The sequence below is a fragment of the Homo sapiens genome, chromosome 2 (assembly GCF_000001405.40).
Source record: "Homo sapiens chromosome 2, GRCh38.p14 Primary Assembly".
In the NCBI taxonomy this organism is placed as follows: domain Eukaryota; kingdom Metazoa; phylum Chordata; class Mammalia; order Primates; family Hominidae; genus Homo; species Homo sapiens.
In genome coordinates this window covers 132062847-132346474 of record NC_000002.12, presented here as the reverse complement: position 1 = coordinate 132346474, position 283628 = coordinate 132062847, and the positions used below count along the sequence as shown (strand labels likewise).

The 283628-nt window shown below is 40.0% G+C and overlaps 1 protein-coding gene, 1 long non-coding RNA gene, 1 other non-coding gene and 10 pseudogenes across 12 annotated transcripts, besides 10 other annotated features; 7 read left to right on the top strand and 6 right to left on the bottom strand.

Annotated features, from left to right (window-relative positions):
• Positions 1–22809: 22809 nt before the first annotated feature.
• ZNF285CP (zinc finger protein 285C, pseudogene) lies at positions 22810–41669 on the bottom strand (annotated as a pseudogene). The gene is made up of 4 exons (NR_172491.1): positions 41561–41669; positions 37152–37209; positions 33480–33606; positions 22810–26307 (listed from the first exon to the last, which is right to left on the bottom strand). The product of NR_172491.1 is annotated as a zinc finger protein 285C, pseudogene (transcript).
• Positions 59762–60261: an enhancer, noted in NCBI's record as "H3K4me1 hESC enhancer chr2:133043787-133044286 (GRCh37/hg19 assembly coordinates)". NCBI's record gives its function as "activates a minimal SCP1, AML or CMV promoter by ChIP-STARR-seq in primed H9 embryonic stem cells {active_cell/tissue: H9 hESC(primed)}" and the evidence as "EXISTENCE:reporter gene assay evidence [ECO:0000049][PMID:30033119]".
• Positions 64768–67041, top strand: RNA28SP (RNA, 28S ribosomal pseudogene; annotated as a pseudogene).
• Positions 69576–77854, bottom strand: LOC105373622 (uncharacterized). 2 transcript variants are annotated; one of them, XR_923341.3, is made up of 3 exons: positions 77733–77854; positions 70340–70431; positions 69576–69899 (listed from the first exon to the last, which is right to left on the bottom strand). It is a non-coding gene; the product is annotated as an uncharacterized LOC105373622 (long non-coding RNA). The 2 variants fall into 2 exon arrangements; XR_923342.2 differs by lacking the exon at positions 69576–69899 and adding an exon at positions 70058–70085.
• Positions 75320–76261: an enhancer, noted in NCBI's record as "OCT4-H3K27ac hESC enhancer chr2:133027787-133028728 (GRCh37/hg19 assembly coordinates)". NCBI's record gives its function as "activates a minimal SCP1, AML or CMV promoter by ChIP-STARR-seq in primed H9 embryonic stem cells {active_cell/tissue: H9 hESC(primed)}" and the evidence as "EXISTENCE:reporter gene assay evidence [ECO:0000049][PMID:30033119]".
• Positions 77784–78295: an enhancer, noted in NCBI's record as "NANOG-H3K27ac hESC enhancer chr2:133025753-133026264 (GRCh37/hg19 assembly coordinates)". NCBI's record gives its function as "activates a minimal SCP1, AML or CMV promoter by ChIP-STARR-seq in naive and primed H9 embryonic stem cells {active_cell/tissue: H9 hESC(naive and primed)}" and the evidence as "EXISTENCE:reporter gene assay evidence [ECO:0000049][PMID:30033119]".
• Positions 78296–78808: an enhancer, noted in NCBI's record as "NANOG-H3K27ac hESC enhancer chr2:133025240-133025752 (GRCh37/hg19 assembly coordinates)". NCBI's record gives its function as "activates a minimal SCP1, AML or CMV promoter by ChIP-STARR-seq in naive and primed H9 embryonic stem cells {active_cell/tissue: H9 hESC(naive and primed)}" and the evidence as "EXISTENCE:reporter gene assay evidence [ECO:0000049][PMID:30033119]".
• Positions 83351–85406, bottom strand: CDC27P1 (cell division cycle 27 pseudogene 1; annotated as a pseudogene).
• On the bottom strand, positions 86902–94155 carry LOC107985804 (uncharacterized; annotated as a pseudogene).
• On the top strand, positions 88442–198884 carry ANKRD30BL (ankyrin repeat domain 30B like). Of its 8 annotated transcripts, NR_027019.3 has the most exons (7): positions 184520–184987; positions 189052–189166; positions 189329–189502; positions 191707–191813; positions 192781–192943; positions 195499–195563; positions 198247–198884. NR_027019.3 is itself a non-coding variant. In NM_001358416.1 (6 exons), the coding sequence occupies exons 1-6, from the start codon at positions 184770–184772 to the stop codon at positions 198342–198344; spliced, it is 777 nt and encodes a 258-aa protein (NP_001345345.1). In that variant the 5' UTR covers positions 184523–184769; the 3' UTR covers positions 198345–198884. The 8 variants fall into 8 exon arrangements, 2 of the variants coding, with proteins under 2 accessions (XP_047300869.1, NP_001345345.1); NR_152415.2 differs by lacking the exons at positions 184520–184987; positions 189052–189166 and adding an exon at positions 88442–88946 and having other exon boundaries at positions 192781–193669; NR_163999.2 differs by lacking the exon at positions 189052–189166.
• On the top strand, positions 89395–89509 carry MIR663B (microRNA 663b). The gene has a single exon (NR_031608.1). It is a non-coding gene; the product is annotated as a microRNA 663b (primary transcript).
• LOC110467533 (RNA, 18S ribosomal pseudogene) lies at positions 90280–92128 on the top strand (annotated as a pseudogene).
• Positions 91085–91379: a silencer, noted in NCBI's record as "tiled region #3869; K562 Repressive DNase unmatched - State 22:ReprW". NCBI's record gives its function as "represses a minimal TATA promoter and a strong SV40 promoter by Sharpr-MPRA in K562 cells {active_cell/tissue: K562}" and the evidence as "EXISTENCE:reporter gene assay evidence [ECO:0000049][PMID:27701403]".
• On the top strand, positions 93170–93321 carry RNA5-8SP5 (RNA, 5.8S ribosomal pseudogene 5; annotated as a pseudogene).
• Positions 104316–105223: an enhancer, noted in NCBI's record as "OCT4-NANOG-H3K27ac hESC enhancer chr2:132998825-132999732 (GRCh37/hg19 assembly coordinates)". NCBI's record gives its function as "activates a minimal SCP1, AML or CMV promoter by ChIP-STARR-seq in primed H9 embryonic stem cells {active_cell/tissue: H9 hESC(primed)}" and the evidence as "EXISTENCE:reporter gene assay evidence [ECO:0000049][PMID:30033119]".
• Positions 119283–119893: an enhancer, noted in NCBI's record as "OCT4-NANOG hESC enhancer chr2:132984155-132984765 (GRCh37/hg19 assembly coordinates)". NCBI's record gives its function as "activates a minimal SCP1, AML or CMV promoter by ChIP-STARR-seq in naive H9 embryonic stem cells {active_cell/tissue: H9 hESC(naive)}" and the evidence as "EXISTENCE:reporter gene assay evidence [ECO:0000049][PMID:30033119]".
• Positions 122826–123374: an enhancer, noted in NCBI's record as "OCT4 hESC enhancer chr2:132980674-132981222 (GRCh37/hg19 assembly coordinates)". NCBI's record gives its function as "activates a minimal SCP1, AML or CMV promoter by ChIP-STARR-seq in naive H9 embryonic stem cells {active_cell/tissue: H9 hESC(naive)}" and the evidence as "EXISTENCE:reporter gene assay evidence [ECO:0000049][PMID:30033119]".
• Positions 132050–132551: an enhancer, noted in NCBI's record as "NANOG hESC enhancer chr2:132971497-132971998 (GRCh37/hg19 assembly coordinates)". NCBI's record gives its function as "activates a minimal SCP1, AML or CMV promoter by ChIP-STARR-seq in naive H9 embryonic stem cells {active_cell/tissue: H9 hESC(naive)}" and the evidence as "EXISTENCE:reporter gene assay evidence [ECO:0000049][PMID:30033119]".
• Positions 183730–184230: an enhancer, noted in NCBI's record as "H3K4me1 hESC enhancer chr2:132919818-132920318 (GRCh37/hg19 assembly coordinates)". NCBI's record gives its function as "activates a minimal SCP1, AML or CMV promoter by ChIP-STARR-seq in naive H9 embryonic stem cells {active_cell/tissue: H9 hESC(naive)}" and the evidence as "EXISTENCE:reporter gene assay evidence [ECO:0000049][PMID:30033119]".
• RNU6-1132P (RNA, U6 small nuclear 1132, pseudogene) lies at positions 194126–194232 on the top strand (annotated as a pseudogene).
• Positions 237470–237885, bottom strand: VN1R19P (vomeronasal 1 receptor 19 pseudogene; annotated as a pseudogene).
• On the bottom strand, positions 241394–261053 carry LOC730076 (zinc finger domain containing pseudogene; annotated as a pseudogene).
• On the top strand, positions 265720–266185 carry BNIP3P46 (BNIP3 pseudogene 46; annotated as a pseudogene).

Below are 283628 nucleotides of genomic sequence, written 5' to 3'. Positions count from 1 at the left end.
AAAATGTTATTATTATGAGAAGGGATAAGTCCCTTGTAAAACCTTGAAATTTTTTTCTTCTTTGAGAAAAATCTATCACCTATTTTCACCCTGCTCTTGATATAGCAAATATTGTAAGTTGTCTTATGGAGGATGACTCAGGGAGGACGGTGAATGGGTTGACTCAATCCAGAAAAGGAAGAGGAAAATAAAAAGACATAACGACCAATCTGTGAAAACGCTCAGTGGCTTAAAAGACACTATTAAGAGATGAGACTATTTGATTCTTTATTTAACTCCTTTCCAAGGAAATGTTTTTGAAAATCCATACGGTTTACATATTAAAGAGGATCAATCTGATAATAGGTGATTTTTTTGAAAAAAATGAAAGGAAAATTTAAAAATAAAAGGGACAGAATAATACTTTGTATACTTCCACTTCTAGTAATAATAAAATGAGTGATTTGGAACAAACATGTAGCAGAGGAAAGGTGAGCAAACTTTTTAAATGTCAAAAGACATCAAAAGACAAGATAATGGAGAAATGGTGGGCCAAAATTCAGAAACAGTTGGGAGAGTCATGCATTTGGGGCTAATTTTCTCCTGGGGATGATGGTCTAGTCTAGGATCTGAAAAGCCTAGAATCTCTGCAGCACTTTTGACACCTATATGAAGCTGGGGGAAAGAAAGATTCTAGCAAAAATTAAAATGCACATCTTTTCAAGAGCACATAAGATTTGTACAAATGAGTAAAATGATATGGGATTTCAAAATACTGAAATACTATGTTTTCGAATACAGTGAAATTTGGCTAGAAATCAATAAAAATACAACTAAATGATTCATGTGTGCATTTAATAAATATTGTCTCATCTCCAAACCCACCATTCTTCACGCCGCTTTATGGGGCTGGAATGGGGGAGTCTGCAGCCAATCTTTCCCGACCTCTACACCCCCAATCTGGTTCTGTGTTCGGCAACTATTAGCAGAAGAGTATAGGGGTGGTGGGGGCAGGGAGATATACTGTATCCTGTGCCTGCCAGCCAGCAGTACTTTTTCTTGTAGCAACTGCCTAATTTTCAGTTTTTCTAACACTTGAATACCTATTTCATCATGGCTCTTTATAAACATTATTAAACAACTTCCCAAAGACTGATCCTTAGATGTCTAAGTGCTAAAACTGCAGGGCCCTGTTTCTGAGCTCAGAGACAGCAGAGCCAGCTGAACACTGGCCTCTCCTTAGAGGTCTGAGTTTCAGGTGAGCATGACCTTCCTCCAAGCTTCTAAGTTTTAGTAATTCCTGTCTCTTCACTTTGTTTCCTCAGACCTCAGGTGGTTGCTGCTTGCTGCAGTTGCTACTTCCTGCAGTTGCTACTTCCATCATATATTAGAGTTTTTTTTTTTTTTTTTTTTTTTTTGACAGAGTCTCGCTCAGTTCCCCGGGCTGAAGTGCAGTGGTGCCATCTCGGCTCACTGCAACCCCTGCGTCTCGGCTCCAAGCAATTCTCCTGCCTCAGCCTCCCAAATAGCTGGAATTACAGGCATGCACCACCACTCCCAGCTAATTTTTGTGTTATCAGTAGAGATGGGGTTTCACCATGTTGGCCAGGCTGGTCTTGAACTCCTGACCTCGTGATCCACCCGCCTCAGCCTCCCAAAGTGCTGGGATTACAGGCGTGAGCCACAGCATCTGGCCCAGAGTTCTTTTTCTGCTCTTTCAGAAATCTAGCTACCAACTCTACAATATGCTAATTTTTCTTTTCAAATAATTCGTAAGGTTTCTATCTTCTAGGTGAACCCTAAATTATAAACTTGTTTAGAAATTAATCAAACCACTTTTAAGTAATCCATAGATAAAAGAGTATGGCATTGAAATCTGGTGTCATCAGTGAATTCCACCAAATATTTAAAGAAGAAACCATGTTCATCTCAAAATTATTCCTCAGAATAACAAAATAGGAAACACTTTCCAACTAACTTTATGAGGCCACTATAATAACACTGACAAAATTTGTGAGAGGCTTCATTAGAATAGAAAATGACAGGTCTGGCCAGGCATGGTGGCTCATGCCTGTAATCCCAGCACTTTAGGGGGCTAAGGCAAGCAGATCATGAGATCAGGAGATCCAGACCATTCTGGCAAACACTAACACAGTGAAACCCCGTTTCTACTAAAAATACAAAAAAAAAAAAAAAAGCCAGGTATGGAGGCACGCGCCTGTATTCCCAGCTACTTGGGAGGCTGAGGCAAGAGAATCACTTGAACCTGGGAGGTGGAGATTGCAGTGAGCTGAGATCGTGCCACTGCACTCCAGCCTGGGTGACAGAGTGAGACTCCATCTCAAGAAAAAAAAAAAAAGAAAAGAAAAAAGAAAGAAAAAGAAAATGACAGGTCTATCTCGTCATAAATATACTTTCAAAAATCCTAAACAAAATGTTGCCAATCATATATGAGGGTAACACATCATGACCTAGGTATCAGAAACAGAAAAAAAAAGTTTGATTAATCACCCATTTGTCATAAGAAAATTTAGGCAACTAAGCAATAGTAAAGATCTACAAAAATGGCAACAAATACCAAAAGGAATAGTGAAATATTGAAAACATTTCCTCTACGATGGGGAACGAAATAATGATGTCCACTCCAACCATTTCTACTAAATACCACATTTGCTCCTTTATCCTGCAATCTTGCCAAATAATCTAATTAATTTTAATATTTTATGTGTAGATCTTTTGAATTTTATATGCATGCTCATGTTGACTTCAGATCTGCAACAAATGTGGCACTGCAGCACCATGGGAACAGGACAAATATTCAACACATGTTGCTGTTAAATTGAATATTGTGAAATAAAACTGAAATTGACCTATACCTCCCACTACATGCAACAATCTAAGGCTGGTGGATTGTAGAGCCCAATTTGAAAAGCATTTCTTATGACACTTAAATCTACTCAGTGTATAAACCCATAAGAAATGTGTACCAAAATACACATATAAGAATGTTCATAGCAGGATCATTCATCACAATGACAAGCTGAGAATACTTCAGATGTCCATCGATGATAGTATGGATAAATATTTTTTGTTATTTACACAAGGTAAGAGCAAGGACACTGAACAAACTTTAGCTGTACATGCAATACCATGATGACTCCCATAAATATGTTGAGCAAAATAACTAGACAAACCCCGTAGATGCAGCGTGATTCCACTTGTTCATTAGACATGCAAAATTCATCAGTAGGATGATTTTGGACACTTAAATAGTAAAAATATAAAGAAAAGCAAGGGAACCTTAAAACTTAGGGTAGTGGTTTCTTTTCCTGGGGAAGAAAGCATCATGATGCTGTGAGAGTGGGGTGTTTGCAATTCTACCATGCTCCATTTTTGGCTGTGAGTGGTGATTATACAGCTGTTCATTTTATGTTCATACTTTCACATGTGTATTTATGATTTGGACACTTTTCTGAATGTAAGTGATATTTCAATCTGTAAAAATCAATGATATATGACCAACAAACTGTGGTACATCAATACAATAGAGTATTATTCAGCCATAAAAAGAAATGAGATATGAAGTTATGAAAACACATAGAATAACCTTAAATTCATATTGTTAATGGAAAGAAGCCAGTCTGTCAAAGCTACATACTGTAATTCAACTATATGATAATCTGGAAAAGGCAAAACTAAAGGTCAGTAAAGTGATCAGTGGTTGTTAGAGGTTCAGAGAGATTAATTGGTAGAGTACAGGGTATTTTTAAGCAGTGACACTATTCTGTATGATATGGTATGGTGGATATAGGATGTTATGCTTTGTCAAAACCCATGGAATGTACAACACAAAGAGTAAGCCCTAATGTCAACCACAGACTTTAGTTAATAATAATGTGTCGATATTCGTTCATTAGTTGTAACAAATATGCCACACACATGCAAGATGCAAACAATAGGAGAAACTGGGCAGGGGAAAGGAGAGCACATGGGAAATATTAATACTTTCTCTGTAATTTTTCTGTAACCCTAAAACTGCTCTTAAAATAAAGTCTTTTTTAAAAAATCAATGATATGTTTCAAAGGAAACTGAATATATGGCATAGAACTTTTTTCAGAACTTGGAAGGGCTAAAAATAATGAGAAACTCTATAATGAATATGAACATATTGATCAGGTGTATCTTATAAGCTAATGAGAAAAAATGTGGACTAGAGAAGGAAGCAGATTGTAATAAATAAATCATTAAAAGAGAATAAACAATTTATCCAAATGGGCAAAATCACATATTGGAAGGAGGAGAAGAAGATGGAGGAGAAGTGGGTGGAAGGCCAGGGTGTGTAGGAGGAGAAGTAGGAGAGGAAGAGTAAGAGAAAAAGGAGGAAGAGACTCCTAGAGATGCACTTGTAGACACTGAAAATTTTTTTTAATGGCAAGGCTGAAGACTAAAGAATTGAGTCAATTTCAAAGGAATGAAAAAATAAGCTTTTCATTTTAATTATTGTCTGCAACATTAAAAGTAGTAATAAAATATAAAAATAATCTATGGGGTTTTGAGATGAAAAGATTGATCCTTCTATGGTCAGAGAATGTTTTGTTCATGTGCACTATTCTTGGCATACAAGATTCAGTTGTGAATCACTTCTAAATTCTTTCTGGAAAATATTCTTCAAGACATATTACAGGCCTTTGGCAACAACACAGATAAAGCTTCCACAGACCGTCTTCCTAGTTTATTTACACAGAAATACTGAATAAAATGTGAACATAAAAATATCATTTATTTGAATAGGGGAATGTTTGAGGGCTTACATATTAAACATAGAAAGAAAAAAACAAACAGATATTATTTATTTGTTCCATTATATCCCCCACTACCCACTCTCATTTTCTCCCCTGTAGCATCAGTAGCCAGGTCGATCTGTTTAATGTGTGCCTGTTGCTGGTATGTCTTTTTGGCAAATGTATGGAATTTCAGATGCATATATATATATCTTGTGTTATAAAACTCTGTTAAAATTTTTCACTCAAAACTAGGTTTTTCTCAATATTTTACTAAAAATTTTTTTTTTGAGACAGGATCTTACCTTGTCACCTAGGCTAGAGTGCAGTGGCATGATCACAGTTCACTGCAGCCTTGACCACCTGGGCTGAAGCCATCTTCCCACCTCAGGCTCCAAAGTAGGTGGGACTATAGGTGTGCCCAACCACACCTGGCTATTTTTTTTTTTTTTTGCTAAGATGGGGTCCCACTATGTTGCCCAGGCTGGTCTCAAACTCCTGGCTTCAAGTGATCCTCCCACCTCGGCCTCCCAAAGTGCTGGCATTATAGGCAGGAGCCACTGTGCCTAGCTCTGAAATTTTATACCATAAAGAAGAGTTGGAAGAATTATACAGTAGTCACCCATATATTCTCAGCTTAGATTCTAAAATTAGCAACATTTATGTCTTAGTCATCCATCTAGCTATCTTACTTATTACTTATCCATCAGAACATTAGCATTACCTGACAGATTCCCCCATGACACTTACCAGTCAATCTCTAACCCCTTCCCCCAGTGGCAACCACTGTTCCACTTTTTCACCATAAATTTTACTAATTTTAGAATATGAAATATATGGAACCATATGGTAAGAACTCTTCTGCATTACAATACTTTGAATATAGTGTTTTTCAGATCCATCCATGTTGATGCACATATCAGTCATTTGATCCTTTTTATTACTGAGTGATGTTCTATTGCATGAATATATGTCTTTGGAAACTTGCTTACATTTTAATTGTCTAAATATTTTTATGAATAAAGATCCTGCAGCATACTTATAAAAGTATTTTTGTGGTCATATGCTTTCTTTTCTCTGGAATAAATATCTGTGATTAGAATTGCTTGGTGTGTTTAACTGCTTAAGAAAACACCAGATCATCTCCCAAAAGATTAATTTTACACTGTCTCCCAAAATATATGCAATTTCTGATTGTTTTGAATCCTAATAAGCATTTGCTGTTATTAATATTTCCTTTTTGAGACGGAGTTTCACTCTTGTCATGCAGGCTGGAGTGCAGTGGCATGATCTTGGCTCACTGCAACCTCTGCCTCCTGGGTTCAAGCAATCCTTCTGCCTCAGCCTCCCGAGTAGCTGGGATTACAGGCACCTGCCACCATGCCTGGCTAATTTTTGTATTTTTAGTAGAGATGGGGTTTCTCCATGTTGGCCAGGCTGGTCTCGAACTCCTGACCTTGGATGATCCGCCCACCTCGGCCTCCCAAAGTACTGGGATTACAGGTGTGAGCCACCGCGCCTGGCCTGCTATCAGTATTTTTAATATCTGCCATTCTGGTGGTTGTGTAGTTGCATCTCTCTGCAGTTTTCATTTGCTTTTTCCTGATGACCAATAATGTCACACTTCTTCACAGGCTATATTAACAATTTTTATGTCTTCCTTTGTAAAGTAACTGTTCAAATTTTGCCCATTATAATTGAGATGTTGGGCTCTTTAATATTGAATTGTACAAGTCTTTATACATTCTGGGTGTCAGTCAGTCTGAAATTTGGGCAGAGTTTAATGTAGAATAAGGAGCAATTCTTTGCTTGACATCTTTTTCCCAGGATTTCTTCCCTCACTTTCCAGGTCCTGTGGTCACCTCAATCTCTGTCATCTAGATCTTCATGCCAGTGGATACTACAGAAGCATCCACAGATTCAATGAAACAGGGATCAAAAATATTCAGAGAAAAATACAAATTAGCAACACAACAATAAAAATAACACAAATAAAAAATGCAATATAGTATGACAACTATTTACAGGGCATTTTTATTGTATAGGGATAGAAATAATTTGAAGTATGCAGGATGATATGAAAAGGTTACATGAGAATATTATGGCCATTTTACATAACAGACTTGAGCATCCACGGATTTTGATTTCCATAAGGGTCCCTGAAACAATTCCCCACCGATACCAAGGGACTACTGTATTCAGGATTTTTTCACTTAGTTCATGAAGGATATTCATCTGTAGTTTTCTTTCCTTGTAATTTCTTTGTCTTGTTTGGTATTATCAGATTAATGCTGGCCTCATGAGACAAGCTGGGGGTGGGTGGGTGTTCCCTTCTCTTTTTGTTTCTGGGTTTATTTAAAATTCACATCTTTACTCTTTAAATGTTTAGTAGAATCCACCAATGAATTCATCTCAATATTGTTTTTTTTATTGTTGTTGTTGGAAGGCTTTATCTATTAAATCAGTTTTGAAATATATATCAGGCCAGGCAGGTGCAGTGTTTCAAGCCTGTAATCCCAGCACTTTGGGAGGCCAAGGTGGGCAGAGCGCTTGAGCCCAGGAGTTCAAGACCAGCCCAGGCAACATGGTAAAAACCCATCTCTACAAAAGATAGAAAAAATTAACTGTGCATATATATATATATATGTGTGTGTGTGTGTGTGTGTGTAAAAATTGTATGTATGCACACACATACATACACGCAAGTATCTAGGTTATCCATTCTTCCTGAGTGAGCTTTGGTAGTTTGTGCCTTTCAAGTAATATTCCATGTCATGTAAATTGATCAATTTATGGACAAGGAGTTGTTTGTAATGTTCCCTTATAATCCTTTTAATATCCGCAAAATTTGTAATAACATTCCCTCCCTCCTGATTTTTGTTTTCTTCTTTTTCCCTGTGGGTGAGTCAGTTGAAAGGTTTATAAACTATATTGATCTTCTCAAAGAATAAGTTTATGATTTTATTGATTTTTAAAGATTGTTTTTCTGTTTCCAATTTCATTGACTTACGTAGCTGCCACAAAATTTCACTCTATCCTCTCCAGGACCCAGCTGGGCTCAAGAATTAAATTAGCATAACACAGATTAACAGAACAGCAGGCAAATTTATTTAATACAAGTCTTACATGTGACCAGAGCCTTCATTACAAAATGAAGATCCAAATAAAAAGTCAGTTATGTATACACTGTAGTGAACAAAGAATAGTAAGTTGTTAAGAAGCAATTGGGCCAGGCCTGGTGGCTCACGCTTGTAATCCCAGCGCTTTGGGAGACAGAGGCAGGAGGATAGCCTGTAGCCAGGAGTTTGAGACCATCCTGGTCAATGCAGTAAGATCGCGTCTCTACAAAATAAAAATAAATTAAATTTTTTTTAAAAAAGAAGCAACTAAATCATGCAGACAGGCTTGAAAGATGTTATTTTAAGGTGGTCTGTACAGAATTCTTTTGGGCTTGACTTCTCATTTTGAGGAAAAGTATATTGCTCCTTTTTTTCCAGTATAAGGAGTGGATCTTCTTTCCTCCTTCCCACCCTCCCTCCTTCCTTCCTACCTTTTCCCACAGATGTGCTAGCAGAATGTGCTAATTAGTAAATATCTTCTGCCCTGAGAAGAGAGATGACACAGCAAGAAGAAGGATGCTAAGTCATACTCAGTTAAGATTCTGCTGCTAGGAGCCAGAGTCATTCTTTCCTCATTCCTGTGACCATCTGCGAGAAACCAGAACTGTGTCTCCCTCCTGCACGAATCACAGAGGGCATCCCCATACAGTAGCCTGGAGTGATTCCCGCCCCACCCCCCACCCCCATCCCCACACCGCCACCCTCACTTTTTTAAAAAGGGAATCCAGGAATCGTCCTGCTTCCTGTAAGGATCAGAAAGAAGGGGCAAAATAGCACTGCAGGTGGAACTCTGATCCCTTCCCAGGCTCACAGAAGCTTTCAGGTAACTGGGGCTTCTCGGGAAATTAAAAGAAAATTAATAAAATGAACCACACTTACCACCTTTTACTTGTGACTATCTCATTTAATTCTCCACTGAACTGCATCGGTTTGGTACTTCTATTCCCCTCATGTTACATAAAAGGAATGCTAGGCACATACATTTTGAATTACTTCCCAATTTCACACTCCTAGAAGGTGGCAGAACTGCCTGGTCAGTCCTGGAGCAGGAACAGAGCGCACAAAATACAAGAGATCCTCAACCCGCCAAGACCAAATTCTGCAAACTCGACAAAGGGTCACTCACCTGGGGCCCAACCCCATCTTCCACTGCTAGCCACGGATGCTCTTCTTGAAGACAAGGAGGGCCACCGCCAGGCTAAACGAAACATTGCTGTCTCAGGCCTCACTCAACTTCCTGAAACGAATGATGACCTCACTTTCATGGAGCAGAAGTGACTGTACTTACCCACAATTCCTGTATTATAACCCCAGAATCCCCAATGAGATAATCGTCACAGCCACGCCCTCCTGTAGCGGAAGCCTGGCCGCCTACACAGAGCTCCAAGGTTACTGCTCCCAGAATCCTCGCAAAGAATTGGCAATGTCGTTGCCTTTCTCTGGCGGAGGGCTGGCTACTACCGTTTGAATTTGGAATGTATGTCACACAATTCTAGAGCAGAATGCAAACTCAGCACTGTCTTCTTTGAACCAAAATGTCTCCAAAAACAGGATTCTAATTTATACTTAATATTTCCCCCAGAAGCCCAATCATTAAAGCCACCTTTCCTGGAACAGAAGTGTTTTTGACGCCGTGAATCCTTTGGACCAGTTTCCAGAATCCTCTTCAGGTAGCGCTTCTCACCAGCGTTTCCCTTTTTATTTTGGATAACTAGGTTCAGTCCGAATCATTCTATCTCACTGGTCAAGCTCAGCCTTCTTTTTCGTTATTCTCATTTTTTTTCTTTCACATGTGACAAAACAAGTGTATTTGAACACCGCTCCCACCCTGTCCCCCACCCACTTCCCTTTAGTAGAGAACACAGTTTGAAATGAAAAGGAGGCATAAATTATAAAGGGGAAGATATGTGTGAGCTAAAAATGCAGAACTTAGAAACTGGGCACGAATGTAAGGAACACAAGATCTCAAACCTACTTTGACTGGATTTTCTACTTTAATCCATGTGTGTTGGATGCATCTAGAACTCTTGGCGGTGTTATCAGATATTAGCTATTCATTCCATGATACAAGAACCCACAAGAAGGTCATGCAAAGTTTATTAAAGTATAAAGCAGAAGCAGCAAAAGCTTTTGGGTGTTCCTTGACTTTAATTGTTCATTGTAAAACATGGCTCATGAGGCAAATGAAAGGAGGTGTGTTCATGTGGAGGAATTATTATAATATGAAAAGAGATAAATATATAAAAATTTGGAATTTCTTTTTGTTCAAGTTCAAATATCACATCACCCACTTCCACCCTATTCTTATTATCATAAATACAATAATAACTGTATTTCATTCAGGTGAGTCAATTGACAGTTGGACGCAAATCCAGAAAATCCAACAAATAAAAATACACGAAGGTTCTGCTTACCACTTTTCTTCTGGACAAGAACTAAACACTTTCATACCTTTATATTATGAAAAATTTCAAACATTAATAGAAGTAAAGAGTGAAGTATTCCATCACCTCATCACCCAGATTCAGCAATTTTCAACATGTGCCACACTTCCTTTATCTATCAATATTGTCTTTCTGCCCTTTTTGTTATTGTAATTTTAAAACAAAATCATAACACTGTATTATTTTCCCCCTAAACACTCCCATGCATACTTCAAAGAATTACATTTTCTAATATAACAAAAATACAACTATCACACTGAAGAAAGTTAATAATTCCTTAATATTATTTTATACCCTACAAAACAAAACTTCAAAATTTCCAGTCATCTCAAAAATACCCATTCTTTGCATGTGATTGTTTTCTCTCTTGAGTCTCTTTCAATCTGGAAGAGTATCCCCCCTTTGATCCACTTTAAATTCATGCTTTTGGCCTATAGAAGACATCAGGTCAGTTGTCAAGTAAGATGTCCCACATTATGGATTTTTAAAAATGTTTCATTATGCTGCCATTTAACATTTTCTTGAATATCTTTTGTGGCTCTGGTAAACTACAATTTAGATTTAGAGAGCAGATAAGATTAAGGTTCATCGTTTTCGGCAAGAATACTTCTCCATAGGTAGGTTTATTTTGGCCTTGTTCAATAGCATCACCTCCTTAGTGCAGATCACAGCACATTCTTGAATATTACTGTTTCCTACAGCACCTAAGATACTACACCTCAATCATGCACACAAATGTCCATTAGAAGAACAAGGTTCACAGAGTTTGAGGGAAAGGGTGAAGATTTTAAGAATCAAAATTTTTTCTCTTTCAATTGCTAATCTCATCCTATTAAGCATCCATAGTCTTGCAAAATGTGAAAGAAAAATAAATCTCGGGACCCCCAAATCACTAAGCCAGAGGGAAAAGTCAAGCTGGGAACTGTGTCAGGCAAACCTCCCATTTTATTACTTAATATGATAGCTATAAAGAAGAAAAAGCTACATACCTCCTTCACAATTTGTCAACAAGGAAATTCCCTGTGGGCCTGAACATCTTTATCCAAAAGCATTTCTGTTGAATTTCACCCTGGTAATGTAAATTGATAGCTTATCTTCACAGGTGTGGGACAAAGGACAGACAGAACTCAAAGTCATTCCTCTGTTCACCTGAAACAAATGCATATCTGATTGCTTCCTCTTCCCTATTGTTTCTGTAATAATGCATATTCACTAAGCAACATTAAGACCTAAGTCACTATTCGTCTACCCACCTCTCACGTGTGAGTTTTGTATTCAGTAAAAGCCTAATCAGACCTCAAAATAATGCCACTGTTTGTCTCTTATCTACCTATGATGTAGAAGCTCCCACTCCCATTTGAGATTGTCCTGCCTTTCTGGACTTAAGCAATGTATAACTTAAACATACTGTTTGATGCCTGATTTCTCCTAAAATGTATAAAATCGAGCTGTGCCCTGACCACTTTGGGCACATGTCGTCAGGACCTCCTAAGGCTGTGTCACAGGTGCGTACTTAACCTTGGCAAACTAAATGTTCTAAATGGATTGAGACCTGTCTCACATACTTTTGGGTTCACAAAAGTATGCTTTAGTGAACACCCATGTCCATTTGTTCTTGATCTTTAAGTGAGTGCTACCATAATATAAATTCCTTGAATGGGGACCCTTGAATCTAAGAGTATGCACAGTGCATAGAGTCATATTACCAACCCTATCTCCAAACAAGTGATCTGACTGACTGAGCCAATACTATTTGGGAGCCTTTTCCCCAAAAATAGATGCTATGAATTGAAATATCCCCTTTCATGGCATGTTTAAAATACTTCTACCATTGCACATACCGACTTATCAAAGTTATCTGATCTCTGATCTCTGCACCTCTAAAGCAATGCTTCCCAGCCAAGGTCACATACACTGAGAAAGTGTCTCACAAATAACTTTTAAGTGATAACTGATACCAAATCTGATGTTATTTAAAAACAAAAACAGAGGCAAGTCAATATTCCTCACGTAATAGCATCACTGGTGCCTGAACTGAAGTTTGCTGTCTAGAGTAGGAGACCAAAAGATGATTTTAAAGCTGCTGGGCCAGGTAATATACTTAACCTGTAGCCTTTGGGACATATGCTATTGACTGGCTCACAGAGCATCCATTCATAATCCCTTTGACCCTGCATGTCTCTTCTATAAAATCATGGGGGACAATCAAAATACTTTCTTAATGTTCCTTAAGTCTACGGTTGTCATAGGACAATATTTTGAACAATTAGATGTAAGTGTAAGTCTTCTGTTTATACTAGAGAGAAGAGAAAAGATATGGTTGGTATTGAGGATATGAGATGAATAAGGGATATTGAAAATGCAATAGGATCAATGAATTGTAGAAATTGATGAAGTCAATATCACAGTAAACCACAGGAAGATCTGGCAAGAGAATATGTAGAGCAGAGTGTAATGCCTTAAATGGAGACTATGGAGGGATTGCAGCTATTGCTAATTTAAGGCCTATAGTATGACCATGGAAATGAGTACCCCAAGTAGGATAGACAAAAAAGATGAACAGAGGCATGGAAGTCAGCATATATCTCTTAAATTGTAAAACATTTCATATATACATAAAATTATGAGAATAATTTTTAAACACATCCCAGATGCCCAGGTTTAACAAGTGCACATTCACTCAATTCAATACAACACAATCATTAAAGATGAACTTTATGAAGAATGTGGGAAACAGCAAAATTAACTTATGGTATATTACTAACTGAAATACTAATTTAAAATTTACACATTATTTAATAAAAAGCAAATATCTATATACGTATAAAATAAACCAAAATGAAAATGTTTACATGAGGGTGGTGCTAGCAGGATTATAGTAGTCCTAACTTAGTTCTGAACTTACTTGTAATGAGGTCCTGCCACTTAAAAAAAATAAAGTTCCAGACACTTTTAAAAAGTCACATTTATTGAAGTGCAATGTACATACATTATAAAGTCTACTATTGTTAAGTGTATAGTTCAATGAGTTTTAACAAATATGTACAAACATGTAACTACCAACACGATCAAGTTACACAATATTTCCAACGCCACAGAAACTTCCCTAGGAAGCGGCAATGCTGATTGGTGGGTCCAACAGAAGGGCTACGGGAGTACAAGACCCAAGAAACCATCAAACCCAATGATGCAAGACCCTGCCTCATTCCCCAACCTGGGACTCAGGAACCTCCCCTAACACTAGAAAGCTCTACTGAGTCGAGGGAAACGCAAACACTTCCAATCCTAATCCTCCGCCGGCTGCCACTTTTCCTCCTCAAGACAGAGGGCCTTGACCATCTTTGGTCCCTCACCCAGGCTGAGGAGGCGCAGAAGCGTCGCTGGGGCTCAAGTCTCACATGCAGCATGATGGCCGCAACTTTCCCTGGAGCGGAAGTTCCTGCGACTCACTTCCCAGAGTCTGGAGTCACACGAGAGGGCCACACCCTGTACTCCCGAAGAGGAAGTGTTGTCGACTATATGAAACGTCTGACCCACACTTCCCAGAATGTTTAAGCGGAACGACGACAAGGACTCCACCAGCCTGGGTGAAAATACTTCCGACTACAGTTCCCAGAATGCCCAGCACGCTAGTGCTTCCGCCTTCCTGCAGCTCATTCTGTTGGTTCAGCGCGTTCAAACTGAAGGTCACTTCTCTAGCGCGATGAGCGCTTGGGCTTTTTATTTTTGTAATTTTTTTCCTCAAGAAAAAACGAGCATGTGGAAATATAAAGAAAATATAACTATTTGAGGATAAAAGCGAAGGTTTTAGTATGAAAAGAAACACACTTTAGCAGAAAAGTGATGAGTATGAGAAGAAACAAGATTCTAAAAGGGAGTTGGGCTGTCCACTGGACATAACCATAAGGAATATGGAATCTCAGACGTGGTTTAACTCCGTTGCCTCTTTATATGTGCCTATACTCATCTAGACCTCTGCTTATGCTATCTGGCACGGACAATTGATTTCAAGATGCCAAGAATCCACAAGGAATTCCAAGGACAAATCAGTCTTGAAATCAAGCACAGAAAGAGCAAGTTGTATCTGAAAAATGAAGGAAGCTGTACTGGCAGGAAATTTAGAAAACATGATATGGAAAATGGCTCCTGTCTTGAAATTTTTTGCGTTCAAATCAGGCTTGGAATTGGCTATTCCTCTGTTGCCCGTTGACCTCACATATTTAACATGAACGTATCTTTTCTACAAACCTGTTTAAGCCGTGTGAATTTATGGTTATTCAGGAAGAGGTGGGTAGGTTGAGATGGGAGACGGACTCCAGATAACTATAACAAGTCAAACTACGGGAAGTATGTACTTACCACTTTCCTTCTGGGCAGGAAAAAAATTTTTTAATGAAACTTACGATATTAACACAAAAAGGCGGAGCTTGCAGTGAGCTGAGATCACGCCACTGCTCTCCAGCCTGGGTGACAGAGGAGACTCCATCTCAAAAACAAAAAAGAAAAATAAAAAAAGAAAATGATAACATGAAACACCAAATGCGCCTACCCTAAATTCAACACTTCCCAACATTTTGCCATACAGGCAATATCTATGACTATTGAATTTTGTTACTGAAATATTTTAAAGTAGATCCCTGGCCTTATCCCTTCCCAATACTATTTGTATCACTTAAAAATAATGATGTTTTAACATAACCACAAAATCGTTACCTCATGAAATAAAATTAACAATTCTTAGTATTATCTAATATGCGTCCCAATTTGAATCCTGTTTTTTTGGGGAAAAGTACTTTTACAGCTGGTTTATTCCAGTCATTATCCGAATATTTTGATCCATTTTATTTGATTGTTATCTCACCAAGAAGTCATTTACTCTAAAACTATGCCCCCACCCCGACCCTCCCACACACAGCACTACCACCACCATTTTTTATTTCCTTGAACTGCTGGGGAAATAAAAATGTCAAATTAGGTGTCTAAATTCTGGATTTGTCTAAAGGCATCGCCATATTTTCTCCTCTGCTCTTTTAAATGTTCTGTAAAGTAGAAATTTGATGTAAAGTCTAGATTAAATACAAGTTATTGGTTTTTGCAATACTTCATAGAAGGGACTGGAAATATTGGAAACAAAAACCATATTCTCTTCAACTAAAGTCAATGCAAATCCTCAGCAAGTTTCCCTCTGAAGAGAAAGACAAAAATAAATAACAGCATATATGCAAAAAGAGACAGATTAAAATATGGAAACCATCATAACAAATCAGATTCTAGACTGAGTACAATGGCTCATACCTGTAATCTCCAGCACTTTGGGAGGCTGAGGTGAGAGGATTGCTTGAGTCAAGGAGTTTGAGACCAGCCTGGGCAATGCTGTGAGACCTTGTCTCTGCAAAAAATCCATTAAGGTAAGCTAGGTATTTGAGACCACTTTTATCTCAAAAAAAATTTGAGGTGGAATTTGCCAATTCCTTAAGGTAAAAACCTGAGAAGCTGATAGTTGGAGTCTAGGACCTGCCAAAGATGGGGTGGATAACCATGGTTTAAAAAATCACTTGGGGCACGGTGTCTCATGCCTGTAATCCCAGCACTTTGGGAGGCCAAGGTGGGCAGATCACGAGGTCAGGAGATTGAGACCATGCTGGCTAACATGGTGAAACCCTGTCTCTACTAAAAATACAAAAATTAGCCGGTTGTGTTGGCGCACACCTGTAGTCCCAGCTACTCAGGAGGCTGAGGCAGGAGAACCACTTGAACCCGGGAAGCAGAGCTTGCAGTGAGCTGAGATCGTACTACTGCACTCCAGACTGGGCTACAGAGGGAGACTCCGTCTCAAAAAAAAGAAAAAAAAATCACGTGGGTTTTGTGTATGGAACACCAAAGGGCTGCATCCTAGGTGTAAAGTTGAATGGGAAGTAGGCCCAACTTGGCAGGTATTCAAACCCAAATCCAAGTCAACTCAATCCCTGACCCTGTATTGCTTGTAAATCTGGCAGAAATAAATAAAATCCTCTATAGAGATCCTAAGCATCCAATTATTTTTTAAACATTTTATTTTAAAATAATCACAGATTCATATGAAATTGAAAAGATAGTAGAAAGAGGTCCCACGTACCCTTCACCCAGTTTCACCCAATGATTATACTGTCCTTAATTAAAATACAACATCAAAACCAGGGAATTATATTGATACCATGAATATGTGTAGTTGTATGTTATCACTTGTAGACGGATATAGCTACTACCACAATCAAGATAAATAACTATTCCATCACTGCAAAGCCCTCCTTCTTGCTACATCTTGATAGTCACACCCAGTCCCCTCCCTTCCACCATTCCTGATATCTAGAAACAACTAATCTGCTTTCCATCTCTATAATTTGGTCATTTCAAGAATGTTATACAACTAGAACCATAAAATAGATTCACATTTTTCACTTAGCATAATTATCTTAAGATCCCTCTAAGTTGTGTGTGTATCAATAGTCCATTCCTTTTTATTGCTGAGTAGTATTCCACGGTATGGATGTACCACGATTTGTTTAACATTTACCTATTAGGGAACATTTTGGTTGTTTCCAGTTTTTTGCCGTTATGAATAAAGCTACTATGAACATTCATGTACAGGTTTGTGTGCATTTGTTCGTGTATGTAAGTTTTCATTTCTCTGGAGTACATGTCCAGGATTGAAGTTATGGGGTTGTATGGTAAGGATATGTTTAATTTTTTAAGGAACTGTCAAACTGTTTTCTGGAGTGGCTCTACTACTTTACATTCCCAACAGAAATTTGTGAGACTTCCAGTCTCTTTACATTCTTGTCAGAGTTTGACATTGTTGCTATTTTTTTTTTAGCTGTTCTAATAGATGTGTAGTTATATTTCACTGTGGTCTTGATTTATATTTCCCTAATGACTAATGATGTTGATTATCTTTGCATGTGCCCCTTTGTCATACGTATATCTTTTTCAGTGAAGTGCTTGTTTAAATCTTTTAGCTTAAAAAATTGGATTGTTTTCCTATTGAGTTTTGAGAGTTTTTATATGTTCTCTATACAAGACTTTTACACATACATGATTTGCAAATAGTTTATCATTCCCTAGCTGGTCTTTTCATACCTGTGTAAGAGTTATGATTTTATTTTTTGAAAATTATTTTTTTAACAGTTTTGGGGGTCCCACAGAGATGCCAAATAGATTCATGTAACAAATCCAGGTAATGTTTGTCACCAGAAAAGTACACCTCAGTGATGGTCTTAAGCCCAGTTGCATTGTTTCTTGGCTCCCAGAGGTAAATACAAAGTGACAATAGAAATTTGTTGATCCTCTGTTTTTCTCATTTTAATTTTCTTATAATTTTGTCTTTCAGTTTTGTTTGTTTTGTGTTCACTTATGGCTGATAAATTTTCACTATCACTGGCAACAATAATTGGGAATTTTTTATTATCTTGTTTTTAAAGTGACTATCAGTGCTGCTCCCAATGTTCTCAACTTTTTAAGAAACTGTCCTTGTCAAAAGGCTTATAGTCTTAGACAAATTTATATGATACATTTCTTCAGCTGCTGCAAAATATGATTCAACCAACTCATCATCAGTAAATAACTTTTCTTGCTTGACTAACAGATTAGCCACTCTAAAACTTACTTTGGTTATAGCCTCATTTTCATTTGTTATTTCATAAAAGTAATTCTGCTTTGATAAGATATTCCATTTTAAATTTTTTATTTTTGGCCATAATTATCTGTGATTTGGAAATATTGGGATAAGTTTTTAATCTGGCAGTATTAATGTTATAATTTTTCTTCTTGTACAGCTGTCACTGCATAACAAACACAATAGTCAGCCGTCAGATTCTATAACAAAATAATCCACACTTTACTATACCTTAAAAGCATGACATTCAAAATTTGATTTTCTCTTCTTGTTTTGACATGACGAATATGCATAATAAATAAAATATCATAGTAGAGTGATACATATGACACTCAAAAATCTGTTAACTTGTAATAACTGTGTTACTGTGATTTATGATACACTGAGTAGAAGTATGAAGTGATGAGAGCATTATATATGGTCTCTATCATAAGTACACAACTGTACCAATATAACAGGAAAACAGCCATAGACAATATGTAAACAAATAAGCATAACTGTGTTTCAACCAAAAGTTATGAATGCTGAAATTTGAATTTTACATACTTATCATATGTCATAAAATATTCTTCTTTTGATTTTTTTGACTATTTAAAAATGTAGGCTGGGTGTGATAGCTCACACCTGTAATCCCAGCACTTTGTCAGGCCAAGGAGGGCAGAATGCTTGAGCTCAGGAGTTTGAGACCAGCCTGAGCAACATGGTAAAACCCCATCTCTACAAAAATGCAAAAAATTAGCTGGACATGGTGGTGCATGCTTATAGTCCCAGCTACTCAGGAAGTTAAGGTAAGAGGATTTTTTGATCCCAGGAGGTTGATGCTGCAGTGAGCCAAGATCATGCCACTGCACTCCAGCCTGGGCGATGGAGTGAGACCCTGTCTCAATAAAAAATGTAAAAGCCATTATTACTTCATGGGGGCCTACAAAAACAGTCAATACACCATATTTAACCATTAGGCCAGAATTTCCCAGCCACTGGCTTACTCCATCTTACCCAGAACCGGAATTCCAAATTGATCTATAAAGTCAACACAGTATCAATCAAATTTAGAGCAGGCTTTTTGCAGAAACTAATATTAAGATTTACATTGATATGCAAAAAACAGCCAACTAAAAAAACTAGAATAGTCAAAATTGTTTTGAAAAGGAAGAACATCATTAGAGGAATAACAGTATCAGATTTCAAAACTTATTCTAAAGCTCCTGTAGTCAAGACATAGTGAAAGCTTAACAATATTTATATAAATCAGTGGAACAGAAGTGATTCCAGAAAATACAGCCAAGTATATATGATCAGTTTATTTTCGGTGCAGCCACAAAGGTAATTCAATGGGAGAAAGTTGTTTCAAAAAATAGCACTAGAACAACTGGACACCTATTCGAAAATTATGAACCTCAACACTTACCTCACGTCATACACAAAAAGAACTCAAAATAGGTAACAGACCTAAATGAAAAGCTAAAACTACAAATGTTATACAAGAAAATATAGGAGAACATTTTCAAAACCTTGGGATAGGCAAAAAAAGATTTCATAGGCAAAAAAGAGCACAAAATCTAATTTAAAAAGATAAACCAGAACTTCATCAAATTAACTTACTCTCTTAAAAACATTAACAAAATGAAGAGGCAAGCTAAGACTAGGAAAAAATATTAATAATGTATTTATCTGAGAAAGGATTTGTATCTAGGCTATATTAAGAAATCTTACAACTCAACAGTAAGGAAGCAAAACTTTCAAAAGTTCTTTTCCAAAGAAGATATAAAATGACCAATCAGCACATGATAAAATGACTGATAACCACATCATTACTTATCAGGGAAATGCTAATTAAACCACAGTGAGATAACACTACAAATAATCCCAATGACTAAAAATCCCAAGTATTGGTTAGCATGTAGAACAAGTGATCTTGCATTGACTGCTAATGGAAGTATGAAGTGGTATAGTCATTTTTAGAAATAGTAAAGTTAAACATACACTTAGCATATTCACTGTTACTTGCCTTGTACCAAAAGTATCATTCTTAAAGATGTGAGATAGTGGTTTGAGAATAAACAAAAATGGGCTGGGTATGGTGGCTCATACCTGTAATCCCAACACTTTGGGAGGCTGAGGTGGGTGGATCATGAGATCAGGAGACCATCTTGACCAACATGATGAGACCTCCTCTCTACTAAAAATACAAAAATTAGCTGGGCACGGTGGCAGGCTCCTGTAATGCCAGCTACTCAGGAGGCTGAGGCAGGAGAATCACTTGAACCCAGGAAGCAGAAGTTGCAGTGAACCAAGATCATGCCACTGCATTCCAGCCTGGTGACAGAGCAAGACTCTATCTCAAAAAAAAAAAAAAAAATGGTCAGAGATTTCAGTGATAAACATAAAAGATAGGAGACTCCAGGAATGGATATACCTAGTGTAGTATAAATGTGACCTTTAAGATCAGTAAATAAAAAAGGGACTCATCAATAAATGTTGAAAGCCTTGACTATCCAATTAGAAAAAATTAAAATTAGATTTGTGCCTGATACCACTTAAAACATATTCTTCATGTTTTGAAAATAATTAGTTCCTGGGAGTATGGGAAAGTTTTCTTTTAAAAAATCGTTATACAAAAATTTCATAAACACATTGAAATTTTAACCACATAAATTTTTTTAGCTAAGTTGCCCAGGCTAGAGTGCAGTGGCTATTCACAGGCACAACTGTAGCACCCAATAGCCTCAAACTCCTGCCCTCAAGTGATCCTTCTGCCTCCCCAGTAGCTGAGACTACAGGTATGTTACTGGTATGTGCCACCCCACAGAGCCCAACCACATAAAGATTTTAAGTGAACAATAAAGTACCTCATTCTTTATGTTAATAGACAAGGACAGCCAATTCTTCATAAAGATAACATACACTTAGCTTATGACAGCAATTCAACTCCTAGGTATTTACCCAAGAGAAATCAAAGCATATGTCTGCAAAAACACTAATACAAGAATATTCTTAGTAGCTTTATTCAAAATTTCCAAAACCTGGAAACAAATGTTCACCAACGTGAGAATGGGCAAACTGTGGTAATTTCCTGATTACTCTGAACATAAAAAGAAGACTGACAAGCATAATAATATAAATGAACTTAAAAACATTATGTTAAATGGTGGCAGCTTCTATAGAAAACAGAATGGCAGATCCTGAAAAAATTGAAAATACAATTACCATGTGATCCAGCAATTCCACTTCTGGGTATGTGTCCAAAAGAATTGAAAGCAAGGTCTTGAAGAGATATTTGTACTCCTATGTTCGTAACAGCATTATTCACAATAGCCGAAAAGTGGAAGAAACCCAAGTGTACAAAGGAAGAAAATTCTGACACATTCTACAACACAAATAAACTTTAAGGACATTATGGAAAGTTAATAAGCCAGTCACAAAAAGGCAAATACTGGGCTGGGCGTGGTGGCTCACGCCTGCAATCCCAGCACTTTAGGGGGCCGAGGTGGGCGGATCACAAGGTCAGGAGATCGAGACCATCCTGGCTAACATGGGGAAACCCCGTCTCTACTAAAAATGGAAAAAATTAGCCGGGCGTGGCGGAATGTGCCTGTAGTCCCAGATACTCAGGAGGCTGAGGCAGGAAGATGGCGTGCGTGAAGCCTGGAGGCGGAACTTGCAGTGAGCATAAATGGAACCACTGCACTCCAGCCTGGGCAACAGAGGGAGACTCCGTCTCAAAAAAAAAAAAAAAAAAAAAAAAAAGTCAAATACTGTATGATTCCATTTATGTGACCCAGAGAAGTCAAATGCATAGAGACACAAAGTATAGTGGTTGCCAGTGGCTGGGAGCAGGGGAAAATTGAGGGTTGCTGTTGAATGGGATAGAGTTTTAGTTTTGCAAGATAAAACGAGTTTTGGAGATTGGTTTTACAACAATATAAATGTACTTAACACTACTAAGCTATACACTTAAAAATGGTTGAGATGGTAAATTTCATGTTATGTATATTTCACCAGTAAAAAATTGTAAAAAGCTGAAAGCATTCCAGGTAGCTCTAGTTTGCCTATGAGATTAAGAGACATTTATTTCCATCAAAAACCAAGGATCTGAAAGTAACCAATTTATGAGCTCACAAGTTAGCCTGACAGTCTCACAGATGCTGGCACAAGACAAAAGACTCCTGGCTCTGAGACAAAGGACTTTATTAGCCACAACCACAGCAGTAGCCAGAGTGTCATTCTTTGCAATGGTTTTTGGCATTCTAATCCCATAGAGTGACATGAAAGGCCAGGTGCCACAGGCCTAGCAGGCTGCATTGTAAGAATAGAACCTTAAGCTTAGGAAACCTGAATCTTTTATGATAGCCCGTGGGAATAAAACCACTGCCCTTCACCCTAGAGGGAGACACTGTCTTCACTAGAGTGGGCCATAAACAAATCTACTGCTCCAGAGGGAGACACTATATTTTTGTTCCCTAACATGCACCTTTGAAAAGACAGTGGGAAACAAAGATGACCAGTGTCTCCACTCAAAGACATGCAGAAAAAGAGAAGTAGATACTTAAGTAACCATAGTGTCTGCAGAAAAATAAAAGAAAAAAAATAAGGGAAGTAGATACAGAGAATGAGTGGGGAATGAGGAATAATAACTAATGTTACATTCTAATTCAAAGCCAGTTGACTTCAGAAGAAAAAGGCCAATTCTGGGGTTACATCTCCTCTGTGAGTGGTATGCTAATAAATGTTTAATAAATGGCTCTCCAGAAAGAAAAGTATGTACATTATAGAAGTTTACTATAAATTTTACTAACATAGAATGTTTTTAGAACACAATTTATAAACAATAATAAAATATGCAGTACTCTTTATTATAAATTACTAATTTAGAAAACCATGTTGAATGAAAAAAAGCCAAATACAAGAGTATCTTACAGTATGATTTCATTTATATAAAGTTCAAGAATAGGCAAAACCAACATATGGTGATAGAAACCAAAACAGTGATTATATCCTTTTTTGGAAAGAAATGAAGGGAAAGGGCACAAGGGAAATTTTGGGGGTAAATAAAATGTTTAACATGTTGAATGGGCATTATTTACAAGGATATGTACATTTGTTAAAACAAATGTAGTTAAAGTCTGCACTTTATGTAAATGATACCTGAACAAAATGAGTTAAAAAAAAGACAAGACAGATCAGACATCTTTGGTAGCTGTTACTATGTGCTTCTATGGGCAGTCTAGTGGAGGCATAGCCACTGATCCCAGTCTGCCGGCTGCATGCTATTTGTATTTATTGCCTGCAATTGTATGAAGAACTAGTGTTAAGTAGCCAGTGAACCCAGCATCAGTTATTAAAATGACTATTATTTCTCCAACATATTTCAAGGCTGATAAACTGACTCACTGTATACATGTGGATCTGTTTTTAGACTCCCTATTCTTTTCCATTGATCTATTTTTTCTCTCCTGAGCTAATACTACACTGTATTAATTATAGAACATTTATAATAAATGTTGATCTCTGGTAGTGTAAGTCCACCAATGTTGCTCTTCATCAAATTTTATCATCACACATAAGGGACTTCTTTTTTTTCTTTTTTTTTTTTTTTTTTTTTTTTTTTGAGACAGAGTCTCTCACTGCCGCCTGGGCTGGAGTGCTGTGGTGCGATCTCGGCTCATTGCAACCTCCACCTCCTGGGCTCAAGCCTCAGCCTCCTGAGTAGCTGGGATTACAGGTGCCTGCCACTATGCCCAGCTAATTTTTTGTATTTTTAGTAGAGACGGAGTTTCACTATGTTGGCCAGGCTGTTCTCAAACTCCTGATCTCATGATTCACCCTCCTCGGCCTCCCAAAGTGCTGGGATTAGGACTAAGTTTTATAGGGAAAACATATAAGCTAAGGGTCTGGAAGAGAACGCACAGGACCACAATTTCTCACGCTACTTGAAGAAGCACCAGGGCCTGGGTGAAGCAGGAGATAGACCACACCTCACCCCTATCTTTTTATCCTTCTTAAAGAGCAATTGTGAAGGCATCCATGTTGGTGAGGGAACAAATTGACTATGCAGGTAATCTGGACTACTTAACTAAAGCAGACAATCTGGCTTTAGTTGTCAGATCAAATGACTAATTGATCTAACAGATTGACTAAAGCAGACAATCTGGCTTTAGTTGTCAGAGCTTCACAGAAGTTGCATGAGAAAGCCAGGTTCTAACACCTCCCATCAGAAAGAGAAAGCCGCTGGGAAGTTGAGCTCATGTAAAGCTTTTCCCACTGAAGAATGTGGGAGTCTGAGGCTCCAGATAGCTCCCCACCTAGGCATCCCAAAGGGAACTCCCAGAATTACCTTTGGACAATTCTGGTCTTTGCACACAATTGTTATTGTGAATGAAACACTTTGGCTACATTTTATAAAAGACTCGTACATAGTAATGCTATGAGTTTTCATGTGCCAATTTTGTATGAAACCAATTTTTTGACGTGATAATTTTAAAACAGACTTCAATTGGTCAAATTTTACAGGCGGATTTGAATTTTATAAGTAAATAACATTATTCTCTAACATAAAAATAGTACCTTCTTTTTCCTTCCAATGATTACATCTCAAAATTTTTTATCTTGTCTTAATCCCACCGCATGAATCTGGGCCAGTGTTGTGACTTGCTTTAATCATTAGAATGTGGTGGAAGTATCATTGAGCCTGTTCTCTGACAAGGCCTTAAGAGATCACAGCTTTTGCTCTTGAAACCCTGGCACTATGGGACCAACCCTAGATTGGTCTTCTGGACGATGAGAGACCATGGTGACAGAGAGAACTTCGTTGTCTCATCTATGACCATCATAAAACAGCCAGGCCCAGATGAGCCATCAGCTGAATGCAGATGCATGTACAAAGCCCAGTTAAGATAATCTAGCATGTCCCACACCAGAACTGCCCAGCTAAGCCCAACTGAACTTGCCAGCTCACACATCATGAGCTAAATAAATTTGTATTTAGAGCTACTCAGTTCTTGTGTGTGTTATGAGGCAGAAGCTGATAAGCATATTTAGGATAAATTATATATGAGCAGAGTCTGTTACGCTTTTATCAAATCATTGGATTTGACATGCTCATATTTATTTAGGATCTCTGCATCTATATTTGTAAATGAGTTGGCTCCCACTGATTGGGAGCTAGACTAATTTCTGCTTTTTCCATGCTACTTTGTTACAAGAGGAAAAGCAAACAATTTTATGAAGTAGGGAGACAATCCTGTTAGCATCATATATTTAAAAAGCTTAATGTGATATGCAAGGGCTGCTCCTGGCCATACTGGAGGATTGCCTGGGACACCTCCACTAAGGCTGAGGGCCGATTCTGTCATGAGGGAATGTTGCACCCATTCTAAACCCCAAAAGCTTCCTGGGATAATGTGTATCCCAGATTTTTTCTCTAACCTACTGTTTGCAAGTAGGAGGACTGGAGTATGTGGTGGACATGGACAATAATATGTGGACATTTTTATAGGTCTAGATCATTGTTGATGGAGCCATGTTATTCCATTATATGGGATGCCCTAATTTACTTAATCTCTTATACATGAAGCTTCAGGTCATTTACGATCTTCTCATTGCAAAATTCTTAGAACATATTTCTTTCTGAAACCATTTTTTTCCACTCATGTAATTACATCCTAAAAATACATTCTGAGAAGCAGGATCATTGGCTCAAAGACAATGCACATTGTACATCTGATACATATAGACAAGATCCTCTCCAGCAACTTTGTACCTGTTTTTTTTCCCCACCAACTTATGTAAGAACACTCATTTCCTCATTTCTACTGACACAGAATTTTTAAAATATTTCACTCTTATCCACCTGCTCAGTAAGAAAATGACACTTCAGGGATGGTTTTATTTGCACTTGAATGGCTGTTCTGTTTACAAACTATAACTGGCAGGAAAATATAATGCAAGAAAAACTAGGAATAAACCATGATCCAAATGAAGAAACTTATAAGTCAATTAAAACAGAAAAGGACATTGTTTTTGAAGAAAAAATAAAAGACATTGTGGGCTGAGTGCAGTGGCCCACACTTGTAATCCCTGCACTTTGGGAAGCTGAGGTAGGAGGATTGCTTGAAACCAGAATAAGACTAACCTGGGCAACAAAGCAAGACCCCATCTCTACAAGTAAATTTTTAAAAGAAAACATTAGCTGAAAGTGGTGGTATATGCCTGTAGTCCCAACTACTCAGGAGGCTGAGGCAGGAGGATCACTTGAGCCCAGCAGTTCAAGGCTTCAGCAGCGAGCCATGATCAGGCCACTGTACTCCAGCCACCTGGGTGACAGAGCAAGACCCTGTTTCCAAAAGAAAAAAAAAAAAGCAATGAGATCTCCTCTCGAATTCATCTATTATCCCCAATTAAATGACAATTTTGGGAGGAAGCTGCTGAGAAGAAGACTGCATCAGTCTGCAATTAACACTGTTGGTTTTTTACATGTTGTTGCTCACTTTCGTAAATGTTAGTTTTATTCAATTAATTTTATTAAGACTAACCACAGAACACCTATTCTAGTTAATTTTTAATCACATTTAAGGTGTGAGCTGACAAACTTATTCAGCTCCCACACTACAGAGTTTCTCTATTGTATGAGATTTCTTACGTCTGTGGGTTGTACTTTTCAGTAAAGTTTTACCACAGCTATATCATCTTGAACATTTCTCTTTGGTGTACACACAAATGAATGAAGGTTATCACTGGAGAAGTCCCATCCATACCATTTTAGATGGTTGCACTGCCACATCAAGCCTTAAAGACTTAAAAGGTTTGAACTCTGAATTACAATGTTGCTTCTGTATGTGGACTCCAATGACAATGAAACATATTGCTATAAAATCCCTCCATGCTAGTCAGGATGGCCTAGGCAATGCTGCAGTAACAAATAAACCACCAAAAATCTCAGTGGTGAGACACAGTGAATTTTTATTTCTTACTCTAAAAAGAAATCCAACACAGATCAGATAGCGACCTTCTATCAATGCAGTCTGGAATAAGCAGCCTCCAAGGTCACCTTGGCAGGAATAGAGAAGCCTGAGGATGTTTATAAAGGCTAGACCTGAAAGTGGCTTATATCACTTTTGCTCATATTCCATTGGCTAGAGCTCAAACATGGGCACACTCTTAACTGCAAGTGTTACTGGGAAATAGAGTCTTCTTATTTGCAAGGAAATGGAACCAGTGTGATAAACACAGCACTGCCTCTGCCACACCCTTCAAATGCCACTTCTGTAGAGCTTCTCGCCTGTGCAGAGAATCTCATGGAAAACTTGAGTACTAATGTTCTTTCATAGTAAGAGCATCAGTTTCATTTCTGAGCACACTTTTGAATGTTCTTCATACAGAGAGTATTTTTCTGTTGGGGACTAAAAAAATCTAAGGACTTTGGCTAAACTGAAGACCTTACCATAATCATCCCAATTAGAATTTCCTTCCTGGACACACCCTTTAATGGAAATTTGACCTCTAACTACAAACACTACCACAAACCACCCATTTGTCAAGAGTAACCTACTTTGCCATTGTAGCATACAGCAGTTGATGGGAGCTTCACAGAAGTTCTTGAAATCCGCAACCCTTGCCTGGCACACTCCAGTGCTGCAGGCTGACATTATCGATGGCAGTGTCCCTGTCTTTTGCTCCCCCAGCCCTCCCACAGGCTGAGTAAGCCTCTATTATCTGGAATACAGTGTGGCTTCTGTTTTCCTAATTTAACCCTGACTTACTACATTTATAATGTTTCTCTCTGCTCATGTAGTCTTTGATGAGTCAGAAGGTCTTTGCCATGCTCACAATGTGTGTACTGTGTCTTATCTATACGCACTCTCTGTTGGGCAAGGAGGTGCGAATTACGACTGAAGCCCTTACCACATGCCTTACACTTACAGGGCCTCTGTCCTCTGTGGACTCTGAGATGAACATTGAAGATCTGAATTCCAACTGAAGCCTTTACCACACTCATCACATTTATATGGTTTCTCTCTTGTGTGATTGCTTTGATGGAAGTGAAAATATGAACTGTAACTAAAGCACTTTCCACACACTTCGCATTTATATGGTTTTTCTGCAGTGTGAACTCTCTGATGAGTGTGAAGAACAGAACTATACCCAAAATCCTTTCCACACACATTGCATTGTATTGTTTCTCCCCTGTGTGGACTCTCTGGTGAATGTGAAGGTGTGTACTTTGGCTGAAGCCCTTTCCACACTCACCACACCTATAAGGTTTCTCCCCTGTGTGAAACCTCCAGTGGACTTGAAGAACGGAGCTTGAACTAAAGCACTTGCCACACTCACTGGATTTGTAGGGCTTCTCTCCAGTGTGGACTCTCTGATGGATAAGAAGGTTGGAGCTCTGTTCAAAGCCCTTCCCACAATCTTCACATTTGTAGGGCTTTTTCCCTGTGTGTACTCCCTGATGAATACAAGGAAGTGACCTAAATCCAAACGCTTTCCCACATACGTGGCATTTGTAGGGCATCTCCCCTGTGTGGACTCGATGATGGTTGTGAAGGGAGGAGTTGCACCTGAAGCCCTTGCCACATTCTTTACATTTGTAGGGATTGTCTCCTGAGGGGACTTTCTGACATCTGGGAAGGTCTGAGCTCTGTTTGCAGCCTGTAGGCCATTCATGGAATTCATAGGGAGTCTCTCCTGAGTGGGTTTTACAATGAACAATAAGATATTGGCTCTGACTTAAGTTCTTTCCATACTGGTCACATTTATAAGATTTTTCTCCTAGATGAGTGCTGTGATGGACACGAGGATCTGTATCATCTGCAAAGGCCACCCCACAGTTATTACATGTGAAAGGCTGTGGTAAAACATGGACCGCATGATGTTGTTCAACTGTTGATTTCATACCCAAGTTTTTCCCACAGTTGGGGTGTCTACCAGGGTCCTCTCCTTTACATTCTTGGGACTCATGATGATCACGTGAGGTCCAATTGAGGCTCTCATCATGCCGAGCATGTCTGTACAATTTCTCTTCCACGTAAATTCCCTTATATCTTCCCTGAGATTTCTGGGGCTCGGTCATTATGTTGGCTTTCCTCCAAGATTCTGGAGTAAGAACCTGTGTCAGGCTTTGCCATGCTGTGATATCTTGATTTTTGATAATGGCATTTACTACATAGTTTTCATTTTCAGAAATCTGAAGAGACATGCCTGCCCACTCTTCACAGAGGGATACATCTTCTAAATGTGGGGAACACTGTTCTTGAAGGTTCATGATATAATCCTGACTCACACTTAAATCCCGGATCCTTTGTTTCCAAATCTTCCAGCAATGAAGCTCTTCTTGAGAAAGGTAAATTAACCCCTTTCCCTGAAGATTCAAAATGTTGTTTTTAATCCCATCTCCCATGAGAAGAAAGAGAATTTGTGAATCACCTGTCCAGAGGTTTTGAGAAAATGAAATATGATGGGGTGGGAAGTTGTCCCTGGCTTCTATTGGCATGGGAAACAGTTAAAGCCACAGTAATTCTAACCTGTGAGCTGCCAATTAGAAATCAAGTATTGTAGGGAAATTAAGAGAAATCTTGGCCAGGTGCAGTGGCTTATGCCTGTCACAGCAACACTTTCAGAGGCTGAGGTGGGAGGATCACTCAAGCTCAGGAGATCAAGACCAGGCTGGGCAGTATGGTGAGATCGCATCTCTACAAAAAAATTGAAAATTGGTTCTGTTTTGCCTATGATCCCAGCTACCTGGAAATCTGAAGTTGGAAGATTGCTTAATCCTGGGACACAGAGGCTGCAGTGATCCAAGATTGTGTCACTGCATTCCAGCCTGGGTGACAGAGCAAGACATTTCCACCCCCACACAGCAAAAAAGAATAAAAGGAAATCTTAGGAAAAATTTATGAAGGAAGAAATTCACCTCCCCCTTATAAGAGTGGTCAATAAAAAGACTTTAATAATCTTGCTACAAAAGGTATGGGAAAGACTCCCATTTTACGTAGTATATGTGTGTATAGAAATAATACATATTGATGGAGTGTTTTTTATATGTTGGGCAGAGTAAGGGACACAAGGGTCACAAGAGGTTTCAGAAACAAGCAAGTCCTATCTCCTGATGGCTTCCCTTCCTTCACATCACTGTCATATGGAGGACTATCATGTATGTTTGTGTACAACCTGCACAACTGTACATGGTGAGCCTTAAGGGGATGGGGATAAAAAGGCAATGGGGATTGAAATAGGGATAAACATTGTGAAACTTGGTCCTGGCGTTGTGCGGGGATGCATATGTAAACCTCTGAGACAAGCTTTAAGAGACATCCTTTTTATTTTCCCCAAGATTCTTTGTCTTCATGAAAAGATAGAGACCACTCAGATACTATAATCCATTTCCTTAAGTTCTGACCTTTTAAGTTATTGCAGAATCTCAAACAGCCATGAATGAGAATGGGGAACAGATACTGTGGCACTGTCAATGGCCTGGCACCCAGGGAAGCAAGACTGTGGTATATAACAAACAGGGGGCTGAGGCAGAAGAGGATGATCATATTTTTGGGACCCTAAGATGGGTTTCAAAATGGCATGAATATCATGGTCAAGTCCCACTGGATACTGCTTCTGGTTCAAGGTCCTTTCTGGGTTGTTTTATTGAAAGTGACTTTAGTTTATAAGATAGTATCAGGGAAAGGGAGACCATGAGCTGCCCCAGATGGGTTTTAAGCAGTGGTTTCCCAATTGTTTTGATTGTAACCCACAATAAAATCAGCATTGTGACTCAGTAGGAATAGGCACGGACATCAACACAGACTGCTCACTAAAACAGAAGTTTTATCAGCTGATACTTACATACGATGTGCAATGCATTTTGATAAATTCTTCTGTTTTCTGCTCTATTAATCTATTTTGCTTTTTAAAAATTGCTAGTTATGACACAGTAATTTGATTTCAGGACTCACCAAGAGGGTTTTATCCTGCAGTTTGAGAAACAACTGCAGGGATATGCAGATTTATGTAGAAGGTCCTGTGTCTACAGATTACACTTTGGTTTAACGAGGTTATTTATTAAAAGCACAGGACCTAGGGCCAGATTAGGAAGGCTCAAATCCTAGTTCTTCTTATAAGCTGTGTAATCATGGGCAAGTTATTAATTCTGTGACTCAGTTGTTTCATCCATTGGTATGGTTTGGCTGTGTCCCCACCCAAATCTCTTCTTGAATTGTAACTCCCATAATTCCCAAGTGTCATGTCCCATAATTCCCACATGTCACAGCCCCCACACAGAGTCCCTAGCAGGGCACTACCTAGTGGAGCTGTGAGAAGAGGGCCACTGTCCTTCAGACAGCAGAATGCTAGATCCGACAGCTTGCACCGTGTGCCTGGAAAAGCCACAAACACTCAACACCAGCCCACAAAAGCAGCCGGAAGGGAGACTATACTCTGCAGAGCCACAGGGGTGGAGCTGCCCAAGACCATGGAAACTCATCTCTTACATCAGCGTGACCAGGATGCAAGACATGGAGTCAAAGGAGATCACTTTCGAGCTTTAAGATTTGACTGCCCCGTTGGATTTCAGACTTGCATGGGGCCTGTAGCCCCTTTGTTTTGGCCAATTTCTCCCATTTGGAACAGCAGCATTTACACAATGCCTGTACCTGCACTGTATCTAGGAAGTAAATAAATTGTTTTTTTATTTTACAGGCTCATAGATGGAAGATACTTGGCTTGTCTCAGATGAGACACTGGACTGTGGACTTTTGAGTTAATGCTGAAATGAGTTAAGACTTTGTGGGACTGTTGGGAGGCATGATTGGTTTTGAAATGTAAGGACATAAGACTTGGGAGGGGCCGGGGTGGGATAATATGGTTTGGCTGTGTCCCCACCCAAATCTCATCTTGAATTGTAACTCCCACAATTCCCATGTGTCATGGGAGGAACCCTGTAGGAGGCGATTGAATTATGGGGCGGGTCTTTCCTGTGTTGTTCTCATGATAGTGAATGAGTCTCATGAGATCTGATAGTTTTTAAAAGGGAGATTCTGAATGGGTACAGTGGCTCACACCTGTAATCCCAGCACTTTGGGAGGCCAAAGTGGGTTGATCACGAGGTCAAGAGATTGAGACAATCCTGGCCAACATGGTGAAACCCTGTCTGTACTAAAAAATACAAAAATTTGCTGGGCATGGTGGTGCATGCCTGTAGTCCCAGATACTGGGTTGGCTAAGGCAGGAGAATTGCCTGAACTTGGTAGTTGGAGGTTGCAGTGAGCCAAGATAGCACCACTGTACTTTAGCCTGGCTACAGAGCCAGACTCTTAAAAAAAAAAAAAAAGGTGGGGGGGTTTCCTGCACAAGCTCTCTTCTCTTGTCTGCCACCATGTAAGACGTGCCTTTCACCTTCCACCATGACTATGAGGCCTCCCCAGGGATGTGGAACTGTAAGTCCAATACATCTCTATCTTTTGTAAATTGCCCAGTCTCAGGTATGTCTTTATCAGCAGTGTGAAAACAGAGTAATACGTCCATAAAAGGGGGATAATAACAATAACTATCTGTATTAGTCCATTCTCATGTTTCTAATAAAGACATACCCAAGACTGGGTAATTTATAAAGGAAAGAGGTTTAATTGACTCATATTTCCATATGGCTGTGGAGGCCTCAAAATCATGGCAGAAGGTGAAGGAAGAGCAAAGGTACATCCTACATGGTGTCAGTCAAAGAGAAAGCCTGTGCAGGAGAACACCAATTTATAAAACCATCAAATCTCATGAGACTTGTCACTCTCATAAGAACAGCATGAGAAAGACCCCTGCCCCATGATTCAGTTACCTCCTACCGGGCCCCACCTACAACATGTGGGAATTATGGAAACTACAATTCAAGATGAGACTTGGGTAGGGATATAGCCAAACCATATCTCTATCTCATAAACCTAGGTAGCACATAACTGTATATGAACCTCTGAGAAATGAAAATGAGGTTAGATATTTATCAAAAAGTAATCAAATAAGCCAACACTTAGATTACACTTACTACATACCAGTAAGTGTTGGCTATTGTAACTGCCAACCAAATCAAAGTTCTCCCTTTGTTCCTTTAACACTGATTTATCCAAAACATTGGATAAACATTGATTTTTCTCCAGAAGCATCCAATAGATCAGGGCTCTTGGTGATGTGTGAATTTTATGTCTCATTCTGAGAAATATGAGGAAAGAATGAGAGCCTAAATGTGTGATTAGGGGAGGGAGGGATTACTGCCTGCATTGAATGCCCACAGGCCAGGGGTATGAGATTTGGGGAGAGCTCCCTCACAAATCCATCACAAGGGGCCAGATCCTCACATTGATCTGTAAAAGCTCATTAACTGCAGGGTTCTAACCTGCACATGCATCTCTTGGGTGTTTTCTTTCCAGTGGTCAAAGTTTATCTTTGTGATCTAACTGGAGTTTTCTATGTGGTTTGAAATGATGATTTCAGGACACAGGTCCAGTGGTCTGATGCTCAGTTACTCACCCACTGAGATGAAGTTCCTGAAGTTTTCCAGCATCACGTCTTGGTACAGGTTTATCTGGGCTTTATCCAATACTGCCAGCTCTTCCTTGGTGAAGATAACAGCTATGTCCTTGAATGTCACCCTTTCCTAAAACATCAACCACATGCCACGTCAATCATCCACACAAATGACTGGTCTTAGTCTGTTTGGGCTGCCTTAATAAAATACCACAGTCTGATTAGGTTAAACAAAATAAACTAACTTCTTACTTTTCTGGAGGTTGGAAAGTCTAAGATCAAGTACCACCAAGATAGGTTTCATTCAGGTTTCTTCTCTTGGCTTGTAGACAGCTGTCCTCTCACTGTGTCCTTACATGGCAGAGGGAGAATGAGAGCAAGCTCTGTTGAGGCTGTCTCATAAGGACATTAATCCTATTGGATCAGGGATTCCCAAAGGACAATATTAATCAAATTATAAAATATGGCCCAGGAAATAGGCACAGATAAATCTATACTAAGGTGTTGTGCTGATACACAAGTCTAGTACTGTTCCATGAGTTCATTTCTCATCACACACCAAGATTTGGTATTTTCACTTTTTCATGGCAGATTAATCTATTTGTATCATGTTAAAAGGAACTAAGAAGACAGGGTAACAAAAGCCTGACTCCCAGATTCAAAAAACACAGTAGAGAAAAGGGAGATTATTATCATAATTAAGAACACTTGGATATCAACTAGGTATTAAAAAATAGTGGTATCAACGTGAAATTTCTTGAGTATGTTAGCAGTAACGTGGAAATGTAGGAAAATGCTCTTACTCTTAGGAGATACAAGCTGAAATATTTAGGGATGAATTATAATCATGCCTGCAATATATCCCCAACTGGGTCATCAAAATAAAATATAGATATGTGTGTGTATATATGTATATTATGCATATGTTTATGGGTGATTGTTAACAATTGGTGAATCTATGTGAAGATTACACATTATGCTATTCTTTCATTTTCCTGATAAATTGAAATTTCTCAAAATAAAATGATGTGGGGATTAATCTCATATTAATAACCATCTCCTAATCAAGAAAACAATTTTTACATAAAATATTTCTATTGCTGCATATATCACACTGCTCAGAGTTAAGTATTTACAGATATGTTCTCTCAATAGACTCTGCATCTCTAAATAATGCAGAGCTTTCAAATGAAAGTTGTAAGCAGTTACAAAGGACTTCACAAAGAATATGTTCCTAACAATTGTCCAATTACCAAAATCTGACAATGATTAAAAACAAAATCTAGGGGAGTCAGCACGGTTGTCCTAATAGCATCACTCTCTCAGTAACACTACTGTATGCCTTCTTCTGTGGGAGGCAACAAAATTGAATTGGAGTTAATCATTCAGGAAATACAGATACCCTGAAGTCTGCTTGGGGTGTTCCAATGTAGGGAGAAGGGGTTAGGAATAGAGGTTCACCCAGCCTACACCCCATTCTCCCTTCTCTGCCTCAACTATAGAGCCTGGGAAAACAAAACACTCATTTCTCCACCACCCTTGTAGCTGGATGGATGCCTTGTAGGAATCCTAGGCAGCGATTGTCATAGGATGCAGATACAAGGACAGCCCCAAAATATTAAGAAACCAAATTTTTCAACGAATAAACACTTGCAAAAACCTATAAATATTTTCCTCTCTGAAGTATTCTTGTATAACCATCTATGAAGTATTCTTGTAAAACCTTGAACCTGAATCTATTCAAGCATCTGGTGCTTCCACTTACAAGAAATACTATGGATAGAGTAACACATTGAAAGACACCAAAAGGAAGCAAACAAATGCATTCCAAATGTAGGAAAGAACACAGGACACCAAACTTGGTTTCTACAAGTCAATAGCAGGAGAGAATAAAGTAGAGGGGCAGATTTCTCTAGATTAAAAGAGATTATGAGACACAACCACCAACTATATGATAGTATAGACCTTTGGTAAGATCCCATTTGAACAAACCAACTGTCAAAAATTTTTTGAGATAATCAGGGAAACTTGGTTATTGTCTGGGTATTAGATAATACCAAATAATTATTGATTATCTCATTAGTCAGTTTTTAAGGAAATATATACTGAAATACATAGAGAATGTAGTAAATTAGATTGCTGTTTAGAAATATCCTCTTCCATGCTCACCAATCCCACTAAAGGACCAGAGTGTGTTTTCTTACCCCTTTAGTTTTGACTTGGCAATGTAACTTTCTCTGGCTACCAAAATGAAGCAGAAGTGAGAATGTGCCATTTCTAACCTGGGCCTTGACAGATCTCACGTGTTCACTTGCTCTCTTGTCCCTCTGTCTTCACTATGAGGACACACCCAAGCTAACCAAAACCAGCAGAGTGCTACCAAATACTCATGGTATTGGCTTTAGGTCCAGGCCATAACAATTGAGGACACTGTTATAGGAGGCTGGAAAAATGGTGACCTGGGTGATGTAGTGGTGAACACTTGGTAAATTGTTGCTGTAATTTGGAAGATAGAAAATGTACCTAATGAATCTTGGACTTGGGCAAGATGGTTTCCAGGCAGAAGGATAAAAGTGTGAGCTCATTCATTTTAGCTGCATATATAATAAGGTACTATACAAAAGTGATGTGCTCAGAGAAAAACCAATACAGTGTAAATACCATGCCTCTTTCAAATACTCTGGGAAAGAAAAAACTGAAAAAGAGAGTAAGCAAATCCCTTCGGCAATAAGTTAATTGTTGAAACTGCATGATGGGTACTGCAAATGGAGCCTCATAATACCATTTGTTCTTTTTGTGTATTTTCATAATTAATTTTTTTCATGATTAAAAGAAAATCCTTCCTCCACACTGTGACGGTCTTTTTAATATGGCAACTTGGCTAAGCTATGGTCCTCAGTTATTGAATCAAACACTAATCTAGGTATTGCTATGAAGATAATTTGTAGATGTGATTAAAGTCCATAATCAGTTGACTTTAAGGGAGATTATTCTAACTAATCTGAGTATGTCTGACTCAAAAAACTGAACGGTCTTATGAGCAGAGCTGAGGCTTCCCTGGGAGGGGGAGAAATTCCACCCATAGACAGCAGCTTCAGTCTGTGTCTAAGAGTTCTGGCCCACCCTTCCTGAGGGACTGCCCTGTGGATTTTGGACTTGCCTAGTTAGCCCCCATAATCATATAAATCAATTCCTTATGATAAATCTCTTAATATATATCTCTTACTGGTTCTACCTTGCTGGTTGAACTCTGACCAAATACATACCCATTCAAATCTTGTTACTTATCAAACGAGACCAGTGACATTTAGAGTATGGTCATGTATATGCTGCCCATGCACTCAGATGCTGCGGCAACACCAAATTGCTATAAAAGCTTCTGAACTTAGTCTTGATTCTTTTTCCCTCATGGGGCAGTGATAAGCAGTTCATGGACTGGTACTGGTACATGAACCACACTTAGAGTAGCACCAAAGTAGACATCTTGAAATCTGTGAGTTTGTTTCTTCACTTCTATAAAGGAAGTCAAACCACCTGCCTCACAAAGTCATTATGAGCAAGATGAAGTACCTAATACATAGTAGTCACTCAAAAAATGCTGACCTTTCAGAAAACAGAAGTGCTGGTTCCTCAGAATGAACAGTATATTTAAAGAGAAAGAAACCCTTAACTTACCTGGAACTTAATCATACCGTCTTCCTTTTGGAAAGGGCAGGATTCTGGAAAAGCAGAACTGCAAAGAAGAAAGAATCCATGAGATCATGGATTCAACAAGTTATAAATGAACATTGGTTCCTTCCTTATCTGTACAAATTTCTCACAATTTCTTCTCTCCCTAGATATCATCTCTTCTCATTCTGAACAGACTGAACTCCCACCTCCTCAAGACTTCCCTAGATTTGTCCCCAGTCCCTCAATCTCAGACCACTATGTAACTCCTATCTCTCTCCTCAAGCTTTTGGGTCAAAACCTGCACATTCTTTTCCTTTTCTCAGACTTGTGAATGAACTGACATAATCTACATCTGAATTATGCTGGAAAAGAGGCCCCAGAATTGCTGAGTAAGGGAGCAATCTCAGGGCTGGGCACAGTGGCTCACGCCTGTAATCCCCAGCACTTTGGGAACCCGAGACAGGTGGATCACTTGAGGCCAGGAGTTCGAGACCAGCCTGGCCAACATGGTGAAACCCTGTCTCTACTAAAAATACAAAATTAGCTGGGCTTGGTGGCGGGCACCTGTAATCCCAGCTACTCAGGAGGCTGAGGCAGGACAATCACTTGAACCTGGGAGGCAGAGGCTGCAGTGAGCTGTGCTTGCACCACTGCACTCCAGCCTGGGCAACAGAGACAGACTGTCTCAAAAAAAAAAAAAAAGGAAAAAAAAGAGAGAGCAATCTCAGGATGACAGGGACCTTCTGCTATTTCCACTTTCACATGCAAGACTTGATCTTGTATGGCCAGGCCTGTGGTCTAAAGAACTTGCGATTAGCCAAGATATACAAATTAAATCCCAATTTTTATTATTATGTTAATCAATAATACAAATTTTTAAACATCTACACCTTGACTCTTGGCTTCCTAAACTGTCTCTCCAGCACCCATTTTATCCCTTGCTTTTGCAAATATTGATGACACACTTATGACATGTAAGACACATCCTCTGCTCTGGAAATGCTCACAGTATACTGAACTATACATGTTCTCAGACTGCACGTAGACCAAAGTAGATAGATAGACCTTCTAAGCTTGCCACTTCATATACACTAAAGTCCCTTCCTGTTCTGCTTATATCAGTGGATGCCCTTGCCAATTAGCTTCCAGTTGGGTTCAGCCAATGGGGAAAGCCAGCAAGAGATCCAGGGAAGGGACAAGAGTGAAGTCAGAATATTTATTCCCCCAGGTTTTTCCCTAGAGGTTGCTGTGGAATGGCTATGCTCCATATTCATTGACCAAAGGTCATGGCCACCATCAGGCAGCTGTCATCCCATAAATCTTTCTTCACATTTTAGTGACTGCCTCCTCCCTTAGCCCTTCAGTCCTAAAGGCAGTAAGTTACCCTGCTATCACTAGCTCTGAAATATTGCAATACCCTTTGTTGATTACCACAGCCTGCCTACAACTTTATAGATTGTCCCTTTATTAAGCTCTTCTCAAATTACCCAATTTGAGTGTTCTGTTTATTTTTTATTGGGATTCCATCTGGTAAACCCTGTAAGCACAATTGCCTCTCGCCTTTGTGGGGAAACTTACTGTATAAAATTGCCACTTTAAGCACTGTGTAAACTCCAAAGATTAAAAAATAAAAGCCAAAAACCACGTTTCTGCCTTCTCAGATAGTGCTTCTCACACTATCTGTGATAAAGGACTAGTTTTTATATTATTATTACCGTTACTTTCAGTCTGTCACAGACTGATATTTTGGTAAGATACAGTAAAAAGAAATTACTGGAAAAAGGAAATAAAGAAGGTATGCAAATTAAAGCCCAATTGTTATTATTATATTAATCAATAAGACAAAATTTTAAACATCTACAATCAAGTTCTCAAATTATCTGGTCACAGACCAATATCATTTATTGGCACTGGTCTGTTGGTTACCCTTTGAATTGCAGCTTACAGGGTTATAGAATCAGGTTAATAGAATATGAAATGTCTTTTTGGTAAATCCTCGGACTCTTTTTCTCTCCTTTAATACCTTTAAGAGACATCATTAATCACTTCTTATTTTGGGCTCCAACAAAGGCCAAAATAAGGAATGTTCAACTTATTAATACAGCATGAATTACATCATTTTACAATAGTTAAAACCTACCAAGGAAACACTCCTCCTTTCCCCTGTCAAAAAACTACAAATCCTAAAAACAAAACAAAAAAAAAAAAAACAAGCTGTAGTCTTTTATCCACTGTACTTGCTAAGGATCTTATCATTTAACAAGCACTCAATCAATGTTTCTTAATATTAACAAATGAACAAATAGAATTGGCTTGGATATTATACATTATACGCACGCGCAAAGACATAAACTCGCCCTCTACTTCTAGTACCTGTTCTCACTTAAGAGCCAATGATGGGACAGGTTTATTTTCAAGCACACATCTACACACATGCAGTCACACATATATGGTTGAGGGTTTGGTTTCCTGAATTTCTGGCTTCAGACACTCCCTGCCTGTATCAACTATGGGCCATGGCAGGAACCAGATGGCACATTCAAATTTGAGGGGAGTTTAATAAACAGACGGCTTACGATGGTGTTGGCTGGGGGTAAGGAAATCAGAGTGGATAAGGCTCTATCCTGGGAAGTGACAGGAGGTGCCATTATAATACCTGGGCCTTAAGAGGTAAGGGGAGGGAGCAGTCCCTGGAGCCTGGAACTGAGAGGACTGTGTGGCCAGGGCCACCCAAACCATGACCTGTTGTTTAGAAGGGCAGCTAATCTGTGACAATCCTGCAGAGAGAGAACTGGGGGACAAGATCCTCCAACTCACACTTCTTCCTCTCTCCAAACTTTCCTGTTGAGACTTCCCACTGGCCAAAGACAAGCAAGGCCAGAAGGCAATGGTGGCCTTTCAGGGCAGACAGCAGGGTGGAAAAGGTGGGGAGCCAAAGGCATGGGACACATAGCACCTCAGGACTCTTGTTTTTTCCCTATCTGCCAAAGTCCACACAGCTCTCTCACACAAATGCCTTTCTCATCCCTCAAACTGACAACTACTCTGATCTGAGGAATACATCAGGAATGAGACCAGATGCCCATATCAACCTCTTCAGGGAATGAAGACCTAGAGGAAAAGTGCAGCTGAATCTGGAACTGCAATTGTCCAGAAACACGATCAGAAATGTAATAAATGCTGCTATTACACCTAAAATAATTAACACTAAATCTCTAACTTTATCAAATATACAGAGAGCATTCAAACTTCAAATTTGGTGAGTGTAATTTAACAACTTACATTTGCTCGTGTGCTTTATAATACTCAAATTCCGTACTCCCTGGCTCACAGCATGTGAGGTGAGAATGGAGTTAATAATTTGGGGCAGTTCTTTTATTTTCTTTCTTTCTTTCTTTTTTTTTTTTTTTTTTTGAGACAGAGTCTCGCTCTGTCGCCCAGGCTGGAGTGCAGTGGCGCGATCTCGGCTCACTGCAAGCTCTGCCTCCCGGGTTCACACCATTCTCCTGCCTCAGCCTCCCGAGTAGCTGGGACTACAGGTGCCTGCCACCATGCCCGGCTAATATTTTGTTATTATTATTATTTTTTTTTTAATTAGAAACGGGGTTTCACCGTGTTATCCAGGATGGTCTCGATCTCCTGACAATAGGTGCCTGCCACCATGCCCGGGTGGAACTACAGGTGCCTGCCACCATGCCCGGCTAATTTTTTGTAATTTTTTTTTTTTTTTAGTAGAGACGGGGTTTCACCGTGTTAGCCAGGATGGTCTCGATCTCCTGACCTCGTGATCCACCCAAAGTGCTGGGATTACAGGAGTGAGACACCGCGCCAGTCCTGGGGCAGTTCTTTTCAAAATGTGTTCGGTGACATTAAACTCCAGAGTTTTTACAGTCTGAGTTGTTTCTTTATTGCCAGAAGCCGGAACCTCTGCCCTGAAGTCAGAAATGCCCCAGTGGAGTCAGAGCTGCCAAAATCCAGAGTTCAGACCCAAGACAACTCCCCATCCAAGAACCTAGGGGTGCTGAGCCAGAATCGCCCCCACCAAACTGAGCGAGAATAGCCCAAGCCATCCTCTATCTCCAGAGACAAGCTGCTTAAGCAAATCCCTCATCCCATTCAGGGAGGCACAGCCCCAGCCATTACTCCCAAACCCTGAGCCAGCGCCCCTCTGCCCTCATCCAGGGATGCACATTCCAAGACTGACCCTAAGCCTCGACCCAAGGTGGCACAGCGCAAGTCGCTGTCACGAAACGTGAAGATGCACGTTTTGTCAAACCCAGGGCTGCTCCCCAAACTGAGCCCAAGCGCTTCCCATTCCATCCCGGGTAGATAGGGGCTGCTGAACTTCCCCAGCCTACCCCACCCACGAGGCCTTTTCATTGGTCACCAGTCCCCTCCTCCACTCCTCCTACTTCAGTCCACAGGGACGGGTCACAGCTGCACATCCTACACCCCTACTCCTGGCTACACTTCCGAGAGGGGCGCGGTCCAGCCGGGACTCAACCCAGCATTCCAAACAATGTCGCCCCTAGCTTGCGTCTGGTACCACGCGCTTGCGCAAGGAGGCCTATGGACTACAATCCCCAGAAAGCCCCACTCGCAGCAGTGGCCATTCGCAAGGCTACCCGGGTGAAGGTAGCCTTTGACGTCCGTGCATTTGGAAGTCCTTTGACTTCGTGCATTCGTCTAAAATAATGACAATCATAATAACGATAAAGTAATGAAATGTTAAATCACTATCAACGATGAAAAGAAAAAGTTTCAATATTTTACTACTTGGAAATGAGCACTTTACCATTTTAGTGAAGACTTTTACAGGTTCTTATTTTATAGGCATGTCTTTTAATGTTAAAACCACGAAACTTTTCAATTAAAATTCACTTAAATAGTTCCATCCCCGCCCCACACCATGTTTTGTTTCTGTTGATGAAGACACTGCATAATCTACACTTGCGATATAACATAGCCCTGTAATTTTTTTCCTAGTCTCAGAAGAAGCAGAATGAATTAACAACCATTGACTGAATCCTTAATAGGGGAATTGCAGGAGTACTCATTACAACATAACAAGAAAACGCGGGAAGTTTTCAGATTATTTTTGAAAATTTCCCCTTGTTGGGACTTAGGCTTTATTTTACTTTATGTTATTGCATTTAAGATTTAAGATCATTAAAAAGTCAGGAAACAACAGGTGCTGGAGAGGATGTGGAGAAATAGGAACACTTTTACACTGTTGGTGGGACTGTAAACTAGTTCAACCATTTTGGAAGTCAGTGTGGCGATTCCTCAGGGATCTAGAACTAGAAATACCATTTAACCCAGCAATCCCATTACTGGGTATATACCCAAAGGATTTTAAATCATGCTGCTATAAAGACACATGCACATGTATGTTTATTGTGGCTCTATTCACAATAGCAAAGACTTGGAACCAACCCAAATGTCCAACAACGATAGACTGGATTAAGAAAATGTGGCACATATACACCATGGAATACTATGCAGCCATAAAAATGATGAGTTCATGTCCTTTGTAGGGACAGAGATGAAACTGGAAACCATCATTCTCAGCAAACTATAGCAAGGACAAAAAACCAAACACCGCATGTTCTCACTCATAGGTGGGAATTGAACAATGAGAACACATGGACACATGAGGGAGAACATCACACACCAGGGCCTGTTGTGGGGTGGGGGGAGGGGGGAGGGATAGCATTAGGAGATATACCTAATGCTAAATGCGTGCAGCACACCAACATGGTACATGTATACATATGTAACGAACCTGCACGTTGTGCACATGTACCCTACAACTTAAAGTATAATAATAATAAAATTAAAAAAAATTAAGATTTCTATTAAAGACAATTTTGTGTACTCTAATGGGGTGGGAAAATTGAATAAGAATTCCATTAGAGACCCACAGTTTTAGCCTGGAGGAAAGCCCTGATAATGGGTGAGAACAATCTCTCTCCTAGGAATGGTCACCTGGTCCTGCTGGTAGAGGCTCTGTTTGGAATATCTGGCTGGCATTCCGTTTTCCATGCACCCTCAAGCTGTAGGGGTCGTGAGGCAGTTCCAGTCCTAGATTAGACAGAGAAGTGAAGACCCCTACCTCTAGGCAATGGGCAGGAAATGGTTGAATAATATCCAACTATAGCTTGACATTGCAACTTAGGGCACATAAAGGGACAGTGCAATTCTTTTGGCTTATTTCTGTCTTTTGATGTTTACATGTTTGATGTTCTTATATATTGCTCTAAGTTGAAGGATTACTTGATTTAATTTGACATACTTGAATTTTAAAAAGCGAGTTCAGGAACATTTTTATTTTTGATCTAATACAATGTTAATTTTTGTGACATCTGTGTCTATTGGAAAACAATGCGTTTTCTCTATCAGAGGGATATGCATACATTTATATTTTCACCAGACTTGTTAATTGTGCTATTTAAATTTCCTACATGCTTATTTATGCTTACTTAGATTTTTTCATTATGCATCTGTCAATGATTGAAAAGTTCATGTCAAAAAGGCTCGCAGGCTGGGCGTGGTGGCTCAAGCCTGTAATCCCAGTACTTTGGGAGGCCGAAGTGGGCAGATCACGCGGTAAGGAGTTCAAGACTAGACTGGCCAGGATGGTGAAACCCCGTCTCTACTAAAAGTACAAAAATTAGCCAGGCATGGCGGCAAACACATGTAGTCCCAGCTACTTGGGAGGCTGAGGCAAGAGAATCGCTCGAACCCGGGAGGCGGAGGTTGCAGTGAGCGAGATCGTGCCACTGCACTCCAGCCTGGGTGACAGAGCGAGACTCTGTCTCAAAAAAAAAAAAAAAAAAAAAGAAAGAAAGAAAGAAAGAAAAATTAAAAAAAAGTCTATAATGGTATATTTGTCATTTTCCTCTCTATAGCATTTGCTTTATTTATTTATTTATTTATTTATTTATTTATTTATTTATTTATTTTTGAGACTGAGTCTCGCTCTGTTGCCCAGGCTGGAGGGCAGTGGCGCCATCTCAACTCACTGCAAGCTCCCCCTCTCAGGTTCATGCCATTCTCCTTCCTCAGCCTCCCGAGTAGCTGGGACTACAGGCGCCCGCCACCACGCCCAGCTGATTTTTTTGTATTTTTAGTAGAGACAGGGTTTCACCGTGTTAGTCAGGATGGTCTCCATCTCCTGACCTTGTGATCTGCCCGCCTCGGCCTCCCAAAGTGCTGGGATTACAGGCATGAGCCACCGCGCCCAGCCTACTTCATTTTTCAAAAGTCGTGTTATTAGGTATACAAGCGGCTTTACATTTTAAAAGTTGTGTTATTAGGTATGGAAGTGGTCTGTTCCTTATCTGAAACACTTGGGACCAGAAGTGTTTCAGATTTTTTATTTTTTTCAGATTTTGCAATATTTGCATATGCATAATGAGATATCTTGAGGATGAGACCCAAGTCTAAACGCAAAATTCATTTGCGTTTCCTATACACCTTATACATGTACCCTGAAATTAATTTTATAGAATTATTTGATTAATTTTGTTCACAAGGTTTGTATACAATGTTTGTGTGCATTGAACCATCAGAAGCAAAGATTGCCTTCGTCAGATGACCAAAGAAAAATCAATTAATGAAAAGAAGAGAAAGAAAGCAAATATTTCAGGTGTGGAAATTTTCTTTTGTGGTGTCATGTTCACATTCCAAAAGTTTCGGATTGTGGAACATTTTGGATTTTAAAATTTAGTGATGCTGACCCTGTGTAAGTTTCATAATGGTCATATCTTCTTGATGGACCAAAAATGTCATTAACATTTTAAGTACTTTGTATTTTCACCTTGAGTTTACTTTTCAGTGCCGACTGTACCTGCTTTCTTTTCATTAGATTTCCTCTAGTATTTATTTTTTCACTTTCTCGTAAAATTAGCATTTTTTATCTTATTATTTATATACTCTTTATTATTATAGTTATTTTTAAATGTTACTTTTACCTAATCTAAGAGCTTGTCTTTAGTCTGAAAATACACACTTAAATGGGTGTGTTAGGAACAAAAGACAAAGTGCTGGAATAATTGATCTAGGAGCTGCTTCTAATTCCCAACTATAGAACAGTGACTCTGGCCTGTAATCCTAGTTGATCAAGCAGCTGTGGTGGGAGGATGGCTTGAGCCTGGAAGGTTCAGGGTGCAGTGGACAATGATGGTGCCACTGTACTCCAGCTTGGGTGACAGCATGAGATTTTATGTCTAAAAAAAGAAAAAGAAAATGAAAAAGTAGAACAGGGACCCTCAAAGAGGAAGGAAATAGCCCCCCTAAGACTCTTTTGAATTGTGTGGGTGATCTTTGCTTGCTCCAGTGACTGGGGTATGAGTTTAGTATGCAGAGGTAAGGAATGCTAAACATATTGCATCTGTAAATTAATTATCTCAACAAAGAAGTCATCCATTCAAAACACCCAACAGTAACACCTTGAAAATCACTGCTCTAAAGGAAAGAAAATGAACAACAACAACCTCAATCAAACAAAAGGAGGGAAAGAAACGATCGAATCAGTAAAGAGAAAGTGAAACTGCTGCTGTTTGCTGATGATATGATCATATACATAGAAAACCCTAAAGACTCCTTCAAAAAGCTTCTAGAACTCATAAATGAATTCAGCAAAGTTTCAGGATACAAAATTAATGTACACAAATCATAACTCTGCTGTACACCAACAGCAACCAAGCTAAGAATGAAATTAAGAACTGCAAAAAAAAAAAAAAATACTTAAGAATATTTCTAACCAAGGAGGTGAAAGACCTCTACAAGGAAAACTATAAAACACTGTTGAAAGAAATCATAGATGACACAAACAAATGGAAACACATCCCATGTTCATGAATGGGTAAATCAATATTGTAAAAATGACCATACTGCCAAAAGTTGTTTACAAATTCAATGCAAGTTCCATCAAAATACCACCATCATTTTTCCCAGAACTAGAAAAGACAATTCTAAAATTCATATGGAACCAAAGAAGAGCCCGCAGAACCAAAGCAAGGCTAAGCAAAAAGAACAAATCTGGAGGCATCACATTACCTGACTTCAAACTATACCATAAGGCTGTAGTCACCTGAACAGCATGGTACTGGTATAAAAATAGGCACAAAGACCAATGGAACAGAATACAGAACCAAGAAATAAATCCAAATACCTACAGCCAACTGATATTTGACAAAACAAACAAAAACATAAAGTAAGGAAAAGACCCCCTATTCAAGTCGGGTGCAGTAGCTCACGCCTGTAATCTCAGCACGTTGGGAGGCTGAGGCAGGTGGATCACAAGGTCAGGAGATGGAGACCATCCTGGCTAACATGGTGAAACCCCGTCTCTACTAAAAATACAAAAAATTAGACTGGTGCGGTGGCGGGGGCCTGTAGTCTCAGCTACTCGGGAGGCTGAGGCAGGAGAATGGATTGAACCAAGGAGGTGGAGCCTGCAGTGAGCCGAGATCCCGCCACTGCACTCCAGCCTGGGTGACAGAGCAAGACTCCGTCTCAAAAAGAAAAAAAAAAAAAAGACACCCTATTCAAACAAATGGTGCTGGTGTAATTGGCAAGCCACATGTAGAAGAATGTGAATGGATCCTCATCTCTCACCTTATACAAAAATCAACTCAAGATGGATCAAAAACTTAAAACTTGAAACCATAAAAATTCTAGATGATAATTCAGAAAAACCCTTCAAAACATTAGCTTAGGCAAAGACTTGATGACCAAGATCCTAAAAGCAAATTCAATAGAAAAAATGATAAATAGGTGAGACTTAATTTAAGTAAAAAGTTTCTGCACAGCAAAAGAAACACTGAGCAGATTAAACAGACAACCCACAAAGGGGGAGAAAATCTTCACAATCCATACATCTGAAAAAGGATGAATATCCAGAATCTAGAAGGAACTCAAACAAATTAGCAAGAAAAATACGAAGAATCCCATCAAAAAATGGGCTAAGGACATGAATAGACAATTCTACAAAGAAGATATACAAATAGCCAACAAACATATGAAAAAATGCTCAACATCACGAATGATCAGGGAAATGCAAATCAGAAACACAATGCAATACCACCTTTCAGCTGCAAGAATGGCCATAATAAAAAATTTAAAAAATAATAGATGTTGGTGGGGATGGGCTGAAAAGGGAACACTTTTACACTGCTGCTGGGAATGTAAACTACTGCAACCACTATGGAAAACAGTGTGGTAATTCCTTAAAGAACTAAAAGTAGAACTACCATTTGATTCAACAATCCCACTACTGGGTACCTACCCAGAGGAAAAGAAGTCATTATATGAAAAAGATAGTTGCATACACATGTTTATAGCAACATAATAAGATGTTTTATAAATATAAGTTATAAAATTCCTCTATTAAAAGTTTATTAGAGTTCATCAGTGTTGATATCATCTTTCCAAATTAAAAAAATGTTTTCTGTTCGTTGTTTTGGTTTTCGTTTGTTTGTTTTGATGCATGGTCTTGCTCTGTTGCTTACTGTAGCCTCAGCTTCCTGGGCATGAGTAATCCTCCCACTTCAGTGTCCCAAGTAACTGGAACTACAGGTATGCACCACCATGCCTAATTGATTTTTAGAAATTTTCTTATAGAGTCTCACTGTGTTGCCTAGGCTGGTCTGATACATCTGTGTTCAAACAATCCTCCCACCTTGGACTGAAAAAATGTTGAGATTACAGGCACAAGCCATCATGTCTGGTCAGAAATGTTTTTTTCTTATTTTTTTCTTTCCTTTTTTTTTTTTTTTTTTTTTTGAGACGGAGTCTCTTACTTTTTTGCCCAGGCTGGAGTGCAATGGCACAATCTTGGCTCACTGCAAGCTCTGACTCCCAGGATCACACCATTCTCCTGTCTCAGCCTCCCGAGTAGCTGGGACTACAGGTGCCCGCCACCACGCCCGGCTAATTTTTTTGTATTTTTAGTAGAGACGGGGTTTCACCGTGTTAGCCAGGATGGTTTCGATCTCCTGACCTTGTGATCTGCCCGCCTTGACCTCCCAAAGTCCTGCGATTACAGGCGTGAGCCACCAGGCCCGGCCCACAAGAATGTTTTTAACAAGCTTTCTTCCTTTCTTCTCCTCTCATCTCCCATATTTATGTCTTCTAGAATCTGAACACTAAATTTTCTTTTTTCCTCACATATAAACAATTATTTAGATTTAACCTTAAGATTTACTGTATATTCTTGCTTGTTGTACATACTGTACATCTTCCTCTATCTTGAATTTATTTATTTTGCTGGACTGTATTCTTAAGAAGTTTTTTCAGACAGTCTGAAGTTGGTAAGTTCCTTGTGTCCTTTTGTCTTATGTCTTCATTCTTCTCTCACAGCAAATGTTGGCTTGCCTGGGCATATAATACTTAGACACAAGTTACAGTTCTTCATAACTTTGAAACATTATCTCTCTCTCTTTTAGTTTTTATTACTGAAGAATACTATGATACCAAATTAATTCTTCAATCTCTAATAGGTAATATTTGGGTTTTACTTTTTTTCTTGAGGCATTTAGGATTTTTTTCTTTATCAGCTGAAAGTTTACCATAATTTAATTTGACGAGATTTTTGCTTCTTCCTGTTAAGCACTCAGCAGGACCTTTCAATTAGAATCTCAAATCTCTCCTCCAGCTCTGGGATATTTTATTTTATTTTTTTCTTTTGAGGTTTTCCTCCCCATTATTGTATATTCCCTCCCTTTGTGATACTCTTATTATCCATATGTTGGTTCCTTCTTTCATGTCTCCTAATATCCATCATATACCCATCACATATCCTAATGTGCCATCTGCTTGCATTACTCTCTGGAATAATCCCTTGCCTAATCTTCCAGCTCACTAATTTGCACCTTCAGCAATTGCATCCATTATTCTGCCCATCAATTCATATTTTTGTTTAAAATTCTGAAATAAAATGATTGTCAACTTAGACCCAGTAATAGTTATGCAAACTATAAATTGCCTAAATGGAAAAATACTGGGATTCAGAAAATGTACTTCCTATGTACTCTTTATGTACTCTTAAGTGCAGGAGAAGTAACCCTCATGCTGTTACTTGATTACGTGCTGCAGCAAATGAGGTAATAATTTAAGAAAGAGGAAGATTAGCATCTAGGGAGTAGGAAATTCAACCCTGGATTTTTTGCTGGATCACAGCGAAAGGAAGTCCCAGGAGACTGAACCAGACTGTAATCAGGCCAAGATGGTAATCAGCCCTCAAGGAAGGATAAAGATGGGGGGATCCAGGAAGGTGGAATCTGGAAAAAGTAGACTCCATACATTATAGAACATATTTGAGACACTGAAAACTTGGAGAAATAATAACTACATATAATGTACCAAAAAAGCACTTAGAAACACCAGGAAAACAAAAACTGTATGAGTGGTAGTAGAATCATAACCTCCCACATGGCTTTATAGTGAATAATATTAATAGAATTTATATTAATGCATATTAATATAATTATACTAATTGAGACAATGCTGCATTATACTAATGGAAACAATCATCCACACTAATGATACAAGTGGTGTCATATGCTATTGGTAGGTCAAGTAAGATGAGAGAGGCTGAAAACTGACTGCTGGATTTGGCGATGTAATCTTAACTAGAGCAGCTATGGGGAAATGTGTGTGCCAGACAGGATGATGTGGAGGTTGTGGGAAGCATGAATGGAGTGAGTTTTAAAAGAATTGGAGAAACTGAGGCAGTGTCTCTTGACAACTTGTGGTCAAGAACAGCAGTGAAAGGAGGGAGGGTAGCTAGGAAGGCTAATGGAATCAAATACCATCCCATGCCTACCAAGACTGGAGATGTTAACCAAGTTCCTAAGTTGATGGAAATGCACTGAAAGAGAGTGATGCTGGTGGTGCTGGAGAATTGAAGGGGCAGCAGCAGGAACAGAGTACTTGACTAGTCAAGAAGAGATGGGATCTTGGGCACAAGCTGAGGGGATTACAGTTAGAAGCAGGCACAGCCCAGCCATGGTGACATGAAGGCATATGGGGATTCAGTGCAAGAAATTTGCTAGATATCATAGTAGAAGGTGGCATATTTTTCCTGATTGATTTTATTTTCTCAGTGAAAGGAGAAGCAAGGTCATGAGCTAGAAGGGAAGAAGGAGGAAGAGGGCAGGGAGTGATGTTTGGGAAGAGATGGAAAAGTGGGAAATGGTCATTCTGGCAAATGGGAGGCTGAATAGTCTAGAGAAATAGAGTAGGATTGCCTGGAAGCAGTGAGCACTGGCTCATTGTCTGTGGCCTGAAATTTAGAGGAAGACCTGGTAGCACAATTGTGTGTTTTTTTCTCCAGCCACTGCTCAGGTAAGTTTGTGATACATTTTCTTGCTGTTGTTGTTTATTTTGATTTTTTGAGACAGAGTTTTGCTCTTCTTGCCCATGCTGGAGTGCAATGATGCGATCTCGGCTCACTGCAAGCTCTGCCTCCTGGGTTCAAGCGATTCTCCTGTCTCAGCCTCCTGAGGAGCTGGGGTTACAGGTTCCCACCACCATGCCCTGCTAATTTTGTATTTTTAGTAGAGATGGGATTTCACCATGTTGGCCAGGCTGTTCTCGAACTCCTGATCTCAGGAGATCCACCCACCTCAGCCTCCCGAAGTGCTGGGATTACAGGCATGAGCCAACATGCCCAACAAGTTTGTGATAAAAATTTGCATTTAATAAGGGTAAGAGTTTTGCCACAAAAGCAAGAGAGATAATGGAATGGGAACTCAGGATATATAAAAGGTTGTGGTCATAATGCACTATGGATTGGGTATGGAGAAAAAAATGGGAACATGAGATGTGTGATAAAGTCATAGAAATTCATGGGTTTATGAATTGAAGTTTCCCTCAGGACAAGGTATTGCTGGAGTTGGGATACTAGAGGGAAGGATGCATAAACTTCAGGGATGGGGTTGCAGATTGATCATGGAAACTGAGGTTTTGATTTTTTTTAAATAAGGACTAGTGAATAGTCATGGAGGAGGATGAATGAGATAGGATGAAGAACATCATTTGCTTTCCAAAAGTGACAGAGACATTGACATAAAATGAAAAGATACAAAGGTTTTGAAGTACAAAATGCTGTAAATATTCATGTATACATAATTTTTATATCACAAAGACCAGAAAAAAATGCATGGCTTTTGTTGTGGGTTGAATCGTGTGCCCCCCCATCCCAAAAATATGTTCAAGTCCTAACACCCAGTACCTATGAACATAACTTTATTGACCAACAGGATCTTTGCAGATATAACCAAGTTAAAATGAGACCACATTAGATTAGGGTGGGCCTTAATGCAATGATTTCTGTCCTAAAAAACAGAAGAAACTTTGGACACAGACACACCCAGAGGGAAAATGCCATGTTAAGATGGAGGCAAAAAGTGGAATGATACAAGCCAGGGGATGCCAAAGATTGCTGGAAACTGAGTCTAGGAAGAGACAAGGAAGAATTCTTCTCTAGAGCTTTTAGGGAGAGCATGGCCCTGCTGACACCTTGATTTCAGATTTCTATTCTCCAGAAGTGTGAGAGAATTAATCTCTGTTGTTTGAAGCTACCCAGTTTCTGGTACTTTGTTACAGCAGCCTGAGGAAACTAATATAGTTTTGAAACATGCATTAAAAAGCACTGAGAAACTAAGATGAAGAACAAAATATAGACTACATATGACAGCTCAAGAATTATTTTCTGTGGGAGATGGCAGAAGTGACCAAATCCTTCACTCTTGACAATGTGACATTGTAGCCCCTTATTTCTTCAAGAGCTGAAGTCTATTCCCCCATCCCTGGAATGCTGGCATTGTGACTTATTTTATCTGACAGAATGCACAACTCTGTTCAGTCTCTGGGGCCATTGTGACTGCTATGACTTCGTGAGTGTGTGACCTGCTGAAGTATAAGACCAAGTGGGGCAGAGATCCCAGTTGAGGGCCCCACCCCACCCCAGGACCCAGCTGGTGCAGTTGACAAGGATGCGTGAGTTCTATTATATGCAGTGTGAACTTAGAAGTTGACTCAGATGCAAGCGTGAGCCTGGCTGAGGCACACTCAAACTACTGATTTATAGAATCATGAGTTAAACACATAGTAGGTTTTGTTTTGTTTTGTTTTTTTGTTTGTTTTTGAGACAAGGAATCTCCTGTCTCAGCCTCCTAAGTGGCTGGGATTACAGGTGCATGCCACCATATGCAGCTAATTTTTTAATCTTTTGTACAGACAGGGTTTTGCCATGTTTCCCAGACCGGTCTCGAACTTCACTGCCTAAGCTTCCCAAAGTGCTGGGATTAAAGGCCTGAGCCAACTCGCCTGGCTCAAATGGTAGTTTTTGAATGCAACAGATAACATATGTCCCAGAACAGAAACCATGTAGGTCACATTCATTGACCATAATGCAATTAAATTCACAAAAGGACATAAAGAGTGTTCTGTAAGTTATTTATTCACCTCAAGATTGAAAGGAACCCGAGGACACTCTTTAAATGCAGGCTTGGATTAAAGAGGAAATCAAAATAATAGTCACATACCATTTGAAAATAAATAAAAACAAAAGAAGTACATATCCAAAACAGAGGAAAATAGCTTAAAATCATACTCAGAGGAAAACTTGTAACATTCGTTAAATTTATGAAACACAAGAGTGAAAATAAATTAACTTAACTTCCATTTCAAGAAAGTGGTAATAACAGTGGTAGCTGATATGCATTTAGGGTTTGTGTGTTCTAAGTCTTTCATGTGTATTACTTCATTTAATTCTCATGTCACACTACAAAATGGGCACTATTATATTGCTATGTTATGGATGAGGACACTGAGGTACAGAGAACAGCATGTCTAGTAAAAGGCAGACCAACTACTAAACAATCTAGTACAACAAACTGAGAGGAAGTTTCCAGAGCTCAAGCTTTTTTTATTTGGACAGAGTTTTGATCTTGTTGCCCAGGCTGGAGTGCAATGGCACTATCTCAGCTCACTGCAACCTTTGCCTCCTGGGTTCAAGCGATTCTCCTTCCTCAGCCTCCCAATTAGCTGCGATTATAGGCATGAGCCACCACGCCCCGCTGATTTTTTGTTTTTAGTAGTCATGGGGTTTCACCAAGGTCGTCAGGCTGGTCTTGAACTACTGACCTGACGTGATCCACCCACCTCGGCCTCCCAAAGTGCTGGGATTAGAGGCATGAGCCACTGAGCCTGGCCCCATGCTCTTAACACTGAACTATCTATGTCTCAGATATACAGCAGCAAAACAAAACCAGAGAAAGTGGAAAGCAGGTAATACAGAAGAAACAGAGGTGAAATGAAGAATATAATTCTCAGGGAATATATAGAGAACGCAAATATATTTAACAAGCAGTATAAATGCTAAATAAAACAACAACCTCAGAAGAAACCTAAGGTTCATCCCCAAATAGGAAATCTATTCTGAATGCTCTAAGAGAGAAATAATACAAACCTACAATGAGGTGATTATTAGAATAAACTTTTCCAGAGAGCAGAACGTGTTAGGAGCTTCTTAACTTATTATATTACTACCCCAAATCCTAGTATAATCTTGATAACCAAATTATACCCTAACAGAGCAACAACAAAAACAACAACGACAACAACAACAACAAAAAAAAAACAGCCAGAAAACTAAAGGAAAATGTCTCAATGAATAGAACTGCAAAATTTTATGGAAAGCAGCAAACAAAATCCATCAACATATTAAAATTATTACAGTACAACAGTAATGCATGGAAATTCATCATTACTACATTTAGCAATATAATTCCTCTTATTAAGAAATATTACTTTCTAAAACATATCACCATGAAAACAAATGTCAATCAACAGGTTGAAAGTAAATTTCTTGTTAATACATATAACAGAAGAAAAAAGATCAAAACCTAGAAAAAAACACACAAAGAGTTCATAAATAAGATGCATACCTAAACAGAAAGAAACAAGGAGTAAATAGCAAGGGGAATACAAAAGAATAAGCTTATAAGAGGATGAAGAGGCAGGGAGAGATGGCTCACACCTGTAATCCCAGCACTTTGGAAGGCCAAGGCAGGAGGATAGCTTGAGCCCAGGAGTTTGAGACAAGCCTGGGCAACATAGTGAGACCTCGACTCTACAAAAAATTTAAAAGAAAATTATCAGGTGCAGTGGTTCACACCTGTAGTTCTAGTTGCTCAAGAGACTGAGGATCTCCTGAGGCTCTAATTGCACCATTGCAGTAAAGCCTGGGAGACAGGATGAGATCTTGTCTCAAAAAATAAGAGGATGGCCAATATCTCCTACCTGGAAAAATTAACATAATGTAATGCCATAATTGTTCTCCTGATGGAAAAAGACTAAAAGGATTAATAAGAGCCAGCTTTTTTTGTTTGTTTGTTTTTGTTTTGAGATGGAGTCTTGCTCTGTCACCCAGGCTGGAGTGCAGTGGCATGTGATGTCGGTTCACTGCAACTTCCACCTCCCAGGTTGAGGCAATTCTCCTGCCTCAGTCTCCTGAGTAACTGGGATGACAGGCGTCCACCACTTAAGCAAAAACAAACACACAAACCCCAAACTCTATTCCTAACTATACACAAATATCTGTGTAAATATATAGAAACCGATCTGAAACAACTAAGGTGAAATTTTTAATAACGGTAATTTTGGGAGGGAAATGAAAGTAACAAGAGAGAGGAGGTTGATATAGCAATGGGGACTTTCATTTTAACTTAAAAAAATTAAAACATAAGCAAATATTATCTTAAACATGCATGTAATTTGCATTAGCAAAAAGAGAAATGAAGTCCCAGAAATATGCTGACATTTAAGAAAACACTAGCGATGTGAAGTCATTATCCTCAGCAAACTAATCCAGGAAGAGAAAACCAAACACCACGTTCTCCCTTATAGTGGAAGCTGAAAAATGAGAACACATGGACACAGGAAGAGGAACAACACACATTGGGGCCTGTCATGGGGTGGGGTTAGGGGAGGGAGAGCATTAAGAAAAATAGCTAATGCATGCTGGGCTTAATACCTAGGTGATGAGTTGACAGGTGCAGCAAACCACCATGGCACACGTTTACCTATGTAACAAATCTGCACATCCTGCCCATATACCCCAGAACTTAAAAACAAAACAAAACAAAAACAAAACGCTAGCGGCAAAATAAAGTCTCAAACTGAAAAAGTGACAGACCAATTTTTGGTTCAAATAATGGTTCTCAACCCAGGTGTTATAAAGTAAAGACAAAGAATTTGATCACATATTGCAATTAAGACATACAGCAAATGACTAGAAAAATTATTCTCAACACATATGACGGTTAGTAGCTAATTTCCTTAAGAGGAAATGGTCACAAAACAATGAAGGGGGGAAAATGAACACTTGAAAAATGGGTGAACAGCTAGGCCTGGTGGTGTGTGCCTGTGGTCCCAGCTACTCAAGAGGCTGTTGCAGCGGAATTGTTTGAGCCCAGGGATTGGAGGCTATAGTGAGCTGTGATTGGGCCACTACAGTTCAGCGTGGGTGACACAGCAAGACCTTGTCTCTAGTTTTTTTTTTTTTTTTTTTTTTGAGACGGAGTCTAGCTCTGTCGCCAGGCTGGAGTGCAATGGGGCCATCTCGGCTCCCTCCAACCTCTGCCTCCCGGGTTCAAGCGGTTCTTCTGCCTCAGCCTCTTGAGTAGCTGGGACTACAGGCGCCAGCCACCACGCGGCTAATTTTTGTATTTTTAGTAGAGACGGGGTTTCGCCACGTTGGCCAGGATGATCTCGATATCTTGACCTCGTGATCCGCCCGTCTCGGCCTCCCAAAGTGCTGAGATTGCAGGTGTGAGCCAGTGCGCCCGGCCTAAAAATTTTTTTCAGTTAAAAATTAAATAATTAAAAAGTGGGTGAAAGACATGACAAGGCAGTGAAAAGAAAAATGACAAAAAGACATCAACTATGACCACCTTGATTGTTAGCAATAAAATGAAAACCAACATCCTTTTTATATATCAAAGACTAAACATTTTTATTGTAAATCAAGTGATCCTCAATAGTGTGAGAAAATAGACCCGTTTACATTTTAGGCTGAGTGAAAAAAACAAAAACTGTTTTTCCTCCGCTCTCATATCACAACAATTAACACAGAAGATTTCTGTGACAGCATGTCTGGGGATTTCTCTCGGTCAGTCAAGCACACAATGCATTCTGCTCTGGAAATCAGTTGGGTGTCTTCTAATTCAATTATGAGGCTATCTACATGGACATAGCGTTAGATTACACAGGGCTGACTTCCACAAGACTGGCCTCCCACTCTAATACCAATGGCAAGCCCTAGGTTGTTTTACCTGTGCTTCTGACCAACTGGCTATAAATCAGGTTTTCACCACCCCTGATTTAGTTGCATTAATTTGCTCGAACAGCTCACAGCACGCAGGGAAACACTTACATTTACCATTTTATTATAGCGGATATTGCAAAAAATTCAGAAAAAAGATTGATGGGGCCCTGCATGGGGGGAGGGGCACACTACCTTCCAGGAAGTTTTATCTAGAAGCTCTCTAAACCCAGTCCTTTTCAGTTTTTATGGAGATCTCATTCTATAGGCATCATGGGTAAAACCATAGGCTATTGGTGATCAACTCAACCTGAGGCTCTCAACCCTCCCTGGAAATTGGGGTTGAGGCATTGCCATTCTCAGTCTGAGTAAAAGAATTTACACAAACTGAATTTTAAAACAGATTAGCATAACTGCAAACTTAATTAGATGATTGAATTATCTGGAGCCACACCTTGATATTACTAACCCAAGCACCCTCATCCAATAAATGTTCCACCCAACTGGCCCCGGAGTCTCTACATTGTTCCAGAGCAGAAGAATATTTACACAACGTATATCACCACTTTTTCTTAAAAGTCTTTTCACTTATACGGGTAATTCTTAAGCTGCCATGCATCAGGGTCAGTGGGAGGGCTTGTTACCACACAGATCTGTGGATCTCCGGGGTCTGTGTGTTGCAAGGATGCTGCTGGTGTCAAAACCACAATGTGAGAACCACAGAACCACTACATGGTTTTCAGTGTTTAAGTGCATTTAATTCATAATGTAGTTGAGCAACAAAGCTTGTAAGTTCTCAGATTGTCCCAAATATGTCACAAGACATCAAATCAGGGGAACAGTTTCCTACGAGGTGTAGCCTGGGAAAGTTGGGGGTGACTCATGGAAAGGAGGAGTGAAGCTCCGCCCTTTCCGCTGCCAGGCTGCGCCCAAGGCTATTTAAACCCGCCCTGTTGGGGGGCCTCGAGCTCAGATCTTCGCAGAGCAGAGCAGCGGCTGGAGCGTTCTGCCGGCTCAGCGTGGACCTGGAGCTTACAGCGTCTTACGACTTGGAAGTAGATTCAGAGGATAGGACAGTACACTTGGGTAAGTAAATCTCTGTCTGTCACATTGGTTTGTTCATTTCCATTTTCTTAAGGAGCACATATGTCACAACAGACAAAAACACACACACACATAAACACACACACAAACTCCTTCATTCTGGGGGTTAGAAAATTGGTAGGGGTCCCTGGGAGCTGCAGGTTTCCTAATCATGTCTGCGTCTAAGAACAGTGGGGTCTTGTCTGGCTCTTCTTATGAACGGTCCCCTAGCCCGGACTCCCCAAAATCCATGCTAGCTTCACCCAGCTTCTCCTTCTCCCCTCCCAGAAACTCAGACTTAAGAGGAAGCTCCTCACCAGGGACCTGGAGCTACCATTCACCATCCTCTAGGGCTTCACCACACTCACCTCTGTCATCAGCAGAATCCCACAAGCTCCCATTTCCCTTTCCTCACCGTGATGGGCAACCAATGAAGCCATTGGGCTCTCCCGTGTCCTCCTCTGGGGATTCTTTAGAGTCACCACGTTCATCAATAATATACCACATGTTCTTACTGCCATCACCCAGCAGCTCACCCCCAGCTCTCGGGGAGTCTCCCGTGTCTCCCAGCTACTCTCCAAAAAACTCCAGATTTCATCTGGAGTCAGCCCCCAACACCCAGGAATCACCTACAAACTCACGAGCCTCACGGTGCTCCTCGCCTATGTCTTTCCTCTCTTCACCCCCAGCCGTCATGGACTCTCCTGTGTCTCCCAGTTACTCTCCAACCATCCCCAGGTTTCTGCGGGAGTCAGCCCCATGTACCTATGAGTCTCCCAGAGACTCACAGGTCTCGGGAGATTATGAGCGGTCCCTCAGCCCTGACTCCTCAAGATTCATGCCTGCCTCACCCAGCTTCTCCCTCTCCCCTCCCAGAAATTCAGACCCAAGGGGCAGCTCCTCACCAGGGATGTGGAAGTACTCTACATCATCCCGCAGGACTTCACCACTCTCACATCCCTCATCAACAGAATTTCACAACTTTACATTTCCCTTTCCTAACCAAGCAGGACAATCACTCATGTCATTATGCTCTCCCTTGTCCTCCTCTGGAGATTCTTCACAGTCACCTCATTCATCAATAATATATCATGTGTTCTTACTGCCATCATCCAGCAGCTCACCCCCAGCCATCAATGACTCTCCTGTCTGTCCCAGCTACTCTCCAACTACGCCCAGATTTCAGCGGGAGTCGGTCTCCCACACCCCAGAAACACCTACAAACTCACAGACCTCAGTGAGATCCTGGCCAGTCTCTCTCACGTCCTCACCCCCAGCCCTTACGGACCCTCCTGTCTGTCCCAGCTACTCTCCAAACATGCCCACATTTCAGCGGGAGTCAGTTCCAGGAACCAAGGGATCACCACCAAGCTCACCACTTTCACTGAATTACTCCTCAGTCTCTAGCACGCCTTTATCCCCAACCCTCAGGGACTCTCCTGTCTGTCCCAGCTACTCTCCAACCACGCCCGCGTTTCAGCGGGAGTCAGTTGCAGGCACCCAGAAATCACCACCGAACTCACCAATTTCACTGCGTTACTCCCCAGTCTCTCTCATGTCTTCACCAGCCCTCATGGACTCTCCTGTCTGTCCCAGCTACTCTCCAACCACGCCCAGATTTCAGCTGGTGTCAGTTCCAGGCACCCAGAAATCACCACCAAACTCACCAATTCCACTCAATTACTCTCCAGTCTCTGTCATGTCTTCACCATCCCTCAGGGACTCTCCTGTCTGTCCCAGCTACTCTCCAACCATGCCCAGATTTCAGCGGGAGTCAGTTCCAGGCACCCCGGAGTCACCATCAAACTCACCAGTTTCACTGAGTTACTCCCCAGTCTCTCTCACGTCTTCACCCCCAGCCCCCTGGGACTCTCCTGTCTGTCCCAGCTACTCTCCCGCCACGCCCAGATTTCAGCCGGAGTCAGCCTCCTACACTCCGGAATCACCTACAGACTCACAGACCTCACTGAGATCCTCCCTGGTCTCTCTCAGTTCTTTGCCCTCAGCCCACAGGGACTCTTGTGTCTCTTTCAGCTACTCTCAAAACTTCTCTAGATTCCAGCTGGAGTCAGTTCCAGGCACCCAGGGCACACCACCAAACTCACCAATTTCACTGACTTACTCCCCAGTCTCGCTCATGTTGTCACCCCCAGCCCTCAGGGACTCTTCTGTCTCTCTCACCTACTCTCCAACCATCTCCAGATTTCACCTGGGGTCAGCTTCCCACACCCAGGAATCACCTACAAACTCACGGACCTTACTGCACCCCTCCCCCATTTCTTTCACCTCTTCACCCCCAGCCTTCAGGGACTCTCCTGTGTCTCCCAGCTTCTCTCCAGCCTTCCCCAGATTTCTGCCGCAGTCAGCCCCAGGCACCCAGGAGAACCCTAGACACTCACAGGCCTCATGAGACTATCTCCCTATGACCTGTATCTATACAGGGATGGCTCCCACGTATCCCTCAGTGACCCCAAACCCATCTCCACTTACACTCAGACACTCCCAGGGCCTGACAGCTACTCCCCGTTATTGTCCTTCAGTTCGAAGCCCTGGCCAATCTACTAGCCAACATGACACAGTTACCTGGCCATTTCTCCACATTTCTGGTGAGGGCCCCACACCCAGCCGCAGAAGAGCCCCTCCTGCATTCCATCCTCACACACAGGCCTGTCCATCTACTTGCTACTGTCACACTGTTGCCAGCAGAAGAGGCCCCTGTAATGGCTGATATCACCACCCAGGCTATCCTCACCCCACAGCTGTGCAGCGGGACCCTCCTGCTGGCCCACATGGCTGCCAGAGCCCATGCTGACACGAACCTCCAGCATGTCAGCGTCCCTGCGGGTGACACTACCGGTGACATGGCTAGCATGCCCCTCCTCCCTGGCAGTGACACTGTTGATGTGAGCCCCAGTTTCAGATCTGTCATTTGTAAATAGGACCATTTTCCCTTTTCTCTCTCTCTTCCATTCACAGGGCTTTTCATTCTTTCTGTTTCTGCCTCCCTTTCAGATATTTACTCACCTTTTTCTCATTCACTATGTCTGCCGTGGTCTCGATGAGAGTGTGCCACGTAAGTTTCCCCCATTAAAAGTCATGAATTCAGTGGATTTTAGTATATTTGTGGTTGTGCATATTCAGTTTTAATTCGCAATCCATTTTAGAACATTTTATCACCCCCGACCAGAGAAAAACCCTGTAAACATTATTCACTCCTCATTCTGTCTCAAACCCTCTCCCTGACCCTCAGCCCTAGGTAACAACTACATAGAGCGATCAACCCCATATCCATAGATTTCCATATTGTGGACATTTCCTATAAACAGAATTGCACAGTATGTGAGACTTTATGACTGACTTTACACTTAGCACAATATTTTCAAGATTCATCCACATTATAGTCTTACCCACAGTGGGAAACCATTTTTTTTTTTTTTTGGTTTTAGTATCCACCGGGTGTTTTCTCCTTCCTTCCGTCCTTCCTTCCTTCCTTCCTTGCTTCCTATTTCTCTCTTACTCCTTCTGCCTTCTCCCATTCATATGCCTTAGGTGCATCCTACATTCTGTGAATTTTGGGGAAATCCTCGACAGTTGCAGGAAAATTGTGTTATTGTTATTATTTACCGCTATCTCTCTTTCTTGGTTCTCCATCAGTTGTAAACATCTATTGGTTTCTCCCAAGTCACTCAGTATATTTTAATTAGGTACACTTCTTTTTCTTTATACAGCTATTTCTGGAGTATACGGTCACATACTCATAAACCCAGTGTAACTCAAAAACGCATCTAATATCCCAATAAACCCATCATAAAGTTGAAAATCATAAATCAAACCATCATAAGTCACGGTTTGTCCGTGGATATCGGCTTCATCAATTCCATTGTATTCCATAATGCTGTATACCATTAACAATGGCAGACTGACAGGGAGTGGATATTGATAGCATTTTAAAAATCAGTTATCAGAGGGATACTTTAACTTGACTGAGTAACTGATCTAATTGTTTTAGCACAATGAATGATTATGGGAAATGTTTTGAGACAGAGTAGTTCATTTGTGAATGAAATTTTATGGCTTTTTTCACTTAGTAGGAACCTTTGTGTGTGGAAAACTGAGAAAATTGCTTTCTGCGGTAGAGTCTGGCATTCATTGTAGATTAAAGCTTATTTTTCTGTGAATAAATCTTATTCAATAAAATACTGTTCTTTAAAAAAAAAAAAAACACTGGTGATGTGAAGTCATTATCTTCAGCAAACTAATCCAGGAAAAGAAAACCAAACACCACATTCTCACTTATAATGGGAGCTGAAAAAGGAGATCACATGGACACAGGAAGGGGAATAACACACACTGGGGCCTTTCGGGAGGCAGAGCACTAAGAAAAACAGCTAATGCATGCTGGGCTTAATACCTAGGTGATGGGTTGACAGGTTCAGCAAACTACCGTGACACACGTTTACCTTTGTAACAAATCTGCACATCCTGCACATATACCCCAGAACTTAGAAACAAAAGGAAACAAAACAAAACGAAAAAACTATAACAAAACGCTAGTGGCAAAATAAAGTTTCAAACTGAGAAAGTGACAGACCAATTTTTTGTTCAAATCATGGTTCTCAACCCAGGTGCCATAAGGTCAGGATGAAGAATTTGATTACATATTGTAAATAAGACATACAGCAAATGACTGGAAAAATTATTCTCAACATATGTGTGTCTTCTAATTCAATGATGACGCTATCTACTGGGACATAGCATGAGATTCCAAAGGGCTCAGTCCCGCAAGACTGGCCTCCCACTCTAACAACAATGGGAAGCCCTACGTTATTTTACCTGTGCTTCTTAGCAACTGGCTATAAATCAGGTTTCCACCACTCCCAGTTTTAGTTGCATTAATTTGCTGGAAGAGCTCACGGCACTCAGGGAAAGACTTCCATTTACCATTTTATTATAGTGGATATTGCAAAAAATTCAGAAAAAAGATTTTGGGCCCACCATGTGGGGAGGGGAGCACTACCATCCAGGAAGTGTTATCCAGAAGCTCTCTAAACCCAGTCCTTTTGGGTTTTTATGGAGACCTCATTCTATAGGCATGATGGGTTAAACCATAGGCTATTGGTGATCAACTCAACCTGAGGCTCTCAACCCTCCCTGGAAATTGGGGTTGAGGATTTGCCATTCTCAGTCTGAGTAAAAGAATTTACACAAACTGAATTTTAAAACAGATTAGCATAACTGGAAACTTAATGAGATGATTGAATTATCTGGAGCCACACCTTGATATTCCTAACCCAAGCACCCTCATCCAACGAATGCTCCACCCAACTGGCTCCCAAGTCTCTATGTGGTTCCAGAGCAAAAAAAAGTTTATACAACGCATATCTCCACTTTTTCTTCAAAGTCTTTTCGCTTACACGGGTAATTCTTAAACTGCCATGCATCAGGGTCAGTGGGAGGGCTTGTTACAACACAAATCTGTGGATCTCCGGGGTTTGAGGGTTGCAAGGATGCTGCTGGTGTCAGAACCACAGCGTGAGAACCACAGAACCACTAGATGGTTTTCAGTGTTTCAGTGCATTTAATTCATAATGTATTTGGCCAAGAAAACTTGTAAATTCTTAGATTGTCCCAAATGTGGCACATGAAATCAAATCAGGAGAACAGTTTCCTACTAGGTGTAGCCTGGGAAAGTTGGGGGTGACTGATAGGAAGGAAGAGTGAAGCTCTGCCCTTTCCGCTGCTAGGCTGTGCCCGAGGCTATTTAAACCCACCCTGGCAGGGCTGTACTCAGATCTTCGCCCAGCGTAGCAGCGGCCGGAGCGTTTTGCGGGCTCTGCGTGGACTTGGAGCTTACAGCATCTTGTGACTTGGAAGTGGATTCAGAGGACAGGACAGAACACTTGGCTAAGTGAATCTGTGTCTGTCTGTCTGTCTCATTGGTTGGTTTATTTCCATTTTCTTAAGGAGCACATACCTCACACCACACACACACATACACACACATACACACAGACTCCTTCATTCTGCGGGTTAGAAAATTTGTAGGGGTCCCCGGGAGCTGCAGGTTTCCTAATCATGTCTGCACCTAAGAAAAGTAGGATCTTGTCTGGCTCTTCTTATGAATGGTCCCCTAGCCCGGACTCCCCAAGAGCCATGCTAGCTTCACCCAGCTTTTCCCTCTCCCCTCTCAGAAACTCAGACTTAAGAGGAAGCTCCTCACCAGGGATCCGGAGCTACCATTCACCATCCCCTAGGGCTTCACCACACTCACCTCTGTCATCAGCAGAATCCCACAAGCTCCCATTTCCCTTTCTTCACCGTGATGGGCAATCAGTGAAGCCATTGGGTTCTCCAGTGTCCTCCTCTGGGGATTCTTTAGAGTCACCACGTTCATCAATAATATACCACATGTTCTTACTGCCATCACCCAGCAGCTCACCCCCAGCTCTCGGGGAGTCTCCCGTGTCTCCCAGCTACTCTCCAAACAACCCCAGATTTCATCTGGCATCAGCCCCCCACACCCAGGAATCGCCTACAAACTCACGAGCCTTGTGGTGCTCCTCCCCTATGTCTTTCATCTCTTCCCCCCCAGGCCTCAGGGACTCTCCTGTGTCTCCCAGTTACTCTCCAGCCATCCAGAGGTTTCTGCGGGAGTCAGCCCCATGCACCCAGGAGTCCCCCAGAGACTCACAAGTCTCGGGAGAATATGAGCAGTCCCCCAGCCCTGACTCCTCAAGATTCATACCTGTCTCACCCAGCTTCTCCCTCTCCCCTCCCAGAAACTCAGACCCAAGAGGCAGCTCCTCACCAGGGATGTGGAAGTACTCTACATCATCCCGCAGGGCTTCACCACTCTCACATCCCTCATCAACAGAATTTCATAACTTTACATTTCCCTTTCCTAGCCAAGCAGGACAATCACTCATGTCATTGTGCTCTCCCGTGTCCTCCTCTGGAGATTCTTCACAGTCACCTCATTCATGAATAATATACCATATGTTCTTACTGCCATCATCCAGCAGCTCACCCCCAGCCATCAATGACTCTCCTGTCTGTCCCAGCTACTCTCCAACTATGCCCAGATTTCAGCGGGAGTCGGTCTCTCACACCCCAGAAACACCTACAAACTCACAGACCTCAGTGAGACCCTCACCAGTCTCTCTCACCTCTTCACCCCCACCACTTACGGACCCTCCTGTCTGTCCCAGCTACTCTCCAACTACACCCACATTTCAGCGGGAAGAGGTCTTGGGGCCGAAACGATCTCAGTCTATTCTGTAACTTTAAATGGGTAAGAAGCCTGGCTGGCTGACGTGGAGCCAGGCGTGGAATGCGAGTGCTTCGTAGGCTACTTTTGGTAAGCAGAACTGGCACTGTGGGATGAACCAAATGCCGGGTTAAGATGCCCGATGCCAATGCTCATCAGACCTCAGAAAAGGTGTTGGTTGATATAGACAGCAGGATGGTGGCCATGGAAGTTGGAATCCGCTAAGGAGTGTAACAACTCAGCTGCCAAATCAACTACTCCTGAGAATGGATGGAGCTGGAGCGTTGGGCCCATACCCGGCCGTTGACAGCAGTTGAGAGTGGATGGGAGCGGCAGGGGCAGTACACCCGTGTGAGTGCAGTGGGGGTCCTCCCGTCCCCTCCTCCCCCCCCTCCCCTGCAGCCCCACGGAGTCTACGCCGGGAGGAGTAGGAGGGCCGCTGCGGTAAGCTTTGAAGCCTAGGGTATGGGCCCAGGTGGATAGGCCACAGGTGCAGATCTTGGTGGTAGTAGCAAATTTTCAAATGAGAACTTTGAAGGCCGAAGTGGAGAAGGGTTCCATGTGAACAGCAGTTGAACATGGGTCCCAGGTGAACAGCAGTTGAACATGGTTCATTTGGTCCTGAGAGATGGGTGAGTGCCATTCCGAAGGGATGGGTGATGTCCTCTGTTGCCCTCAGCTGATTGAAAGGGAGTTGGGTTCAGATCCCCGAATCCAGAATGGCGGAGATGGGCACCATGAGGCGTCCAGTGCGGTAATGTGACTGACCCTGGAGAAGCATGTGGGAGCCCTGGGGAGGGTTCTCTTTTTCTTTGTGAAGGGCAGGGCGCCCTGGAATGGGTTCGCCCCGAGAGAGGGGACTGTACCTTGGAAAGCATCGTGGTTCTGGTGGCATCTGGTGAGCTCTGGCTGGCCCTTGAAAATCCAGGGTAGACGGTGTAAGTCTCACGCAGGGCCATACCCATGTCTGCAGCAGGTCTCCGAGATGAGCAGACTCTGGCATGTTGGAACAATGTAGGTAAAGGAAGTCCTCAAGCCGGATCCATAACTTCGGGATAAGTATTGGCTGTAAGGGCTGGGTCGGTTGGGCTGGGTGCGTGCCGCCGCTCGACGAGGCCCCGCTGCCCCCCCCAAGCCCCAGGAATGCCTGTTGTGGCCCTCCCCTGCCCCAACCCGTGTGCTGCTCACTCCCTCCCCCGCCCCCTCTCTCTCTGTCCTCCCCCTCTATGGAGGTGGTGTGTGGGGGCGGAGGGGTGGCAGTGGCCATACAGCCCCAGTGGCAGGGCATGATCTCCCGTGAGGGGGTGCTGGTGGTGGTGGTGACTCTGGACACAAGCTGGGCCCTTCCCATGGATTGCCCCAGTTGTGGCCACCCATGGGGAGCCCAGTGGGTGCTGGTGTGTCCTGTCTCGCTCTGCGCTGTCATGCGTGTCAGCGTGGGCAGGGAGTGATTGGGTCAGTGGGTGGCAGGCGGGGTGGTTCATTCCCCCACCTCCCCCGCAGCCCCATCTGTCTCCTGTCCCCCCCTCCGTGGAGGTGGCGGGCCGCGGGCTGGTCCCCGCCACAGGGGCCACGGTTCCATGCAGCACCTCCGCCGGTGCTTAGCAGCCGACTTATAGAACTGTGTGCACCAGGGGAATCCAACTGTTTAAACAAAGCATCGCGAAGGCCCTCGGGGGGTGTTGCAAAGTGATTTCTGCCCAGTGCTCTGAATGTCAAAATGAAGAAATTCAATGAAGTATGGGTAAATGGCGGAAGTAACTATGGCTCTCTTAAGGTAGCCAAATGCCTCGTCATCTAACTAGTGACGTGCGTGAATGGATGAATGAGATTCCCACTGTCCCTACCTACTTACTATCCAGTGAAACCACAGCCAAGGGAATGGGGTTGGTGGAATCAGTGGGGAAAGAAGAACCTGTTGAGCTTGACTGTAGTCTGGCATGGTGAAGAGACATGAGAGGTGTAGAATAAGTGGGAGGTCCCCAGTGCCCCCCTATCCCCGTGAGGGGGTGGGGTGGGGTCCTGTGGGCTGCCCATGGAATACTACTACTCTGATCGTTTTTTCACTGACCTGGTGAGGCAGGGGGTGAGCCCCTAGGGGCCCTCCCTTCTGGCGCCAAGTGCCCAGCTGCACGCCGGCCGGGTGTTGACCCGTCCCGAGGACAGTGCCAGGTGGGGAGTTTGGGATAGTACACCTGTCAAACGGTAATGCAGGTGTCCTAAGGAGAGCTCAGGGAGGACAGAAACCTCTTGTGGAGCAGAAGGGCAAAAGCTCGCTTGATCGTGATTTTCAGTGCGAATACAGACTGAAAGCTGGGCTTTGACGATCATTCTGACGTTTTTAAGCAGGAGGTATCAGAAGTTACCACAGGGGATAACTGGTTCGTTGCGGCCAAGCATTCATAGGGATGTTTTTTGATCCTGTAATGTTGGTTCTTCCTATCATTGTGAAGTAGAATTCACCAAGCATTGGATTGTTCACCCACTAATAGGGCATGTGAGCTGGATTTAGATCGTAGTGAGACAGGTTAGTTTTACCCTCCGTGATGTGTGTTGTTGCAATGGTAATCCTGCTCAGCATGAGAGGAATGGCAAGTTCAGACATGTGCTTGGTTGAGGAGCCAATGGGGTGAAGCTACGGTCTGTTGGATTGTGACTGAACGCCTCTAAGTCAGAATCCTGCCCAGGCGGAAGGATACAGCAGCACCGTGGAGCCTTGGTTGGCCTTGGCTGGCCTTGGCTGGCCTTGGCTAGCCGGTTCCCCACCCCCGCTGGTGGGCTGCCTCACCCTTGGTGGGGTGTGCCCCACCATGTGCTAGGACTGGGTCCGGTGCAGAGTGCCCTTCCTCCTGGGAAGGGTGTGGCTGGAAAGGTGGCCTCCTTGCCCGTCATGCAACACACGTTCGTGGGGAACCTGGTGCTAAACCATTTGTAGACGACCTGCTTCTGGGTCAGAATTTGGCCACACATGGCCAACCTCCACTTGTGGCTGCTCCTCGGTCGGGCCTCTGGGGTCGACCAGCTGCTGCCTGAGGGTGTGAAACAGCTGGCAGCTAGCCATGTCCCAGGTCGACCGGCAGGCCCTCTGGACCGAGAGGTGTGCAGGGGTGCCTGTTGGGATGAGCCGGATCTGGAGCGTCCGCATCTCAGTCGGAACCTCCAGGGTCGATCAGCTGCTGCCAGCGAGCTCCGGACTTAGCCGGCGGCTTCCTGTGTCCCAGATTGACCAGCAGGCGGCCAGTGGCGGTCCCACTGGATGGTGCAGCGCACCCATGTGAGGGCACCTATCCCCGTTCACGCGCGGGTGGCCCTCACCAGCCTCAGCCTTTGGTGGAGCTGGGACCACGTGGAACTCCCTCTCCTACATTTTTTTCAGGCCCACTTTGTTTGCTTCCGCCGTACTTTTCAGAGGGAGTCACTGTTGCTGTCAGTCAGTAATACTTCCTCCTTTGGTTTTTTTGGTTTTGTCTTGTGTGTGTTTTTTTTTTTTCCTTTCTTTCTTTCCTTTTTCTGGGGATGGAGTCTCGCTCTGACGCCCAGGCTGAAGCTGGAGCTGGAGTGCAGTGGTGCCTTCTCTTCTCACTGCTGCCGCTGCCTCTGCCTCCAGGGTTCAAGCGAACAGCAATTTTTGTATTTTGAGTAAAGATGGAATTTCACCATATTGGCCAGGCTGGTCTCGAACTCTTGACCTTCCACCCGCCTCGGCCTCCCAAATAGTGCTGGGAGTAGTACAGGCGTGAGCCACCAAGCTCGGCCAATTCCTTTTTTTCTTCAATCTTATTTTCTGCACGCTGTTGTGTATAAACATACATTTATATATATATATACACACACACATACACACATACATACATACACACACATAAATATGTAGTGATAAAACTATATAGATATTTCCATAATTAATACTTGTTTATATTATAAATGTTAATTTTAATGTATGAATATGTATTAAATGAAAACCCATTTCATTTACATATACATGTGTATGTATATCCTTCCTTCCTTCCTTCCTTCCTTCTTTCATTTATTATTTTTTATTTTCGCTTATTTTCTTTCCTTTTTGGGCCTGCCTGGTCTTCTCACTCTGGGCCCTGGTGACAGCCTCCCAAGTAGCTGGGACTACAGGGATCTCTTAAGCCCGGGAGGCAGAGGCTAACGTGGGCTGTGATCGCGCACCTCCACTCCAGCTTACGTGAGGTGGGGTGAGGTGGGGTGAGGAGGAGTGGGGTGGGGTGGGGAGAAAACAATTGATTGTGATCTTAATTACCTTTTAGCTTTATTCATACCCTCTTATTTGCTTGTTTATTGTCATGGGTTATTCTATGTCATTGTCATGTTCATCATTTGCTTGCTTGCTTGCTTATTTCCTTCCTTCCTTCCTTCCTTCCTTCCTTCCTTCCTTCCTTCCTTCCTTCTTTCCTTCTTTCCTTCCTTACTGGCAGGGTCTTCCTCTGTCTCTGTCGCCCAGGATCACCCCAGCCTCAACGCTTTGGACCGACCAAGCAGTTGTCCTGCCTCTGATCTCTCCCATCCCCATTACTTGGGACTACAGGCATGCACCACAACACCGGTTGACTTTTATGTTGTTTCTCATGTTTTCCGTAGGTAGGTAGGTATGTAGGTATGTATGTATGTATATATGTGAGTGAGATGGGGTTCGGGGTTCTATCATCTTGCCCAGGCTGGTCTCTATCTCCTGTTCTCAAGCAATCCACCTGCCTGCCTCAGCCGCCCACACTGCTGCTATTACAGGCGTGAGACACTGCACCTGGCTCATTCTATATTTGCCTGCCTGCCTGCCTGTCTATCAATCATCTTGTTTTTAGTACGGATGCACTCTCGCTTTGTTTTCCATGCTCTGTCACACATAATCTATTTTTAAACTTCTATGATTATTATTATTGCAGGTGTCATCTCACATGTCGAGGTGATGTCAAACTTTAAGGCTCCAGCGATCCTCCCACATCGGCCTCCCAGAGTGCTGTGATGACACTCTTGGGCACAGTATGCTCTGGTCATATTTCTCATGTGTCGGTTCTTTCCGTTTTTAGTATAGGGACTGGAAAGGAAATTTTGAAACGCATCTCACCAATCTGCCTTTTCTTTCTTTCTTTCTTTCTTTTTTTTCTTTAGACGGAGTTTCACTCTTGACGCCCAGGGTGGAGTACAATGGCACGATCTCAGCTCACTGCAACCTCCGCCTCCCAGGTTCAAGTGATTCTCCAGCCTCAGCCTTCCCAAGTAGCTGGAATGACAACAATGTGCCATCATGCCTGGCTAATTTTTCTATTTTTAGTACAGATGGGGTTTCTCCATCTTGGTCAGGCTGGTCTTGAACTTCTGACCATTGGAGAATTTTAACTTTCTTGGTGGTTGTTTTTCTTTTTTTTTCTTTTCTTTTCTTTTTTTTCTTTCCTTCTCCTCCCCCCCACCCCCACCCCCAGCCTCCCAGGTCCTCCTCCTCCTCCTTTTTCATTTCCTTCAGCTGGGCTCTCTTACTTGTATTGCTCGGTTGCTCACGCTGGTCTCAAACTCCTGGCCTTGACACTTCTCCTGTCACATCCACTGTCTGGTTGTTGAAATGAGCATCTCTTGTAAAATGGAAAAGATGAAAAAAATAAAGAGAGAAAAAGCACGGAGTGAACGTTTCTCTTGCCGTCTCCCAGGGTGTACCTTGGACCCAAAAAGACAGCGGGAGCTTGGCTGAGTGGGTTTTCAGGGCTAAATCCTCCTGAGGGCCTCCTTCCCTCTCCCCCTTGTCCTCGCTTCTCCCCCAGCCAAGGCTCCCACCACGGCCATGGCATTTTCCATAGGAGAGGTATGGGAGAGGACTGACGCGGCTTCCAGATCTATATCCTTCCAGACGTCTCTGCCTCAGCGTCCCCCACTGGCCACCTGCCACCTTTCAGGGAGCTCTGAGGCGGAAGCCCCCATCACGTCCCGCTACCCTCCCACAGCTGGCCTTTGCCAGGCAACGGCAGGGGAAGCGCGTTGACGCTGCTTTCGAATCCTCCGGCAAAGACTTCCACCAGATGCCCCGCGTGGGCCGGATGGGATGAGACTGGACCACCCCGGACCGTGCTGTTCTTGGGGGTGGGTTGAGGTACAGGGTGAGCTGGCAGCCCCAGCATTGTAAAGGGTGCGCAGGTATGGAAATGTCACATAGGATGCCCTCCTTCCCATCAGGCTGACTTCAGCTTCCTCAGGCCTGAAGACAACTTCACATCAGAACCTCTTTTCTTCCCTTTCTCCACCACACACATGAGACGCATGAGAGGGAGAAACAGCTCAATAGATACTGCTGACCTTCATTTGTGGAATCCTCAGTCATCTACAGACAGACAGGTGACTAGACAAGGACCCAAATCAAACACCATTTCCAGGTCCTCATGGTGGGATTGGTCTCTCTCTCTCTCTCTCCTACACACACACACACACACACACACACACACACACACACACACACAATTTCCACATCTAGTTCACAAACCACACTCACTCACTCTTTTCACAGTACGCAGGCTGAGTAAAACCCACCCCACCCTCCACCCGTCGGCTGACGAAACCCCTTCTCTACAATTTATTAAAAAGATTATCTGGGCTGGGCACTGTAGCTCATGCCTGTCATTCCAGCACTTTGGGAGGCCGAGGCGGGTGGATCACTTGAGGCCAGGAGTTCAAGACCAGGCTGGCCAACATGGCAAAACCCCGTCTCTCTGAAAAATAAAACAATTAGCCAGGCCTGGTGGCGTGGGCTTGTAATCCCAACTGCTCAGGAGACTGGGATGGGCGAGTTGCTCCAACCAGGGAGGCTGAGGTTGCAATGAGCTGAGATCATGCCAGGGCAATCCAGCCTGGATGACAGAGCGAGACCCTGTCCCAATAGAATCTTAATATCATTATAAGATGAGTTGCGTGTGGTGATGGCCGCCTGTAGTCACAGCTACTCGGGAGGTTGAGATAAGGAGAAGATCACTTGTGGTCCCACAGGTCGAGGCTTCAGTAAGCCGTGACCCACTGTATCCTGGGCCATCACCAGTCAAGGAGATATGCCCCCTCCCCGTTTTCTTTTTTTCTCTTCCCTTCTCTTTTCTTTTTTTTTCTTCTCTTTTCTTCTTTCTTTCTTTCTTTCTTTGTTTTTCTTCTTTCTTTCTCTCTTTCTTCTTTCTTTCTTTCTTTCTTTCTTTCTTTCTTTCTTTCTTTCTTTCCTTCTTTCCTTCTTTCCTTCTTTCTTCTTTCCTGCCTTACTGCCGTTCTGCTTTTCTTCTTTCCTCACTTCCTCCCTTCCTTCTTTCCTCCTGCCTTGGCCTGCCAAATTGCTGGGATGACTGGCGTGAGGCACCGTGCCTGCTTGGCCTAAAGAGACACCCTTTGAAAGTAAGACACAGAGAGCGACTTCCAGTGATCTGATTGACTGATTTAGACACAACATCTCACTCTGTCACCCCGGCAGTGGTGCCATCGTAACTCACTCACTGCAGCGTGGACGTTCCTGGACTCCAGGGATCCTTCCACCTCAGCCTCCAGAGTACAGTACCTGGAACAACAGGCATGCGCCACTGTGCCCAGACCATTTTTATTTTATTTTATTTTCCTGAGACAGAGTTTCTCTCTCGTTGCCTAGACTGCAGTGCAGTGGCGCGATCTTGGCTCACCGCAACCTCAGCCTCCCGGGTTCAAGCGATTCTCCTGCATCAGCCTCCCGAGTAGCTGGGATTGCAGGCATGCGCCACCACGTCTGGCTGATTTTGTATTTTTAGTGGAGACCGGGCTTCTCCATGTTGGTCAGGCTGGTCTCTAACTCCCGACCTCAGATGATTCGCCCTCCCCGGCCTCCCGAAGTGCTGGGATGGCAGGCGTGAGCCACTGCGCCCGGCCTTCATTTTTAAATGTTTTTCCACAGACAGGGTCTCATCATTTTGTTGCAACCCTCCTGACCCGGCGTCTCAAAGTGCTGGCGTGACGGGCGTGAGCCACTACGCCTGGACTCCAGAGAATGATTCACGACCACTACCGCTGTACTGATTCGTTCTTTCTTATTTATTGATGAATTATTTTCTTATTTATATTTGTTTATTTATTTTCAGACCGAGTCTTGCTCTGGGCGAGGCGAGGAGGGGCGTCGCTTTGGAAGCCACGGCACCGCCTTGTAAAGCCCCATTCATAAGCACAAAGCCCTATTCCCTTCCTGGAGTTGGAGCTGATGCCTTCCATAGCCTTGGGCTTCTCTCCATTCAGAAGCTTTGACAGGGGCAACCCCACCCAGAGGCTGGCTGAGGCTGAGGATTACGGGGTGTGATGGGGCTGGAAAGTGGGTCCCCTATTTTTGATAGCTCAGCCAAGACATCCCCCGACCCCCATCGCTTGCTCACCCTTTGAGATCCCCCGCCTCCACCGCCTTGGAGGCTCACCTGTTACTTTAATTTCTGTCTTTCTCCCTTTCTTGCGTTTGAGGAGGGGGTGCAGGAATGAGGGTGTGTGTGGGAAGGGGGTGAGGGGTGGGGACGGAGGGGAGCGTCCTAAGGGTCGATTTAGTGTCATGCCTCTTTCACCGCCACTACCGAAGATGAAAGCAACAATCAGCTAAATACCGCGTGTTCTCATCTACAAGTGGGAACTTATAGATGAGAGTTCTTGCATGGGCAGAACGAGGGGGACCAGAGACGCGGGAGCCTACTTGAGGGAGGAGTGGAAGGAGAGACAGCTTCAGGGAAAAACAAAACACGAAAACTGTCGGACACAGCGCTGAGTATCCGCGTGATGAAATCATCTGCACACTGAACCCCCCCGTCAGAAGTTTACTTATGTAACAATCTTGCACATGTATGCTTGGACAAGAAATAAAAGTTGGGGGGAGGGGGGGAGGAGGGGAGAGAGAGAGAGAGAAGTAAAATGAAACACCACCTCCTTGACCTGAGTCAGGGGGTTTCTGGCCTTTCGGGGGAAAGTTCAGCGACAATGCAATATTTGGGTCTGTTTTGTTTTTTTTTTTCTTCTTTTCTTTTTTTTGGACTGAGTCTCTCTCGCTCTGTCACCCAGGCTGCAGTGCAGTGGCGCTCTCTCGACTCACTGAAACCACTGCTTCCTGGGTTCCAGTGATTCTTCTTCAGTAGCTGGGATTACGGGCGCACACCACCACAGCCGGCTAATATTTCTATTTTTAGTAGAGACGGGGTTTCTCCATGTTGGCCACACTGGTATCATACCCTTGACCTCAAGTGACCCGCCCTCCTGGGCCTCCCAAAGTGCTGGGACGACAGGCCTGAACCACCGGGATTTCAGCCTTTAAAAGCACGGGCCCTGCCACCTTTCCCTGTGGCCCTTACACTCAGAATGACGTGTCCTCCCTGCCATAGGTTGACTCCTTGAGTCCCCTATGCCATTGCACTCTAGCCTGGGCAGCAAGAGCGAAACTCCGTCCCCCCACCTTCCCGCGCAAAAAATAAATAAATAAATAAATAAAATCTCTAGGTGTGTTCCCAAGAGTGATGTCTAAGAAATGGCACTGTACACTGAACGCAGTGGCTCACGTCTGTCATCCCGAGGTCAGGAGTTGGAGACCAGCCTCGCCAACATTGTGAAACCCTGTCTCTACTGAAAATACGAAACTGAGTCAGGCACGGTGGGGCAGGCACCTGAAATCCCAGCTACATGGGAGGCTGTGGCAGAAGAATCGCTTGAACTTGGCAGGCGGAGGTTGCAGTGACCCAAGGTTGCGCCACTGCACTACAGCCTGGGCGACAGAGCGAGACTCAGTCTCCAAATAAATAAATAAATAAATAAATGAAAGAAAGAAAAAAAGAAAAGAAAAGAAAGAGAAAATAAAAGAAAAGGCACTGTATCGCTACTGGGCTAGGACCTTCTCTCTTTCTATCTGTTTCTCTCTGTCTCTCTCTGTTCGTCTCTGTCTTTCTCTCTGTGTCTCTTTCTCTGTCTGTCTGTCTCTTTCTTTCTCTCTGTCTCTGTCTCTCTGTCTCTCTGTCTCTCTCTCTCTCTGCCTCTCTCACTGTGTCTGTCTTCTGCCTTACTCACTTTCTCTGCCCGTCTGTCTCTCTCTCTCCCTCGCTGTCTGTTTCTCTGTGTCTCTCTCTGTCTCTGTTTTTCTCTGTCTGTCTCTTTCTCTGTCTGTCTGCTTCTCTCTTTATTTCTCTGTGTCTCTGTCTGTCTCTCTCTCTCTGTCTCTTGCTCTCTGTGCCTATCTTCTGTCTTACTTTCTCTGCCTGTCTCTGTCTCTCCCTCCCTTTCTGTTTCTCTCTCTCTCTCTCTCACTTTCTCTCTGTCTGTTTCTCTCTGTCTCTCTCTCTTTCTGTTTCTCAGTGTCTCTCTCTGTCCATCCCTGTCTTTCTCTGTCTCTTTCTGTCTCTGTCTCTCTGTCTCTCTGCCTGTCTCTCTCACTATGTCTGTCTTCTGTCTTACTCTCCTCTGCCTGTCCATCTGTCTGTCTCTCTCTCTCCCTCCCTTTCTGTTTCTCTCTGTTTCTCTGTTTCCTGTTTCTCTCTGTTTCTCTGTTTCCTGTTTCTCTCTCTCTCTGTCTGTCTCTCTCTGTCTCTTTGTCTGTCTGTCTCTCTCTCTCTCTCTGCCTGTCTCACTGTGTCTGACTTCTGTCTTTCTCTCTCTCTCTGCCTGTCTCACTGTGTCTGTCTTCTGTCTTACTCTCTTTCTCTGCCCATCTGTCTGTCTCTCTCTGTCTGTTTCTCTCTGTCTCTCTCTGTCCATCTCTGTTTTTCTCTGTCTGTGTCTTTCTCTGTCTGCCTCTCTCTTTCTTTTTCTGTGTCTCTCTGTCTGTCTCTCTCTCTCTCTCTGTGCCTATCTTCTGTCTTACTCTCTTTCTCTGCCTGTCTGTCTGTCTCTCTTTCTCTGTCTGTCTCCCTCCCTCCCTCTCTGTTTCTCTCTGTCTGTCTCTCTCTCTTTCTGTTTCTGTCTGTCTCTCTTTGTCCATCTCTGTCTTTCTCTCTCTGTCTCTTTCTCTGTCCCTCCCTTTCTTTCTCTGTCTGTCTCTCTGTCTCTGTCTCTCTCACTGTGTCTGTCTTCTGTCTTACTCTCTTTCTCTGCCTATCTGTCAGTCTCTCTCTCTCTGTCTGTCTGTCCCCCTCCCTTTCTGTTTCTCTCTCTGTCTCTCTTTCTCTTTGTCTCTCTCTGTCCGTCTCTTTCTCTCTCTTTGTCTTTCTCTCTGTCTCTGTCTCTCTCTCTCTGCCTGTCTCTCTCACTGTGTCTCTCTTCTGTGTTACTCTCTTTCTTTGTTTATCTGTCTCTCTCTCCCTCCCTGCCTTTCTGTTTCTCTCTCTCTGTCTCTCTCAATTTCTGTCTGTTTCTCTCTGTCTCTCTCTATCTCTGTTTCTCTCTGTCTCTCTCTGTCTGTCTCTGTCTTCCTCTGTCTGTCTGTCTCTCTCTTTCTTTTTCTGTGGCACGATCTCGGCTCACTGCAACCTCCACCTCCCAGATTCATGCCATTCTCCTGCCTCAGCCTCCCGAGTAGCTGGGACTACAGGCACCCGCCACCACACCTGGCTATATTTTTTGTATTTTTAGTATAGACGGGGTTTCACCGTGTTAGCCAGGATGGTCTTGATCTCCTGACCTCGTGATCCACCCACCTCGGCCTCCCAAAGTGCTGGGATGACAAGCATGAGCCATCGTGCCCGGCTTGTCTCTTTCTTTTTCTCTATCTGTCTGTCTCTCTCTCTGTGCCTGTCTCTCTGTCTGTGCCTATCTTCTGTCTTACTCTCTTTCTCTGCCTGTCTGTCTGTCTCCCATTCTCTGTCTGTCTCCCTCTCTCTGTCTGTCTCCCTCCCTCCCTGTCTGTCTGCTTCTCTCTGTCTCTGTCTCTCTCTCTTTCTGTTTCTGTCTGTCTCTCTCTCTCCATCTCTGCTTTCTCTCTCTGTCTCTTTCTCTGTCTGTCTCTCCCTCTGTCTCTCTCTGCCTGTCTCTCTCACTGTATCTGTCTTCTGTCTTACTCTCTTTCTCTGCCTATCTGTCTGTCAGTCTCTCTGTCTCTGTCTCTCTCCCTCCCTTTCTGTTTCTCTCTCTCTCTCTTTCTGTTTCTGTCTCTCTCTGTCCGTCTCTTTCTCTCTCTTTCTTTGTCTTTGTCTCTGTCTCTCTCTCTCTCTGCCTGTCTCTCTCACTGTGTCTTCTGTCTTACTCTTTTTCTCTGCCTTTCTGTCTCTCTCCCTCCATGTCTCTCTCTCTCTCACTCACTCTCCATCTCTCTCTCTTTCTGTCTGTTTCTCTCTATCTCTCTCTGTCCGTCTCTGTCTTTCTATGTCTGTCTCTTTCTGTGTCAGTCTGTCAGACACCTCATGACGGGGAGGGCTCTGCCCCTTCCACGAAAGTGAGAAGTGCATGCTTAGGTGCTTAGAGAGGCTGAGAAGAATCTAGACAGACGGGCCTTGCTGGGCTTCCCCACTCGGTGTATGATTTCGGGAGGTCGAGGCCGGGTCCCCACTTGGATGCAAGGGGCATTTTCAGACTTTTCTGTCTGTCACGTGTGGCGTCTGTACTTCTCATATTTCCCTGATAAGTTCCTCAACTTAAAAGTAAACGGTTAAGGCCGGGCGTGGTGGCTCACATCTGTCATCCCAGCACTTTGGGACGCCGAGGCGGGTGGATCACCTGAGGTTGGGAGTTCGAGACCAACCTTGCCAACACAGCGAAACCCCGTCTCTACTAAAAATACAAAACTGAGTCAGGAGCGGTGGGGCAGGTGCCTGTAATGCCAGCTACTTGGGAGGCTGAGGCTGGAGAATCGCTTGAACCTGGGAGGCGGAGGCTGCAGTGAGCTGAGATCGCACCACTGCACTACAGCCCAGGCTGTAGAGTGAGTGAGACTCTGTCTATAAATAAATACATACATACATACATACATACATACATACATACATACATACATACATACATTCTTTTCCGTGCTGACTGACATTTGCAGGCATCGGTTGTCTTCGGGCATCACCTAGCGGCCACTGTTATTGAAAGTCGAGGTGACACAGAGGGAGGTCTCCCAGACTTCACCGAACCTGGGGCAACCGGTTTCTCTCTCTCCCTTCTGGAGGCCCCTCCCTCTCTCCCTCGTTGCCTAGGGAACCTCTGCCCTGGCTGGGGCCCTATTGTTCTTTGATCAGAGCTTTAGTTTTCTTTGTGTGTTGGTTTCTTTCGTGTGCATAGACTCTTCTACTTGGGATTTAGGAGGGGTCAGTTTAATTTTCAAGTCGCCCCTCGGCTCCCCCCACTACCCACGTCCCTTTACCTTCATTTAGTGAGTCAGTTAGGTGGGTTCCCCCCAAACCCCCACCCCCCGCCTCCCAACACCCTGCTTGGAAACCTTCCGGAGCCACCCCGGTGTGCCTCCGTCTTCTCTCCCCTTCCCCCACCCCTTGCCGGCGATCTCATTCTTGCCAGGCTGACATTTGCATCGGTGGGCGTCAGGCCTCACTCAGTGGTCACCGTTTTTGAAGATGGGGGTGGCACGGTCCCACTTCCCCAGAGGCAGCTTGGGCCGATGGCATAGCCCTTGACCCGCGTGGGCAAGCGGGCGGGTCTGCAGTTGTGGGTTTCTTCCCCCGCTTCCCTCCTCAGGCCTCCCTCCCTAGGAAAGCTTCACTCTGGCTGGGTCTCAATCACCTTTTATCATGATGTTTTAGTTTCTCCTCCCTCCGGCCAACATAGTTTCACAATGGGAAGGGCGTCACAGCTCTAATCTGGGCCTTCTTAGCATTTGCCCAAAATAGAAACGGTTTCTGAAAACTAATACTTTGCTCACTTAAGATTTCCAGGGACGGTGCATTGGCCCGTGTTCGTTGGCTTGTTTTGTTTTGTTCGTGTTTTTCCTTTTTCGTATGTATTTCTTTTCAGGTGAAGTAGAAATCCGCAATTTTCAGGAAGACGTATATTTTCCCCAAGACACATTAGCTGCTGTTTTCTCCTGTTAACTAGAGCTTTTGTGAATCTCTCAACGTGTAGTGAGAGCCCGTTGATGTTTACTAGACTTCAGAACATCTTATGTTCTAGAAACCCGTAAGCGAATGCTGCTGCTGCTCTTGTTGCTGTTGTTGTTGTTTTCAAAGCACACCTCGGCCACCGTTTACGGGATCAAAAGCGTTATAAAATATGTGTAATTATTTCCTGAGCACGCCCTTCCTGCTCCTCTCTCTGTCTCTCTGTCTGTCTCTGTCTCTCTCTTTCTCTGTTTTCTCTCTCACTCTCTCTGTCTCTCTCTCTCTGCCTATTTCTCTCTCTCTCTGCCTGTCTTTCTCACTGTGTGTGTCTTCTGTCTTACTCCCTTTCTCTGCCTGCCTGTCTCTCTCTCTATGCCTGTCTGTCTCTCTCTCTCTCTCCCTGTTTGTCTGTCTGTTTCTGTCTGTCTCTGTCTCTGTCTCTCTCTCTGTTTCTCGCTGTCCCTCTCTCTGTTTCTCTCTGTCCATCTCTCTCTGTCTCTTTCTTTCTCTCTGTCTCTCTCTCTCTGTGTCTCTCTCTCTCTCTGCCTGTCTCACTGTGTCTGTCTTCTGTCTTTCTCTGCCTGCCTGTCTCTCTCTTTCTCTCTCTGTCTCTCTCTCTTTGTTTCTCTCTGTCCGTCTCTGTCTTTCTCTGTCTCTTTGTCTGTCTGTCTGTATCTCTCTTTCTTTCTCTGTCTCGCTGTCTCTGTCTATCTCTCTCTCTGTCTCTCTCACAGTGTCTGTCTTCTGTCTTATTCTCTTTCTCTGCCTGTCTGTCTGTCTGTCGGCCTCTCTCTCTCTCTCTCCCTGTCTGTCTGTCTGTCTCTCCCTGTTTTTTTCTCTCTCTCTTTGCCTGTGTGTTTCTCTGTCTCTGTCTCTCTGTCTCTCTCTCTCTCTGCCTGTCTCTCTCTCTCTTTGTCTGTCTTCTGTCTTACTGTCTTTCTCTGCCTGTCTGTCTATCTCTCTCTCTCTCCTTGTCTGTTTCTCTCTCTGTCTCTGTCTGTCTCTCTCTTTCTGTCTGGTTCTCTCTCTCCCTCTGTCTGTCTCTTTCTCTGTCTCTTTCCCTCTGTCTGTCTCTTTCTTTCTCTCTGTCTCTCCATCTGTCTCTGTCTCTCTCTGTGTGTGTCTGCCATCTGTCTTACTCTCTTTCTCTGCCTGTCTGTCTGCCTGTCTGTCTGTCTCTCTCTGTCTGTCTCTCTCTCTCTCTTTCTGTTTCTCTCTGTCTCTGTCCATCTCTCTCTTTCTCTGTGTCTTTATCTGTCTGTCTGTCTCTCTCTTTCTGTCTTTCTCTCTTTGTGTATCTTTGTGTCTCTGTCTCTCTCTCTCTCGCTCGCTCTCTGGCTCTCGCTGTCTCCCACCCTCTCTTTCTTTGCAAAATAAGTTCAAGTGCATCTAATCTAATCCATTACCACAGCCTGAATTCTTAACTTTAGACATCCCAGATTTGATCTCCCTACCGAACGCTGTACAGAACTGGTGAGTCAATTTCTGGACTTGGATACCTCATAGATACTACATATTAATAAAGATCCAGCCCTAAAATCTGGGGTTGCATCTCCCTCGACTGTCTCAAAAAATCATACCTCTGTTCACCTAGGATGCTGGGAGGGTTTTCTCAATGTGCATCTGCTCGTGTCCTTCATGACCTGTGACCGAGCCCTGTCTGTTCTGTCTCAAATATGTATCTGCAAACACTTCTCTCCATTTCCACAACTACCCACGGCCCATTGTGGAACCACTGGCTCTTTGAAAAAAAATCCCAGAAGTGGCTTTGGCTTTTTGACTAGGAGGTCTAAACCTGCTGAGAACGTTTCTGCCCAGTATTCTGTGTGAACAAAAGTGCCTCTGCTGGGAGCTGGGATCCTCCAGACCATGCTTGCTAGCGCTGGATGAGTCTCTGGAAGGACGCGCGGGACTCCGCAAAGCTGACTTGTCCCACCGAGATCAAATGGATACCTCTGCATTGGCCAGAGGCCTCCAACTTACATCACTGTGACCATCACCGTCAGCATCCTTGTGAGCCTGCCCAAGGCCCCAACTCCGGGGAGACTCTTGGGAGCCCGGCCTTCCTCGGCTAAAGTCCAAAGGGATGGTGACTTCCACCCACAAGGTCCCCAGTGAACTGTGAAGATGTGGAGCATAGGTCAGAGAGGGGACCAGGAGGGGAGACGTCTTGACAGGCGATGAGTTCCCTAGGCTCTGGCCACCCCACTCACGTCCCACGTCCCGGACACCAGCAGGGCACCGCCGCTTTATCCCCTTCTCTGTCCATAGCCGCCCCCACCCCACCCCACCCCACCCCGAAACCCACGCACACACGCTGGAGGTTACAAAACCACACGGCGTGAATAGAGCCCGACGGAGCGAGAGCTCATTTCACGAGGCAGGGGGGTGGGTTCGGGTGGGGTGGGGATTGGGGGTCTGTAGAGAGCCCGATTCTCCCTCGTGGGTGGCTACAGGATACAAATGAATATCGCTTCTTGGGCGGAGGGGCTTCCTTAGGCCGTCACATTTGCGGGACTATCTTTCAAACCCTTCCTTGAGGCCACAAAATAGATTCCACCCCACCCCTCGACGTTTCCCCGGGTGCTGGATGTATCCTGTCAAGAGACCTGAGCCTGACACGTTGAGTTAAACACCTTAACATCTTTATTGGCTTTGTGTGTTTGTTTCTGAGAGGGAGTCTTGCTCTGTCCCTCGCCCTGGCTGGAGTGCAGTGGTGTGATCTCAGCTCACTGCAACCTCTACCTCCTGGGTTCGAGCGATTCTCCTGCCTCAGCGCCACCAAGCCTGGCTCATTTTTTTATTTTTAGTAGACACGGGGTTTGACCCTGTTTCATTGGTTTTCACTGGAGATTCTAGATTCGAGTCACACCTCATTGTGTGCCACATAATGACTTCTTTTTTTTTTCTTTTTTTTTTTTAAAGCACAATATATCTGCTTTATTTGAGTGGCTTTGTATATCGTTATAATTGTGTTATAGATGAAGAAAAGGTATTAAACACGGTGCTAATGATAGTGAAAGTGAAAACAAAGAAAGGCTATCTATTTTATAGTTAGAATAAAGTTGCTCAGTATTTAGAGTTACCGAAATACATCAGCATTTAAACTCCTCCTAGTAAAAGCTTGCTAATCTGAATAATCCTCCTTTAAACACAATTTTTGATATGGTTAAGGTTTTTAAGAATGTGACTCCTGCAGAATAGCTGAACAGACAATACACAATTGAAAAAGAACAACACAAGGATCAACCAGACTTGGGAAAAAATCAAAAACAACACAAGTCTTATGAAGAACTGAGTTCTTAAAATATTACGGATAACATAGCTATCAGAAGAGAAGGCAGTATTGGTAAGTTGATTGTTACATTTGTCAGCAGAAGCTAGCACTATTTTTTTGTCAATCTTTCAGGCACTGCAACTACTACTGCAAAATGAGATATAATCCATTGAACAACATATTCACAAATCAAAAAATGTTTTAGTAATATAATGCTTCAGATTTAGAAGCAAATCAAGGGTTAAAACTCAGCTGCTATAATAATTAAACCCAAAGATAACCGTATCTGACAAAAAAGCTTCCACAGAGTTATGACTTCAGAATTGTAGTTTCTCTTGATATTCATTTATTTATTTATTTTTTTCTTGAGACGGCGTCTTGCTCTGTCGCCCAGGCTGGAGTGCAATGGCGTAGTCTTGGCTCACTGCAACCTCCACTTCCCAGGTTCCAGCGATTCTCCTGCCTCAGTCTCCTGAGTAGCTGGGACTACAGGCACCCGCCACCATGCCCAGCTACTTTTTATACTTTTAATAGAGACGGGGTTTCACCATGTTGGCCAGGATGGTCTCGATCTCTTGACCTTGTGACCCGCCCGCCTCAGCCTCCCAAAGAGCTGGGATGACAGGCATGAGCCACCGTGCCTGGCCTTCTCTTGATATTTAAACGTTTAAGTCAGTCCAGAAAAATACAATACATGTCAACAGTAAGTATGGTGTTGAGGCGGAAGTAGGACCAAACATTTTCATATGTTATTCAGTTGATAACAATGTGACCTGGGTAGTAATTTCCTATGTGTCTACTTATACACAAGTACAAAAAAGTAAAACAGAGATACTGCTAAGTAAAAGGGTACACTAACTTCTTAATAGTAACTCAATAAACTAGAACACTGTCAAAAAGCAGCAACTAGTGAATTTTTTCAGTGTTTTTTTCTATTATCCAATAAGTGAATTATGCTATTCCTTTCCAATTTCCCAAGCACTTTTTGTCCCAATCACCATTTCTGTGTTCAAAGAAAAAGTAACAAATGAAGTAACAAAACTAAACAAGCAAACAAACAAACAAAACACAACTACAGTATCTGCAAAAGTTTGGTAGAAGACTGAAACTCTTGAGTATAAGGATCTGGTATTCTATTATCATTAGTTAACTTAAGAGTTTGTTAAAGACACACATTTCATAAGAAAACATGTTAGTTTGAAGTTATTGACCAGTATGTACCATCCCTAAGTATTAGTAACCAAATTCATGACAATAAAGAGCTATCTAACAAGAAAAGTTAGTGACTACCAGCACCATCAACAAGACTTTGTCTTTACATATCATTGCCACTTACCATGCATTATAATGTCTAGGATTGACTCTGACAGCATTTCAAAAACTAGCTAATGCTTTGTCCAATTCTCAGTTAAGACAAACTCTCGCCCTAATAGAGTATAGGCATAAGCATAATTTGGATCCACTTGGATAGCTCTCTGGAAGAATTTAATTGCAATATCGTGTTCCTGTTGCAGACTGAAACGTTCCCTGCAGCACACCAGGCCTCTGGGAAATTTTTATCCATGTCTGTTAAGTCTTTTGACAGAACTGAAAGAGCAACATCTTTTTGAAGATGCCAAAGTGTTGTAGAGTAGATTTCCATGCCTTCGACTCTATAATTCTCAATCCTTCTAACCTCTGAGAATATTCTTTCAGCTTGCATGTACTCTGAAAGTTCAAAATAGACCCTTCCAATTTGGCATAGTACCCAACCAGTATTGTAGTGGTGAGAAGGTAGATGGCTCAAAATATTTATAGCTTCTTTGCAGTGGTATGAACACAAAGCTAAATAACCTTTCCCCCTTTCACGAAAAAGGCTCATCAAGCCTTCTGCTGCTGCTTTTTGTAGATTAAAAGCCTGAATCTGAGGTGTGATTGTGGATATTTTCCCTTCTGAAATGATGGAAGAGTCCAATTTTGTAATTTCCAGGCTATCATTTATGTTAGGTTGAGTTATTCCTCCTTTATTAGTTTTACTTTTTGTTTTTCTGTTTGGGATTTTAGGTGGAAACTTCATTTTTAATTTCTTCCTATTCTCCTTGGTTGTGGAACTGTCACTAGTAGAGTCGTGAACTTCAATGCAGCACATTTGGGGGAGATGCCATAGTGGGGCTCAATACCTGAGGTGTTGAACTTATTTATGGACCAGAACTTTGTGTTTGTGCAAGAATTGGAGTTACCTCTCGGCTATTTCCACCCTGTGAGAAGACAGACTTTGCTCCAGTTTGGCCGATTCTGGCAACAGACTTTTTTTAAGGGGATCCGGTGGATGGCACATCAATTTCAGAAGGTGTATTAGTGTAGTTTTGTAAATAGGATCCATCTCCAGGACTTGGGGTTTCTAATGGCAAAATCCCAAAACTTGGGGTTAATGGACTAAGAGCTGCTGGTCCTCCTAATAAACTTCAACCAGTTTTTGGTTTATTTTGAACCTGTTTAGAAAATATGGAAGTTCCTGTTCCCAGTGGGAGAGTATCAGGTGAAATTACAGCTGAATCAATAGAAGACACTGGGGAATCTGTATTCAAGGAGTACTTTGAATTGGAAGATTCTAAATTCAATCTGTTTAATTCAGTTGTGTCCTGTGGTGTTTCCGTGAGAACAGTCTCAGGCTGTCTGTGACATAAACTATGATTAGGTACTTGTGCTGTGCAAGAGTTGGGCAGACAGTTGCTAAAGTTCTGTGAAGATGTGAATTTAAATGTTTGGTCAGGATCTGGCTTTTCACCTATTTCACATAATGATTCGAAGGGATACCAGAGGAAAGGATTTAAACTAAGGCTCTTTTGGTAACATTCTGATCCTTTGGCAAGCCAATCTGTCTTGCAATATACATGTACCAACAATGGAAGGGGAAAGCAAGCTCAATCACCAAACTCAGTAACAATATCATCATGGCTTTTCTGCTTATGAAACACTCCACCAGATAAGATTTGTTCCCCTTCTGAAAGCTTGCTAAGATCAACACAACATTTTGCAAGCAGGTATTTGCATTGTGGTGTAGGACAACTGTGTCCTTTCAAGAGTCTATATGTTTTATAGGCCTTTCCTGGGCGGTAAGAACAGGTCGCCTGTAAAAACAAGGCTTCTTCTGAGTGTACTTCTGCATAAAGGCGTTCTGCGAGGAAAACCCCATCTCAGTAAGCATAGTGGTTTAGTGCTTGCCATATAGCAGCCTAGACGGGTTCCTGCAACACCGTCATCCTCGAGGCTCAGACCCACTTTCTGCAGTGCCTCAGGCACCCCCCACCACCCCGCCCACCCCCCTCCCCGCCAATAGCGGCTCCGGCCTTGCCAGCCTCAGCTCATTTAAACTCACGAGTTTTGTAGGTTGCCTGTTCACTCTGATGGTAGTTTCTTTTGTTGTGCAGAAGCTCTTTAATTAGATCCCATTTGTCAATTTTGGCTTTTGTTGCCATTGCTTTTGGTGTTTTAGACATGAAGTCCTTGCCCATGCCTATGTCCTGAATGGTAATGCCTAGGTTTTCTTCTAGGGTTTTTATGGTTTTAGGTCTAACGTGTAAGTCTTTAATCCATCTTGAATTGATTTTTGTATAAGGTGTAAGGAAGGGATCCAGTTTCAGCTTTCTACATATGGCTAGCAAGTTTTCCCAGCACCATGTATTAAATAGGGAATCCTTTCCCTATTGCTTGTTTTTCTCAGGTTTGTCAAAGATCAGATAGCTGTAGATATGTGGCATTATTTCTGAGGGCTCTGTTCTGTTCCATTGATCTATATCTCTGTTTTGGTACCAGTACCATGCTGTTTTGGTTACTGTAGCCTTGTAGTATAGTTTGAAGTCAGGTAGTGTGATGCCTCCAGCTTTGTTCTTTTGGCTTAGGATTGACTTGGCAATGCAGGCTCTTTTTTGGTTCCATATGAACTTTAAAGTAGTTTTTTCCAATTCTGTGAAGAAAGTCATTGGTAGCTTGATGGGGATGGCAAAGGAATCTAGAACTAGAAATACGATTTGACCCAGCCATCCCATTACTGGGTATATACCCAAAGGACTATAAATCGTGCTGCTATAAAGACTTATGCACACGTATGTTTATTGCAGCACTATTCACAATCGCAAAGACTTGGAACCAACCCAAATGTCCAACAATGATAGACTGGATTAAGAAACTGTGGCACATATACACTATGGAATACTATGCAGCCATAAAAAATGATGAGTTCATGTACTTTGTAGGGACATGGATGAAATTGGAAATCATCATTCTCAGTAAACTATCGCAAGAATAAAAAACCAAACATCGCATATTCTCACTCATAGGTGGGAATTGAACAATGAGAACACACGGACACAGGAAGGGGAACATCACACTCTGGGGACTGTTGTGGGGTGGGGGAAGGTGGGAGGGATAGCATTAGGAGATATACCTAATGCTAGATGAGGAGTTAGTGGGTGCAGCACACCAGCATGGCACATGTATACATATGTAACTAACCTGCACATTGTGCACATGTACCCTAAAATTTAAAGTATAATAATAATAAAAATAAAAATAAAAAAAAAACTCACCAGTTACCAGGGGATGGGGGAGGCTGAGCCAGAATGACTTCTTTAGCCTGCCGACTCTGGAAAGCCCAGCCCCTTGTGATCCATTGCAAAGCGAGAGTCACCTCATGTTTGGAAAACAGATCCGCTCCCAAGTTCAGTGGAGGGATGTGGCATATAGGACGAAGGACTCTCTTCATTCTGATTCGGTCTGCACAGTGGGTCCTAAGGCTGGAGCTCTCTCTGTGTGGACCGCTGACTCCCTCTACCTTGGGTTCCATCGGCCCCACCCTGGGACACGGGCCTTGGCAGATTCTGGCCCTTCCTGGCCCTTAAGTCACTGTCAGAAACCCCATCTCACACTCGGATGCCCCGAAAGACTGTGGCTCGCGCATCTCTGGAAACATTGGAAATCTCTCCTCTATGCGTGGCCACCTAAAACCACAGGAGCTCGGGACACACAGCCGCCATCCACCTCACTGCTTTCGGGAGAGAATGCTGAGAGCCTCTCTCAGACTCTCTCTTGACTTGAGTTCTTCATGGGTGTGTGGTTAAGACGTAGTGAGACCAGATGTATTAACTCAGGTCGGGTGCTGGTGTCTCACACCTGTAACCCCAACACTTTGGGAGGCTGAGGCCATAGGATCCCTTGAGGAATCGCCTAACCCTGGGGAGGTTGAGGCTACAGTGAGTGAGCCATAATGGTGTCACTGCACTCCAGTCTGGGAGAAAGACAGAGTGAGGCCCTGTCACAGGCAGGCAGGCAGGCAGGCAGGCAGACAACAGTTGTATTATATTCTTCTCTGGGTAGGAAGTAAAAATAACAGAATACAGTGCTTAATTTTTTTTTTTTTTTTTTTTGAGACGGAGTTTCACTGTTGTTGCCCATGCTGGAGTGCAATGGCACCATCTCGGCTCACCGCAACCTCCACCTCCCGTGTTCAAGCGATTCTCCTGCCTCAGACTCCTGAGTAGCTGGGATTACAGGCATGTGTCACCACACCCGGCTGATTTTGTATTGTTAGTAGAGACGGCATTTCTCCATGTGGGTCAGGCGGGTCTCGAACTGGCCACCTCAGGTGATCTGCCCACCTCGGCCTCCCAAAGTGCTGGGATGACAGGCATGAGCATTTGAGACCCGCCAGCTATGTTTTTTATAAATTTTCAATTTTAATCTATTTATTATTATTTTTTTTTTGAGATGGAGTCTCACTGTGTTGCCCAGACTGGAGTGCAGTGGCATGATGTCGGCTCACTGCAAGCTCTGCCTCCCGGGTTCACGCCATCCTCCTGTCTCAGCCTCCCAAGTAGCGGGGACTACTGGCACCCGCCACGGCGCCTGGCTAATTTTTGGTATTTTGAGTAGAGACGGGGTTTCACTGTGGTAGCCAGGATGGTCTCGATCTCCTGACCGTCGTGATCCGCCCGCCTCGGCCTCCCAAAGTGCTGGGATTACAGGAGTAAGCCACCGCTCCCGGCCTACTTATCTATTTATTAACTTTGAGTCCAGTTTATGAAAACAGTTAGTTTTTGTATTTTTTTAGAGACGAGGTTTCACCATGTTGCCAAGGCCTGGATCGAGGGATCCACCTTCCCTCGCCTCCCAAAGTGCGGGGATGACAGGCGTGAGCCTACCACGCCCGGCTCCTCCCCTTCACCCCCCAGCTTATCCCTCAGGTGCCCGAGGTCGAGTGGTGGTGTGTGGTTCCCACCCCCAGCGCCCCCTCCTCCGGTCACCGCCGCGATGTCCACCAGTGGGTCCTGAGGGAGCTCGTTGGTGTGGGGGTCGAGGCGGTTGAGTGAGACGCGCCCCTCCCACGCGGGGAAGGGTGCCGCCTGATCTGGCGAGCGCAGGTCCCGTGCTCCCCTCTGGCGGCTGCGCACGGGCCGTGTGAGCTATTGCGGTGGGCTGGGGCAGATGACGCGTGCGCCGGCCGGCCGCCGAGGGGCTACCGTTCTGCCTCCGACAGGTTGTGTGTGGGTTTACTTGGAGGTGCTTTGCCTGGGAGAAAGGAGGCTGGTGGACTAGGGGGCCCTTCGGGGATTGCGCGCACGCGCAGCGGCCAGGCCCCCTGCCCAGACCGCGAAGGCTCAAGGTTGCCGCACGCAGATTTTTCCTGGTACCGCAGGCCCCCTCCCTTCCCCAGGCGTCCCTGAGCGCCTCTGCGGGCCCGACGAGGGGCGACTGGCGTGTGGGGAGTGTGACCCACCCTCGGTGAGAAAGCCTTCTCTAGCGATCTGAGAGGTGTGCCTTTGGGGTACCGGATCCCCCGGCCTGCCGCCTCTCTTTGCGTTATGGTAGCGCTGCCGTGGCGACTGGCTTGCAGAGGACCCTCCTCCACTTCCCCCTTGATGAGGTGAGTGGGGGAAAGCAAGGGTTCCGCCAGCCTCCGCGGTGGGGACCCAGGGAAGCTCGTCGCCTACTGTGTGGCCCGCGCCTTCCCCTTCCGAGTCAGGGGAGAATCCCGCCGGGCCGGGCCGGCGTCCTAGCGGTTGGGAGGCTGCGTGAGCGGTGGCTGTGCCTGGCGTTCAGTCCGGCTTGTGACCCGTTCCGCTGTGAGCCGGCTCTCTGCCCGCTCCCCTGCAGAGCAGCGACCGGTGCCGACGACCGTGTTTGCGTGGCACGGGGTTGGGCCGCCTGGCCCTGGGAAGCGTCCCAAGTGGGGGGCATGCCGGTCTCCTGGAGCTTGACCGGGTTGGAGGATGGATGAGAAACGAGCAACGTGGCCCTGGCGTTAGGTTTGTGGCTGAGGTCACCTCGGGGTCCTGATGGCGGGACCTGGGGCTCATGAGGCGGGTCTCGGTGGTGCCGAGGGCCGTCCGGCATCCTAGGCGGGTCGCTGCGGTACCTCCCTCCTGTCTGTGGCGGTGGGATCCCGTGGCCGTGTTTTCCTGGTGGCCCGGCCGTGCCTGAGGTTTCTCCCCGAGCCGCCCCTCTGCGGGCTCCCAGGTGCCCTTGCCCTCGCGGTCCCTGGCCTTGCCTGTCTGTGCCCCCCACCCTGCCCGCGGATCCTCTCTCCCCGAGCGGCTCACCGCCTTAGGCTGTGGTGGCCCCGTCTGGGACCAAACCCGGCTCTGCCTGGTGGGGCGCCGCCGCTAGCCACTGGTTGGCCCGTTGTCCGTGTCCCCGGGCGTGCGCCTTCGGGACCAGGTCGGCGGCACCCCGAGTGGGCCTGGTGGACACCCGGAGGGTTTGGGGTCGGCCAGCAGTGTGTGCAGGGAAGAGGGTTCAGGGGGCTGGCCGCGACAGTGGCGGCGGTGGGGAAGCCGCAGGCCCGCCGAAGGCCAGTCGGCCGCTCCAGGTGCCGCGAGGGGCCGCCTTCATGCCCCGAGGCCACTGGCGGTGAGACCCCAGGCACCGCGGTCCGCCTCTCCTTCGCTGCCCAAACGTCGGGGCCGCCCCGCGCCCTCCGCGCATGAGTGGCCGCCGGTCCCTCGCGGCTGCCGCACACGGGTCGGGCGGTCGGCCTCCTCGCACATGGGCACGAAGGGTCGGGAGTGGTGAGCCCGTCGGGGGGTTTTGTGTCCTGTGGGTGGATGGGATGTCCGGTTCGCCGCCCCACCACCCCCCTCCCACCACCCCAAGCTGCTCCCTCCCTCCCCCACGCCCCATCGCCCGCCCTGCCGCGCCCAATCTCGCAACTGGGACGCCGGGCTCATCCTCGCGAGTCCCAGAGGCCGCTTTCTACCTACCTGGTTGATCCTATCAGAACCATATGCTTGTCTCAAAGATTAAGCCATACATGTCTAAGTACGCAGGGCTGGTACAGTAAAACTGCGAATGGCTCATTAAATCAGTTATGGTTCTTTTGGTCGCTGGCTCCTCTCCTACTTGGAAAACTGTGGTAATTCTAGAGCTATTACATGCTGAAGGGCACTGACCCCCTTCACAGGGAAGATGCGTGCATTTATCAGATCAAAACCAACCCAGTCAGCCCCTCTCCGTCCCCGGCCGGGGGGTCGGGTGCCGCCAGCTTTGGTGCTTCTGGATAACCTCGGGCCAATCGCACGCCCCCCGTGGCAGCGATGACCCATTCGAATGTCTGCCCTATCAACTTTCTATGGTAGTCGCTGTGCCTATCATGGTGACCACGGGTGACAGGGAATCAGGGTTCAATTCTGGAGAAGGAGCCTGAGAAATGGCTACCACATTCAAGGAAGGCAGCAGACACTCAAATTACCCACTCCTGACACGGGGAGGTAGTGACGAAAAATAACAATACAGGACTCTTTCTAGGCCCTGTAATTGGAATGAGTGCACTTTAAATCTTTTAATGAGGATCAATTGGAGGGCAAGTCTGGTGCCAGCAGCCGTGGTAATTCCAGCTCCAATAGCGTATATTAAAGTTGTTGCAGTTAAAAAGCTCGTAGTTGAATCTTGGGAGCGGGTGGGCTAGCGAGCCACAGCCCGTCCCTGCTTCTTGCCTCTCGGTGCCCCCTGGATGCTCTTAGCTGAGTGTCCTGTGGCCCGAAGCACTTACTTTGAAAAAATTAGAGTGTTCAAAGCAGGCCCAAGCCGCCTGGATACTGCAGCTTGGAATAATGGAATAGGACCACAGTTCTATTTTGTTGGTTTTCGGAACTGAGGCCATGATTAAGAGGGACGGCCGGGGGCATTCATATTGCACCGCTAGAGGTGAAATTCTTGGACTGGCAGTTTAGACCAGAGCGAAAGCATTTGCCAAGAATGTTTTCATTAATCAAGAACGAAAGTCGGAGGTTCGAAGACGATCAGATACCGTTGTAATTCCGACCATAAACGATGCCAACTGGCGATGTGGCGGTGTTATTCCCATGACCCGCTGGGCAGCTTCCAAGAAACCAGTCTTTGGGTTTTTGGGTTCCGAGGGGAGTATGGTTGCAAAGCTGAAACTTAAAGGAATTGACAGAAGGGCACCACCAGGAGTGGAGCCTGCAGCTTAATTTGACTCAACATGGGAAAACTCACCCAGCCTGGACACGGACAGGATTGACAGATTGATAGCTCTTTCTCGATTCCACGGGTGGTGGTGCATGGCCTTAGTTGCTGGAGTGATTTGTCTGGCTAATTCCAATAACGAACGAGACTCTGGCATGCCAACTAGTTATGTGACCCTGGAGCGGTCGGCATCCCCCAACTTCTTAGAGGGACAAGTGGCGTTCAGCCACCTGAGATTGAGCAATAACAGGTCTGTGATGCCCTTAAATGTCCAGGGCTGCACGCGCGCTACACTGACTGGCTCAGCGTGTGCCTACCCTATGTGGCAGATGTGGGTAACCTGTTGAACCTCATTGGCGATGGTGATCAGGGATTGCAATTTTTCCCCATGAATGAGGAATTCCCAGTAAGTGCTGGTCATAAGCTTGCATGAAGTCCCTGCCCTTTGTACACACTGCAGTCGCTACTCCTGATTGGATGGTTTAGTGAGGCCCTCGGATCAGCCCGCTGGGTCAGCCCACTGCCCTGGCGGAACGCTGAGAAGACAGTCGAACTTGACTATCTAGAGGAAGTAAAAGTCGTAACAAAGTTTCGGTAGGTGAACCTGCGGAGGGATCATTAACAGAGAAGAGCGAAGCCACGGAGACGCCGCCATGTCCTTCCTCCTTGGCTGACCGTGTTCCCCTGTGGCGCATGCATGGGCGGAGTCGTGCCCTTTGTTCGTTGCATGGCCCCACCTGCCCCGAGAGCCAGAGAACTCGGGAGGGAGAGAGGGGGTAGAAAGAGACATGCGTGTGGGGATGAAACCGTGTGTGCGTGTCGTGGGGCGGGCTGGATGGCTCGCAGCCTGGTGAGCAGTGGGGAGCAGTCCCCTGCTGTGGCCCCCATGTGTGTGTCGGTGGGCGCGGGGGTGGTTCTCGGCGTCACGGTGGGGTGGGGGTCTCAGTGCCCTCCCCACTGGGGCTGTCATCGTGCCCTGTCCCACTGTCCCAGCCCCATCCTGCCCACTCCCTTTGGGGCTGGCCAGGTTCCCATCGCTGCCGCTGCCACCATCGTCACCTCTGCCAAACCATGCCACTGGCCCGGCCCGGCCCGCTTGCTCTCCCCAGCCTTCCCGCTAGGGGGTCTCGAGGGTAGGGGGCCGGATGCCGGTCCCACCCCCCTCATCCGCCCCCGCCATCCAGGTACCTAGCGCATTCTGGTGCAGAGGTTTAAGGACCCCTTGAGGGGTCGCCGGTCTGCCTGTGGGTCAGGTGCAGTGGGCCCACAGTGGAGTCCGTTCAGGAGGGGCCCGCCCCTCCCTCGCCTCCCCTGCCGACTCCGTCCCCCCGGCCAGCTGGGGCCACGCCACACTTGCGTGTCGCCACTGATGTCGGTGGGGGCTTTACCCAGTGGCCATCGTGCTGTCGTGCATGCTGCACGTGTGGCCTGTACCCCGCTCTGTGGGGGCGGGAACCCCTGGGCTCCCATGGGGTGGTGTCAGCGTTTGCCCCCCACTGTGGTCGGCACCACCTCTCTGTGTTGTGAAACCTTCCAACCCCTCTCTGGAGTCTGGTCCAGTTGCTGTCTGACTGGCCAGCCTGAGGTAACCCCTCTGGGTGACGTGCTGTGCCAGGAGGGCCTCCCGTTGTTGGGAGTGCCCTCGCCAAATCAACCTTGTATGACTTTTAGTGGTGGATCACTCAGCTCCTGTGTCAATGAACAACACAGCTAGCTGGGAGAATTAATGTGAACTGCAAGACACGTTGATCATCGACTCTTCGAATGCACTTGCGGCCCGGGTTCCTCCCAGGGCTATGCCTGTCTGAGCGTCACTTGCCAATCAAAATCCCCCAGGGTTGCCTCTGGGCTCCTCGGGGTGCATGACTGTTCCCTGGCAGGGCCCACGGGGCCCTCTGTCCCCCCAAGTGTAGACCGGTGACATTCGCCCTCCTATCCTGCTGTGCCCGCCCCTTCCCCCTCCCCCTGCGGCCCTGTGTAGTCACGCGTTGGGTGGCGTGGGGAAGGGGGGCTCCCGGCTGTGAGGAAGAGAGAGAGGGCAGCACCGCCACCCATGAAAATAGAAAGGGAAGATAGCCGGCTGCAGCCGAGTTCCTGTGGCCACCATCACGGTCTGGGTTCCTCCCTTGGGGGCTCCCTCATGCCTCATGCAGCTCATGGTGTGGGGTTCATTGGCCCTGGCGGGGTGGAAGGTCCCATGCCGTCGTCGTCTCACGTCGTCGGTGGTGGGGGCTTGTTGGGGGTTGGGAGGAAGGCAAATAGGAAGGGTCCACCGGGGAGAGGGTGGGGGAGCACGTCACAGTCGCCGCAGTTCGCCGTCCACCCCTGGAGGCGGCCCAGCGACTGGCTGACCACAGCTCCAGTGCCCCTCCTCCCCAACACTCCTCTGAGGCACCGTCCTCCTCGCCCACCCACCCCCTGCCTGCCCCCCACCCGCCCGGCACGTCACGGTGTGTCTGGGGCTGGAAGCCTGCCACACGGCCCATCTGGCAGTGCTCATGGCCATGGTCCCGTGGTTCGCTTGCCCCTGGTGGTGATCCACTGGATGCTGTGGTGTCGTCCACCATCGTGTGCCCACCGCCAGCTCTGGGCTGTGCCTGGGGCCCCATCCGGAGCTTCCATGTCGGGGCAGGGCAGCACCGCTGCATCCTCGGACCCGTCCCCCACCTCCGTTTAGTATGTAGGCAATCTCATGTAACTTAGCAAAGCTAGCATGTCCCTAGACTTGGCGCAGCCACTGTAGGGGTGGCCTCCCAGTAGCATCGTTAACATCAATTGTAACTGGTAGGCAATCACTTAGTTTCACATTTCATTACCCGAGTTACACAAAAGTGTAAAAAAAAATACAGTTTTAATAAAAGGGAGTAAAAGATAATATGAGTAATATTCACAATATCTAGTTGGAAAAGGTAGTGTTTTCTCAGAAATGATGCATTCCTGGAACAAGGTCATTTTGTGTTTGGTTTGTTAAATATCTATTTCCATTTTGACAAACCACTGGAAAAGCCCAGCTTCACAAGGTCTCTCCATGAGAACGATCACACAAAAGAACACCCATAACACAAAATCAAAACAAGGGTGGTCCAGGCGTCACATTAAAGGCTCATTACCAAGTTTTCTTAGAAGAGATAAAGAACACAAAGTTACTTTTAGGTGATGGAAAACAGAGAGAAAGAGTGAATGCAACAATAAATGTTAGGCAACAACAGTGAAAACCAAGCTGTGGAAAAAAATGAATGGAATTGTTTTGTTTGGTATTGATTTCCTATCCTGATATCAGAAAGTATGGGAAAGAACAAAGCACATTTTTTGAGACAAATAGAACATAAAACAGATGAATGTTAAAGACTGTTTTACAGTGCTAACAAAACTATCTGTGGCTTGTTTTTTCCCTTTAAAAATACGATGTTGTATAATTACATTTATATAAATTATTGAAATAAAATTGTAAAGATGGAGAACAGACTATGGGGTTGCCAAGGGGAAGGGGTGGAGGAAAACGTGTCAGAGTGTCAGCAAAGATCCCAAGTTGGAGCCTGGTGGTGAGGCTACAGTTCTGCATCTTGACTGTCGAAGTGGTAGTTACAGAGATCTACACCACATAAAAATGAACAGAACACATGGACACACATACACACGTACAAAAATGAATGCATGCAAAACAGTTGCAATCTGAGTAAGCTTTCTGAATTGTACCTATGTCAGTTTCCAGGTTTTGATAATGCTCTATGGCTATGCGAGATGTCACCACTGGAATTAGTGAAGAGTACCTAAGACATCCCTGTACCTTTTGCAACTTCCTGTGAATCTATAATTATTTCAAAAGAAAGTTGAAAGTCATAGCAGACTTTCACTTCAAAGAGGAAAAAAACTGAAGATTAATGAAATTGTTGAAGAACATCAAATATTCAATAGTCTGTATGAGAGCTGTATTCTGTCCACTCGCAGCACAGCTGTCATTTAGCCTTTTCCTGACGTGCCCTGGAGGACTTGAGCTCCTCTTGGATTGCCAAGGCCAATAGTGTTTATTTGTTACTAACTTTGTACTGGACCCCCAAAAATGAAAAGTGATTGAATAATCATTTATAATAACAACTAGTAATTTTACTTATAAAGAGACAATAGTGGTAACCAATTTAAATATTTAGGGTAAAGAATAGGATCTTTGTAAGACAATACTGGCAAAATTTAAAAAGAAAAAATAAGGAATCAGAAACATAAGTAGTTCAGTATTGTGAAAAAATTCTGGATCTGAGGAGCAAAAGAACAGAGATTGTATTGCATTTCTGCTCCAAACCTGATGAATCACCTTAGCTGTGTTTTGTTTCTGCACCAAAGCTGCAGAATCACCTTAGGCAATGCATGCCCTTTCCCTGAATCTGTTTTCTTTTCTACAAAATAAAGTGAGCTAGATCATCTCCGAGGTCCCCAAATATTCACATTTTCGGCTCTACATGGACTTCTGTTGAATTCCTAATTTCAGTGTGGATAACACATGTGTGCTGCACCACAAGCAGTGTTTCTAAATGCTCATGTTGGTCCTAAAAACTAATTATGAGCACTTTGGAAATTCTGTTGTTGTACAATCTGCAAAGGGATATTTATGAGCGCTTTGAGGCCATGGTGAAAAAGGAAATACCTTCACATAAAAACTATAATGAATGTTTCCGAGAAACTGCTTTGTGATGTCTGCATTCATCTCACAGAGTTAAACGTTTCATTCCCTTGATCAGTCTGGAAACTCTGTTCTTGTACAATCTGCAAAGTGATATTTGTGAGTGCTTTGAGGTCTATGGTGAAAAAGGAAATAGCTTCACATAAAAACTAGATAGAAGCTTTCTGAGAAACTACTTTGTGATGTGTGGATTCATCTCACAGAGTTAAACCATTCTTTTGATTGAAAAGCTTGGAAATGGTGTTTTTGTAGAATGTGCAGAGGGATATTTGTGAGCGCTTTGAGGCCTATGGTGAAAAAGGAAATATCTTCACATAAAAACTAGAAAGAAGATTTATGATAAACTGCTTTGTGATGTGTGTGTTCATCTCACAGAGGTAAATGTTTCTTTTCATTGAGCAGATTGGAAACTCTGTTCTTGTAGGATCTGCAAAGGGATATTTGTGAGCAGTTTGAGGCCTGTGGTGAAAATGGAAATATCATCACATAAAAACTTGACAGAAGTTTCTGAGAAAATTCCTGGTTGTGTGTGCATTCATCTCACAGAGTTGAACCATTCTTTTGATTGAGCAGTTTGGAAACAGTATTTTTGTAGAATCGGCAAAGGGATATTTGCAAGCACTTGGAGGCCAATGGTGAAAAAGGAAATATCTTCACATAAAAACTAGACAGAAGCTTTCTGAGAAACTTTTTTTTTGATGTGTACATTCATCTCACAGAGTTGAACCATTCTTCTGATTGAGCACTTTGGTAACAGTCTTCTTGTAGAATCTGCAAAGGGATATTTGTGAGCACTTTGAAGCCTATGTTGAAAAAGGAAATGTCTTCACATAAAAACTAGAAAGAAGGTTTCTGAGAAACTGATTTGTGATGTGTGACTTCATTTCACAGAGTTGAACCTTTCTATTGATTGAGCATTTTGGAAACAGTATTTTGTAGAATCTGCAAATGGATATTTGTGAACACTTTCAGGCTTATGGTGAAAAAGGAAATATCTTCACATGAAAACTAGACAGAAGCTTTCTGAGAGACATCTGTGTGGTGTGTGCACTCATCTCACAGAGTTGAGCCATTCCTTTGATTGAGCAATTTGGAAACAGTCTTTTTGTAGAATATGCAAAGGGATATTTGTGAACACTTTGAGGCCTATGGTGAAAAAGGAAATATCTTCACATAAAAACTAGACAGAAGGTTTCTGAGAAACTGCTTTGTAATGTGTGCATTCATCTCACAGAGGTAAACGTTTCTTTTCATTGAGCAGATGGGAAACTCTTTTCTTGTGCAATCTGCAAAGGGATATTTGTGAGCAGTTTGAGGCCTATGGTGAAAAAGGAAATATCATCACATAAAACCTTGACAGAAGTTTCTGAGAAAGTTCATGGCTATGTGTGCATTCATCTCACAGAGTTGAACCATTCTTTTGATTGAGCAGTTTGGAAACAGTATTTTTGTAGAATTGGCAAAGGTATATTTGTCAGCTCTCTGAGGCCTATGGTGAAAAAGGAAATATCTTCAATAAAAACTATAAAGAATGTTTCTGAGAAGCTGTTTTGCAAGGTGTGCATTCATCTCACAGAGATAAAAGTTTCTATTCTTTGACGAGTCTGGAAACTCTGTTCTTGTAAAATCTGCAAAGGGATATTTGTGAGCGGCTTGAGGTCTGTGGTGAAAAAGGAAATATCTTCACATAAAAACTAGACAGAAGATTTCAGAGAAACTTCTTTGTGATATGTGCATCCATCTCACATAGTTGAACCATTCTTTTGATTGAGAAGTTTGGAAAGAGTCTTTTCAGAGAATCTGCAAAGGGATATTTTGAGCGCTTTGATAGGTATGGTGAAAAAGGAAATATCTTCACATAAAAACTAGACAGAAGCATTCTGAGAAACTACTTTATGATGTTTGCATTCATCTCACAGAGTTGAATCTTTCTTTCGATTGAGCAGTTTAGAAACTCTCTTTTTGTAGAATCTGCAAATGGATGTTTGGAGTGCTTTGAGGCCTATGGTGAAAAAGGAAATATCTTCACATAAAAACTAAACAGAAGCATTCTGAGAAACGTCTTTGTGATGAGTGTATTCATCTCACAGTGTCGAACCTTTGTTTTGATTGAGCAGTTTGGAAACTGTCTTTTTGTACAATCTGCAACGGGATATTTCTGAGCTGTTTGAGGCCTATGGTGAAAAACAAATGTCTTCACATAATAACTAGACAGATGCACTCTGAGAAACTTCTTTGTGTGATGTCCATTCCTTGATCAGAGTTGAACCTTTCTTTTTGTTGATCAGTTTGGAAAAAGTCTTATTGTAGAATCTGTAAAGGGATATTTGTCAGCCCTTTGAGGACTAAGGTGAAATAGGAAATATCTTCACATAAAAACTAGACAGAACATTCTGAGAAACTTCTTTCTGACATGTGTATTACTCTCACAGTGTAGAAACTTTCTTATGAATGCACAATTCAGAAACAGTCTTTTTGTACTATCTGCATAGGGATATTTGTGAGTGGTTTGTGGCCTATGGTGAAAAAGGAAATATCTTCACAGAAAACTATACAGAAGCATTCTGGGAAACTTCCTTATGATGTGTGCTTTCATCTCACAGAGTAGAACTTTTCTTTTGATTTAGCAGATTGGAAACAGTCTTTTTGTAGTATCTGCAGTGGTATATATCTGAGCATTTTGAGGCCTATGGAGATAAAGAAATATCATCACATAAAAACTAGACATAAGCATTCTGAAAACTTTGTAATGTGTGCATTCATCACACGGATTTGAACCTTTCTTTTCATTGAGCTGTTTGGAAACAATCCTTTTGTAGAACCTGCAAAAGGATATTTCTGAACCCAATGATGCCTCTGTTGAAATAGGAAATTTCAAAACTGCTGTAGCAAAGGAAAGGCTCAACTCCATCAGTTGATTACACACATCACAAAGAAGTTTCTGAGAATGCTTCTCTCTAGTTTTTATGTGAAGATATTTCCTTTTTGACCATAGGCCTCAAAGCGCTCCAAATATCCACTTCCAGATACTACAAAAAGAGAGTTTCAAAACTGCTCCATGAAAGGGAATGTTCAACTCTGTGAGTTGAATGCAGACATCACAAAGAAGTTTCTTAGAATGCTTCTGTCTAGTTTTTATGTGAAAATATTTCCTTTTTCACCATAGGCCTCAAAGAGCTCCAAATGTCCACTTGCAGATTCTACAAAAAGAGAGTTTCAAAACTGCTCCATGAAAGGGAATGTTCAACTCTGTGAGATGAATGCAAACATCACAAAGAAGTTTCTGAGAATGCTTCTGTCTAATTTTTATGTGAAGATGTTCCCGTTTCCAATGAAATCCTGAAAGCTATCCAAATATCCACTTGCAGATACTACAAAAAGAGTGTTTCAAAACTCCTCTATCAAAAGAAAGTTTCAACTCTGTGAGATGAATACACACATCACTAAGAAGTTTCTGAGAATTCTTCTGCCTAGTTTTATTGGAAGATATTTCCTTTTTCACCATAGCCCTCAAAGAGCTCAAAATTTCCAATTACAGATTCCACAAAAGGAGTGTTTCACAACTATTCTATGAAAAAGAATGTTCAAGTCAGTGAGTTGAATGCAAGCATCACAAAAAAGTTTCTGAGAATGTTTCTTTCTAGTTTTTATGTGAAGATATACCCGTTTCCAGTGAAGGCCTCAAAGCTGTCCAAATATCCACTTGCAAATTCTACAAAAAGAGTGTTTCCAATCTGCTCTATCAAAAGAAACTTTCAACTCTGTGAGTTGAATGCACACATCACAAAGAAGTTCCTGAAAATTGTTCTGTCTAGTTTCATGTGAAGATATTCCCATTTCCAACGAAATACTCAATGGTGTCCAATATCCACTTGTAAATTCTACAAAAAGCATGCCTCAAAACTGCTCATCAAAAGAAAAGTTCAACTCTGTGAGTTGAGTACACAAATCACAATGAAGTTTCTGAGAATTCTTCTGTCTAGTTTTTATGGGAAGATATTTCCTTTTTCACCGTACACCTCAAAGCGCTCCAAGTTTCCATTTATAGATTCTACAAAAAGAGTGTTGCAAAACTGCTCTATGAAAAGGAATGTTCAACTCAGTGAGTTGAATGAAAGCATCACAAAGAAGTTTCGGAGAATGCTTCTGTGTAGTTTTTATGTGAAGATATTCCCGTTTCCAAGGAAAGCGTCAATCTATCCAAATATCAACTTGCAGATTCTATAAAAAGAGTGTTTCAAAACTGCTGTATCAAAAGAAAGGTTCAACTCTGTGAGTTGGAGTACGCACATCACAAAAGGTTTCTGAGAATGCTTCTGTCTAGTTTTGCTGTGAAGATATTTCCTTTTTCACCATAGGCCTCAAAGTGCTCCAAATGTCCAATTTCAAATACTCCAAAAAGAGTGTTTCCAATTGCTCTATAAAAGAGAATGTTGAATTCTAGGAGATGAATGCAAACATCACAAAGAAGTTTCTGAGAATGCTTCTGTCTAGTTTTTATGTGAAGATATTCCCCTTTCCAACGAAATCTTCAAAGCTATCCAAATATCCACTTGCAGATTCTACAAAAAAAGAGTGTTTCAAAACTGCTCTATTAAAAGAAAAGTTCAACTCTGTGAGTTGAGTACACACATCAGAAATCAGTTTCTTAGAATTCTTGTGTCTAGTTTTCATGGGAAGATACCTCCTTTTTCACCATACGCCTCAAAGTGTTTCAAGTTTCAACTTACAGATTCAACAAAAAGAGTGTTTCAAAACTGCTCTATGAAAAGGAATGTTCAACTCTGTGAGTTGATTGCAAGCATCACAAAGCAGTTTCTGAGAATGCTTCTGTCTAGTTTTTCTGTGAAGATATTTCCTTTTTTCTCCATAGGCCTCAAAGCGCTCCAAATGTCCAATTCCAAATACTCCAAAAAGAGTGTTTCCAATCTGCTGTATAAAAGCTAATGTTCAACTCTAGGAGATGAATGCAAACATCACAAAGAAGTTTCTGAGAATGCTTCTGTCTAGTTTTTATGTGAAGATATTCCCGTTTACAGCAAAGGCCTCAAAGTTATCCAAACATCCGCTTGCAAATTGTACAAAAAGACTGTTTCCAATCTGCTCTATCGAAAGAAAGATTCAACTCTTTGAGTTGAAAACACACATCAAAAAGCAGCTTCTGAGAATGCTTCTGTCTAGTTTTATGTGAAGATATTCCCGTTTCCCATGAAATCCTCAATGCTGCCCTAATATCCAGTTGTAAATTCTACAAGAACAGTGTTTAAAAACTGCTGTATCAAAAGAAAGTTTTAGCTCTGTGAGTTGAGTTCACACATCACAAAGAAGTTTCTGAGAATGCTTCTGTGTAGTTTTTATGGGAAGATATTTCCTTTTTCACCATAGGCCTCAAAGCGCTCCAAATGTCCACTTGCAGATACTACAAAAAGAGTTTTCCAAAACTGCTCTAGGAAAGGGAAAGTTCAACTCTGTGAGATGAATGCAAACATCACAAAGAAGTTTCTGAGAATGCTTCTGTCTAGTTTTTATGTGAAGGTATTCACGTCTGCAACAAAATCCTCAAAGCTATCCAAATATCCACTTGCGGATCCTACAAAAAGAGTGTTTAAAAACTTCTCTATCAAAAGAGAAGTTCAATTCTGTGATTTGAGTGCACACATCACAACGAAGTGTCTGAGAATTCTTCTGTCTAGTTATTATGGGAAGATATTTCCTTTTTCACCATAGGCCTCAAAGCACTCAAAGTTTCCATTTACAGATTCTACAAAAACTGTTTTTCAAAACTGCTCTATGAAAAGGAATGTTCAACTCTGTGAGTTGAATGCAAGCATCACAAAGAAGTTTCTGAGAATGCTTCTGTCTAGTTTTTATGTGAAGATATATCCGTTTCCAGTGAAGTCCTTAAAGCTGTCCAAATATCCACTTGGAAATTCGACAAAAAGAGTCTTTCCAATCTGCTCTATCAAAGGAAAATTTCAACTCTGTGAGTTGAATGCACACATCACAAAGAAGTTCCTGAGAATGCTTCTGTCTAGTTTTATGTGAAGATATTCCCTTTTCCAACGAAAACATCAATGCTGTCTAAATATCGACATGTAAATTCTACAAGAAGTGTGTTTCAAAAGTGCTCCAACAAAGGAAAGGTTTAAATCCGTGAGTTGAGTACACAAATCACAAATTAGTTTCTGAGAATGCTTCTGTCTACTTTTTAGGTGAAGATATTTCCTTTTTCACCATAGGTCTCAAATCGCACCAAATGTTGACTTGGAGATTCTACAAAAAGAGTTTCTCAAAACTGCTCTATCAAAAGAAAAGTTCAACTCTGTGAGTTGAGTATGCACATCACAAAGAAGTTTCTTAGAATTCTTGTGTCTAGCTTTTATGGGAAGATATCTCCTTTTTCATCATAGGCCTCAAAGCGCTCCAAGTTTCAACTTACAGATCCTACAAAAAGAGTGTTTCAAAACTGCTCAATGTAAAGGAATGTTCAACTCTGTGAGTTGAATGCAAGCATCACATAGAAGTTTCTGAGAATGCTTCTGTCTTGTTTTTATGTGAAGATCAACCCGTTTCCAGTAAAAACGTCAAAGCAGTCAAAATATCCACTTGCACATTCTACAAAAAGAGTGTTTCCAGTCTGCTTCATCAAAAGAATGTTTCAGCTCTGTGAGCTGAATGCACACATCACAAAGAAGTTTCTGAGAATGCTTCTGTCTAGTTGTATGAGACGATATTCCTGTTTCCAATGAAATCCTCAGTGCTGTGTTAATATCCACTTGTAAATTCCACTAGAAGAGTGTTTCAAAACTGCTGTATCAAAGGAAAGGTTTAACTCTGTCACTTGAGTACACACATCACAATGTAATTTGTAAGAATTCTTCTGTCTACTTTTTATGTGAAGATATTTACTTTTCAACCATAGGTCTCATATCACTCCAAATGTCCACTTGCAGATTCTACATGAAGAATTTTTCAAAACTGCTGTATCAAAGGAAAGGTTTAACTCTGTGAGTTGAGTACACACATCACAAAGAAATTTCTAAGAATTTTTCTGCCTATTTGTTATGTGAGGATAATTCCTTTTCCACCAAGGATCTCAAATCGTTCCAAATGTCCACTTACAGATACAACAAAAGAGTTTTTCCAATCTGCTTTATCAAAAGAAAGTTTCAAGACTGTGATTTGAATGCACACACCAGAAATAAGTTTCTGAGAATGCCTCTGTCTAGTTTTATGTGAAGATATTCCCGTTTCCAACGAAATCCTCAAAGCTGTCCTAATATCCACTTGTAAATACTACAAGAAGAGTGTTTCAAAACTGCTGTACCAAAGGAAAGATTTAACTCTGCGAGTTGAGTACACACATCACAAAGTAGTTTCTGAGAATGCTTCTGTCTACTTTTTTTGTGAAGATATTTCCTTTTTCACCACAGGTCTCAAATCGCACAAAATGGCCACTTGCAGATTCTACAAAAAGAGTGTTTCAAAAGTTGTGTATCAAAAGAAAGGTTCACGTCTGTGAGTTGAGTACACACATCAAAAAGAAGTTTCTCAGAATGCTTCTGTGTAGCTTTTATGTGAAGCTATTCCCGTTTCCAACAAAACCAGAAACCTATCCAAATATCCACTTGCAGATTCTACAAAAAGAGTGTTTCAAAACTGCTGTATCAAAAGAAAGCTTCAACTCGGTGAGTTGAGTACACACATCATGAAGATATTTCTGAGAATTCTTCTGTCTAGTTTTTAATGGAAAGATATTTCCTTTTTCACCATAGGCCACAAAGCGCTCCAAATGTCTAGTTCCAGATATTACAAAATCAGTGTTTCAACCCTGCTCTATGAAAGGGAATGTTCAACTCTGTGACTTGAATGCAAACATCATAGAGATGTTTCTGAGAATGCTTCTGTCTAGATTTTATTTGAAGATATTCCCGTTTCCAACGATATCCTCAAAGCTATCCAAATATCCACTTGCAGATTCTAAAAAAAGAGTGTTTGAAAACTTCTCCATGAAAGGGAATTTTCAAATCTGAGAGTTGAATGCAAACCTCACAAAGTAGTTTCTGAGAATGCTTCAGTCTGGTTTTTATCTGAAGGTATTCCCGTTTCCAACGAAATCCTCAATGCTGTCCTAACATCCACTTGTAAATTCTACAAGAAGAGTGGTTAAAAACTGCTGTATCTAAGAAAAATGTTTAACTCTGTGAATTGAGTACACACATCACAAAGTAGTTTCTGAGAATGCTTCTGTCTACTTTTTACGTGAAGATATTTCCTTTTTCACCATAGGTCTCAAATCACACCAAATGGCCACTTGCAGATTCTACAAAAAGTGTGTTTAAAAACTGTTCTATGAAAAGGAATGTTCAACTCTGTGAGTTGAATGCAATCATCACAAAGAAGTTTCTGAGAATGCTTTTGTCTAGTTTTTATGTGAAGATATTCCCGTTTCCAACGAAAGCCTCAAAGCTATCCAAATATCCACTTGCAGATTCTACAAAAAGAGTGTTTCAAAACTTGCGTATCAAAAGAAAAATTCAACTCTGTGAGTTGAGTACACACATCAGAAAGAAGTTTCTCAGAATGCTTCTGTGAAGTTTTTGTGTGAAGCTATTCCCGTTTCCAACAAAACCACAAAGCTATCAAAATATCCACTTGCAGATTCTACAAAAAGAGTGATTCAAAACTGCTGTATCAAAAGAAAGCTTCAACTGGGTGAGTTCAGTACACATACCACAAAGGTGTTTCTGAGAATGCTTCTAACTAGTTATTATGTGAAGATAATTCTTTTTACCACAGGCCTCAAAGTGCTCCAAATGTCCACTTCCAGATAATACAAAAAGAGTGCTTCAAAACTGCTCTATGAAAGGGAAGGTTCAACTCTGTGAGTTGAATAGAAACATCACAAAGAAGTTTCTGATAATGCTTCTTTCTAGTTTTTATGTGAAGATATACCCGTTTCCAACAAAATCCTCAAAGCTACCCAAATATCCACTTGCAGATTGTACAAAAAGAGTGTCTCAAAACTGCTCTATCAAAAGAAAAGTTCAAATCTGTGAGTTGAGTACACACATCACAAAGAAGTTTCTGAGAATTCTTCTGTCTAGTTTTTATGGGAAGATATTTCTTTTTTCACCATAGACTTCTAAGTTCACCAAGTTTCCACTTGCAGATATACAAAAAGAGTGTTACAAAACTGCTCTATGAAAAGGAATGTTCAGCTCCGTGAGTTGAATGAAAGCATCACAAAGAAGTTTCTGAGAATGCTTCTGTCTAGTTTTTATGTGAAGATATTCCCATTTCCAAAGAAAGCCTCAAAGCTATCCAAATATCCACTTGCAGATTCTACAAAAAGAGTGTTTCAAAAGTGCTGTATCAAAAGAAAGGTTCAATTCTGACAGTTGAGTAAACACATCATAAAGAAGTTTCTGAGAATGCTTCTGTCTAATTTTTATGAGAAGGTGTTTCTTTTTTCATGATAGGCCTCAAAGCGCTCCAAATGTCCACTTCCAGAAACTACAAAAAGAGGGTTTCAAATCTGCTAACTGAAAGGTAATGTTCAACTCTGTGAGATTAATGCAAACATCACAAAGAAGTTTCTGAGAATGCTTCTGTCTAGTTTTTATGTGAAGATAATCCAGTTTCCAATGAAATTCTCAAAGGTATCCCTATATCCACTTGCCGATTTTGACAAAAAGAATGTTTCAACTCTGCTCTATCAAAAGAAAAGTTCAATTCTGTGAGTTGAGTACACCCATCAAAAGGAAGTTTCTGAGAATTCTTCTGTCTAGTTTTTATGGGAAGATATTTCCTGTTTCACCATGGGCCTCAAAGCGTTCCAACTTTCCCCTTATAGATTCTACAAAAAGAGTGTTTCAAAACTGCTCTATGAAAAGTAACGTTCCACTTTGTGAGTTGAATGCAAACATCACAAGAAGTTTCTGGGAATGCTTCTGTCTAGTTTTATGCGAAGATATTCCCCTTTTCAACGAAATCCTCAATGCTGTCCAAATATCCTCTTGTAAATTCTACAAGAAGAGTGTTTCAAATCTGCTCTATATAAGGAAAGGTGTAACTCTGTGATTTGAGTACACACATCAAAAAGTAGTTTCTGAGAATGCTTCTATCTAGTTTTTATGTGAAGATATTACCTTTTTCACCATAGGTCTCATATCGCACAAAATGTCCACTTGTAGATTCTACTAAAAGAGTGTTTCATAACTGCTCTATGAAAAGGAATGTTCAACTCTGTGAGTTGAATGCAAACATCACAAGAAGTTTCTGAGAATGCTTCTGTCTAGTTTTATGTGAAGATATTCCCGTTTCCAACGAAATCCTCAAAGCTATCCAAATGTCCACTTGCAGATTCTACAAAAAGAGTGTTTCAAAATTGCTATATCAAAAGAAAGGTTCAACTCTGTGAGTTGAGTACACATATCACAAAGAAGTTTCTGAGAATGCTTCTGTATAGTTTTTATGTGAAGATATTTCCTTTTTCACCCTAGGCCTCAAAGCGCTCCAAATGTCCACTTAGTGAAACTACAAAAAGAGTGTTTCAAAACTGCTCACTGAAAGGGAATGTTCAACTCTGTGAGAAGAATGCAAACATCACAAAGATGTTTCTGAGAATCCTTCTGTCTAGTTTTTATGTGAAGATAATCCCGTTTCTAACGAAATTCTCAAAGCTATCCACATATCCACTTGCAGATTTTAACAAAAAGGGTGTATCAAAACTGCTCTATCAAAAGAATAGCTCAACTCTGTGAGTTGAGTACACACATCACAGAGAAGTTTCTGAGAATTCTTCTGTGTACTTTTCATGGGAAGATATTTCCTTTTCTACCTAGACCTCAAAGCGATTCAAGATTCCACTTACAGATCCTACAAAAAGAGTGTTTCAAAACTGCTCTATGAAAAGGAATGTTGAACCCTGTGAGTTGAATTCAAGCATCACAAAGAAGTTTCTGAGTATGCTTCAGTCTAGTTTTTTGTGAAGATATTCCCGTTTCCAACGAAATCCTCAAAGCTATCCAAATATCCACTTGCAAATTCTACAAAGAGTGTTTCAAAATTGCTGTATCAAAAGAAAAGTTCAACCCTATGAGTTGAGTACACACATCACAAAGTAGTTTCTGAGAATGCTTCTCTCTAGTTTTTATGTGACTATATTTCCTTTTTTACCACAGGCGCTAAAGCGCTCCAAATGTCCACTTCCAGATACTACAAAAGGAGTGTTTCAAAACTGCTCTATGAAAATCCATGTTCAACAGTGTGAGTTGAATGCAAGTCTCACAAAGAAGTTTCTGAGAATGCTTCTGTGTAGTGTTTATGTGAAGATATTTCCTTTTTCACCTTAGGCCTCAAGGCACTCCAAATGTCCACTTCCAGAATCTACAAAAAGAGTGTTTCAAAAATGCTCAATGAAGGGGAATGTTCAACTGCGAGATGAATGCAAACATCACAAAGAAATTTCTGAGAATGCTTCTGTCTAGTTTTTATATGAAAATATTCCCGTTTCCAATGAAATCTTCAAAGCTATCCACATATCCACTTGCAGATTTTTAAAAAATGAGTGTTTCAAAACTGCTCTATCAAAAGAAAGGTTCAAATCTGTGAGTTGAGTACACACATCAGAAAGATGTTTCTGAGAATGCTTCTGTCTAGTTTTTATGGGAAGAGATTTCCTTTTTCACCATAGGCTTCAAAGAGCACCAAGTTTCCACTTACAGATTCTACAAAAAGAGTGTTTCATAACAGCTCCATGAAAACGAATGTTCAAGTCTGTCAGTTGAACGTAAGCATCACAAAGAAGTTTCTGAGAATGCTTCTGTCTTGTTTTTATGTGAATATATACCCGTTCCCAGAGAAGGCATCAAAGCTGTCCAAATATCCACTTGCAAATTCTACGATCAAAAGAAAATTTCAACTCTGTGAGTTGAATGCACACGTCACAAAGAAGTTTCTGAGAATCCTTCTGTCAATTTTATGTGAAGACATTCCTGTTTCCAAAGAAATCCAAATGCTGTCCTAATATCCACTTGTAAATTCTATAAGAAGAGTCTTTCATAACTGCTGTATCAAACGATAGGTTTAACTCTGTGAGTTGAGTACGCACATCGCAAAGAAGTTTCTGAGAATTCTTCTGTCTTCTTTTTATGTGAAGATATTTCCTTTTTCAACATAGGTCTCAAATCGCACTAAATGTCCACTTGCAGATTCTACAAAAAAAGTGTTTCAAAACTGTTCTATGAAACGGAATGTTCGAATCTGTGATTTGAATGCAAGCAGCACAAAGAGGTTTCTGAGAATGCTTCTGTCTGGTTTTTATGTGAAGATATTTCCTTTTCCAAACAAAGCCTTAAAGCTATCCAAATATCTTCTTGCAGACTCTGCAAAAAGAGTGTTTCAAAAATTCTCTATCAAAAGAAAAGTTCAACTCTGTGAGTTAAGTACACACATCATGAGGAAGTTTCTGAGAATTCTTCTGTCTAGTTTTTATGGAAAGATATTTCCTGTTTCACCATAGGCTTTCAAAGCGCTCCAAGTTTCCACTTACAGATTCTACAAAAAGAGTGTTTCAAAACTGCTCTATGAAAAGGAATGTTCAACTCTGTGAGTTGATTGCAAGCATCACAAAGCAGTTTCTGAGAATGCTCCTGTCTAGTTTTTATGTGAAGACATACCCGTTTCCAGCGAAGGCCTCAAAGCTGTCCGAATATCCACTTGCAAATTCTACAAAAAGAGTGTTTCCAATCTGCTCTATCAAAAGAAAATTTCAACTCTGTGAGCTGAATGCACACATCACAAATAAGTTTCTGAGAATGCTTCTGTCTAGTTTTATGTGAAGATATTCCCGTTTCCAACGAAATCCTCAATGCTGCCCTAATATCCACTTGTAAATTCAACAAGAAGAGTGTTTCAAAACTGCTGTATCAAAGGAAAGTTTTAACTGTGAGTTGAGTACACCCATCACAAAGTAGTTTGTGAGAATGCTTCTGTCTACTTTTTATTATTATTATTATTCTTTAAGTTTTAGGGTTCATGTGCACATTGTGCAGGTTAGTTACATATGTATACTTGCGCCATGCTGGTTGGCTGCACCCACTAACTCGTCTTCTAGCATTAGGTATATCTCCCAATGGTATCCCTCACCCCTCCCCCCACCTCACAACATTCCCCAGAGTATGATGTTCCCCTTCCTGTGTCCATGTGATCTCATTGCTCAATTCCCACCTATGAGTGAGAATATGCAGTGTTTGGTTTTTTGTTCTTGCGATAGTTTACTGAGAATGATGATTTCCAATTTCATCCATGTCCCTACAAAGGACATGAACTCATCATTTTTTATGGCTGCATAGTATTCCATGGTGTATATGTGCCACATTTTCTTAATCCAGTCTATCATTGTTGGACATTTGGGTTGGTTCCAAGTCTTTGCTATTGTGAATAGTGCCACAATAAACATACGTGTGCATGTGTCTTTATAGCAGCATGATTTATAGTCCTTTGGGTATATACCCAGTAATGGGATGGCTGGGTCAAATGGTATTTCTAGTCCTAGATCCCTGAGGGATCACCACACTGACTTCCCTAATGGTTGAACTAGTTTACAGTCCCACCAACAGTGTAAAAGGGTTCCTATTTCTCCACATCGTCTCCAGCATGTGTTGTTTCCTCTCTTTTTAATGATTGCCATTCTAACTGGTGTGAGATGGTATCTCATTGTGGTTTTGATTTGCATTTCTCTGATGGCCAGTGATGATGAGCATTTTTTCATGTGTTTTTTGGCTGCATAAATGTCTTCTTTTGAGAAGTATGTGTTCATGTCCTTTGCCCACTTTTTGATGGGGTTGTTTGTTTTTTTCTTGTAAATTTGTTTGAGTTCATTGTAGATTCTGGATATTAGCCCTTTGTCAGATGAGTAGGTTGCAAAAATGTTCTCCCATTAGATCCCATTTGTCAATTTTGTCTTTTGTTGCCATTGTTTTTGGTGTTTTAGACATGAAGTCCTTGCCCATGCCTATGTCCTGAATGGTAATGCCTATGTTTTCTTCTAGGGTTTTTATGGTTTTAGGTTGAACGTTTAAGTCTTTAATCCATCTTGAATTGATTTTTGTGTAAGGTGTAAGGAAGGGATCCAGTTTCAGCTTTCTACATATGGCTAGCCAGTTTTCCCAGCACCATTTATTAAATAGGGAATCCTTTCCCCATTGCTTGTTTTTCTCAGGTTTGTCAAAGATCAGATAGTTGTGGATATGTGGCATTATTTCTGAGGGCTCTGTTCTGTTCCATTGATCTATATCTCTGTTTTGGTACCAGTACCATGCTGTTTTGGTTACTGTAGCTTTGCAGTATAGTTTGAAGTCAGGTAGTGTGATGCCTCCAGCTTTGTTCTTTTGGCTTAGGATTGACTTGGTGATGCGGGCTCTTTTTTGGTTCCATATGAACTTTAAAGTAGATTTTTCCAATTGTGTGAAGAAAGGCATTGGTAGCTTGATGGGGAAGGCATTGAATCTGTAAATTACCTTGGGCAGTATGGCCATTTTCATGATATTGATTCTTCCTACCCATGAGCATGGAATGTTCTTCCATTCGTTTGTATCCTCTTTTATTTCCTTGGGCAGTGGTTTGTAGTTCTCCTTGAAGAGTTCCTTCACATCCCTTGTAAGTTGGATTCCTAGGTATTTTATTCTCTTTGAAGCAATTGTGAATGGGAATTCACTCATGATTTGGCTCTCTGTTTGTCTGTTGTTGGTGTATAAGAATGCTTGTGATTTTTGTACATTGATTTTGTATCCTGAGACTTTGCTGAAATTGCTTATCAGCTGAAGGAGATTTTGGGCTGAGACAATGGGGTTTTCTAGATATACAATCATGTCATCTGCAAACAGGGACAATTTGACTTCCTCTTTTCATAATTGAATACTCTTTATTTCCTTCTCCTGCCTAGTTGCCCTGGTCAGAACTTCCAACCCTATGTTGAATAGGAGTGGTGAGAGAGGGCATCCCTGTCTTGTGCCAGTTTTCAAAGGAAATGCTTCCAGTTTTTGCCCATTCAGTATGATATTGGCTGTGGGTTTGTCATAGATAGCTCTTATTATTTTGAAATATGTCCCATCAATACCTAATTTATTGAGAGATTTTAGCATGAAGTGTTGTTGAATTTTGTCAAAGGCTTTTTCTGCATCTATTGAGATAATCATGTGGTTTTTTGTCTTTGGCTCTGTTTATATGCTGGATTACATTTATTGATTTGCGTATATTGAACCAGCCTTGCATCCCAGGGATGAAGCCCACTTGATCATGGTGGATAAGCTTTTTGATGTTCTGCTGGATTCGTTTTGCCAGTATTTTATTGAGGATTTTTGCATCAATGTTCATTAAGGATATTGGTCTAAAATTCTCTTTTTTGGTTGTGTCTCTGCCTGGCTTTGGTATCAGAATGATGCTGGCCTCATAAAATGAGTTAGGGAGGATTCCCTCTTTTTCAATTGATTGGAATAGTTTCAGAAGGAATGGTACCAGTTCCTCCTTGTACCTCTGGTAGAATTCGGCTGTGAATCCATCTGGTCCTGGACTCTTTTTGTTGGTAAGCTATTGATTATTGCCACAATTTCAGAGCCTGTTATTGGTCTATTCCGAGATTCAACTCCTTCCTGTTTTAGTCTTGGGAGAGTGTATGTGTCAAGGGATTTATCCATTTCTTCTGGATTTTCTAGTTTATTTGCATAGAGGTGTTTGTAGTATTCTCTGATGGTAGTTTGTATTTCTGTGAGATCGGTGGTGATATCCCCTTTATCATTTTTTATTGTGTCTATTTGATTCTTCTCTCTTTTTTTCTTTATTAGTCTTGCTAGCTGTCTATCAATTTTGTTGATCCTTTCAAAAAACCAGCTCCTGGATTCATTAATTTTTTGAAGGGTTTTTTGTGTCTCTATTTCCTTCAGTTCTGCTCTGATTTTAGTTATTTCTTGCCTTCTGCTAGCTTTTGAATGTGTTTGCTCTTGCTTTTCTAGTTATTTTAATTGTGATGTTAGGGTGTCAATTTTTTATCTTTTCTTCTTTCTCTTGTGGGCATTTAGTGCTATAAATTTCCCTCTACACCCTGCTTTGAATGTGTCCCAGAGATTCTGGTATGTTGTGTCTTTGTTCATGTTGGTTTCAAAGAACATCTTTATTTCTGCCTTCATAGCGTTAAATATCCAGTAGTCATTCAGGAGCAGGTTGTTCAGTTTCCATGTAGTTGAGTGGTTTTGAGTGAGATTCTTAATCCTGAGTTCTAGTTTGATTGCACTGTGGTCTGAGAGATAGTTGGTTATAATTTCTGTTCTTTTACATTTGCTGAGGAGAGCTTTACTTCCAACTGTGTGGTCAATTTTGGAATAGGTGTGGTGTGGTGTTGAAAAAAATGTATATTCTGTTGATTTGGGGTGGAGAGTTCTGTAGATGTCTATTAGGTCCACTTGGTGCAGAGCTGAGTTCAATTCCTGGGTATCCTTGTTGACTTTCTGTCTCGTTGATCTGTCTAATGTTGACAGTGGGGTGTTAAAGTCTCCCATTATTAATGTGTGGGAGTCTAAGTCTCTTTGTAGGTCACTCAGGACTTGCTTTATGAATCTGGGTGCTCCTGTATTGGGTGCATATAGATTTAGGATAGTTAGCTCTTCTTGTTGAATTGATCCCTTTACCATTATGTAATGGCCTTCTTTGTCTCTTTGGATCTTTGTTGGTTTAAAGTCTGTTTTATCAGAGACTAGGATTGCAACCCCTGCCTTTTTTTGTTTTCCATTTGCTTGGTAGATCTTCCTCCATCCTTTTATTTTGAGCCTATGTGTGTCTCTGCACATGAGATGGGTTTCCTGAATACAGCACACTGATGGGTCTTGACTCTTTATCCAATTTGCCAGTCTGTGTCTTTTAATTGGAGCATTTAGTCCATTTACATTTAAAGTTAATATTGTTATGTGTGAATTTGATCCTGTCATTATGATGTTAGCTGGTTATTTTGCTCATTAGTTGATGCAGTTTCTTCCTAGTCTCGATGGTCTTTACATTTTGGCATGATTTTGCAGTGGCTGGTACTGGTTGTTCCTTTCCATGTTTAGTGCTTCCTTCAGGAGCTCTTTTAGGGCAGGCCTGGTGGTGACAAAATCTCTCAGCATTTGCTTGTCTGTAAAGTATTTTATTTCTCCTTCACTTATGAAGCTTTGTTTGGCTGGATATGAAATTCTGGGTTGAAAATTCTTTTCTTTAAGAATGTTGAATATCGGCCCCCACTCTCTTCTGGCTTGTAGGGTTTCTGCCAAGAGATCCGCTGTTAGTCTGGTGGGCTTCCTTTTGAGGGTAACCCGACCTTTCTCTCTGGCTGCCCTTAACATTTTTTCCTTCATTTCAACTTTGATGAATCTGACAATTATGTGTCTTGGAGTTGCTCTTCTCGAGGAGTATCTTTGTGGCATTCTCTGTATTTCCTGAATCTGAATGTTGGCCTGCCTTGCTAGATTGGGGAAGTTCTCCTGGGTAATATCCTGCAGAGTGTTTTCCAACTTGGGTCCCTTCTCCCCATCACTTTCAGGTACACCAATCAGAAGTAGATTTGGTCTTTTCACATAGTCCCATATTTCTTGGAGGCTTTGCTCATTTCTTTTTATTCTTTTTTCTCTAAACTTCCCTTCTCGCTTCATTTCATTCATTTCATCTTCCATTGCTGATACCCTTTTTTCCAGTTGATTGCATCAGCTCCTGAGGCTTCTGCATTCTTCACGTAGTTCTCGAGCCTTGGTTTTCAGCTCCATCAGCTCCTTTAAGCACTTCTCTCTATTGGTTATTCTAGTTATACGTGCTTCTAAATTTTTTTCAAAGTTTTCAACTTCTTTGCCTTTGGCTTGAATGTCCTCCCATAGCTCAGAGTAATTTGATCGTCTGAAGCCTTCTTCTCTCAGCTCGTCAAAGTCATTCTCCATCCAGCTTTGTTCCGTTGCTGGTGAGGAACTGCGTTCCTTTGGAGGAGGAGACGTGTTCTGCATTTTAGAGTTTCCAGTTTTTCTGTTCTGTTTTTTCCCCATCTTTGTGATTTTGTCTACTGTTGGTCTTTGATGATGGTGATGTACAGATGGGTTTTTGTTGTGGATGTCCTTTCTGTTTGTTAGTTTTCCTTCTAACAGACAGGACCCTTAGCTGCAGGTCTGTTGGAATACCCTGCCGTGTGAGGTGTCAGTGTGCCCCTGCTGGGGAGTGCCTCCCAGTTAGGCTGCTCGGGGGTCAGGGGTCAGGGACCCACTTGATGAGGCAGTCTGCCAGTTCTCAGATCTCCAGCTGCATGCTGGGAGAACCACTGCTCTCTTCAAAGCTGTCAGACAGGGACATTTAAGTCTGCAGAGGTTACTGCTTTTTGTTTGTCTGTGCCCTTCCCCCAGAGGTGGAGCCTACAGAGGCAGGCAGGCCTCCTTGAGCTGTGGTGGGCTCCACCCAGTTCGAGCTTCCTGGCTGCTTTGTTTACCTAAGCAAGCCTGGGTAATGGCGGGTGCCCCTCCCCCAGCCTCGCTGCCACCTTGCAGTTTGATCTCAGACTGCTGTGCTAGCAATCAGCGAGACTCCGTGGGTGTAGGACCCTCCGAGCCAGGTGCGGGATATAATCTCGTGGTGTGCCGTTTTTTAAGCCGGTCCGAAAAGCGCTATATTCGGGTGGGAGTGACCCGATTTTCCAGGTGCATCTGTCACCCCTTTCTTTGACTCGGAAAGGGAACTCCCTGACCCCTTGTGCTTCCCAAGTGAGGCAATGCATCGCCCTGCTTCAGCTCGTGCACGGTGCGTGCACCCACTGACCTGCGCCCACTGTCTAGCACTCCCTAGTGAGATGAACCTGGCACCTCAGATGGAAAGGCAGAAATCACCTGTCTTCTGCGTCGCTCACGCTGGGAGCTGTAGACCAGAGCTGTTCCTATTCGGCCATCTTGGCTCCTCCCCCTTCGACATTCCCGTTTTCAATGAAGGCCTCAAAGCGGTCCAAATATCCATTTGCATTTCTTCAAAAAGACAGGTTCAAAACTGCTCTATCAAAGAAAGTTCAACTCTGTGAGTTGAATACAACCATCACAAAGAAGTTTCTGAGAATGCTTCTATGTAGTTTTTATGTGAAGATATTTCCTTTTCCACCATAGGCCTCAAATCTCTCCAAATGTTCACTTGCAGACTCCACAAAAAGTGTTTCAAACCTGCTCTTTCAAAATAAAGGTTCAACTCCCTTACTTGAATGCCACAGCACAAAAAAGTTTCTGAGAAATCTTCTGTCTAGTGATTATGTGAAGATATTCCCGTTTCCAATGAAGGCTGCAAAGCATTCCATCTATCCACTTGCAGATTTTACAAAAAGAGTGTTTCAAAACTGCTCTATCAAAAGAAATGTTCAACTCTCTGAGGTGAATGCACACATCACGAAGAAGTTTCTGAGAATGCTTCTGTGTAGTTTTTGTGTGAAGATATTTCCTTTTCCACCATAGGCCTCAAAGTGCTCCAAATGTCCACGTGCAGATTCTAAAAAAAGAGTGTTTCAAATCTGCTCTATCAAAAGCAAGGTTCAAATCTGTGAGTTTAATGCACAAATCACAAAGAAGTTTGTGAGAATGCTTCTGTCTAGTTTTTATGTGAAGTTATTCCCGTTTCCAATGAAGGCCTCAATGCGGTCCAAATATCCACTTGCAGATTGTCCAAAAACAGTGCTTCAAAACTGCTCCATGAAAAGCTATGTTCAACTCTGTGAGCTGAATGCAAACATCATAAATAAGTTTCTGAGAATGCTTCTGTCTAGTATTTATGGGAAGATATTTCCTTTTCAACCATAGCCCTCAAAGCGCTCCATTTGTCCACTTGCATATAATACAAAAAGAGTGTTTCAAAACTGCTCTATCAAAGGAAAGTTCAACTCTGTGAGTTGAATGTACACATCACAAATACACTTCTGAGAATGCTTCTATCTACTTTTTATGTGAAGATATTCCCGTTTCCAATGAAGGCCTCAAAGCGGTCCATAAATTCACTTGCAGATTCTACTAAAAGACTGCTTCAAAACTGCTCTATGAAAACGTATATTCAACTCTGTGAGTTGAAGACAAACATCACAAAGAAGTTTCTGAGAATGCTTCTGTCTATTTTTTATGGGAAGATATTTCCTTTTCCACCACAGGCCTCAAAGTGCTTTAAATGTCCACGTGCAGATTCTACAAAAAGCGTGTTTGAAACGTGCTCTATCAAAAGAAAGTTTCAACGCTGTGAGTTGAATGCACACATCAGAAAAATTTTCTGAGAATTCTTCTGTCTAGTTTTTATGTGAAGATATTCACGTTTATAAAGAAGGCCTCCAAGCGTTCCAAATATCCACTTGCAGATACTGCGAACAGAGTGTTTCAAAACTGCTCTATGGAAAGGAAGTTTCAACTCTGTGAGTTGAATGCACAAATCACAAAGAAATTTCTGAGAATGCTTCTGTCTAGTTTTTATGTGAAGATATTTCCTTTCCCACCATAGTCCTCAAATTTCTCCAAATGTCCACTTGCAGTTTCTACCAAATGAGTTTTTCAAACCCGCTCTATCAAAAGAAAGGTTCAACTCTGTGAGTTGAATGCACACATCACTAAGAAGTTTCTGAGAATGCTTCTGTCTAGTGTTTATGTGAAGATATTCCCGTTTCCAACGAAGGCCTCACAGAGTTCCAAATAACAACTTGCACATTCTACAAAAAGAGAGTTTCTAAATTGTGCTATGAAGAGGTATGTTCAACTCTATGAGTTGAATGCAAACATCACAAAGAAGTTTCTGAGAAAGCTACAGTCTAGTCTTTATGTGATGATATTACCTTTTCCATGATAGGAATCAAAGTGCTCCAAATGTCCACTTGCAGATTCTACAAAAAGAGTGTTTCCAAACTGCTCAATCAAAGAAATGTTCAACTTTCTAGATGAATGCACACATTATAAAGAAGTTTCTCAGAATTCTTCTTTCTAGTTTTTATGTGAAGATATTTCCTTTTGTACGGTAGACCCGAAGGCACTCGAAAGGTCCACTTGCAGATTCTACAAAAAGAGTATTTCAAAACTGGTCCTTCAAAGGAATGGTCAAATCTGGGGGTTGAATGCACACATCACAAAGTAGTTTCTCAGAATTCTTCTATGTACTTTTTACATGAAGATATTTCATTTTTCACCATAGGCCTGAACGCCCTTCAAATGTCCACTTAGAGATTATACAAAAAGGGAGCTTTAAAACTGCTCTATCAAAAGAAAGGTTTCAATCCGTTAGATGAATGCACACATCACAAAGATGTTTCTAAAAATGCTTCTATCTATTTTTTATGTGAAGATAATTCCTTTTCCACCATAGGCCTCAAAGCCTTCAAAATGTCCACTTGCAGATTCTACAAAAAGAGAGTTTCCAAAGTGCTCAGTCAAAAGAAAGGTTTACTCTGTGAGATGAATCCACACACCACAAAGAAGTTTTTCAGATTGCTTTTATCTAGATTTTATGTGAAGATATTTCCTTTTCTACCATAGGCCACAAAGCACTCCAAATGTCCGCTTGCAGATTCTACAAAAAGAGTGCTTCCAAACTCTCAATCAAAAGAAAGGTTCAGCTCTGTGAGATGTAAGCACACATCACAAAGAAATTTCTCAGAATTTTTCTGTCTAGTTTCTATGTGAAAATATTTACTTTTCCACCATAGGCCTCAAAGCGCTCCAAATGTCCACTTGCAGATTTTACGATAAGAGAGTTTCAAGACAGCTCAATCAAAAGAAAGTTTTAACTCTGTGAGATGAATGCACACATCACAAAGAAGTTTCTCAGATTCATTCTATCTAGATTTTATGGTAATATATTTCCTTTTCTAACATAGGTTGCAAAGCGCTCCAAATGTCCACTTGCAGATTCCACAAAAAGAGTGTTTCCAAACTGCTTAATCAAAAGAAAGGTTCAACTCTGTGAGATAAACGCATGCATCCAAAGAAGCTTCTCCGAATTCTTCTGTGTCGTTTTGATGTGAAAATATTTCCTTTTCCTCCACAGGCCTCAAAGCGCTCCAAATGTTAACTTGCAGATTCTACAAAAAGAGAGATTCAAAACTGCTCAATCAAAACAAAGGCTTAACTCTGTGAGATCAGTGCACACATCACAAAGTTTCTAAGAATGCTTCTGTCTAGTTTCTATGTGAAGATATTTCCTTTTCCACCATAAGCCTAAAAGTGCTCCAAATGTCCACTTCCCCATTCAACAAAAAGACAGTTTCAAAACTGCTCAATCAAAAGTAAGAGTTAACCCTGTGAGATGAATGCACACATCCCAAGGAAGTTTCTCACATTGCTTCTGTCTAGATTTTATGTGAGGATATTTCCTTTTCTAACTTAGGCTGCAAAGCGCTTCAAATGCCCACTTACAGAATCTACAAAAAGAGTGCTTCCACTTGCAGAATCTCCAAAAAGAGTGTTTCCAAACTGCTGAATCAAAAGAAAGTTTCAGCTATTTGAGTTGAAGGCACACATCACAAAGAAGATTCTGAGAATACTTCTGTCTAGTTTTTATGTGAAGATATTTCCTTTTCCACTATAGGCCCAAAAGCGCTACAAATGTCCACTAGCGGATTCTACAAAAAGAGTGTTTCAGAACTTCCCAATCAAAAGAAAGTTTTAACTCTGTGAGTTGAATGTACACATCAAAAAGAAGTTTCTGAGAATGCTGCTGTCTAGATTTTATGTGAAGGTATTCCCGTTTCCAAGGAGGGTCTCAAGGGGTACCTAATATCCACTTGCAGATTCTACTAAAGGAGTGTTTCAAAACGACTCTATGATAAGGTATGTCCCACTGTGTGAGTTGAAGGCAAACATCAAAAAGAAGTTTCTGAGAATGCTTCTCTCTAGTTTAGATGGGAAGATATTTCCTTTTCCACTATAGGCCTCAAAGTGTTCCAAGTGTCCACTTGCAGATTCTACAAAAAGAATGTTTCAAAACTGTTCTATCAAAAGAAAGTTTCAACTCTGTGAAGTGAATGCACACATTACAAGCAAGTTTCTGAGAATGCTTCTGTCTAGTATTTATGTGAAGATATTCCCGTTTCCAACGAAGGCCTCAAAGCAGTCAAATATCCACTAGCATATTCTACAAAAAGAGTGTTTCAAAACTGCCCCATGAAAATGAATATTCAACTCTGTGAGTAGAATGCAAACATCACAAAGAATTTTCTGAGAATGCTTCTGCCTAGTTTTTATATGAAGATATTTCCTTTCCCACCATAGGCCTCAAAGCACTCCAAATGTCCACTTACAGATTCTACAAAAAGAGTGTTTCAAACCTGCTCTATCAAAACAAAGGTTTAACTCTGTGAGTTGAATGCAAACATCACAAAGAAGTTTCTGAGAATGCTTCTGTCTAGATTTTATGTGAAGATATTTCCTTTTCTAACTTAGGCTGCAAAGCGCTTTACATGTCCACTTACAGAATCTACAAAAAGAGTTTTTCCATAATTCTCAATCAAAAGAAAGGTTCAACTCTGTGAGATGAACGCACACATCACAAAGAAGTTTCTCAGGATTCTTCTGTCTAGTTTTTATGTGAAGATATTTCCTTTTCCACCATAGGCCTCAAAGCACACCAAATGTCCACTTGCAGATTCTACAAAAAAAGAGGTTCAAAACTGCTCAATCAAAAGAAAGGTTTAACTCTGTGAGATGAAAACACACATCACAAAGAGGTTTCTCACATTGGTTCTGTCTAGATTTTATGTGAAGATATTTCCTTTTATAACATAGGTCGCAAAGTGCTCCTAATGCCCACTTGCAGATTCTACAAAAAGAGTGTCTGTAAACTGCTCAATCAAAAGGAAGTTTCAACTCTGTGAGAAGAATGCACACATCACAAAGAAGTTTCTCAGAATTCCTCTGTCTAGTTTTTATGTGAAGATATTTCCTTTTCCACCATAGGCCTCAAAGCGCTCCAAGAATCCACTTGCAGATTCTACAAAAAGAGTGTGTCAAACCTGTTCTATCAAAAGAAAGGTTCAACTCTGTGAATTGAATGCACACATCACCAAGAAGTTTCAGAAAATGCTTCTGTCTAGTTTTTATGAGAAGATATTCCCGTTTCCAACGAAGGCCTCTAAGCGGTCAAAATATCCCCTTGCAGATTCCACTAAAAGAGTGTTTCATAACTGCTCTATGATAAAGTATGTCCAACCCTGTGAGTTGAATGCAGACATCACAAATAAGTTTTTGAAAATGCTTCTGTCTAGTTTTTATGTGAAGATACTTCCTTTTCCAACATAGGCCTCAAAGGGCTCCAAATGTCCACTTGCAGATTCTGCAAAAAGAGTGTTTCAAACCTTCTCTATCAAAAGAAAGGTTCAACTCTGTGAGTTGAATGCACACATCACTATCACAAAGAAGTTTCTGAGAATGCTACTGTCTAGTTTTTATGTGAAGATATTTCCTTTTCCACCGTACGCCTCAAAGCACTCCAACTGTCCACTTGCAGATTCTACAAAAAGAGTGTTTGAAACCTGCTCTATCAAAAGAAAGGTTCAATTCTGTGAGGTGAATGCACACAGCCAAAGAAGTTTCGGAAAAAACTTCTATCTAGTGTTTATGTGAAGATATTCCCATTTCCAACGAATGCCTCAACGCGTTCCAAATATCCACTTGTAGACTCTACAAAAAGAGTGTTTCAAAACTGTTCTATCAAAAGAAAGTTTCAACTCTGTGAGTTGAATGTACACATCACAAGAAGTTTCTGAGGATGCTGCTGTCTAGTTTTTATGTGAAGATATTCCCATTTCCAATGAAGCCTTCAAAGCAATCCAAATATTCACTTGCAGATTCCACTAAAAGAGTGTTTCAAAACTGCTCTATCATAAGGTATGTTCAACTCCGTGAGTTTAAGGCAAACATCACAAAGAAGTTTCTGAGAATGCTTCTCTCTAGTTTTTATGGGAAGATATTTGTTTTTCCACCATAGGCCTCAAAGCTCTCCAAATGTCCACTTGCAGATTCTACAAAAAAAGTGTTTCAAACCTGCTCTATCAAAAGAAAGGATCAACTCTGTGAGCTGAATGCACACAGAACAAAGAAGTTTCGGAGAAAGCTTCTGTCTAGTGATTATGTGAAGATATTCCCGTTTCCAACGAAGGCCTCAAAGCGGTCCAAATATCCACTTGCAGATTCTACTAAAAGAGTGTTTCAAAACTGCTCTATTATTAAGAATGTTCAAGTCTCTGAGTTGAATGCAAACAGCACACAGAAGTTTCTAAGAATGCTTCTGTCTAGTTTTTATGTGAAGATATTTCCTTTTCCACCATAGGCCTCAAAACACTCCAAATGTCCACTTCCAGATTCTGCAAAGAGTGTTTCAAACCTGCTCTATGAAAAGCAAGGTTCAACTCTGTGATTTTAATTCACACAGCACAAAGAAGTTTCAGAGAACCCTTGTCTAGTGATTATGTGAAGATATTCCCATTTCCATCGAATGCCTCAAAGCGGTCAAAATATCCCCTTCAGATTCTACTAAAGGAGTGTATCAAAAGTGATCTATGAAAAGGAAGTTTCTACTCTGTGAATTGAATGCAAATACCAAAAAGAAGTTTCTGAGAGTGCTTCTGTCTAGTTTTTAAGTGAAGATACTTCCTTTTCCACCATAGGCCACAAAGCTCTCAAAATGTCCATTTGGAGATTCTACAAAATGAGTGTTTCAAACCTGCTCTATCAAAAGAAAGTTCAGCTCTGTGAGTTGAATGCACACATCACAAAGAAGTTTCTGAGAATGCCTCTGTCCAGTACTTATGTGAAGATATTCCCGTTTCCAACAAAGGCCTCAAAGCGGTCCAAATATCCACTTGCAGATTCTACAAAGAGTGTTTCAAAAGGCTCTATGAAATGGTATGTTCAACTCTGTGAGTGGAATGCGAACATCACAAAGAAGATTCTGAGAATTCTTCTGTCTCATTTTTATATAAAGATATTTCCTTTTCCACAATAGGCCTCAAAGATCTCCAAATGTCCACTTGCAGATTCTACAAAAAGAGTATTTCAATCCTGCTCTATCAAAAGAAAGGTTCATCTCTGTGAGTTGAATGCACACATCACAAAGAAGTTTCTGAGAATGCTTCTATCTAGTGTTTATGTGAATATCTTCCCGCTTCCAACGAAGGCCTCAAAACAGCACAAATATCCTCTTGCCGATTCTAAAAAAAGAGAGTTTCAACCCTGCCCTATCAAAAGAAAGGTTCAACTCTGTGCGTTGAATGTACACATCACAAAGAAGTTTCTGAGAATGCTCCTGTCTAGTTTTTATGTGAAGATATTCTCGTTTCCAACGAAGGCCTCAAAGCGTTCCAAATATCCACTTGCAGATTCTACTAAAGAGTGTTTCAAAACTGCTCTATGATAAAGTATTTTCAACTCTGTGAGTTGAAGGCAAACATAGCAAATGACTTTCTGAGAATGCTTCTGTCTAGTTTTTATGGGAAGATATTTCCTTTTCCACTGTAGGCCTGAAAGCCCTCCAAATGTCCACTTGCAGATTCTGCAAAAAGAGTGTTTCAAACCTGCTCTATCAAAAGAAAGCTTCAAGTCTGTGAGTTGAATGTACACATCACAAGGAAGTTTCTGAGAATGCTTCTGTCTAGTGTTTATGTGAAGATATAACCGATTCCAACGAAGGCCTCAAAGCTCTCCAAATTTCCACTTGCAGTTTCTGCAAAAAGAGTGTTTCAAAACTGCTCAATGAAATGTTATGTTCAACTCTGTGAGTTGAATACAAATATCACAAAGAAGTTTCTGAGAATCCTTCTGTCTAGTTTCTATGGGAAGATATTTCCTTTTCCACCTTGGGCCTCAAAGCGCTCCAAATGTCCACTTGCAGATTCTACAAAAAGAGTGTTTCAAACCTGCTCTCTCAAAAGAAAGTTTCAACTCTGTGAGTTGAAGGCACACATCACAAAGAAGTTTGTGAGAATGCTTCTGTCTAGTGTTTATGTGAATATATTTCCGTTTCAAACGAAGGCCTCAAAGCAGTAAAAATATCCACTTGAAAATTCTCCAAAAGACTGTTTCAAAACTGCTCTATCAAAAGAAAGGTTCAACTCTGTGAGTTGAATGTACACATCGCAAAGAAGTTAATGAGAATGCTGCTGTCTAATTTTTATGTAAATATATTCCCGTTTCCAACGAAGGCCTCAAAGCGGTCCAAATATCCACTTACAGTTTCTACTAAAAGAGTGTTTCAAAACTGCTTTATCATAAGGTATGTTCAACTCTGTGAGTTGAATGCAAACATCAGAAAGAAGTTTCTGAGAATACTTCTGTCTAGTTTTTATGTGAACATATTTCCTTTTCCACCATAGGCCTCAAAGTGCTCCAAAAGTTCACTTACGGATTCTACAAAAACAGTGTTTCTTTTTTTTTTTTTTTTTTTTTTTTTTTTTTTTATTGATCATTCTTGGCTGTTTCTCACAGAAGGGGATTTGGCAGGGTCATAGGACAATAGTGGAGGGAAGGTCAGCAGATAAACAAGTGAACAAAGGTCTCTGGTTTTCCTAGGCAGAGGACCCTGCGGCCTTCCGCAATGTTTGTGTCCCTGGGTACTTAAGATTAGGGAGTGGTGATGACTCTTAATGAGCATGCTGCCTTCAAGCATCTGTTTAACAAAGCACATCTTGGACCGCCCTTAATCCATTTAACACTGAGTGGACACAGCACATGTTTCAGAGAGCACAGGGTTGGGGGTAAGGTCACAGATCAACAGGATCCCAAGGCAGAAGAATTTTTCCCAGTACAGAACAAAATGAAAAGTCTCCCATGTCTACTTCTATCCACACAGACCCGGCAACCATCCGATTTCTCAATTTTTTCCCCAACCTTCCCGCCTTTCTATTCCACAAAACCGCCATTGTCATCATGGCCCATCCCCAGTGAGCCGCTGGGCACACCTCCCAGACGGGGTCATGGCCGGGCAGAGGGGCTCCTCACTTCCCAGTAGGGGCGGCCGGGCAGAAGCGCCCCTCACCTCCCGGATGGGGCGGCTGGCCGGGCGGGGGGCTGACCCCCCCACCACCCTCCCGGACGGGGCGGCTGGCCAGGCAGAGGGGCTCCTCACTTCCCAGTAGGGGTGGCCGGGCAGAGGCGCCCCTCACCTCCCAGATAGGGCGGCTGGCCGGGTGGGGGGCTGACCCCCCGACCTCCCTCCCGGACGGGGCGGCTGGCCGACCCCCCCCCCCGCCTCCCTCCCGGACAGGGTGGCTGGCCGGGCAGAGGGGCTCCTCACTTCCCAGTAGGGGCGGCCAGGCAGAGGCGCCCCTCACCTCCCGGACGGGGCGGCTGGCCAGGCGGGGGGCTGATCCCCCCACCTCCCTCCCAGACGGGGCGGCTGGCTGGGCAGGGGGCTGACTCCCCCTCCCCCCTCCCGGACGGGGCGGCTGGCCGGGCGGGGGGCTGACCCCCCCACCTCCCTCCCGGACGGGGCGGCTGGCCGGGCAGAGGGGCTCCTCACTTCCCAGTAGGGGCGGCCGGGCAGAGGCGCCCCTCACCTCCCGGACGGGGCGGCTGGCCAGGCAGGGGGCTGATCCCCCCACCTCCCTCCCGGACGGGGCGGCTGGCCGGGCGGGGGGCTGAACCCCCCACCTCCCTCCCGGACTGGGCGGCTGGCCGGGCGGGGGGCTGATCCCCCCACCTCCCTCCCAGACTGGGCGGCTGGCCGGGCGGGGGGCTGACCCCCCCACCTCCCTCCCGGACGGGGTGGCTGGCCAGGCAGAGGGGCTCCTCACTTCCCAGTAGGGGCGGCCAGGCAGAGGCGCCCCTCACCTCCCGGACGGGGTGGCTGGCCAGGCGGGGGGCTGATCCCCCCACCTCCCTCCCGGACGGGGCGGCTGGCCGGGCAGGGGGCTGACCCCCCCTCCCCCCTCCCGGACTGGGCGGCTGGCCGGGCGGGGGGCTGACCCCCCCACCTCCCTCCTGGACGGGGCGACTGGCCGGGCAGAGGGGCTCCTCACTTCCCAGTAGGGGCGGCCGGGCAGAGGAGCCCCTCACCTCCCGGACGGGGCGGCTGGCCGGGCGGGGGGCTGACCCCCCCCCACCTCCCTCGCGGATGGGGTGGCTGCCGGGCGGAGATGCTCCTCACTTCCCAGACGGGGTGGCTGCTGGACGGAGGGGCTCCTCACTTCTCAGACGGGGCGGTTGCCAGGCAGAGGGTTTCCTCACTTCTCAGACGGGGCGGCCGGGCAGAGGCGCTCCTCACATCCCAGACAGGGCGGCGGGGCAGAGGTGCTCCCCACCTCTCAGACGATGGGCGGCCGGGCAGAGACGCTCCTCACTTCCTAGATGGGATGGCGGCCGGGAAGAGGAGCTCCTCGCTTCCTAGATGGGATGGCGGCCGGGCAGAGGCTCCTGACTTTCCAGACTGGGCAGCCAGGCAGAGGAGCTCCTCATATCCCAGACGATGGGCGGCCAGGCAGAGACGCTCCTCACTTCCCAGACGGGGTGGCGGCCGGGCAGAGGCTGCAATCTCGGCTCTTTGGGAGGTCAAGGCAGGCGGCTGGGAGGTGGAGGTTGTAGCGAGCCGAGATCACGCCACTGCACTCCAGCCTTGGCCCCATTGAGCACTGAGTGAACGAGACTCCGTCTGCAATCCCGGCACCTCGGGAGGCCGAGGCTGGCGGATCACTCGCGGTTAGGAGCTGGAGACCGGCCTGGCCAACACAGCGAAACCCCGTCTCCACCAAAAAAAAACGAAAACCAGTCAGGCGTGGCGACGCGCGCCTGCAATCACAGGCACTCGGCAGGCTGAGGCAGGAGAATCAGGCAGGGAGGTTGCAGTGAGCCGAGATCGCAGCAGTACAGTCCAGCTTTGGCTCGGCATCAGAGGGAGACCGTGGAAGGAGACCGTGGGGAGAGGGAGAGGGAGAGGGAGAGGGACAGGGAGAGGGAGAGGGAGAGGGACAGGGAGAGGGAGAGGGAGAGGGACAGGGAGAGGGAGAGGGAGAGGCCAAAAACAGTGTTTCAAACCTGCTCTGTCAAAAGAAAGGTTCAACACTGTGAGTTGAATGCACACAACACAAAGAAGTTTCTGAGAATGCTTCTACCTAATTTTTATATAAGGATATTCCCATTTCCAACGAAGGCCACTAAATGGTCAAAATATCCACTTGTAGATTCTACTAAAAGAGTGTATCAAAACTGCTCTATGATAAAGTATGTCCAACTCTGTGAGTTGAATGCAAACATCACAAAGAAGTTTCTGAGAATGCTTCTGTCTAGTTTTTATCTGAAGATGTTTCCTTTTCCACCATAGGCCTCAAGGCGCTCCAAATGTCCACTTGCAGATTCTGCAAAAAGAGTGTTTCAAACCTTCTCTATCAAAAGAAAGGTTCAACTCTGTGAGTTGAATGCACACATCACAAAGAAGTTTCTGAGAATAATTCTGTCTAGTGTTTATGTGACGATATTCCAGTTTCCAATGAAGTCCTCAAAGCGCTTCAAATATCCACATGCAGATTCTACAGAAAGAGTGTTTCAAAACTGCTCTATCAAAAAAAAGGTTCAACTCTGTCAGTTGAATACAAACATCAAAAAGAAGCCTCTGAGAATGCTTCTGCCTAGTTTTTATGTGAAGATATTTCCTTTCCCACCTTAGGCCTCAAAGCTCTCCAAATTTCCACTTGAAGATTCTACAAAATGATGGTTTCAAAACTGCTCTATGATAAGGTATGTTCAACTCTGTCAGTTGAAGGCAAACATCACAAGATGTTTCTGAGAATTATTCTCTCTAGTTTTTATTGGAAGATATTTCCTTTTCCACCGTAGGGCTTAAAGCCCTCCAAATGTCCACTTGCAGATTATACAAAAAGAGTGTTTCAAACCTGCTCTATCTAAAGAAAGCTTCAAATCTGTGAGTTGAATGCACACAGCACAAAGAAGTTTCTGAGAAAGCTTCTGTCTAGTGATTACGTGAAGATATTCCTGTTTCCAGCGAAGGCTGGTAAGCAGTCCAAATATCCACTTGCAGATCCTGTGAAAAGAGTGTCTCAAAACTGCTCTATGATACAGTATGTCCAAATCTGTGAGTTGAAAGCAAACATCACAAAGAAGTTTCTGAGAATGCTTCTGTCTAGTTTTTATGTGAAGATACTCCCCTTTCCACCATAGGCCTCAAGGCACTCCAAATGTCCACTTGCAGATTCTGCAACAAGAGTGTTTCAACCTACTCTATCAAAAGAAAGGTTCAACTCTGTGAGTTGAATGCACACAGCACAAAGAAGTTTCTGAGAATGCTTCTGTCTGGTGTTTATGTGAAGATATTCCCGTTTCCAACGAAGGCCTCAAAGCGGTCCAAATGTCCATTTGCAGATTCCACAAAAAGAGTGTTTAAAATCAGCTCTATCAAAAGAAAGGTTTAACTCTGTTAGTTGAATGTACGCATCACAAAGAAGTTTTTGAGAATGCTGCTGTCTAATTTTTATGTGAAGATATTCCCATTTCCAATGAAGGCCTGAAAGCGTTCAAAATATCCACTTCCAGATTTTACTAAAAGAGTGTTTCAAAACTGCTCTATGATAAGGTATGTTCAACTCTGTGAGTTGAAGGCAAACATCACAAAGAAGTTTCTGAGAATGCTTCTGTCTAGTTTTTATGTGAATATAATTCCTTTTCTACCATAGGCCCCAAGGCGCTCCAAATGTCCACTTGGAGATTCTGCAAAAAGAGTGTTTCAAACCTGCTCTATCAAAAGAAATTATCAACTCTGTGAGTTGAATGCACACATCACAAAGAAGTTTCTGAGAATTTTTCTGTCTGGTTTTTATATAAAGATATTACCTTTTCCACCATAGGCCTCAAAGCTCTCTAAATATCTGCTCTCAGATTCTACAAAAAGAGTGTTTGAAAGCTGCTCTATGATAAGGTATGTTCAACTCTGTGAGTTGAATGCACACCTCAAAAAGAAGTTTCTGGGAATGCTTCTGTCTAGTGTTTATGTGAAGATATTCCCATTTCCAAAGAAGGCCTCAAAGCAGACCAAATATCCAATTGCAAATTCTACAAAAAGAGTGTTTCAAAGCTGCTGTATCAAAAGAAACGTTCAACTCTGTGAGTTGAATGCACACATCACAAAAAAGTTTCTGAGAATGCTTCTGTCTAGAGTTTATGTGAAGATATACCCGTTTCCAATGAAGACCTCAAACTGGTCCAAATATCCACATGCAGATTCTACAAAAAGAGGGTTTCTAAACTGCTCTATCAAAAGAAAGTTTCAACACTGTGAGTTGAATGCACACATCATAAAAAAGTTTCTGAGAATGCTTCTGTCTAGAGTTTATGTGAAGATATACCCGTTTCCAACGAAGACCTCAAACTGGTCCAAATATCCACATGCAGATTCTACAAAAAGAGGGTTTCTAAACTGCTTTATCAAAAGAAAGGTTCAACTCTGTGAGTTGAATGCACACATCACAAAAAAGTTTCTGAGAATGCTTCTGTCTAGAGTTTATGTGAAGATATACCCGTTTCCAATGAAGACCTCAAACTGGTTGAAATATCCACATGCAGATTCTACAAAAAGGGGGTTCTTAAACTGCTCTATAAAAAGAAAGGTTCAACTCTGTGACATGAATGTACACATCACAAAGTAGTTTCTGAGAAAACTTCTATCTAGTGATTATCTGAAGATATTCCGACTTCCAACGAATGCCTCAAAGCGGTCCGAATATCCACTTGCAGATTCTACTAAAAGAGTGTGTCAAAACTGCTCTATGATAAAGTATCTTCAACTCTGTGAGTTGAATGCGAACATCACAAAGAAGTTTCTGAAAATGATTCTGTCTATATTTTATGTGAGGACATTTCCTTTTCAACCATAGGTCTCAAATCTCTCCAAATGTCCACTTGCAGATTCTACAAAAACAGTGTTTCAAAACTGCTCTATCAAAAGAAAGGTTCAATTCTGTGAGGTGAATGCACACAGCACAAAGAAGTTTCTGAGAAAACTTCTCTCTAGAGATTATGTGAAGATATTCCCTTTTCCAACAAAAGCCTCAAAGTGGTCCAAATATCCACTCACAGATTCTACTAAAAGAGTGTTTCAAAACTGCTCTATGATAAAGTGTGTCCAACTCTGTGAGTGGAATGCTGACATCACAAAGAAGTTTCTGAGAATGCTTCTGTCTAGTTTTTATGTGAAGATATTTCCTTTTCCACCATAGGTCTCAAAGAGCTTCAAATGTCCACTTGCAGATTCGTCAAAAAGAGTGTTTCAAACCTGCCCTATCAAAAGAAAGGTTCAACTCTGTGAGTTGAATTCACACATCACAAAGAAGTTTCTGAGAATGCTTCTGTCTAGTGATTATGTGAAGATATCCCATTTCCAACGAATGCCTCGAAGCAGTCCAAATATGCAGTTGCAGATTCTACAAGAAGAGTGTTTCAAAACTGCTCTATCAAAAGAAAGGTTCAACTCTGTGAGTTGAATGTACACATCACAAAGAAGTTTCTGAGAATGCTTCTCTCTAGTTTTTATGTGAAGATGTACCCGATTCCAATGAAGGCCTCAATGCTTCTGTATAGGTTTTATGTGAAGATATTTCCTTTTCTACCACAGGCCTCAAGGCGCTCCAAAGGTCCACATGCAGATCCTACAAAAATAATGTTTCAAAGGTGCTCAATCAAAAGAAATGTTCAACTCTGTGAGATGACTGCACACATCACGAAGAAGTTTCTCAGAATGCTTCTGTATAGATCTTAAGTGAAGATATTTCCTTTTCCACCATAGGCCTCAAAGCGAACAAAATGTCCACTTGCAGATTCTACAAAAAGAGTGTTTCCAAACTGCTCAACCAAAAGTAAGATTCAACTCTGTGGGTTGAATGAAAACATCACAAAGAAGTTTCTCAGGATGCTTCTGTCTAGCTCTTATGTGAAGATATTTCCTTTTCCACCGTAGGCCTAAAAGTGCTCCAAATATCAACTTGCAGATTCTACAAAAAGAGAGTTTCAAGACTGCTCAATCAAAAGTAAGTTTCAATTCCCTGAGATGAATGCACACATCACAAAGAAGTTTGTCAGAATTCTTCTGTCTACTATTTAAGTGAAGATACTTCCTTTTCCACCATATGCCACAAAGTGCTCCAAATATCCACTTGCAGATTCTACAAAAAGAGTGTTTCAAAACTGCTCAATCAAAAGAAAGTTCAACTCTGTGAGATGAATGCCCACATCACAAAGAAATTTCTCTATGAAGATATTTCCTTTTCCACCATAGGCCTCAAAGTGTTCCAAATGTCCACTTGCAGATTCTACAAAAAGAGTGTTTCAAAGCTGCTCAATCAAAAGAAAGGTTCAACTCTGTGAGATTAATGCATACATCACAAAAAACTTTCTCAGAATGCTTCTGTCTAGTTATTATGTGAAGATATTTCATTTTTCACCTTAGGCCTCAAATCACTCCAAATGTCCACTTGCAGATGTTACAGAAAGAGTGTTTGAAAACTACACAATCGAAGGAAAGGTTCAACTCTCTGAGATGAATGCACACATCACAAAGAATTTGTCAGAATGCTTCTGTCTAATATTTATGTGAAGATATTTCCTTTTCCACCATAGGCCTCAAAGCACTCAAAATGTCCACTTGCAGATGCTACAAAAGGAGAGCTTCCAAACTGCTCACTCAAAAGAATTGATCAACTCTGTGAGATGAATGCATACATCACAAAGTAATTTGTCAGAATGCTTCTGTCTAATTTTTATGTGAACATATTTCCTTTTCCACTGTAGGCCTCAAACCACACAAAATGTCCATTTGCAGATAGCACCAAAAGGGTTTTTCAGAACTGCTTAATCAAAAGTAAGGTTCAACTCTGTGAGATGAATGCACATATCACAAATAGGTTTGTCAGAATGCTTCTACCTAGTTTTTTTTGTGAAGATATATCCTTTTCCACCTCAGGCCTCAAAGAGCTCCGCATGTCCCCTTACAGATTCTACAAAAAGAGTGTTTCCAAACTGCTCAATCAAAAGAAATGTTCAACTCTGTGAGATGAATGCACACATCACAAAGATGTTTCTCAGAATGCTTCTGTCTAGTGCTTATGTGAAGATGTTTCCTTTTCCACCATAGGCCTCAAAGCGCTCCAAATGTCCACTTGCAGATTCTGCAAAAAGAGTGTCTCAAAACTGCTCAATGAAAACAAAGGTTCAACTCTCTGTGATGAATACATACATCACAAAGAATTTTCTCAGGATGATTATATCTAGTTTTTATGGGAAGATATTTCTTTTTCCACCATAGGCCACACAGCTCTCCAAATGTCCACTTGCAGATTCTACAAAAAGAGTGATTCAAACCTGCTCAATACAAAGAAATGTTCAACTCTGTGAGATGAATGCACACATCACAAAGAAGTTGCTCAGAAAGCTTCTGTCTAGTTTTTATGTGAAGATATTTCCTTTTCACCATAGGCCTCAAAGCACTCCAAATGTCCACTTGCAGATCAACAAAAAGAGAGTTTCCAAACTATTCAATCAAAAGAAAGGTTCAGCTCTGTGAGATGAATGCACACATCGCAAAGAAAGTTGTCAGAATGTTTCTGTCTAGTTTTTATGTGAAGATATTTCCTTTTCCACCATATGCCTCAAAGCACTCCAAATGTCCACTTGCAGATAGTACAAAAAGGGTGTTTCAAAAATGCTTAATCAAAAGGAAGGTTCAACTCCATGATATGAATGCACATATCACAAAGTAGTTTGACAGAATGCTTCTGTCTTTTTTTTGTGTGAAGATATTTCCTTTTTGACCATAGACCTCAAAGAGCTCCAAATGTTCACTTGCAGAATCTACAAAAAGAGTGTTTCCAAACTTCTGAATCAAAAGAAAGGTTCAACTCTGTGAGACGAATGCACAGATCACAAACAAGTTTCTCAGAATGCCTCTGTCTAGTTTTTATGTAAAGATATTTCCTTTTCCAACATAGGCCTCAAAGCTCTCTAAATATCCACTTGCCGATTCTACAAAAAGAGTGTTTCAAAACTGCTCAATTAAAAGGAAGGTTCAATTCTGTGACATGAATACACCAATCGCAAAGAAATTTGTCAGAATGTTTCTGTATAGTTTTTATGTGAAGATATTTCCTTTTCCACCATAGGTCTCAAAGTGCTCCAAATATCCACTTGCAGATTCTACAAAAAGAGTGTTTCAAAGCTGCTCAATCAAAAGAAATGTTCAACTCTATGAGATGAATGCACACATCACAAAGTAGTTTCACAGAATGCTTCTGTCTAGTTTTTAAGTGAATATATTTCGTTATTGACCATCACCCTCAAAGTACTCCAAATGTCCATTTACAGATTCTACAAAAAGAGTGTTTCAAAGCTGCTTAATCAAAAGAAATGTTCAACTATGTGAGATGAATGCACACATCAGAAAGAATTTTCTAAGAAAGATTCTGTCTAGTTTTTATGGGAAGTTACTTCCTTTTCCACCATAGGCTTCAAAGCCCTCCAAATGTCCATTGCAGATTCTACAAAAACAGTGTTTCAAAACTGCTCAATGAAAAGAAATGTTCAACTCTGTGAGATGAATGCACACATCACAAAGAAGTTTCACAGAATGCTTCTGTCTAGTTTTTATGTGAAGGTATTTCCTTTTCCACCGTAGGACAGAAAGAGCTCAAAATGTTCACTTGCAGAGTCTAAAAAAGAGTTTTTCAAAGCTGCTCAATCAAAAGTATGGTTCAACTCTGTAAGATAAATGCACACAACACAAAGAAGTTTCTCAGAATGCTTCCGCCTAGTTGTTAAGTGAAGATATTTCCTTCTCCACCATATGCCTCAAAGCACACCAAATGTCCCTTGCGGGTTCTACAAAAAGAGTGTTTCAAAATTGCTCAGTCAAAAGAAAGGTTCAACTCTGTGAGTTGAATGCACACATCACAAAGAAGCTTGTGAGAATGTTTCTGTATAGTATTTATGTGAAGATAATTCCTTTTCCACCATAGGCCTCAAATCGCTCCAAATGTCCACTTGCAGAGTGTTTCAAAGCTGCTCAATCTAAGGAGAAGTTCAACTCTGTGTGATGAATGCACGCATCACAAAGAAGTTTCTCAGAATGCTTTTGTCTAGTTATAATGAGAAGATTTTTTTTTCCACCATAGGCCTCAAAGACCTCCAAATGTCCACTTGCTGCTCCTATAAAAAGAGGGTTTCAAAACTGCTCAATTGAAAGTTATGTTAAACTCTGTGAGATGAATGCATACATCATGAAGAAGTTTCTCAGAATTCTTCTTTCTAGTTTTTATATGAAGATATTTCGTTTTCCACCACAGGCTGCAAATCGCTCCAAATGTCCAATTGCAGATTCTACAAAACGATTGTTTCAAAACTGTTCAATCAAAAGAAAGTTACAACTCTGTGAGATGAATTCACACATCACAAAGGAGTTTGTCAGAATGCTTCTGTCTAGTTTTTATGTGAGGACATTTCCTTTTCCACCATAGGCTACAAAGAGCTCCAAATGTCCACTTGCAGAGTCTACAAAAAGAGTTTTTCAAAGATGCTCAAAGAAAAGAAAGGTTCAACTCTGTGAAATGAATGCACCCATCACAAAGAAGTTTCTCAGAATTATTCTGTCTAGTACTTAAGTGAAGATTGTTTTCCCCCATAGGCCTCAAAGCACTCCAATTGTCCACTAGCAGATTCTACAAAAAGAGAGTTTCCAAGTTGCTCAATCAAAAGAAAGATTCAACACTGTCAGATGAATGGACACATCACAAAGAAGTTTCTCAGAATGTTTCTGAACAGTTTTTATGTGAAGAAATTTCCATTTCCACCATAGTCCACAAAGTGCTCCAAATGTCCACTTGGAGATTCTACAAAAAGAGTGTGTCAAAACTGCTCAATCAAAAGAAAGTTTCAACTCTGTGAGATGCATGCACATATCACAAAGAACTTTCTCAGAATGCTTCTGTCTAATTATAATAGGAAAATATTTTGTTTTCTGCCTTAGGCCTCAAAGCTCTCCAAATGTCCACTTGCAGACCCTTTTCCACCATAGGCCTCAAAGAGCTTCAAATATCCACCTGCAGATTCTGCAAAAAGAATATTTGAAAGCAGCTAAATAAAAAAAAAATGTTCAACACTGTGAGATGAATGCACACATCACAAAGGAGCTTCTCAAAATGCCTCTGTCTAGTTTTTATGTGAAGATATTTCCTTTTCCACCATAGGCTGCCAAGCGTTAAAAATATCCACTTGCAGATTCTACAAAAAGAGTGTTTCCAAACTGCTCAATCTAAAGCATGTTTGAACTCTGTGAGATGAATGCACACATCACAAAGAAGTTTGTCGGAATGATTCTGTCTAGTTTTTATGTGAAGATATTTCCTTTTCCACCTTAGGCCACAAAGCGCACTAAATGTCCACTTGCAGATTCTACAAAAAGAGTGTTTCAAAACTGCTCAATGAAAAGAAAGGTTCAACTCTGTGAGATGAATGCACACATCACAAAGAAGTTTCAGAGAATGCTTCTGTGTAGTTTTTATGTGAAGATATTTCCTTTTCCACCATAGGCCCCAAAGAGCTCCAAATGTCCACTTGCAGATTCTACAAGAAGAGGGTTTCAAAACTGCTCAATCAAAAGTAAAGTTCAACTCTGTGAGATGAATGCACACATCAAAAAGAAGTTTCTCACAATGCGTCTGTCTAGTTGTTATGTGAAGATATTTCTTTTTCCACCACTGGCCTCAGAGCACTCCAAATATCCTTTTGCAGATTCTACAAAAAGAGTGTTTAAAAACTGCTCAATCAAAGGTAAGGTTCAACTCTGTGAGATGAATGCATATATCACACAGAAGTTTCTCAGAATGCTTCTGTCTACTTTTTACGTGAAAATATTTCCTTTTCCACCAGAAGACTCAAAGCGCTCAAAATAACCACTGGCAGATTATACATAAAGAGTGTTTCAAAACTGCTCAATCAAAAGAAAGGTTCAACTCTGTGAGATGAATGCACACACCCCAAAGAAGTTTCTCAGAATGCTTCTGTCTAGTTTTTATGTGAAGGTATTTCCTTTTCCACCATAGGCCTCAAAGCGCTTCAAATATCCACTTGCAGATTCTGCAAAAAGAATATTTGAAAGCAGCTAAATCAAAAGAAATGTTAAGCACTGTGAGATGAATGCACACATCACAAAGGAGCTTCTCAAAATGCCTCTGTCTAGTTTTTATGTGAAGATATTTCCTTTTCCACCATAGGCTGTCAAGTGTTAAAAATATCCACTTGCAGATTCCACAAAAAGAGTGTTTCAAAACTTCTCAATCAAAAGAAAGGTTCAACTCTGTGAGATGAATGCACACATCACAAAGAAGTTTCTCAGAATGCTTCTGTGTAGTTTTTAGGTGAAGATATTTCCCTTTCCACCATAGGCCCCAAAGGGCTCCAAATATCCACTTGCAGATACTACAAAAAGTGTTTTTCAAAACTGCTGAATCCAAAGAAATGTTCAACTTTGTGAGATGAATGCACACATCAGAAAGAAATTACACAGACTGCTTCTGTGTTGTTTTTAGGTGAAGATATTTCAGTTTCCACCATAGGTCTTGAAGCCCTCCAAATATCCACTTGCTCATTCCACAAAAAGTGTGCTTCAAATCTGCTCAATCAAAAGAAAGTTTCAATTCTGTGAGATGAATGCACACATCACAAAGTAGTTTCTCAGAATGCTTCTGTCCAGTTTTTATGTGAAGATATTTCTTTCTCCACCATAGACCTTAAGGCGCTCCAAATATCCACTTGCAGATTTTACAAAAAGAGTGTTTCAAACTGCTCAATCAAAAGAAAGTTTCAACTCTGTGTGTTGAATGCACAAATCACAAAGAAGTTTCTCAGAATGCTTCCATCCAGTTTTTATGTGAAGATGTTTCCTTTTACCACCATTGGCCGCAAAGCGCTCCAAATATCCACTTGCAGATTCTACAAAAAGAGTGTTTCAAAACTGCTCAATCAAAAGAAAGGTTCATCTCTGAGACATGAATGCACACATCACAAAGGAGTTTCTCAGAAGGCTTCTGTCTAGTTTTTATGTGAAGATATTTCCGTTTCCACTATAGGCCGCAAAGCGCTCCAAATATCCACTTGCAGATTCTACAAAAAGAGATTTTCCAAACTCCTCAATCAAAAGAAAGTTTAAACTCTGTGAGTTGAATGCACACATCATGAAGAAGTTTCTCAGAATGTTTCTGTCTAGTTTTTAATTGAAGATACTTCCTTTTCCACCATTGAGCTCAAAGCACTCCAAGTATCCACTCGCAGATTCTACAAAAAGAGTGTTTCAAAACTGCTCAATCAAAACAAAGTTTCAACTCTGTGAGATGAATGCACACATCACAAAGAAGTTTCTCAGAATGCTTCTGTCTAGTATTTATGTGAAGATATTTCCTTTTCTACAATAGGCCTCAAAACGCTCCAAATATCCACTTGCAAATACTACACAAAGATTGTTTCAAAACTGCTCAATCAAAAGAAATCTTCAACTATGTGAGTTGAATGCACACATCACAAAGAACTTTCTCAGAACGCTTCTGTGTAGTTTTTATTTGAAGATATTTCCTTTTCTACCACAGGCCCCAAACTGATCCAAATATCCACATGCAGATCCTTCAAAAGAAGTGTTTCAAAACTGTTCAATCAAAAGAAAGGTTCAGTTCTGTGAGATGAATGCACACATCACAAAGAAGTTTCTCAGAAGGCATTTGTGTAGTTTTTATGTGCAGATGTTTCCTTTTCCTCCATAGGCCTCAAATCGCTCCGAATGTCCACTTGCAGATTCTACAAAAAGAGTGTTTCAAAGCTGCTCAATCAAAAGAAATGTTCAGCTCTGTGAGATGAATGCACACATCACAAAGAAGTTTCTCAGAATGCTTCTGTCTAGTTTTTAAGGGAAGATATTTCCCTTTCCTCTAGAGGTCCCAAAGCCCTCCAACTTTGCAGATACTACAAAAAGAGTGTTTCAAAACTGCTCAATTAAAAGAATATTTCAACTCTGTGAGTTGAATTCACACATCACAAAGAAGTTTCTCAGAATGCTTCTGTCTAGTTTTTATGTGAAGATATTTCCTTTTCCACCATAGGCCCCAAAGCACTCAAAATATCCACTTGCAGATTCTACAAAAAGAGTGTTTCAAAACTGCTCAATCAAGAGAACATTCAACTCTGTGAGATTAATGCACAGATCACAGAGGAGTTTCTCAGAATGCTTCTGTCTGGTTTTGATGTGAAGATATTTACTTTTCCACCATAGGCTGTAAAGCGCTCCAAATATCCACTTGCAGACACTACAAAAAGAGTATTTCAAAAGTGCTAAATCAAAAGAAAAGTTCAACTCTGTGAGGTGAATGCACACATCACAAAGAAGTTTCTCAGAATGCTTCTTTCTTGTCTTTATGTGAAGATATTTCCTTTTCCATTCAGAACCTCATAGCAGTGTTCTGTAATCCTGTGTGAGGGACAAACACTCAGAATCCAGCCACTGTGTACTGGAATCCTATCTGAGGGCACACATTTAAAATCCAGATGTAGTCTCCTTGCTTTAGTGAATACACTTATCTCCTTTTCCTGCTATACATTTAGGAAAATTATTTTTCTGTATCTTAAATAAATGGTAAATAGCTGAAATTTCTTACTTTTTCCAGGCAGAGTGTCTTCACTATTTAGCTGTAGAAGTATAACTATTTTTGTCTGTGTCATAATTTTGTACTCAGGAACCCTGGCCATGTCACTAGCCAAATGGACATAACTTATGGAATACATGGACAGCATCCGGTTGATATGCTCCAGAGAAAAATAGCAGCTACCATAGACTTCAGGAAAGACACATCGAGCAAATGACAAAAATGTGGGTTTCCTAACTTCAGGGAGTCTAAGAATGCAGTAGAAAGTGATGTGGAGCAAACATCTTTCAAATGGAAGGAAGGGATAGGGAAAGGAAAACTGTTAGAGGCTCTTTTGAATGTTAGAGGCAACATAAAACATATTTGGATGTGTATTCTAAATAAAATGCAAATGTTAAGAAGGATGTCAGCTGTGAGTGGGACTCAGAGAAAGAGAAACGTTTTGGACTACAGAGGCCTGCAGTACAAGTGGATCTACAATTCTGTTTAGGGAATCCAATGCCTCAGGTATCTATGAGAGGCAGAATTTTCCTATGGAGCCAGCGGCAAGGCTCCAGAGGAGAAATACAGTAGAAGCCACTTTATTTTGGAGTAAAAGCCTTTTGTACAAAAATTACCCGCCCCCTCCTTTTTTGAGAAACAATTTCACATTGGGATACTAATAAGAAGGAATGCTCAATCATGAATAAGGGTGACCCCGTTGTGATCTGAGCATTATAGTATCATACTAACTACAACCAGTCTTCCATCATTCCATGGAAATTGCATGTATGCCACGTTGCCTTCTCAGTTTCCAAGGGACCAATTAATGAACAGGCTACTCACATTTTCAGCATCCTACTCCTGACACACTCCCACCCTTCTTTCCATTTATCTGTGATTCATAGAGATTTGCCTATGACTGGATTCCTGAGGAGGAAAAAGTCTGGATTACAGATGGCATTCCTTGTTATGGAAGGCCCTTCCTTCTGAAAGTCTATTTCTATCATGTTCTTTCCCTGTGCTGTCAAAGGGTCACCCCTTTGTACAAAGGAGAAGAGAAATCCATCAAGTAAATAAAATTTCATTTACCTTTGTAAAAAATACTTCTACCAATTCACGTGGAGGACCTTATGGTTTGGTCCGATAATCAGAGATTTGAAAGAACCTGATATTGTTGGCCAGCAGATTAGAAAAGAGTTATTAGAGAGAGATGGCTCAAGTGATAATAACTGTGTGCCTTGTGAATGCTCACCTAAACCAAAGATCACTGAAGATAATGTATTTTACCATAATGTTTTAATCTCAGGTAAATGCCAATTAGGAGACAAACACTTGTTTATCTCCTGATTGGTATTGATTTGAATTAAGCTGTCTGCCATTTGGAGAAATTTAAATGCTATTTTAAACACACAGTCTTGTTACTTGAGTTATTTATGATCTTAAGCGGCTCCCCTCCTTTTGTGGGTTAGATTGTGTCTTCAAAAAGAAAATATATATATTAGAGTTCTAGCCCCTGATGTCTGTGAGGGTATGACTTAATTTGAAATCAAATTATTTGCAGATGCTGTATAATTATGATATGCTAGATGAGCTCATAATGCATTAGAGTGGGCCATAATTCAGTATGGTTGATATCCTCATAAGAAGGGAAGAGGAAACAGAGACGCAGGGAGGAGATGGCCATGTGAGGATGGAGGTAGAGAATAAAGTGAGGTATCCTCCAGCCAAGCAATGACAATGAAGCTCAGTGATCACCCGGTGCTAGAAGAAGCAAGAAAGGATTTTTTCCCAGGTCCTTCAGAGAAAAATGCAGCACTGCTAACTCCTTCATTTAAGATTTCTAGCTTCCTGAACCGTAAAAGAATAACTTTATCTCATTTTAAGCCACCTAATGTGAACCACTTTGTCACAGCAGATGTAGGAAATTACACCTCCTTAAAGAATGCAGAATCCTGGCCCGTGCTTGCCTCATACCTATTGAATGAGAATCTAAGGGCTCTAGAATCTGCATTTTGAAACTAATACATAATACACAAAGAGAACTCACTAAGTACTCTACATGCACTTCATCCTCACAAGCCATGAAGTAGTTTACTATTATAATTCTCATTTTACATATGGGAAACTGGAGCATTAAAAGATTAAGTAATTTGTCTACAGTCACTCATATAACCAGAAAGTGGAAGAGCTGGGATTAAATACCAGTTCCAGACATCCTGATATCCTGGGTTCAGACAACACACACTTAGCAACTATTACACACTTAGCATTATTATTATTATTATTTTAATCAACATCTCCACCTTCTTAAGCACTCAAAAGTTGAAATCCAGTGGTGTGTTGCTGTTTCCATTCGTAGCAAGTTATAGCCACAATCATAAATTACACTTCCTCCAAAAGAGTGTACTGACTTCTCATCTCTTTTTAAAATCCCTTCCGTCCTTCTTTTCTTTCTTCTCTTCTCTTTTCTTTTCTCTTTTCTTTCTCTTGCTCTGTCACCCATGCTGGAGTGCAGTGGCATCATCTCGGCTCACTGCGACCTCCACCTCCCGGGTTCAAGTGATTCTCCTGTCTCAGCCTCCCAAGTAGCTAGGATTACAGGCGCCCAACACCATGCCCGTTTAATTTTTGTATTTTTAGTAGAGATGGGGTTTCACATCTTGGCCAGGCTGGTCTTGAACTGCTGATGTTGTGATCCATCCACCTCAGCCTCCCAAAGTGCTGGGATTACAGGCATGAGCCACTGTGCCCAGCCTCTTTCACCCATTGAAATCTCATTTCAACAATTACCATCTTTTTTGAGTGGTATTTTTGAAGTTATAAATGAATTCCCTATAATACATAGTGAGAATATTTATGGGAGCTTCCTAATTGACCTTTCTAAACATTCTGCATTGCTTCTCATTTCCTTCTTTAAATTTCCTTCTACCTTGACTTCCTTAAGACCACTCAATGTTGGCCCCATGCTTTCATTTTTTCTTTTATTTTTTTCTTTCTTTTTTTTCTTTTTTTCTTTTTTCTTTTTTTTTTTTGAGACGAAGTTTCCCTCTTTTCACCCAGGCTGGAGTGCAACAGTGTGATCTCAGCTCACTGCAACCTCCGCCTCCCAGGTTCAAGAGACTCTCCTGCCTCAGCCTCCCGAGTAGCTGCGATTACAAGCATGTGCCACCATGCCCAGCTAATTTTGTATTTTTAGTAGAGGTGGGGTTTCTTCATGTTGGTCAGGCTGGTCTCACCTCAGGTGATCCGCCCGCCTCGGCCTCCCAAAGTGCTGGGATTATAGGCATGAGCCACAATGCCCAGCCCATGCTTTCTTTTTAATAACTCCTTGCTGCCTAGTTTTTTCACGTCCACTGTGTAAGTACTAGTCTTAATGGGTATTTCTTTTCTTACTATTCTGCACCAATGTTTCCCTGATTGACAATAGTTTTCCTGAAATGTATTCTTGGAATGGAATTCTATGATACGCTTAGAAAATTCTGCATACCTTATACTTCAGAATGTGTATGTAAAAGACTCCAGTAAATGATCCAGGGAAGCAAAAATATTTGTGTGTTTTGCGAGTTGTATTCATATGTGTATAAAATTCCCACAGCACTTTGGATAACAATGCTCTGCACACTTTTCCTGTGCTCCTTTTATCCATTCCCACACTTCCAGCATTTCCTTTGATGTTTGATTTTCTTTATTTTTTTTTACTCCAATATTTTCCTGTAGGTTTCAAACCTATATTTTAAAATGTCAACTGATTCTCCCCCTCTGTCTTCACCACCTGCATCTCAAATTTGACATAGCCATAAACACATTTTATATTTTGGCAAATAAATCTATTTCTTTTAAAGCATTGCCCATCTCATCTAACGATGATAATATCAAGCCAGTGGCCAAGAAAATTTAGAGTATATATACCTTGACTCTTCCTTCTAAATGAATTATTAAGTTCAGCTGTTTCTACCTTGAATTACCTTTCTATTCTGCCATTTCTCTTCTGTGTTGCTGCTAATGTTTTAATTTAGTCATTCATCACATCATGCCTGTACTGCTGGAATAATCTTGACTATTCTTTCTGACTTTTTCTTCTAACTGCATCTCAAAAACTTCTATCTAGAATGAAAATAAGTATATATATATACTATATATACATATATACATACTATATATACATACATACATACACACTATATGTATGTATATAGTATAAGTATAGACATGCTATATACTATATATATATGCTATATATTTATATACACACACACCCACTATGCTTTTAAAAATTGTTTACTTATGTCCCATCATTGAAGGGTAAAATACAAAATCACTGATATTGAGAGACATTCTCCTCAATCATTTAACATTTTCCTTCACAAACCTGTGCTGTAGCCACACCCAGAACAGGTTATGTTCCTTCAAAGATACACACACTTTTCTATTACTCTCCTTTTACTCCTTCTGTTCTGTCTGCTTAGACCATTTTTTACTTGTTTTCTGTCTATCTTCATTCATTTTTCAGGATCCAATTAAAATATTGATACAAAGGCTGAGATCTTTATATCTTCTCTTATTTAAATTCCTGGAGCACCAGATAACTTCCTCTATTATAATTCTTACTGTATACAACCATAACTCTCATTTGAAAACAATGAATACATAATTATAAAATCAGATATATCATAAAATGATTGGTATCAATATGTGAAAAAAATCTTCAATGTTGAAAGTACAAGATTACAAGCCATCTGAAAGTATCTAAACATCAATCAGAGAAAAATGCTCATCATTTTTTGATGAAACCAAAAGTAAGAGAATTTGGTATTAATCTACTACATCATTGGTAAATTACATATTAATTATTGTGAGAAAGAAATAATTGATGGAATTTAAAGAAAATCGGTTTTCCTTTATTTTTATTATTCTACCTAAAAGTATTATATCTAATTAAAATAATGATTTTAAAATTATCCCAAGTATGTCATCACACTAATATCCATTGTATTTAATTTCTCAACTGAGAAATTGTATTCAATTGTATTCAGTTTCTCTACTGAAAAATTAATATGAAAGCAATCACATAGCATTCAGAAATTAATAAATATTTAAAGAAATTAAACAGCATTAGATTTTCTTGTTGTAAAATTTTTTTCTTCTCTCAGTATGGCTTATGTCTCATTGTTTCTATTGAACATAGTGCAATTCAAGTATTAATACAGCACCTTTATAAAAGTTGTGAATCTCAGAAATGAACAAGCTTACCTCCCTAGTTATTTATTAAAAGTTACAAGTCACTTTTTTTTAACTTCCTAATAATCTTAGAGGGGTATATTTTGTGTTTTTGTTTGCTATATCTTTTATAAAGAAGATCCCTAATGATTTGAAAGTTAGAACCAATTTTCTGAAGGATTGAGCCAAGCTCCTTGAACTTGTGTGTTTGTGGGTGGCACACTATGTCTTTTGCAGACCCAGTACCTACCCCTTGGTCTAGAACATATTTTCCTCCACCTGCCTTTTAAGTTTTTATTTCAGCAGGGGTGGGTGGTTTGTGGTTGACCGAAAATAGAACGGGCTACAAAAGCCCTTCCTGTTTGATATTGAATCTGCTATTTGAGTCCCCCTTACATTATGAACTGACTGTTAATTAACACATTTGGTAAGAGAATATCCTGATCTGCTTTGCATGTGAGGCTCTCCCAGTAATAAACACCATAATCAAACAAGATTTTAATTTCTCTATGCCCTGTTAGAAATTCAGATACAATTCAAGTCATCATCATCTTGGAAATTTTAAGTTGCATTCCGATGTCGTCTCTGTTCTGGCCATTGTGCAATGGGCCTTCAAATGTTGTAGTAGAGGCCAACTGATATTCCATTGTCATTCATTTATACACAGGTATATATATGGTGTGTGTACGCAAATATATATATAAATATTCATATATGTGTACATGTGTACATACATACATATGGAGGTAATACAAGTTTGCATTGTTTTTAAAATTTTTTTACCCAAATTAACAATGACTCTATTGCATATCTTTATTGGTTATATCACATTTATATAAATAAATTTATATCAGTGAGAATTTTCAAGTAAGTGAAATTTGAATTGGATTCAGGGTTTTATTTTTTTGAAATTTCTGATTAAAATTACTTGATTTTTTAAATTTTATCTTAAAATATTCAAGTCCCATTTGTAAAAAAAAAGAGGATAAAAATGAAGTGTCTTTATGAGTCACAAATTTTTATTTTACTTTAATAATTGTTAAAATAATATTTTTTCCATGAGGCATTTTATAATGCCCTCTTTATTTATTTATTTTTTTGGTGATGTACTTTTTTATGTTTATTATTATACTTTAAGTTTTAGGGTACATGTGCACAATGTGCAGGTTAGTTACATATGTATACATGTGCCATGCTGGTGCACTGCACCCACTAACTCGTCATCTAGCATTAGGTATACTCCCAATGCTATCCCTCCCCCCTGCCTCCACCCCACAACAGGCCCCAGTGTGTGATGTTCCCCTTCCTGTGTCCATGTGTTCTCATTGTTCAATTCCCACCTATGAGTGAGAATATGCGGTGTTTGGTTTTTTGTTCTTGCGATAGTTTACTGAGAATGATGGTTTCCAATTTCATCCATGTCCCTACAAAGGACATGAACTCATCAATTTTTATGGCTGCATAGTATTCCGTGGTGTATATGTGCCACATTTTCTTAATCCAGTCTATCATTATTGGACATTTGGGTTGGTTCCAAGTCTTTGCTATTGTGAATAATGCCACAATAAACATACGTGTGCATGTGTCTTTGTAGCTGCATGATTTATAGTCCTTTGGGTATATACCCAGTAATGGGATGGCTGGGTCAAATGGTATTTCTAGTTCTAGATCTCTGAGGAATCACCACACTGACTTCCACAGTGGTTGAACTAGTTTACAGTCCCACCAACAGTGTAAAAGTGTTCCTATTTCTCCACATCCTCTCCAGCACCTGTTGTTTCCTGACTTTTTAATGATTGCCATTCTAACTGGTGTGAGAAGGTATCTCATTGTGGTTTTGATTTGCATTTCTCTGATGGCCAGTGATGATGAGCATTTTTTCATGTGTTTTTTGCCTGCATAAATGTCTTCTTTTGAGAAGTGTCTGTTCATGTCCTTTGCCCACTTTTTGATGGGGTTGTTTTTTTCTTGTAAATTTGTTTGAGTTCATTGTAGATTCTGGATATTAGTCCTTTGTCAGATGAGTAGGTTGCGAAAATTTTCTCCCATTTTGTAGGTTGCCTGTTCACTCTGATGGTAGTTTCTTTTGCTGTGCAGAAGCTCTTCAGTTTAATTAGATCCCATTTGTCAATGTTGGCTTTGGTTGCCATTGCTTTTGGTGTTTTAGACATGAAGTCCTTGCCCATGCCTATGTCCTGAATGGTAAAGCCTAGGTTTTCTTCTAGGGTTTTTATGGTTTTAGGTCTAACATTTAAGTCTTTAATACATCTTGAATTGATTTTTGTATAAGGTGTAAGGAAGGGATCCAGTTTCAGCTTTCTACATATGGCTAGCCAGTTTTCCCAGAACCATTTATTAAATAGGGAATCCTTTCCCCATTGCTTGTTTTTCTCAGGTTTGTCAAAGATCAGATAGTTGTAGATATGTGGCATCATTTCTGAGGACTCTGTTCTGTTCCATTGATCTATATCTCTGTTTTGGTACCAGTACCATGCTGTTTTGGTTACTGCAGCCTTCTAGCATAGTTTGAAGTCAGGTAGTGTGATGCCTCCAGCTTTGTTCTTTTGGCTTAGGATTGACTTGGCGATGCGGGCTCTTTTTTGGTTCCATATGAACTTTAAAGTAGTTTTTTCCAATTCTGTGAAGAAAGTCATTGGTAGCTTGATGGGGATGGCATTGAATGTGTAAATTACCTTGGGCAGTATGGCCATTTTCACGATATTGATTCTTCCTACCCATGAGCATGGAATGTTCTTCCATTTGTTTGTATCCCCTTTTATTTCCTTGAGCAGTGGTTTGTAGTTCTCCTTGAAGAGGTACTTCACATCCCTTGTAAGTCCGATTCCTAGGTATTTTATTCTCTTTGAAGCAATTGTGAATGGGAATTCACTCATGATTTGGCTCTCTGTTTGTTTGTTGTTGGTGTATAAGAATGCTTGTGATTTTTGTACATTGATTTTGTATCCTGAGACTTTGCTGAAGTTGCTTATCAGCTTAAGGAGATTTTGGGCTGAGACAATGGGATTTTCTAGACATACAATCATGTCATCTGCAAACAGGGACAATTTGACTTCCTCTTTTCCTAATTGAATACCCTTTATTTCCTTCTCCTGCCTGATTGCCCTGGCCAGAACTTCCATCACTATGTTGAATAGGAGTGGTGAGAGAGGGCATCCCTGTCTTGTGCCAGTTTTCAAAGGGAATGCTTCCAGTTTTTGCCCATTCAGTATGATATTGGCTGTGGGTTTGTCATAGATAGCTCTTATTATTTTGAAATACGTCCCATCAATACCTAATTTATTGAGAGTTTTTAGCATGAAGGGTTGTTGAATTTTGTCAAAGACCTTTTCACGTGGTTTTTGTCTTTGGTTCTGTTTATATGCTAGATTACAGTTATTGATTTGCGTATATTGAACCAGCCTTGCATCCCAGGGATGAAGCCCACTTGATCGTGTTGGATAAGCTTTTTGATGTGCTGCTGGATTCGTTTTGCCAGTATTTCATTGAGGATTTTTGCATCAATGTTCATCAAGGATATTGGCCTAAAATTCTCTTTTTTGGTTGTGTCTCTACCCGTATATTGCCCTCTTTAAAGGCTCAAAATCTCAAATGCAGAAAGAATGACTTTTAAATATCCTACATATTTAAACCATTTATTTTATACAACAATCCCATAGATGCAAAACTACTACTAATAAACAAGTAACCTAAGCCAAATTAAATAAAAGTATATAAAGAAAAAATTAACCGTCTGTGGTGGTGGATGCCTGTAATCCCAGCTACTCATGAGGCTGAGGCAGGAGATTTGCTTGAACTCGGCAGGTGGAGGTTGAAGTGAGCCGAGATCCCGCCACTGCACTCCAGCTTGGACCACAGAGCGAGACTGTCTCAAACAAAAAATAAAAAAAAAAGAAAAGAAAAGAAAGAAAGAAATTACTTATTTTACACTTGCTCTTCTGTGTTTAGTTTCAAAATTATCATCTTCATGCAAAGTATTTAGCACAGTGCCTGGCAGATAGAAAAAGTTAGTTATTATTTATTTATTTATTTATTTATTTGAGACGGAGTCTTGCTGTGTCTCCAGGCTGCAGTGCAGTGGCGCATCCTTGGCTCATTGCAACCTATGCCTCCCAAGTTCAAGCGATTCTCTTGTCTCAGCCTCCTGAGTAGCTAGGATTACAGGCATACACCACCAAGCCAAGCTAATTTTTTTTAAATTTTATTTTTTGAGTAGAGATGGGGTTTCACCATCTTGGCCAAAATGGTCTATGTCTCTTGACCTTCTGATCTGCCCGCCTCGGCCTCCCAAGGTGCTGGGATTACAGGCGTGAGCCACTGCACCCAGCTGCTAGCTATTATTTCTAATCCTTTGCCATGCTCAGGTATAATCTTCCCAAATCCAGAAGTAATTTTATAACTTCAGCTAATTGCAGTGATAAATTATTGAAATATTTTCCTAAAGAAAATACACAAATGAAACCTTAAAAATACAAGGACTGGGCCGGGCACAGTGGCTCATGCCTGTAATTCCAGTACTTTGGGAGGCCTAGCTGGGTGGATCACCTGAGGTCAGGATTTCGAAACAAGCCTAGCCAACATGGCGAAACGTCGTCTCTACTAAAAATGCAAAAATTAGCTGTGCATGGTGGTGGGCGCCTGTAATCCCAGCTACTCGGGAGGCTGAGGCAGGAAAATCGCTTGAACCTGGAGGCGGAGGTTGAAGTGAGGCTAGATCTCACTGCTGGACTGCAGCCTGGGGCAACAGAGCAAAAACTGTCTAAAAAAAAAAAAAAAGGCTGGGCGCTGTGGCTCATGCCTGTGATCCCAGCACTTTGGGAGGCCAAGGCGGGCAGATCACGAGGTCAGGAGATGGAGACCATCCTAGCTAACACAGTGAAACCCCGTCTCTACTGAAGATGCAAAAAATTAGCGGGGCATGGTGGCGGATGCCTGTAGTACCAGCTACTCAGGAAGCTGAGGCAGGAGAATGGTGTGAACCCGGGAGGCAGAGCTTGCAGTGAGCCGAGATCGCTCCACTTCACTCCAGCCTGGGCGACAGAGGGAGACTCTGTCTAAAAAAAAAAAAAAAAAAGAAAGAAAGAAAGAAAGAAAGAAAGAAAGAAAGAAAGAAAGAAAGAAAGAAAGAAAAGAAAGAAAGAAGGTATAGTAAATTATGAAAGAGAAAAAGAGAGACTAAGCATCTTCAACAAGAAAAATGAAAATAATAAAAACTATACAATTGCAAAACAATAACTCTTGTTAAAATATTTTACATGTCATATTGTAAATAAGACACCCTCAGTGTATGCAGAAATGACTACATTAGTATAGGAAAGAGCTGTGATTGTAGATATATAAACTAGAGAAATGAGAATCAGAAATAAGTTTATCAACTAGAAGAGAGAAGAAATTTTTATTTGAGTAAATCTACTGTCTATAATTTAAAAATACACAATGGTATTTCTTTCATTAAATAGCTTTATTTAAATATAAAAATAAAAGCTTATACATAGGCCAGAAGAAACATTGCTGGTTTATAATAAGGTTCATAGGAACTAAAACAGGGTAATTAGATAAGACAGTGTGTAAATAATTATGTTATTTTAGTAAAAATATCCAACACTGTTCCTTTCAAATAAAAATATATTTTTTAAAGGTCAACAAAAAGTTATTGTGCTTCAAATTTTAACATTTATCCTGCAAGTAAAATTACTATAAGAAGAAACAACTAACCTATAAATAAATAATCTACTTTTTGGAAAAGTTAACAAACCTCTCTACACACAATATAATTAAGAAAGATAATAAGAAACATATATAATTTCAAGATTTTCAATTTTTTTTTACTAAGCCAGAGAAGATAAATGAGTTAATCATTCATGTCAGTAAGTAAATACAGGATCAAAAAACATACCTAATGGAAGGAAATTAATAACAGAAAAGTAAAAATTATAATCTAGAAAATGAAAAATATAAATCGATTCATAAATGGATAAGACTTTTAAGACTTTTTTTGAAGAAATCATTTCAAACTAGAATAAGCAAGAGGAATAGATCAAAACAAAAAGGAAAACAGTGAAGGTGATATACACATCCTCTTACTGAAAGTTAATTTTAAAGAACTGCTTTGTAAACACTAAAACTCAGAGTCCTCAATGTGTCTGGATATGGATTCATTTTTATTTCTTCTGCTCAGCACTTGTTTTATACTTTAAATTAGAGTCCTCAAGTCTTTCCTCTGCAATGGAAATTTTATGGCATCATGTAAAGTATACAAATAGTGAAGGCATTGCCAGTGTTTTCTTGTGTATAAGTATTCTCTACCATTAGAATGGAAACGTCATCAAAGTGGGCCCTTAGTGAGAGTTTGCTGAGTGGATGAATACTGTCCTTAAATATGACTTCTCCATTCTCTTTGGACTCCTTTTGAAACTCCTATCATACATGTGTTGGGGACTTTCTTGACTGGTCTTTCTGACTTTTAAATCCTTTTATCTGGATAAATTCATCATTATCTCCCAATTGACTAATTCTTTGTGTTTATTGCATTTACACTTCTTTTTTATATAATTTTCATTTCTAGAGCTTTTATTTTTTTTTTTCCTTTTTTGAGATGGAGTCTTGCTCTGTCACCCAGGCTGAAGTGCAGTGGCATGATCTCGGTTCACTGCAACCTCCTACTCCTGGGTTCAAGTGACTCTCCTCCTGCCTCAGCCTCCTCTCCTGCTTCAGCCTCCTGAGTGGCTGGAATTACAGGCATGCGCCACCACACTTGGCTAATTTTTGAATTTTTAGTAGAGACAGGGTTTCATTATGTTGGTCAGCCTGGTCTAGAACTCCTGATATCATGATCCACCCACCTCAGCCTACCAAAGTGCTGGGATTACAGATGTGAGCCACCACGCCTGGCTGCTTTTAATTTTTTATATCAATCTTTACTTTGTTCTTTTTTGCCTACTTTTTTTTTCCCCCAGAGTCTTACTCTGTTGCCCCGGTCAGAGTGCAATGGCGTGATCTCTGCTCACTGCAATCCCCCAGGGTTCTATCAATTCTCTTACCTCAGCCTCTGGAGTAGCTGGGATTGCAGGCACCTGCCACCATTCCCAGCTATGGTTTCGCCATGTTGGCCAGGTTGGTCTAGAAGTCCTGACCTCAGGTGATCCACCCACCTTGGCCTCCCAAAGTGTTAGGATTATAGGCGTAAGCCACTATGCCTGGCCTTTTGCCTGTTTTTATTTATATTTTTTTCTTTTTCTTTTTCTTTTTTTTTTTTTTGAGATGGACTCTAGCTCTGTCGCCCAGGCTGGCGTGCAGTGGCGCGATCTCAGCTCACTGCCAGCTCTGCCTCCCAGGTTCACGCTATTCTCCTGCCCCAGCCTCCCGAATAGCTGGGACTACAGGTGCCCACCACCATGCTGGGCTAATTTTTTTGTATTTTTAGTAGAGAGAGGGTTTCACTGTGTTAGCCAGGATGGTCTTCATCTCCTGACCTCGTGATCCACCCAACTGGTCCTCCCAAAGTGCTGGAATTACAGGAGTGAGCCACCACACTCGACGTCTGTTTTTATTTTTAAGTCTTCTATTCTTTTTGATGAATTTTATTCTTTTTTTTTTTTTTTTTTTTTTTTGGCAGAGGCTCACTCTGTTGCCCAGGTTGGAGTACAGTGATGCCATCTTGGCTCACTACAAAGTCTGCCTCCTGGGGTCAAGCAATTCTTCTGCCTCAGCTTCTTGAGTAGCTGGGATTACAAGCACCCACCACCGTGCCCTGCTAATTTTTGAATTTTTAGTAGAGATGGGGTTTCACGGTGTTTGCCAGGCTGGTCTTGAACTCCCGACCTCAGATGATTTACCCATCTCAGCCTCCCAAGGTGCTGGGATTACAGGCGTGAGCCACCATGCCTGGCCCTGGATGTTTTCTTCTTAAAAAGCCAGTTGAGAATTCTAAGTGTACTCACTTAAAAGGAAAATTTAGTTTGCTATAATATTTCTCATATTTGCTGTGGTGAATTCATCTCTAGGAGGTTTCTTTGTATAATTATTTCATTATCTCTCTAATAGTTAATTCTCCACATGTTTTGTAATATTTTTGCACACTCACCTTGAATGAGAAGTTCTCTACATGTCATAGTCATATAACAAACAAAATTCACCCTCCTTCACCACTAATCACACTTCTGTATATTCCATAAAATGTGCATTTCTTCATGGATACTCTTTGAATCATCTAAATGGAGACTCTTTATAGAAATATTGAATCATTAATTCTTCCAACTACTGTACTCCTTTCCAACATACTGTCTTACTGATTTTTCACTTTTTCCTATTTATATCCATTTTGTTCTACTAACCCATCTGTCATTGGCCTTCTTCTATAGCCTACCTCAAATTTCAGTTCACACTAGCTGTGAACAGCACTCAAATTGCTGCTGTATTCTTAAAATATAAATTTACTTCATAAAGCAAAAGTGAATCATATGCATGTTACAAAAAATATTCCTAGCAGAGATAAGATGGGATGGTATTTGCTGGGATGTGCAGCATTGTTTTTTCCAAATTAATTTCTCTCAGAATTCTCTCCTCCCTACTGCCAGGCAGAGCTCACCACTCACATGTCATGAATGACATTTTTAGTCATTTTTCATCTTATCTGATCATATGACTTGAATTAATGTTTAGATCTGCTAAAGGCAAACACCACCATGGAATTAAATTTGCAAGAGGGAAGAAGGAGGAAGCAGGAGAAGGTGGGTAGAATCTTCAGACTAAGGTGCAGATCTTACACCTGTAGAGGGAAAGAGAGAAGGAAGGCTGATTGGGGTAGAAAGAGACTACAGCATGGTTCCAAGAATGCTTTGGCTTAGGTCACTGTGGACTCCTTAAATTAAAGTTACTCATTGGAGACTCTCACAACTCACTGGAAACATCCTCACATACAATCCCCATGTAGCTCTATGACTGTTGGAAACATGACTGCTGCACAAGTGTAGAAGTGCTTCCAGAGACAGAAGGCTAAAGCCAGGCTGTCGCTGACTTATGCTGTCTGATTCAGGATACCTGCATTTCAAATTTCCTTGGTCATTAAAATCCATTACCCCCACCTCCTAACCCCACCACAGCACACACATATTTGTCCAAACAGGTTCTTCATACCAGCTCTTCCAAAATTCCCATGATCCTCTCTTTTCCAAGGGGAACCTTAGAAAAGGAAGGTTAATGAGACCAACTCTAGCCCATGCTATAGCAGTTGGTCTCAGAACTGCCTTTGAATGCCCAGTCGTGTGAGGGGGAGAGAAATAGAGAGAGAGAGTATCGGAGTGGGGAGTGTGTGTGTGTGTGTGAGTGTGTGTGTGTGTGTGTGAGAGAGAGAGAGAGAGAGAGAGAAATTATCTCTGCTTCTTTTGTAGAAAAGTAGCCCTACCTCCTCCTGCTAATCAGGGTGTATTCATCCTGCCCCAGTGGTGACGTATTTCTTGTCTTTTGGTTACTGGACCTAAGGAATCTAAAGCACCCAACAGATAACCTTCTTTAGAGAGCAGGACTTGCCTGCCTTCCAGATCCCAGAGCTGCAGTGATGAGAAGCACAGGAAAACCTGAGAAGATTATTGGGAGCATTTGTAATTAGGGACATTCCTGTTTCTACCTCTTGTTTTCTGAACCTGTAGATTCTTCCTATGGAAGAAGAACTACTATATAAAGATCTGTGATAGAATATGTATAAAAGATGGTGCCCCCTGCATTCAGAATGTCTCCTTTAGCATAGTGCCTCAGTTGCATCTTTAGAACGTTTCTCCAGGGCTCCATGAGTCTAGCTGCTTCTTGAAGAGTGTATGTAATACAAATAGTAGATTACATGGTCATGGACCCACTTCTGCCCATCCTTTGCTGTGAACAAGGAACCCTGGTCAGATGCTATACCATGTGGGATTTTATGCCTGTGGATCAGGAATTCTGGAAGCCTCAGAAAAGTGGTCCTGGCTCAGGATCTGTGAACAGAAGTGCCAAACCCAGCCCTGGAATAAGGATATGTCCCTCTGAGGATGAAAAGGTGGTCATTCAAGGTCAAAAGACTTGCCATATAAGAGTCTCATTATTGATTTACGCTGTTGAAAAGTAAGACAGTCAGAGGCAGCAGTAGTTACATAAACCTTGATACATAAAAGTCCAGGCTGTGGGGCCCATATGTATCGTCCATCTCTGCCAACATGGTCATATGAGTGACTGCATATGTGTGACTGTTGTGCTTGTTGTGGGAAAGCCAATCTCCAAGGCTGGCAGCTTGTCATGTCATTTTGTCTGATTGGTTATTGAGTGCCTCTTCTGTGGTGAGTGCTTTCTTGTGAGTGTTAACGTGCAATACAAGATTCTTTACACTCCGTGCCTGCTCCTGCATGTCCACTCATATGCTTCTAACCCAGCTTCCTCGTCTCAGATATTTCAGTTCTTTTCTATCTAAGCCTCTGACCAGATGATTCACCCACTGACTACGGCAAAGAAATCTGTTTATATTCCTGCCTTAGGCCATGTTTCTTCTATGTAAAGTAGATGGCCAGGGCCACTGTTCCCAGTGCTGCTAATAGGGAATATTTTAATTTCCTTCTGTCTTTCAGAGTCATTCTTGCATAGGGGTGCAATGCAACTACACCTTTAAACAGAGATTGCCCCTTTCTCCCTCCTTCAGATGGCCACAGGGACACAAATGCAGTCACAGGTGTGAGCTGAAGGAAGGTTGCTGGTGCAAACATGGTGGGTGACATGAGGATCTGGGTTACCTGCTATTCAACTTATCCACTTGCTCTCATCTTGCTTGGCCTTTGTCTCATATTTACTATTTCCACCTCATGATGAACTACTTCTTTTCCCTTCTGGTGTCATGACTTGGTGGTTCCAATAGAACTCAGCCTGGAAGAGGTAGCGCCAGAAGCATGGTAACTTATCAAGCACAGCATCTCTCCTAGGTCCAACATATAATTCTCTGCTATGGAGGGCATGGCTTTGTTTCAGAATCCCAGGAGCTGGTGTTGTAATTCTTTCACTGAGAATTGCCATGTGTGCCACACTGCGACCACCATTGACACCTGCAAGAATACAGGTCCTGCAAGATCATATGACCCAAGCTGCAGGGCTGTTCACAATGGAGCCTGGACATGCTGTGGAGCCCTGTCCTGCCCTGCACTCTTCAAACCCTGTGGTCTTCCTATCTCCCTGACTTGTCTTGTGGCTTACTTGTGTTATGTTGCTTAGGGTTTCTTGAGTTTTATGAGTTTGTATTTTTATAACTGTATAGATATAGATGGATAGATATAAATATGGTCAAAGAGGAAGAGTAAGAGAGAAAGAAAAAGAATTTTACAAAAGACTTTACTGGACTGTAGAAAAAAATATCAAACTCCACCTCTATTTCCAGCACTTTGGAAGGCCAAGGTGGGTGAATCACAAGGTCAGGAGATCGAGACAATCCTGGCTAACACGGTGAAACCCCGTCTCTACTAAAAATATACAAAAAAATTAGCCAGGCGTGGTGGTGAGAGCCTGTAGTCCCAGCTACTCAGGAGGCTGAGGCAGGATAATGGCATGAACCCAGGAGGCAGAGCTTGCAGTGAGCCGAGATCTTGCCACTGCACTCCAGTCTGGGTGACAGAGTGAGAATCCATCTCCAAAAAAAAAAAAAAAAAAAAATCAAACTCCATAGTGAGAAGTCAAACAACACAATAACAAAATGGGTAAGAGATTTGAGTAGATGACAATAACCAAAGATATATGAATGATGGATAAACACTGAAAAATGCATCATTAACCACCTGGGAATGGAACTTAAAAATCAAAATGCAATAACACTGCACAGAAACTATAATGGATCCAAAAAATGTCAATTCTGAATGTTTGAGAGGACATACAACACCCTGAATTATCATATTTAGGTGGGAGTATAAAGTGGATAATCAGTTTGGATTGCAGTTTGGCAGTTAAACATACACTTACAATTTGACCTAGAATATTCCATTCTTACTTACTCAAGAGAAATGAAAACATGTGCATACAAATGAACATAGCAGCTTTACTTGTAATAATCAAGGAATAGAAACATTTGTAAATGGTTCACCAACAGGCTAAAGGATAAACATATTGTAGTATTTCCATACAATAGAATAAAATAGAAAGGACCACTGATTTTGCAACATAGGTGATCCTAAAATATATTGAGAGAATGAAACAACAGTAGGTATATTATAAAAGTTTATTATTACAAAATTCTAGAAACTGAATTTATAGTGGTAGGTTGCAGATCAATGGCTGCTTGGAGCCAGAGGTTTTTGTAAGGAGTACAAAAGAACCTTTGAGGTGATAGACAGCTTCAATATCTTCATTGGTGGTAGCCACATAACTTTATATGTTTGTACTTAATTTGGATGTATTTTATTGTATTGAAAGTAAACCTCAGTTAAGTTGACTTTTAAAATTTATTAGATTCTAAAACATTAATTTGCTTCCATCCATTATATTTATTCACAAATCCTACAATAGTATGTTTTGGAAGACCTGTAATAGACACAGTAACTGGCATATTCATAAAGGAAATTTCCTTATGTAGGATAGTTTTTAGGGGAAATGTCTGAAACAAAAAAATCTGCATCTGCTTATCATAATTCGCTGCATAAAAGATCTAAATGTGTAACTGGCAATCAGCTTTAGCTTTGATTATCTTTTATAGCAGCATGGATCAATTATGTTTACCCAGTTGGCTATTTCTCCATGCTAAACTCATATTGCATACATGCCTCTGAAATTCCAGTCATGTATAGTCTATAATGTATACCTATATTACACAATTTGTATACTTTTCCACTTTAAAGGGGGGATTTATACCTGCAAAGGGACTTGACCTACAACTATCATCCAATTCTGTTCCAAATTTTGGATACTATGACTCTATCCTGGAAATGATTCAGTAGTTTTGTTTCATTTGACTCTTCCTACAGACATAATGTGTTGAAGTAAACCTGTTTTTTATGTTTGGAAAGTAGCCTTTTGATGGGTGTTTTCTAGCTTTTGGAAAACATGTACTCGAAGCAGAAGTAACTAGTTGTTGAGGGAATAGAACCACAGCATTTCTGACCTAGGCAAATTGAAACCTTGTCATCCTTGATGACAAACATGACATGACACATGATTGCCTTTTTCAAGGAGTTCTTATGTAAAATGTTTTATCCCCAACTAGTTGGTATCATTCAAATCAAATTTTATAATTTTACTCTGTATTAAGATGAAGTTTTATAATGTCCAAAGCATCTTTACGCATATTTTTTCTCAAATAAATCCTACAGCAACTGTGTGAGATACTCAAAGGTGAGAATATTATCCCCATTTTACAACTGAGCAAGCAGACTTCAAGATTTGTTAACTTTTTAGAGCTGAAGTTTAGTCCACTATTTTATGTTATCAACCTTTGATTTGCTGTGCTATACCCACCAATTTAGAAAAGAATTTACCCAAGATTGTAACATATAATACAATTAATTTATTTTTTTTTCTCTCCACTTGAAAACAGAAACAGTGGTGATTATGGAGTATCTACTGATTATTTTGCTGGGACAAGTTGATGTCACTAAATTTATAAATTGAACTGAACTGATAACCTCAGTTACTTTGCCAAAATTCCTTCTTTTAATATTACATAAGCTGTAGAATGCAGAAGAGGTACTTTTAATTTCTAATTATTTAAGTAGAGAAAGACTCAACACTTCCTTTTAGGCTCACACATAAAATTTCTGGTTGATACATCACCAGCGATTGTGTTTCAGCATGTATGTAAATGCAGCTTTCTGAATAGGCAAACTTACAGGAAATATGGAATATCATTGTATTTACATACAGCAGTATCTCAGACATCATTCCAAAAACTAAAGGACAATGAGGAAATATTTCCAAAAGCCATATTACAGTGCTTTGGGGGAGGTAAAAGAGAGAATGCTGCAATATGTTTTCCTGTTTGACTGACTCAAGCTACATTCTAGGAGATATTTTAAAAAGTGAATAAAATCTCTGTGTCATAGTCAAAAGATATAAGGCAAACCACAATTATCCAAGGAAATCTGAAATGAATATTACTAAATACAATCTTCTGGATTTGGTTTTACTTACCTAGTATGTTGACTATGTCTGCTTATGGTTTTCTTACTTATGCCTACCTACACCATCTTTTAATTAAATGTGCCGATAAAATTTCATCTAAGTGCAGAATTTCCTTTGCTTGACACAAACACTTTGTTCTACTGTGAATCAACTGCTGGGGCTTTCTATTGTATGGATGTCTACAAAGGGATGTGCTGTAACTCAAGTATAAGCAGATGGTTCTTTCATTGTTGTAAATCAAATTGGTATAACCTGTGACTGGGTTCGATGTGGCCCCAGTTTCCTGAGGCCTGTGAAAATTGCTAGGTTGCTCGTTTTCATTTTTTCTTATCACCTTAACTGGAGTTGGAGGCCCTTGCAAGTCCAGGACAATGACGTCTTAGGCAACCTCAGTTGTCTAGTGTGACTTAATAAGCCTGATGTATGTAGTAGAACCAATCTTTTCTTTTATGTATAATGCCATTTTAAGTGATGTGAACCTTATTCTCTAGGTTACAGGTATTGGATTACTTTAGTTATTTATTATAATAAGCAAGGTGTTAATTTGTTGTTGTTGTTGTTGTTGTTGTTTTCTGAGACAGAGGCTCGCTCTATCACCCAGGCTGGAGTGCAGTGGCGTGATCTTGGCTCACTACAAGCTCCACCTCCCGGGTTCACGCCATTCTCCTGCCTCAACCTCCTGAGTAGCTGGGATTACAGGCACCTGCCACCATGCCCGGCTAATTTTTTGTATTTTTAGTGGAGACAGGGTTTCACCCTGTTAGCCAGGATGATCTCCTGATCTCATGATCCGCCCGCCTCAGCCTCCCAAAGTGCTGGGATTATAGGCGTGAGCCACCGCGCCCTGCCCGCTAATTTGATTTTTTAACTCCTAAATTCTACCACTTTCCTTACTCGCTTTCTAATGAAAATTGATGGAGAAAATAAACTGAAAATAGCACAATTCTAAACATTCCACTATTTTGAGATTCGAAAATTATTGGCTTTTGGTGTTCACTGATTCATGTCGGATTTTTAGTAGCATAATCAAACCTTTTTTTGGCAATGGTATAGAGTGCAAAATGCAAAGCCATTTGCCATGGTGTAGATGCTCACAGTATGCCTCTGCGTCTAAAGAGATACTATTCTTCAACATAAATCAGACATATAGAAAATACTTACAGCACAGAAAATATGAACTATGGCATAAAAATACATTAAATTAGCTAAATGACATCCCTAATAAAAATCTGAATCTGGCCGGGCACAGTGGCTCACGACTGTAATCCCAGTACTTTGGGAGGCCAAGGCAGGCCAATCACCTGAGGTTAGTTCGAGACCAGCCAGGCCAACATGGTCTACTAAAAAAATTACAGAAATTAGCTGGGCATGGTGGCAGGTGCCTGTAATCCCAGCTACTTGGGAGGCTGAAGCAGGAGAATCACTTGAACCCAGGAGGCGGAGGTTGCAATGAGCTGAAATTGTGCCATTGCACTCCAGCCTGTGCGACAAGAGCAAAACTCCATCTCAAAAAAAAAAAAAAGAATCTATTCTAAAACTGGGAATTTTATGTTTAAGTAGATTCACTTAATTTTTTCCTATAATCTCCTGGGACAAATAAATGTTTTCAACAGTTGAGCTTAACAAACTGAAGAACTGGAAGGAGAAATAACATTATTAATAATTACTTCCAGAGTGGGGCGTGGCTCACATCTGTAATCCCAGCATTTTGGGAGGCCGAGGTGGGCTCATCACGAGGTTAAGAGATCGAGACCATCCTTGCTAACACGGTGAAAACCCGCCTCTACTAAAAATACAAAAAATTAGCCGGGCGTGGTGGCGGGCGCCTGTGGTCCCAGCTACTTGGGAGGCTGAGGCAAGAGAATCGCTTGAGGAAGCCCGGCCAACATGGCTAAACCCCATCTCTACTAAAACTACAAAAATTAGCTGGGCATGTCGGCGCATGTCTGTAATCCTAGCTACTCCCAGAGGCTGAGACAAGAGAATCGCTTCATCCCGGGAGGCAGAAGTTACAGCAAGCCGAGATCACGCCACTCCACTCCAGCCTGCTCTACAAAACAAGACTCTGTCTCTCAAAAAAAAAAAAAAAAAAAAACAAACAAAAAAAAAAACAAAAAACTTCCTACGATGCATGATTAGATTACAAAGTTTTCTATCCTTTTTTTAAAAAAATAAATATCTTAGCTGCCTGTTTTCATTCTGGCCATCAAAATTGCCTAAAGTCTTTGTGGGCAATATCATCAACCCTTGAGGGAAATTCAAGATATTCCCAACACAGAAATATTCTTAGCTGAAAAGAGTATGGGATGACAATTTTCAACCTGGCACATATAAAAAGAAGAAAAATGTTGGGTAAATGAACAGCAAAAGAAAGATGACATTCATATGTCCTATGCAATTCTGAATACTTATTTTATGTAGGTGAATATTTTAATGAAAGACATTTATTGATCCAAAATATTTTTTAACTTAACGAACTTTGGCAAAACAATGCCCTTCAGTCAGTGACTATATTATCAAGTTTCATCTACCTCTGATAAAGGAAACAAAAATAATAGTAATTCCATACTCAGTATGTGTGAGAAAATAAAAGCTGTGTTTAGTTCTAATTATTTTGAGTTATGCCACATAACACATAACAGTATACATTTATTTTGAGTTCATATGTAGAATTAGACTACTTTTTAATTTTGGGAACATGGAGAACAATATTATAGGATTATATTAGTAAGGCTATGGTAAACACTAACATTAAGCTTTCCTTATGTGCCACACACAGTTCCTTCACCAAAATGGGCAGAATTTTAGCTGAAGACTTATAATGAAGCCTAGACATTCATGCAGAAATTAAACAACTTGACAATTATTAGAATATAGTAAACATATACATGTTCAATACCAGCCTCTTTTTTTCTCACTTTATGCTTTTTGAATGTCATTAGATTTACATATCCTGCTAACATAACATAAAAACAAACCATAAGTTTCAAGAAATTAACAATTCTAGTTACGTACTATTTATATGTTTTTCTTATTAACTATTAGTTATTTCAAAATTTACCTTTTATGTTTTGAGATAAAAAATATCTAATAGAAAGGTAGTTTTTTGAGAAGAATTCCTTTTTTATTATTTTTATTTTTCTTTCTTTTTTTTTTTGAGACATCTTGCTCTGTCACCCAGGTTGGAGTGCAGTGGCTCACTGCAACCTCTGCCTCCCAGGTTCAGGTGGTTCTCCTGCTTCAGCCTCCCGAGCAGGTGGGATTAGAGTAGCATGCCACCACGCCTGGTTAATTTTTGTATTTTTAGTAAACATGGAGTTTTACCATGTTGGCTAGGCTGGTCTTGAACTTCTGACCTCAAGTGATCCGTCCTCCTCAGCCTCCTAAAGTACTGGGATTACAGGCATGAGCTACTGCACCTGGCTCTTTTTTAATTATTTTGAAAGGATAATTTAGTTTTCCTAGTAATCCATGTGAATGTATTCTCTATGAACTATAGTGTGTGTGTTTACTTTTTATATATAGAATACTACTGAGGAACAAGCTGTTTCTGTAAATGAAATGGGACTGAACCTCTTCCTTTGTTGTGTTCTACATGTTACAGAGACCTGGACAGAGACAGTATGATCACCTCATGAACATCACATAATCTCCTGTCACAGTCCCAAGATAAAACATTTCCTTAAAATCAAGACTTGCTTTAATAACCATCACATTTATTACAATAATACCTTCCCACTATAATCAATATGGATATAAACAGCCTTTGTTCTATTTTTCTCATACTTGGAAGACTTTTGCTTTCTTTCCATGAAAATCTTGTATTTCTCCTCAATTATTCTAATTAGAAAAATACTGGGGGAGAAAAAATAAAACAGCACAGAAAGGAAAGGGGCTCCTGCAATGCACTGTTTAGACAGATAAGGTAGCCAGGCCAGGCGATGGTCAGGTAGGGACTGCCTTCTTCTCTCTGGTGGTGAGAATTGAGAATTGCTGAGAGGTGTGCAAGTGGAGCCGATTGAGCCGGAGCACAGTCCAGCTTTCTTCCATGTTCTCTACATAAAATAATCCATAATATTCAGCATTAAGACCTCATGATCTCATGTTTTGAGAAGGAGAGTTGAGAAACACCTACTAGTCTTATGATAGGTTGAGTACTTTAAAGAGTTTTGGGCCAGGTGCAGTGGCTCACGCCTGTAATCCCAGCACTTTGGGAGGCTGAGGCACGTGGATCACGAGGTCAGGAGATCGAGTCCATCCTGGCCAACACAGTGAAACCCTGTCTCTACTAAAAATACAAAAAATTAGCCGAGCATGGTGGCATGCACCTGTAGTCCCAGCTACTCAGGAGGCTGAGGCAAGAAAATCCCTTGATCTGGGGAGGTGGAAATTGCATGAGCTGAGATTGCACCACTGCACTCCAGCCTGGGTGACAGAGTTAGACTCCATCTCAAAAAAAAAAAAAGAATTTTGAAGCTTCTTAATTCCATTTATTTAAGACATTATTCTCACTGGGATTAGGGGGGAATCCCTGAATTTTGGTAAAAACAAATCCAAGTCACAAAATCAGAAAAAAAAAAGGAAAGATATAGGATGATGCGTTTCATTCTTCATATGAATATGCATTTTACACATATATAACTAAGACCAAGTTTGGATTTATTTCCAGGCTTGGGGATAACTTATGGAAACTTTTAACATTAAAGTTAAATTTGCAGTTCAGAATTAATCCATACATTATTTCACTGTTTTCTTGTTGATATTAAATGCTGCTGACTCAGTAAAGTTTATTATTTGAATATAACAAGAATGTGTGAATTGTAAATTCCATGCTAAAGTCTGGAACATTTCTACAAAATTCAGTTTTTAGCAAATATTTGTTAAGACTTCAGTCAAAGCCTTTTACAACTGCACTGCTCTAGGTTTTGAGGACTCAAAATAATCTCTGCTCACAAACCAGACATGCAGACAAATAAGGTTCTATGTATTAAGGTCAATAATAGAATTTTGCTGAAGACAAAATATTATCGCAGACACAAAAAAATTAGCCAGGCATGGTGGCAGGTGCCTGTAATCCAAGCTACTCAGGAGGCTAAGGAAGGAGAATAGCTTGAACCCAGAAGGTGGAGGTTGCAGTGAGCCAAGATCATATCACTGCACTCATCTTGGGCAACAGAGTGAGACTTCATCTCAAAAAAAAAAAATCTTGATTCCTTTATCCCCTGTGCTTCATAGCATTCAGAGTCTTCCATATTTTCTGGGAGTTTCTTGGTTAGTTGGGCTTGGCCTATCCTCACTTACTGTTGGTGCCTGCCCTCTTCTCTGTGCTCCAGAGCAGATCATGTTTTCTCTACTCAGTTCCCTCTAATGAGGAGACCCATCCCACTTTCACCCCCACCTTAGCACCAAGCACCATTAATTCAATACCACTATGTGGAGGAGATAAGGGAGAATTACATCCCACGAAGAGCAGCAAAATGCATAAACATGCATATATATACAAATATATGCATGTATATGCACATATACACACATATACATATATATGCATATATACATACACACATATATACACGTATACACATATATACACACACACATATATACATGCATATATTGCCACCACTATCCTGAATCTCCTCATTTATTCCCATCAGAAGGAATTTCTCCACCCCACCCTACCATTTTCTTGGAACTTCTAGTCTCTCTCACATTATTAATTCTACACCTGGGGCTGCCTTGCCCCCTCTTGCTAACTGCCTGGTGGTAACTTGGCACTCCTCTTAGTTACTACTTAACTTTACAGCTCACCCTTTTTTACGTCATATTTATGAAGCATTAAATATTCTAAAAGTGGCCGGGTGCAGTGATTCATGCCTGTAATCTCAGCACTTTGGGAGGCCAAAGCGGGCAGATCACAAGGTCAGGAGTTCAAAACCTCCTGACCAACATGGTGAAACCCTGTCTCTACTACAAATACAAAAATTAGCTGGGCATGATGGCACATGTCTGTAATCCCAGCTGCTCAAGAGGCTGAGGCAAGATAATCACTTGAACCTGGGAGGTAAAGGTCACAACGAGCCGAGATTTGTGCCACTGCACTCCAGCCTGGGTGACAGAGCAAGACTCTCAAAAAAAAAAAAAAAGCTACTTTGTCTAGGGTAACTTATTGTACCAAGGAATTTAGTGCCTCATGAAAAAAGACTCTCAAAGATGTTTTTCTAAACAATAGAACCTTCTACCTTAGAAATCATTTATGATATTATCCAACATCGTTATTTTTTATTTTATATATATTTTTCACTACAATAAAAATCTTTCAAATATATCAAAATACAATTTTATTAAAACAGAAAAGTTGTTTATTAGATAATCTTTTAATTTTAACATATTAATTTATCTGTCGGGGTTCTATGTCATTCACTCAGGAAGGGAATTCAATGAATAAATGTGGTACCTTCACATATCAGTAGAACTTTTTCACAAAAATGGGCAATTTTTCATTTTTCAGAGTGAACACTGAGCCACCACCTGAGGAAAAATAAATGATCATTTTTAACAATTAAAGTTACTATTTTTTTAATCATCTGGTCTTTTAAGATGTTTTTAGACTTATAGATCAAGATAAGAAGTTAGCATGCATTTATCCTTCTTTCAATTTGTATCCATCCCTAACTTATTTCTTCCTATTGTGCAATAACTCATTATTAAGCTGAGCTTCCATTTTACTCATTCATGTTTATTTATGGGTCAGGCAAGTGAACTGCATACAAATTCACAAATTTTCTTTTTTTTTTTTTTCTGAGATGGAGTCTTGCTCTGTCACCCAGGCTGGAGTCAGTGGTGCAGTCTTGGCTCACTGCAAGCTCTGTCTCCAGGGTTCATGCCATTCTCCTGCCTCAGCCTCCTGATTAGCTGGGACTACAGGCACCCACCACCACACCTGGCTAATTTTTTGTGTTTTTAGTAGAGACGGGGTTTCACCATGTTAGACAGGATGGTATGGATCTCCTGACCTCGTGATCTGCCCATCTCAGCCTCCAAAAGTCCTGGGATACAGGCTTGAGCAACTGCGCCCGGCCTACAAATTTTCTTTGTAACTTACCTTATTATTAAATTGGTCTTCCTAATTCTTATTTTTTTATTTTTTATTTATTTTTTATTTTTTTTGAGATGGAGTCTTGCTCTGTTGCCCAGGCTAGAGTGCAGTGGTGCAATCTCAGCTCACAGCAACCTCCTCCACCTCCCGGGTTAAAGCCATTCTCCTACCTCAGCCTCCAGAGTAGCTGGGATTACAGGCATGCACCACCACGCCCGGCTAATTTTGTATTTTTCGTAGAGATGGGGTTTCTCCATGTTGGTCAGGCTGGTCTCAAACTCCCAACCTCATGTGGTCTGCCTGCCTTGGCCTCCCAAAGTGTTGGAATTACAGGTGTGAGCCACCGCCCCCAGCCTGGTCTTTTAAAATTTGACCTAAACAGTTCATCCTGTCATGTTCTTCATGAGAGATAAAGGTCTACTATTTTTCCCTTGTTATTTTAATAGAAACAACTATTTACCTTGAATATACTGAATATACACAAAATACATATTCATTTACACACCATGGCTTTTTAAAAGGGTTGTCCTTAGATGTGGCCTCCAGGGATAGTTAAGCTGTAAATGGAAGGCTACATATGTAAAGACATTTTCCTTTTGACTTTGTCTCTTATAGTGAGTGTGTGTGTGTGTCTGCTTTTAGTGGTAGAAGTTAAGGGGAATCTCTATGATTGTTTTTCTTTCTCTCCATTTATCCCTCACTTTCTTTCTTTCTTTTTTTTTTGAAACAGAGTCTTCCTTTGTCAGTGCAGTGGCATGATCTCGACTCACTACGACCTCTCCCTCCTGGGTTCAAGTGATTCTCATGCTCAGCCTCTCAGGTAGCTGGGATTACAGGCACCCACCACCACGCCCAGCCAATTTTTGTATTTTTAATGGAGACGGGGTTTCGCCATGTTGCCCAGGCTGGTCTCAAACTCCTGAGCTCAGGCAATCCGCCCACGTCAGCCTCCCAAAGTGCTGAGATTACAGGCATCAGCCACCATGCCCGGCCCCATTTATCCCTCATTTTAATATTTTTTTAATTCTTTTTTCTTTTTTTGAGACGGAGTCTTGCTCTGTCACCCAGGCTGGAGTGCAGTGGCGGGATCTTGGCTCACTGCAACTTCGGCCTCTCAGGTTCAAGCAATTCTCCTGCCTCAGCCTCCCAAGTAGCTGGGACTACAGCCCGCCACCACGCCTGGCTAATTTTTTGTATGTTTAGTAGAGATGGAGTTTCACCATGTTAGCCAGGATGGTCTCAATGTCCTGACCTCATGATCCACCTGCCTCAGCCTCCCAAAGTGCTGGGATTACAGGCATAAGCCACCTCGCCTGGACTATCCCTCACTTTATAACGTTAATCAAGTTCTTTTATAATTTTATGTTAAAGATTTTTGAATTTTGTTAATCTATTTTATTTTCCTTCATAAAATGATCAAAGCTAGAAATAACATTACAGAGTATATCATAATCGTTAATAGAAAGAGCTCTATAATCAGCTTAAATTTCTTTTCTCTCTTTTCTTGTTATGTGATCTTAGGCAAGTTACATAAATTACCTGTGTTCAGTTTATTTATTTGTGAAATGGGGAAAATAATGGTGCCTGTCTCTGGGTAAGATTGTAGTGAGGGTGAATAACAGATTTATCAAGCATAAAGCAGTGCCTGGAACACAGGAATTGCCCTCTCTGCATGCCCCTGCATATGTGTGCATACAGGCATGAATCACTTGATGATGGAATAAATTTGGAGAAATATGTCTTTAAGCAGTTTTGTTATTGTGCAAATAGAGTGTACTTACACAAACATAGACGGGATAGCCTACTACTCTTAGAGTATATGGTAGAGTATATGCAGCCTGTTGCTCCTAGGCTACAAATCTGTACAGCATGTTACTGTACTAAATACTGCAGGCAACTGTAACACAGTGGTAGGTATTTTGCATCTTATCATAGAAAAGGTGCAGTAAAAAAAAAAAAAAAAAGGGTACACTTGTAGAGGGCACTTACCATGAATGGAGCTTGCACAGCTGGAAATTGCTCTGGGTAAGTGAGTGAGTGGTGAGTGAATATGAAGGCCTAGGACATTACGGGCACTGTTGTAGACTTTAGCAGTACTGGATGTACACTTAAGCTATGCCAAATTTATTTTTAAATTGTTTTCTTTTATCAATAATAAATTAGCTTTAGCTTACTGTAATTTTTTTATTTAATATACTTTTTTTGACCTTTTGGCTCCTTTGTCACAACTCTTAGCTTAAAAGATAAACATATTGTACAACTTCAAAAAATATCATTTCTTTATATCTAAGTCTATAAGCTTTTTCCAATTTTTAATTTTTGTGTTACTTTTTAACTCTTTTATAAAAACAAACACAAACATGCACATTAGTTTAGGCCTATACAGGGTCAGGATCATCAACATCATTGTCTTCCACCTTCATATTCTGTCTCAATGGAAGTTCCTTGGGGCAATAACACACATGAAGCTGTCATCTCCTATGATAACAATCCCTCCTTCTGGATACCTCCTGAAGGACCTGCCTGAAATTGCTCTACTGTTCAGTTTTCTTTTTCTTTTTTAATAAGTAGTACCCTCTCAAAACATGATAAAAAGGGCCAGGCATGGTGGCTCATACCTGTAATGCAAGCAATTTGGGAGGCTGAGGCGGGAGGATCACTTGAGGGCAGCAGTTCAAGAGCAGCCTGGCCAACATGGTGAAACCCTGTTTCTACTAAAAATACAAAAATTAGGCAGGTGCAGTTGTGGGCACCTGTAGTCCCAGGTACTTGGGAGGCTGAGGCAGAAAAATCACTTGAAACTGGGAGGTGGAGGTTGCAGTGAGCCGATATCACACCATGGCAACTCCAGCCTGGGCAACAGAGGGAGACTCCATCTCAAAAAAAAAAAAAAGATAAAAAGAATAGAGTAGTAAATATATAAACCAGTAATATTGTCACTTATTATCATTATCAGGTATTATGTTCTGTAAGTAATTATATGTGCTAGAGGCCTGGCAGCACAATAGGTCTGTTTTCACCAGCATCAGCACAGACATGTGAGTAATGAATTGTGCAATGATATTACATTGACAATGACATCACTAGGAAACAGGAATTTTTTACCTCCATTACAATCCTACAGGACCAATATGTGGTCCACCATTTACTGAAATGTATTTACATGGTGCATGACTGTAAAATTACTAGTCTTCAAAAATCAGTTGTATCTTCAACATTTCCTACCTCTGCAAAATGCATCACCATTCTCCCAGTTACCCAGGCTTAAAACCTCAGAATTCTATCAAATTATTTCATTTCCTTACATCTCATGTTTAATTAGTCACTGATTCCCATCAATTTTCCCCTATCATGTTTAATAGTACCAACACATTATTTCTCTTAGAAAAATATTTTTCTAGTTTAGGCTCTTAATTTAGCCTATTTTTAAAATATCTCAAAGTTTGCCATACAGTCTTTATTTCTTATTTCTTAAAATATTTTCTACATTTTGATACAACTAACCTTTCTAAAGCATAAATATCTCACTTTGTCACTTGTCTGCTCAAAAAAAAAACATAAAAATATCTTCTTGGTCTAGAAAGTAAAATTATAATGCTTGGCATGATGTAGACAGAAATTCCCATTTCTCCTTTTTCTCCTTTGCCCCCACAATTTTCTTCCATGTTCACATCAGTACCTAATGTCCCAGACATATGGAATTCATTGTTTCATGAATAGAGCCAACACATTCTAACTACCATGCATTTAGTCAAATCATCTGGCCACCTGGAATTTCCTACCATGCCCCATAACATTTAAATTAAAAAATTCCACTGTTCTGTCCTCTCTGAAGATGTCCCTGAACCTTTATTGGAACTCATTGACATATCCTTTGGTTCCCACAGACTTTATTGTATATGTCATAATTTAGCACATACATTACTCTGCCGTACATTTTAGTAAGTTAATGACTTGTCTCTTTTCACTGATAAAACAGTGTCAGGATTTTTTCATTTTTGTATTCCCTACTGGTCCACAGAGTGCTATGAACATATAATGTGCTAAGTTAATTTTTAATTGACTTAAACTTACTGGTGAATTCACCGATTAACTGTTCTTTTCCAGTATTACTCTTAGAAATGTCCTTGCCTTGATATATTTTAAGTTCTAAAAAAATTCATTTCATTTTAAGAATCACATCCTCCAAAACAAAAGAAACAAAAGCTCCCATACAATTCTAATGCTAGTTATAGGTAACATTAAAAATGGCATACCAACTGTAAAAAACAAACAAAAAAACCAAACAAAAACAAAAAAACAAACAAAAAAATTCCCATGAAAGCCAGAGGCAAACAATGCAAATTTTAATGTCAATATTGTCATTTTTTCCTAGGTTAGGGGTCAATATAACCACATTTATAAACTTGTTCTTTTTGTCTCTCCTCATGTTGACCTCACACATAGCATATTATGCCATTAAAACAACAAAAAAGGAGAAAATGCTATATTGAAATCCAGTATTTTCTTTCAACAATTCCTTACTGTGAATTGTGAATGAAAATTAAATTCTTTAATCACTAGGGAAGACTCTCTGAGTGTGCGAGTGTTTCTTTCAGCTGATATAAACATTGATAAGATCAAAGCTTGCTCTGAATTATCTGTCTTACCAGGTCTTGACTGAATCTCAGAACAAAATCCTGTAGTTTCTCTTTATTTCAGATAAACCTTTAATCTTTTAAAAATATAGGCACAACTGGGCACAGTGGCTCAGGCCTGTAATCTCAGCAGTTTGGGAGGCCGAGGTGGGCAGATAATGAGATCTAGATATCGAAGCCATCCTGTCCAACATGGTGAAACTCTGTCTCTACTAAAAATACAAAAATTAGCTGGGCATGGTGGTGCACACTTGTAGTCCAAGCTACTCAGGAGGCTGAGGCAGGAGAATCGCTTGAACCCAGGAGGCTCAGGTTGCAGTGAGACGAGGAAGTGCCATTGCACTCCACCTGGGTGACCAAGGGAAATTCCATCTCAAAAATAAAAAAAAAAAAATAGGCACATCTGGCTAAGGAAATGGCAAAAAGGCAAAAAGATATGCACCAAAAAAGTTAGCCACTACTTGCATTGAAAATGGGTTTAAGTTTAAGGTTTTGGCAAGTGTTTGAGAAAAATATGAATTAAGCTCATTTTCTGTAGAGACAAGTCTCTAGGCATTTAGTTTTGGTTAAGGTAAATACTTAAATCTATTTAAAATTTTAAAGACCTTAGTAATGTAAACAAATGTTGTTGAGTTTGGACTTCTCTACAATATCTATGTGGAATCTTAGGAAAGGAAGAGTGAAAGGATACCATTTTAAATGGTAGTTCAGCCTAAATCCTAAGCATAAGCATAATACGCTGCTGCATTTTTTGTTTTTTACAGAGCCTAACTCTGTCCCCCAGACTGAAATGCAGTGGTGCCATCTTGACTCACTGCAACCCCAGTCTCCTAGATTCAAGCTATTCTCCTGCCTCAGCCTCCCGAGTATCTGGGATCACAGGCAGGCACCAGCCACACACGGCTTTTTTTTTGTTTTTGTCTTTTTTCTTTTTTTGAATACAGAGTCTTGCTCTATCGCCCAGGCTGGAGTACAATGGCACAACCTCGGCTCACTGCAACCTCCACTTCCCAGGTCCAAGTGATTCTCCTGCCTCAGCCTCCTGAGTAGTTGGGATTGCAGGCATGTGCCACCATGCCCGGCTACCCACCTCCCAGGTTCAAGCGATTCTTCTGCCTCAGCCTCTTGAGTAGCTGAGATTACAGGCATGTGCCACCATGCCTGGCTAATTTTTGTATTTTTAGTAGAGACAGGGTTTCACCATGTTGATCAGGCTGGTCTTGAACTCCTGACCTCCTGATCTACTCGCCTCAGCCTCCCAAAGTGCTGGAATTATAGGCGTGAACCACCGTGCCCAGCCTGTTTTTTGTATTTTTAATAGAGGTGAGGTTTCACCATGTTGGCCAGGCTGATCTTGAACTCCTGACCTCAAGTGATCTGCCCGCCTCCACCTGCCAAAATGCTGGGATTACAGACATGAGCCACTATGCCTAGCCAATATGTTACTTTAAAAAAATAAGTTATTTGTTTTAGTTTTCTTCTGTTGCTAACGATCATTTCTATTTTGTAGGGAAAAGGAAGAGAGATCAGACTGTTACTGTGTCTATGTAGAAAGGAAAGACATAAGAAATTCCATTTTGACCTATACCTTGAACAATTGCTTTGCCCTGAGATGCTGTTAATCTGTAACTTTGCCCCAATCACTTTGCCCCAACCTCTTTGCCCCCACCTTGAGATCACAAAAACATGTGTTGTATGGAATCAAGGTTTAAGGGATCTAGGGCTGTGCAGGATGTGCCTTGTTAACAAAATGTTTACAAGTAGTATGCTTGGTAAAAGTCATCGCCATTCTCTAGTCTCGATAAACCAGGGGCACAATGCACTGCGGAAAGCCGCAGGGACCTCTGCCCTGGAAAGCCGGGTATTGTCCAAGGATTCTCCACATGTGATAGTCTGAAATATGGCCTCATGGGATGAGAAAGACCTGACCATCCCCAAGCCCAACACCCGTAAAGGGTCTGTGCTGAGGTGGATTAGTAAAACAGGAAAGCCTCTTGCAGTTGAGATAGAGGAAGGCCACTGTCTCCTGCCTGCCCCAGGGAACTGAATGTCTCAGTATAATACCCGATTTTACATTTGTTCAATTCTGAGATAGGAGAAAAACCACCTTATGGCAGGAGGCAAGACATGTTGGCAGCAATGCTGCTTTATTGTTCTTTACTCCACTGAGATGTTTGGGCAGAGAGAAACATAAATCTGGCCTACGTGCACATCCAGGCATAGTACCTCCCCTTGAACTTAATTATGACACAGATTCTTCTGCTCACATGTTTTTTTGCTGACCTTCTCCCTATTATCACCCTGCTCTCCTACTGCATTCCTCTTGCTGAGATAATGAAAATAATAATAAAAACTGAGGGAACTCAGAGTCCGGTGCTGGTGCACGTCCTTGGTATGCTGAGCGCCAGTCCCCTGGGCCCACTTTTCTTTCTCTATACTTTGACTCTGTGTCTTATTTCTTTTCTCAGTCTCTCATCCCACCTGACTAGAAATACCCACAAATGTGGAGGGGCTGGCCACCCCTTCATATTTTCACTTAATTTACTCTGAATCCATGCCACTTTTGCATTTGGGGCTAATGTTTGTATTGAAGGAAAGGATAGCAAGTCAATTTACAATTGGAGTTTTTCAATGTAGAGAGTTACATGTTTACTAAAAGGAGTAGCCCTTAATTCTCTTTAAAAAGCCCATAGCAAGCAAGATGATTAACAATTTTTATATGAACAGATGTCTTACAATATTTTAAACATCTAGAGAACACTGATACCATCTTCACTTATTGACAATGGCATATAATCAATTCACTTTTCCAAAGAGATAGAAGTTACTTCTTTTGACTTAGATCTGACTTCTTAAACTGTCAAATGAAGTAGCTGAGTATAACTCACCACCCACAACTTTGATATTTAGCCGCCTCTTGTAGCCCTTACTTTAATATTTCTATATCTTACACATCTTTCTTTCTTAAAAATGTGCTTTCATTTAGAGGAGAAATACAATTTTAAGGGAGAAGTTGACGCATGCCTAGTTCTGTATTTTTTTTTAATTGCTGATCTGTCCTGAGGAAATTAATGTCACCCTACTGGGTATGATGCTGTCCCTCTGGAGAGACTCCTGCAAGTTATGACCACTGGGGATTTTATAGATGTCCACATTAAGCCTTTCACTGAGAGTAGAGATTAACTTGCAGTTGCCTCTCTGACACAAATATATCTAAGAAATCAACATAATCTTTCAAAACCCTTCTGGCTAATACTAGTTTGTAGCCACTATTAATATAGTGGTTCTAAGTTTGTTCCAGGGTCTCAAAGCCTTAAATCATTTCATGAAAGCCTACTGCAAATGTCAACATACAATGCTTACAAGGACATAACTGGGTGTTTCACACTATTATTTTAGTTTTAACCCACTTGATCCATCAAGTTATCTGTCATAGAACAAATGAAAGGCCCCTTTAGAGAAGTCTCAGAATAAAAAATAGGCCTAGTTATGTTCGTTGGGAGAGAAGTAAATAAAGCACGGGTTTACATTCTCTGTCTATAAGAAATTGTCATTGTAGCTGTTGTTTGTTTCAAAATCTATGTACAGTTCTGACCCACCAACTCACAGTGGCTGCCTGACTCTAACACTCAGGTGTGTTATTGTAAATTCCCTGAGTCTTCTTTATAGCAAGAGAAAAAATTAGGACATTCTGAAAGTAATACACTGTGGATATTTACATGGCCAGAGTATAATTTTCTCTGCTTAATAATAAAACTTAATAATGAGCTTAATAATAAAACTCACATACAAATACAAAATAAACCTCTGTCAAAATTTATTTCACTTATTCCTGAGGAAATCAGTAGGTCGGAAAGCTGGTTCCAAGAACAAGTAAAAAAAAAATAATTACAGATTTTTTTCCCCAAAAACAAGAAATGTTAGAATAAGACAACTATGTTAGAAGCAAAACTGGGCCAGGAGCGATGCACACCTGTAATCCCAGCACTTTGGGAGGCTGAGGCGGGTGGATCACGAGGTGAGGAAATCGAGACCATCCTGACTAACACGGTGAAACCCAGTCTTTACTAAAAGTACAAAACCAAAATTAGCCGGGCGTGGTGGCCTGTAGTCCCAGCTACTTAGGATGCTGAGGTAGGAGAATGGCATGAACCCAGGAGGCAGAGCTTGCAGTGATCCAGGATTGAGCCACTGCACTCCAGCCTGGGTGACAGAGTGAAACTCCATCTCAAAAAAAAAAAAAAAAGAAGCAAAATTGATTAATAACAACAAATAGTACTGGGAAAACTGGATATCCACAGGCAAAATATAAAGTTTGGGCCCTTAACTTACATAATATACAAAAATAAACTATAATAGATCAAAGACTTAAAAGTAACAACTACAACCCTTAAACTCCTAGAAAAAAAAATAGGAGAAAATATTCTTTATGTTAGATTTAGCAATGATTTCTTAGATATGACATCAAAGGTACAGGGAATGAAAAAATAAAAAAATTAGTTTCATCAAAAGTAAAAGTTCTGTGCATTAAAAGTCACCGTTGACCAGGTGTGGTGGCTCACGCCTGTAATCCCAGCACTTTGGGAGGCTGAGGTGGGTGGATCACAAGATCAGGAATTTGAGACCAGCCTGGCCAATATGGTGAAACCCCATTTCTACTAAAAATACAAAAATTAGCTGGGCATGGTGGTGTGCACCTGTAATCCCAGCTACTTGGGAGGCTGAGGCAAAAGAATCACTTGAACCTGGGAGGCGGAGGTTTCAGTGAGCTGAGATTGTGCCACTGCACTCCAGCCTGGGCGACAGAGTAAGACTCCATCTCAAAAAAAAAAAAAAGTCACCCTCAAGACAGTGGAACAACAACTCAAAGAATGGGAGATGTCTGCAAATCACATATGTGATATGACATCAGTATATGTGGATATAATATGTATAATAGAATAAAGAACTCCAGCAACTCAACAACAATAATAAATGGTTCAATTTTTTAAATAGGCAAAGGACTTGAATAGATAATTATCTAAAGAAGATGTATGAATGGCCAACAAGCACATGAAAAGAGGCTTAATATCACTAGCATTAGAAAAACACAAATGAAAATAATGATGAGATATCATTTCACACCCATTAGGATTATTACAGAAAAGAAACCCCAGAAAATAACAAGTGTTAGTGAGGATTTAGAGTCAATGGGAACACTTGTGCATTGCTGGTGGGAATGTAAAATGGTGTAGCTTCTGTGGACAACAGTTAGGTGGCTCCTCAAAAGTTAGACATAGAACTACTATGTGATCCAGCAATTCTATGCCTATATACATGCCCAAAGTAATTGCAAATAGAGACTCCAACAGATATTGACCACCAATGTTCACAGTACCATGATTTACAGTAACCAAAAGCAGGAAGCAACTCAAATGTTCATCAATAAATGAATGAATAAACAAAATACACCATATTCACATAATGGAAACTTATTCAGCCTTATTAAGGAATGAAATTCTAATATACACTACAGAATTTCAATGACTACAACATACGTAAACTTTGAAAACACTATGCTTAGTGAAATAATCCAGATGCAAAAGGATAAATATTGCTTGAAGTACTTAGAATAAGCAAATCATAGAGACAGAAAGAATAATCATTACCAGGGACTAGTGTGGGTGAGAAGTTATTGTTTAATGGGTACAGAGTTTCTATATGGGATGATTAAAGAGTTCTGGAAATGAACGGTGGTAAAGGTTGTGCAATTTGGTGAATGTAATGTCCTCTGAACTGTTCATTTAAAATTCATTAAAGTGATAAATTGTACAGTATGTGTATTTTAGCACAATTTAAAGAAGAAAATTAAAAGAAAAAATACGTATTCCCAATTGCACTGTATTTTTTGTTATTAAGCATAAAATTTAAACTTTATTAAACTTATTAGAAAAAGGGAATTGGAAATGTGATATAATGCAGTAATTCACAAAAATGTTTACAGTAAATGCACTCCAGAGCAGTTTTTCTGATGTTTGATGAACTCCTATCAGTTGTGAATTAAAACTGATTAATGTCCTTCATGGAAACAGATCCATAAGGTCTGGCATTGTCTTTTTCTACTAGAGAGAAACCTAGAAGTTATCACATAATCGCATAGCATCTAGGATCAAATCAACTAATACATGGCCAAGTCAAAAGAAAATGAAGTAATCTTTGGGTTCGCCTTTGAGATGATAGCTTTTAATAATGTAATATTACACTAAAAATACATGTTTTATGTCAGAGTTTTAGATACTTTTCCTTAGCAGTCCCCTATCACAAATATGTCCTCTGTTAGTGCTAATCCATAACTAACTCAGTTCCTTATTTTCATGTCAATAATCTCCAAGTGTTATTCTTTTTTTTTTTTTTGAGACAGAGTCTGGCTCTGTCTCCCAGGCTGGAGTACAGTGGTGCGATCTCGGCTCACTGCAGGCTCCGCCTCCGGGTTCACGCCATTCTCCTGCCTCAGCCTCCGGAGTAGCTGGGACTACAGGCGCCCGCCACCACGCCCGGCTAATTTTTTGTATTTTTAGTAGAGACGAGGTTTCACCGTGTTAGCCAGGATGGTCTCGATCTCCTCACCACGTGATCCGCCCGCCTCGGCCTCCCAAAGTGCTGGGCTTACAGGCGTGAGCCACCGGCTCGGCCTCCAAGTGTTATTCTTAATCAAAAAAAAGAAAAAGTTTATCTGACTATATTCGACCCTGATTATTTATATAGCTTCAGAAAGAGGAGTTAAACACATAGGTGAAGTCTTCCCTCCACCAGGTTCTAAAATGTAAGATTCATGGCCTTCTGAAAACACTCCCTTACCAATGTGAGGCTGGAACCATAGAACAGGTGGAGGACTTAGTAGGTATTGGCTCAGCATTTAAAGTACAATCTTATTCCTTAATAGGTATTTTCATACCTTATAAACACATGTATGACCTTGGATGTCCAATTAAATCCCAAGAAAAAAGGACAGATTCTTGATGAAACTATGCAAATAATGAGACAGCAAGTAAAAAGGGCTCCCCAGCAGAACCTCCGACCAGCTTGCACACTGGCAGGAGTGCACACTGAGGTGGAGCCTCGGGAAGTTTGCAGCGGGGAGGAGCCTGGCCTCTTCTGTTCCAGGACGGAGGCTGGGATTCAATCTATGAGGCAGGAAGCTGGGTAGCAGGACTCACTTTACTGACAGTCTCTGTTTCCCTTTTTTTCCCTTTTGCCCAATAAATTCCATTTTTCTCACCCTTCAAAGCGTCGGTGAGCCTAATATTTCAAGGCTGTGTGACAAGAATGTAGCTTTTAGCTGAACTAAGGAGAAAGTCCTACAATAATAATATGTTGTCCTACAAGCATGGAGAGTCAGTACAAATATATTTTTCTGAATTCTCAGAGAAAAATAGAAATTAGACAGGGTTTGAAGGATGTATTTCACTTACAAGCTGTAGTATATAAAATTGAGGATCAGAGCTAGAAAAAGAAACTGTGTAATTAATACACAGTTCCTTCTACTGGATGTTGAGTCAGTTTTTTGCTTTGATAAAATTATCTACCAATGAGGCAAAAAATAAATCCTTAAAACAATGAGATTTAAAAGTAAGTTGTTATGCTCAGTACTTTATAGGAGAACATTCAAGTAAGTGTCAGAGGAAAACAAAAACCACCTAGAGATGCAACTAAATGGCTGTTTAATTTATATAGTAAACAATAATATAAAAATGGAGAAGAATAAAATTCTGCATTAGGTTCAATACTATCTCATAAAGACTTGACCAATGTTTCACCTGGGGGCATATACCTCTGCAATTTCCTATTACAGTCTCTAATCTGTGAGTTAAATGTCTACAGTTCCTAAACCATTCACCTCTTTTTTTTTTTTTTTTTTTTTTTTAGACAGAGTATCCCTGTGTCACCAGGCTGGAGTGCAGTGGTGCGATCTTGGCTCACTGCAACATCTGCCTCCTGGGTTCAAGTGATTCTCCTGCCTCAGCCTCCTGAATAGATGAGACTACAGGCATGCACCACGACGCCCAGCTAGTTTTTGTATTTTTAGTAGAGATGGGGTTTCACCATGGTGGCCATGATGGTCTCGATCTCTTGACCTCCTGATGTGCCCACCTCAGCCTCCCAAAGTGCTGGGATTACAGGCGTGGGCCACCGCACCCCGCCACCATTCATCTTAATATGTAAGATTATGTAAAATGAACTGAGAAGGCTGAGTCTTTTAGAATTGACCTCATGCAACTCACACAAATGTGTGGAACTAATGAAGAAATATGGGGCACACCAAAGAAACCCAATTTATTTTAGCCTCATCCATTTTATAAGGCAAAATTTGTCACAGTTTTTCTAGAGGTCACCTAGGAAATCTAAAAAATTCTTATTTTTCCCTAAAAATCAGAAAATATTTACTTTTTGGAATTTAAGATATAATTTCAGTTGGGCAAAAATTAAGTGTTATCAAAGGAGATTTGGTCACTGTGATAAAGATAGGAATACAGGTGCAGAGAAGAAAATGGTGGCAATAATCCCAATGACAATACAATATTCTAAAATAAGCATAGAAAAAGATATCATAATTGTTAGAAAATGTATCCCTTTCATAATTAATTATGCTGTACAAATGTTTTTTTTTCTTATTTTTCTTTCTAGCTTCATTGAAGTATGATTGATAAATAAAAATTGTACATATTTAAGTTATATAATATGATGTAATGTATGTATACATTGTGAAGTAATAGCCACAGTCAATTAACATTTTCATCAACTTACAAAGTTACACTTTCTCTGTGTGTGTCTATGTGTGCTTGTATGGAAATACGTAAGACCTACCCTGTTAGCAAAATTCAAGTATACAATACATTCTTATCAGCTGTAGCTACTATGCTATATATGTTAGGTATCCAGAATTTATTCATCTTTTAACTAAAAGCATCTCCCCATTTTTCCTACCTTCTAATCCCTAATATCTAATGAGTTTAAATTTTTTAGATTTCACAGATAAATAAGATTATGCAGTATATTTGTCTTTCTGTGTCTGGCTTATTTTACTTAGCATTATGTTCTCTCAGTCCATCAATGCTATCACAAATTTTAGGATTTCTTTCTTTTGTAAGGATGAATAATATTCCATTGTATGTATATGCCACATTTTCTTTATCCAGTAATCTGTAATAAAGGCCATTATTCAAAATACACAAGAAACCCTTCAAATTTCACAAGAAAGCAAACAATTCAGTTAAAAATGGGGAAGCAATATAAATGGATAAGTCACCAAAAGAAATATAAAAATGGCAAATAAGTATTTGAAAATATATTCAACAACATATGATTTTAGGGGGATAAAGCAATTCTATATATTGAAATTTCCTTTAACAAAGAAAGCAAATAGAAAACTTTCTCAGAAAAACAAAATTTAAGTGATACATCGTCAGCTGACCTGTCTTGCAAGAAATACTAAAGGAAGTTCTTCAAGTGGAGAGAAAATGATGCAAGTGAGAAATTCAGATACACAATAAAGAAGCAATAAATGAAAAAGAATAAATTAAAGTTAAAAAGTTTTTTTATTCTTATTGACCCATAAGATAACTGTTTAGTTACAAAAAATGGGTAATTATAGAATGTGGACAGATGAAATGAACAATAGCAATGTCATAAGGTACAGGAGGTACAATCTGGTAGTATTTTTATGAGATACCTACACTACGTGTGAAGTAACAATTTTATTTGAAGATAGACATAAAATATATATAATCGATTCTAATTAATTTAAAGATAGACTTAAAATGCATATAATCAATCCTAAGAAAACCACCGCAAATTTTTAAAAGAAGTGATGAGATCACATCTCATGAGGTGATGAGATACACCAAGAGCTGAGACAAAAATATAATCATAGAAGATGATCAATTAAAATAAGAGGAGGCAGGCCAGGCACAGTGGCTCCTGCCAGTAATTCCAGCACTTTGGGATGCCAAGGTGGGTGGACCACCTGAGGCTAGCCCGACCAACATGATGAAACACCGTCTCTATTAAAAATACAAAAGTTAGCTGGGTGTTGTGGCACACATCTGTAATCCCAGCTACTCTGGGCTGAGGTGGGAGGATCACTTTAACCTGAGATGTGGAGGTTGCATTGTGCCAAGACTACCACTGCACTCCAGCCTGTGTGACAGAGTGAGGCTCTATCTCAAAATAAAATAAAATAAAATAAAATAAAATAAAATAAAATAAAATAAAATAAAATAAAATAAAATAAAAATAAATGAATGTAATTAATGTTTATATTCTACTTCAACAAAAGTAGAATACACATTCTTCTCTAGCTTGTACAAGACACACTGCATTATGGGCCATAAACGTCTTAAAATTTTTCAAAGAATAAAGTTCATACAAAGTACACACTCAGACCACAATAAAAATTAAAGTAGAAATAAATAGCAGGAAGAATTGAAAAATTTTTCAAATATTTGAAGACTTAACAAAACATCTAAATGCATCCCAAAAGAAGACTAAACAGTAATTAAAATATTTGGAATTAAATGAAAATGAAATCACAACTTATTAAAATATATGAGATACAGTAGAACTAGTACCTAAATTTATAGTATTAAATGCATATTATTATGAAAAAAGAGATAAAATCAATAACCTAAGCTTCTGCCTTAAGAAACTAGAAAAAGAAAATCCAAAGTAAATAACAAGGGAAAAATATATAAAGTTTAGCAGATATCAGTAAAATAGAAAACAGGAAAACAATAGAGAAAATCAATGAAACAGAAAGCTGTTTCTTTGAAAAGATCCATAAACTTGCTAACATTTAGACAAACTAATAAAGAAAAAAAGAGAGAATGAACAACTTACAAATATTGGAAGTGAAACAGGGGTATGGGTTATGACTACTGATTTTGTGGACATTAAAAGGATAATATATTTACTATATTAAAAACTCTATACTCACAAGTTCAATAACCTATATAAAATGGACAAATACCTTGAAAGACACAATATGCCAATACTCACAAAAGAAAAAATAGATAACATGAGTACGCTTATATCTATAAAAGGAATTGAATAAATAGTTAATAACCCCCCCTCACCCCCCCAATGTTTCCAGGCCCAAATGGCTTTAGTGGTGAATTCTATCAAGCATTTAATGGAGAAATTATACCAATTTTCCACAGACTTTTCAAGAAAATGGAATTAGAGAGAACACATCCTAATTCATTCTGTGAGGTAAATATTACCCTCTTACCAAATCCAATAGACATAACATGAAATAAAATCAATATATCAATATCTCTCATGAACAAAGATTCAATAATCCTTCACAAAATACTAGACAATTGAATCTAACTATGTATTTATTTTAGGTAAGAAAGTATGCAAGACTGATTCAATATTAGAAAATTATCTGCAGAATTTCCTAAATCAACAGGTTAAGGAAGAAAAATCATGTGACTGTATCAACTGATGAAGAAAAAGCTTATGGCAAAATCTATCACCCATCTATAATTTGAGAAACTCTCAGAAAACTAGGAATTGAGGTGAATTTTCATAACTTGACAAAGAACATCTACAAAACCCCTAAAACTATCATACTTAATGATGAGAAATGGGATGCTTTTTCCCAAAAACCAGGAGCAAGAAGAATTTTGTTTTTTGTTTTTTTTTCTTTCACCACTTGCAAAATGAAACCACCACTTTGGAAGACAGATGGGCAATTTCTTATGCCCATAGTTGCTATACTATATGTAAAAAAAAAAAAAAAGTCTTACATATAATATAGCAATTGTGGTTTTTTTTGTTTGTTTTGAGATAGAGTCTTGCTCTGTCACCCAGGCTGGAGTGCAGTGGTGCAATAGAAGGATACTGCAACCTCCACCTCCTGGGTTCAAACAATTCTCCTGCCTCGCCTCCAGAGTAGCTGGGACTACAGGCTCCTACCACCATGTCCGGCTAATTTTTTTTTTTTTTTGTATTTTACTAGAGACAATATAACCTGTTGATTTGGGAAATTTTACCATGTGGCCCAGGCTGTTGTCCAACTCCTGAGCTCAGGCAATGCGACCGCCTCGGCCTCCCAAAGTGCTAGGATTACAGGTGTGAGCCACCGCGCCTGGCTGCAAATGTGTTTTTAGGTGTTTATCCACCTTATTTGAAAACTATGTCCACACCAAAACTGACACATGAATATATATATAGCAGCTTTGTTTATAATTCCCAAAACTGGAAGAAACCAAGAGGTCTCATAATTGATGAATGGAAAAAAAAAAAAAACTGATACGTCATATAAGGGAATATTACTTCCTAAAAAAATAAATGATTTGGCAAAAGATTCAGTGAGGAGGTTTAATAGGTGAAGCACGTGGGCATTATTTGGACCAAAGTATTCTGTATGATACCACAACTGTGGAATCACGATAGTATGCATTTGCGTTTTTTTTTGTTTGTTTTTTGTTTTGAGACGGAGTCTGCTCTGTCGCCCAGGCTGGAGTGCAGTGGCACGATCTCGGCTCACTGCAAGCTCCGCAACCCGGATTCACGCCATTCTCACGCCTCAGCCTCCCAAGTAGCTGGGACTACAGGTGCCTGCCACCACGCCTGGCTAATTTTGTTTTTGTATTTGTAGTAGAGACGGGGTTTCACCGTGTAGCCAGGATGGTCCCCATCTTCTGACCTCGTGATCTGCCCGCCTTGGCCTCCCAAAGTGCTGGGATTACAGGCGTGAGCCACTGCACCTGGCCTGCATTTGTTAAAAAACAAAGAATGTCACTTAATATATGCAAATTTTAAAACAACAACAACAACAAAGTAGGTGTTCTGGGGATCCTGAGATGGAATGCAGAATGTGATAGAAAATCTAAAGTACTACAAATGTATAAAGCCACTTCACTCTAGGGAGTGGGAAAAACGTGCTGACATAAGCATCTTAGAAAATGGATGGGCCTTCTGTGGTGGCTCACATCTGTAATCCCAGCACTTTGGGAGGCCAAGGTGGGCGGATCACCTGAGGCTGGGAGTTTGAGACCAGCCTGGCCAAAATGGTGAAACCCTATCTCTACTAAAAAGACAAAAATTAGCTGGGCATGATGGCGGGTGCCTGTAATCCCAGCTACTCAGGAGGCTGAGGCAGGAGAATCGCTTGAACCTGGGAAGTAGAGGTTGCAGTGAGCCGAGATCACGCCACTGCACTCCAGCCTCAGCCTGGGCAAGAAGGCAAGAAGAGCAGAACTCCATCTTAAAAAAAAAAAAAAAAAAAAAAAAGAAAAAGAAAAAGAAACAAAGAAAATGCATGAAGACTGAAAGGAAGAGAAACTGCAAACAACTCATGTGATCTGGTTGGTATAGCTGTCTCCTACAGGAAATGGGATAGCGATTCTGATATTGATAGAGAATGAATGTATATTGGAACTAGACAGTTAAGCAAACGGATGACAAATGACAGGAGCCTGGTTTCTCATTATTAAAGTGGGAGGTTACATGTAAGCAAGGGGAGAAGGCCGGAATGATCATGTGATAAAAGAATTGAGTCGTAGACATCAGTATGAACTAACACTTACACACATTACATTTAGAAATATTTATAGTTATGTGTATACACAGCTTTGTATACACACATTTATTTCTTTGCTCTGTAAACTAAGACGGTCTAGAAGCAATGATATCCCAGCAGAAATGAGCATATCTAACACTCAAGTCTTCAATTCTTGGGTTTTTGTTCATGATCCAGGATCCAGGAGTTGGGCCCTGGGGCTGGGCATTGTGTAGCCTCCGGGGTGGTGCTGAGCATCCATTCCCACCCTCCTGCAGCTGGGGACCCATCCCTTGACTTGGGCCCCCTGGAGGCAAGAACATGGTCACCCACTTTAATCACATGGTCCCTATCACATAATCAGAGGGCTCTGTGGGTTTTAATTCTTCAAGCTAGATGTGTAAACAATTCGACATAGATAAGATATAGTGACTAGAAGTCTTTCATTTATTTATTTTGAGAGAGAGTCTCTGTTGCCCAGGCTTGGAGTGCAGCGGCACAAACAATCAAACAATAACCAAAATCCAGAAGACTGAAAAGGTCAAATGCTGTCAAGGATGGGGAGCAACAGGACCTCTCATTCCTTGTTTGTGGCACAATCAGTTTACTGTACCCACGAACTCCCAGGCCCAAGTGATCCTGCCACAATCAATCTCCCAAGTAGCTGGGGCCACAGGCATGCACCACCATGCCTGGCTGATTGGTTTTATTTTTATAGAGATAAAGTTTCCCTGTGTTGTCTAAGCTGGTCTCAAACTCCTGGGATCAAGTGATCCTCCTATCTCGGTCTCCCAAAGTGCTGTAAGTACAGGCATGAGGTCCTGCACCCAGCCTGGAAGTCTTTATAGATAAGTTCAATTTAACTGTTTCTCCATCTGCTCCACTCAGCCGAGTTTCCCTCTCAGTCCAAGGGTGAGAACTGCAGCTCAGCCCCATCCAGGAGGGCTGCAGATGACCCAGCGCCACTGCCATACTCCAGATGCTGGTCAACGAGGAAGGGATCCTGAGGCCTGGCAGCGGGCGCTCTCAGGAACCTTGAAGCCCTCTAAACGGGACCCGCCATCCGTGCCTGTCAGAACTGTAGCCGCTACCTGCACTTGGCGCACAGGCAAATACGGCCAAGCAACCCCAAACTCCCCTCTTCCCCTCTGGGCCCAGGCGGCGCTGAACCTGCTGCTCAGCCGCATCCTGGCGACTGCACAGTGCCCAGAGCCTGCAAACCAGCGCTCAGGGCGCGAGCCAAGGAAGAGCAGGGCCTAGAGTGGGAGGGCGTGTGCCACACGGCTACCCTCAGGCCGTCGGGCCCAGCCCTGCAGCCTCTACCGTGGGCTCAGCTGCAGCTGGCATTTGAAGGTGGCAGCAGCGGTGGCAACCCCCGAACCTGTCCGCGCCACCAGCAGGCGAACCCCAGGGTCGGACACCGCCACTGCGCCTAAGTCAGGCAGTGGGACCTCAGTTGCAGGATCGTGGGAACCTGCCGCAAAGCCTCATCGCCGCAGCTGTACAGGGCCCAGTGGTGGCAAGCCTGCGCTGCCAGCGCGAGCCGAGGAAGAGCAGAGCCCCGGGTGGAAGGGCGATGTACTCGGCGATGCTCAGCGGTCTGGGCCCAACCCTGTAGCCTCTACCATGGGCTCAGCTGCAGCTGCCACCTGAACATGGCACGTGGCAGGAGAGGCTGCAACCCTGACCCTGCCAGCGCCACCAGCCGCGCGGATACTTGGGCCAGAAGCCTCCAGGCGCCTAAGTCAGGGATGGGTCCCTGGCTGCAAGAGGCCGGGAACCGACGCTCAGCGCCACCCTGGAGGCTGCACGATGCCCAGCGCCAGGGCCCAGCTCCTGGATCTCAGGTTGAGGAGGGGACAGGGGCAGCTCTGTCAAGCAGGCCATGTGGCAGGGAGCCCCCCACGTTCCGCTCCAGGGAGCCCCGCCAGCCCGATAGCGCCTCAGTAGCAGGTGCCACCTGCACGCCGTGCTGGGCGAAGCGCAGCCAGGGCGGTTTCCTGCCTCGCGTGTCTCCCAGGTCTGCTGAGTTGCGCATGCGCTGTTGCCTAACGGTTCTGCTCAGCTGCCTAAAGGTTCTGCTCAGGTGCCTAACGGTTCTGCTCAGCTGCCTAACGGTTTTGCGCAGCCATTTTCTCCCGGGAGAGGTTGGAGTGTCCAAAAGCTTGGCCCGACTGAGATTTCTAGTCTTGTCAGGGCGGATGCAGGGACTGAAGAAGGGCGAGGGCGAGCGGCGGGGACTGGGGAAGGGCGAGCAGCGGGAGGCACGGGCTCTCTCTAGCAGGTGGCTGCAGCCATGGAGAGGCTCTCTGCCGCCCCTGTCAAGGGCCAGACGGGCCCAGAGCGCCCGAGCCCCTTCAGTCAGCTGGTCTACACCAACAACGACTCTTACGTGATTCACCATGGGGATCTCAGGAAGATCCACAAAGCTGCCTCCCGGGGCCAAGCCTGGAAGCTGGAGAGGATGATGAAGAAGACGACAATGGACCTGAACATAAGAGATGCGAAGAAGAGGTACCAGGCCCTGCCTGAGCCGGGGCTGCAGGAGGAGGAGGAGGCTGTGGGAGGATCGCCCCTTCAGAGTGGGGCCTGGGGGTCCTGGGGACGAGGGGAGCAGGTGGAGGAGTGGCGGGCAGCGGGGCGGCCGTCCTGGGCCCCGAGGTCTTGGCCTTCTTCCCGGGCAGGTCCCCCAGGCCTTGGATGAGGGCGCCCTGCAGGGCGGAGGGCACAGGCCACCTTAAAATCAACCCCAAACTTTAGCTGCTTTCTCCTTCACTCCCACTTCCTCTCACAGAGCACTGTGTAGAGAATTTTAAAGTGATTTAACTTATAAAATTAAGTACATACAGGGTTTTACTTTTAATGTACAGGTTTTAAAAGATGTTAGATACATTATGAAATGGTGCATAATGAAATAATTCCCATAATATATTAACTTCTTGGCTAAAAATTTTTTGGATAAAGTCCAGTATCCATTTCAATATCAATGAATGTCTATGTAAATATATTCTTTGCTGAGGGACCTTAGAAGGTAACTTTGAGGTGGGAAGATGGTTTATGTTTTCGAATTTAAGAAGACTCATTTTTCTGAAGATGCAAGTTCTTTATCAGTTTTACATAAACCAAATAAAGTTATCAACGTTTTAACATTTTTAAAATTACACACGCTGTCTTTTACTATTGTGGTGACATTTAAAACATTTTGTAACGGAGTAGAAAAGTCTTGCCCTTCTAGATTTCAAAATGTGCTATTAATTTGCACAAAATGGGCCATGGCCAGGCGCGGTGGATCATGCCTGTAATCCCAGCACTTTGGGAGGCCGAGGTGGGTGGATCATGAGGTCAGGAGATCGAGACCATCCTGGCTAACACGGTCTCTACTAAAAATACAAAAAATTAGCCGGGCGTGGTGGTGGGCGCCTGTAGTCCCAGATACTTGGGAGGCTGAGTCAGGAGAATGGTGTGAACCTGGAAGGCAGAGCTTGGAGTGAGCCGAGATCGCACCACTGCACTCCAGCCTGGGTGACAGAGCAAGACTCCGTCTCAAAATAATAATAATAAATAAATAAATAAATAAAATTTGAAAAAAAAAAAAAAAAAGGGCCAGGCGTCGTGGCTCATGCCTGTAGTCCCAGCACTTCGGGCGGCCAAGGCGGGTGGATCACCTGAGGTCAGGATTTCAAGACTAGCCTGGCCAATATAGTGAAACCTCAAATCTACAAAAATACAAAAATTAGCCAGGCAGGATGTCGGGAGCCTGTAAGCCCATCTACTCGGGAGGCTGAGGAGGGAGAATCGCTTGAAACTGGGAGGCGGAGGTTGCAGTGAGCTGAGATCCCATCACTGCACTCTAGCCTGGGAGACAGTGAGACTCTGTCTCAAAAATAAATAAATAAATCACAAATTATTTGATAACAGCTGAAAAGACAGGTAAATGAATACAACAGAGTAGAAAATCCAGAAACACCCAAATATCTAAGAATTTAGAACTTGATAATGCTCACAGGTTATACTAGTAGGGAAAGAATTAGTTTCATAAGTGAAATGCCTGCTTTTTGGAGAAAACTAGATTTTTATGCCACAAAGTAAATTTCTGATGGAATATAGATTAAATTTTTTTAATATACAAAATGATAAAAGCACCAGAAGAAAACATAAATACCTATTTACACAGGTACATTTTTATGTTGACAACACCTTTCTAAGAAGCTCAGAAGCAAGCAGTCTGAAGGATAATTAAGCAAAACAAAATTAAATTAAACTGTAATGAGAAAAAATAAAAGGCAGCATACTTGTAAAATATTTACTACACATGTATGTGAGTGTGTGTATACATATTAGATTTTTAAATCGTCATTTTATAGATAATTCACTTAAATCAACAAAAAACCCGCTAATTATAATTGAGCAATTTAAGTTAGAGATATAAATTGCAGATCTAAAAATAGTACTTTGCTTCTAATTTAAAATTGGGAAAGTATTTTCTTAAGATCTGTAAGTGACCTATGCACACAGAAAACAATATTTAGTGTTCCTGGTTACAGAAGGCATTTAAGTTAAAAAAGGAATCAAATACTGCTTTCTATCTACAAAGTTTGTGAGGATAAAGAGCAGTGATATTTATACTGCTGTTTAAAGTTTAAGTTGCAGATAACTTTTCAAATAGACAATTTGGTGGTAAGTACCATATTATTAAGAAGAATTCATATAATGACTTTTATAAATACATTTCAGTGAATTTACAGCATGGGATAATATGTGACCACTGAAGGTAGAAATATGTAGAGAAATAGGTGACATTTGAAAATGTATTCTGGTGTATCAAGTGAGGGTAAAGTTCAGTTTGATTATACATACACACAGACTACAGTCTTGTGTTATCTGAAGTTGTGTATGAAATATGATAAAATTTGTTATTTGAGGGTGTTTAATATAAAATGTTTTTCCTTTTTATTATCTTTGATTTCCACATTGAGCATGTACAATGCTATTAGAAAAAGTTTATTATTAATGAAAAATTTTTGGGAAGAGCAGAAATATAATTTTGCACCAATAAAAATAATTTCTCACTTTCCGTAATTTAATTATTACTTTTTGTGGATTAGTATATTCTGTGAACTTTTAGCATCTTCAAAAGACAATCTTTTTACCTGTGCTTGTTGATTTACATATACATCTTATTAGACACATATTTTTATTATATATAGATTTATTACATATATGTCAATAATTATAGATTAATTAGTGTAGTTTTATTATTAAGAAAATAAAATAGAAAATATAAGTGCTTTATTTATAGCAGTTTTTTTAAGGTATTGAACTTCTCAACTGTATTTATCCTTTTAATCAATTTATCACATGTAAGCTGAATGCCTATTATGTAGAAGATACATTAACTCTCAAGATCCTTTCATCCTTAAAAATTTCACATTTACCTGCTCAGCCTTAGCAAAGTGAGAGATTTAAAGTTGGAGTACTAGGAATGAATCTCAATTGAAGATTTTCCTCTCATCTTTAAAACAAAAACACTTCTGAAGTAAGAAACTAGTAAAAGATAACTACCAACCACGATTTTGGAAATTTATAACAGCTTTAAATAGTAATATTAATCATTGGAAATACCTAATTTACATGCATTCTATAAATTTAAATATGAATTTACATACATTCTGTAAATCTAAACATGGAATAAAATAAGCCATACCTTCTTGAATCCCAAGTTTTCTTTGGCTTGAAGTTTTAAAAATATTAAAGAAGTACTTTGTTTTAACAGTTTGTTTTTATTTCAACTCTCCTTTTGTATAGCACTCTTAAAAGCTAAAATTTCTTTAAGTGTTAATCCTATGACTAAGACTGCCATCATCCTGTTGTATATACCATATTCCACTTCATGGAAGGCACGGTGAATTGTGTGATGCCTCCTTATTTATGTACCAATACAAGATTGTTTAAATTTCTGCAAAATATACTTGTAACAAATAATGACTTATAAGCGGCATTTCAATGTCAGAGATGTTAAAATACGAGAAATAGAGTATTTCAGAATTATTAAAATAGCTTTATCTCTAACCTTTAAAACATACCACAAATTAGGCATAATTGTACCATTTTACTTAAAATGTTTTCTTTGTTAAGTAGTAGAAATAATTACATTATCTATCAATTACTGAGCTGTTACATGTGCTAGGAATTCTTCCAAATACATTGCACATATTCTCATGAGGCATCACAGTGATGTCCTGTGAGATAACTACTGTATTCATCTTCACTTTATTGATGAGAAAATTGAGGCAGAGAAAGGTTAAGTGATAGTAGAAGGTGAAAGACTTTAAAGTAATATTCAAGCCCAAGTTGAACTGAATCCAAAGGCCAAGCTCTTTCTGTTCAAACAGGCACTCTTTCATTAATGTAGTGAGTAATAACAGTGAAGGAATATTGTAGTTTCTTCAGGAGAATATTAAATATTTGTTTTGAAGGCAGAGAAAGAGCATGGTATTTAATGTTGACAATTACATAAATCATTCTATGTTTTGAGACAGTGGACTAAACTTTCCTTAAAAGGCCTCTCATTCTTGTAGGACTGCTCTATACTGGGCCTGTGCCAATGGCCATGCAGAAGTAGTAACACTTCTGGTAGATAGAAAGTGTCAGCTTGACGTCCTTGATGGTGAAAACAGGACCATTCTGATGAAGGTAAATGGTAGCCAGTTCTTTCAGCAGGAGATGGATTTGGTTTAAATACATAGAATAAAAATGAATCTATCTCATTGAAATATAACTGGTTTGTGAAACCTGTGGAATATTTATTTATATTTCCTATAATTTATAATTTACTTTTTGCTTTAATACTGACAGGCTCTGCAATGCCAGAGGGAGGCTTGTGCAAATATTCTCATAGATTCTGGTGCTGATCCAAATATTGTAGATGTGTATGGCAACACAGCTGTCCATTATGCTGTTAACAGTGAGAATTTGTCAGTGGTGGCAAAATTGCTGTCCTGTGGTGCAGACATCGAAGTGAAGAACAAGGTAGACATTAACCAATGTTATTTTCAAAATATTTGAAATCCATTTGTTTTAACATTAACATATGTAAATTGTTTTATATTTGGAAGCTCAAACATTCCTATTTTTCTATGAAAATAGTTTGAGAAAACTTAATTGTCTAGGATTTTGCTTTAAATATTAATATTTTTACAAGAACTATTAGTATGGCTTTTCTGTGCATTATGATAAATATTTAAATTTGTTAAAGGTAAAACATTTTCAAATATTCTTTCCCACCCAAGTTTTTTTTTTCTTTCCAGTTAGTGTAAAACTACAGGAAAGTAAAATTTGCCTGCATAAATTGAGTCAACATGTAAAATTTAGGAGACATGCAGAAATCTGGATTTCCTCTTAAAGGATTGAATCTTGTGTCTTTTGAGCCCGTATGACTGTTTGGTATGCTATGAAGACATTCTAATTTTACATAAAGCATATGTTTCCAGTTTGCTACTGTGCCCACCTAGTTACATCACTTATTCAACTTACCTCTTTTGCCTCTGTAAATATTTCAGTTATCAATTCCTCTCTCATAGTACATTTGGGTAAAGATTTCAAGTTATTGAAGACAGTTTATAGGTGTTTATAATATATAGTTTATATTTTACATTAATTCATTAATAATGGGGTTGTCTTCTAAAATTTAGAATATTTTTTAAATGATGATTTTTCTTCATATAAACCATAAATAATCATCTTCTATTAGAAAGCCTTTAAGCCTTTTTAGATTAATCATGTTTGTATTTGAATAGGTTATGCATATTGCAGAAAAAATATTATATCTTTCTCCACAGAATTGTCCCTTAAAATTCAAGTGATTTATGGCTTCTATTTTGCTAAGCCACATACATGAGTTAGAACTTTCGTTAATAAGCCGTTTTATTCATACTTCTGATATTTTGCCAAAAAATAGTATCAATTACAATAGAAACCAGAATAAAAGTGGATTATTGCATTTTAAGAAGTAGATATGCATTAGGATCCTAGGAGTATCATTATAATAGAGAATAAACTTTTATACTGAATTTCTTTTCTTTTTTTCTTCTTTTTTTTTTTTTTTGAGACGGAGCCTCGCTCTGTCACCAGGCTGGAGTGCAGTGGTGTGATCTCGGCTCACTGCAATCTTTGCCTCCCTGGTTCAAGCGATTCTCCTGCCTCAGCCTCCTGAGTAGCTGGGACACAGGCATGTGCCACCACGCCCAGCTAAATTTTTTGTATTTTTAGCAGAGATGGGGTTTCACCATGTTGACCACGATGGTCTCGATCTCCTGACCTTGTGATCTGCCCGCCTTGGCCTCTCAAAGTGCTGGGATTACAGGCATGAACCACCTTGCCTGGCCTTGTATACTGAATTTTTAATAGCCGAGATAAAATCCTATTGTCTGGTAATAGGATAAACCCCATGGACCATTTAATAATAAGCAATCAAAGTTTATTTGAAGCCAATCTCTTTTAATTTAGAGCCACTTCCTTAGTGACCCATTTAGAGCAGGAGTGCCTGACATTGGCATTTGGAATCTTGGAATCATTGATAGAAGAGAATCAAGTGAGTTTGTATCAGCCAGAGGAAACCTCCATTTTTGGGGGGAAGCTTTCAAAACTGTATCCCTGAAATTCTAATTTGTCAAATGTTAATGTTTGCCACAAAAATATACTGTCAAATAAGGATTAGGTAAAGTTCAATTCATTTCTTGAATAATGAATATTTAATTCACAGTTTTATAACATTTCTTGAACATAGATAATGGTGGAATCTTTTGGGGTACAGTGCTTCTGGTAAGGTAATTATTCTTTGGAATATAGTTGAAGAAACACTGTTCTAGAGGTAATAATTTAGATTACTAATTTAGTAAAAAATAAAGTATTTACTACTATGTCTTAGGGTTTAAGGACATAGAGGTAAAAGATACAGCCCCTGCCCTCAAGAAGCTCTTGGTTTACATGGGAAACAATAAAATCATTACAATATAATGATTTTTGGAGATAACTAGAGTTAATGTGGTGATGCAGAGGCTGAATGTTTACAAGAGAAGGTGCAGTGCATGGGAAAGCACAGAAAAGTGAGAAAGAAGGGATTGCTATTGATTTACTTTCCATTGTTTAAGTTCATAGGATATTATATAAGGTATTCAATTCAGCTGAGAAATATGTAATTTCATGAATTATAAATTGTTTTTGCTGTTTTACAGGCTGGCCACACACCACTTTTACTGGCCATAAGGAAAAGAAGTGAGGAAATTGTGGAATTTTTACTGACAAAAAATGCAAATGCAAATGCAGTTGATAAGTTTAAATGGTATAGTAGTTTTTTTTATTAAAAAACACTTGAGTAGTGTGCTAGAGTAATAACTCTCAAGTCAGAAATATTAAATTAGTAACATTTACTTAAAATTATTAGATTATGCAGAAAAATACCAACACAAATTATCAGTTAGGAAGAAAAGCAATTATTTGGACTGGTCAACACAAAGAACAGTATACAGTAGGATTTTCTTCTTTTATTATATTGACTGATTCTTATTTTTAATCTGATGTTTTTGGTTGCATTATCTTCTATTAGCTAAAGTGGTTCTGTATTAGTTTTAAGAAGTATGAATTTTTAGTTTACTTTATAATTCAGTATTGAATGATTAACACCTTTATAGTATTTTTCTAACTTCTGTTTTTCATACACTTTTAAAAAATGCAATATTTGCTGGGCATGGTAGCTGTTGTCTGTTATCTCAGCACTTTGAGAGGCCAAGTGTGTAGATCACCTGAGGCCAGGAGTTTGAGACCAGCCTAGCCAACATGGTAAAACTCCATCTCAATGAAAAATATAAAAATTAGCCAACCATGGTGGCACAAGCCTGTAGTCCCAGGTACTCAGGACAATATTATTCCTAATATTGTTTTAAGTCTTCAGATTGCTCTCACTTGTCCGACTTCTAGCTAACTTTGAAGTACAAAATATTATATCAGACTAAGGAGGAAATAGATAATTCTTCACTTAAAACTTTGCCTCTTTTAGATTAGTGAACAGAACGTATTTTCTTGCCCCTCAGTGGACTTTATGTTAGCCAATTCTACTATGCCATATCCCAGTGAGACATGAGTCTTTTCACCCCTTCCTTTTAGCCTTGGTCGTGATTTACAAGGATAAACACTTGAGCACTCAAGATACTTAACGTTTGTTAATACATGTAAATGGTTAATTCTATACTGACAGGCACATATTAAATTCGTTCGTTCCTAATAATGAAGTTATCTCTTTGTTATTTTAGCACAGCCCTCATGCTTGCCATATGTCATGGATCATCAGAGATAGTTGGCAAGCTTCTTCAGCAAAATGTTGACATCTGTGCTGAAGCTACATGTGGAATGATTGCAGAACGTTATGCTGTTGCTTGTGGATTTAATCTCTAAGTGTTTACATTTAAAGGCTAGGTGAGATTTTATAGTTTGTTTCAGGTAGTTTTTGAATGACAGTGAGTTAGTTCACTTCATCAGCCAGAAACTAGGCAAAAAGCTGACTAGTTAGAAGGATTAATGGCTCCAGGATTCTTTATTTTAGGGCTTTAGGGACGCTAATGTTGTCTACTTGATTTGAAGTATAACCCCTATGCATGGGATAAATATAATGTCACAATTTTGGTTTTTCTAATTAGTTATTTGGGTCTCGAAAAGTCCACTTTAAGCAGAAAACCTGATAATGTCCCCAGGGGGCTGTCTTCCATACCTTTATTCTTGAATTTTTTAAAAGAATCTGAACCTAAGTCCAAGGAAGACATTCCTTTTGTACAAGTCAGAAGGATTGGCGGTGGGGGCAGAAATGGCCATTCTCTTCATTTTGTTGTTTCCATTGATTCTATTGCTGCATCGTTGCCATTGAAACTGCTCCTGCAGTCTGGTAATGATTGGCCTTTGTGACCAGGAAGCCCTTACTAACACAGGTTCTTCAGTCTTCATGGTGTAGACTTCGAAGTTACTGCATGTTTTTAAAGTTCACGTACATATTCTCAGCCATTGTTTCCAAAGTACCAGCACCCCACTCTGGCAGCTAGAACTTTTAGCTTTAGCCACACACATAGTGAGCAAATTGACTCTTCTCCTCACACTCAAAACCTGATGTGAAACCCACATCTTAGCCTGGACATGGCCTAGACCTTCATGGTAAGTTATCCTTTGAGTGGCTTTTTTCTATTTTCTCTAGCCAATATTAGTTGTGGTCGTTTGAAACTGTAAGTCAGGTTGAAATAATGTTACAGGAAGAAATTAGAGATCCATTTTGTCTTTGTTACCAGATCTATATCCCTGGCCCTTTATATCCTGTGTAGCACCATTTTGTAGGCAGTGGACGGTCTCATTCTGTAAAATCCCATGTCATCTTTCCCAAGTTGTAGTGGGTTCCAACTTGTGGTTGTCCCCTCAAGTGATTCTTTTTTCCTAAAAGTAAAAATCTCCCATGCTACTTACATCTCTACCTCGAGTTTCTAAAATATTTTCAAATGCTGCATCACCATGAAGCCATTCAATAGACTTCACTAAATCTCAAGTAAGTTGGTTAGATTTAACAGAGCTAAGCCTCATCCATCACTGATCAGTCTTCACGTATAAAAGTAAGGATTTGTGCTGGCTTCAGTGGTACATATAGTAAAATTAAAACAACGTTGAGAAGATCAGCATGGTCCCCGCACAAAGATGACATAGAAATCTGTAAGGTGTTGCATATTTCTTGGAGTCCCCAAAAGGACATTTTACTACTTTCTAACTAGCTCCAAGGAAATGGTGTGAGTCAAAGCAAAATGGGTGACACCCAGTATTGCAATTGTGATTTTCATACAAAAAATTATTTACGTAAGGTCATCTATGAAATGAGATGTGGTAACACATAGGATCTTGTGTGCAATATTTTGTTAGTAGGGATCTCAGAAATGAGAAAATACCAACTTGCATCTTCTTTGTGGAACTTACAAAAAATAAAGGTAGGGTTTTGTCTTCCACAGCAGCTGGAAATGAACATAGTGACTAAGCATCATTCTAACAAAGATTTGTTGGTTCAGAGTTTAAGGAGGTAGATAAAGACTAGTAGTAGTCCAAGCCAGATGCTGACATCTATTAGTTTTCTGCCCTTGGTGTGACTGATGAGCTCAGTAATAGAGTATAATTTGGTTATCTGATTTAATGATTTAATATATTTATAAATATATTTCATTACAAAATATAAAATAGCTTAGATGCTCTGAATTACAAGCCACAAAGAATAGAACATCTAATGTCCAAAAGTAGGAATTAATAACAGAAAATTGCAATATTTGAATATTATAACCTATGAAGAAAAACATTTTTTTTGTTTTTTTTTTGTAATTTAATTTTTGTTGAGACATGGTCTCCCTATGTTGCCCAGGCTGGTCTTGAACTTCTGGATTCAAGCAATCCTCCTGTCTCAGCATCCAAAAGTGCTTGCCTCACAAGCATGAGCCACTGCACCAGGCCAATATATTGGGTTTTATTGGGAATTTTAAATTGTTTCAGCAATAAGGTTCAAGAACAAATTTTTTTTGCTTCATTTTTTATTTTAAGCATTTTTAAAATGTTATCTTGTTAAATCTTTATAATAACCTAGTGAAATAAGGCCCTAAAATCCTCATTTTTAGAAGACATTGAGTCTAAGAGAAGCAACTTGTTCAAGAAAAAATACCTGTTGGTAGCCATGCTAGGACTTATTCCGAGTTAAGGACATTTTCCACATGTCAAGCTACCTCTAGTTAATTTACTGAGTTATACTGCCCTCACTTCATGAGTGTTTTATCTTTCTTTCTTCTTTAATTAGAAGCTTAATAAGTTCATAGAGCTTACAAACTTAAAGTCTATGGAAAAAGTAATGTTCTGATGTTAGCTCTAATATTGTCTGAAATACCCTAAGAATGTAATAAATTTGGTAAATATTTTTTATATCAATGTTAAAATAGTGATTTTATTTATTTCATTTTTATACATAGCGTTCATCAACAACTTTTGGAATATAAACAAAAGATATCTAAAAATTCTCAAAATAGTAATCCAGGTAAGACCTCTGATAGTAAACTACTCTTGGTGGTGCTACCATAAGATTATAGGAGTGTTAATCACAAAAGAGCTATTAGAAAAGCAATGTGTAAGTAGCATGTGTTTACATATAGACCTATATGTGTTTTTTTATATACAAAGCTTTGATTTAATTTTTTAGTTTATAATTCAGAATTCATTAAGAATTTAGTTGTAGGTAGTTTATAATCTCAAAAATATTATCTGAAAAAATGTTTGTTTAATTGTGGTCCCTAATATCCTATATAATACTTTTGTATAAATAAGTAAAACAATTTTTAAGTTTATCTATTTTATGTTTCCTCAACTGTCATAAAAATTTATGCTTGTTATAAAATGTATAATCCTTGGTGTGATTGATGAGCTCAGTAATAGGGGATTATCAGCTTATCCAATTTAATGAATTAATATATTTATAAATAAATTTTATTACAAATTATAAAATAGCTTAGGTGCCTTGAATTACAAGCCACAAATAATAGAACATCTAATAATGAAAAGTAGGAATTAATAACAGAAAACTGCAACATTTGAATATTATAACCTATAAAGAAACACAGTTAAATAAACTGTTAAATAAACAAATATTTGTTTGTTTATTAAACATAAACATATAAAATGTTTATTTGTTAATTTAACAAATAAATTATTTATTTGTTTGTTTCTTTATTGTAGAGACATGGTCTCCTTATGTTGCCCAGGCTGGTCTTGAACTTCTGGGCTTTATTTAATTTTTGTAATAAATGATTTGCATTCAGAAAATTAGAATTAATTACAGTCGAGTATTGAGCAACATGAGAGTTAGGGTGCTGATCCCCCCATGCAGCTGAAAATCTGCTTTATAGGAAAATCTGTTTCTTTTGACTCCTCCAAAACTCTACTAACATTCTACTGTTGACCTGGAGCCTGAAAAAAGTTGAAAGCATAAGCAGTCAATTAACCCATAGTTTCTATTTTATATGTACTATATACTGTATTCTTAGAATAAAGTGAGCTGGAGAAAAGAAACTTATAAAGAGGAAGAAATATATTCACTATTTATTAGATGGAAGTGAATTATTATACATAAAGGACTTCATTCTCATTGCCTTTATGTTGAGTAGGCTGATAAGGAGGAGGCAGAGGTGAGATTTGTCTTAGTATCTTGCAGTGGCAAAGGAAAAGAAAAATCTGTCTATTAGTGGGCTCCTAGAGTGAAAACCCTTATTCAAAGATCAACTGTGTGGCATAGTGACTTTTGTCACTAAAAAAGTAACTATCTTTAGAATTTGGATCTCAATAATACTTTTCTTGCACCCTAAATGAATGTCAATAAGAATTAACATAACTTAGTGAGGGTGCATCAGTACCAGTAGGAGATTATTTTTCAAAGATACCTACTGAGTGCAGAAGTCAGAAAAGCAATTCTTTGTTGAGAAGTACAGGTTATGTTACATAGTCTTGTACCAACAAGGTCTCACTATTATCAACTTCATTCCCTCTAAGTTGAAACCAAATAAGATATGTTTACTTCATTAGAACAAGATGTGTTGTTCTATCTGCTGAATAATTAGTGTGTTGATAGTAATTTTGTTACAACAAGTTACTCTGTTCCTACTAGCCAAAATATTATCATTATAAATATAAAACTAGCTCAACTCTAGGCTCAACGAATTATAATAAAAGTGGAAAAAATTTTCACAATAACAAAAGTGCTACTGTGATACCTAAATGTGACACAATACATTGTACAATATGAACTGTATGAGCACATCTTTAATTTATTACATATTTATCAAAGGACTTCTATAAGTTAGATTTTGCAAGTTGCAGGAGACCAACATGGAATACACATAGTCTGGGTCTTTAAGGTGCTCATAATACAATAGAGCTGTCTCTATTGAATTTCTTCATTTTTCCAACAGAATTTCCTAACTATGTTTTCTATTTGTTTATCCACTTGTCCACTTAACAAATAACTGTCAGGTATCATTAAGGTACTAAGCATCTTTCTTGCTATTATCATTGTCATTTTTTATTATTTACTAGTTTATTAAGGTACTTAGCATTTTTCTTGTTATTATCATCTTTTTTATTATTTACTACTTTATTTAGTGCTTACTCTGTGCGAGAACCCCTTTGGGAGCTTATAATTATCACTTATTATGTCATTACCATATTCAGTATGTGTCAGACATTTTATATCCAACGTGAAGAATTAAAGCTTTAAAAAGTTTGGTAGTGTCCAGGAGCGGTGGCTCACTCCTGTAATCCTAGCACTTTGGAAGGCCAAAGCGGGCGGATTGCTTGAGCACAGGAGTTTGGGACCACCCTGACTAACATGGTGAAATCCCATCTCTACTAAATACAAAAAATTAGCTGGGCCTGGGTGGCATGCATATGTAATACCAGCTACATGGGAGGCTGAGGTAGGAGAATTTCATGAACCTAGGAGGCGGAGGTTGCAGTGATCTGCTGAGATCGTGCCACTGCACTCCAGCCTGGGCAACAGAGCGAGGCTCTTGTCTCAAAAAAAAAAAAAAAAAAAAAAAAAAAAAAAGGAGAAAACAAAAGTTTGGTAGTATTTAAGGAAAGCAAGCTGAATGAGTAGAAGTTTTCCAGGTAAAGAGTCAGAAGGATGATATTTAGCGAAGGAAAATTTAACCAGACTCTGTGTTTGGCAGAAGGAACATCTGAAGGAACACCTGATGAGGCTGCACCCTTGGCGGAAAGAACACCTGACACGGCTGAAAGCTTGGTGGAAAGAACACCTGATGAATAGGATACAGTGAATTCCTCTTCAAAGATTTTAGCCTGTAAACATCCTTTAAAATTCAAGAGGGGGAAGATTAAGTACAATGAGTTCTGAGTTCCTCATCAAAGAACAAATATGTCAGTATGTTCAGCTTCTCTGTTCTTTGTTCTCCGTTTTAAAGTTTAACTTCCTCGTTCGTTATGCCTCCTTGCCCCTAGTTTCATTAAACAGCCCCCTTCTAGCCTCTAACACCTGCTTTGTCTTTAGTCATTCTTAGTAACCTGCTCTGTCCTTAGTCATCCTTAGACACCTGCTCTGTAACTGTCTTTCCCGCTGAAACTACTCACCCTGCCACTCCAGCTCATACCCCTGCCCTCTTTAAATAGCCAATCTGAATTGGCTTAGAGTGTGCAGTCCAACCCTATCCAATAGGGAAAAGACACAACAGTAGGGACTAGCTGCGTTAGAAATAAGAACACTTTCCCCTCCCTTGTCCGGTGTGATCTTGCCATTGCTCCATCTGCAAGACCACTCTTCCATAGAAGTAAATTTGCCTTGCTGTAAAAACTTGTTGCTGGAGTGCTGACGGTTCTTTGCGGCGCTGAAAATTTATTTTCCACAAATTTAAGGGCCCACCCAGCATTCCCATTCTCCTCTAGGGGAGGGTCCAGTCCTCTCCCTTGAGGAGGCGCACCCCGCTGCCTCGTTGCAGTGGCCATAAAGGTAAGGAATCAAGACTCAACTGGTGCGATTAATAAACCCGGGCTCTCAGCAACGTGGAAAGAAACAGGCCAGCAACTTTGGGGAAAGGATCTTCACATACCGTGGCGACCAGGTAACTGTGCACAGACCGAGGTAAGAAATGTCGCAGGGGTGACAAAGTATTTCCTTGGTGGTCGGGATATTCTGGAGGTTGAAAGTGTGTGTGAATGATCACAAGCACTACTGCTTGTGGTGCTGTTTGTGTGGATGATACTAAGCATTATTGCTGTGAGGAGTGAGTGGGTCCTATCTGCGGTTTTTTATTTGAATAAAAACCTTTGAAGAGGAATTTACTGTATCCTCATAGGGCTCAGGGCAGATCTTGCTGTGGAGTTTATACCATGATGCCAATGCTAAGAGGGACCTAAAATTCCTGGGAGGGAAGCAGCCAGAGTGGATGAAGCGAAAGAAGGATGCAAGGAGCCTCCAGCAGGTGGCGATAAAGGATAGGGAAGAAATCTCTAGCATGCGGGATTGAGCCTAACCAGGACCTAACATGGGAAAAGCCCCAAGTAAGATAGGGAGCAAAAAAGAAGAGGATAGTAACAAAGACATGCCCCCTGATAGTCCCCTGGGTCTCATGTTAAAATATTGGAAGAATAATGAGAGGACTAAACATAAGAAAAAGCATTAGAGGATAAAATATTGCTGTTTCATTTGGACCCAAGGTCCCATTTTCAAACCCTCAATCTTCTGGCCAAAGTTTGGGTCGATTGAGGATGTAATATGTCAACTTCTAATTCAATATGTTAATGATAAAAATCTGGTTTCTCAAGAAGAACTAGACTATGCTCTTTGTTGGAGACAGGGACCTGTCTTTATTCCCATAAAGACAACTAGGGAAGAACCCGATCCAGTATCTCAAATTGAAAAGTCAGACGAGCTGACTCCCACACCTAAAGCCAGCACATGGGATCCCCTATACCATTTTGCCCTGCTCAGTGCCTCTGACCCTTCCCCTCGGGCAGCTGCTGCCACCCCAGATCCCACCCCAGATCCTTCTCCTGCTCACGCTGTTACTCCTCCTTACAACTCTAATTCTTGGATGTCATCATCCCATGAGCCTGTCCCCTGTCAGCCTAAATACCTCTCCCTAAAGGGACTCCAGCATGAGGTACAGCAATGTAAAAAGGACGTTCAGAACTTCCCTTTTCCCTCCACACCTAAGGAGTCAGCCCCAGCTCTCTTCCCCTTAAAAGACATGTCACAAGGAGGAGGAGCCATTGTATTTGTGAATGCTCCCTTGACCAGTTCAGAAGTCTGAAGTTTGAAAAAGGAAATTAAGCCATCGTTAGACGACACTTATGAGGTGGCAGATCAGGTTGATCAATTCTTGGGACCTCAGTTATACACTTTGGTCGAGTTTATGTCCATCCTAGGCATCCTTTTTTCGGAGGAGGAAAGAAGCATGATCTGATCCGTAGGGCTGCTATGGCAATTTGGGAATATGAACACCCTCCTTGTCAAAACGTTCCTACCACGGACCAAAAATTCCCTGCCCAAGATCCCCGGTGGGATAATAATAATGCAGCTCACCAAGAAAACATGCAAGACATAAGGGAAATGATAATGAAAGAAACTAGGGAATCAGTACCCCAAACTCAAAATCTCTCTAAAGCATTTGATATACAACAACAGGAGAGAGATGAGTGGACTATGAAATTTTTAGACAGACTAAAGGAGCAAATGAGAAAATATGCAGGCCTAAATTTGGAAAATCCCCTGGGACAGGGAATGTTAAAGCTCCATTTTGTCACTAAAAGTTGTCCAGATATTTCTTTTTATTTTTTTGAGATGGAGTCTCTCTCTGTCACACAGGCTGGAGTGCAATGGTGCGATCTTGATTCACTGCAAGCTCCGCCTCCCAGGTTAACTCCATTCTCCTGCCTTAGCCTCCCGAGTAGCTGGAACTACAGGTGCCCACCACCACGCCCAGCAAATTTTTTGTATTTTTAGTAGAGATGGGGTTTCTCCGTGTTAACCAGGATGGTCTCAGTCTCCTGACCTCGTGATCCACCCACCTCGGCCTCTCAAAGTGCTGGGATTACAGGCATGAGCCACTGCACCTGGCCAACATTGTCCAGATATTTCAAAAAAGTTACAAAAATTAGAAGATTGGGAAAACTGACCTCAAGTGAACTTCAGTGAGAAGTGAACCTCAAGTGAAATGACCTCAAGTGAACCTCAGAGAGACTCAAAAAGTATCTGTGAAGAGAGACGAAGAAAAGCAAAAACAAAAGACAAAACTTATGTTATTCACCTTCCAACAGATGGCTCCAAACCCATGTACCCCTAAACAAAGCTTCCAGTGGGCCAGAAACTATAAAGGTTCCAAACCCTCCTTTAAAGGACCCAAGCCTCCACTGGGAAGATCAAGGCTCTCGTCTACCAGGCCATCTAAATAGCATGGGGGAGTAAAATCAAAGAATCCCAGAACTGAGAGTGGGGAAGGGCAAGGTAGGCACTACAAATGTGGAAGAACAGGCCACTTCAAGAGAGAATGTCCCAAATTAGAAAAGGAAAAAGAAGCCCTTCCACTCATGGCTTTTGAGGAAAATAATGGTGTCAGGGGTTCTGTCTCTTTTATCTTGAGTCCCACCAGGAGCCCTTGATAAGTCTAGAAGTGAGACCTAAGCATGAGTTTATAATCTTTTTAGTCAATTCAGGAGTGGCTCGATCCTCTGTTTGTTTCCCCCCCATCTAATATTGCCTGCTCTTCAGAGGAACTTTTGGTTTGTGGGGTAAAGGGAGAAGGATTTAAAGCAAAAATTTTAGAAAACACAGAAGTCAGATACCAGGCTCAATCAGCTCATATTCAGTTTTTGTTAATCCCTAAAGCAGGGACTAATTTACTAGGCAGGGATTTAATGTTGAAGTTAGGCATAGGCCTGCGACTCAGCCCAAGAGGATTCCTCACCTCATTAAAGCTACTTACCACTGCAGATGAAAAATATATTAATCCTAATGTCTGATCCAAAGAAGGAAACTGAGGGAAACTCTGAGTCCCTCTAAGCACATCAAGCTAAAAAACCCCAGGGAAGTAGTAAGGAGGAAACAATACCCCATTCCCCTAGAGGGCAGGATAGGGTTGAAACCTATAATTGAAGGTCTTATTAAAGATGGGCTTCTTGGGCCCTCTATGTCCCCTTATAACAGCCCAATATTGCCAGCCAAGAAATTAGATGGGTCATATCGGCTGGTACAGGACCTTAGGGCTATTAACCAAATAGTCCAAACTACCCACCCCATTGTCCTCAATCCTTACACCATTCTCAGCAAGATTCCATATAATAATCAATGGTTTACTGTAATAGATTTGAAGGATGCTTTTTGGGTATGTCTCCTGGCTGAAGATAGGCCAGATATATTTGCTTTTGAGTGGGTGGATCCCCATTCAGGGTAGAAACAACAATATCAATGGATAGTCTTACACCAAGGGTTCCCAAACTCCCCTAACCTTTTCAGTCAAATTTTAGAACAAGTATTAGAAAAAGTTATCATCCCAAACAAATATGCCTGCTCCAATACGTTGATGATATTCTTATATCTGGTGAAGATATAGAGAAGGTAGCTGGCTTCTCTACACATATTCTCAACCATCTGCAGTTCGAGGGGTTATGAGTCTCAAAGGGAAAGCTTCAGTATGTAGAACCTGAAATTAAATATTTAGACCACTTGATAAGTGCAGAGAAGTGAAGAATAGGGCCTGAATGAGTTGAGGGAATCGTGTCCCTACCCTTGCCTCAAACTTAAACAAGAACTCAGGAAATTTTTAGGATTAGTTGGATACTGCTGCTTATGGATTAACTCACATGCACTAAACAGTAAAATTCTATATCCAAAACTTGCCCAGGGGAATACTGACCATTTCCTGTGGACTTCTGAGGAAGTCGATCAGGTTGAAGAGCTGAAAAAAAGGCTTATAACAGCCCCTGTCTTAGCCTTACCTTCCCTGGAAAAGCCATTCCACCTTTTTGTCAATGTGGATAATGGGGTAGCTTTAGGAGTGCTCACTTAAGAACACGGAGGCCATCGGCAGCCCATGGTGGCCTTCCTGTCAAAAGTCTTAGATCCAGTTACTTGTGAGTGGCCTCAATACATCCAATCCATTGTGACTACAGCACTAATGGTCAAAGAAAGCAGGAAGTTAACCTTTGGAGGAAAATTGACAGTAATAACGCCCCATCAAGTTAGAACTATCTTAAACCAGAAAGCAGGGAGGTGGCTTACTGACTCAAGAATCTTAAAGTATGAGACTATTCTGTTAGAAAAAGATGATTTAACATTAACCACTGATAATTCCCTTAACCCAGCAGTTTTCCTAATAGGGGATCCAAGTCTAAAGAGATAGCACACATGTTTAGATTTAACTGATTACCATACAAAGGTCTGACCAGACTTAGGAGAAACTCCCTTCAGGATGGGACGACACTTATTTATAGATGGTTCCTCCCAGGTGATTGAGGCAAAAAGATGCAATGGGTATTCACTAATTGATAGGGAAACTCTTGAAGAAATTGAGGCAGGAAAATTGCCTAAGAATTGGTCTGCCCAAACTTGTGAGCTGTTTGCACTCAGCTGAGCCTTAAAGTACTTGCAGAACCAGGAAGTAGCCATCATACCAATTCTAAGTACACCTTTGGAGTGGCTCGTACATTTGGAAAAATTTGGACTGAACGAGGTCTCATTAATACTAAACGTCAAGATCTTGTTCATAAGGATCTAATCACCTAAGTATTGAATAACCTTCAGTTGCCAGAAGAAATAATGATTGTCCATGTCCCCAGACACCAGAAAAGTCTTTCTTTTGATAGTCTGGGAAATAGCCTAGCAGATTACATAGGCAAACAGGCTGCCATTTCTTTTAAAACATCTATTTTTCACTGAACTCTTTACCTTCCTCCTCCTACCATAATCTCCATTTTCTCTTCCACTGAAAAGAGAAACTAATAAAAATAGGTGCTAAAGAGGATTCAGAATAAAAATGAATATTGTCAGACCAGAGGGAAATGTTGTTCAAACCCTTTATGAGGGAAAACTTGTCCCAGCTGCATCAAGGGAACCACTGGGGGTCCCAAGCCATGTGTGACACAGTTCTGAAAGTTTTGGGGTGTATAGGAATTTATACTCTGGCCAAACAGGTTACAGACAGTTGCTTAGTATGTAAGAAAACTAATAAACAAACTATAAAAAGATTACCCCTTGGGAGAAGGAGTCCAGACTTAAAGTATCCTGATTGATTACACAGAGATGCCTCCAATAGGTCATCTAAAATATTTACTAGTGACAGTAGATCACCTTACTCACTGGGTCAAAGCTATTCCCTTTTCAAATGTGATGGCCAATAATGTAGTTATGGCCTTAATTGAAAATATAGTGCCCAGGTTTAGGCTAATAGAAAACATTGACTCAGACAATGGAACCCATTTTTCCTCAAACTATTACATTTGATGCATGCCTTGTTATACCTTGTGGAGACTTGTCAAGTTGAAGGCAGCTCTCCACTTCAGAAAGGTACCTCTGTACTTCCTGGTTCTCCTCAGACTGGACATTAGTGAATTTGGATCATTTAGTCTGAGAAAGTTTCAATGAAGACCCCAGTGTCAACTGGGAGTCTTGCCCCCTTGACACACAGCATTTATGACATAGTTGGTCCAACTGCTTGCAAGTGAGAGCAAGGATGGACTGCCCCAACCAGTAGTTGTAATTCCTAAAACCATACATTCATTTTACTAAAGATATAGCTCCCCCTAACTTTCAGGTAAACTACTGCAATCCAATACAGGTTATTATTTCAAACCCTCAAAGTTCTTCCCCTTCTCTAAGCCAATTCCCTTCTTTAAGCTGGTTTTATGATATGGGGGCTGAGTTTTCAGAAACAGACCCTATTGGATCTTTTGGAATATGCTTCATTGCTCCCCTACTGCCTACAGCTTCCCCTAAGTCTTCTTCCAAAAACTCTCACAATGAAACTGTTGTTCCTCCTCCATCTAAAGAGAAGACCAAGGTAGCTATTGTAGAAGTTAAAGACCTAAAACAAACTTTGGCAACTGAGACAGCATATCAAGATGTGAATGCCTGGTTGGAATGCGTCAAATACTGCGTTCGCACTTTAAACAAAAGCAATTGTTACGCTTGTGCACACAGCACACCAGAGGCCCAGATTGTCCCCTTTCCACTAGGATGGTCCTTCAGTCGACCAGGCATGGGCTGTATGGTAGCTCTTTTCCAGGGTTCCACAGTCTGGGGTAACAAGTCATGTCAATCTCCCTCTCTGCTATATCCCAAAGTTCAACACCCTGCAGGTCAGCCTCCAAGGGCCATCCAGCTTCCGTCTCCCGACACTAAGTTCACTTCATGTCTCTCACAAAAAGGAGGAAACTTAGCATTGTTTGGAGACCTAAAAGGATGCAGTAAGCTTAAGACTTTCCAAGAGCTTACCAATCAGTCATCCCTTATACATCCCTGAGCAGATGTATGGTGGTATTGTGGTGGACCTTTACTGGACACTCTGCCAAGTAACTGGAGCAGCCCTCATGCTCTAGTCCAGTTGGCTATACTTTTCACTCTGGCATTTCATCAACCAGAAAAAGGGAAAACACAACATCGTAAAGCAAGGGAAGTCCCTTACAGGTCTTTTGACTCCCACATTTATTTAGATGCTATTGGAATCCCATGAGGAGTACCAGATACATTTAAGCCTAAGATCAAATAGCTACAGGATTTGAATCAATATTTTGGTGGATGACAATAAAAATGTAGATTTGGTGAATTACATCTATAATAATCAACAGTGGTTTATTAATTCCACCAGGGATGTTGTCAAAGGAATAGCAGAACAATTGAGGCCAACTAGCCAGATGGCCTGGGAAAACAGAATGGCCCTGGATATGATATTAGCTGAAAAAGGTGGTGTTTGTGTTATGATTAAAACTCAGTGATATACCTTTATCCATTGGGGGCAAACAACACTGCCCCCAATGGGAGCATAACAAGGGCCCTACAAGGATTTACCACTTTATCCAATGAATTAGCTAAAAACTCTGGGGCCAATAACCCTTTCTTCAGATGGCTAGAAAGGTGTTTCAGTAAATGGAAAGAAATCATAGCCTCAATTCTTACTTCTCTTACAGCAGTAACGGCTGTACTCATTCTTGTTGGGTGTTGTGTCATACCGTGCATCCATGGGCTAGTGCAAAGGCTTATAGAAACAACACTTTCTAAAACCTCCCTTAGCTGTCCTCCACCTTATTCAGATAGGCTTTTCTTTTTAGAGGATCAAGTTGAAAAAAAAAAAAAAGCCAAGACATGTTAAAAAGGTTTGAAGAGGAAGGGCTATAAAAATTGAAAGAGGGAATTGTAGAATACAGTGAATTCCTCTTCAAAGGTTTTAGCCTGTTAACGTCCTTTAAAATTCAAGAGAGGGAAGATTGTTAAGTACAGTGAGTTCTGAGTTCCTCTTCAAAGAACTAATATGTCAGTATGTTCAGCTTCTCTGTTCTTTGTTCTCCATTTTAAAGTTTAACTTCCTCATTATTTATGCCTCCTTGCCCCTAGTTTCAGTAAACGACCCCCTCCTAGTCCCTATCACCTACTCTGTCCTTAGTCATTCTTAGTCACCTGCTCTGTCCTTAGTCATCCTTAGTCGCCTGCTCTGTAACTGTCCTTCCTGCAGAAACTACCCACCCCGCCACTCTGGCTTGCACCCCTGTCCTCTTTGAAGTAGCCAGTCAAAATTAGCTTATAGTGTGTGGTCCAACCCTAGCCAGTAGGGGAAAGACACAAAAGTAGGGACTAGCTGCATTAGGAATAAGAACCCTTTCCCCTCCCTTATCCAGTGTGCTCTTGCCATTGCTCCATCCGCAAGACTCAGCCTTCTATAGAAGTAAATTTGCCTTGCTGGAGTGTTAACCTGTGGCTGGAGTGCTAACTCTTCTTTGTGTCACCAAAAAGTTATTTCCAACATGAAGCTGCACCCTTGGTAGAGGGAACATCTGACGAAGTTCAATGTTTGGGGAAAGCAATATCTGGAAAGATTGAACAGTCAGCAGGAGAAACACCTAGGAAAATTACAAGGCCTGTGAACGAAACATCTGAGAAATTTGCATGGCCACGAGAAAGACCTACAAAGACCACATGGAAGGAAAAAGAAACATCTGTAAAGACTGAATGAGTGGCAGGAGTAACATCTAATAAAATTGAAGTTTTGGAAGAAGGAACATCTAAGATGATCACATGTCCTATAAAAAAAACAGCTACAAAAGCAAGTACAAATGGTAAGATGCTTGAGTGAACTTTGTAGAGTTTATTGGCACTTTGGGTTCCCTAATGGAAATAGTGTGGTATGGGAGTATTCGGGAATGGCTTGAGTGTCTAGATAAGGCAAGCTTAGGCAACACATTTTCATAGTGTAGAAATGAGTAGATCTTATTCTGTAAGCCCTGGAAAAATTCCCAAAATAGTTCTGGCTGTAAATATTAGATGAACTAACTAACAATTGCTAAAACCATAGAAACTAAAGTTGTTTTGGTGGTACAGAGATGTTATAGGATCTCACTCCCCGCCCCCCATTATTAGTTGTGCTATTGGCAGTGTTTTGTTCATGTCTCCTTTCTTGGTTGGCTAATTAGCAACAGCTCCAATCATCATGCTATCTCAAGACAATATCTGAAGGCTGGGAGGGCTGCTTTTGTTCACATTTTTTTTAAATAGGAAGAAAACTCGGAAGCTTTCAGTAATCTTCCTGTAACATTTTATTGTCTGGATTATACCACATGCTAATTTCTATACCAATCACTAGGAAAGCAAATGTAATTACTGTGATTAGCTTACAATACTGATTTTTCTTTTAAGATTGGATAGGGGTAATGGAATAATAAATATCTAAGTGAACATGTGTTTCTGCAGCAATAAAGAATAAATAATGACTATGCATAGGAAGCCAGCAATGTTTTCTGCAGGAATTCAGTGGAAAAGTTTGAGTAGGGGAGTCACAAGATTAGATTTGAGTATCAGGGCATTCTGGTCATGGTATAAAGCAGAGATTGGCAAACTTTTCCTGTAAAGTGCCAGATAGCGAATATGTTGGGCCATGTGGTCTCTATTACAGCTATTCAACTCTGCCATTGTAGAGTGAAAGGAGTCATAGATAATGTATGGGCAAAGAGGCATGATTGTACTCCAATAAAAGTTTGTATAAAAAACCATTTAGAAAGCTGAATTTGGCCTGTGGCCTATAGTTTCTGGCCCTTCATATAGAAGATAGATGGAGGATAATTACGTAAAAAGATTGAAAGATTAAGCTTTTGTAGTAGTTCACGTGATAGTCTTTTTTTTTTGTAACCAATCTGTGGCCTAGTATAAATCTATTATGAAAGTTTGATCCATCAAGGGTAAAATGAATCAAGTTCAGAAGCTCAATTTACACATTTAAACATGTAGGTCCTTCTTTGGCATTATTGTATTTTGATTAACTTTTTTAACTTAAAAAATAGGAACAGTAATTTGTAGGGTTTCTTTTTCCCTGTGAAAGCCATCAGTTAAGGGGCCACGTTTAACGAGGAAATATAAATATAAAATAAATAAGTTTGTATTTCCAGTGGCACTGGAAAGATAAAGCAAAGGCAGAAAAGAGGTGCAGTTAATATGGCTTAGTGATAATTGAGTTTAAAAAGCTAGGGGACAGATAAAATCTCAGGTCATTCATAAGTTTTCAGATTGCGCACAAGCATTTACAATGCTCATGGGGAAGGAGTAGGTATTTGTCAGGTTAACAGAGAAGTGCAAACAGTCATGGGACACACCAACAGTTTCTTTACATATTGAGTTCAATGAAACATTCATGAGGGATACTTTCAGTAGGTAATTTGATTATATGCATTTCTAGCTGGAGATAGAACTCTGGTTGAAGATGCAGGCTCAGAATACTTTTAGTATAATTATTAGGCAAAGCCATAGATCTCAATGAGCTTATCCATGAGGCAGAAGATGTAGAATAAAAAGAAAGCCATTGACAAAACCCTGGGAATATCAACATTTCACAAGAGTCAAAGGACTTGGTAAAGGAGACTGAGCAGTGGTTAAAGAAACGTAGGAGAGGAGTCTGAGAAAGTGATGTTGCAAATTTCTTTTAAATGTGAGAATTTCAAGCAGTAAAATTACTCAAAAGGCTACTGGATTTAACTTACAAGTTCTTCAGTGGTAATCTGCTCAAAAGAATTATTTTAGTTGTTAGGTATACTGTTGATGTGGTTGATAATTCTGGTATCCAAGAAGAAATCTCCCAAGATCCTACCTAACTTTTTGTAACTAAAGCAGCATACATACAGAGGTAGTGGGAAAATGTCTAGACTGGTGAGTACACATGCCAACATTCTCCCAGAATTTTCTGCCTCCTTATTATACCACTTGAGTAAGGGGTTTAGAAATTTTAGGCTATACTTGGGAATTTGTCCATTTCTTTTGCAGTTTATCAATTTTTGTATCATGTATTTTGAAGCATTTATGTTATGTTCATAAATATTTAAGACTGTTATGTTTTCTTGATTAATTGAACCATTTGTCACTATAAAGTGACCTTGTTTATTGCTGGTAATATTTTTGCTATGAAATGTACTTTGGTATTAATACAACCACTCTTCCTCAGCCTTCTTTTGTAAAGTGTTAGTGTGGTGTATCTTGTTTCATCTTTTAACCAATTTTTGTCTTTATATTTAAAGTTTATTTCTCATACTCATTATACAGATAAGACTTGCTCTTTTATCCATTCTGATAATCTGCCTTTGAGCAGAGGTTTTTAGACCAGTTTAATTTATAATGTAATTATTGATATGATTAGAGTTGTCTGATTTCTATTAGTCTCAGATCTTCTTTGCTTTGCTTTTTTCCTTTTTCTGCTTCCTTCAGACTAGTTTAGTAATTTTTATGATTTAGTTACATATCTGTATATGCATAACATTTTTAGTTATTAATCTAGTTTTACATTTCTTTATGATTTAGTCATATCTTTTTTGGTATAAGTTTATTTGGTATTAGGTATAACTCTTTGCTGTCTTAGCAGTTGCTTTAGGATTTATAATGTATGAATTTACCTCATCACAATCCACCTTCAAGTAATATTATATCATATCATAGATGGTATGAGAAATTACAATCATATTTTCATTTCTTTTCTATCAACCAGATCCCAGCTTAGATCTGTGGGATTATGGCTTTTGTTAAATTTAGAACATATTTAGCCAATTTTTCCTCAAATTTTTGATTCTGCCTCTCCTCCTACCTCTTTGGGGACTTCTATACTACCTGCTGGAAGTTTGCTCATAGTTCACTAGTGTCTCAAATTTGTGAATCTTTTCTTTCATGATGGCGAATTAATCTATGCTCATATCTACTCAGTGCAGCTTTCATCTCCAGCATTGTAATTTGTATCTCTACAAGTGCAATTTGGTTTTTAAAAGTATCTTCTGTTGCTTTATTTATCTTCTTGATTTTTATAGTAGAATAGAGTTGAGTTACTTATAAACAGCTTGATCCTTTTCATTTTTCTTTTTATGGTATGAGCTAACTCCCCATACCTGAGGCAAGGCCTTTCTGAGTATTCATTTTCCTGTGAAGTCTGAGTTTTCCCAGGCAAATCTATAAAAACAGACACTCTTCTTGGCACTGTGTGAACACCAGGTGTGATTTCCTCTAATTTTATAAGCCACCCCCCACCCCCACCCTGTTTGTTCTTAGGTAGTTTTCTAGCTCACATGCAATTTTCAAAATTTTGCTAAATACTGACAGGGGGTTTCTTGCCGTTGCTTCTGTATCTCTCTCTCCTCCTCAGTGTTTGTTCTGTAATATCTGCCTGCTTTGGTTTTACCAGACTCTAAGCTTCATCAATGTAACCAAGAGAGTCTGGTAGATCCCACCTCAGTTTTTTCTTCCTGTGTCATGTCTCGGAGTCTCTGCCAAGACAGGAAGCTGAAACATTCATAAGGTTTGCTTTCTTCCCTTTTTTTATTTTCTGTTTTTCAGGGATTATTATCTTCTTTGCCTAATGTCCAGTGTCTGAAAAGTTGTTTAATGTATTTTGTGTGTTTTGATTTTAGTTATTTTAGCTAAGAAGAAAAATCATACCTGTTGCTCTCCCTTGGCTAGAGGAGGACTACACTAGAGTTTCAGCACATGCCACAGACTGGCTAAAATGTTTTCCTTCCCTGTTCGCTCAACTGCTTCCTTTTCATTCTTCATTCCTTAGTGTAGCTATACATTCCTCGGGGGAATTTTCCATGAGCCTAGTATAGATCTAAATCTTAGCAATCTGTTTTCTTACAGTATCTATCTGAATTTATAACTGTCACTTTTCTGGGGCTTTGTCTTTTAGCACATTTTAAGTTAAACAAAGGCAGAGGTTTTTGTTTTTTTCTGTTTAATCTGCAGAGCTTAGTATAATGCCTTCCACGTGGCAGGCAATCAATATATATTTGATCAGTGTATGAATTAGTGATCGTTAAAATATGCAGTTCTTTATATCCCAAAAGTACTAATATATTTTATTTCTATCTCCTCCTTGAGACAGATTCAACTAGCCTATCAAAAATCTTGGATGCAGTTCTTTCTTGTGAAAGAGCAAGGGAACTTAAAAAATATCCCTGTGGGCCAGGCGCCATGGCTCATGCCTGTAATCTCATCACTTTGGGAGGCCAAGGCGGGCAGATCATGAGGTCAGGAGATCAAGACCATCCTGGCTAACACAGTGAAACCCCGTCTCTACTAAAAATACAAAAAAAAATTAGCTGGCCGTAGTGGCAGGTGACAGTAGTCCCAGCTACTCGGGAAGCTGAGTCAGGAGAATGGCATGAACCCGGGAGGCGGAGCTTGCAGTGAGTGGAGATCGCGCCACTGCACTCCAGCCTAGGCAACAGAGCGAGACTCCGTCGAAAAAAAGAAAAAAAAAAAAGAAAAAAAATCCCTGTGAACAACTTACAGCAAAAATGAAACAAATGAAAAATAAGCTTCGTGTACTACAAAAGGAACTAACAGAAGCAAAAGAAATAAAATCATAGAGAATCAAAAAGTTAAAAGAGAACAAGAGCTCTGCACTGTGAGGTATGACATACTAGTATATAGGATACTTTTTGTACTAGCTGACATACCTTCTGAGGTTTAACTGGAGAAAGAAATCTCTGTCTTGTAGAGTGTCAAATTCATTTAAATAATACAAGTTCTTAACTGTGAATACATCTCCTGATAATTAAATGCATATTTATTTAAATCACAATTTTAATGGCTGCATAGAAGGCCATTATTTGGAAACCCAATTATTTACTTAACAAATTAATTTTTTTATATTTAATTTTTTTGTGTTATAATAAGTGCTGCAAGGCATAACTGCATGTAAATCTTTTTCTATCATTCTAATTATTGACTTGGAATAAATTCTTCACTATAAAAATATTTGGTTAAATTATAGGAAGTTTTTAAGAAGTTCTTTGTTCATTATTTCTAAATTGTTCTCAAGAAAATTTATATTTATTTATAGTTCAACAAAGAGAGAGTGAAACGGCCATTCCTCTACCCCCAATAATCATTTTCCTTTAATTATACACTTGTAATCTTAATATGCATGGAGTAAAAAGAAAAATATAGAGTAATTTATGACTAGTATATTCAACATCTCTCTCTCTCCTACATAAATAAAATTAATTCAGAGTTCTATGTTAAAAATACTTGTTATTTTTATATTTTAATTAAATATATTCTGTGTTATTCTAAAAGAGATTTAAAATTTGTTGATAAAATATATAATAATCAACAAGATACATTTAAAGTATTACTAAAAAAAGAAACAAAACATATATGGGATAACAGATATTAGATTTTTCAGCCTAGTCTCAGATTTTAATATTATAATTATTTTTAAGGATACTTGCCTTATTTTATAAAGATGAATATTTATGTCTAATGAATATGTAAACTTGCTTATAAAAAGTAATGTCATTTTAATTAGTTAACTCTTAATGATCTGTCCTTATTGAGGAGTAATTTTGACTGTTATATTTTTAAAATAGTAATTTTCATCTTATAATTTTACTGGATAACTTCCAGTATTCTTTTCCATAACTGTTGTTGAAGTTACTAGTAACAGAATCTTTCTAACTAGAAGATGTTCTTTCTCATTATTTTTCAAGTATGTGTATCATTTGGAAGAGAGTTCAGTAATAAATTAAATACCTCAGAACTAGAAAGAAAAAACATATTCAAGAATATAGGAATTTTATTGGAATAATAAACCAATATGGGAAGAAGTAGATCTCAAAGTGAATTCTATTTTCTAACAAAATGAATTTTAAGATAAGTATATTTAATGGTAGATTGACTTTAAACCAAGAAGAAGAGAAGAGAAGAAATGCCAATATATTAAATGAAAAAATTAGGGAAGAATTAGGAAAAATCGAAGAGCAACAAAAGAAAAAGTTAGAAGTGAAGCAACTTGAACTCACTCTCCGAATATACAAAATATGGAATTGAAGACTGTAAGAAGTAATTTGAATCAGCTCAATCAATCGCTGGTAAAAATTTTATATTTCTAACAACAACTTTATTTCATCAATATTACTTTTAATATCCCTTCGATTTAGTATGTATTATTCAGAATTATGATAATGCCTCTATAATATTTAGGTACAAACTTTTGTATATTTCATTCATAAGTTTTCTTTTCTTTCGGGTATGTACCTAGGAATGGAATTGCTGGGTCATAAGGTACCTATGCATAACCTTTTCAGCAATCACCTCACAGTTTTCCAATGTGTGCACTATTTTACTTTCCCACCAGCGATGTATGAAAGATCTAATTTCTCTACGGCCTCACCAGGCTGGAGTGCAGTGGTGCACTCTCAGCTCACTGCAAGCTCCACCTACCGGGTTCACGCCATCCTCCTGCCTCAGCCTCCCGAGAAGCTGGGACTACGGACACCTGCCACCACGCCCGGCTAATTTTTTGTATTTTTTAGTAGAGATGGGGTTTCACCATGTTAGCCAGGATGATCTTGATCTCCTGACCTCGTGATCCACCCGCCTCAGCCTCCCAAAGTACTGGGATTACAGGCGTGAGCCACCGTGCCCAACCATTTGTCATTTTTTATTGTGGGTACACTAGTGGGTGTTAAGTCATATCTGCTTGTGGTTTTGATTTTGCATTTTCTTGATGGCTTGTGATGTTAGGCTTTTCTTCAAGCACTTATTGGATGCTCTTATATCTTCTTCACAAAAATGTCTATTTAAATATTTTGCCTATTTTTATGTATTTTTTCTTTTTGTTGTTGAGTTGTAAAAGTTATTTGTGCATTTTGGATACAGATTTCTAATCAAATATATAAGTTGCAAACATTTTCTCCACTTTTCTGGTTGTCGTTTTATTTTCTTTGTTACGTCCTTTGAAACACAAATGTTTCTAATTTTGATGAAGCCCAGTACATTTTCTTTTATCACTGTGCTTTTAGTGCCATATCTAAGAAACTACTGCCAAATCAAAGGCCATAAAGATTTATTGTTATTTTTTATTCTAAGAGTTTTATAGTTTTGCAATTCAGAAACATAAAATCAAATACTGCATGTTCTTACTTAAAAATGGGAAATAAATAATGTGTACACATGAACAAAGAGTGTAAAATGATAAGACACTGTAGACTCAGAAGGGTGAGGGGTGGGAGAGGGAAGGGTGATGAGAAATTACTTAGTGGATACAATGTACATTGTTCCAGTGGTAAACACACTAAAAGCTCAGACTTCACTCCTACCCAATATACCCATGTAACAAAATTGCACTTGCACTCCTTAAATTTATACAATTTTAAGAAATGGTTTCAGAGTTTTGGTTCTGTGATTAATTTTATAATGTTTTATTGTGGTAAAGCACATATAATAAGCTTTGCCATTTTAAACATAAAAGTCAGAGACATTAATTACATTCAGAATGTTGTGCGATCATCAAAACTATGTATTTCCAAAAATTTTTTTCACCCCAAACTGAAACTCTGTACTCATTAAGCAACAACTCCTCATTCTCCCTTTCCTCCCAAGTCCCTGGTAGGAATAAATTTTATGGTATTTTAATTAATTTAAATGTAAAAAACTAAATGCAGCTGGTGGCTATCATACTGGACCTCACAGTTCTAACACCACCAGTATCAACCCCTGGACAGATATAATCATTCCTAAGCTGCCTTTACATTTATTATTATTCTATTTATGGTAATCTGTAACCTATTCTCCCACAAAGCTGGACTATTCCTGTAAGAACATATCGTATACCATTTCATTCCCAGCTCCGAATCCTCCAGTGGTTACCTATCACAATTAACAAAGAAATCCAAGCTCTTTACTATGGTCTGTGTTTATCTGCTCCTCAGACTGTGCATTCTCCTTTCCTCCTCCCAGTGCCTGCAGCCTGACTGGACTTTGTAGTGATCCTTGAGCTCATCAAGTGCTGTCTGTATTCAGACTCTGCACAGTGTCTCTTCTCTCTGTCCTCTAGACATTCGCTTAACTTACTCTGTCATACCATTCTGACCTGCTCAAGTGTCATCTCCTCAAAAAGATTGTTCCAGAGCTCCCTATCTAAAGTTGCAGTCACTGACACCCTGAATGTGATTACCCCACCTTATTTTCTTTGTATTATTATACTTTTTATTTAGACAGGGCTGCAATCTGTCACCAAGGCTGGGGTGCAGTGGCACAATCATGGATCACTGCAGCCTCAAACTCTGGGGCTCAAGCAGACCTCCTGTCTCAGCCTCACAAGTAGCTGGGACCACAGGTGAGCACCACCACACTTGGCTAATGTATTTCTTCATAGGGTTTAGTACATCCATCACTTTAGTGTGCAACTGTTTACGCATTTATGTTCTATCTCTGTCACTGTACTGCAAGCTCAATAAAGACAGACCTTCTCTCTCCAGTTCCCATAATACTACCCAGCATAAAATAGGCTGTAAGTAAACATTTATTGAGTACATAAAAGAAGAATCTTATTCATGTCAAGGCTGTAATCTATGTTAGACTCAAAGAGATAGTCTCCTGACTAAATGGAAGTGTTTCCTTATTGAAGCATGCCTTTAAAAAAAGTGTTGCACATGGTGGATAAGCTTTTGTATGTGCTGCTGGATTCACTTTGCCAGTCTTTTATTGAGGATTTTCACATCAATGTTCGTAAGGGATATTGGCCTGAAATTTTCTGTATTTGTTGAGTCTCTGCCAGGTTTTGGTATCGGGATGATGCTGGCCTCATAAAATGAGTTAGGGAGGAGTCCCTCTTTTACCATTGTTTGGAATAGTTTCAGAAGGAATGGTACCAGCTCTTCTTTATATCTCCAGTATAATTCAGCTATGAATCCATCTGGTCCCGGGCTTTTTTTGGTTGGTAGGCTATTAATTACTGCTTCAATTTCAGAACTTGTTATGGGTCTATTCAGGGATTCTACTTCTTCCTGATTTTGTTGCGGGAGGGGGTATGTGCCAGGAATGTATCCATATTTTCTAGATTTTCAAGTTTATTTGCAGAGAGGCATTTATAGTATTCTCTGAGGGTAATTTGTATTTCTGTGGGATCAATAGTGATACCTCCTTTATCATTCTTTTTTTTTTTTTGAGATGGAGTCTCACTCTATCACCCAAGCTGGAGTGCAGTGGTGTAATCTTGGCTCGCTGCAACCTCCACCTCCGGGGTTCAAGCAATTCTTCTGCCTCAGTCTCCCCAGTAGCTAGGACTACAGGCACACACCACCACACATAGCAATTTTTTGTATTTTTAGTAGAGATGGGGTTTCACCATATTGGCCAGGCTGGTCTCGAACTCCTGACCTCGTGATCAACCTGCCTCGGCCTCCCAAAGTGCTGGGATAACAGGCATGAGCCACTGCACCCAGCCCCCTTTATTATTTTTTATTATGTCTACTTGATTCTTCTCTTTTTCCTCTGTTAGTCTAGCTAGTGGTCCATTTATTTTATTAATCTCCTGGATTCACTGATATTTCGAAGGGTTTTTCATGTCTCTATCTCTTTCAGTTCTACTCTGATCTTAGTTATTGCTTGTCTTCTGGTAGCTTCTGAATTTGTTTACTCTTCTCTAGGTTTTTTAATTGTGATATTAGGGGGTCGATTTTAGATCTTTCCAGCTTTCTGTTGTGGGCATTTAGTGCTATAAATTTCCCTCTTAACACTACTTCAGCTGTGTCTCAGAGATTCTGGTATGTTGTCTCTTTGTTCTCACTGGTTTCAAATAACTTTGTTATTTCTGCCTTAATTTCGTTACTTACCCAGTAGTCATTCAGGGGCAGGTTGTTCAATTTCCATGTAATTGTGTGGTTTTGAGTGAGTTTCTTAATCCTGAGTTCTAATTTGTACATGTACAAATTAGAGTACACCATAGAATATTATGCAGCCATAAAAAAGCATGAGTTCATGTTCTTTGCAGGGACATGGATGAAACTAGAAGCCATCATTCTAAGCAAACTAACACAGGAACAGAAAACCAAACAGTGCATGTTCTCACTCATAAATGGGAGTTGAATAATGAGAACACATGGACACATGAAGGGGAACCTCACACACAGAGACCTGTCAGGGGTTGGAGGAGAAGAGGAGGGAGAGCATTAGGACAAATACCTCATGCATGTGGGGCTTAAAACTTAGATTACAGGTTGATAGATGGAGTGAACCACCACAGCACATGTATACCTATGTAACAAACCTGTACATTCTGCACATGTATCCCAGAACTTAAAGTAAAATTTTTAAAACAGATATAAATATTGTATACATAAAAAAGACACACAATGTTTGTGAATAGAAAGATTTTATATTGTGAATAAGTCATTTCTACTCATTAAATTATGGTTGAATGCAATCCTACTCAAAATCCTATCAGGTAATTTGAAAATTGACAAGCTAATTTAAATTTTTTTTGAAAATTTAAAAGGACAAGAAGAACCAAGAAAGTTCTGAAGAAGAACAGAGCTCAAGAATGTATACCATCAGATGTTTCCAACTTTATTACAATTAAAATAAGATGGTATTAGCAGGACATACAAATAGAGAAACCAAAAACAAATTCATACTTATACCATCACCTGATTTATGACAAAGGTGAAAATGCAGTGCAGTGAGGAAATAATAATCTTCTCAATAAATGGTGGTAGATAATTTGGATATCAAAATGGGGGAATAAAAGAATTTAGCCCTTATCTTACTTCACAAACAAAAGTCAATCGTAGGTGGGTTATAAAGCTCAATCTGAAAGGTTAAAAATTCAAAAAGAAAAGCTTCTGTAACATAGAAGAATACCTTTATGACAATGGGGAAGACAAAAATTTCTTAAGCAAGACTAAATAAGCATTAACTACACAGAAAAAGTCTGATAACTTGAACTACATTAAAATTAGAAATTGGTATTAACAAATTCACCATTAAGAGAAAGAAAAGACAAGTTAAAGTGGGAGAAGATATCTGCAATGTTTATGTCCAATCAAAAATTTATATCCAGAATATATAAAAATCTCCTACAAATCTTCATATATTCTGGATAAAAATTTTTGATTGGACATAAACCAAAAAAAGTCCAGGACCAGATGGATTCACAGCTGAATTCTACCAGAAGTACAAAGAGGAGCTGGTACCATTCCTTCTGAAACTATTCCAATCAATAGAAAAAGAGGGAATCCTTCCTAACTCATTTTATGAGGCCAGCATCATCCTGATACCAAAGCCTGGCAGAGACACAACAAAAAAAAGAGATTTTTAAGCCAATATCCCTGATGAATATCGATGAAAAAATCCTCAATAAAATACTGGCAAACCGAATCCAGCATCACCTCAAAAAGCTTATCCAAAATGATCAAGTGGGCCTCATCCCTGGGATCCAAGGCTGGTTCAACATATGCAAATCAATAAATGTAATCCAGCATATAAACAGAAACAATGACAAAAACCACATGATTATCTCAATAGATGCAGAGAAGGTCTTTGACAAAATTCAACAACCCTTCATGCTAAAAACTCTCAATAAATTAGGTATTGATGGGATGTATCTCAAAATAATAAGAGCTATTTATGACAAACACACAGCCAATATCATACTGAATGAGCAAAAACTGGAAGCATTCCCTTTGAAATCTGGCACAAGACAGGGATGCCCTCTCTCACCACTCCTATTCAACATAGTGTTGGAAGTTCTGGCCAGGGCAATCAGGCAGGAGAAAGAAATAAAAATTATTCAATTAGGAAAAGAGGAAGTCGAATTGTCCCTGTTTGAAGATGACATGATTGTATATTTAAAAAACCCTATCGTCTCAGCCCAAAATCTTCTTAAGCTGATAAGCAACTTCAGCAAAGTCTCAGGATACAAAATCAATGTGCAAAAATCACAAGCATTCTTACACACCAACAACAGACAAACAGAGAGCAAAGTCATGAGTGAACTCCCATTCACAATTGCTTCAAAGAGAATAAAATACCTAGGAATCCAACCTACAAGGGATGTGAAGGACCTCTTCAAGGAGAACTACAAACCACTGCTCAATGAAATAAAAGAGGATAAAACAAATGGAAGAACATTCCATGCTCATGGATAGGAAGAATCAATATCGTGAAAATGGCCTTATTGCCCAAGGTAATTTATAGATTCAATGCCATCCCCATCAAGCTACCAATGACATTCTTCACAGAATTGGGAAAAAACTACTTTAAAGTTCATATGGAACCAAAAAAGAGCCCACATTTCCAAGACAATCCTAAGCCAAAAGAACAAAGCTGGAGGCATCACGCTACCTGAGTTCAAACTATACTACAAGTCTACAGTAACCGAAAGAGCATGGTACTGGTACCAAAACAGAGATATAGACCAATGGAACAGAAAAGAGCCCTCAGAAATAATACCACACATCTACAACCATCTGATCTTTGAAAAACCTGACAACAACAAGAAATGGGGAAAGGATTCCCTATTTAATAAATGGTGCTGGGAAAACTGGCTAGCCATATGTAGAAAGCTGAAACTGAATCACTTTCTTACACCTTATACAAAAATTAATTCAAGATGGATTAAAGACGTAAATGTTAGACCTAAAACCATAAAAACCCTAGAAGAAAACCTAGGCAGTACCATTCAGGATATAGGCATGGGCGAGGACTTCATGTCTAAAATACCAAAAGCAATGGCAACAAAAGCCAAAATTGACAAATGGGATCTAATTAAACTAAGGAGCTTCTGCACAGCAAAAGAAACTACCATCAGAGTGAACAGGCAACCTACAGAATGGGAGAAGATTTTTGCAATCTACTCATCTGCCAAAGGGCTAATATCCAGAATCTACAAATGACTCAAACAAATTTACAAGAAAAAAACAAACAACCCCATCACAAAGTGGGCGAACAATATGAACAGACACTTTTCAAAAGAAGACATTTATGCAGCCAACAGACACATGAAAAAATGCTCATCATCACTGGTCATCAGAGAAATGCGAATCAAAACCACAATGAGATACCATCTCACACCAGTTAGAATGGCGGTCATTAAAAAGTCAGGAAACAACAGGCGCTGGAGAGGATGTGGATAAATAGGAACTCTTACACTGTTGGTGGGACTGTAAACTAGTTCAACCATTGTGGAAGAGAGTGTGGTGATTCCTCAAGGATCTAGAACTAGAAATACCATTTGACCCAGCCATCCCATTACTGGGTATATACCCAAAGGATTACAAATCATGCTGCTATAAAGGCACATGCACACGTATGTTTACTGGGGCACTATTACACAATAGCAAAGACTTGGAACCAACAAAAATGTCCATCTGTGATAGACTGGATTAAGAAAATGTGGCACATATACACCATGGAATGCTATGCAGCCATGAAAAAGGATGAGTTCATGTCCTTTGTAGGGACACAGATGAAGCTGGAAACCATCGTTCTCAGCAAACTATCGCAAGAACAAAAAAACAAACACTGTATGTTCTCACTCATAGGTGGGAATTGAACAATGAGAACACTTGGACACAGGAAGGGGAACATCACACACCAGGCCCTGTTGTGGGGTGGGGGAAGGGGGGAGGGATAGCAATAGGAGATATACCTAATGTAAATGACGAGTTAACAGGTGCAGCACACAAACATGGCCTATGTATACATATGTAACAAACATGCACGTCGTGCACATGTACCCTAGAACTTAAAGTATAAAAAAATTATTAAAAATCATTGAAATGTACACTTTAAAAAACAAAAAAAGAGTTTATTCTATCAGGATTCTGACTAGAGCGCTCTAGAGTATGACATAGGATAGGGAATGTCTTAATAAGCTTCAAAATTCTAGGAATAATGAAACTAGGAAACAAAGCTTTGAAAAATGCCAGGAATTCAACTGCCTCCCTGGCCTTTCCCTGCCAATCAATGTGCCCCAGCAGCCAACTTACATAGCACTGTGTGTAGGCTTGTAAATAGACCTTCCAGTTCTGCTATAATCAAGACCTTATTGTCCATAACTCAATTTGGAGAAGGTTTAGCTGTCTACCAACTCTTGTGGAGAGTTTCTGTGAAGTTTTGTTTTGGGTTGCAAGAATCTGGAAAACAAATGCAGATGTTTTTGAGGAAGATTTTGAAATTTCTACTTATAAGGTACCCAAAATGGGATCCAAACTCTTGAATTTGGTTGATCTTCTGAAATACATACCTGTGTTTTAAGATTTGCTTGAGCAAACCTTTAACCATGGAAATTTTAACCAATGATTTCCGGGTTGAAACAATTCCAGTTTTGTCATTTAAATACCACAAATGAATCTGTTTTAGCACAGAGTACAAATATCTTTTTTCCTTTTGCGCATTTGGAATAGTGTGTTTTGGTAATAAAACATAGCTCTGCATATTAATGAAACATAGCTCTGCATATTTTGTGTGGGGAAAATTAGCATTCTGTGAACAAAGTCAATAATTTCTGGCCTTGCATTAGTTTCCCTATTATAATTAAAACTTAGTTTTGTCCGGGCGCGGTGGCTCAAGTCTGTAATCCCAGCACTGTGGGAGGCCAAGGCGGGCAGACCACAGGGCCAGGAGATCGAGACCATCCTGGCTAACATGTTGAAACCCCATCTCTACTAAAAGTACAAAAAAAAAAAATTAGCCAGGTGTGGTGGCGTTCACCTGTAGTCCCAGCTACTCAGGAGGCTGAGGCAGGAGAATGGTATGAACCTGGGAGGCAGAGATTGCAGCAAGCCGAGATCACGCCACTGCACTCTAGCCTGGGTGACAGAGTGAGACTCTGTCAAAAAAAACAAAAACAAAAAAACAAACAAAAAAAGCACTTAGTTTTGAAAGTATCTTAGTGTTAAATTTCCAATGCTTCAATATTACAATTAAAACCTTGCTTTACTGAGAGCAGAAACATAATGCAGAAAAGAAAAAAGACCAACAGTCTCTAAATTGCTGGATTTATGTGGATATGATGGGGTTGGTGTTTAACGATTTCTCCCTTGAATCATAGCAAAGATGCTTTTGTGAAGCATAGCCCCTTCGTAAATATACTCTCCAACCATTCAGCATTACCTATCTTTTGGTTTCTTTTGCTTTGTGTTTCCGCTCCGATATCATTTCTGAAAAAAAATTACAGTAACAAATTTATTGAGAGCTGGCATTGTGAATTGTGCCTAGGACTTAATTCATAAAGAGAAGGTGAATTCTGCTGAAAGGTGCTTAAAACACTGCCCTCAAATCAAGAGAAACAGGCCATTCTGGGACACACATAGCCTGTCTCACACAGGGGTCAGGAAGCAGGGATATCAGGGAATTGGGACTATGTCTTTATGATAGATATGGTTAGGCTTTGTGTACCCCCATCTCATCTTGAATTGTAATCCCCAGGTGTTAAGGGAGACACCTGGTGGGAAGTGATTGGGTCATGGGGGGTGTTTTCCCCCATGCTGTTCTTGTGATACTGAGTAAATTCTCATGAATTCTGATGGTTTTATAAATGGTAGTTTTTTCTGCACACACACACATGTTCTTTCTCCTGCTGTCATGTAAGAAGGTCCAGTTTGCTTCTCCTTTGCCTTTTGCCATGATTGTAAGTTTCCTGAGGCCTCCCGAGCTATGAGTAACTGTGAGTCAATTTAACCTTTTTGCTTTATAAGTTACCCAGTCTTGGGAAGATTTTTATTGCAGTGTGAGAATGGACTAATACAGTAAATTCGTACTGGTAGAGTTGGGTACTGCTATAAAGATACCCAGCAATGTAAAAGCGACTTTGGGTCTGGAGATGGAGATGAGAAACCTGTTAGGAACTAGAGCAAAAGTCACTCTTGCTATGCTTAAGCAGAGACTGGCAGCATTTTCCCCCTGCCCTAAAGAGCTGTGGAACTTTGAATTTAGATGATCTGAAATTGAAACTTACATTTAAAAGGGAAGCAGAGCATAAAAGTTTGGAAAAATTTGCAGCATGATAATGCTATAGAAAAGAAAAACCCATTATTTGGGGAAAAATTCAAGCCAGCTGCAAAAATTTGCATAAGCAACAGGGAGCCTAATGTTAATCACCAAGACAATGGGGAAAATCTCTCCAGGGCATGTCAGAGACCTTCACAGAAGCCTTTCACATCACAGACCAGGAGGCCTAAGAGGAAAAAATGGCTTTGTGTGCGGGGTCCAGGCCTTGCTGCTTTGTGCAGCCTTGGTACTTGGTGCCCTGTGTCCCAGCCACTACATCTGTGGCTAAATGGGGCCAAGGTACACTTCAGACCATTGCTTCTGTAGGTACAAGCCCCAAGCTTTGTTGGCTTCCATGTGGCATTGAGCCTGTGAGTGCACAGAAGTCAAGAATTGGGGTTTGGGAACCTCCACCTAGATTTCAGAAGATGTAAGGAAAAGCCTGGATATACAGGCAGAAGTTTGCTGCAGGGGTGGAGCCCTCATGGAGCACCTCTGTTAGGGCAGTGCAGAAAAGAAATGTGAGGTCAGAGCCTTCACACACAGTCCCCAATGGGACACTGCCTAGTGGAGCTGTGAGAAGAGAGCCACTGTTCTCCAGATCCCAGAATGGCAGATTAACCAACAGCTTGCACTGTACATCTGGAAAAGCTGCAGACATTCAACGCCAGCCCATGAAAGCAGCTTGGAATGGGGCTGTACCCTGCAAAGGCACAGGGGCAGAACTGCCCAAGACTATGGGAGCCTACTTCTTGCACCAGTGTGACCTGAATGTGAGACATAGAGTCAAAGGAGATTATTTTGGAGCTTTAAAATTCAATGACTACCCTGCTGGATTCCAGACTTGCATGGGGCCTTTAGCCCCTTTGTTTTGTCCAATTCTCCTATTTGGAAAAGGAGCATCCTCATCCAATGCCTGTACCCTCATTGTATCTTAGAAGTAATTAACTTGCTTATGATTTTGTAGGCCATGCTAATCAGCGTTCAGTTCCAGATTCCAATTTATTCTCAGTGTGCCTGTATAAATTTTCTTTCCATATATATAGAATTAAATTTCTATTACTTATTTGAATGTTATAGAATACTGTTCATATATTTAAAATAAAACCACCAGGTATAATGATTTCTGGCTTAGTATAAAAAATATTTTACCCAGTTAGTGTTATTTGCACAGGTGGATGTGGCTCCACAACATTTAGACAAGAAGAATAAATTCAGCTGTCATATGTTGCCATGACTCAGCCTCTGAAGAAATTATGAAAAAATCCAAATTTCAGCAAAATTATGTAGTTGTTTTCAGTACCTCTGAAGGTGTTATGTCAAGAATTCTCATGCTACTGTTTGAGAAAACAGATTCCATTGTTACCTAGAAAATCAACTGCATGGCATTTTTATAACCTTACCCCATGTAAAAAACATATATTGAAATGTACTAATAAATGCAGACTACATTACTTGAAAAATGGTAATACAGAATGCCACTTTTAATATTTGAGGATATGAATTTTTGGTAGAAATAATGTAAAATAAAGCTTCTGGTAAGCCTTGGGTAGTTAGATTTACATCAGTGTAAAGTAGGATGAAAATCTGTAAAAAATAAAAACAAAGAAACAAACAAAAACCTACACCAAAAAAACCCTAACATCCACCAATGCATACATATTGATCTTTGTGCTGGGAAAATCTAAAGCAGAACATTTTGGTTAACTTGATAGTTATTTATTTTGACTATATTGGCATGTTGCTAAAACTGCTTATATTTAATTTGAGTGAAACATGTCCACATTATTTAAAGTGTTGCTTTGTACTATGAATGATGGATGTAAAGTCTTGATCCTCACCCAGATAAATATGGCAACACTTTCTTCTGCTTCTTTCGAACTGAGGCATTATGAAAGCTCAAATTTGAAGTGGGAGGGACTTAACATCAGAGCCTGAAAAACCAAGAGGAATGAGATAGGATGGTCAGCTCTGAAGCTCAGGGTGGCCTAGGGAAACTCAATATAATGATGTCAACTATGAAGCTTACTAGGTAAAACTACAAATAGACTGATCTCATTTCACAGAGGTAAGCCCACACTCCCCTTTCCAAAAAAGTAAAAAACAAAACAAGCAAATAAAACTAAAAATACAAACTTGAAAACACCATGGCTTAAATTTGGTGGGAAGAAGCCTGTGGGACAAAAAATATTTGTGCCAAAAGAATTGAGCCAGCTGGGTGTGGTGGCTCACGCCTGTAATCCCAGGAGTTTGGGAGGCTGAGGTGGGCAGATCACCTGAGATCAGGAGTTCGAGAACAGCCTGGCCAATATAGTGAAGCCCCACCTCTACTAAAAATACAAAAAATTAGCCGGGTGTGGTGGCAGATGCTGTAATCCCAGCTACTTGGGAAGCTGAGAAGGGAGAATAGTTTCAACCCAAGAGGTGAAGGTTGCAGTGAGCCGAGGTCGTGCCATTGCACTCAAGCCTGGGCAACAAGAGCGAAACTCCGTCAATTAAAAAAAAAAAAGAATTGAGCCAGAATAAAACATATTTAAGGGTTATTAAGGAGAATGTTTCTAGCATATAAGTATTTGTTCCACTTCTTATTATATTATATTAGTAATATCCTTTCATGTAATATCAGCTTCTCCAAGATAGGGATGTCAAAGACAAACTAAGACAAGTGCCTAATATGTCATAGGCATTTTGTTCTCAAATTTAACAAACTTGTAATGATTATATAAATTTTACTGAATTGTGTTTTATGTATAAGCCTCACCTAAAGGCATTATCCAGTACATACAACCTTCAGTCTTTTCTGGGATTTTCTATTGCCTGATTTCAAATCAACCTTATTGAAATTCTAGCAATTTCTCCAGTCCCAGATGTAAAAATAAAAAAGCAGAAATAAAGCCAAATTACCCCCAAAAGGATATACATTATACCTATAGAACAAATGAACCCAAAACCACATAAGGTAAACAAAAAATCTACTGGTTCAAAATTCAGCCTAACTTCAACAGTACCAGGCAAAAACCATTTGTAAAAATTACCAAAGTCACAATACAGAAACCCTTAGTCTATTATGCCAATAAATATGGGGGAACCTGCCCCGATAGTCATGTAGGCTGTTTTCTATTTTCCCTAAGTGTCAGCCGGTTTGAGAAATAAAGGGAGAGAGTACAAAAGAGAGAAATTTTAAAGCTGGGCATCCAGGGGAGACATCACATGTCGGTAGGTTCCGTGATGCCCCCCAAGCCACAAAACCAGCAAGTTTTTATTAGGGACTTTCAAAAGGGGAGGGAGTGTACGAATAGGGTGTGGGTCACAAAGATCACGTACTTCACAAGGTAATAGAATATCACAAGGCAAACGGAGACAGGGCAAGATCACAGGACCACAGGACCGGGGCAAAATTAAAATTGCTAATGTAGTTTCGGGCACCATTGTTACTGATAACATCTTATCAGGAGACAGGGTTTGAGGGCAACCGGTCTGACCAAAACTTATTAGGCAGGAATTTCATCTCCCTAACAAGCCTGGGAACACTACAGGAGACTGGGGTTTATTTCATCCCTACAGTTTTGACCATAGAAGATGGCCACACCCAAAGAGGCCATTTATAGGCCCACCCTCAGGGGTGCATTCTCTTTCTCAGGGATGTTCCTTGCTGAGAAAAAGAATTCAGTGATATTTCTCCCATTTGCTTTTGAAAGAAGAGAAATATGGCTCTGTTCTCCCCAGCTCACCAGTGGTCAGAATTTAAGGTTATCTCTCTTATTCCCTAAACAACTGCTGTTATCCTGTTCTTTTTTCAAGGAGCCCAGATTTCATATTGTTCAAACACACATGCTCTGCAATCTGTGCAGTTAATGCAATTATCACAGGGTCCTGAGGTGACATACATCCTCCTCAGCTGACAGGATTAAGAGATTAAAGTAAAGACAGGCATAGGAAATCACAAGGGTATTGACTGGGGAATTGATAAGTGTCCATGAAATCTTCACAATTTGTGTTTAAAGATTGCAGTAAAGACAGGCATAGGAAATTATAAAAGTATTAATTCGGGGAACTAATACATGTCCATGAAATCTTCACAATCCACATTCTTCTGCCATGGCTTCAGCCAGTCCCTCCGTTTGGGGTCCCTGACATCCCTCAACAAATAAAAAATTAGCATTTAAAAATACATTAAATATAACAGAACATATACAATTACAATAAAATATTTTTAAATGATAATCTTATTTTCAAATATTTACCATATTTAGACAAGACTTTTAATGAAAAATACTTATAGCTACAATGTATGAATTAAAATAGCCCTGGAAGAAATAGTAATTCTATTAATAATAAAGATTAAGGCAGGGCACAGTGGCTCACACCTATTATCCCAGCACTTTGGGAGGCCAAGGTGGGCAGATCACCTGAGGTCAGAAGTTCACTACCAGCCTGGCCAACATGGTGAAACCCCATCTCTACTAAAAATACAAAAATTAGCCAGGCATGGTGGCAGGCATCTGTAATCCCAGCCACTTGGGAGGCTGAGGCAGGAGAATTGCTTGAACCTGGGAGGTGGAGGTTGCAGTGAGCTGAGATTGCACCATTGCACTCCAGCCTGGGTGACAAGAGTGAGAATTCATCTAAAAAAAAAGTAAAGCTTCAAGCTTGTGGAATAATTTACCCTGGACACACAGCTAATGTCCCAAATCAAGCTCAGATGTGTTTGATTTTAAAATTCTGGTTTTTCCACTGTGGACAATGTTGATATAACAGTTAAATCTTGGTCTCAGAGTTGGTGGTTGGGAATAAATCAAGGCAAGTACTTTTATGCTTTGTTTTATATTCTTTATCACCAACATTTTATTCTCTAATATGTCAGTATTTACATTTGGACCACAGCTGACTTTTACTGAAGTCTACTATAAAACATGGCTAAATTGAAAATTAATGTGATCATAAAATGATTTGTCATGAAAGCAGGTATATTTTTCAAGTTTCAGCTCAGTCACAAATTTGTATCTATTTGAATTTTTTGAAAATTTCTGACATATACTCAAGTAAATATCAAATGTATTGTTTTATTCAATTTTTTGGATTCAATTAAAAAATAATTTATATTCAAGTTTGTTGTTATATTTACTTTTGACCAAATTTGACTTTCCAAACAGGAAAAGCTAAAGCATTTTTTTGAAAGGTTCAAGGGACTTAAGCTTACTGGCATCAAATGTTCTGTAGTAAAACAAACAGGCAAATAAAACCTAATATTTTTATCAATAATAATTTAATAGTTTTATGTCTGAGAACCTAAGAATCAAAGACATCAACTCCAGATGATGTCAATTGCATAATTACACTGGTAAGATAGAAAATGATTATCAGAGTCTAACAAATGATGGATATAGCAACCTAACACTTGACAAAACCATTCAGGATGTGTTAGACAAGAAGGTACTACTAATGTAAAGGTTTTTCTTTCTCTAACTTTACTTTTTTTTTTTTTTTTTTTTGAGATGGAGTCTCACTCTGTTGCCCAGGCTGGAGTGCAGTGGTGCAATCTCGGCTCACTGCAAGCTCCGCCTCCCAGGTTCACGCCATTCTCCTGCCTTAGCCTCCCGAGTAGCTGGGACTGCAGGTGCCCGCCATGACGCCTGGCTAATTTTTTATATTTTTTAGTAGAGACTGGCTTTCACCATGTTAGCCAGGATGGTCTCGATCTCCTGACCTTGTGATCCACCTGCCTCAGCCTCCCAAAGTGCTGGGATTACAGGCCTGAGCCACCGAGCCTGGCCCAACTTTACTCTTTATTCTCAACCTTACAACCATCAGATACTCATGTACACAGAATAAGAAAAATCAACTATTTTTCCTTGAAGGCAATGTTTCGTCTTGTATGTTATAATATGTGTTCCACATTGCTGTGAAAATGCTGTTGAAGTGCACCTTCCTTCCTTCACCAGAGATCGCCTGTGTGAATTTGAATAGATGGTCACTGGAGGGGACCAGCTTGGCACACTGGATTGAATTGTCTCTTTGCTTTTCAGGCAAAGTGGCTTTGAAAAGACGACTGAAAATAAAGTGACTGCTGATTAAGCAGATGGCTTGCCATGTAAATAGGACAATTGTTTGAAAATCACATCACATGAACTACAACTATTAAAATGTGAAATGCATGATGCAAATAGTGCACAAAAAATAGAATGAAAATGATGAATACAGCCAAAAAAGACAGCCAAACTCAATTTTAGCAATAAAGTAAAATATAATCTACTGTCAGGGGAAGGTAACTTGAAGTACTTGAGATGTTCTTTAATTTAAAAATCCAAAAATATTTTTAGCTTTAGTTATGATAAAACATGTTTAAGCATTTTCCATTTGAAATAAAAATTTAATTTCATGCTTTGTCAGTTTAGTTTCCCTAAATAAATAGAAAATAGTAAAATATCACATACTAAAAATATCAACTTGTTTGGTAATAAATCAGTTCAACTGTCAGACCAAAACATAGTTACATTTTACCCAATATTGTGCTGACCAATTTGATCAAACGCCACTTCCTTATAACTAAGAGAGATGCAAAGATGTAGACTTTATGTTGAGTGCGACAGGTAAGGATTACTAGGAGCTAGATAATTGTTTTACTAATCAAGGTCGATTTTCATTACTATTTTGTCTCTATGTTGATTAATGGTCTTGATTCAAGAAAATTTTTTTAAAAACTCATCTTTTCAGTCAGGCAAAATATTAACAAAAAGGCATAGAAATGAAGGCATTTAACACAGTCATAGTTGTACATTTTAAAATTAAAATACTTCTAGAAATAACAAAAAAAGAAAAAAGACACATATAAAAACAAATGAACTTAATTTTTGGTGCAAAGCACTCATTACTAAGCCTAACACAAATATTTTGGTAAAGGCTTTCTAACACTGACATTCTTCTCATGACTTAAAAGAGCCACTAATTTTACTTTTGACATATATTTAGTTTTAATGTTAAAAGCTAAAAGGAGCCTATTATTTTATTTATAATTTGTGGTCTGCATGTACATCATCATCCACTGAGTCAACTAAAGTTTCTGAAAGTTTCAGAAATAGTAACATAAGAATACTTTTTCCGGCCACGCATGTTGTCTCACACCTGTAATCCCAGCACTTTGAGAGGCCGAGGTGGGGGGATCACCTGAAGTCAGGCATTCGAGATCAGCCTGATGAACCTGGTGAAACCCCATCTCTACTAAAAATACAAAATTAGCTGGGCATGGTGGCACATGCCTGTAACCCCAGCTACTCCTTTAATGACCACATGTGAAGTTTCTTTTGAACTAATTTTAACTACCTATTTTTATTGCTTTTTTGCTCCTATTAGAAAAAATATTAAAGTTTCTGTTACTACAAACACAATCTATTCAAATCTAAGCATAGTGCTTATCTTAAAAGATCTGTATGCTTGGAATTATGGAAATTCTATTCTCCATTTAAAATACTGCTTTTCAGTAAGCCAAATGGGGCAATTGTGGCTCACAATCATAAGTTATTAAATATTAATACCTTCATCTAGATGGAACTTTTAGTTATCTGCATGTTCAAATTGTTTTAACTTGTAATAAGTCAGAAACAATAAATTTTTATAAACTATAAAAATAAACTAAAACTATATTTATCAATGCATTTTTTTTTCCGTTTTAGAATACTTAGCCCCAGGATTATTTCTAGTTGACATAACACTAGATTTCAGATGATGTGGATGTAGAAACTAGAAACGTCCTGGTTGACTCTGCTTCACTTTCTGCCTTCATTTAGCACACAAACATAGCAGCACAATAAAAGCCAGCAATGCTAACCCTTTTGAAAAACACACCAGTGCCCTTCTACAGAGAATATATGTGTGAAAAGATTCATCTGAAAGTCATGCCATCTTCTTTTTGATTTACAGACTTATATATGACAGATAATACAAATAAAAATTTAACACTGCAATATAATCAGAAAATTATTCTAAAAATTCCTTCTGACACATTATTCTTTGTCACCAAAATGGTTGTGATGAAATGATTGCCTTGGAAGGACTGCTGTCTTAAATAACCAATACTCCCATTTCATTGTTCTTGAACTTTAACCACAAGGCTTTCATGCTTTTTCTAGAAATTTTATTTCCTAATTATGTCACTTAGGTATGATTACCATAGCTTCATATTTTCAAAAATGGTTCTAAAAAAACTAAACCACTGACCATCTTTGTTTCCCAAAGAGTAATAAGTTAACATTATCATCTAGCATACTGTAAATAGATGAAAAATAAAAATTAAAGCAGGGGTGTCCAATCTTCTGGCTTCTCTAGGACACACTAGAAGAATTGTCTTGAGCCATACATAAAATACACCAATGATGATAAAAAAATCACAAAAAACTCATAATGCCTTTAGAAAGTTTATGAATTTGTTTAGGGCTGCACTGAAAGCCATACTGGGCCACATGAAGCCTGTAGGCCATGAGTTGGACAAGCTTGATGTACAGTCATTTATTTTAGCTGCACACTCAAGACTAAGGCCAAGAGCTTTCGGAGAAAATAGCTTATAGGATGTCAGGAGACCTGTTATAGAAACATTCACCCCTATGTCTAAAGGGGACAAAATTCTATGTCTTCCACCCTTAATTCCAACCATTAAACAAAACTGGAGAAATCTAACATGGCATTATATCACAAAGTATTTTATTATTTTTATTTTGGATTCAAGGATACACGTGCAGATTTGTAACATAGGTATACTGCATGATGTTGAGGTTTGGGCAATTAATAATCCCATTGCCCAAGTAGCGTACATGATACATGACAGTACTTTTAAACACTTGTACCCTTTCTCCCTCCATTTTGGAATCCTTAGTGTTTATTGTTCTCATCTTTGCTTCCATGTGAACCCAATGTTTAGCTTCCACTTATAAGTGAGAAAATGTAGTATTTGGTTTTCTGTTCTGCATCAATTTGCTTAGGATCATGACCTTGAGCTGCATCCATGTTGCTGCAAAGAGTATTACATGATTCTTCTTCAGTGGCTGCATAGTATTGGATGGTGTGTAATTACATAATTTTTAAAATCCATCTTAAAATTTATGAGCACATGGTTTCGTTCCATGTCTTTGCTAGTGTGACTAGTGCTGCAATAAACATACGAGTGCAGGTGTAATTCATTTGTATTTGGGTATATGCCCAGTAGTGAGGCTGCTGTGTCAAATGGTAACTTTAGTTTTAGTCCTTTGAGAAATCCCCAAAATGCATTCTACAGGAGCTGAACTAATTTGCATTCCCACTAAGAGTATATCAGGGTTCTCTTTTCTACACAATTTTAACATCTGTTTTTTTTTTTTTTTACTTTTTCATAATAGCCATTTAGACTGGGGTGAAATGGTATCACATTGTGGTTTGGATTTACATCTCTCTAATTAGAAATGTTGATCAATTTTTCATGTTTGTTGGCTGCTTTTTTTGTCTTTCTTTTAAAAGTATATGTTCACATTTTTTGTCAACATTTTTTCTTAAATTCCTTATAAAACATATATATTAGTTATTTATTGTATGCAGTTTACACATATTTTAGCCCATACTATAGGTTGTCTATTTTGTTAATAGTTTCTCTTGCTGTGCAGGTCACAATTTTTAATTTTTATTTTTGTTGCTTTCACTTTTGAGGATGTAGTCATTAATTCTTTACAGAGACCAATGCCAAGGAGAGAATTTTCTAGGTGTTCTTCTAGGATTTTTATAGGTTGAACTCTTACAGATAAGTCTTTAATGTATCTTGAGTTAATTTTCTATATCATGAGAAGTAGCGGTCGAGTTTTCCTCTTCTGCATATGACTAACCAGTTTTTCCAGCACCTTTTATTGGGTAGGGAGTTCTTTCCATTTGTTTCTGTTGATGCTGTCAAAAATCAATTAATTGTAAGAGTTCAGCTTCATTTCAGGGCTCTCTCTTCTGTTCAATAGGGGTGTATGTGTGTGTGTGTGTATCTGCATTCATATTATATTGGTTACCGTAGCTTGTGGTAAAGTTTGAAGTTTGGTAACATAATGTCTCCAGGTTTATTCTTTTTATTTAGTATAGCCTTGGCTATTTGAGCTTTTTTGTTTTCATATAAATTTTAGAATAGTTTTTTTGTCTAATTTTATAAAAAATGGCATTGGTAGAGTAATAGAAATAGAAATAAACTGTCAATTGCTTTGGGCAGTATGAACTTTTTAATACTTCTAATCCATTAGCATGAAATACTATTCCATTTATTTGCACTGTGTCTGATTTCTTTCAGTAGTGGTTTGCAGTTCTTCTAGTAGAGATATTTAACCTCCTTTGTTTAATGGATCACTATTTTATTTTTTGTTTCTGGCTATTGTAAACTGGATTGTGTTCTTAATTTTGCTCTGCTTAAGTGTTACTGGTGTATAGAAATGTTCCTCATTTTTGAATGTTGTTTTGCTTTTTGTTGTTGTTGCTGATATTTGGCTGAAGTCTTTTATTAGGCTTAGGAGTCTTTTGGAGGAGTCTTTGAAGTAGGTAGAAAATTATATCATCAGTAAAGACAGATAAGTTGATTTCCTCTTTTCTTATTTGAGTGCTTTTTCTTTCTTTATCTTGCCTGATTGTTCTGGCTAAAACTTTCAGAACTATGTTGAATAGGAGTGGTAAAAGTGCATATTCTTTTCTTATTTCAATTTTTAGGAAGGATGCATTAATCTTTCACCTGTTCAGTATGATGTTGGCTGAGGATTTGTCTTATATGGCTGTTGTTATTTTGAGGTATGTTCCTTCAATGCCTAGTTTTTTGAGAATTTTTTTCATAAATAGATATTACATTTTATTAATTGCTATTTCCACATCTGTTGAGGTAATGTGGTTTTGTTTTTTAATTATTTTTATATGTTGAATCACATTTATAGATTGCACATGTTAAAACATTCCTGCATTCACAGAATAATGTCCACATAGTTGCAGTGAAATAACTTTGATTTCCTGACTCAGTTTGCAAGCATTTCATGAATAATGTTTGTGTCTGTATTCATCAGGGATATTGGCCTGTAATTTTTTTTGTTGTGTCTTTACCTGATTAATATATCAAGATGAGACTGATATTATATGATAGAATTAATTAGGAAGGAGTCCCACTTTGATTTTTTGGAATACTTTCTGTAGAAATACAGCCAACTCATTTTTGTATATGTGATAAAATCATGCTGTGAATGCATCTCGTTTAGCACTTTTTATAATTGGTAGATTTTTTTTATCACCAATTCAATTTGCTTACACATTTTTGGTTTCTTCAAGACTTCTGTTTATTCCTGATTCAATCTTGGGAGGTTGTATATTTCTAAGAGTTTATTCATTTCCTCTAGACTTTCTAGTTGGTGTGCACAGAGATATTTATAGTAGTCTGCAAGTATCTTTCGTATTTTTGTGGGATTGGTTGTCACAAATGTAACATTCAAATAGATGCATAATGAAAGTGTAACAATATCTCCTCATAATAAATCTCTTGAACTAGTTATAAAATAAATGCAATTCAAGTTAATGTCATGTGTAACAACAATGCACACCTAACATACTAAATAAGGGAAAACTGTAAGCCTTTCCTCTAAGAGCTAGAACAAGACAAGGATGTCCAATTCCTCCAATCCTTTTTTTTTTTTTTTTGAGACGGAGTCTCACTCTGTTGCCTAGGCTGGAGTGCAGTGGTGCAATTTTGGCTCACTGCAAGCTCTGCCTCCCAGGTTTACACCATTCTCCTGCCTCAGCCTCCTGAGTAGCTGGGACTACAGGTGCCCACCACCACGCCTGGCTAATTTTTGTATTTTTAGTAGAGACGGGGTTTCACCTTGTTAGCCAGGATGGTCTTGGTCTCCTGACCTCGTGATGCATCCACCTCTGCCTCCCACAGTGCTGGGATTACAGGTGTGAGCCACCACGCCCAGCCCAATTTCTTTGATCTTACTGAACATAATACAAAATGACCAAGACAGAAAAATTATTCAATAAAATCAAAGCAATCTTAAATAAAATGAAGAAGATAAATTATATTTTCCTTGCAGATGATATAATCTTAAGTATAGAAAAACCTAGGACTTCACAAAAAATTATTAGAATAAACAAATTTATTAAACTTGCAGGATACAAAATCAACCTAAAAAATTCAGTAACATTTCTATACACTAACAATAAAGTATCTGAAAATAAAACCAAAAACAATCCCATCTACAGTAATTGCAGCAGTATCTATACTTAGAAATGAATGTAACCAAAAAGGTGAAAGATCTGTACATTATAATCTAAAAAAAAGTTAGAAAATAAATAATATTCAAACAAAAAGATATTTCTAATTCATAAATGGGCATGATTAATATTGTTAAATATCTGCATTACACAAACTGATATACAGATATAATAAAACTTCTATTAAAATACCAGTTAAATTCTCCACAGAAATATTTTTAAAAATCTAAAATGTATATTGCCCCACAAAAGGCCTTAATAGCTAAGAAAATCAAGCAAAAAATGGAAAATAAAAGGCTGAAGGAATCACTCTACCTGACTTTTAAATGTCCAACAAAGCTACAGTAATCAAAACAGAGTGTTACTTACATAAAAATGGACACAAAGGCCAACAGAGCAAAAGAGAAAGACCAGAAATAAATTCTGTAATTACAGACAACTGATTGTAAATAAAGATGACAATTTTTTTTAAAAAAGAACAGTCTCTTTTATAAATGACATTGAGAAAATATATATCCACGTGCAAAATAATAAAATCAGACCTTCATCTCACACCATATACAAAAATTAACTCAAATTAAATACTTAAATATGAGACCTGAAAATCTAAAACTAAGATGAGGAAATATAGAATGAATGCCCCATAACATTGGTCTGGGCAGTGACTCTTGGGTTTAACCTCAAAATTTTAGGGGGAAATAGACAAATCAGATTCCTTAAAATTAAGAAACTGCTGCACACCAACAGATACAATCAGCAGAATGACATAACTGAAAAATGGAAGAAAATGTTTGCAAATTACACATGTGAAAAGCAGTTAATATAAAAAATATACAAGAAACTCAAAGGACTATACAACAAAAAAACAAATAACCATGAAAAATAAGCAAAAGATCTATATAAATAATTTTCAAAGAAAGACATACATATAGCTTGGCAGACAGATGAATATGGCTCAAAGTCAATTATCATCAAGGAAAGGCAAACCAAAACAACTCTAAGATATAAACTCACTCCTGTTAAAATGTTTAAAAAAATTGTTGGTAAACTTGAAAAAAGAGAAAGAGGGGAGCTTTCACACTGTTTGTGTCAATGTAAATAAAAACAGCCATTATGAAAAATAGAAATTTTGCAAAACAATTAAACTCTAACATGTAATTGAACTACTGGATATCTATCACAACACAAATGAAACTAGATTGATGAACAGACATCTGCAATTGTGTTAGTTGCAGCACACTTTACAGAAGCCAAAACATAGAATCAACATATGTGTCCATCATCCAATGATGAAATACAGACACTATGGTATATATATACAATCGAATACTGTATTTTCAACAGAAAATCTTATTTTTAATCATAAAGATAAACCTAAAGGACACTATAGTTGTTGAAATAAGGCACAGAAAGGTTAATATCTCATGATTTCACTCACATGTGGATTCTACAAAATGTATCTTGATTACATAATTACAGTTGGATAAGAAAAATAAGTTCAAGAGATTATAATGCATGTATTGCATTTCTGAAAAAATATTAAGACAGTAAATGTTGTCTTCTCACCACAACAATAATAACTATGTGAGGCAAAGCATTTTACAATTAGCTAAAATTAGGCATTGACAATGTATATTTACTTCAAAATACTATTTCACAAAATACATATTTCATCAGTGAATTTAAAAATATATTTATAAAAACTATTAAAAATGACAACATTTCAAATTCTGACCTGTGTTTTTGTCATAAACCTGTCTGAATAGTATGAAAGATACATAGTTTCTGTGCTGTTTTGTCACCTAGTCAGTCATGACCATATGAACTCTAATATTTACCACCATGTTCGGGACCCAGCACAGAGCATGGGAGAAGCCAATGTACCTTAGGGCTTTTATTTTGAGCTTGGGACAACTGGAGTTTCTGGTGCTGGTGGTAATGATAGGGAAGACACAAAAAGGGCAGCTCTTGCTGTGTTTCACATGATTAAACCACTCTGAAGAGAGTAAATAAGTTTGCATCCCAGATCACTGAAGAAATTTTTTAATTCAAAAGATGCCATGATCTTTAAAATTTTTCCAGATAAAATGACCAAGGAGTTGACTAGTTAGGTGACAAAGACTGAAACCCCTAAACTGTAAACTGCACCGAATAAAAAAGTACATTATACAAGTGTGAGAAATTCCTCAAGATTTTAACATTAATATGAAAAAGATTATTTCACATGTGAAATCCACAGGTGTCATTATATTATTTTTGAATATTTAACATTCACACCAAAATAAAAGATTCTGAATGAAAACTTAAGTTAAGCTGTAAGTATGTAATAAAAAATTAAATTTAACATTCTCCACTTACCATTAATTCTTCTAAAAGTTTAATTTCTAAGACATATCTTCTAACTAATTTTATATTTTCCACACATTGTGTTAATTTTTTTTTTTTTTTTGAGATGAAGTCTCGCTCTGTCATCAGGCTGGAATGCAGTTGTGCAATCTCAGCTCACTGCAACCTCTGCCTTCTGGGTTCAAGTGATTCTCCTGCCTCAGCCTCCTGAATGGCTAGGTCAACAGGTGCATGCCACCATGCCCAGCTAATTTTTGTATTTTTAGTAGAGATGGGGTTTCACCATATTGGCCAGGAAGGTCTCAACTTCTTGACCGAGTGATTCTCCCACCTCAGCCTCCCAAAGTGCTGGCATTATAGATGTGAGCCACCACACACAGACTGTGTTAAAATTTAATAAAAGTTTGGTTTTACAAAGACAAGAAATTCTGACTGATTTATTCCTCTCACTTGTGAACACTGCATGCCTTTTATCTCAATTAACAGATCTGAAAGTTACATTGACACACTTTCATCAGAACCTACAAAGTATTGTGTGAAGTGACATGGCACAAAACAAACAGCAATAAAGATGTAGCCATAACACAAAGAATAAAAAGAAGGGCTGTGATGCATACACAGTTGGGATAAACATAAGTAGACACACAAACAAAACTAAAGATAATCAGAAAATAAGCAGAATGTCTCTTTAAATTCAGAAAGAGTCAATTTTGCAGCATAAGAACAATGTCCTCTCCATATACAGAATCGATTTTCTTTCTTCACCATGCGTATTTCTTTATTTTTACTTGGAGCTACAAACTAACTCCAGCAGAAATATTTGTGGCCAATAATGGTGCATCCATTACACAGCAAGCATTGTGTTTGCTACACTTACATATCAAAATATCTTTATGACTTATGAAGCCTCCCCAGTATTTACTTAAACAAATTGGCTGAATGAATAAATTCACCTATGTCAATTATAAAGAGTAAAAGGAACAATAATAAAGGAAACAGCTTACACAGGTTTCTCCAATTAAAATAACAAAATGGGATGTTCTAACTAAATGAAATATAAGTTGGTTGGATGCAGTGGCTGATGCCTGTAATCCCAGCACCTTGGGAGGCCAAGGTGGGTGGACCACCAGGTCAGGAGTTCAATGCCACTCTGGCCATTATAGTGAAACACAGTCTCTACTAAAAATACAAAAACGTTAGCTGGGCATGGTGGCACATGCCTGTAGTCCCAGCTACTTAGGAGGCTGAGGCAATAGAATTGCTTGAGCCCAGCAGGTGGGGGTTGTAGTGAGCTGAGATCCCACCACTGCATTCTAGCCTGGGCGACAGAGTGAGACACCATCTGAAAAAAAAAAAAAGAAAAAAGAAAGCAACAAAAGAAATATAAGTTAATACACTCATTGTGAAATAACATTGAAAAATTATTTTGCGTGAATTAGTAAATTTTATAAAAATTCTTAGAATACCTGAGCAACTCACATAATGAATACTTAATAAATTATAAACACAAAAAATATGAAAAAAAATATCAGTCTACCATGAGTATCAGGCACATGAAAGAAAGAATTTGCATGGAAAGATTCGGAAACGCAATCCATAAGACTTCACAGTAATTAATTAAATAAAATGCAGAGAATACAGATATTATTCAAAATCACTGAGGTTTCTAGTCTTCTAGTAAATGATTTGTCCACTATATTAAAGTGATATTTTGTTCCAATATTTCTTGTTTTCTGAAAACAGGTACACTCACACTCACACAATTACATCCCCCACAATTTTCTTACACCTAATGTTTATCTTAAGAGTAATATATTTGTATATTTAGCATCATGTCAGTAAAAACTAACAGTCTGTATGAGTTTACAGGCAGAGAGGCCACTTGTTCAAAATACATATGACCAATTTTTAAAAATATTTATTCAGGACTTAGAAATGTGGGATTTCTTATTATACTACTATGTAATTATTATTATGACCATAAAAAACCTCTGTAGCAAGTAATAATTTACTTGTACATTTTTAAATAACTAAAAATGCTTAATTGGATTGTCTGTAACACAAAAAAATAAATGCATTATGTAATGAATACCTCATTTACTCTAATGTGATTACAAGTTGTATGCCTGTATGAAAATATTCTATATATGCCATAAATAGGTAAACAATACTATGTTCCTACAAAAATTTAAAACGTTAAACAAATGTACATTTTACCCATTGAAACAATACTCTTAAACCTTTCAGTTTAATGCCACAGGCAAAAGAGATTGTTAGAGAGGTCATTCTACTATGTTACCATCTTTTATCTACATCTTTAATAAGGTGGGACACGTTAAAGTTGGTGACATAACTCTTTACTAAATGCAGGTCTTAAAAAGTTTAAAACTATTCCATTTAATTTAAAAGCTAAGTTATCACAGTCTTATAAAAGATTTTTAAAATTCCCTACATTTTATTACATAAAAGTACAATTGGTAAAATAATTTACTACCAAAACTCAAAGTTTTCCTCTCACTATAATGCAGAATATTACTCTAAACACATAATTCATGTATCACATGAACAATGTTAAAAGTCAGCCATAAAGAGCCTCTCCAATTAGATTTTCAATATTCATCTTACATTTTAATATCCTTACTCTTCCACGGAAAAGTTAATGAATGATGCCTACCTAATAAGAAAGGAATCTCTCAGATTTCTGATGCAACAGAAATTGATGACATGCTTTTACACAAACAACAGGAGAAAAGGAACAGAATGAAGCAATTTTACAGTTGAATTACCTCACTATTTGCTTTTCAAAAAATCTACATTTTTTTTCAAGGAAAAATGTATACCTTGAATGTAATTGTAACTCTCCAAAAAATAATCTTCCACTCCTCTTAAACTTATATACAAATAAATTATCCAACAGTTTTAGCTTTGGATTACTTTCTATACAGAACATTCTGATTTAGTGTAACGTCTTAAGTGCCAGTGCCTTAATTCTTCCTTCTGTGAATTTTCTAAAGTTTACAAAGGCTTAATTTTGGCTAAATATTTTTACACATGTTTTCCATCTGCAAAAATATCTTTTATTATAAACTGCGTGGTGTTTTTTAAGCTGTAGTTTCTGAATAAATGTTTTTCCACATTTATTACATTTGTATGGTTTCCTTCAACATAAGTTCTCTGATGCTGAACAAATTTCAGTAATTCCTTTATAGTTTTCTTCTAGCATAAAATCTGTACATTATATAGGGCAAGTAAAGGTATTACAACCCTCTTTATATTTGTAATGTTTGTCTCCAGAGTACTCTTTTTTACTTTAAGGGTTTAAATTTTCCAAGGTCTTTCAAAAGTAATTACATTTATGATAATTTTATTAAGTATGAACTTCCTGATGTTGACTATGATGTGAGCAAATAGAAATGGCTTTTCCACACTCTGTATAATTTTTCAAGTATAAATGCTTTTATGTGCCATAAGGTATGAGCATGTTAGAAGTTTTAACACATTCTTTGTTTGTAGAGATTTTCTCCACTATCAATTATTTTACCTACAGTAAGATGTGACAACCATTTAAAGGCCTTGCCACATTGTTCAGTTTTCTGAGGTTTCTCACTGATATTTCTCCAATGCTTAGGAAAGTTTGAGGTGTATTCATAAGCTTTGCCAAACTTTTTTAGGTTCATAGGCATAATCTTTAGTATGAATTATGGCTGGATATATTTGAGCAAAACTTAAAAGATTTTGCCACAGTCTTCTGATTTGTATGATTTTTTTCCAGTATGAGTTCTCATAAGTTTAGTAAGGCTAAAGGATTTGTTAAAGGCTTCCAGCATTCTTTACATTTGTGGGATTCTCTTCAGTATGAACTCTCTTATGTCGAGTAAACTTGAGCAACAAGAAAAAGTTTTGCCACTTTCTTGACATTTGTAGGGTATCTCTCCAGTATGAACTCTCTTATGTTTAGTAAAGCTTAAGGACCAGTAAAAGGCTTTGCAACATTCTTCACATTTCTGGATTCCTCTCCAGTATGAATTCTCTTATGTATAGTGAGGCCTGAAGACTGCTTAAAAAGCTTTGCCACGTGCTTCACATTTGTAGGGTTTCTCTCCAGTATGATTTCTCTTATGTTCATTCAGTTTTGAGGAGTGTTTAAAGACTCTGACACATTCTTTGCATTTATAGGGTTTCTCTTCAGTACGAATTCTCTGATGTATAGTAAGCTCAGAGGACCACTTAAAAGCTTTGCCACATTCTTCACATTTGTACAGTTTCTCTTCAGTATGAACTATCATATGCTTAGTAAGGCTTGAGGAATAGTAAAAGCCTTTGCCACATTCTTCACATTTGTAGGATTCCTCTCCACTATGAGTTATCTTATGTTCATTCAGTTTTGAGGATAGTTTAAAGACTTTGCCACATTCTTCATATCTGTAGGGTTTCTCTCCACTATGAATTATCTTATGTACATTAAGGTCTAAAGACTTCTTAAAAGCTTTGCCACATTCTTGACATTTGTAGTGTTTCTCTTCAGCATGAACTATGTTATTTTGAATAAGCTTTGAGGAACAGTAAAATGCTTTGCCACATTTTTCACAATTGTATGGTTTCTCTCCAGTATGAATTTTCTTATATATAGTAAGATTTGAAGACCCTTAAAAGCTTTGATGCATTCTTGACATTTGTAGTGCTTCTCTCCAGTATGAACTATCATGTTTAGTAAAGCTTAAGGACAAGTAAAAGGCTTTACCACATTCTTCACATTTGTAGGGTTTCTCTTCAGTATGAATTCTCTTTTGTATAGTAAGCCCCAAAGACTGCTTACAAGCTTTGCCACATTCTTCACATTTGCAGGGTTTCTCTCCCGTATGAATTCTCTTATGTATAGTAAGGTTTGAAGACCACTTAAAAGCTTTGCCACATTCTTGACATTTGTAGGGTTTCTCTCCCCTATGAATTATCATATGTTTAGTAAAGCTTAAAAACCAATAAAAGGCTTTACCACATTCTTCGAATTTGTAAGGGTTCTCTCCAGTATGAATTCTCTTATGTAGAGTAAGGCCTGAAGGTTGCTTAAAAGCTTTGCCACATTCTTCACATTTGTAGAATTTCTCTCCAGTATGAGCTCTCATATGTTCATTCAGTTTTGAGGATTGTTTAAAGGCTTTGCCACATTCTTCACATTTGTAGGGTTTCTCTCCACTATGAATTCTCTGATGTATAGTAAGGTTCGAAGACCACTTAAAAATTTTGCCACAATCTTTACATTTGTAGGGTTTGTCTCCGGTATGAACTATGTTATGTTGAGTAAGGCCTGAGGAAGAGTAAAAAGCTTTGCCACATTCTGCACATTTATAGGGTTTCTCTCAAGTATGAATTCTTTTATGTTCTTTCAGTTTTGAGGATTTTCTAAAGGCTTTGCCACAATCATCACATTTGTAGGGTTTCTCTCCCATATGAATAATCTTATGTATAGTCAGGTTTGAAGACTACTTCAAAGCTTTGCCACTTTCTTCACATTTGCAGGTTGTATCTCCAGTATAAAATTTCTTATGTTTATTCAGTCTTGAAGATTGTTTAAAGGCTTTGTCACATTCTTCACACTTGTAGGGTCTCTCTTTAGTATGAATTCTCTCATGCATAGTAAGACCTGAAGACTGCTTAAAATCTTTGCCATATTCTTCACATTGGTAGGGTTTCTCTTCAGTATGAATTATCTGATGTTGTCTGAGGTGTGAGAACCTGTGAAAGAATTGGCCACATTCTTTACATTTGAAAGGTTTCTCTCCAGTATGTCTTCTCCTAAGTCTATTTGAATTTGAAAATTTCCTTAAGACTTTCACACATGTATTACATTGAAGTATTTTGCTCTGAGTAATCGACAAACATTGGTTAAGTCCATTATAACCTCCTTCCTGCACCTTAGATGCATTCAAACTTTTACAGCCTTTTCTTATTTGTAAATTCTCATGTCTGTATTTCCCATATCTTCTCAGCATCACTTTTTGAAATGAATTTTTTATGTTCTGATCTAGCCAAAGGTCTTGGGTGAAATGAGAACACAGCTGAAAGAAATAAAAATAACAAATTATCTCACTAGGGCCATGTAAATATACAAATCTATTGTTTACAAATCTAATACATAAAATTATACAAAGTACATTAGCAACATGGCATAACAAAAATACCACAGGTCTTAATTCTTTTATAGACTTATAACAAAACTGTACTGACCAAAATGTCTTTATGGAAAATCTAGAAATGAGTTAAGAGTGTTCAGTGTACCAGGTGAGCAAAATGCCACAAGCCATACTGAATGGATAGAAAAGTTTTTACATTTGCCCAACACCTTTATTCCTCCATAATGCAGCATGGCACTTTTAGAAGTAAACTGCAATGCCTGGCATCTTCCTCAATATAGAAAAGGAAAAACTGGCTCATGTATTTTTACTTCTGGCTTCTGGGCACTTTTACAGAGACTTGTTTCTGTCTCCAATGACAAAATGTGCTGAAAGAAATGATGGTATACTTTGAAATAACAGCTTGAGTCTGCTGAGACCAAAGGTAAATGTTACAGCAACAAACTACAGTACCACAGACATGCAATATGTATAGGAAGTAATTACAGACTGTTAAGAAACACAGACAAACCTCTTTAACTGAATAATCAACAGAAAATTCCACACAAGACACATCATAACATATTTGATAGGCTCCTAGAATCTCTAGTTGAGACAACTGGCTTCAGATTATGTTAGGACAACACTGCATTATAAAGATTGTGAGAGGTAGCTGTTTGTTAATGTCCAAATCTCAACCAAAGAGTACAATACATACAAAATATTAGAGTGACATGGCCTAAGTAAAAAAAAAAAAACTTAAAACTGTCAGAAAACAACCATGAAAATAAAGATGTACACATTAATTTTAAAAATTTAACCTAAATGGGAACACAGGTAACTAAATAAAATCAGAAAAAAATAGAATATCAAGGAAAAGATGAAAAATATAATAGAAATTATGGAAGTAGAAAATAGAAATAGAAATAATGACTGAGGCCAGGTGTAGTGGCTCATGTCTGTAGTCCCAGCACTTTGGGAGTTTGAGGGAGGCAGATCACTTGAACCTAGGGAGTTCAAGTTTAAACTGGGAAACATGGCAATACTTCTCCTCTATAAAAATTAAAATTAGTCAGGTGTATTGGCACACACCTGTGGTCCCAGTAAACAGGAGGCTGACGTAGGAGGATCACATAAGCCTAGGGAACCCAAGGCTGCACTAAGCTACAATCATGCCACTGTACTCAAACCTGGGTGACAGAGCAAGACACTGTCTCAAAAAATTAAGAATACCTGAGAAATTCTCAAAAGTAAGAAAATAAGGTTGTAAAAATGAAGAAGCTCAACATACTAAAACTAGGAAACACACAGATCCATAACAAAACATGCAAAGCAAAGTTCCCAAAGTCACAGACAAGAAGAGAATCTCAAATGCTGGAAAATACATAATTATGGTTCTATGATATAACCAGTGACTCTTTCAACAAAAACCTTGCAGGCCAGAAGGAAATTGTGTGCTATAGTCGAGGTGCCAAGTGAAAAATAGCTTCTATGTAAGAATAATATAACCAGCAAAACTGTGCTACAAAAATGAAGAAAAAGGAAAGACCTCTAAAGATAACCAAATGTGGAAAAATTATAGCAACACTACATGAGCCCTACAAAAAATGCTGAGGAGAGTCCTCCTACTAAAACTATATGATGCTAAAAGACAAAACTATCATATAAAAATAGGTAGCTTTCTAGGAAAGATATAAAGATATGCAAATATTATAGAAAAAATATCCTGTAGCATTATTATAATACCAAAAAATGTTTTATTTAATTATTCTCTAAAATTTAAAGATAAAAGCTAAAAATAATAATGAACATCTGTTAATAAATATATAACATAAATAGATATGTTCAGTGACATCAATAACTAAGTTGAGGACAGATGTAATAAGAAATAATTTGTGCATGGACCCGAATTTAAATTTCACCACTTCAAAATACATTGTTGAAATTTTAAGAGGTTTTTATATAATCCTGAAGGCATCCACAAAGAAAATGTCTGTACAGGTACAAAAAAGGAAATAAGAAAGAAGTGACAGCCTATCCATACAAAAATAAAAAAGACACAAAGGAAGATAGAATGAGAAAGAGACCTATAAGAATCATTAAACAATAAAATAACAATAATCTTTGTCTTCAGAAAATAAATATTTTAAAAATAGACTTGCCAATCAATACACATACATTGAATAGAGGGATTATATAAAATTTTATATACCAAGATCCAACTTGCCTTTCTTCAAGAGTCACTTGAGATCTAGTAGTGAAATCAGCCTGAAAGTGGCAAGTGGAAGAAGACATTTTAGGCAAACATTAACCAAATGAGAGCAGAAGAGATCAAAATTGTATTATACAAAATACATCGTAAGTCAACAACTCTCTTATTTTATAAAATATACTCTATGTCAAAATTCACAAGAGAAAAAAGGTCATTAAACAATAATAAAGATATCATTTATTGAAAATGTATGACAAATATGTGCATACATATATTTATATGTTTGTGTGTGTATGTGTATTTCTCACATTAGGTTTCCAAAAATACAAAGCAAAAATTGACAGAATTAAAGCAACAAATAAAGAGCAATATAATTATAATAAGATATTTTAATACTTCAATTTCTGCAATGAACAATAAAACAAAACAATATTAATAATGGAAAAGAGGGCCAGGTACAGTGGCTCACGCCTGTAATCCCAGCACTTTGGGAGGCCAAGGCAGGCGATCACGGGGTCAGGAGATGGAGACCATCCTGGCTAACACGATGAAACCCGGTCTCTACTAAAAATACAAAAAATTAGCAGGGCATGGTGGCAGGTGCCTGTAATCCCAGGCACTCAGGAGGCTGAGGCAGGAGAATGGCATGAACCCAGGAGGTGGAGCTTACAGTGAGACGAGATCGCACCACTGTACTCCAGCCTGGGTGAGAGCAAGACTCTGTCTCAAAAAAAAAAAAAAAAAAGGAAAAGAGAAACTGAAAGCAGTACAGATGGGAACAAGTGGCTCATGCTTGTAATTCCAGCACTTTGGGAGGCCAAGGAAGACAGATTACCTGAGGTAAGGAGTTTGAGACCAGCCTGGCCAACATGGCAAAACCCCATCTCTACTAAAAATAGCCAGGTGCGGTAGCAGGCGCCTGTAATCCCAGCTACTCAGGAGGCTAAGGCAGGAGAATTGCTTGAACCAGGGAGGCGGGGTTTGCAGTGAGTCGAGATTGCGGCACTGCAATCCAGCCTCGGTGACTGAGCAAGACTCCATCTCAAAAAGAAAAAATATACAAAGAAAGAAGTATAAAACAATATTATGCCTAACAAAGAATACCTCTTAACAATAGCAGGGTATAACCATTCTCAATAGCTCACATACATTCTCTTTGATAAACTGCCTGTTAGGCCATGATAAAAATAAAAACTTACTAAATCTTTAAAAATTGAAATTGATAGATTACTTTTTATGACCAAAATGGAATGAGAGTAGAAATCAACAAAAACAAAACTAAAAAATTTACAAATACATGAAAATTAAACAACACACTCTTCAGCATGCTCAAAGGGTAAAATAATTAATATTCAGCATGATCAAAGGGTAAAATAATTAATATTGTGAAGATGCCCATACTGCTGAGTGTAATCTACAGATTTAATGCAATCCCTTTCAAATATCTAATTTTATTTTAGCAGAAATAGAAAAAGCAACCCCCAAATTATATGAAATTTTAAGAAACAATGAAACACCCAATAATCTTCAAAGAGAGGAACAACGTTGGAGGCATCACAACTCCCTGATTTCAAAACACATTATATAGACTTAAAACAATTTGGTTTGGTTATAAAAAGTGAACTAGACCAAATAAAGAGAATGTAGCATAAATATAAACTCTCACACATATAATCACAGGAAGAGATATTTGCACGTCCATAATTTTTTTTTATTAGATGGAGACTCGCTCTGTTGCCCAGGCTGGAGTGCAGTGGCACAATCTAGGCTCACTGCAACCTCTGCCTCCCAGGTTCATGCCATTCTCCTGCCTCAGCCTCCCAAGTAGCTGGGACTCTAGGTGCCCGCCACCACGCTCGGCTAATTTTTTGGTATTTTTAGTGGAGATGGGGTTTCACCGTGTTAGCCAGGATGGTCTCGATCTCCTGACTTTATGATCCACCCACCTTGGCCTCCCATAGTGCTGTGATTACAGGCATGAGCCACCACGCCCGGCTGCACATCCATAATTTTTACAGCATTGTTATTGAAAGGCAATAAAAAAAGGAAATATTCTAACAATCATAACAAACTTTCATGAAATTATGCAGAATAACATATGTCAGCCACAAAAATATGGTATGAATCCACTTACATGAGATATTTAAAGCAGTTAGACTCAAAAACAGGAAAACAGAATTGTTTGTAAAGGGCCAGAAAATGGGAGAATTGAGTAGTTGTTTAATGTGTATTCAGTTTTAGTTTTGCAAGACAAAAACATTCTACAGATATATTGTATAATAATGTCAATATAATTAATATAAACTACATATTTTTAAATTAAGATTCTAAATTTTATGTTCTTGATAATTAAAAGTAAACAGTAATAATACCTTAAAAAAGGGACAAAATTGACAGTTTTTAAAATTACCTTCAAATCAAAAAAGTGTTTCTCCCACACAAAAATAGATCCCCAAATAGATATAGAAGTAGGAGAATTTTTATGACTACTCAGATAAAACGACCATTGATCACTCACAAACATACAAGTCATAAACAATACAGAAATAATATGTGTATACACAAACACAGAAATTATTATATTGGGAATAGAGATATGACTGATTCATATGTAACTTTGGCTCCGCGCTGTCTTAAAGTGTACAGAGTTGAATATTGTCATTCACAATTGTCATACAAAATAAAAACTAAAAACACAATTAACTGATGTGACGTGGCATACTCTAAAATATGAAACAAAAAAGAAATAAAATTGGCTGGGAGTGGTGGCTCATGCCTGTAATCCCAGCACTTTGGGAGGCTGAGGAGGGCGGATCACGAGGTCAGGAGATTGAGACCATCCTGACTAACACGGTGAAACCCCATCTCTACTAAAAAATACAAAAAATTAGCTGGGCATGGTGGCGGGCGCCTGTAGCCCCAGCTGCTAGGGAGGCTAAGGCAGGAGAATGGCGTGAACCTGGGAGGCAGAGCTTGCAGTGAGCCGAGATCGTGCCACTGCACTCCAGTCTGGGTGACAGAGCAAGGCTGTGTCTCAAAAAAAATAAAATAAAATGAAATAAAATAAAATTGCAAAACAAAATGAAAACATGGAATGTTAAACTTACTGAACACCATTAAGTAGATTACTACATTTGGAAAAGAAATCTTAGAAGACGAATGTAGGGAAAAAGTAGTTACAGGGGTTATTTGAAGATAAAAGAGGATGAGAACTTTCCAAATTTTTATGTGATAAAAGAAAAACTAATACCAATCAATACTGTTTGCTTTGAAATTATTTGGAATTATTCTGGAATTAAAAATAAGGAAACAATAAAGAACTTACAAAATAAACAAAAGGTGAAGGTATTTATCACCACAGGCATGGTCCCACAAGAAATGCTACATGGTGGCCAGGCACCAGTGGCTCATGTCTGTAATCCCAGAGTCTTGGGAGGCCAAGGCAGGCAGATTAGTTGAGGCTAAGAGTTCAAGATGATCCTGAGTAACATAATGAGATGCTGTTTATTTTTTTATTGCCAAAAAGAGTCCATATGTTGAAAAATGTAATGATGCTGAACAACCTTAAAAAACTACATGAAACTATAAACTTTGTTAAATGTAAATATATAAACACATATACAATTGTTTACTACCATAATCATTAAGCAAAATCTCTTAAAATTCTGCTATAGAATTTCAACAAAAAAATCTGCATAAATCTGTTAATAGATACACAATATAAAATAATATTTGTAATAATAAAAAACTACAGGATGTAAGCCTGAGCACAATGGCTCATGCCTGTAATCCCAGCACTTTGGAAGGACGAGATGGGTGAATCACGAAGTCAGGAGTTCAAGACCAGCTTGGCTAAGATGGTGAAACCCCATCTCTACTAAAAATATGAAAAATTAGCCGGTCGTGGGGGTGGGTGCCTGTAATCTCAGCTACTCGAGAGGCTGAGGCAGAGCATTGCTTGAACCTGGGAGGCGGAGGTTGCAGTGAGCCAAGATTACACCACTGCTCTCCAGCCTGGGTGACAGAGCGAGACTCCATCTCAAAAACAAAACAAAACAAACAAACAAAAAACCCACTACAGGATGTAAAGAGGTATAGTTTTTGTATTCAACTGAAGTTATGACATACTAATATTGTTATAACTTTAAAATGTTTTACATAATCTCCAATTACCTAGATAATTACAAGTTTATAGAAAGTATGCAATACAAAATGAGAAAGGAAACAAAGCATAACACTAGAAACTCAAAAAAGCAAAAATTAAGACAGTAAAATAGGAAATTATGGAAAACATCTCTACAAGAAACACAGAAAATAATAACAATCAAAATGGTAATAATAACTTCATTTCTCTATGGAATCATTTTAAATATAAATTGATTAAACTAATAATAAGAAATTAAATGGCCCAATGGAATAAGAACAAACCAAATCACACAATATGCAACAAATCACACAATATTCTTGTTCGAACTTGGTGTACTCTGTTAGGACACATAACAAGCCTTATTAAGTTTAAGAAGACTAATCAGGTGTGGTGGCTCATGCCTGTAGCCCCAGCACTTTGGGAGGCCAGGAGTGGAAGATTGCTTGAGACCAGGATTTCAAGAGACTCACTTTAACTTTGAGTCAAATAGGTTGAAAGAAACAGAATGAAAAAACATATTCCATGCAAACAGTATCCACAATTAAGTGAGGTGGTCATAAATTATATTTGACAAAATACGCTGTAAATCAAAAACTAGCATGAGGTAAAGATTGTTACTATGTAATGGTAACATTGGTCATTTACCAGGAATCTATAACTATTATATCTATTTAAAAGATCAGGGTTCCAAAATATATAAAGCTAATATTGACAGAAGTGAAGCAAAAAATACATAGCAACATAATAATTACAGACATTAAGACCCCACTTTAATAATGAGTGAAAGTTTAGATAAAACATCAATAAGAGAACAAAACCTGGATGACATTATAAATTGTATTAATTCATTTTGTATTGCAATAAGTACCTAAGACTGTGTAATTTATAAAGAAAAAAGATTTATTTTCTTCATAGTTATGCAAAATGTACAATAAGTGTGGTGCCAGCATCTGCATCTGGTGAGGGTCTAAGTAAGCTTACAATCATAGTGAAGGCAAAGAGAAACCAGACATATTGCATGGGGAGAGAGGGAGCAAGCATGAAAGGAAAGTGCCAGGTTCTTTAAACACGCAGCTCTCATGTGAATTAACAGAGTGAGAACTTATTGATCACCAAGGGGATGGTGCGAAGTCATTTACAAGAGATTTGCTCCCATGACCCAAACACATCACACAAGGATCCACATCCTACATTGGGAATCCCATTTCAACATGAGATTTGAAGGGTACAAACATCCAAATCATATCATAGGCCAACTACACATTAAAAATATGTACAGGACTCTCCAGTAAAAAGGAACAGATTACACAATATTCTTGTTTGAACTTGGTGCATTCTGTTAGGACACATAACAAGTCTTATTAAGTTTAAGAAGCCTGGCCATGTGTGGTTGCACAGGCCTGTAGCCCCCAGCACTTTGGGAGGAAAGACCACTTGAAACCAGGATTTCAAAACCAGCCTGGGCAATACAGTGAGAACCCGCATTTCTACAAAAAATCAAAAAACTAGCCAGGTGTGAAAGCACACGTATGTAGTCCCAACTACTTGCGATGCTGAGGTGGGAGGATTATTTGAGCCTCGGAGGCTGAGGCTGCAGTGAGCCAAGATTGTACCACTGCACTCCAGCGTGAGTGGCACAGTGAGAATCTGTCTCTCAATAGCAACAAAAATAAATAAATAAATTTAAGATGACAAAAATTATACAGTTATGTTTTCTGACTAAAATAAAATGAAACTAGACATCAAAATCAAGAGATATACTGGCAAATTCAAAAATATATGGAAATAAAACACACTCTTTAATATATTCTTGCTCAAGGTCCAGATAATTTAATCTAAATGTGAAAACAACTCACGGTGGTGAAGAAATTCCAATGGTACATTGTTGACCAGAAATATTGTTTAAAACTTTTTAAATTGATTATGAGCTAAAACTAGCCAAACACCCATGAGAAAGAACAAAGAGGCATTATATTTCCTGATTTCAAAATATATTAAAAAGCTATAATAAACAAAAGCAATGTGGTACTAACAGAGACAAATAAACAGATGATAGAACAAAATAGCCCAGAAATGAACCTTTCTTTATATAATCAAATAATCTTCCGCAAAGTTGCCATGACTACACAATAGAGAAAAGAAAATATCTTCAACAAATGATGTTGAAAACTGAGTATCTACACTGAAAAAAATAAAGTTGGATTATTTTCTTGCACATTTTAAATAAAATAATGAAACTAAAAAACATATAACTAATACAACTCTTAGAAGAAAAAAATAGGGAAAATACAGAACACTGGTTTTGGCACTTTTTTGTAGATATGACATCATACTTATGAAAAACATAAAAACCCCCAAAATTTAACTGTGCTAAACTTCAAATTTTCTGCACACCGAAGAAAATATTTAGTAGAATGACACTGCCACCGAAGAAATGGGTGAAAATATTCGCAAATTACATGTGATGAGTTAATATTCAGAATTATAAACAACTAAAACTGAAAAAGTAACAATGAATAAATTGATTTAGAAATGGACAAAGAATTGAACTGTTTAATCAAAAATATATATGGAAGTAGAAAAAAGCACTTAAAATAATGCAAAAAAAGTACCAATTGTAGAGAAATACAAAACAAAATTACAATCCAAAACAAAACCACCTCATACCCATTAGAATGGCCATGATAAATTTTTAAAATGCCGAATCTGTTGAGGATGTAAAGAAATTAAAACTCATGTGAATTGTTGGTGGGGAAAAAGGATGCAACCATCATATTATGAATGTTTCTTAAAATTTAAATTATAGAATTCCACTTATAAACCTAGATTCAATTATAAATCATATTATTTGACTGGAATATAAAATACATTTTTATATACTAATATATATATAAATGGAATCCAAGAATTCCACTTATAAATCTATATTCAAACATAAATATAAATGTATACTCCAAATATAAATCTATATTCAAACAAAGAACGTGGAAGATATATTTGAATATATATTTCAAATATTGGTATAATAAATATACCAATATTTATATATTTTATATATATTAATATAATATATATTAAATAAATATATATAATATAAATAAATATATATTATATATATTAAATATATAAATATTGGTATAATATATTTATTATACCAATATATTATATATAAATATATACACATATATTTATATATATACTATATATATAAATATATTATACCAATATTTACAAAAGCCAAAAGACAGAAGTAACCCAGATATCCCTTGACTGATAAACAAATTAAAAATGTGACATATACATACAGTGGAATATTATTCAGCCTTAAAATAGTAAATCTGTCACATTCTTACATAAACGTTGAGAATATTATGTCAACTGAAATAAGATAGTAATAAAGTGACAGATACTATATGATTCCGTGATATGAGTCATTATAAATAGTCAAATAGAAACAGAAAGGAGAATGGTGTTGCTCAAGGTCTAAAGAGAGGGTAAAATGGGCAGTTGTTACTTAATGGGTATTGTCTTAATTTTAGAAGACGTAAAAGTTCTAGAGGTCTTTACATAACAATGTAAATACTCTTAATGACTAAAATGTATACCTTTTTTGAGGTAGGTTCTCACTCTGTCCTGCAGGCTGGAATGAAGTCATATAATCCATACTCACTGCAGCCTCAACCTCCCATGCACAAGTGATTCTCCTGCCATGGCCTCACAAAGAGCTAGGACCACAGGTGGACAACCCAACACCTGGATAATTTTAAATTTTTGTGGGGAAGGGCTCTCTATATGCTGCACAGGCTGGTCTCAAGTTCCTCAGCTTAAGCAATACTTCTGCCTCAGTTTCCCAAAGTACGGGCATTATAGGCATGAGCCTCCACCACACTCAGCACTGAAATATAGACTTAAAAAGCTTTAAGATGGTAAATTTTATGTTATGTGTTTTCACATTTTTTTTTGAAAACAACTAAAAGTGATATAGGTCTTTCTATAAATCATAAAATATATAAATATATAAATATAAATCACCTTCAAATCACTAAAGTGTTTCTCTCACACAAAGAAAATATATATATTTATCATTAAACACCTAGTGAATATACCACTGTTTCTATGACTACTCACCTTCACATAATAAGACAACTGTTGAAAATCAGCCAAGAAGGCTGGGCGTGGTGGCTCACTCCTGCAATCCCAGAACTTTGGGAGGCCAAGGCAGGAGGATCACCTGCAGTCAGGAGGTAGAGATCAGCCTGGCCAATATGGTGAAACCCCATCTCTACTAAAAACACAAAAAAATTAGCTGGGCATGGTAGCAGGCACCTGTAATCCCAGCTACTTGGGAGGCCGAGGCAGGAGAATTGCTTGAACCTGAGAGGCGGAGGTTGCAGTGAGCAAAGATTGTGCCACTGCACTCCAGCTGGGCCTCTACTGTGGCCTGCAGACCTTGGCCTCTACTGTGGCCGCTGAAGGAGTTCAGTGACTCAGTTTCAGCTGTCTTTGCCACAGTTCAAACCCACACAGTGATGTGGAAAAAAACTTCCAAATACTCAGTGGTAGCCACACTTACCACATCCCGATATAAGGTCCACCATATGCACACCCAATTGCAGAAATCTGTCCTAGTTTCTGCACTATAAATAAAAGTCCTGAAGGAAATCCAGCCTGCCCAGACATTAGATGGGAATCACAACAACCAAAGCCCCTGGTAAAAAGCCACTTGAAGGTTGAATCCACTGCATACCCAGCAGCCTTGTGACACAGTTATAAACTCTTCCCTACTACAAGCTCATAGGGAATACCATTACCCTGGGGACCCAACAAAAGAAGATCTGTACCTCCTGAAACCAGTTTATAAAAAATTAAAGAGCTGTTTGCTTCTTCAAATTTATAGACACCGGGGTAAGGCTACATGGTTCCATTGTCAATGTTTCTATTTTAACATAGCAGTGAAAGTACTTTGCAGAAGAATTAGTCAAGAAAATGACCCTAAAAATGACATTCAAATTGAGGAAAAAAATTAAAATGTTGCTGTTTGTAGGTGACATGATCTTATATATAGAAAACCATAAACAATACATCAAAAAATAACAAATGCCCTCAGAAAATTAGCAATATATAACATTAACATATAATTATCAGTTATGATTCCATATGCTAACAACAAACCATCTGATAAAAAAGGAAGAAAACAATCTCATTTCCAATAGAATTAAAATAATAAATTTCTGAAAAATAAATTTAACAAAGAAGGCAAAAGATCTTTTCACTGAAACATATATTGATGAAAGAAATGGAAGAAGTCACAAACAAATGCAAAAAGATTTCAAGCTTATGAACTGGAAGAATAAATATTATAAAGTACCATATGATTCAAAGTGATCTACAGCTTCAATGAACTCTCTATTAAAAATCCAGTGACATTTTTCACAGTAATGGAAATTACAATTCTAAAATTTACATGAAACTATGATAGGCTTTGAAAAACCAAAGCAATCTAGAGGAAAAGGGACAAAGCAACCAAACTTCATACTTTATGATTTCAAACTATATTTTAAGATTGTAGTAAAAAAACAGGATGATACATGCAAAATATGGACACAATAAACCAATGGAACAGAATAGAGCCCAGAAATAAACCCAGGCATATAAAGTTTACTAATCTTTGACAAGTGCACCAAAAATACACAATGAACGAAGTATAGTCTTTTTAATATTTGGTTCTGAAAAAACTGGATACCTTCAGGCAAAAGAATAAAATTAGCTTATTTTTCTTACACCATGCTAAAAGTTAAATTACAGACTTAAATATGAATCCTTAAAAAACCTGAAAAAGAATACATGGAAAACCCTCATGATATGGTCTTAACAATAATTTGTTAGACATAATACCAAAAGTACAGCAACAAAAGCAAATATAAACAAGCTGGACTGCATCAAACTAAAAACCTTCTGCACAGAAAAGGGAACAATAAAATAAAAAAATTTGTAGAATGGGAAAAAATATTTGCAAACCATACATCTGATAAAAGATTGATATACAAAATATATAAGAAATGCAAGCAGATTGAAAGCAAGAACAACAGTAACCCAGTTCAAAATAGGCAAAAATCTAAACTGATATTTGTCCAATGAAGACATACAAATGGCCATACATATGGCCATAAGCCATAAAGTACTCAATATCACCAAATATCAGGCAATTGCAAATCAAAACCATGATGAGTATCATTTCAAACATGTTAGAATGGATAATGTAAAAAGAAGAAACATAACAAGTGTTGACAACACTTTGAAGAAAAAAAATTCTGTACATTCTTGGAGAGTTATAAATTGATGGAGTCATTACAAAAACCAATAGAGGTTATCTGAAATACAGAACTACTACACAATCTAGCAATAGTAGTATTGTGCATATAATACTGTGTATATAACAAAAGGAAATGAAATAAGTAACTTGAAGACATATCTGTACTACCATATTTGTTGCAGCATTATTCACAATTGCCAAGATATAAAAAACCTAAATGTTTGTGGATGCTGAATAAAGAAAAGCTGGTATAAATAAACAATAGAATATTATTTAGCCTGAAAAATAACAAAATCTTGCCATTTCAACAACATGGGTAAAACTGGAAGACCTTATGCCAAGGGAAATAAGCCAGACATAGAAAGAGAAATACTGCTCATTCTCACTTATATGGGGAATCTAAGAAAGCTGAACTCACAGAAGCAGAGACTACAATGGAAGTTGTCAGGGACTAGATATGGGAGAAAATGAAAAGATATTGAAAAGACACAAATTTTCTGTTATGAGTAAGTTTTTCAAATGTAATGTATATCTTCATGATACAGTTAACACTAAATTTTTGTATGCTTAAAATTTGGTGTCAGCAGATCTTAGAGGTTTTCATTACAAAAAAGGTACCTATGTGAGGAAAGGTGATAAAAATGCTCATAAACATAATTGTGCTAATCATTTTATAATATACACATGCAGTAAGTCATTACATTGTACACAATAAATATATATACAATTTTTATTTGTAAAAAAATCCACAATACACACCTACATATATATACACACATATAAATTACAGTTCTGGTAAACTTTATCCTGAACAAGATAAAATTACAAAATAGTAATTTAAAAAACAAGGAAAGAAGTGGGAGCTTAACGTATGCTCAGTTATGTTCTAAGTTCCCTGACATAGTGAATTGTAGAAATGTAGGAAATATCTACGTTATATTACAGTTGAGAAATTAAGACAGAATTGAAATTACCAACCTCAGTTAGTACTAAAAGAATAAAAATTTCAATTCAAATAACATTAGATATTCTTAAAGAGATACTTAATATTCTGATTAAATTACCGAGTATGAATTTCTGTAGAAACACATTTGAAACCTCCATAAAATAAGAAACTATAAAGCAGAAAACATACAACATATGTGTGTTGTATTTCTGGGATTTCTGAACCAAATCTCAATATCACTACTTTTACATATTTCAGACACAATGCAGAAAGAGAACTTAAAAATGGTTAAACACAGGTTTTCTAAAACATATGCAGCTATTTGTATATCCCCAAAAGCAATAAAAGTAGTTAGATTGTGCACTGTTTTATAAGCCATAAAGAGAACTTTGGCTCTCACTGCAAATCTGAAGAAAAATTATTGAAGAAAATGTAGAGTCGTTAGAGCGCATGGGACAGAGGATGCCCCTATGTGAGAACAAGTGAAAAAACCCAGGCTTCTCAGAAAGGATTTCCACTGGAGCACAGCTTCCCAAATTACATGTTAAAGTCCGGGTTCCTCTTGGCCTTTGGATGCCTCATCTATGTCATCCTCTTCTTCATTCGCTTTCACCTACCTGGGTGCTTCATACTCCATGGCTTTTTCCTTTGCTCCAGACAGGTGACCAGGTCTGGCTTAGAGAAGACAATACCTGTTTTATTTTAAAAAGCAGCATGAGCATGACTTTTCCTGGGATTCTCCATTTACCAACCTAATACTGTGCTAAGTAGAGAAAAGAGGTCATAATAGAAGATTCTAGAAAATTAATTCCAAAATACTTTTTACTGACAGAACCTTTAGTGTATTCAGAAAGTACATTAAATATGAGGGTCCTCTGTTTCACTCCCCAGTATTACTGAATCAAAAATTGATGGTGGCAATTGAATTTTAAGGTGTGGACAACATTATTTTATGTCACTAAATTTCTGAAATTACCACTTATCTAGAGTGAATAATATAGATAAACTCAGGAAAGGGGAAAATTCAGGTCAAAATGAAACAACCTAAAGAATTTATTTTCCACACCAAAAAATCCGCAAGATTGTCTTGAAAACAGGGATCTGAAATTCACTCATGCAAAGCAGAAATTACCAAAACACATCCTACAAAGGAAGAAAATGAAACTTTTAGGGTAAATTAGGAATTCTATATTGAAGTTATCCTCAACCAAGAAGACCGGGTTTCTGTAGTTCTCTAACATCACATCCATATACAAATTCTGCTGAGCAGCATCCAGGTATTGACACTCCTCCAGACAGAATTCTATGGCTACATCCCTGAATGTCAACAGTCCCTGAAAACACACACACACCCACTTCAAGTGGCCATGGGCAGAATTCTTAAATTGACTCAAGATAAAATGAGTGAAGAGAACTGATTCTGACTTATACAACTGAAATTGTCCTATAAAATAATTCCCAACAAAGAAATATTCTCTGTTGTATTCTCTATCTCTGAGAAAAGAGAGCATAAGATTTACAATACCAGTGTAGTGTATTGATGATATTTTTTGAATGATAAAGTACAAAATTAACAACAGGAACATAGACATGTACATTTTTGAGTGCTCCATTTAATCATACAGTATAAGTTCTGTATATTTCTCAGATTAAAAAGTCAGGCTTAGTTATAAAGTACCTCTCAAATTTTAATGTGTACAACAATAAACTGGAGATCTTTTTATGCAGATTTTGTTTCAAGAAACCTGAGGTAAAACCTGAGTTTCTGAATTTCTAACAAGCTCACAAGTGACACCAATCTTTCTGGCCCAAGATAAATATTTTGTCAAACATTCATTAACTGACAGAGCCTGGGTTTTTATGACCAGTAAACAAAGATGAGAGACTTCACTTTTTAAAGAAAGACATATGCAAAGACAATCTAAGAAGAAAAGAGAACTTCCAGATTACATGGGATGCTTTATTCACATCAGCTGGTAAATGTCCCCAAGGTACTCAATAATGAAGAGAAAAATAACTCTACAGTGGAAAAAAATTCTCAGAGAACTATTTAACTAAACGAATCAAATTAACACCAATTATAACAGAACAAATTTTCATCATGCGCTGATGCTCACAGAAGGACACAATATCACTGCTGTGATACTGGCCCCCGCCAAAGAAGCAAATTATAATTCAAATCTAATCATAAAGAAACAAGTTTTATGCAAAATGCGAACTACAGTAATTGCTCATGTTGTGTAATCTCTATTAAAGTATTTACGCAGACTTTCTTCAGCATTCTAGAAAGCGAGTATCTTCTAATTATTTTTTTCAAAACTTTCTGAATTATTCTGGGTAATAAATACCATCCTGTTCAAATGTGCATATTTTAATACTGTTCCACATGGAGTTGATGGAGCACACAGACAGAACTTCAACATTACATATTCCCCTTTTTCATGAATATCTAAGAACCCCACCTCTTCCCCAGTAGGAATCTTGTGTATCCATACCTTCCCATGTGCACCAGCACCAGCAACAAAGGGTATTTTTCTTTTTTTTTTTTCTTTGGAGATGGAGTCTCCCTCTGTTGCCCAGGCTGGAGTGCAGTAGCACGATGTAGGCTCACTGCAACCTCCAGAACCTCCACCTCCTGGGTTCAAGTGATTCTCTTGCCTCAGCCTCCCAAGTAGCTGGGATTACAGGCACCCGCCACCATGCCCAGCTATTTTTTGTATTTTTAGTAGTGACAGGGTTTCACCATGTTGGCCAGGCTGGTCTCGAACTCCTGACCTCAGGTCATCCACCCACATCGGCCTCTCAAAGTGCTGGGATAATAGGCATGAGCCACCGCGCCCAGCCAAAGGGAATATTTTTAATATTACGAGTCATAATTAATGATGAGAATTCCGCATGGCAGAGAAGAAGCCAAGATGAAGAGAATGTCGAGAAGACTCTAGTATATAGAAAATAATATATTTCAGAGTTGCTTGACTATCATGAGAAGAAAAAATGTTTAAACAAACTTATAGGGAGAAACAGCATAAAGTCAAGAAGTACAGGTTTGTAAGTTCTAAACATATGGCATTCCAGGAGGCAGAGTGAACACTGCTCCTAATCTGAGACACAGTCACCTGAGAAAAAGCCATTTTTCTCTTCATCATCCTTCTCTAGGATTTCTTCTCAGGTGATATTTTCTGGACAAGTCACACCTGCATCTTGGGAATATGCCTTTAAAGGAATCAGCACAATCTCTTCACCTGCTACCACCACAAACACAGGTAGAAAGATCCAGGCATGCAGAAAATGTCCACCCATTTATGTTCTTTATAACAGGTGAGATTCAAGGACAGTGAGCTCCTCCACAAAGTTCAAAATTTATCTTTCTCTTTTCCTGCCACAGACGCCACAATTTCTGCTACAGCAATGGGGATATGGGCCACACTAACTTGTACCTACCAAATCCAACCATAGGAGACCCTGTGACCTCCCTTTGGAATAAAGTTTGAACTCAACTCTCATGAATGTATTTTGAATTCCTCGTGGTTGACCCTGGCCTCAACCTGGAGTCACATGAGGCACTTAATTATATCAACAAGGATGCTTCCACCCAGAACAATATACAGAGCCTGCGGGAAGGGCACAAGTGAAAAGATTTCTGCAACCTGGCCATGGAATCTTAATTAGAAGCCTGGGCCAAGAACCACTTAGCTAAGCATTGCCTCTCAAACTTCAATGTGCATATAAATCATTTGGTAACCCTGGCCCCACACTATGTAATGTGATTCTGCAGGTTTTAAAAGCATCCATGAAAGTGCATTTTAAACACATCTCCTGTCAATGCTGATGTAGCTTCCCCAGACCCATCATTAGTAGCATTTAGCTAGAAAAAGCAGGCATGGAACAGACTCTCACACTCATCACTCATCACAACACAAATACTTCTGATCAAATAAACAATCAATCTCTATCCTGAAAAACCACATTCTTTGCTAGCTCTTTAAAGTTTACAGAGACAGGAGAAGGCAACAATGTCTGAGTAAGTCTGCACTGAAAAGCAACATGTACACATATACTTATGCAATGCTTATTAAGCAGGTACTATGTGCTCAGGAGTGTGTTACAGAGCACTGTGCTGGGAACATCACATTATGTGATTTAATCTTCAAAACAGCTTGAGAGTTGGGCACTAAGTGTTCAATAATTCTCAGAATTTAGATGAAGGGGCCAGCATTGTTTTCTTCCCTGTTTATCTCTTATTGATTTTTTTGGGGGGGGGGGACAGAGTTTCACTCATGTTGCCCAGGCTGGAAGTGGAATGGCACGATCTCAGCTCACCACAACCTCCGCTTCCTGGGTTCAAATGATTCTCCTGCCTCAGCCTCCCGAGTAGTTGGGATTACAGGCATGCACCACGACACTGAGCTAAGTTTGTATTTTTAGTAGAGACGGGGTTTCTCCATATTGGTCAGGCTGATCTCAAACTCCCGACCTCAAGTGATCCACACACCTCGACCTCCCAAATTGCTAGTATTATGGGCATGAGCCACAGAGTCCGGCCTCTCACTGATTTTTTAAAAAATGTATAGCATAAGAGATAAATATAGACAGATGGGAGGGATACAGAAAGGAAAGGGTTAAGTGTAGTTTAGAGGGATTTTTTAGTGTGTTTCTATTTACTTTCTTGTGACTTTTGGAGTAACTACTGGGATAGAATGTCTCTACAAGCACTGGTTTTAATTAGAAAGAAAGAAGTTAAGACCTCAAAATATATAGTTTATTGCTCTAATTTATCTGCTTTTGGGTTTCAGAATATTGTGAGCATAAGCTCTGGAGAGGCAGCAGGAGCCACCTCCCAAATCTCTGGTCTCCTCTAATGAGTTCTGTGAGGAGAGACTCCAGGGTGGGACCAGACCTGAATGAGTCTCAGAAAAGGGTGAATCTGGACAGAGCTGGGGTGGAGAAACTGTCCTATGTTGAATTATGATCTCTATACTGCTGGAGTACTTGTTCTGTCTTTCCTAAGCCTGTCCAAGAGAAACTTAAGAGTTTGTATAATTTTAATCCATTTAGCCACTACCCTATTTTATAATGTATAATAACAAGCAATTTAACCAAAATTTTTAGGGCTTTCTAGGATAATTTTATTAGAAAATATGTATTCTTAGCAAGGTAAAAGCAATAGAAATACAAATAACTCTCCCGTTTGAGAATAGCTCTTCAGGTGGTGACATCAGAAGTCACAACAACATCAGAGCCATTGCCCAAGTCCCCTTAACACTCCCACTTTATTGTATTGACTATATGATGCTTAATTAAACTATTTATCCAGTTGCTCTAGACTGAAAGTTTTTGAGTGACAGGGACCATGACTGCTTCATCTATTTTTCTAAAGGCCATATGAAATGGAGGCAATTTGTTTATCAGTCTGAGTCTCCAGAACTCCTGAATTTTTTGCCAAGGAAACTGGAGAAACTCTCGTCCAGGTACCAACCAAGGAGATTATTTCTACAAAAGAAGGAACAGACACTGAATGACTCATTTCCCTTCCTCTAACATGGAAGCAGAATTAGACACTCCTGCCAGCCTGACCCAAGTGTGTACAGGACATCCTGAAATGTCTTAAAGATTCCCGGGTGATTGTGAGAGGATTCCTAGTGACCATGGACTGATGACCACATGTTGATCCAGGTAGGAAAGACTCAAGCTGATTCTACATAGAAAATGGAACTGCCCTGGTACAGCTCCAGAACCTGGATCTATGTGTGATATCACCTGTTCTGATTAGCTAGGTCTTAGGTAAGAGAAAGGACAAGAATACTCTACTCCAGTATCACATTTTACAAATAAGTAAACTTATGTCATTTCTCTGGGTATTTTGTGGCTTTGATCTCTCCCTGCTGACATGCATGTTTACACTTACAGATTGTGCAACCAGATTCTATTTACACCAGCAGCCTCTCACATAAACATAGCAGGTCACTGGAAAAGATCTGGAAAGCTCAAAGGGATACACTCTGAAAGGAGGGCTTTAAGATTTCTATGCTGACATCTCACAGATCAGAAAATGTCTCCTATGGGTTTTCTGTACATTCTCAATCCAAAATCTGGCTCTCTGCTGTGAATCCCAGGAGAGCTCAGCTCTTATGTACAGATTACAGGTAAGATCAACCTGACTCTTCATTCTTTGGTGTTACAGCAAGGAGAGTAAAAAAAAAAAAAAGTTCCCATCATAAAGTCTGCTCTAGGACATGATATGTCAACCTAAAAAGAAAAGGTTAAGACAACACTCATTTAAGTAGAGAGTTTATTTGGGCCAAGCCTGAGGATTGAAATCTGGGAGCATAGATTTAAGTTGCCTTGAATGTACACTTTAATTAGCAGCAGTTACAAGTGGATTTACAAGGCAAAAGAGAGGGACAGGGAGTGGACTGAAACAAAGTTGTTTGTCAGAAATTCTTCTCGATCTACAAAGATAACATTGATGACTAATTGGCTATATGTTTTTAAGCTGTGAGGTATTGCTTATAACATCTAGTGTGGCATTATTAGGTTAATTTATATCTACTTGTAGGAATAGCAAACAGTTTCAAGAGGTAAACATGTAGCTCAAAGGAGGCAGTAGAACATAATTATGTTCTCATTTTTATGTCTCTCCGAGCCTGATAAAACTAAAAGGACTTGCAATCCTCAGATCAAAGTTATTCTTTTTCCTCTAATCTCAAGACCGAGATTCAGAATTTGGTATTGTAGATTTAGGTCCTGGATGGATGGAGAAATGGCAGGTGTTAACTGCACATTTATGGGAATTTGGGGAGGAGGAGAAAGAGGAACTTTGAGATACTCATGTTTACTCAGTGCACACATGTCACCCTAATTGTTCTTCTGGGCCTAATAGTCTCCAACTCAGTTTCAGGCCTGAAGACACTATGGTCACTGAAAGAGGTGAAATGGCTGATTACTGTCCTGTGAATTTTGTCAACCACTTGTAGAAAGGCTTAACCTCTCTACGAGTGGTTGTAGAGGACTATAGATGTGAAACAGGCAGAGACACAAGTCTGCCTGCATACTCTGGGGGCAGTGTGCACTTTGAAGCACAACTGACTGAGTTGACTGGAAGCCTGAGGGGGAAAGCCTTCTCTAAAATGAAGCTTGGTGGGCAATTTATACATATATACAATGTCTGGTAATTGTGAACAGGGCTTGAGAAATATAATTAAAAGGAAAATTATCTCCAATCCTAGAAAAACCCCACAATAACAGAACAGAAAGAAAGGTGTTTTATTGCACAATAAAACCAGAATGTGATGTGACAAGAATCACAATCTGCTCAAGAGATTGCAAAGACAGAAAGGTCTCTATAATTAGTCCTCAAGTAGAAGACTTGACAGCACCATTTGTCATACACAGTTTATCCTAAGTTCACCTGGTAATTGGGGAGGCCATCTGTGTATGTTAATTGGTTATATTGAAAGGAAAAATAAACTTCTGACATCTTCATGATAGGAGGTAGTTTTGCAACTTACAGCCAGGTGCCTGCTGAAAGTAGGCTCTGGTTCTTTTACAGACACTGTGAAATAGGATACTATTTTTTGGCTATTTACATTTCTAAGCAAAGGGTCCCTACTCCCTAGGCCACGGGCTGCAATAATCCTGCTTGCCCTGTCCTGGTGGCCTGTGTCCCATCTCTTCCCCTACCATCTACCACTGAGGCACACCTCACAGCACACAGCTGGCAGCCCACATTCCACATGGACTCCAACCACCACAGCTGCACTCCAGTGTCACATTATGGAGCAGGGTCCCTGAACTGCAGGAGGAGAACCTGCAGGACTCCTGGGTAGGATTGCACTTTTGCAATAATGGAAATGGGAGCAATATTTCAGCTACGTTTCTATTTATAATGGTGACAAAAAAATACTGCTGGATTCCCAGCATGGGTCTGGATAGAGTGCCAAAGAGTTCTCATTGTGACAGCCCAGCTCACTCAGAAACACCATGAGACACTTCCGGGTATCCCTTCTGAAGACAGACACCAAACGCATTGAAGAGAAAAACAGCTCTCAGTCTGAATAAAATTGTATTAAGAGGTTAAAAATAACTGAAAGAAAAATTCAGATTACATATAATATTAGCCAAGTCGACCAGAAAATACTCCCCTGAGACAGTTTCTCTCTAAACACCCAAAATGCACAGCCACTCTCAACACAAGAAACACAGTGTTATGAAGAAAGGGGGCATATTCTCAGCAGAATTTCTTAAGATTTTTCTTCCATCTCTGCTGCTCTCTCATCTGCTGGCCATTGGATTGAGGATCTACACTGGAACACATCAGGCAACCTTCACCAGCACTTTTTGATAAAGAATTGGAATTTGACTCTGTTTACATAGTAGAACTATATCTGAGATTGCAACATATCTAACTGAAGACTATTATGATTCATGATTTTTGGGTAGTCACATCACTTGCATTGATTTGTTCTGTAAGAGTGGCATTCCAAATATAGTAAAACATAAGAATAGACTGTGAGGCAGGATGCGGTGGCTCACGCCTGTAATCCCAGAACTTTGGGAGGCTGAGGCAGGCAGATCACCTGGGTCGGGAGTTGAAGACCAGCCTGGCCAACACAGTGAAACACCATCTCTACTAAAATACAAAAACTAGCCAGGGGTGGTGGCAGACACCTGTAATCCCAGCTACTTAGGGGTTGAGGCAAGAGAATCGCTTGAACCCAGGAGGCAGAGATTGCAGTGAGCTGAGATCATGCCACTGAACACCAGCCTGGGTGACAGAGCCAGACTCGATCTCAAAAACAACAAAAAAAAATAGAATGTAAAATTTTGCTAACCTACTACTCTATCTTTTTGTTTTGTTTTGTTTTTTGAGACAGAGTTGTGCTCTTGTTGCCCAGACTGGAGTGCAATGGTGCAATCTCAGCTCACTGCAGCCTCCACCTCCCAGGTTCAAGTGATCCTCCTGCTTCAGTCTCCCGAGCAGCTAGGATTACAGGCATGCACCACCATCCCCGGCTAATTGTGTATTTTTTTTAGTAGAGACGGGGTTTCTCCATGTTGGTCAGGGTGGTCTCAAACTTCTGACCTCAGGTGATCCGCCTGCCTCGGCCTCCCAAAGTGCTGTGATTATAGGCATGAGCCACCACGCCCAGATGACCTATTATTATATCTATGGGATGAATTAATAAGCATGTCAGATTAATATCTACTGTAACAATTAGATAGTAAATTTTCTTTGGATATTAGATATAAATATCTAAGTATAAATAATCTTAATATACTAGTAATGGCATACATTTTTTAAATTATCTGTAACCTTAACTCAGTTATAATACTTTCTATTTCAAAAGAATAAATAACGATATTAAAATTACTATTTAAGGGATTTATTCATAGTAAATAGTGTGGCCTTATATTCACATGATTGTAGAAAATACTGTTTAATTTGCATGGATGAATGTTGTCTACTGAAGACTACATAAAACTATGCTAATTCTTTTTTTAATTTTTTTATTTAATTTTTAAAATTTATTATTATACTTTAAGTTTTAGGGTACATGTGCAAAATGTGCAGGTTTGTTACATATGTATACATGTGCCATGTTGGTGTGCTGCACCCATTAACTCGTCATTTAGCATTTGGTATATCTCCTAATGCTGTCCCTCACCCATCCCCCCACACTGACCTCACATAGGATTCCAGAACACTGCTGGGTTCTGAGTGTTTGTCCCTCACATAGGATTCCAGAACTGTTCTGTAATCCTTTGTAAGGGATAAACATTCAGACCCTCATAGCAGTGTTCCGGAATCCTATGTGAGGGACAAAATCTCAGAACCCAGCAGCAGTGTTCTGGAATCCTGTGTGAGCGACAAACATTCACAACTTCGCAGCAGTGTTCTGGAATTCTATGTGAGGGACAAACACTCAAAACCCAGCAGCAGTGTTCTGGAATCCAATGTGAGGGACAAACACTCAGAACCCAGCAGCAGTGTTCTGGAATCCTATGTGAGGGAAAAACACTCTGAACTCAGCAGCAGGTTTCCGGAATCCCATGAGAGGGACAAATACTCAGAACCCAGCAACAGTGTTCTGGGATCCTATGTGAGGGACAAACACTCAGAAGCAGTGTTCTGGAACCTTATGTGAGGGACAAACACTCAGAACCCAGCAGCAGTGTTCTGGAATCCTATGTGATGGACAAACACCCAGAACCCATCCACTGTCTTCTGGAATCCTATCTGAGGGACAAACATTCAGACACTCGTAGAAGTGTTCTGGAATCCTATGTGAGGGACAAACACTCAGCAACCAGGAGCAGTGCTCTGAAATCCTTTGTGAGGGACAAACACTCAGCAACCAGGAGCAGTGCTCTGAAATCCTTTGTAAGAGACAAACAAACAGAATCCAGTAGCAGGGTTCCAGAATCCTTTCTGAGGGAAAAACATTCAGACCATCTTAGCAGTGTTCTGGAATCCTATGTGCGAGATTTTCAGACCCTCGTAGCAGTGTTCTGGAAACCAATGTGAGTGCCAAACACTCAGAACCCAGCAGCAGTGTTCTGGAATACTTGGTAAGGAACAAACATTCAGACAATCGTAGCATTGTTCTGGAATCCTAAGTGAGGGACAAACACTCAGAAATGAGCTGCAGTGTTCTAGAATTCTATGTAAGGGACAAACCCTCAGTACCGAGCGGCAGTGTTCTGGAATCCTATGTGAGGGACAAACACTCAGAACAAAGCAGCAGTGTTCTGGAATCCTCTGTGAAAGACAAACGCTCAGATCCCAGCAGCAGTGTTCTGATACCCTATGTGAGGGACAAACACTCAGAACCCAGCCACTGTGTTCTGAAATCCTATCTGAAGGACAAACATTCGGAGCCTCGTAGAATTGTTCTGGAATCCTATGTGAGGGACAAACACTCAGAAACCTATAGCAGTGTTCTGGAATCCTTTGTGATGGACAAACAAACAGAGCCCAGCAGCAGTGTTCTGGAATCCTATTTGACAGACAAACACTCAGAACTCAGAAGCAGTGTTCTGGAATCCTTTGTGAGGGACAAACATTCAGAACCTCATAGCAGTGTTCTGGAATCGTATGTGAGGGACAAACACTCAGAACCCAGCAGCAGTGTTCTGGAATCCTATGTGAGTGACAAACACTAAGAAACCAGCAGCAGTGTTCTAGAATCCTTTGTGAGGGACAAACATTCAGACCATCGAAGCAGTGTTCTGGAATCCTGTGTGAGGGACAAACACTCAGATCCAGCAGCAGTGTTCTAAAATCCTTTGTGATGGACAAAAATTCAGACCGTCGTAGACGTTTTCTGGAATCCAAAGTGAGGGACAAACACTCAGAACCCAGCTGCAGTGTTCTGGAATCCTATGTGAGGGACAAACATTCAGAACCCAGCAGCAGTGTTCTGGAATACTCTGTGAGGGAAAAACATTCAGACCCTCGTAGCAATGTTCTGGAATCCTATGTGAGGGAAAAACATTCAGATACTCGTAGCATTGTTCTGGAATCCTATATGAGGGGCAAACACTCAGAACCCAGCAACAGTGTTCTGGAGTCCTTTGTGAGGGAAAAACATTCAGACCCTCGAAGCAGTGTTCTGGAATCCTATGTGAGGGACAAACACTCAGAACCCAGCAGCAGTGTTCTGGAATCCTGTGTGAGTGTCAAACATTCAGAACCCAGCAGCATTGTTCTGGAATCCTACTTGAGCTACAAACATTCAGAACTTCGTACCTGTGTTCTGGAATGCTATGTGAGGGACAAACACTCAGAACCGAGCAGCAGTGTTCTGGAATCCTATGTGAGGGAGAAACACTCGAAACCCAGCAGCAGTGTTCTGGAATCCTATGTGAGGGACAAACATTCAGAACCTTGTAGTAGTGTTCTGGAATTTTATGTGAGGGAAAACACTCTGAACCCAGCAGGAGTGTTTTTGAATCCCATGTGAGGGACAAACACACAGAACCCCGCAGCAGTGCTCTGGAATACTTTGTGAGGGACAAACATTGAGACTCTCAAAGCAGTTTTCTGGAATCCATTGTGAGGGACAAACAGTCAGAACCCATAGCAGTGTTATGAATCCTTTGTGACGGACAAACATTCAGACCATCGTAGCAGTGTTCTGGTATCCTGAGTGAGGGACAAACACTCAGAAACCAGCAACAGTGCTGTGGATTCCTTTGTGAGGGGTAAACAAACAGAACCCAGCAGGAGAGTTCTGGAATCCTATGTGAGGGACAAACACTCAGAACCCAGCAGCAGTATTCTGGAATCCTATGTGGGGGGAAAACACAACCCAGCCGCAGAGTTCTAGAATCCTCTGTGAGCGACAAACATTCAGAAATTCATAGCAGTGTTCTGAAATCCTATATGAGGGACAAACACTCAGAACCCAGCCACTGTGTTCTGGAATCCTATGTGAGGGACAATCATTCAGAACCTCGTAGCTGTGTTCTGTAATCCTATCTGAGGGACAAACATTCAGACCTTCGTATCAGTGTTCTGGAATCCTATGTGAGGGACAAACACTCAGAACCCAGCAGCAGTACTCTGGAATAATTTGTGAGGGACAAACATTCAGATCCTCGTAGCAGTGTTCTGGAATCCTATGTGAGGGACAAACACTTAGAACCCAGCAGCACTGTTCTGGAATCCTATGTGAAGGGCAAACACTCTTAACCCAGGAGGAGTGCTCTGGAATACTTTGTGAGGGACAAACATTCAGACAATCATAGCAGTGTTCTGGAATCGTATGTTAGGGACAAACACTCAGAACCCAGCAACAGTGTTTTGGAATCCTATGTGAGGGACAAACCCTCAAACCTAGCAGCAGTGTTCTGTAATCCAATGTGAGGGGCAAACAGAGAGAACCCAGCAGCAGTGCTCTGTAATACTTTGTGAGGGACAACATTCAGATAATCGTAGCAGTGTTCTGCAATCCTATGTGAGAGACAAACCCAAGAAACCAGCAGCAGTGTTCTGGAATCCTATGTGAGGGACAAACCCTCAGAACCTAGCAGCAGTGTTCTGGAATCCAATGAGAGGGACAAACACTCAGAACTCAGCAGCAGTGTTCTCTAATCCTTTGTGAGGGACAACATTCAGATCCTCGCAGCAGTGTTCTGGAATCCTATGTGAGAGACAAACACTAAGAAAGCAGCAGCAGTGTTCTGGAATCCTATGTGTGGGACAAACACTCAGAACCCAGCAGCAGTGTTCTGGAATCCTTTGTGAGGGTCAAACACTCAGACTCTCAGAGCAGTGTTCTGGAGTCCTGTGTGAGGGACAAACACTCAGAACCCTGCCTATGTGAGGGACAAGCATTCAGACCCTCATAGCACCATTCTGGAATGCTCTGTGAGGAACAAATATTCAGACCCTCATAGCAGTGTTCTGGAATCATATGTGAGGTACAAAATCTCAGAACTCAGCAGCAGTATTCTTTAATTCTATGTGAGAGACAAACCCTCAGAACCCAGCAGCAGTACTCTGGAATAATTTGTGAGGGACAAACATTCAGACAATCACAGCAGTGTTCTGGAAACCAATGTGAGGGCCAAACACTCAGAACCCAGCAGCACTGTTCTGGAATATTTGGTAAGGGACGAACATTCAGACAATCTTAGCAGTGTTCTGGAATCCAAAGTGACGGAGAAACACTCAGAAACGAGCTGCAGTGTTCTAGAATTCTATGTGAGGGACAAACACTCAGAACCCAGAAGTAGTGTTTTAGACTGGTTTGTGAGATACAAACATTCAGACCCTCAAAGCAGTGTTGTGGAATCCTATTTGAGGGACAAACACTCATCACACATCCACTGTGTTCTGGAATCCTATCTGAAGGACAAACATTCGGAGCCTCGTAGAAGTGTTCTGGAATCCTATGTGAGGGACAAACATTCAGAAACCAGCAGCAGTGCTCTGGAATCCTTTGTGAGGGACAAACAAACAGAGCCCATCAGCCGTGTTCTGGAATCCTATTTGATGGACAAACACTCAGAACCCAGCAGCAGTGTTCTGGAATGTTTTGTGAGGGACAAACATTCAGATCCTCAGAGAAGTGTTCTGGAATCCTATGTGAGAGACAAACACTCAGAACCCAGCAGCAGTGTTCTAGAATCCTATGTAAGGGACAAACACTCAGAGCCCAGCAGCAGTGTTCTGCAATCCTTTGTGAGGGTCAAACACTCAGATGCTCAGAACAGTGCTCTGTAATCCTATGTGTGGGATAAACACTCTGAACCCTGCAGCAGTGTTCTGGATTCATATGTGAGGGACAAGCATTCAGATCCCCATAGCCCTGTTCTGCAATGCTCTGTGAGGGTCAAACATTCAGAACCTCATAGCAGTGTTCTGAAATACTATGTGAGATACAAAGCCTCAGAACTCAGCAGTAGTGTTCTGGAATCCTATGTGAGTGACAAACACTCAGAAACCAGCAGCAATGTTCTAGAATCCTTTGTGAGGGACAAACATTTAGACTCTCGAAGCAGTGTTCTGTTATCCTATGTGAGGGACACTCAGATCCAGCAGCATTGTTCTAGAATCTTTTGTGATGGACAAACATTAAGGTCCTCATAGCAGTTTTCTGGAATCCTATGTGAGGGGCAAACACTCAGAACCCAGCAGCAGTGTTCTGGAATCCAGTGTGTGGTACAAACACTCAGAACCGAGCCAGTGTGTACTGGAATCCTATCTCAGGGCTAAACATTCAGACCTTCGCAGAAGTGATCTGGAATCCTATGTGGGCAACAAACACTAAATAACCAGCAGCAGTGCTCTGGAATCCTTTGTGAGGGACAAACAAACAGAAACCAGCAGCAGTGTTCTGGAAGCCTTTGTGAGGGAAGAACATTCAGACCCTCGTAACAGTGTTCTGGAATCCTACGTGCGGGACAATCACTCAGAAGCCAGCAGCACTGTTCTGGAATCCTATGTGAAGGACAAATATTCAGAACCCAGAATCAGTGGATTCCTAAGTGAAGGACAAACTCTCAGAACTCAGCAGCAGTTGTCTGCAATCTTTTGTGAGGGACAAATATTGAGACTCTCAAAACAGTGTTCTGGAATCCTATGTAAGGGACAAGCATTCAGAGTCTTGTAGCAGTGCTCTGGAATCCTATATGAGGTACAAACACGAAGAACCCAGCAGCAGTGTTCTGGAATCCTATGTGAGGGACAAACACTCAGAACCCAGCAACAGTGATCTGGAATCCTATATGAGGGACAAACATTCAGACCCTCGTAGCAGTGTTTTGTAATCTTTTGTGAGGGGCAAACAATCAGGACCCAGCAGCTTTGTTCTGGAATCCTATGTGATAGACGAACACTCAGAACCCAGCATCAGTGTTCTGGAATCCTTTGTGAGAGACAAGCAATCAGGACACAGCAGCTCTGTTCTGGAATCCTATGTGAGGGACAAACATTCAGACCCTCGTATTAGTGTTCTGGAATCCTATGGGAGGGACCTACAAACAGAACCCAGTGACAGTGTTCTACAATCCTTTGTTAGGGAAAAACATTCAGACCCTCGTAACAGTCTTTTGAATCCTATGTGAGGGAAAAACATTCAGACCCTCATAGCAGTGTTCTGGAATCTTATTTGAGGGGCAAACACTCAGAACCCAGCAGCAGTGTTCTGGAATCCTTTGGGAGGGATAAACATTCAGACCCTTGTAGCAGTGTTCTGGAATCCTATGTGAGGGACAAACACTCAGAACCCAGCAGCAGTGTTCTGGAATCCTATGTCAGCGACAAACCTTCAGAACTTCGTAGCAGTGTTCTGGAATTGTATGTGAGGGACAAACACTCAGAAGCCAGCAGCAGTGTTCTGGAATGCTATGTGAGGGACAAACACTCAGAACCCAGCATCAGTGTTTTGGCATCCTATGTGAGGGACAAACACACAGAACCCAGAAGCCATGTTCTAGAATCCTTTGTGAGGGACAAACACTCAGAAACCAGTAGCAGTGTTCTAGAATCCTTTGTGAGGGACAAACATTCAGAACCTGTAGCAGTGATCTGGAATCCTATGTGAGGGACAAACACTCAGAATCCAGCCAGTGTACTGGAATCCTATCTGAGGGCAAACATTCAGAACCTTGGAGAAGTGTTCTGGAATCCTATGTGAGGGGCAAACACTAAGAAATATGCAGCAGTGCTCTGGAATCCTTTGTGAGGGGCAAATAAACAGAACCCAGTAGCAGTGTTCTACAATCCTTTGTAAGGGAAAACATTCAGATCCTCGTAGCAGTGTTCTGGAATCCTATATGAGGGACAAACATTCAGAGCCCAGCAGCAGTGTTCTGGATTCCTTTGGGAGGGAAAAACATTCACACCCTCGTAAGAGTGTTTTCGAATCCTATGTGAGGGAAAAATATTCAGACCCTCGTAGCATTGTTCTGGAATCCAATATGAGGGACAAACACTCAGAATCCAGTAACAGTGTTCTGGAACCCTTTGTGAGGGATAAACATTCAGACCCTTGTAGCAGTGTTCTGGAATCCTATGTGAGGGACAAACACTCAGAACCCAGCAGCAGTGTTCTGGAATCCTATGTGAGGGACAATCACTCAGAACCCAGCAGCAGTGTTCTAGAATCCTTTGTGAGGGACAAACATTCAGACCCTCGTAGCAGTGTTCTGGAATCCTATGTGAGAGACAAACATACAGACCACAGCAGGAGAGTTCTGGAATCCTACGTGATCATCAAAATTTCAGACACTAGCAGCAGTGTTCTTTGATCCTCTCTGAGGGAAAAACATTCAGAACTTCGTAGCAGTGTTCTATAATGCTACGTGATGGACAAAGATTCAGAACCTCGTAGCAGTGTTCTGCAATCCTAGGTGAGGGACAAACATTCAGACCCCGGCATTAGTGTTCTGGAATCCTATGTGAGAGACTCACATTCAGACCCTAGTACCAGTGTTCTGGAATCCTCTGTGGGGGACAACAATTCAGAGGCTAGTAGCAGTGTTCTGGAATCCTCTGTGAAGGACACACGTTCAGAAGACAGCAGGAGTGTTCTTGAATCCTATGTGGGGGACAAACACGCAGAACACAGCAGCAGCGTCCTGGAATCATATGTGAGGGACAAACATTCAGACCACAGCAGGAATATTCTGGAATTCTATGTGAGGGACAAACATTGAGACACTTGTAGCAGTGTTCTGGAATTCTATGTGAGTGATAAACACACACAACCCAGCAGCAGTGTCCTGGAATCCTATCTGAGGAACAAACATTCAGACCCTCTTAGCAGTGTTCTGGAATCCTATGTGAGGGACAAACTCTCAGAACCCAGCAGCAGTGTTCTGGAATCCTATCTGAAGGAAAACATTCGGAACCTCTTAGAAGTTTTCTGGAATCCTATGTGAGGGACAAACACTCTGAAGCCAATAGCAGTGTTCTGGTATCCTATATGAGGGACAAACAGAACCCAGCAGAAGTGTTCTGGAATCCCATATGAGGGACAAACACTCACAAACCAGCAGCAAATGTTCTGGAATCCTATGTGAGGGACAAACATTCAGACCCTCGGAGCAGTGTTCTGGAATCCTATGTGAAGGACCAACAGTCAGAACCCAGTAGCAGTGTTCTGGAATCCTATGTGAGGGACAAGCATTCAGACACTCGTAGCAGTGATACAGAATGCTTTCTGAGGGAAAAACATGCAGACCCTCATAGCAGTGTTCTGAAATCCTATGTGAGGGACAAACACTCAGAAGCCAGCAGCAGTGTTCTGGAATCCTTTGTGTCGGACAAACACTCAGAACTCAAAAGCAGTGTTCTGGAATCCCTTTGAGGGACAAACATTCAGAGCCTCATAGCAGTGTTCTGGAATCGTATGTGAGGGACAAACTTTCAGAACCCAGCAGCAGTGTTCTGGAATCCTTGGTGAGGAAGAAACTTTCAGACCCTCTGAGCGGTGTTTTGGAATCCTATGTTTGGGAGAAACACTCAGAACCTAGCAGCTGTGTTCTGCAATCCTATGTGAGGGACAAACACTCAGAACCCACAAGCGGTGCTCTGGACTCTTTGTGAGGGACAAACATTCCTACATTTTAGCAGTGTTCCAGAATCTCATGTGATAGAGAAATGCTCAGAACCCAGCAGCAGAGTTCTAGAATTCTACATGAGGGACAAACCCTCATAACCTAGCAGCAGTATTCTGCAATTCTAAGTGAAGGACAAACCTTCAGAACCCAGCAGCAGTGTTCTCGTACTCAATGACAGGGACAATCCCTCAGATCCCAGCAGCAGTTTTCTGGAAACCTATGTGAGGAACAAACACTCAGAACCCAGCAGCATTTTTCTGAAATCCTTTGTGAGAGACAAACTTTCATAGCCTTGTAGCTGTGTTCTGGAATCCTATATGTGGAACAAACACTCAGAACCCAGAAGCAGTGGTCTGGAATCCTGTGTGAGGGACAAACACTCAGACCCTCGAAGCAGTGTCCTGGAATCCTGTGTGAGGGACAAACATTCAGATCCAGCAGCATTGTTCTGGAATCCTTTGTTATGGACAAACCTTCAGACACTCATAGCAGTTTTCTGGAATCCTATGTGAGGGACAAACACTCAGAACCCAGCAGCAGTGTTCTGGAAGCAGCAGTGTTCTGGAATCCTCTGTGAGTGACAAACACTCAGAAACCAGCAGCAGTGTTCCAGCATCCTTTGTGAGGGACAAACACTCAGACCCTCGAAGCAGTGTTCTGGAATCCTATGTGAGTGACAAACACTCAGAACCCAGAAGCAGTGTTCTGGAATCCTATGTGAGGGACCAACACTCAGAACCCAGCCACTGTGTACTGGAATCCTATCTGAGGGAGAAATATTCAAACCATCGCAGAAGTGTTCTGGAATCATGTGTGGAACAAACACTAAGAAACCAGCAGCAGTGCTCTGGAATCCTTTGTGGGGGACAAACAAACAGAACCCAGCAGCGTTCTGGAATCCTTTGTGAGGGAAAAACATTCAGACCCTCATAGCAGTGTTCTGGAATCCTATATCAGGGACAAACACTCAGAACCCAGCAGCAGAGTTCTGCAATCCTTTGTGAGGGAAAAACATTGAGACCCTCTTAGCAGTGTTCTTGAATCCTACATGAGGGAAAAACATTCAGACCCTCATAACATTGTTCTGGAATCCAATATAAGGGACAAGCACTCAGAACCCAGCAGCATTGTTCCGGAATCCTATGTGAGGGACAAACACTCAGAACCCAGCAGCAGTGTTCTGGAATCCTATGTGAGCCACAAACATTCAGAACTTCATAGCAGAGTTCTGGAATCTTATGTGAGGGACAAACACTCAGAACCCAGCAGCAGTGTTCTGGAATCCTATATGAGGGACAAACACTCAGAACCCAGCAGCAGTGTTCTGGAATCCTTTGTGAAGGACAAACATTCAGAACCTCATAGCAGTGTTCTGGAATCGTATGTGAGGGATAACACTCTGAACCCAGCAGGAGTGTTTTTGAATCCCATGTGAGCAACAATCACTCAGAACCCTGCAGCAGTGTTCTGGAATCCTATGTTAGTGACAAACTCTCAGAACCCAGAAGCAGAGGGAAAAGAAACTACCAAGTGTAGCCAAGATGGCCGAATAGGAACAGCTCCGGTCTACAGCTCCCAGTGTCAGCAATGCAGAAGATGGGTGATTTCTGCATTTCCATCTCAGGTACCAGGTTCATCTCACTAGGGAGTGCCAGAGAGCAGATGCAGGACAGTGGGTGCAGTGCACAGTTCATGAGCCGAAGCAGGGTGAGGCACTGCCTCACTCGGCAAGTGCAAGGGGTCAGGGAGTTCCCTTTCCTAGTCAAAGAAAGGGGTGACAGACGGCACCTGGAAAATCGGGTAACTCCCACCCTAATACTGTGCTTTTCCGATGGTCTTAACAAACGGCGCACCAGGAGATTATATCCTGCACCTGGCTCAGAGGGTGACACGCCCACGGAGTCTCGCTGATTGCTATCACAGCAGTCTGAGATCAAACTGCAAGGCGGCAGCAAGGCTTGGGGAGGGTCGCTCGCCATTTCCCAGGCTTGCGTAGGTAAACAAAGCAGCCAGGAACTCGAACTGGGTGGAGCCCACCACAGCTCAAGGAGGCCTGCCTGCCTCTTTAGGCTCCACCTCTGGGGGCAGGGCAGAGACAAACAAAAAGACAGCAGTAACCTCTGCAGATTTAAATGTCCCTGTCTGACAGCTTTGAAGAGAGCAGTGGTTCTCCCAGCACACAGCTGGAGATCTGAGAACAGGCAGACTGCCTTCTCAAGTGGGTCCCTGACCCCTGACCCCCAAGCAGCCTAACTGGGAGGCACCCCCCAGTACGGGCAGACTGACACCTCACATGGCCGGGTTCTCCTCTGAGACAAAACTTCCAGAGGAACGATCAGACAGCAGCATTCGCGGTTCATGAAAATCTGCTGTTCTGCAGCCACCGCTGCTAATACCCAGGTAAACAGGGTCTGGAGTGGACCTCTAGAAAACTCCAAAAGACCTGCAGCTGAGGGTCCTGTCTGTTAGAAGGAAAACTTACAAACAGAAAGGACATAAACACCAAAAACCCATCTGTACATCACCATCATCAAAGACCAAAAGTAGATACAACCACAAAGATGGGGAAAAAACACAGCAGAAAAATTGGAAATTCTAAAAAGCAGAGCACCTCTCCTCCTCCAAAGGAACGCAGTTCCTCACCAGCAATGGAAAAAAGCTGGGTGGAGAATGACTTTGATGAGTTGAGAGAAGAAGGCTTCAGACGATCAAACTACTCTGAGCTACAGGAGGAAATTCAAACCAAGGGCAAAGAAGTTAAAAACTTTGAAAAAAATTTAGACGAATGTATATCTAGAATAACCAATGCAGAGAAGTGCTTAAAGGAGCTGATGGAGCTGAAAGCCAAGGCTTGAGATCTACGTAAAGAATGCAGAAGCTTCAGGAGCCGATGTGATCAACTGGAAGAAAGGGTATAAGTGATGGAAGAAGAAATGAATGAAATGAAGCAAGAAGGGAAGTTTAGATAAAAAAGAATAAAAAGAAACGAACAAACCTCCAAGAAATATGGGACTACGTGAAAAGACCAAATGTACGTCTGATAGGTGTACCTGAAACTGACGGGGAGAATGGAACCAAGTTGGAAAACACTCTGCAGGATATTATCCAGGAGAACTTCCCCAATCTAGCAAGGCAGGCCAACATTCAGATTCAGGAAATACAGAGAATGCCACAAAGATACTCCTCGAGAAGAGCAACTCCAAGACACATAATTGTCAGATTCACCATAGGTGAAAGGAAGGAAAAAATGTTAAGGGCAGCCAGAGAGAAAGGTCGGGTTACCCACAAAGGGAAGCCCATCAGACTAACAGCGGATCTCTTGGCAGAAACTCTAGAAGCCAGAAGAGAGAGGGGGCCGATATTCAACATTCTTAAAGAAAAGAATTTTCAACCCAGAATTTCATATCCAGCCAAACTAAGCTTCATAAGTGAAGGAGAAATAAAATACTTTACAGACAAGCAAATGCTGAGAGATTTTGTCACCACCAGGCCTGACCTAAAAGAGCTCCTGAAGGAAGCGCTAAACATGGAAAGGAACAACCAGTACCAGCCACTGCAAAATCATGCCAAAATGTAAAGATCATTGAGACAAGGAAGAAACTGCATCAACTAACGAGCAAAATAACCAGCTAGCATCATAATGACAGGATCAAATTCACACATAACAATATTAACTTTAAATGTAAATGGACTAAATGCTCCAATTAAAAGACACAGACTGGCAAATTGGATAAAGAGTCAAGACCCATCAATGTGCTGTGTTCAGGAACCCATCTCACGTGTAGAGACACACATATGCTCAAAATAAAAGGATGGAGGAAGATCTACCAAGCAAATGGAAAACAAAAAAAGGCAGGGGTTGCAATCCTAGTCTCTGATAAAACACACCTTAAACCAACAAAGATCAAAACAGACAAAGAAGGCCACTACATAATGGTAAAGGGATCAATTCAATGAGAAGAGCTAACTATCCTAAATATATATGCACCCAATACAGGAGCACCCAGATTCATAAAGCAAGTCCTGAGTGACCTACAAAGAGACTTAGACTCCCACACAATAATAATGAGAGATTTTCACAACCCACTGTCAACATTAGACAGATCAATGAAACAGAAAGTTAACAAGGGTACACAGGAATTGAACTCAGCTCTGCACCAAGCAGATCTAATAGACATCTACAGAACTCTCCACCCCAAATCAACAGAATATACATTCTTCTCAGCACCACACCACACCTATTCCAAAATTGACCACATACTTGGAAGTAAAGCTCTCCTCAGCAAATGTAAAAGAAAAGAAATCATAACAAACTGTCTCTCAGACCACAGTGCAATCAAACTAGAACTCAGGATTAAGAAACTCACTCAAGACTGCTCAACTACATGGAAACTGAACAACCTGTTCTGGAATAACTACTGGGTACATAATGAAATGAAGGCAGAAATAAAGATGTTCTTTGAAACCAATGAAAAAAAAGACACAACATACCTGAATCTCTGGGACACACTCAAAGCAGTGTGTAGAGGGAAATTTATAGCACTAAATGACCACAAGAGAAAGCAGGAAAGATCTAAAATTGACACCCTAACATCACAATTAAAAGAACTAGAAAAGCAAGAGCAAACACATTCAAAAGCTAGCAGAAGGCAAGAAATAACTAAAATCAGAGCAGAACTGAAGGAAATAGAGACACAAAAAACCCTTCAAAAAATTAATGAATCCAGGAGCTGATTTTTTGAAAAGATCAACAAAATTGATAGACCACTAGCAAGACTAATAAAGAAGATAAGAGAGAAGAATCAAATACATGCAATAAAAAATGATAAAGGGGTTATCACCACCAATCCCACAGAAATACAATCAGCCATCAGAGAATATTACAAACACCTCTACACAAATAAACTAGAAAATCTAGAAGAAATGGATAAATTCCTCAAGACGTACACTCTCCCAAGACTAAACCAGGAAGAAGTTGAATCTTGGAATAGACCAATAACAGGCTCTGAAATTGTGGCAATAATCAATAGCTTACCAACCAAAAAGAGTCCAGGACCAGATGGATTCACAGCCGAATTCTACCAGAGGTACAAGGAGGAACTGGTACCATTCCTTCTGAAACTATTCCAATCAATAGAAAAAGAGGGAATCCTCCCTAACTCATTTTATGAGGCCAGCATCATCCTGATACCAAAGCCTGGCAGAGACACAACCAAAAAAAGAGAATTTTAGACCAATATCCTTGATGAACATTGATGCAAAAATCCTCAATAAAATACTGGCAAACCAAATCCAGCAGCACATCAAAAAGCTTATCCACCATGATCAAGTGGGCTTCATCCCTGTCATGCAAGGCTGGTTCAACATATGCAAATCAATAAATGTAATCTAGCATATCAACCTAACCAAAGACAAAAACGAGATGATTATCTCAATAGATGCAGAAAAGGCCTTTGACAAAATTCAACAATTCTTCATGCTAAAAACTCTCAATAAATTAGGTATTGATGGGACGTATCTCAAAATAATAAGAGCTATCTAAAACAAACCCACAGTCAATAGAAAACTGAATGGGCAAAAACTGGAAGCATTCACTTTGAAAACTGGCACAAGACAGGGTTGCCCTCTCTCACCACTCCTATTCCACATACTGTTGGAAGTTCTGGCCAGGGCAATCAGGCAGGAGAAGGAAACAAAGGCTATTCAATTATGAAAAGAGGAAGTCAAATTGTCCCTGTTTGCAGATGACATGATTGTATATCTAGAAAAACCCATTTTCTCAGCCCAAAATCTCCTTAAGCTGATAAGCAAATTCAGAAAAGTCTCAGGATACAAAATCAATTTACAAAAATCACAAGCATTCTTGAACAACAATAATAGACAAACAGAGTGCCAAATCATGAGAGAACTCCCATTCACAATTGCTTCAAAGAGAATAAAATACCTAGGAATCCACCTTACAAGGGACGTGAAGGACCTCTTCATGGAGAACTACAAAACACTGCTCAATGAAATAAAAGAGGATACAAACAAATAGAAGAACATTCCATGCTCATGGGTTGGAAGAATCAATATCATGAAAATGGCCATACTGCCCAAGGTAATTTATAGATTCAGTGCCATCCCCATCAAGCTACCAATGACTTTGTTCACAGAATTGGAAAAAGCTACTTTAAAGTTCATATGGAACCAAAAAAGAGCCTGCATCGCCAAGTCAATCCTAAGCCAAAAGAACAAAGCTGGAGGCATCACGCTACCTGACTTCAAACTATAGTACAAGACTACAGTAACCAAAACAACATGGTACTGGTACCAAACAGAGACATAGATCAATGGAACAGAACAGAGCCCTCAGAAATAATGCCACATAACTACAACTATCTGATCTTTTACAAACCTGACAAAAACAAGCAATGGGGAAAGATTCCCTATTTAATAAATGGTGTCAGGAAAACTGGCTAGCCTTATGTAGAAAGCTGAAACTGGATCCCTTCCTTACACCTTATACAAAAATTAATTCAAGATGGATTAAAGACTTACATGTTAGACCTAAAACTATAAAAACCCTAGAAGAAAACCTAGGCAATACCATTCAGGACATAGGCATGGGAAAGGACTTCAGGTCTAAAACACCAAAAGCAATGGCAACAAAAGCCAAAATTGACAAATGGGATCTAATTAAACAAAAGAGCTTCTGCACAGCAAAAGAAACTACCACCAGAGTGAACAGGCAACCTACAAAATGGGAGAAAATTTTCGCAACCTTCTCTTCTGACAAAGGGCCGATATTCAGAAACTACAATGAACTCAAATTTACAAGAAAAAAACAAACAATCCCATCAAAAAGTGGGTGAAGGACACGAACAGACACTTCTCGAAAGAAGACATTTATGCAGCCAAAAAATATGAAAAAATGTTCATCATCACTGGCCATCAGAGAAATGCAAATCAAAACCACAATGAGATACCATCTCACACCAGTTAGAATGGCAATCATTAAAAAGTCAGGAAACAACAGGTGCTGGAGAGGATGTGGAGAAATAGGAACACTTTTACACTGTTGGTGGGACTGTAAACTAGTTCAACCATTGTGGAAGTCAGTGTGGCGATTCCTAGGGATCTAGAACTAGAAATACCATTTGACCCAGCCATCCCATTACTGGGTATATACCCAAAGGACTATAAATCATGCTGCTATAAAGACACATGCACACGTATGTTTATTGTGGCATTATTCGCAATAGCAAAGACTTGGAGCCAACCCAAATGTCCAACAACGATAGACTGGATTAAGAAAATGTGGCACATATACACCATGGAATACTATGCAGCCATAAAAAAGGATGAGTTCATGTGCTTTGTAGGGACATGGATGAAACTGGAAATCATCATTCTCAGTAAACTATTGCAAGGACAAAAAAGCAAACACAGCATGTTCTCATTCATAGGTGGGAATTGAACAATGAGAACACACGGACACCGGAAGGGGAACATCACACTTCGGGGACTGTTGGTGGTGGGGGGAGGGGGGAGGGATAGCATTAGGAGATATTCCTAATGCTAAATGACGAGTTAATGGGTGCAGCACACCAATATGGCACATGAATACTTATGTTGCAATCCTGCACATTGTGCACATGTATCCTAAAACTTAAAGTATAATAATAAAATAAAATAAAATAAAAAAGCAAAAGATACACTAAT

Excerpts from the sequence above, each read along its gene's own strand:
- ANKRD30BL (NM_001358416.1), top strand. The coding sequence starts at position 184,770 with ATGGAGAGGCTCTCTGCCGCCCCTGTCAAGGGCCAGACGGGCCCAGAG. Across the intron at positions 189,503-191,706 it reads ACATCGAAGTGAAGAACAAG|GCTGGCCACACACCACTTTT; the intron begins GTAGACATTAAC and ends GCTGTTTTACAG. Across the intron at positions 195,564-198,246 it reads TTCTCAAAATAGTAATCCAG|AAGGAACATCTGAAGGAACA; the intron begins GTAAGACCTCTG and ends TGTGTTTGGCAG.